Below are 220075 nucleotides of genomic sequence, written 5' to 3' on the forward strand. Positions count from 1 at the left end.
TGCCAATATATCCTCCTAAATCTTACACACTGTGCCTTTAAATCCCATCATAAAAAAAAAATCTGTCAAAACTATTATAAACACTTCAAAATGCAGCAGTGTCAGATGTTTCGCATTAAAACAGGTTAACATGACTCTCTATTTCAATATATTTTCAACATAAATTCCGCATCATGTCACACAAGGCATTTTTATATTTGTCAGTTTATTCCCTTCGCAGCGATTAAACATGATAATAAATATATCTCACAGTGAAAAACACATCTTCCCATTGTTCACTGGTGCAGTAGCTCAAGTGCTGAGCAAACTCAAATGCCTTTTTGTTTCACAGTTTATCTGCATTGGTGCCCTTACATAGGAATGTATTATTTCTGCCCTGCAGGGTATTGCTTAAGAGAGCCAGCAGTACAATTCTTTAGACGGTTATACGATGGTTTATTGTCAGTGCTGAGGTTGCTTTATTACAGTAGATAGGCTGCTACACAAATGTCAGTGTTTTTGTATTGCTACTCTGCAGTTATAAGTAAGTGACACAAGATAACACCCCACAAAGCACAGAAAATGAGGAAAGGAAATAAAAAGAAAATTAAGAAAGAAAAGCTGAGATAACTCTCATCATCATTATTATTGTATTTTTTACACCTTGGTCTTGACAGCAGTTTTGTAGATATTTCAGAGTGTGTGTTCCTGTTTCTATTAAATATTGTCTTGTCACTGTCCTGTGTGGGAGATTCATATATTGGAACTTTGCTGACACCTACAGTTTCAAGTGTGTAAGTGTGTTAAACTGTGTGCCAGCACTGGTACTTCAGCAGTGATTGTAACAGTAGTAGTGACATAGGTTGCTTTGGTAACTGTAGAAGTAGTAAGGAAAAAGGAAGCAGAGAAACCCCCTCTTATGAAACATTACTACAGATAATGTTAAGGTGATATTTTAACCACTAGAGGTTGCACTGTTCTGTGAATCCCCATATAATGTACTTTCATCTGCTGTGTGTAAAATGTAATGTATCCATACATGGATACAGGCCTTGGGCCTCAAAGTGTCAGGGCACCCCTGGCCTTCACCTACAAAATTTCACTTGAAGAGACACGTACCAACCTAGAAGAGACATAAAATAACCACAAAGAGATGCAAAAGAACTGCAAATTCACTCAAAATGACTACAAATAGATTTTTTAAAAATTACTAAGACACATAAAATGACTACAAAGACACTCACAGTGACTACAGAGAAAGACAAAATGACTTAAAGAAATGTAAAGCAACTATGAGACTCAGAATTACCACAAAGAGATACAAAATGAGAAATATACTCAAAATGACTACAACATACTCAAAATGACTACAAAGATACACCGACAAAGAGACACTTAATGACTACAAGGAGACACAAAGCAACCAAAAAGACACACAAAACAACCACAAAGAGACACAAAATGACTACAAAGAGACTCAAAATGACTACGACACTCAAAGTGACCACAAAGAGACTCAAACAACCACAGAGACACTAAACAACTACAAAGAGACTCAAAACAACTAAAAAGAGACTCAAAACAACCACAAAGAGACACAAAACAACCACAAAGAGACACAAAACAACTACAAAGAGGTGCAAAATGATGACAGAGATTCAAAATGACCACAACAATACACAAAACAACTACAAAGAGACACAAAATGACCAAAAAGAGATACAAAATAACCACAAAGAGACATAAAATGACTACAAAGAGACACTAAACAACTACAAAGAGACTCAAAATGACTACAACGACACTCAGTGATCACAAAGAGACTCAAACAACCACAAAGAGACACTGAACAACTACGAAGAGACTCAAAATGACTACAAAGAGACTCAAAACAACCACAAAGAGACACTAAACAGCTACAAAGAGACTCAAATGACCACAAAGAGACACAAAACAACTACAGAGAGGTGTAAAATGATGACAGAGATTCAAAATGACCACAACGATACACAAAACAACTACAAAGAAACTCAAAATTACCACAAAGATACTCAAAACAGAGAGATGCAAAATGACAACAAAGACACAAAAAAACTACAGAGAGGTGCAAAATGACTACAAAGAGACACAAAATACAGTAACTACAAAGACACACAAAACCACAGAGAGATGTGTAACGTCTGTAAAGAGATGCAAAACAACAACAATAACAACAACAACACTTAACAACTATAAGTCTGTGTGTCTTGGTCCTGTGTTGGAGAGGTGATGGGGCCCTCTGCATGTGTTGCCCAGGGGCCCATAATGCACATTGCGAATGTACCATCTTGTACTGTATGTAAACGTTAGAGTTGCATTTGTAATCAAAGTCTCATATTTCTTGTATACTTTTGAATGGTCAGATTTAAGCCCCAAAAAAGTTCTATAATATACATCCCTCACTCTAGCAAACACACACTTAAAAACTGGCATGCTGGGACACATAGCTGATGGTGCCTTTCAGAGAACATAATGGGAAACGTCACATCAGGGTGAAGAGAAAGTCGTGCCCTTTGTTACAGCACTCACGACATCTTTCCTTATTTCAGAGATGGCTGTAGGTTTTAGATTGGACACAGCAGCACTGGCTGAGTCCCAGAATGTTTTTTTTTTAGCTGAGGGAAGTGCAAGTCATCGTCAAGGGCAAAGACCAGGGGATACTGAGTTCGCTTTGGAGTCAGGCCAGATGGCATGTGACACAACTGGAAAGACACTGCAAAATAGTAGGGCATTTCAGGGACATTTAAAGAACATATCCAAAACACGTGAATATTTGTGCAAAAAAATAATAATAATCATAAAGCGCATTCACAAAGAGCAAAATCTACCCATATAACAGATAAGTATAAAAATGTCCAAAAAAAAGATGACTAAGAAAACTAAATTGTAGAGAGAATAAACATGTTGAAATCACCACTCTAGACACATATTTCATATTTTCAATTTAGATACAATCCCACCAAAACCTTTGTTGATGCAAAGAATTTAAGCTTATAGGTATTTATAAACAATTACCATAATAATAATCAAACAAGAGATCTGCCATAAACACTGTTATATATGCATGCACATAGGCCTGATTTTTATCATCACATAGAAATGAAGGTAAATCATTGTATTTGTGACGTCAAAATCTTGTGAAGGGCAAATTACCATGACTCAGTACATGGATGGATTACTGAATGGACCTACCAGGGGCCCAAAGTGTCAGGGCTTCCCCTGGCCTTCATCTGCAAAATGTCACTTGAAGAGACATGTACCAAACTTGAGACATGAAATGACTACAGACAGATGTAAACATCTACAACGAGATGTAAACAACTACAGAGACACAAAATGACTACAAAGACACGTAAACCACTACAAAGAGACTCGAAATGACCACAAAGAGACACAAAATGACTACAAAGACACGTAAACCACTACAACGAGACTCGAAATGACCACAAAGACACACAAAATGACTACAGAGAGACACAAAATGACTACAAAGAGATGCGAAACAGCTGCAAGACGACACAAAATGACCACAAAGAGACACACAATTATTACAAAAATGCTCAAAACAACTACAAAGAGACACAAAATGACTGCAAAGAAACATAAACAAATACAGAGACTCAAAATCACTACAAAGAGACGTAAACAACTACATAGAGACTCAAAACGACTACAAAGAGACATAAACAATTGCACAGAGACTCAAAATCACTACAAAGAGACATAAACAACTACAAAGAGACTCAAAATGACCACAAAGAGACGTAAACAACCACAGAGACTCAAAATGACTACAAAGAGACCCAAAATGACTACAAAGAGACGTAAACAACCAGAGACTCAAAACGACCACAAAGAGACTCAAAATGACTACAAAGAGACGTAAACAACTACAAAGAGACTCAAAATGACTACAAAGAGACTCAAAATGACTACAAAAAGACGTAAACAACCACAGAGACTCAAAATGACTACAGACTCAAAATGACTACAAAGAGACGTAAACAACTACAAAGAGACATAAACAACTACAGAGTCTCAAAATGAAGAGACTCAAAATGACTACAAAGAGACATAAACAACTACAGAGACTCAAAACGACCACAGAGACTCAAAATGACTACAAAGAGACGTTAATACCACAGAGACTCAAAATGACTACAAAGAGACTCAAAATGACTACAAAGAGACGTAAACAACCATAGAGACTCAAAATGACTACAAAGAGACTCAAAATGACTCCAAAGAGATGTAAACAACTACATAGAGACTCAAAACGACTACAAAGAGACATCAACAATTGCACAGAGACTCAAAATCACTACAAAGAGACATAAACAACTACAAAGAGACTCAAAATGACCACAAAGAGACGTAAACAACCACAGAGACTCAAAATGACTACAAAGAGACTCAAACGTCCACAAAGAGACTCAAACGTCCACAGAGACTCAAAACGACCACAAAGAGACTCAAAATGACTACAAAGAGACTTAAAATGACTACAAAGAGACGTAAACAACTACATAGAGACTCAAAACGACTACAAAGAGACATAAACAATTGCGCAGAAACTCAAAATCACTACAAAGAGACATAAACAACGACAAAGAGACTCAAAATGACCACAAAGACACGTAAACAACCAGAGACTCAAAATGACTACAAAGAGACATAAACAACCACAGAGACTCAAAATGACTACAAAGAGACTCAAAATGACTACAAAGAGACGTAAACAACTACAAAGAGACTCAAAATGACCACAAAGAGACTCAAAATGACTACAAAGAGACGTAAACAACCACAGAGACTCAAAACGACCACAAAGAGACTCAAAATGACTACAAAGAGACGTAAACAACCACAGAGACTCAAAATGACCACAAAGAGACTCAAAATGACTACAAAGAGACTTAAAATGACTACAAATAGACGTAAACAACTACATAGAGACTCAAAACGACTACAAAGAGACATAAACAATTGCATAGAAACTCAAAATCACTACAAAGAGACATAAACAACGACAAAGAGACTCAAAATGACCACAAAGAGACGTAAACAACCACAGAGACTCAAAATGACTACAAAGAGACTCAAAATGACGACAAAGAGACGTAAACAACCACAGAGACTCAAAATGACTACAAAGAGACTCAGAATGACTGCAAAGAGACGTAAACAACTACAAAGAGACTCAAAATGACTACAAAGAGACTCAAAATGACTACAAAGAGACTTAAACAACCACAGAGACTCAAACCTCCACAAAGAGACTCAAAATGACTACAAAGAGACGTAAACAACCACAGAGACTCAAAACGACCACAAAGAGACTCAAAATGACTACAAAGAGATGTAAACAACTACAAAGAGACTCAAAACGACCACAAAGAGACTCAAAATGACTACAAAGAGGCATAGACAACTACAGAGACTCAAAATGACCACAAAGAGAGTCAAAATGACTACAAAGAGACATAAACAACTACAGAGTCTCAAAATGACCACAAAGAGACTCAAAATGACTACAAAGAGACATAAACAACTACAGAGACTCAAAACGACCACAGAGACTCAAAATGACTACAAAGAGATGTTAATACCACAGAAACTCAAAATGACTACAAAGAGACTCAAAATGACTCCAAAGAGATGTAAACAACTACATAGAGACTCAAAACGACTACAAAGAGACATAAACAACTACAAAGAGACTCAAAATGACTACAAAGACACATAAACAACCACAGAGACTCAAAACAATCACAAAGAGACTCAAAATGACTACAAAGAGACGTAAACAACCACAGAGACTCAAAATGACTACAAAGACACTCAAAATGACTACAAAGAGACGTAAACAACTACAAAGAGACTCAAAATGACCACAAAGAGACGTAAACAACCACAGAGACTCAAAACGACCACAAAGAAACATAAACAAATACAAAGAGACTCAAAATCACTACGAAGAGACAAACAACTACAAAGAGACTCAAAATCACTACAAAGACACATAAACAATTACACAGAGACTCAAAATCACTACAGACTCAAAATGACCACAAAGAGATGTAAACAACCACAGACTCAAAACGACCACAAAGAAACATAAACAAATACAAAGAGACTCAAAACGACCAGAGACTCAAAATGACTACAAAGAGACATAAACAACTACAAAGAGACTCAAAATGACCACAAAGAGACTCAAAATGTCTACAAAGAGACGTAAACAACTACAGAGACTCAAAATGACCACAGAGACTCAAAATGACTACAAAGAGACATAAACAACTACAAAGAGACTCAAAACGACCACAAAGAGACTCAAAATGACCACAAAGAGACTCAAAATGACTGCAAAGAGACGTAAACAACTACAAAGAGACTCAAAATGACCACAAAGAGACGTAAACAACCACAGAGACTCAAAATGACTACAAAGAGACATAAACAACTACAAAGAGACTCAAAATGGCCACAAAGAGACTCAAAATGACTACAAAGAGACGTAAACAACTACAGAGACTCAAAATGACCACAGAGACTCAAAATTACTACAAAGAGACATAAACAACTACAAAGAGACTCAAAATCACTACAAAGAGACATAAACAATTACACAGAGACTCAAAATCACTACAGACTCAAAATGACCACAAAGAGATGTAAACAACCACAGACTCAAAACGACCACAAAGAAACATAAACAAATACAAAGAGACTCAAAACGACCAGAGACTCAAAATGACTACAAAGAGACATAAACAACTACAAAGAGACTCAAAATGACCACAAAGAGACTCAAAATGTCTACAAAGAGACGTAAACAACTACAGAGACTCAAAATGACCACAGAGACTCAAAATGACTACAAAGAGACATAAACAACTACAAAGAGACTCAAAACGACCACAAAGAGACTCAAAATTACCACAAAGAGACTCAAAATGACTGCAAAGAGACGTAAACAACTACAAAGAGACTCAAAATGACCACAAAGAGACGTAAACAACCACAGAGACTCAAAATGACTACAAAGAGACATAAACAACTACAAAGAGACTCAAAATGGCCACAAAGAGACTCAAAATGACTACAAAGAGACGTAAACAACTACAGAGACTCAAAATGACCACAGAGACTCAAAATTACTACAAAGAGACATAAACAACTACAGAGACTCAAAATGACCACAAAGAGACTCAAAATGACTGCAAAGAGACATAAACAACTACAGAGACTCCGAATGACCACAAAGAGACTCAAAATGACTACAAAGAGACATAAACAACTACAGAGACTCAAAACGACCACAGAGACTCAAAATGACTACAAAGAGACATAAACAACTACAAAGAGACTCAAAATGACTACAAAGAGACATAAACAACTACAGAGACTCAAAATGACCACAGAGACTCAAAATGACTACAAAGAGATGTAAACAACTACAAAGAGACTCAAAATGACTACAGAGGTGTAAACAACTACAAATAGACTCAGAATGACTATAAAGAAATGCAAAACAGCTGCAAGATGCCTCACAATGACTACAAAGAGACACAAAATTATTACAAAGAGACTCAAAACAACTACAAAGAGACACAAAATTATTACAAAGAGACTCAAAACAACTACAAAGAGACTCAAAATGACTACAGGGTCCTACCTGGAAAATGTCACCTCAAATTACCAACCAGGAAGAGGCTTAAAAATGCCACAAAGAGACATAAAGGGCACACATTGTGATGCAAAGGAACTGCTGCAAAGGACACAAAATAACTACAAAGATATGCACAACAACTAAAGAAAGATGCAAAGAATACAACACAAAAAAAAGAGGCAAAATTACCACAAAGTCTGTTTGTCTTGCTCCTGTGTAGGGGAGGGGGGGGGCCTTTTGCATATCTGTGCCCAGGGGCCCATTGTCTCATCATCTGGCCATGACTCAATAGTGGGACTGAAAACCACCGTTAAGAAGCACAAGTGCTGTCACAGTAGTGTCTTTCTCTGACATATTTATACAGGGAGGTGAAACTCTTCTAACAATTCTACAGTTACACTAATGAACACCAGAGTTTTCAAAAAGCAATACTGTATCAAGGGAGATCCAGATATATGTCTGTTATTAGCAATAACAGCTACCTACCACCTGATGGTGCTATAACACAGTCGACATCAGACGGTCAAAGCCATTGCAGTACAGTTTGAGGCGTGAAATAGCAGTGATGTACTTCTACATCTCAGCACTGAAGAACCATGAATCACCATCCGAGAGACACAGTTTAATCTACTCAGGAATGTAGAGCGTGTCACGCTGGCAATAAATATTACACTCTCATGCATTCTATACCATATGTCGATTGATGAACCGTGACTTCAACGTTTCTCCTCAAAATAAAGAGTGAGATTACACATATTTCACTCCCGTAGCCACTGCCGCCTTGTAAATCTGCAGGAGGCTGAATATTCCCAAAAGCACTCAGGAGAAAATTGGAAGTGCCTTTATCTATTTTGCTTATAAAATATGTAACACCCTGTCCAAAGATATTAGAGTGGCTGAGGCAGCAGACGTTTTTGTTTACAAATCTTCCAGTTCCCAGCAGTCTGTTTGTTGCTTTTCATTTAATTATTGTCCAGTGATTGTTATGGAGTGCAGTATTTACTTGGTTATATTGTTAAAATGTCCTAATCACATCTTGGACAATTCCTAAATGAGTCTACTCTTGTTCTATTTAAGACAAAGATGGACACAATAAACCAAGAAGGCCTGCAGATATATCTAAATATAAAATCATGGTGGAGTTTCTGATTTCACTACACAGTTTCCTAAAATTGTTTTGCGCAGACGTCTACTTTAGGTATCAGAATGTGAACATTTTTGCTGCTTCATCATTTTCCACATTTAGCAGGGAACAGTTTGGCTCAGGAGCAGGTGGAATCAGATCTGACCCAGAACCAGTATCATTGTTTTCATCAATGATAGTGCCCGGCACCATCTGCTCCAATTCATCATTTATATTCGATGTGTGACGTCACCACTAAAATGATCTTCCTCACTATTGTCAGCAGAACTATAGTGTCCTGCTGTTAGCTTTTATACAACACAAACACTGCCTGTACATTAAACCCTTGCATACATTTAATTCCATTATTGATTTATTTATTTTAGATGTATGCATTTAAGTTATCCTTTTACTAATAAATTATGTAACGTTACATGTCCACCCATTAATACAGTCTGACTACCACACTGGTCTGTTCTGCATTGCAGCAGCATGACTGAGACCAAACCTTCACAGGTATGGATTTCTGTTGAAGACCATATATTACATAGGCTCAAATAATGAACCTAAAAGTATACATTATATAATAACACGTCAATAAGTGTGCACAGATATTATGATAAGCAAGTTTTAAATTACTTTTTGTGCATTGCCCATCAATTATTTCATAGTAAGGTTAACTTAGCTACTTTAAAACGGTAGCTTAAAAATGCTAGTTTGTGATATCTTTATTTTTAGCTAAAGCTAGCTTCTTAGAAAATAGCACAAATACCACTACCGTTTTTTCCAACTTAGCAAAATATGAAGAACTACTGTCACCCATTCTTAACTATCAAAAAAAACCCTTGGCCTAAATATGTAAGATTCATTTTAGCCAGCGTAAGTTTGTGTTTCCTATGTTAGCTAGAAATGTTAACGCTAGCTAGGTAGCGAGCAGTTAGCTTGCGTTGCTAGCGAGCACCTAGCATCAGGAGCAACGGCTTGTTCAGTTAGCAGTTAGCTAGTTAGCGCCACAAGCTAGCTACTCAGGCGAGCACGCTAACTAGCGTAAATGCTAGCTGGCTACCAAGCGTTTTTTAACTGTATTATTTTATGGTAAATATGTTGCCCCAGTCAAGCCGTATATAATGGTCCTGTCGTGTATGAGGGGACATTATCAGGTTTGTATTAATGATAAAATAGGAGAGTCACAGACGGGCTAAATGTCATCTCTAAAAACTAATTCAGTTGAAGGAGAGTAACCTAGTTATTGGCTAGTTACCAGCTAACCTAAAGATAGCTTGTGGGTCCAAATGCAGACCTCACTCCTGAATACAATAACTTTAGGTTTAAAGTTATTTACTGTCAACAGTTAAAAGAGCAATTGTTGCCATTGAAAAAAATGGGTCACAGACTCCCTCCAGTTATATTTATGAATAACAGAAATGATCATATAAAACACATTATAGACACAAAAAGAGAAACTAAATGTAAGTATATCAAGTGGTGCAAGTTAAAATGATAAAATATAACATGTACAATATGAAGTAAGTGATATAAAGCAGTAGTTGCAAATACACAAATTGTAATAGTCATATGATGTGGTAAAATGTTTGCTCATCAGGACTGTCATAAAAATGTAGGTGCGAGTAGTTTGGTTAAAGAAAGGTAAAGTGACGTAATTACTTTATCATGTTTCAGATGCGTGATTTTCCATGCCAAGAAAACTGTCGTGCAAAATACAGCAACTCAAACAAATATTGAATGCTATTGTTAACAGGATTATTAGAGTGCATCAAGGTGGTCTTAGTACTAATGTGTATGCACCACCTGGATGTAAACTGCAACAGCAGTGCTATGCTAAGTAGGGATGCACAATATTGGATAACTCATTTGACCGATAACTGATACTAATATTGATGTATCTACTTTTCTCTACCTAATTTTAGTGATCATCAAGTCTCTTCTGTAGTGGAATTAACATCATGTTATGCATGTATACTCTCATAATGATGGCCCACCAGCAGATGGAGACATAAAATACAATACTTTTCAATGTGTGTAATTTTAATTTATGCAAAATTTAAGAAAGCAGTAGTTCATTTTAAAGCTGCTGTTGGCTAATACCAGTGACGTACCAATATTATCAGCATGTTGGCCGATTTGGATATTTCATTACTAAGTCTATAACAGCTGATAGCGATGACATGCAGATATTATCGTGCATCTCCCAACATGAGACCTGCATGCAACCTTACGAACAGTGGCCAAAATTGTAGACTATGGACATTATCTCCCTCACAATAATGTGCCTACTAATATTATTTCACCACTGGTTGGCAAGAATAAGCAGCATACACATTTTCCTAAAAATAACACTTTTGGGGAGAGGATTAGGTTGGATAATTGCCATATTTTCATAACAATTAGACTGCATAGCAAACAACTGAGATACATAACCTCTCCTCTGGCTAAAAGTGGGCTAACAACAAGGGCAGCACAAAGACTCACCTACACCAGACTGATCCTTTCATTATGGTTTCCTAATTTAAGTGACTGGTCATTTAAAGAACATGAGCCTGCCAAAGATCATTGGACACATTACTAAATGGACCTAAACCACAATGGGAGCATTAATTCTGCCTATATAGTCTTATGAGGTGCTCATAACCTTGAATGTACACATGCATCTCCTTGTGGGTAATTTCTATGTGGAATCTGGAATAATCAGTCTGATTATTTTGACAGCTGTTCCATAAGACCTTTCAGCTCAGGAAAAAGCGAGAGTGCAGTGAAGGCCATAGCATTATTGTGTTTATTACCTCCATCCTAATAGACCCATTAGCATCAGGCACAAGAAAATACAAAGCTGTCACTCAAATGAATGCGCAGTGAAATGTTTAACCCACACACTAACAGACAATGGTACAGATGCACACAAACACTTAAAGTTAGGCGTTACACTATTTGGCACAAAATGTCCTCAGACATACTGTCACTGTTAAGGAGAATATAACATTTTAATATTCACATTAAGCCACTCATATCATGCCTTTTGGCTTGAAATGATAAGATTTATCTGGTGCTAATCTCTCGGTAAATGTCATCTATGAATATAAAAGGTATGCAGTCTTTGTCTTGTCACATGCTGCATGTTACATTGCAACATTACTCTGCAGAAAGATGATGTTGCAGGGGCGAGAATGGAGAATAAATGAGAGAGGGAGAGTTGCAGTGCATCATCTCTCTGATGTGGAAAATTGGGCTACAGACGGCTAATACATCTTATGACTGGAATAAAAATGTAACTGTTAGGGTGACAACAAAGAGATGAGTCATGCACTATTTTCATACTTATTGCCTGATGGATGCAATTCATTTGTCAGTCACATTTTTGGTCACAATGAAAATTTTGCCATTTTAAGTTTATGCATTGAGACTGAAACTATCAGAACATGTTACAGGACTAAGTAGCATGCAGTGCAAATGATACAGAGCTTCAGATAAATAGCATTTGATGTTGCAATAGAGTATTTTGTGTAAGACAGGAAATCATTTCAGAGATTATTTTGCATTCTCAAGATTTATTTAGGTTTTACAGACATTAGTTTTAAGTGCATCAAAACATACAACAATCACAATATTTCTGCCCGTCATCTTTAAATTGTCTGCTGTTGTTCACTATCTGCTACTGAAACATCAAACAGCCATGCATGACCTCCCAATGTGATGGAAAGAGGGAAAGTGGTAGAATGAAAGGGGAGGGAGAGGACATGCAGTTTTTATGAAGCATTCATGTTGTTGATGTTTTCCCCCCCTGTCTGCTTCTGACACTAAAACATGAGGGAAGTAGGCTAGTGTGGATCTTAACGTATGGGACCATGTTTCCTTGCCACCTTAATGTCAACCTCCTATTGTCAAAAAAGTGACCAAGCTGCGCAAAGAAACATGCCGCAGAAGAAGAAGCACTCAGATATGGTGTGTTAGATAAAAGATTATATCCATTTCTATTTCACAAGCTTCCATCTCTCACTGCTGCTCTTGCTCTCCATCTGTTTCCAGGTGGGAGGTGCCATGGTCAGAGGAAAGATGTGCGAAAAAATAATTTGAAGGCATTCCTCAGCTTCGGCGCCCTCATCTTTTGTACCTGACTTATGCAAGATGCAGCTATTGTGAGAGAAAAAGCGTTTAGCGGAGAAGGACAACTGCAGAACGAGGCAGAGCAGCAGGAAGAGGAGGACATTTGACAGATAAAAAGAGGGAGCTCTGCAGCAGGATCCCCACCGTGCCTGAGCACAGGACTGCGTGACTGGTCTGTGCAAGCAGAGGGAGAGAGGGAGGAGAGAGGAGAGAAGGGAGGAAGGTAGGAGAGAAAGAAGGGGGAGGGGAGGCAATTCAGCGCAGTGCAAGCTGACTGGATGAGTAGCAGCCGCGGCACAGGCAGCAGCATCAGCACCACTAGCCGTAGCATCTTTCTTTGTGGCTGCTGGAGGCTGTCTTGTGGCTGCTGTAGCATCAACATCATCCCCACACACATAAATATCTGGACACAAGCGCTCCAACAGCTTCCTTCATACACACACATGTCGTGGTGGCCACCGAGGAAGAGGTAGTAAGTGACGGGGCTCGGGGGACAGAGGGACACAGGAAGAGGAAACAGGGACGACCGGTGGTAGTGCGAGCCAGAAAAGGGCTGGAGCGACGGCGACTAGAGCAGCAGCAGCAGCAGTAGCAGCGGCACCATGGCACAAGCCGCTAAGCAGCTCCGTAAGACCAAGGACCTCGCAGAGGCCGCCGCCCAGGAGCAGCGGGAGAAGGAGGAGGAAAAGATAAAAAAGAGGAATCGATCCAGGGACCGCAGGCGCAAGGTATGGCTGGCTGTCTCAGGAGACAGGGGAGGTGACGGTGTTTCTTACATCCATCTTTTCCCCCTCTACCTGCCTTTCTCTGTCTCTGTAAGATTCTCTCTGTCACTGCATTTATTGTGCAAGGCTGGTGAGGATGCAATTACACATGTATAATTACACAGTTGGTCTTGTGGCCTCAGCTGGTGTGTGCGTGTGTGCAGGCTAACCAATCAAGCACATATGCTCTGGTGCACGTTGTGTTTGCTCGGGCAGATATTAAGCTGTGGGGGAAGGAAAAGGAGGCTGTAAATGATGATAGTGTGCCGTTAGAGGTGTGACCGGTGTAGGCTGTTGGTTAAATAACAGGTTAAGTCTTTCCTCTCACAAGCATTTGGGGGGATTTCAGCCTTGCATGGGTGCAGCTCATTCATATTAATGCAATGCAAGTTCAGTGTGCTGCACTTACATGTATTTTCTGCACATAATCCTGTCACCATTAAAACGCACTGCATGCTTCACTCTTTCCCACGTAGCTGTGCTGCTCTTAGATTTGGTGTCTTCCCCCATATTACAGGTTTTTTTTTTTCATTGGGGAAGATGTAAAATGGAGGGGGAAGATGGAGGTACACTCTAATAATAGATGCAAATTTAACCCATCTGTATATGTTCTTTTGGGGAGCATGTGTGTGCTACACGTATTGTTCAATCAAGCTAATTATATAATGTTTGCTGCCAGTAATATTTGTTCCATGGAGACTTAATATTTTAATGTGTTGTCAGCAACTAGGCACGCAGAATCTCATCCTGTAGACATGGGATTTCTCATTCACCCCTACGTCTCACTTCTCCCCTGCTCTCTCCCACACCGGCTGTGCCTTTAGGTGTAGATTTTATTGGGGTTGTGCTGCCTTGCACTCATTCTCGGCGGCACTGGAATAATGCATATTCTATTGTAAAAGGTACTTGTTGAATGGATTAAAAAAAACTTGAATGAATTTGATCCCTGAGTGGAATTAGCAACATTATGCCACATACAGAGGTTCAGTGTTCAATGCTTTCTGTTTCTTCTGCAATATATCTGTGTGCACATATTGATGTGGAGTTGGTGGCAAGAGGAAAGACAGGTCTTTGTTATATTCACTCTATGAGATGTGTGTATGAAACATAGAGAATTAGCATTTGACCGAAAGACAGAAACATAGAGAAAAAGAGCTTGTCCAAAAAATGGCTTCTGCAGAGAGAGCTTAGGTGCTCATGAAGTGTAAGCCATTTTATGTATTTAATATTCTACCAACATAAAACACATTGTTTGTCCCGACCGCAGAGCTGTGTGGTTTGCTGATGGTTTCCAAGGCCATACATTAGGCTTTTAGCTGTGTGTTTTACTGGTGTATCTTTCACTGAAGATCCTGGCAACTGTAGTGATGAAAATGTGGTGATGTAGTGAGGTGTTACATTTTCTACAGCAACATGGAATCAGTTGTGTTAGCTGTGTATTGTCAGCAAAATTGGCCCTCTTTAATATCCACTTAGGCACTATCCATAGACAGGCTTGACTGAAAATGTGTTCCTCTAGGTAAAATCATTCAATCTGAATTGATTTTCAATGAAGAACAACATGCAGAATGTGAATTGGATTGCGTTGGACATAGCATGAATTGGTCTCGTCACTTCCTGTTTGTTGTGTAACTAAGAGTTTGGTGTTGGCAACTTATATAAGGATAACTTAATTTTGAGTTGTAAATGTGATTAGGCAGCAAAAACAAGTTTGCTAAGTTATGTAAGCGCTTGGAATTACTACAGGTGTGAACACTGAAGAAACTGAGCTGAGAACTGATGGAGATAAAACAGTAGACATTTATTCTGTCTCAGCCAGACAATGAACTCCAGGATACACGCGACTATGCGAGATTTAAATTTAAGATATATAATACCTAACTTTTCTGCATTACAATAGAAACCACTAGAAAAGTGTTGTATATTTTGTTGAGTTGTGTACTTACATTCTCCCAAATGTTTCCAACAATGTTTAAATCCAGAGAAATTTTGATTTTAACCAGGGACATGGTCCATTTCATTTGATCGCGATAACCTGTCAGTGGTGTCACATCCACTTTGCACATGCCATAGGGTTGTGGTTGTCTACCAGAAGCTACAATACACTGACTTTTATCCAGTTTAAGCCAAATTTTTTACAATACACTCTTTAGATCTTGCACGTTTGTAAGTATATATTTAAAACGTATGAAGGGTTTTAGTCATTGAACGTCTGGATCTTTAGTTATCACAGAAACAAGCTGAGCAAATGTTAGCAGCAGCTTGGCTTCAGCCCATTTCTCCAAACAGTGTCAGAGAAACACTTCTTTTTACCATGAAACTGCTTTATTCAGTGTTTTTACCAATTTAAATGTCAGGTCTGTTTATTTTTGGAGAGGAGGAGACTTCTGCGGATAATTCGGCTCCCTGTAAAAACCTCCTGAACAAATGAACACAGAGGAACTCGTAACAGGAAGAAATTGACTCCAATGATGGCTTTGCTCTGTCTTTTGATTGAGAGGCAGTTACAGCTTGGTAAGACAGTCCTGATGCTGTGAGCTCAACATTCTGTTTTCCTGTATGGATCACTCTGCCCCAGACACTTTGAGCAGGTGGGTACACAGCATAACAAAACACCAGGGAACATCTTCTTCTTCATCAGTCAATTGATAAATCAAGCTTTTACCAAATTCAGTTGGAAGAATCCCTGATTGGCCCCGATTGGATTTTAATGTCTGGAAAGTGTTTGATACAGAGAAAGAAGCAGGATGTTGAGCTCATGTCATCAGGATAGTCTTACCAGGCTAAGGCGGTTAGACAGTAATCATGTGAAAATTGTGAATGTTGACATTACCTCTTAACAAGGCTTGAAAAGATGGCTTGGGTACACTAAATTTACCATCACTTTATTAGATTGGGGCTTCACAAAAGATACCATTTTTTGGTTGTGCAGCAAGAAGATTTTCTGAGTGGATAAGGTGCCAAGTAGTGGATATGTTGCTATACAGTTTCAATTTGTTAATTTCTGGTTGTTTAAGGCCATTGTGGGCAGTGAGCAAGACTGCTTGATGCAGTATTGGATATTTGGATCAGTGTCTGGCAAGTATTTCATTTACCAGAGTAGCCAAAACAGGCATTTTTATTTCTGATTGGTTTTATCAAGGTACTTCCTCTTTAAAACCCTTTAACACTTGCTAATGATAAAATGATTCACAGTATGAATAACTAAACTTAAACTGATGACATGATACAGCTATCTGGACGTTTTGTCATTGTTAGTGATCAAAGTCAAAAATGAAGTCACTGCAAGCCAAATAAAATCAAGAGTATGAATGCTGTTTTAACCTTAAGTAGATATAATTTGATTTGGGAAAGCCAGATTCAGTGCTTGCTTCACATTATTGCACTTAGCTAGCATCTACTTATATTCATGCTGTTAGTGTTTGCTTCTCATGTGTATTTTGCTGTTCAAAAATCAATGTTTAAAAGTTTAGTAATGCTCATTTAATTTATAACAAGTCTTTGTCTCATTTGGCTCAAGAGTTCTTTTGGCTTCACTGTTGCAAAACCCAAGCACAATTACTCAGTACATAAAAACACAGGTTTGTCTTGTGGGCTGTGAGGCCATGTCAGCAACCTAAATGAATTTGCTCCTGCTCCTAAATAAGGGGATGAAAAGTAATGCAGAACATCAGTGTTATAATATTGTTGTCTGCAGGATTTCACAGCTTAAGGCACATTTGATGCAGCAATAAGGAAGAGTTTGCTGCAAAAATAAACCCATCTCTGCTTCACTGCTTCTGTCTGAGTGGCCTTTCTCCCTCACTCTCACCTCAATCATCCACCATGCCACTTTGTGTCTCTGTTCTCTGTGTATCTCTCCCTGAATCTGTCTTTCTTCCTTCACTTGATTGTTGCTATGCACCTAAAAGGAGAGAGGAAGCAAGTCAAAGAGACAGAGAGGGAAAGAGGAGGCACGGGCAGGTCTTAATGTTCTGGGGATGTTAATTAGGTCCATTCGATGTAAATCAAACTCGGCAGCATGGCATCTCTCTTCCCTGCTCCTCCCCTTGCACAAAGGTCATCCACTACAGTGCCAACAGAGATCCTATCGTAACTCTGGATGGACTGGACAGTAATGTAGTTAGAGAATCTGCAAAGAAAGTGCAGAGGCATTCTGCTTGCTCGGCTGGTTAAGGTGCATGCCAACGACCTTTGTCATTTACTTCTGCCTCTCCTATCTTTCCTGTCTTTCTTTACTTATATCTAACAAATGTAAAAAACAAAATCTTTGAGAGAAGAATAAGAGCAGAAATGTCGCAGAGGCAAACTAAATTATATAACTAAATGTTATATCTTTTGCATCGAGGTGAGTGGTGCCATGCTGTGTAAGGGAACCACTGTGATCAGAGCTGATTGGAAATAACAAGATAACAGTAAATATGCTTGTATCTATTTTTTGGTGTATCTACTTATTAGTTTCTTCTCAGTCCAAATGAGAACTTTATTTGTTATCATCAAAGGCATAAAAGCAGCAGACGGTTTGAAATACAGCTAAATATAATGAATTGTGTTATATATGGAATAAACTGGAGTCCAATGCTTGGCTGCATTGACTGTATGTATTCTTGTCTTACTGGCTGTCACAACCACTGTGGATCACTTTCTGATTATACTGCGGCCACTGAGTCATCATTGATTATTGGCATGTTTACTAGTCACTAGTCACAACAGACCAATGACTGTCATTGATTTATGCTTCTACGAATTAGTGATGTCCTGATCATGTTTTATTGGCCCTGAACCCGATCTGAGTCCTTCAACAATGGGTATCTGCTAATATCAAGTCCAGTCTGTTAGTTATATTTACCTAAATGGTGATTAAAATATGTATCTGACACATTGAAATAACAGCTGTCGACTACTAATGCACACCTTATTTTTCACAAGCTTTTTCAGCAAAATACTGGAGGTCCTGGTTCAAAACTTTTAAATCAATCAGTTTAGATTATTGAAGAGATAGGATTTTTTGAAGTGAGGTTGTATAAGGTGCTTATCCATAGTCAGTGTATTACCATCAGAACATGGCAATCGATGCACACCCAGCATAGAGAAGCAGGCAGGAGTACTGACAGAAAAACTAGGCAAGATACTGCTGTGGACAGGGGCAGCAACAAAATGTATTTTAGACACTTAAAAAAAGGCCCACCATAAAAAAATCAATATTACTTTAAGTGTGTGCTACACTGAGAACATTTTCACTATCACATAGCCCCTTTGGCACTACAACTGTAGAACTCCTGTACTCCTACACATGAGCATAACTGTGCCTGTGGTTGAGAAAATGTAAACCCAAAGGAAAAGGCTCTCTGATGGCAAGGTAAAGTGGTAAAAATACTGTCAACATTGTGTCCATTTGAACTGCTACAGATTTTTTTGGGGAGGTCTTGTTTTAATTGGCTTAAATACATTTTGTAGCTAACCTCTGTCCACAGCTTAGCTTTGTGACAGTACTCCTGTCTGCTTCTCCAAACTGGGAGCATACTGACTGACATCTACAGAGAGGTGTAGACTCAAGTCACATGACTTTGACTTGAGTCAGACTCAAGTCACAAATTTGATGACTCGAAATAAAACTTTACAAAATCAAATAGGCTAAGACTTGCAACTCGACTTGGACTTCAGTACCAGTGGCTCGTGACTTAACTTAGATTTGAGCCTTTTGACTTCAAAGTACTTGATATATTTCCCCAACCCCAAAGATTATAAAGTATGTTAAGGGTGGCAATCCTGTATATGACATCAAATTACACTAGTAACTATTTTTCAACATTTACAATATACAACACTGGTTATTAGTACTATATGCTGTAACAGAACAGTGTCAGAAGTAGTTTTTAAGATTAAGTTCACTTGTTTTAAGAAGCTTGTTAAAAAATGGATACAAATTTTTAGAAAGCATTCATGATTTTTGTCAGTGTCATATATTGTTACTGCATTACATTTAGTGAAGAGCGCAAAATTACTTGTTTAGGACTTGAAACTTAAAGTTTAGGACTTTGGTCTTGACTCAGGACTTGTCAGTCTTGACTTGGAGCTTGATTCGAGATTTGAACGCAGAGACTTGAGACTTACTTGTGACTTGCATTACAATGACTTGGGCCCACCTGTGTTAGGTAATACACTGAGATACGTACCTCAAACAGCCCAACTCCAAAAATCCAAACTCTCCAGAGTGAAAAGTGAAACAGAGTGAAGCTCCTTTACTTACAAACGATCTTTGCTGAACACAGACACCAGCTTGCAGAGATCACTTAAACCAGACCATAGACAAATGTATTTTTAGCTTGTAATCAAGTTACTTATGAAATTAACATGAATTAGTTGCAGCTGTAACGACCTGCTCCTGCAACATAAGTCATTTAAACAGTGAAGGTGATGGTCAGGGATGCCTGAAAATGAGAAGGTGCTACATGAATGTTTGCCATTTCTATGAATGCAACCTCCTTTAAAGCATTGAATTCCCAAATGCATTTGAAAATTTGGTGTTATGGATATTCAGTTCTCTGTAACCAATGGGATAGACTAATCTGGGACTTGAAACCTTTTATTGTCGTACTTCAGCATGAGGCTCCTTAGGCTTGTACATTTTCCTATCTTCTCCAGGCCTTCACTTATTACAATGGATCCAAAGATCTGCTAATGGACAGTGTGTGCACTTTGTGTTTATGTGTGTGTGCTCGCTCATGTTTTCAAAGGAGCTGTATGTGAGCATACATGCACACAGAGTTTGTGTGAGTGTGAGTGAAATAGCAAGGCTTCAGGGTATCTCATTCCACTTTTATGTAACCTTATGGATACCCAAGCCTAATTAGCCAAAACCCTCTTCTGTCTCTCTCCTTCTTTCTTTGCCTCTGCCCACTTTTGTCCTTGCACAAAACAATACACGGGACAATGACATCAGAAATACTTTCAGTAATGCCTAACCTTGGTAATTAAAAGTGGTGTCATCTGCATAAATACATAATTCCAAATATGTTTTAGACAAGGGTAAAATAAATCCTCATTTGACTTATTTAGAGCTTTGGATGCAAAGATCATTGCAATCGTATCTAATCATTCAAAAAACAGATGATACGCTGTGTAAAACGCATGACAAGGCCAGACAATTTCAAACTACAAGAGGCCAAGAGGATAGCACATTGAAGCGGAGAATATTATCCTCCTCAGTCAAATCTCTGACAAATCTTAATATATATTCTACTGCTTCTTAGGGTACACAAGGCCGCACTGATTCAAGACTTCTATCACTTTAAACTCAGCTGCTGTCTTTGTCAGTTTCTTTTCCCTTTCTCTTTAAACCAAGTGTCAAACCATTGCAAATGGTTGCAAATCTACTGTGTTGAAGTACAGTATTATATGCTGTCCCAGATTCGACGAAAGAGGAGGTATGAAAAGAATACTTTGATTCACTGTATTGAGTGGGGAGGGGGAGGAAATGGTGTATGTTTATTTGTGCCCATGAGACTGGGGCTCTTAAGGATGTGTCCTAGAATCCAAGGGACTAATGCATCTGATTTGTCCTGTGTGCATTTCTTTCTCTTGGGTTCACCTGTGTATTTGTCTAGATAGATGTGCACGAGCCTGTATGTATGTATAGGTATTCATTCTCTTTTTAATATTGCGGTCATTGCTTGTGACACATTTTTTAAAGGGGAACACCACCTAAGAATTCCAGCATTATTTTCATGGCCTTGGCAAGTTTAATCGCTATCTGTGAACATGAGCTGGTCTCTTTCAAAGCCAGACACCAGATAAATAAGTCTGACACTTGTGATGTCATCAAGTATTAAGAGCTGCTAAATAGACAGCTAATGGGAGACTGATTTTGTGGACCTACAGAAAGATTGTTTCCTTTTTTTTATATCTATGTTAGCTTTATTTTGTTGTAGTATTTTCAGCTCTGAAACAGAAAATGTACCCATATACTCCCCTGGTAGCTCTCAGCGTCGTTTTCCCAATTCATTGTCTATGGAGCAGCTCCAGATTTGAGTTTTTGCACTCTACTTTTTATATTTTGTTCTTTGGACTACCTTAGGCCATAGGAATAAAAATGGGCATGGTTCTGCTTTAAAGCTGAATTTATACATTGTTCGCCACTTAGAGGCAGGAAAACATTAAAACAAGTTGACAGGTACATGCTGGTTTCTTGTTTTGGCTCATGTGTTAGCCTATGTTTACATGCAGCAAACCCTGAGCAACATTAGCATTCATTTAGAGTCGTGTTTATGGCAATATGAGAAAAGTAATTCCAGTTTTTACTGCCCTTTTTGCTATATTTGGGTCACCACCAGCTCCTGAGGAAGGTGTCTCAGTCTTAAGCTTGCTAGATGAGATAGCTGCTGCATTGGTCTGTCTGTCATTTGGTTGCTGGACAGGTAGACAATGAGTTTATTGGAGCTTGTTCTCTAGAAATGACTCCATACAAGACAAGGTTGATGAGAGTGATAAGGCTCAACTGTACAGCTAAACAGAATGATGCTGTCTGTATTGCTGCAATGAAATAGGACATTTAATAACTTAAGGTTTGTACATGTTGAGTCATACTGAGAACTGTTTCAGGTTGGTTGAGGTTATGGTGGAAGCTTTTACATCAGGTCAATTCTTGAAAACATTTTCAGAGGCATGTCATGCATGTGTTTTGGCGGCCAACAGCAATAGGCAGCGTAATAGTGTAGGCTGGTGCCTTTTCATCCCCTCTGAGGAAAAGGGAGGGCAGGATGAGCCAAGGTCGAGCAGAGCAAAGCAGCACTCAGCCCAGCGCGAAGCAGCCACAGGCTATATTTACCTGCCAGCCTAGGATTACACTGCATCTGAGAGCCAGAGCTACCCATCTATCTACACACCACTACTGTGTGCTTGCCGAGCACCTGCTCTGATACTGTATCTGATGTTGCCCCGGATCCGTACCTGCTCAAACAACACAGGAAGATTCCAGAATAGAAGCATGATGGTCGATATTTATCAGACCTCTCCGAGGGCTTATCTAGGACTCGACTCTGTCACATATTTTAATCTGGAGATCAAAATGATTTTAGATAAGCGGGCCTTGTCAGACACCTTTGATAGATAGCAGGAAAGTCATTTGCTCCATTAATGCAAAACTTTGGTACCCAGTCTGGCTATGAACCTGCAATTCTAGTCTTTAGTGAATGGACTAAAAGAAAATAATATGTGGATTAATTAGAAATTTCAGAGATATCTTCATGTGCAGGGTTAACGAAGTAAAGATTTTCAGACTCAAACCTAAAATCCTAATAGAGTGCTGCGGGCATGACTCCTAAAACCCAGAAATTAGTTAGCATTTTTAGCACTCCTGGTTCCCTCGTCTCAAAGACAATAGGTTTTTTGAATGGGTTTTCGGTTATATGCCTGAAATAAGGTCTGTGGTACACACAAGCATAAAAGACCTATGTTGTATGACAAAAAATACCTCAGCTAATCCCCAACTTGGGAATTTTGAAGCTTTTGTGTGTCTTAAAAAAAGGCAGTTGCAAACAAGTGGCTAAATGACACAACAGAACATTATCACGCCCAACACAGCGTTACAGCCTCTAAAATCATAAAAGTGGTGTTCATTTGTGAAGATTATCTTGCTGAACAAAACTTGTAAGTGTCAAAAACTTTTGTTTGAGCTGAGCACAGGGTTTATTTTCTGCAATAATGCAAAATCCAATGGAAAAATCCCATTGGTTTCCTGTCAAGGGAACCAGGGCAATGCTAACTTCAGTGTTGGCCTACAAAAAACATCATTCCTGCAGCAGCCTGTACAGTGTATTAAAAAGTTAAAGACATTATTCTGCCTCAATTTCATGATCTTACTTTTTTTTTTTGCCTGCAGTGTATTCTTGGATAAATAACTAAACAATTTGAACTCATAGTATAGTTCATATATGAGGCTAAAATCATAATCTTCCACTTCCCATGAAATCTGTATACATTTTTCAGTCGTTCCGGCATTGTTTTGCGACACTAGCAACAGTTGACGTGGTCAGAGAGTCATTGCGCCGATGGCCCATTAGATCAATGTGCAGTCGTTGAGTTCCCTGAGTGTCACAGCTCATCTGCCAGCCTGTACCTGCTAGACAGAACATCCATCAGCATTGTTAGCAAGGCCAACCGACGCGGAGCCCTGGCACGCACAGGGAGGGGTAACAGCTGTAAATCTTTTGGCAAAGTTTATTGTGACCCTGGGGTCAGTCAGCAGGCCGTATGAAGTGACTGATGTTACCATGGTGATTACGCTGTGACACTGCACGTGTGAGGATGATGAAGAGATGAGGACGTGGACGAGGGCATGCCTCGGTCGGCGATGAGACATCTAACATGCTGCACAGATCGCAGGCTAGACAGGGAAAATGCTGCAGGGGAAAAAGCTTGTTGCTTCAGCCACACTCTCAAAAGGCTGTGCGTGGCCCCACATTTGTGTGTATGCTGAGTTTAATTTCAACTCACAGTGCCTCTGATGAGAACAAGAAAACATGAGTCAGACAGATTAGTCTTCAAGATTTAAGGATTTATTATTTATTATATAATAGGACTGCACAACAAAATGTAGTTGTATTCTTTCATCTCAAGCAGCTCCATCTCACATCAAAAGGGACATCTTAAATATACAACAGTTACAGAACACTTCTAATTTACATAATTGACCTACATACAGTATACCTAGTACTAATGATGCCATTGACTTACCACAGGTCATTAGCAAAATCACTATCTAAGCGCCGCTAATTCCTAAGAATCATTAGAGGAAGAGTGAAAGTGATACGGACTGGCACAAGGCCACACACACTGATATGCCCACAAAGAGCACACACCCACCCACACGCACACACTCTGAGCAGGAGCTGGGCATTATGTAATGGAATTAGTGCTCCTCAAGGTCTGCATGGATCATGTGGCTTGCAGGAGCCCGCTAATGCACTGAAGCAGCAGCTCTCAGGCACACCCTGACTCCATCACTTTCCTCTGCTGGCCTAAACGCATTTTGCAGTGTGTGCTGTCTGATGGACACAACGCATGATCAAAACTCAAGGATTTCATATAGCAGGAATGTAGTGTGCAACTAGGGCTGGGTGGTTTTTAGAAATTTCAGTGCCATTACCCTTGAAGTGACACTGACACCTTTTTTGCCTACTTCATTCAATATGAATCATGTGAATGGAAGCATTCAGTTGTGTATGATGCCCCCAGACACCACAGGCGTGTAGTATAGCCATACTTCAGAATATTTTGGTAGCATCTTGGCAGGCTGACCTGCCAGCTCTGTCTAATACAGCATGCTAGACTTAACCACACCACCTGCTGTGTGGGTTGTAGCTACTGCAGCATTCGTTCATACCAAAGGATCAAATGCAAGTATTGTCTGACTGGATAAGTTTTGATACTACTTGGTATTGGGTTATTTCAGTAAATACCTTAAAGGCCTGAGTAACAATACCCATCCCTCTGAGCAGCTATATATTTCTCACATGCTCCAAACTGACTTGAGATTGATTTTACGGCATGGACAAATCTGGATTTGATACATTTTTAGTCTAATAGCAGAAATGTGGATAGACTAGCGATAATCAAGTGCACCATTATCAGTATCTGTATCTGTACTTACTGTATTGTCACACAGCGCCAAGTATCGATTTTTTAATAATATAAATTATTAATATCATAAAGAGAAATTAAACTTTAGTTAGCCTATTAGAATAATATAATCAGTTGCCTTTTCATTCCAATAGATACATTTTGCTGCTGGAAAAAAAAAAATGGCTGAAGTTAGATGAAGAGACTGAGAACTCATTAAACAGATGTTTTCCTCTGGGGACATAATTTACAGTTGAAAAAAGGTAATACTTTGCACAATATTTTATCACAATCCTGAGCATATCGAGACATATTTAAAATTGCAATAATAATGTATCTAGACTTTAGTATCATGATAATATTGTATCGTGAATCCTGTGAAAATTCCCACCCCTAGTAATTGGTAGTTTGTATTTCAAGCCTGACATTGATATGGGTTGACCAAAAGTTGCTATATAGACCCGTTCACGGTTTGTACACAATGATGACGTAGTACGTATGCGCGCGCATTTTGGCAACGGAAGTATGGCGGAGATCGACAGTTTGTCAAGCTATGCAAGGGGATTATCAACAAAAGATCGCGAATGTTACCTCAACAAGTTGACTTTGACAAATGGTGTCCGACTTCCAGATCCGTGTGCTATTAATGAGTGGGTTGAAGACGTTAGCAAGTGGCCGAATATACAGTGGCCAGATATATATACGTATTTAATTGAGAAACCGAGTGTGTACACCAGAGAGAAATTACGAGCCTATAAATCGCTGGATGCTTATGAGTATGTTGTCTGTGGTCATGTACAGAACGTCAAATACCATGACATAGACTCAGAGTTTTGTGTGTTGAAATCAGAAATTCTCCCTAGTCAAAGACAAGGACACAAGACAACGATGTATGAGGCTTGGGTTATAATAAACCAACGAGAAAACTACGTCCTCACAGCGAATTGCACCTGTATGGCAGGGTAAGTAACCTATTATTTGGTGTTGTGGGCTTGTAGCTAACATAGTTCAGAGCTCTATGATATAGTGGTTATACAAACATGAATTATGCTTCTGTTTTACTGTCCTTTCAGGTTATCATTATGGATCAGCCAGTATGTTTATTATGTTTTTGTGAAATTTCAGGCTTGGGTCATGCTGCAGCCATGCAGCTGCAATATTATTCAAAGTTGAGCTCTATGTTAGGATGGGAAGGACAGAGAAAGCAGCATTTACTTCTGGAGTGTGCATGTGGAAAGACATCAGCAGGAAAGAAGTCAGACCAGCTCCATTGAGGGAAATCAGCTTCCACAAACCAAAGAGGCTAGGCAGGCAGCTTCCAGCAGCTTCAACATCTGCTAGGAAGAATAGTATCACACCCAGAGGCATGTAATAGTTGACAGAGCCTAAATGGAAACTTATCTAGGCTCTGTCAACTATCACACCCAGAGGCATGTAATAGTTGACAGAGCCTAGATAAGTTTCCATTTGCCATAGTGCATTTAAATAATTCTCAAGATTTCTCCTCATTGTTTTGACACCATAATGTAGCCTGAGAAAGGTGTTACTTGGTGATTCAGAGATGAAAAACCTAAAGGCCTACAGACACAGTTTGAATAATGTCAGTATCATTTGTTATGTTAGTTTGAATATGTCTGTGCATTTGTCTTCAGATTACTGATTCTAGAAATTAGATTGTTTGTTATCTATTATACACCTGCGTGTTTAAAGCTCTGCTTAACTGGTTTAAGAAGAATTCAGTCAGTATTCTTAAAATGTGAATATTATGCAGCACAATAATTGTGTCTTTTTGTTGCTCTTTTATCAGTGTTGACAGATGATGACATCCGGGAACTGCAGGTTGTGGACCCAGGTGCTGCAGTGCTGACAAGCCTGGAGAATAGGGACACTGACACTGCATCATCTGACACTGATTCAGAGGAGCATCCAGACTTACCTGAGCCCTTGACTGCTTTATTTGATGCAACACTCAGGGAACTCACACCACAGGAAATGCAGGTGAAATGTGAGGATACATTTCACAGACTAAAAACTACACTACAACCTCATCAATGTGAGAAACTGGAATTTGTGACACAGCAACAGTCAAGGTCAAAGGAGTGGCACACCTATAGGGCTGGTCGGATCACAAGTACCAAATTTCACCATGCGACCACAACTGACAAGATCAGCAAAACATACCTAAATGATATAATGCAGTACAGCAAAACACAGTTAAATGTCCCATCTGTGCTCTGGGGTGAAAACATGGAGGAAATGGCAAGACAAGCCTACACTGCATTTATGTCCCAAAGCCATCCAGATTTCAGCATCAGCTCATGTGGCTTAGTAGTGCAACCTTCTGAGCCACACCTTGGATCATCGCCAGACGGGATAGCAAGATGTACCTGCTGTGGCAAAGGGGTGGTAGAGATAAAGTGTCCCTACAAATACCGCAATAGCCTTCAAGGATGCACAGAAGACAAGCAGTTTTGTCTGGACAAGTCATTCTCATTGAAACATTCACACCCATACTACTATCAAACTCATCTTCACATGTTTGTGTGTGATGTTAGCTACTGTGACTTTGTGTTGTGGACGAAGGAGGAGTTCATTGTGCAACGTATCCTAAGAAATGAGGAGTTTCTGCAGGAGGCTTTGCCAAAAGCACAAGACTTCTTTATCTCGAGTGTGTTGCCTGAACTACTGACAAGAAGACATGACCCTGTATTGGTGTCACAGAGAGCCTGCAAATACTGTGAAAGGCCAGATTTTGGCAAAATGATAATCTGTGTCAAATGCAACAACCGCTTTCACTACAGCTGTGCACAGATCAAAAGGAAGCCAGCAACATGGTTATGTAGGAAATGTCTGAGAGTTGAGGCCTGAATGCCTTCATTTAGAACTGGGCAATATATTGATATTGTGATATGAGACCAGATATGGTCTTAAATGTTGGCTATGGATTGTCTTTTCCTGGTTGTAAAAGTTGCATTACAGTTAAATGTCATGTTCTGAACCTACCAGACTGTTCTGTTCTATTATTATTATGGTTGCCTTTAATGTCTTAGTCATTATATCGACAGTACTGATTATTATAGATCAAACATCTCATTGTGTAAATATTTTGTGAAAGCACTAATAGTCATCCATATTGAGGTATTTGGTCAAAAATATCAATCTGAATCTGGTCCATATCACCTAGACCTACATTTATTAAAGTTTGAAACAATGAATTCATCAGCAGCCTTTTCCTTACATTTTATGTTGTTGTTATTGACTGCTGTGTGTAGATGCACTTCAGTGCAACAAGACATTTAAAGTTTTATTCTGTAATGCTATGTATGTATGTATCCATAGAGATAATTTGCGACCTAAAATTAAGGAATATTTGACAGATTTGTTTATTTACACTACTGTTTACAACATACAGAACCAGTTTGATTCTAATATATTGTACATACTCCTACTTTCCATGTTGTTAATGTTTAATCGCACTTTAATGGCACCTATGTTGTTTGTATACATTTCTCAAATGGTTATTTTGGAATGAAACTCTGTTAATAACATCATTACAAATAAAAGTGATACTGCACTCTGAATTGTTGTAGTCTGAGATAATCTGGGGGAAAAAGGACCATTAGACACATCAGCGGCAGCCAATGTTGGAAGGTTTATTATAATTCAGTTTTAAGTACAGTTTTAAGTTTTAAGTACAGTAAATACATGTTTTACAGATGTAAATCCCTTTATAACTTATACATGGTTATGGGTAACTCATTTGGGAACAACACTCTTACAGAGGTTTGTGAGGGCACCACATACAGTCACAACATCATCTAGTATGTTAACCTGCGACACTGGAATAACTGTTTGCAAAATCTTAAAGTTCTTCCACCGACCAATAACTCATTCCACATGGATCCTCACACGAGAAAGTTGTCTAGATGTGTCCACTTCCTGTGCAGAAAGCTGCTTTTTTCCTTTGGTGAAATGAGGGATACGAAGGGTTGCACCATAAGCCGCAAGCTCATCTCTGATGAGAAATCCTCTGTCTGCTAAAACCTCATCCTTAGGCTCCAAAAGTTTGAAGAAACCTGACTCTTTAGTGATCTGCTTGTCTGAAACCCGTCCACCCCATCCAGGAGACAGAAATGAAATTGCACCAGTGGGAGTGATGCCGATCAAATATTTAATGGTGTTGTGTTTATAATTTGACCATGTCTGGGCCCTGGCAGTCAGATTACTAGGTCTAGCTATGAAAATTTCAGTGCAATCTATTATGCACCGGCATCTTTTAAAGTTGCGCTTGAATATTTTTGGCATATTTTTAAGTATTGCCCCCTTACTTGGCCGTTTAATGAGTGGCTTGAGGACCACGGCCATAGCAGGGACCCAGCTCCGCAAAATATTTGATACGGTGGTTTTTGATACCTTAAATCTATATGCCAAGTCAGTATTACTTAGGCCCAACCTTAATTTCATCAATATAACCAATAGGTGGTCCTCTACTGTAAGTTTTTGGCTAATTCTTTGTACGCTGCACGTTATTTTTGTAAGCAGCCACTCAAAGATCACGGAGGTCAGTCCTGTGAGAAAAATCAATTGTCCAATGTTGCACTTAACAGTGGTATAGGAAAATGTAGATTTTTGCAGCTCCTCTTTCAGCTTTACATTTTCAGCTCGTAGTGTGTCAAACTCCTGTCGCAGGTTGACATACTCCTCCTGAAGTTGACTGTGTCTCAGGTTCAGATCATCGTACTCTCTCCTTGGAACTGGGATATCCTCCTCAGCTTTAATATAGAAAAGTGAAAAATTAGCATGTGCTGCAACCAATGCAGACAAGTTCACAATCCAGGGTTCTCACACATTTTTACCAATGAATTTTCAAAACTTTTCCATGATGTTTCCATTATACTTTGCCCCATTCCCATAACTTTATTTAAGTACTTTAAAATAGGTAGGCCTATATTGTAGTATGATTACAAGGAGAGTAGGAGAACAGGAAAAGAGGGGAAGAATAAGAGGAGGAGGAGGTGAAGCGAGGGAGAAACAATACCCCAAAACAGTGTGTATTAAAAACTTTTCATAAACATTGTTAATTCCAAAACCACTTCAAGGCCTGGAAAACTATTCTAATTTAATAACTTCTCCTGGAATTTCATGACGGTGGGAACCCTGACAATAGGTCAGTTAACTGTAAGATTAAATATATTCATACCAGGACAATGATCCATACTGCATTCTTGTTCTGGAGTTTCAGAATGAGCAGGTTGATTTACTGCAGTGTTAGGTCTGTCATCTCTCCTCCTTTTCCTATGGTACCTACAGTAAAAACAGCAGAAATTTACAGTTAGACTAATCCATATCACGAAACAGCAGCTGTAGGCACCAAAGCTTATGCAAGAGAGGAAAACAAACTAAAAAAAACGACTGAGAGGGGGGCAACTCTAATTAGTCTTACCTGTCCATCTTTGCCTCGGGGTTCTGGCTTTGTTTTGTGTACACAAACACAGAAGGTACAAAATCAGGACTACTAGAGTCCAATGATGCCTCACCTGCAAATAAAACACACACACACGTTTGTTTACTAGTCAAATCTAACGCCAGCTAGTCATCAAAGTTTAGCTGCATTTGATTATTATTCTACATCGTACAGACAATCACTAATGTAAACCAGGCTTTCCAGTAAAATCAAAGAGTAGATAGATAACCTTACCTGATACAAAGTGGGCGCTGCAGACGCGAGCATTTTTGATTATGTCCTCATTCCAGTCAACACGTTTAATCGCTTGCAGCCACAGACGCCGCCGGTTGCTCTGAAACGGTCGTGATCCTGTCGGAATCCTGTAAAACTTTAGTCCGCCGGTGGAATATCGATTCTGACAACCGTACACGCAACAACCAGACATTTTGATGCTGGAAACAGTTTTTATCCACTTTTAAATGCTTGCTACCTCGTCTGTGTCGGTCAGAACAGCTGGGGAACGCTGGGGAACAACACCACTTCCGTTGCCAAAGTGCGCGCGCAACTATTTGATGACGTTGGCCGTGAAGGGGTCTATTTATTATCCATTAGAAAACTATTTACAGAACATCCTCAGAATTTAGCGTCATATCATTTTAGATCACAAGAATAAGGGATTGAATACAGCTACTGAAATGAGGATTTTCAGTCATCACAATTACAAATATTGACACATTTTACTCAGATAGTGCTCACTCTTATAAAAAGTACAACCTTGGATTGGACACACCCATGCCATCTACGTCTTTGAAGATTTCTAGCCAACAATTTTCAGTGACCTTTTAGAAAATTCCTGTGTTAACATATTACATTTTAATCATGCATATTATTAACACACCAGGCTTTAGCTTCTTAACCCCTGGCTATGGGTTTAAAAGGCCAGCTGTTAAGGACCACCACATTCTTTAGTTGGCGGCGACATATTAGATTACTACCTTTTCGTTAAAGGTAATGAGGGGATGCTCAGAAGTTGATTCATGACGTCACCCATGAAGCAGTTAATACGACATTTGGGGATAAGAAAGCAAGGTGTGATTGAAAAAAATGGTAATTACTTGATGCACTGGAAGTAAGTGTTCTTTGACAAGTAGAGTCACCTTTATTTCACCCATTGAGGCATGCGCGTGTGTAGGTGGTTTAATTGGTTTTGTGTGTGTGTGCATGTGTGTGTGTGTGTGTTTGTGTGTGCATGTGTGTATATCTGCACGATGAGAAGGGTGTCATGTGTCACTGGGATTGCTGCCTGATGGCAGATATAATGGCTCCTCTCTCTTGAGGCTCATCACTCAGTAAGCAATCTATGCTGGTGGATAGGGCACGCACACACACACACATACACACATCCTGATAAAATCATCGTAATTCGGTTAAAGAGGAATACGTACTGTAAACAGTATTGGTTTTCTAGTTGTGAATCTACTGAAACAAAAGCGGTTTCCAAACATCTCTGCCAAAACCAGCTGCCATTCATTCACTGGTATCACTTCACACCCTCTGATCCGAGAGAGCTTGCATCAGCACTCATTGATGGCAGCCGGGCAGGGAACACGACAGCGAGAGGTGACAGCCAGAAGCAAACTCAAACTGAGTGTTTCTCCTCAGTCGACTCTAAATCCTCATCAATCCATATGCTACTTTTTCCTCCTTCACTGTAATTCTATTTTTCTCCTCCCCGAGTGGGTATGATCTGTTGTTGGGTGTTTCTGGTCGTGACTTTGTCATTATGTCACTGACATGAATGTCAAGGACAGAGAAAAGAAACCAATCAACAGTGCTGTATGTCTCCCTGCACTATCCTTGTCTGCTGTCTACTGTACAGAGGCATTGAGTTGGAAAATGCACACTGCACTTGTATAAATACTTCATCGCTAATTCAATTTTAAACTCTAGATGGAAGGAGGGAAAGTGAAGCAACTGTTTGTTCTTTCTCCATGCCCTCAGATGGCACTTTTCTCCGTCAGCTATCTTTCTGTCTCTTTGCTTATCCCTGCTCTTCGCAGTATCTGTCTCTCTGCATCCTGCCATCTTCCTCTCCTGTCTTTTTCTTTCTCTCCCTTCTCACTCCTTGTCTTTCTCCTTTATTCTGTCTCATTAACCATTTCCTTGTTTTCATGTCTTGTTTTTCCCCACATTTAATTTTTCATGGTAGAAGCAGAGAAGGAGCACAGTTAATGAAAATGCTTAGTGTGTCATTTTTGTTGACCTGATTACATGTCTCTGTGTAAATAATGTGTAATAATGTGTTAATATTTACATCTCCAATACAATGTGTGAAAATGTACATGTTAAGTTGCAGTGATTCATGGTCATGTCAACACACTGCTTTGGCCGGTTTGTGGAGTGGCTTAAAAATAAACTACGATTTAAAACAGGCTCTATAGAAGCCTCTATCAGGTCTATAGTGGCTGCCATTGTTTTTTTTACTCATCAGTGTTACCAGTGCACCACTTGACTCCTCTTGACAACAGCTAGAGAAAGGCTTAATTCCCTCCTATGGCGCTGATTGGCTAGTCATTAGTCCCCATGCGGTGCTCATTGAACTGATTGCTTTTTCAACCAAGAAACCACTGTTTCATGTCGTGATGCCATGACATTGAGAAGGCAGATTTAAAGGTCAGGACCAAGCCTGTAGAAGTCATGAGGGAACAATGATCAAAACATTGCTGAACTTGCACCTTTGGTATTTTTGTAAATGATTCAAACTTTGTCTCTTGGAAATTTGCAGCAGCAAAGATATTGTGAATGAAACGTAATGTTGGAGAGATGATGTTTTTTGTTTTGTTTTTTATCAGCATGATGAAGGAACATTGTTGATCAAGATATTTTGGGGGGGGGGGGGGGGGGGGTTGCCCTCATTTAATAGGACAACTATAGCGTGAAAGGAATAGTGAGAGTAAGGGGACGTGCAGCAAAGGGCCATGGGTTGAAATCGAACCTGCAACCACTGCAGCAATGACACAGCCTTTGTACATGGGGCACCTGTTCTACTAGGTGAGCTAGTGGGCGCCACAAAGGTTTTTGGATGCTGGCGGGTCACTGCTCATGCGGTTGACCGGTTGGTGCAGAGAGTAGCTTCTTTGCTTTCTTTTCGTTGTCACGCGAGTTGTAAGTTGTGAGAGTAATGTGCTTCGACTATATTGTATATTGACTGACTGTCTGGAGTACTTTTGTGGCGTGGTTGTGCGGATGTTGTCACTACCTCTCACATACCCACATACTAGCGAGCTAACACTAACTAGCCAGCTAGTATCAGCGAAAACAGCCCCAAAGTATGGACTGCACAAGGACTTTGTGGGTTTTTGTGCTCCTGTTTCTCATCCTGGATCATCTGCCCTCTCTAACAAATGGATATAGCCTTCCGGGCAACCAACGGATCACTTACTCCACTTTCTGCTGCAGCTGCAATACCACTCTCATCAAGCTGCTGTCACAGACAAGCTGCCGGAGGAGCTACAACGTAAACACATACCTGACCGGGCGGACACCACATCTTGATATTGAAGATATCAGTAAAATGTTCACTGACGACATATTTTATTTGTTTTCCTACACAATCTGCTCTGACAAGACACCCACTCGCAGCAACTAAAGCATGATTGAACTATTTTATGGCTATGTTAAGGCAATCATAGTACTTGGTTAAGATGCTGTCTAAACTGGTCCAGCCATGGGGTCCAGATTTCTCCTTAGTCATTAGTTCAAGGTCCACACAGTTTAATATATTCAGAATCATACTTATGTTGGGCCATGTCATCGAGCTATTTTTCTCTCTCTGTAAGTAGCTCTCAAGTAGTTGTCCATTAGTTATTCACTCTACATTAGGAAAAGGCACTTCAAAATAAAAGCTCTGTACTGGAGGTTTACTGTACTTGAAAATAAAGTGTGTTTCTTACAAACTTGACACCTTTGCAAATCACTTGCGGCCCGTTCAGATTGGATCCGCAACTCACTTCTGGATTGTGACCCACCAGTTGGGAACCACTGGTCTAAATGTAACCATATGCAGGACCCAGGATGTAAACCTCTAGCTCTGGTGTCCAGTCATGTGCTTTGTATGCAGCGGCAGATGGCAAGCCACCCTGGCCACCTCTGTGATTAGCATGTGATACACAAATGTGGCACTTCTGCAGAAATTCTGTTTCTCACCACTGAATTATGGTGTGTGGTACTAATGCCTCCACAGTCTGCAGTACCATGAGTGCAAGTTCTCACAATGTAGCCCGCTGAATATGAGCATTGTGTCAAGTGTCCATTGCTAATCCTTGAGTCATCGGAAAGTTTGGATTACATTAAAGGACTGACTCTATCTTGTTAGCTACTAGTTTGTTCTGCAAAGACGAAGCCCAGTTAAGCCAATAAACAGTATACTGTCTATCCAGACAAGTAGTTCAGCACATAAGCAGAGTACTGAAACCAATAACCCTATGTCAAGAGACTCCATACACATTCTGTAGTCCTTCTCCCTAAAAGCCTGTCAAATGTCCGCATATCCAGGATTCGAGAACGATTAAAAGGCTTTCTGTCTGGAATCCCCAACATGCTGCTGTCAGCCAAGCTGACTCACTTTACATGTCAGTGTCACTGCCAACATCTTTCAGGCACTGTAGTCGGCCGCTAACTAATGTGTCCTCCCGGCCACTGTAAAATCAAAAGCCAAGAAAATTAATAAAGATGTATATTTGCCCTTATTCTCATTCTCAATGTCCAGAGTTAATGTCACGCATCATCAAGCAGTTTACTACAATTCAAAAGTCTGAAAATGTGTCTCACCAGTCTAAAATGTCAGAATTTGTTTTCATATAGGGCAGCATTAGAGCATGACCAGCCGGAAAATAATCAGTCTCCTTTTACCAGTGTGTGTGTAGGGATGTGTGCGTGTGCCAGAGCGCTTTACCGCCAGGCTGTTATTGACTGGTCTGGATGTGTTCCTCGTGCAGCACACTATGGCAAACGTTAATTTACTGCTTGGTGTGCAAATTCAGCCTCATTAACTGACATGGAGATTTTTCTCATCGGAAAACTCAGTGCACACTGTTTCTATTCTCTCTCTCCTTTTCTTCCACCCCCTCTGCCCCCATCCACACCACTATCTCCCCCTGAAGCTCTCCCCCTAATGCCATGGTAATATTGACCGCTGTCAGTTCATCCAACATTGATACCCATTTCTTTGACTAACTAAGAATGTGGGATAGTAGGAAGTGGGTGGTTTAGGAGTCACGATTCAGTGTGAGTTTGGTACAGCAGGAAGAAAAAAAAAACGAATGCATACGGATATGTTTGCTTTCATTTATTTTGAACTGACAGTAGTGCAGGTGTCCAAGACAGACAAAATTCTCCTACTGGGGACTGAGGTAACATCTTGCCAGCTGGCACCAACTATTTTCATTCTAAAAATAAGGAACATTTCAATCACTTCTGTATTACACTGTACAAACACTTTCCAAAAAAGCAACAGATCACAACAGGATATAAAACTGGAAAGCATCTCTCTGATATGAAACGGACTATTCAAAATAAGTAGAATAATGAAAAATAAAACTTGTGCATTAGGAGGAGTGTAAAAAATATCTCCAACTTGGCTCTATGCTACTGTAAATGCCAACTGACCCTTCGCTAAGTCCCGCACTGGGATGTAGTCTGGCCAGTCATAACGTAGCATCGGGCCAGATCACAACACAGCTGTGCTCCATTGACTCTAATGCAGTCGTTTGAGATTTCCTTCATTTTCAGGCTGGTTTTGTGGATTTGGAGCTAAATGTTGTGCCTGAGGCACGTCGTGTATTAATGATACTCGTTACCTGGAGAGGTTGGAAAAAGATATATGTTTCTTCCCTGTTCCAAAACCAAAATCAAACCCTGAAAAGTGTAGGGTTAGCTAGCTAGCTACTGAAGATATAGCCTACTGAATGTATACACATGCTGCTTTTGCTTTTTAATAATTATAACAGTGAAAAAAAGACCAACCCTGCTGTACAGGAACCAGTGAAGGGAAGCAGGGAAACTTTGCTGATATTCAACCAGTTGTGTGTCATCACAGTGTGTGCAGATGAATGTTGTTTGACTTCCCCCAGAGATCCCTGCCTGTCTGACGGTGGAGGTCTGGGTGCTGGCAGCGGCACAGGCCCTTTAGCTTCTAACTATCTTTGTCTTTTTAACCTGTTGTTGCTGCTGAGTCAGTTTGACATCCTGGATATATCCTTCAAACACAGACTGTAGACCCCTCTGTCTGCTTCTCTCTGGAATCACTCTTTCATTTTTCCAGAAAATATGATCATATTTCTTCAGGGAGTGCAGTTAGTTACAGTGTGGGCTCCATGCTTACTCCGACAGCTTGTCGGACCATCACAAAGGGGCGGGGCTTAGCGAAATGTCAGTTGCTTCAGAATTGTTTTATCCCATTCTGCTTTTGCTTCTAAAAGCGGCTTGAAAGCAGTGAGGGATAAGGAGCTCGGCCCTGGTTTGTTTTTTCCTCGTCCTGGTGATTGGCACATATGGATGATGCCATTCAGTGTGCATTAGCATGTCGGTTGTGTTTCCATTCATATGCACCCTGCAACGGTGGAGCAACGCCATCACACCATCCCTATCCTGCTGTATACACAACTGTCTTCCTGTTGCTGTTGTAGCTGACCAGGAACCCACAGACAGGTCTTCTAGCTGCAGTGTTGTCTTTGCACTTTCACACACCAATCAGCTTGGTGTGCTAACCTCAGCATGTTGCCAACCCCTTGCAGCTAAATGTTTCAGGGTGGAACTCACGCTTTTGAACTTTGGTTCCACATTACATGCATCAATGTACATGCGGCTGGTTCTTAGTGCGGTTGTGTGTATCGAACTGTGACCCCCATACTGTGACACTGCAGCAGGAATACACACACAGCCGTAGTATGCAAGGAAGGAGTTAAACACATTAAAGCCTTCCACATGACAGGAAACAGAACAAAGTAAATCTCTCTTATGCTCAATTTCCATTTCCCCTGTTTTTAGTGATGTGATCCATCAGCTGTTAGTCATGCACAAGCATTACAATGTGTCTTGTGTATTGTGGCAAATCCAGCACACAGTCAGGTGGCACAAATCATCCATAGGGCAACCATGTTTTAACAGTCAAAACAGAGTCAGAGGCTGAGTATAATAAATAAATGTTAACACTGTGTTTTGCCAGAACAGCCTGTGAGTCATCAAATGTTTTCTTGCATTTAGATGATATCTAGTAGCAGGAGCAGATGGAAATGTGATACTGCTCCAGAGGCACGGAGTGGTGAAGAATAATTTCATCATGATTTCAACCCTTTAGTCACCCTGCGTTTTAAAAGAGTTGCCCGGGTTAGGTCAAAGGACTTAATGACAGAATAGTAACAGGGATAATGCAGACTTTAGTGGCTTCCCTGGAGAGCTGACTTTGCCTTGACGTCCTCTCGTCTGTTTTGTTTATTTCCTGTTGACTTCTGTTACAAAAGTCACAAAGGCAGGGAGCATAGCCACTAAAGACAGTGAGAAAGCCTCTCATCATTCACTGCTGTGACTGTATGATTCATTCACAGCAGCGCCGCTGGTTAGCAAAAGGCCAATCAGCTGTGGAACAGTAGCATGATGATGCAGGGTTAGTGTTAGCTACGAGATCACTGAGTATTGCACATTGTGTTTCTGTGTGCCAGAGGGACAAACATGGATCACTGCAACGCCTGACTTGATTGATTGACTGCACGTGCCTTGAATTCTTACATCCTCTCTCCCTCAAACACTTGAGTTTTTACACCGTTGTTCCCTGTCTCACATCTATGACACACACACAAATACACACACACACAAGCTAAAATATTTGTGGATCGTGGTCTGATTGTAATGACGCGCAGAGTCTGACTCAGCTGTTTTAAGGCTAGATGACCGACTGACAGGGTGACAGGGTTTGTTGCTGGCTCTGCACCAGTGGTCTCGTGGGGAAAGCCAAGGTGAGAGGACAAAACACCCTGAAACACCGCCTCTTAAATATGCACATAGTATACATATTTGAATCACCTCCTTAATCCTGTAGCTTAGCAAGTCGAGGCTTCATCAGAATTCAAGTCACCGAGCTCACTGAACCACGCAAAAAGTCTAAAGTGATTGATTACACTATAATTTGCATCTCTCACAGGAACAGAGAGAAAACAACTCTTGGCATTGTAAAAACAGCATGTAATCGTTGTCTCAGTTTACAAATCTGTCTCTGGTTACTGTGTATTTGAAGCTGGCACAAAGTGGCACAAAGCTGCCATGAAAGTGCTCAGATCTATCCCAGGCCAGTTGAACATTTTAAATAATAAATGAGATTAAGAGCAGGCATTGTATTGACCCAGTAAGAAATGTTAAGAGGACTTTTCTCAAGCATAAACTGCTAAAAATTCTGGAACAAGAGAGACCCTAATACTTCTGTCTGTTGCTGATATTTGTTATGTATTTATGTGAACTGGCCTCCAGAATTTAAAGAAGTATCTGACACAGCTGATTAGAGATTGAAATCATTGGTTGGAAATCGCTCAGACAACTGAGATCCTTCAAGTTGAGCAGTCTTTTTCTGTCGGTCAGTGTGTAGTATACTTCTAGGGACATTTTGGTTCCCATCTTTAGCTGCAGAGTGAGCGCTCCTTGCTTTAGCACTGCACTCCAGTACAGGCAGCTGCAGACCCAGACCCAGGGTGGGTCTCAGTGAGACGGAGGCAGCTGCCTGCAGGAAGAGAGGCTTTGTCCGGTCAGACTCCGAGATGACATAATCCTTTGTCTTCTGCTTACAAGTGGTGAATTTACAGCTCACAGCAACTAACTGCAATAGACCTTTTTACTGTTAGTAAACAGTATGACGTTTTTTGGTGGGTGGGCTTAGCTGGAGGCAAAACAGTTCTCCACAGACATTAGCTAGCGCTACCTAGCAGGAACGGCTTGTTTTAGACAATGGAGGTAGATGATAGGAGTGGTGCATTCAGAAATACTCATTCCAAGTGCTGGAGCGCACTCTGGCACAAACTGGACAGTTTGTAAATTCATACCGCTGTCCAAATGTACCATTTGGTTATCAAGAGCACCTCACTCCCACAGTGGCAGAGCGCACTCTCGGCACTCTGTCTGAGGAGACGGAGCAGCAGAGCACCAAGCCAACTGAATGTGTCATTGACTTAACTGTTTGTTAATTCATATAGAAATATAACACTTTGTTTCTTTGATCAACAGGACTTTTTTTTTTTTTTTTTTTTTTTTTCTTAAATGAAAGTCCTGTTGATCAATATAACACTTTGTTTCTTTGATCAACAGGACTTTCATTTAAGTATAGAGCGTCAGACTGAATTTACAAACACACCATGCCAGGTCACTCACTTTTCGAGACCGGGAAAAAAGTTAGCGTTGCGGAGAAATCCAGTATTCCTCTTAATACCTCCCCAGTATCTGACTAGGTGGACATGATAACCCTTAATATACATAACGTTACTAATGCAAGAGTAAACACTTTTTTCCTAACCTGATATGAAGTGTGCGCTGCACATGTGAGCATTTTTGGTGATCGCCTCCATCCAGTCCTTTAGTCTCATCACATTTAACTGTAGTTGTCTTTGTTTTTGTTGACCAGCAGTGGCAGCCAGTATGTGATCAAATTTAAGTTTTGAGATATTTCTCCTTTTATTCTGGCTCCCAATAACACAACAAGATAATGTTTTAAGACTCTTATGTACCCTACAGTAGGGCTGCAACTGGCAATAATTTTCATTGTTGACTAATCTGTCGATTATTTCTTCGATTAGTCGACTAATCATTTTATCGAAAAATGTGTTAAAATGTTGAAAAATGTCGGCCTTTCTCCCCCAAACCCCAAAATTATGTCATCTAATGTCTTGTTTCATACTCATGCCAAAGGGTTTTAGTTCACCGTCGTGGGAGAGTGTGTAAAGCTGCCAATATCTGAACGTAACAAGCTGCAATAAGAGTATTTTGGGGTACTTTAATAGTACTTTTCTATGGAAAATGACTCAAACTTGGTCAAGATTAATCGACTACTAAAATAGTCACCAATTATTTTAATAGTCGATTAGTCATCGATTAGTCAACGAATCGTTTCAGCCCACAGCCCTGGGGTGGAGAGGCAGGTTTTGCCTCCAGCTAACAAACTGATGTCAGTGTAACGTCGGCTCTAAAAGGGTCTATACAGTCTCTGGCTTTTGTTTGACATCTAGTGACAGCATAAAATGTTGTTGCACATTTTCATTCAGTTGTTGGCAAAGTTAGCATACATTAGCTTGGAGAGCTAACCGGACTCAACTACATTATGTGAATGTCACTGTCACCCTGAACACCCTGTTCAAACTCTCAAACTCTATATGAAAAAAATATAGTTGAGAATTCATGTTACACAGCCATATCTGATTTAACTGATGTATTTCTGGGTCATGCACAGCCCTATAATTGATACATAATGCTGCAGCAGTTTTTTTCCCAAGTGTCTTATATCTCATGGTAATAACATGGCTTTAGGGGCCTTTTCACTCTGCCATGAAATATTAATTAGAAAGAGAAATGCTGAATATATAGGTTGTCCTCAAAGCCAGTTACGTGTGTGATATACATTTGTTCCATCATGAGGTCTGTCTTTTAAATCAGTAATAGCCTTTCAGCTGAGAAACAATGAACACAATGAGTAGAGCTTTAAAATTTAAGAATCTTAACATGCAAGGATTTTAATCCCAAAGTGGAGAAAGCTTTTTTAAATTTGTTCTATTCCCTGTACAAGCCTGACATTTAAAGTTTATGTGTAGCCATTTTTAGCATGCCAGTGTAGAGTTGTGTATGAACGTCACATGTTTGATACACAGCGCAGACAACAAGCATCAGCAACTAGTGAATGATGAGGATGATTGATGGCGCTCTGTACCAAGTGCAGCTTTCTGCAAATGCAGTGTGTCAGCTTGTCTAGCCCATATTTTTAGCTCTCCCTGGTGCACAAGGTTTATTATAGCATGAGCTTCGGAAAGAGCTCAGTGACTTATCTTTGTGACATCATGTGACATGTGTCATAGACATGCTGCTATCCACTTTGCATCCTCGTTCACCAGCCTGTTTTGGACAAAGGAGCAACAAAGTTCTTCTCGACAAACAGCTGCATGGTTAATGTTTGCCGTATCTGTGCTGTTTTACTGTCTTGATGACTTGTTTTGAGAGATGGATTAATGCAGGCATTCTGGTTGACTCGGTAGTCTCACATTTTGTGCGTGTTTGTGTCTCTGCAATCGTCTTACTGTCTGCTTTGGCCCACGGCCCCTTTTTCATTATGTTAATGAGTTTAGATCAGGATTCATTTAGTATTTCAGCTCCCCTCATTTTCTCTCTCTGTATCTCTCGCTGTGACTCACTTCTCTAATCTAGACTATATGGAAAATTATAGTTGGCTTGCCTCTGGGGACACGCCGCTTGCTCGCTTAGATTGACAGGCTATGTGTTAACCCCTGCTGGACCTTCAGGCCTGACCCTGGTACCAGGAGTTTGTTGCATTGATGAATAGCTCTTCGTGGGTTAAAAACAGCCTCTGTGAACCTGCCGAGAATGCTGAATCACAAGGAGTTGGCTGTATCGACCGGCCTCAGGGAGTGGTCACCCTCCCGTGAAATCCATCAGACCAGCAGTGGCAATTTGTGGCTGAGGAAAATACCCTTATTCTCTTAAGGTGCAGGCAGGTTGAGGTGATTTTCCATTTGTGTGGTTGTGGTTTTATAAGTGATGGTAATGTTTCGTAATATCATGTATATTTTAACTTATGTCATCTTCACTACATTTCATTCTGAGTACAGCCTTTAAAGTAGCAGTGTACCACATTTAATAACTAACTAATTTTCCTTCATGAAAAAGAGGCTCATTCTCAGTGCATTTAAATAGCAAGACAGCAGCAATGTTACTGCTGTATTGTTGATATTTTTAGACGCAGTACACATAATGGTTATTGTGAACTCACAATAATAGCTGGAGGTAGCCATGCCCTCATGCGATCTGATCTTCTGCTTCATCTTGTGTTTGTCCTGTATGACTTTTCCTCCTTGCTCCTCCAACAGCACCTCTCTGCCTTTATCCCTCTCTCAGCGTGCGTCTCACTGGTATGACTCGACACCCACTGGGTGATTAGTGATGACCTGCTGTCACTGACACAGACATGCACAGTGGGGCCGGCACGATATGCAGCTGCCACATATATGCACAGACACACGCACAGATATGCAAACATATAGATGTAAATACAGGTCTGACATTCATGTTTCTTGTTATGATCTGAGCTCAAAGGACTTACTCGTGTTATTAAGTAGAGATGAAACGGTATGAAAATATCATATCACGATTATAGTGACTGTAGTTATCATGGTTATCAGTATTATCACAGTGTTGTTAAAATGTGCTGAAAATGAAATTTTGTTTGCATAAACATTGAAATAATATTGGATGAAAACCATAACAAATGTGCATTAAGACTAAAGATGATTGCAGTGCTTGCTCGAGTGTCTGTGTCACTGGAGATGAAGATGAGGACAAGGGTACAGCATCACCAGGTTGACCTGCTGCACGCCCACTCCGTAAACAAAGGAACAGCAAAACAATCCGTGGTGCGTGGTGCGTGCTGCGTGCTGCGCCTGCGTCTGTGAGGCTGTTGCAATCTTAGGTTGATGCTGGACAGTTTCTACTTTGAGTTTTTCAAAACGCAGTAATCAATCACTATTATATTGATAATTAAATTTGAAACTGTAGTACTAACTGTGAGGAATTGTACCCTGGTTTATTGTGAAATTCGTAGCCGTTTCATTTCTGTTTATAAGTGGAGAGCAGAACAAAGAGTACAAATCACACCTCTGTTCTCTCACCTTCTTCTTGCAGTGCTCTCTTTAAGTCTTACATACTGTATAGTATGTACAGTACAGAGCATTTGCATATAATTATAGTGAAAGCTTGTGTTTGTGTTTGGATTTCTGTATGTGTTAAACTACACGTGATGAGATTAAGCAGCAACCTAGGGCTGAAAAAGGAAGCCAACACTGAAGTGCCAAAAACTGCTGCTCCTCACATGGCCATTTTAGGCTGGCTGCAAAAGCAAGTCCCTCCCCGTGGACCCCCATGTTAGAATGCCCAGCTTTACAGCAACAATAACATGTTTACATCCTGGTACAAGAAGCAGTTTTGGTGTTAATAGATTTCCCCGTTAATGACAACTGTAGGGGGTGAATTTGTATGTAACTCACCCGTTCGAATTTAATAAAGGCTTGGAGATATGCACAATTTAAGGCAAATATCAAAGATGGTAACAACAGCCAGAAAGCCAAATTTGAGGCTTCAAAACAGGAATCCTCAAACCAATCGGTGTCGTCACAGTGGCTACGCTCGTTATGATATACAGTCTATGGATACGACATAATGAAAGACACAAATGCAAATAATCAAACAAATGACCTCACCTTCATGTGCTGTTTTGATGGTTTATGTGTGCATGCACCAATATATTCTCACATGCCAAGTATGTGTACACAAACAAGGAATTTGACTTGTTTTTTTGCATTGGTCTCAATCTACTTACACATTCAGAGACCTAACAGCAACAAACAAGGACTACAAAGCTTTATAGAGTATATTTGATACACAATTTCACTGTCACACAGGGAGAGAAAATCCTGTTCTGGTTTGAGGTCCATCAGTCCTCCCTCATCGTGTATCAGCCCCTCAAATTGTTGCTGAGAAAGAGAGAGAACGATATTAAAGGGATTCCCATCCCCAGCGGTGCCGTAAAGGCTGCTAGCTGATAAGCTTTTAGTGCTGGGTGCGGTTTCCGTGTGAGATATGGTCGGTTTGCATTTGTGTTGGAGGGAAAGCATTTATTTACAAGTATGGAACATTTTGAACAAACTGTATGGGTAGGAGGGAGGTCACGGCTCATGAACTGGACACCATTTGACCACGGTTCATGTGGAGGGCCTGCGACTCCATTTGCGTTTGTTGTATGCACTGCGTGCTGCGAGCGGCGAGCTGTCATGTGCATCCTCATGTTTGTTGGAGTCTTTACATCCTGCAGTGAGGAGCATATGTTGGCTTCTGTGACTGCCTGTTGGCACCAGAGCTGAGGATGATGTAGCATGTTGCAGTGTGTGTCCATGCTGACATGTCTGCACTTGAATTGAGTGCACAGGTCTGTGTGTTTGTATTAAAACGTGTAAATCAGATTTTTTTTTTGTGTATGCACGTGCACTCAGGTTAAAACTGTGTGTATTTGTGCATATTTTTCTTGTGCCTGTCAGTGCACTCGTGTGAGTTAGTGTGTGTCAGCTCCAGAGCCCTCTCCAGTCCTGATTCATGACACGGGTGATTTGGTAGTCAGTCAGTCAACGTCACGATAGGGCAGCAGCTCCTGCTCCCCACACCGACCTCCTCCCCTTTGCCTCTCGGCCCATCTATCTCCTCCTCCCAGGCCACGAGCACAGATACTCTGACATCTAACATCCAACTGTGCCTTCAACTACTGAGTCATACTGCAGTGACCTTATAGTGACTTCCCTCTTGAGTTTTGTGGTTAACTTACTTGCTGATATCAAATCTAGATGTGATTGTTTGTCATGCTGAAGCTTTGTTTATTAACATACCTCCTTTTAATTATTATCTTTATTTAACTGCCTCTCACAGAAACAATTTATGAAGTAAAGACAGTGCCCTAAGGATGTGTTTCCTCACACATGCTTTACATATTCATATAGATACACAGATGTATGAATCAGTCAGGCTGAGTGCATATAGTACTCTTTTAGGTCTCCAGAGTTTCACATAGTAACGTTAACAGATGTATGTTTGAACAACACTCCTTTACAAGCATGTTTTTTATTGTATTTAATGCAGTTCATACAGCAGTGTAAGAACATTAATAATGAACACAGTTTAAAAAATTAAACACTTGACTCTTTGTTCACCAAGCTTTATAAATGTGACTGTAGTATGCTTTCTATATATATCTGTTATTTTGCTATTCACATTTTTAGTCTTGAATTGATTTATAGAAACAGTTAAATACTATAAGATGGTCACTGATTTGCTGTGCATGAGCTTTTATATGAATAAAACCATCAAACAGCATAAGTGTGTATGTCAGATTTTGCCAACATACAGTAGAAGATCCTGAGACTGGATGCACCTAAGATAGGGGGTAATGGTAACAACCTCAGTCTTGGCCTGAGATCACCTCAAAATGAACAGATGACAGATGGATGGGGGAGGATGGAGTGATAAACTGACTGCGCTGAAACGAGAAGTGTTACAACAGTGTGTCATCGACTGAGACGGTGGCGCAGAGAGGCTTTTGTTTTTCGTGTTTGTGTGAATTTGTGTGTGTGTGTGTGTATGTGTGTGTGTTTGTGTGTGTGTGCACATATATTGTATGCCTATTTATTCAGGAGTGTTTTTAGAAGACAAGAAAAAGAAAGAATTAGCAGTCCTAGATCCCAGTCCAAACATCTAGTACCTATACACACCAACTAATAGACAGATGAATGGATGGATGGACTATAGACTGTAGATGAAATTCATATATGGCCAAAAGGATGGACATTACAGTTTGTTTATTGCAACGGTTGGCTGACTAACCGTTTAGATAATTGATTAATAGTGAATTGTAATTTTTTACCCAATAATGGCAGAAAATGCTGTTTTCAGCCACTCAAATGTGGAGGTTTCCTGCTTTTCTCTGTTTTCTATCATATTAAACTGAATATCTTTGGGTTGTATAAAGGGCTGGGCAATATGAAGGTAATATATCGTTATCGTTTTGGATATCGTTGTACTGTGATGTGGCATAAATGGTGTTTTTTCCTTTCTTTTAAAGGCTGCACTACAGCAAAATGATTTAAATGTATTAACTTACCAGACTTTTCTATTTGTTTTATTGCTTGCCCTTACCCACTTAGTCGTTATTGCCACATTATTGATCATTATTGATCAAAAAATCTCATTGTTGTAATATTTTCTGGAAAAAAAAAAAAAACCTAAAAAACAATAGTCATCCCTACAACTTTGTCACATTATGTAAGGGATTTGGTCAGAAATATTATGTTTGATTTAGTCTCCCAGTCCTAGCAATGATGACGCACTTTTAAGAAGACATTTTCAGGACATCGCCCAGCCCTAGTTTTGGACAGACAAAACAAGACATTTAGAGACATCACCTTGGACTTTAAGAAACTTGGGTGGACATTCATCACTATTTTTTGACATTTTATAGACCAAACAATTCACAGATTAATCAGAAAAATAATCAACAAAATGAATGATAATGAAAATAATTGTTAGGTCCAGCCCTAGTGGACACAAACATAGTAGGTTTGCCGCATTAGTTGGTGTTTCCAGTGTTACACAGTGTTCAAGCATACACGGATTACACACCGACTGAATTACTTGCACACTGCCCCCACCATTGTTTTTCTTTCATTTTTTTTATAGAAATAAAATCTTTTTAGTTCAGTTGTGCATATCAGCGCCCACATTCATTTAATGAAAAACTTGTAAAATACTAAGCGTGTTATTAACACTTAGTCGGACGACGAACACTACAATTATAACGTGCAAGTGTCTGCTCCGTACAGCCACAGCAGAAGAGTTGGACGTTATGCACAAGCAAACATTAATGGAGGAAGAAGTGGTCTTACTTGAGCGGTAAGGGTACCCTGTACGGGAAATGAAGACAGAGAAACAGAGAATGAAGAGGCTGCCACAGCCCAAGCCTCAGCCCAGCTGGACAAAAGACTTCCTGTTTCATTTGGTCAAAGAATGGCGAGGATATTAGGATCTAGCGTTAAGGATCAAAGTAGGAGTTCTACAGATATTGAGTGTCACTGACAAATATGTTGTCTTGTAAAACATCCTGTGTAATGTGTAACACCGGTGTTGTCATGACTATTAGCCTGTGGGAAAACTTCCCATCCCTAACAGATACCCAGGCTAAATTTAAAGGCTGAATCATTGCATTGACAGATGTTATCAGGTGGGAATGTGTTGACTCATAGTTCAAACTGGGGTAGCAGAGATCTACAGTGACCATGCAAATCCCCCTCCAGCTCCTCTTATCAGGAACTGCTGACCTTGCTTTAGTTTTCTTTGAACAAGACACATCCTCCCCAAAGGCCCCCGAGGTGCTGCTCTGTATCTGACCATGACCTCTGACCTCCTCCTGTGAAAGGAGTCCAGGTAAAAAGAAAATCTCCCAGTGGGGGATCCACTGGTGTAAGACATCAATCTCCCCTATCCAACACAGATAGGTTGCTCCAATACGTGACTCCACTCACAGCTGCCTTGCACACTTCCTCTCTTGTTCTTTCTCACTTACACCTGACCTCTACTTCTCTATATCAGTATAAGTCATGTCCACATGTCTGCGTTAGCTTTTCAGCCACACTAAAGCCAGCTTTTATGACCATTTAACATTTTTGTGCACTTGAAATTGAGAAGCTGGGATTTTCAAATGTATCTGCTCCCAGACATTTTTCTACATACCTTAGTCAGTTTTACCTGACCTTACTCTTTCCTCCCTCTTCTCCTCTTTTCTACTCTCAGTTCCTCCCTCCTATCTTTCTCTATTTTCTCCCCCTCATTCATTCATTCTCTCATTACCCTTTATGTCCTTTACACCTTCCTTTACTCAGTTTTACACTATTGGACCTCCCACCCTCTCTTCTGTATGCCCTTCCTGTCCTCCTCCCATTTCCTATCCATCACTCTGGCTCCTCCCTCCGCTGGCTGCCTCCACCCCTCATAGTGATTGTATATCGGCCTTATGGGAGGTGGTGCAGTCTTGGACGAAGTGCGGCTGAGTGCTTTGCATTAGTTATGCACACATGACTTTCAGACATAGTGGCTCCCCAGCTTCCATGTCTTTTCCCCTTTCTTTATCTTCATCCTTTTTACGTCTTCCCTTATCTGTCTTTGCAGTGTTTGTGTGTTTTTATGCACCATTTATGACTCGCCTGGTTTGCCCCTCTCTTCTCTTTTCATTAAGGACTTTAATCCATTAAGAATACCGCTTTACACATCGTGAACTAAACAATTTAATTATGTTGTTTGAAGTATAAGGTTTATTTTCAAAATCTTTTGGGTTGGTATTGTATGTAAGGGTGAATTTGGGAGAATGTTTAATAGATATCACCATGAAACCTTCCCACTTGATTACTTACATCTAGACAATTATTTTAAGTTTTTTTTTTTGAATTGATACATTTAAATATGCAAATGATGTAGTTGAATAAGTACTAACTAGTCCATACCCATTGGTAGCTTTGGCACCTTCTACCTATGCCAATCCTCAATGCCTATGTGCAGTTTCACATAGATTGACCACGTCAGTGAGTAGAAAAACGTGGGACAGACAGAATGACACACTGACAGAATGACACACTGACAGTTTTCATGATTATGTACAGCATACAACATTGGGCCACAGGGGGAGCCACAGCGATCGGTCGCATTTTAGCCATTTTTAAGCATTTTTCTGTTGTTATAGCGCCACCCAGTTGCCAATTAGAGTTAAATTTCTCCAGTCACCTTGAGGCGTCCTGTTCTACATATCTACCAAGTTTAGTAAAAATCGATATGGCGGTTAGGCCTAGATAAGAAATTAGCTCTCTAGGGCCCCCATTTTGTTTGATGGGGTCAATAATGGAGGAGTCCCCTCAGATTATGTGTGGTCATATGCCTACAAAGCTGCGTGGTGATGGGTGAAACCCTTGAGATGTTATACACCTTTATGTGATGAGCCACACCCTCCACAATATTCATTGCCTTATAGAAGCTCAGTTTGAGTAAGTTTTCCAACTTTTGCCAAGAGGGAACTTTAGATATTGGTCCCTAGATTATGTTCACCGAGTTTCATGCAGATCGGTCAAACTTCCTAGGAAGAGATCAACTTTAAGTGTTTTTCAAAAAATTCAAAATGGAGGAAAATCTGTATAACCAGAAGTTATGGGTTCTTGAGGCAAATTTGTTCCTCATGAGGAGAGGCATCTCTGTGCAAAGTGTCATGTCTGTACGACATACAGGGCATGAGATATGCCCATTCAAAGTTTGCAATTTCAATCGGTTGCTATAGTGCCCCCCTTTGGCCAATTGATGTAATATTGCTTCATTCGCATCCTCCCGTGACCCTCTACCACTGTGCCAAATTTCACATGGATTGACCAAGTCAGTGAGGAGAAAAACGTGGAACAGACACACACACAGACAGAGTTTTCGTCATTATATGGTAAGATATGCATAAATTGACAGAACAGTAATGTGAATATTGGATTAAGCCAGGTTCATATTTCTTGTTTCATTTTGTTGACATTTAAGAGCTAAAACTTTGAACCTAGGGGATTTTGGATATCTCTTTCAATCACTCCATAAATCAGAAAATTCTGTCATAAACCATAAAAAATCAATTTTAACCATGCCTCTACAGGGCTCAACAATGATTGCCTGATTGCCTAGGGCAAATAAATTGCCATATCAGGCTAGTAAATCCAGCAACTCAATTACCTGATCTTTGCTGATATTGGATATAGCTAAAGCATGAGCCATCTGGTGTCCTTCTCATATCTGTTTAGAGTTGCACATGCCCAGTACTGAATGACAATTAACTTTAATATTTTTGTTATTTGATGTCCTCAGATGAATAAAACTATTGTCAAGGGGTAATTTGAAATTAACTTTAGATATATAATATAAATAAAAAAATGTACCCACTTAAGAAAAGCAGTAATGTTGAACCCTAGGTATGTGCTGATCTCGCTACTGGTTGCATAGAAACTTATCAGAGCCAAGAGGTAGTCGCATAACGCCCCCATAAAATGATAAATTGTTCTTTTTACACTATTTAATGTTAATCAGTGAACCTTAGAGGTGCAGGTTGGTGTATTTAGTTTCTATTGAGCAGGACTGTTTCCCATTGTTTCCAGTAGAAGCAGCTAGCCTAGTAGGGTCTTGGCTTTAGCTCAATATTTAACAGACAGATATAAGTTAATAATCTTCTCATCTAACTTCTGTAAGAAGTTAGATGAGAAGAAGTTAGAGAAAATATCACACTTTTGCTTTAAATGAGAGATTTGTGTGTTAAGTAGTACAATATATAACTGTGTACTAGCAAATCTATCTCAACATGAGACCACAGCATTTAAGGATATTTAAAGTTTGAGAGACAGCTCTTTCTTGTGCCTGCACACGTTAGGTTCATCACATCAAGTCCTGGGTGATGGTGCTTGTTTTATAGTGCCTGCCTCTTAACATTGATTGGGCAATCACAGACAGATTTGCTCCAAGCAAAGATAATGTGGCTTTGGGCAAATCAGCCCCAGGCCACTTATTGTTTAAAAAAAAAAAAAAAAAAAAAAAGAGGAGGACTGCAGGAGCACTTGCTAAAAAATAATCCTTGTCTAAAAATGTCCCAGATTACATGCTGTGATTCATGTAAATGTGCTACTTCAACAAAACAGATGCAGCAGTGCTGTTACCCACTGTGATTGGCAGAGTGCAGTGCTTTTTTGTGAAAGAGGTTATGGAGTTTACTGCAGACATAAAGACAATTGTGTAATAGTTTGTTTTTGAGGGTATAATGTTTCTATATTAGAGATACAGACTCTTTTGACAGCAGATATTTTTCAGTGTCATTGCAGAAAAAGCACGGATGTAGATACACTACACATCCGACGGCCAAGTGGCACGTACGTTCTGCGCCTGTGTGAGAGAGAGCGGAGTAAGAGTGGTACATCCTGTCAGCCGAGGGGTTTCCTATCTGTGCAGCCAAGCACCGCAGCACCCCACGGACTATTACATCCACACGGTTCCGGTGTTTCCTCCGCAGACTCCACTTTACTCAGCTGTCCGATAAACCCGCTGCTTCTTCCCACTTTAACCTGAAAAATAAACCGGGGCTCGGTGCTCCGGTTGGATCCAAATGGAGAGCCGGGGCTAGCTCAGAGACTAGCGGAGGCTAACTGGCTGTGCTTCCCTCCAGTAATGCTGCAGCTAACGCTCTGCTAGCCGCTCCCAGCTAGCTCCAGTTTGTTATTCAGGTTAAAGTGGGAAGAGACAGCGGATCTGTGGGGCAGCTGAGTGAAGTGTAGCCCCGGTTTCACTACAGGCAGATTCACTCGCTACAGGGGCGAGGAAAAAAAACCTGAACAGCCAATCAGAGTGATCTCTCTCACCGACAAGCTCTGCCACCGATTCAACATGCTCAATCGGCCGAAAAGCCACCGACGCCACCGCAGAAGTGCTGACGGTGCGGGACACACCACAAAAACTAGGGCCACAGACGCTCACCGACGGCTTGGTGTGTCAGGGCCTTTAATCACATTATGTCTGAATTATGCTAACTAATTATGCTAACACTGCACTTTGACAAACAGTAACTAAAGTGCTTTCTCTAAATGTATTTCCTTCTGCAATGTTGCTGTAATGTCCCTTAGATGATCTGGAGATGTCCCAAGCAGATCCCAAAGACAGATCAGGACTAATCTGATGGGAAATCCATAAACTGGGTATATGCTGTACGATTTAAGCCCATTTCTGAGCCCATTTTTGAGCCATGAGATTTATTTTAGTGTCTGACTGAATTTTAGCTTTGTCAAGCATCATTTGCCATGCAGTGTACTGGTGGGGGCGAGGATCAGTCATTGCCAGATTAGCTACTCCCCATCAGTCGGTGGCTGTTCAGATGTATTTCTGACAAGTCAAAAATTCTGATTGGCTCTCGCATAGTTAAAGCAGAGTCTGCAGTCAGTTCCCCAAGACTAGTGCCTTTTTTTCTCATTGCACCTGCACAAAGTAGCAAACAGGGCATCTGAAAGCCACAAGGTGACACAACACATCATGTGGACAGAAAATATGGAGGCCAGGTTGGTCAAGCTGTGGCAACAGCTGACGTGCCTCTTTGATGTTTCCTCCTCCTCCTATCACAACCGATATGAACAAGGAAAACTTTGGAAAAAATGCATTTTTCTGAATCATATTGTTGAAACGTTACAGAGCTCTGCTAGCAAACAAACTTCTACTTGCCTCCAATTGTACACTATATGCCCAGCGTAAGAAGACTTAGTGTATGGCCTTAAGTTGTGAGTGCTCGGATGAACACAAATATTGAAAACAGTTTTTATCAGTGGATCTTGAGCTACAGTGACCAACACCTGACACTCATCCACCGCAGACTTTAGTTCAGGCACTTTGTGCATTCAGACCCTTTTTTATTACCATAGTTAATGACTGAATTCCAAAATGACACTTCCTTTATGTTATTAAAATGCATCATCAGATATCAGTTGTTCTGGCAGGGAAATTGACTTCTGGAGGGAGCCCAGAATGTCAGCACAGAGTGATGACGTCAGGAGCAGACTCTGAGGGACAACTCTTCCCAGCATGCTTTGCCTCTAGTATTTCTGCAGTGCTCATAAATATTGAAAGGTTATGAAAAGAGCGAGAGGAGGCAGGTTGAGGGGGAGAGGAAACGAGAGAGGTTGCTCAGAGCTGCGAGAGAAGCGAGAGGGTGAAGGAGTAATGACAGGGAAATGAGAGGATTTGATGTGAAGCCGGGCAAATGAAGAAGTGCTTGTGAATCGAGGAGTTCAGGGCTGCCTCACCCTGTGTCATATTTCTTTATTGTCCCTCACTGTCTCTCTCATGTCTCTCTTCTTTTTTTTCTGTGCCGCTGGCAGAAGTGCGCAACAGAAATTGAGTCGTAAAGAAGAAGGGGCCTAGAAATTATAGAGTGGCTGAATGAGGCAGAAGTGGGAGTTGAAGGGGAAAAGTCCATGCCCTTGGCACCTGGTCAAATCACAGGAATGAAAATGTTCGGTAAAAAAGATAGCAAGGTGTATTTGGGTCCCCGCACATGTATGTATGGAACATCTGTGATCCTGGGGATTATTCTCAAGAGATTGTCGATTATGAAGTTAGGGATAAGACCAGAAAGTTAAATGGAGGAATGATAAATTATGTATCTAAGAGGAGAATGTAACCGTGTCTCTTTTTTGCAGCTTGACACTAAAAGAGGGTTGTTCAGAGTTTAAATACCTGCTTAAAATTCCATACTGACGAGTATTTTGAAGCTCTCTAACACATGAAATCAAATTTCTAGTCAAGTGCCTCTGCTTTCACCTCCTTTGTGTGTGTTCTTGTCTGTTACTAGCATTATATTGCGTTATAATCATGTCTCAGACTTAATGGAATTTAAATCGGCATATCATATAATAATCGCACAAATATCTGCGCACAATGTTTGTGTTGGATGTGTCTTGGATGTGTGTGCATTTAGACATCAAGATGCATGTATAAAAATAAGGAAAAGCATGCTTTGATTGTAATGGGTTGCAGAAGCAGTGGCCTGACAGAGGCTATAAATATTTCAGATGCTCTGTTTTAGCTCTGGGATAGAGAAGACAACAGGAAGATCCTCGTTTTGATGTGTGCCTCATCATTGTTTCGCCAGGAAAGAGAGATTTTGGTGCGCTGCAAAAATATATTCATCTCAACAAATCATTTAATCTTTTATACAGTCTTCCACTCTGGTTTTTATTTTTAAGATAAAGAGCAGCTAAGCGTCAGATGAGCAGCGCTTTGTAGACGCGGAGCTGGCTGCACGAAGATATGTTAGGCTGGTCTACTGAGAGAGAGGCCAGTGTTAGTTTTACTCTTAGACTACTCCCAACATTTGTTTGTTCTCATCACAATGATCTTACTTGAACATTGCTATTAGCGTTAGCTTGCATACAGATAGAATACCTACTGTATAACACCACTTGTTTGGAACCAGCAGTTAAAAGTAATTTGGACCGGTGTGCGCTGACTGAAGTCTGCATTATTTATGTGTCGTGATTATGGTTATGGTTTAGTTTTGACATGACTACATGGTTGTGCAGTCGATGCTGCACGTATACCGCTTAGTGGAATTAGTGTTGGGATTTGGAGCAAGCTACACTAGATGACATCAAACATCTTTATGAACCTCTCTCATTAGCAAGCTCTGCAGTTAATTAACTTGGTTGTAAACTCATCTGACGTCTCACTTGTTAGGCGTAAGTCACAGGCAAACAGTCGGTCTTTGTGCAATCTGGAGAGCTTCAAAAAGCTCCACTGCAAAAAGGCTGTCTCTCGACAAGCCATTTGTGGTTTTTTATGAAGTCTTACATTTTGATTTGAATAACACCCACTAAAAAAATGGTCATGGCCGTCAAATGCTCAGTCACATTTCCTGCATGTGCTAGTGTACATGTGTGCTTCTACCTGTATTTAGATACAGCACGATGCAACACTTGAATTTTGTGTATATTAAATAAGTATGTACTAATAATTAAGGCTGGGCAGTATGGACAGAAATTCATTTCTCGGTATTTACATGCTAATCTTGGTATTTTCTACAAAACGAGCAACACTTTTTCAGTTTCAAGTCAAAGCCACATTTGAGATGTCACAAGCAGTTTTATAAAAACAGACTGTGATCAAAATAAAATGCAAAGACGGGAAATTCACTCCCATTTGAAAATATGCAGCTGCAAAACAGTTACACCTCTAAAACACTGGTTAGCAGCAGGGTTTCTGTAATGTGCTGTAAGGTCTAGTTGATTAAAAACACACATTAAACATGGCTTAATTTCAAACACAAGTTCACAAATCGGCTTCACTATAACTCGCAGCATTCACAGACAAAACACTTGTCTCTATTTGGACACATTTTTCCCACAAAAACAACATGCTAATGTTTTAAGCACAAGCCTTTGGCATTTTATGTTGTATAAATTAGCCTAGTGGCTAGCAGACTTTTCCCCTACTCATATGAAGCCAGAGACAACAACAACATTTAACAAAGGTAACGCTGCAAAATTCGTCTCCATTACAACTCACAAGGTTCACCAACAAAACAACTGTCTCATACTAAACACGTTTTCCAAACAAATATAACATGCTAATGTTTTTAGCACAAGCCTATGGCATTTTACATTGTAAAAATTAGCCTAGCAAATAGCGGCGATTTCCTCTGCGCATACGAAGTCAGGATAAATCACACGAGACTTAAAATGCTATATTATGTGGAGACTTCACTGTCTTCACAATTTATTGTTTCTTATCTGTGAAATTAAAGTAAATTAAAGCTGACAAAATAAATTGAATAAAAGCTTACAAAAATAGACAGGAGGTCTGCTTTGCCGCAACGTTTAGTTAGATTTCTGGAGAGGTGCACGTCAGACTACGAACTTGTCAGTGAAGAGAGAGTGAGTGTGAGAGAGGAGAGATGCACACTGGTATGCGTCATGTAACGCAACTCGACCCTATATCGATATAAACAGTGTTGTCTAAATTTATATCTTGCTTGAAAATATATCGAAGTATCGTGCATAGTCTTTATATTGTCCAGACCTACTAATAATGTACTTCATTTGTCTGCTTGGATTTATTCACTTTTGCATTCTGTTGTAATTTATTTTGATTGACACACACATGCTTCAAAAGTGGGTAGGTATCAGAATGATGTGTCGCCGCAGTACAATGCCACGAGAAGAAAGGGATTTGGTGCCTCTCAAGCTGCGTCCACACTCGTATCTGGTCCATTCAGGATTTGAACTGGCTACCCCCAGCCCCAGCCCTGTACCTATGTGTTTGTAAAGCACCATCTCACTCTCATACATTCTTGCCATCCATCCATCAATACTGGATCAACTCCCACTCTGCTGGACTCTATTGATTTTTCATTCTCAGCGCTATGACTTCATCTTACCAGGCATGGACGTGCTCTTGAAATGATCTCCACTTTTCTGAGCGGAAATGTAAAGTCTCAACATCTCATTTATAAATTGAGGCGACTATCATTTATCATGTCACATCTCTTTAACACAATTAAGTAATTTACGCACAAGTGGTTTACATTTTTTCTGAAATCCCTCAGATTGACACATAAAAGAACCCAACAAACATTAATCAATCATTTTATTACAAGACAAAACAATATGCAACAAACAAGATAATTTATGAACTAAATTAATGTGTCAAATACTAATTTGATCTTCCTTCCGTTAATTCATCAGCCTGTTTGTCACATGTATTATCTTAAATACCAACTATCAGATATGAAAACTGTGGGAAATTATATGATTGCGTTTTTTTGTTATGTATCATATATCGTTTCCTAAACACCACTGATCAGTGTCTGATGAAAGTTATAAAGGTCACAGGTCAGAATGAGGTGACTTATTTCTTACTGACTGTAGTGGGATTAAATCGTGGAGGACGATATCCTTCCTGTTTCCTTCCTGAGGCTCTCAGAATAGAAGGTGTAGTGTGTGAAAATAGCTACAGGGAGTGTCACTGATGGTCTAGATTGGATGTTTCATTGGGATCATACTGATGGGTGTTTTTCATTAACTCTGGGCCTTCCTGCCAAGGTAATATTTTACAGTTACTAAGTTGAGGGAATTCACCCTTTGCTAAATCCTACCTCTTGAATGCACACTGGCCAGCTCCAATCAGCGTCTGACAGCTACACAGCTGTGCTCCTTAGACTCCCATGTCATTTTGTTTTGTCATTTTCAGGCTGGTTTTAATGATTTCAAAGGAGTCATGGTTAAACATGCCTGGTGTACCTGTGATAATGATACTCATTACCCAGAGAGGTTTGAAGGAGGCATGAAAAAGGCTCATGAAATGGGCACAAATACCTGTGTAGCTAATGCTAGTAGAGTACAGGACACCAATCACTAACTAGCACTTAATGCTACACATGCAACTGAATGTATACACATGCTGTACACTGTTGCTCCTGAACGTAATTGTCTTCTGTCTCAATCACCCTGTTATATGGTGGTTCACTTTTACACTGTGATCTGTAGGCTTAAGCTTCTTTCTTTATCTTTTTAAGCTGCTGTGGCTGCTGAGTCAGTTTGACATCTTGGATATATCCTTCAAACATCATATTGTAGACCCTTCTGTCTGCCTCTCTCTGAAATAGCTTTTTGGTTTTTCAGAAGGATGATATTTCTTCTGGAAGTGCAGTCAGTGACTCCATGCTAGCCTCGACAGCTTGAAGGAGTAGCAGCAGTTAACAACAACAAACAATGAAGAAGAAATCTTGCCTGTAGTGTTAGAGGCGATGGTGGTTTTATCTTGTGGACATGTTTTAAGTTTATATTTTCCTGGGTGAGACCAAAAAGATTTTTTCTGCCTTTGCAGCACAATATTATTCAGTCTAGTCTTTAGGTTAGATGACTTATTTTAATGTGTCCCTGTGATGCGCAGTGCAGGTTTCAGCAGTGACACTGCCGGGTTTAGAGGCAGTGCAGCTGTCTGCGCATCTGTTGTGGAGGAAGTCATTAATACTTTCAGGGTTTGGGGTTGATGTCTCACTAGAACAACCTATGATAAAAACATGATCACTACAGATACTGAAAAAAATCCAAAATGGCCTCCAAGAAGTTGATTTTTAATGCAGTATTAACATGCTTAAACTTATTGATGCACCTAAATCAAGTCATAGGTGTATGTTAATATACTTACATGAAGGGTGTAACCATTTACAAAATTTACAAAATTTAGTTGGTTTATTATGACACAGTGGTGTCAGGGTTTGGTAGATTTTCGATACAGCAAAAACGTAGAAATTACTTGATTTTTGAAATGTTTAATTTATAAAAAATAACATCATAAAGTAGGATTTTTTTTTTTTTACTTTTAACAATAATGAGGCTACACCTGAGTGAGCCATCTTCTGGGGTGTCTTCTTAGCAGCATATAAAACAAAAACATCTCCTTCGTTCGTTTGCTTTGGTCCGAATCAGAGACTTATTTTGTTACAAAGTTGTATAATTGGGGGCGTCGGTGGATTAGTGGATAGAGCAGGCACCCCATGTGCAAGGCTGTTGCCGCAGCGGCTCAGGTTTGACTCCAGCCTGTGGCCCTTTGCTGCATGTCGCTCCCTCTGTCTCTCCCCCCTTCACACTTGTCTGTCCTATCAATTAAAGGCTAAAATGCCCCCAAAAAAATCTTTAAAAAAAAAATTGCCTAGAGTTGGTTCGTGTTCTCACGGCAGCATTTACAAGCGGACCAGATCAAATGCCTTGTGCGATAAAGCTGCTCTTGATTGGTCAGAATTTCCATGTGGGAAAAATCCAGGAAGTAAACCAAACGTTGAAGAAGAGTACACTTGCAAGATAAACGTGACACTTTCTAATGTCACAATGGAGGGACAACTATGCAGGTTGATTTTAGCGCTGCTCATCGTGGACTATATTGCTGTCATTGTTCATTTTAGTCAAACCATACAGTTTGAAAACGAGGCGCGGCTCCAACTAGAAAACAATGTTTTGATGCATTGGATGTGCTGAATGTGCATATTAAGGCAGTACAGGAGGAGGTGCACATTAATAATCCTCCAGGACTGTAACATGCTCATGTTTAACCCAAACAAGGTTTCATGTGACTGCAGTTGGTTCAGATCGAGGTTGGAACACGTTCTCACCACAAACGAACCGCACCAGAGTTTGTATGTAACCAGACCGAGACCACCTCTTCAAGAAGGTCTCGGTCCGGTTGTTTTGGTGTGCACCTGAGAGCTCATAAAGGAATATTGTGACAGGGCTCAATTTCATTAACCATGTTTGTAAAGCCTGTGTTTTCTACTACAGGGTAGGACCTCATAACTGCAGCAATAGTTACCAGTTGCTGCAGTGACGTCTTGCCTTGTCTGAATCAGTTAGGAATGGCTGCCTTAATGCTGTGGGGATGACGTTAGCATGTAGAGTTTGTGTTGCTTCTTGTTTTCATCTAGTTCCACCCATTGACACACTTGGGGCGATGTCAGTGCAAGTGAGTTGACGTGTTTGAAGTACTCCCACTGATGTAATCTACTGTCATGTAGCAGATGCAACATACCATTGTTCTTCTATACATCACTTTCTCGCTGTCATCCTAATAACTCACAGTAAAATCAAAGTGGGTCCAAACACCATCATATTAATAATTTAACAAATCATTCAGTTTGTAACATGTACCTTGTGCTGAACGTTTTTATACAAATACATGCATTGTTACACTCCGAACATACATCTGTGTTTGCTTTTTTTGTATTCACACTGATGACTGGGAGATAGACCTGACAGCATGGGCCTGTAAGGCTTCTACTACACTTTCAGAGCCTGCAAATCATTGTGTAAGGAAGCTCTGTGTGTAAATCTACCCTCCACTATGGGACTCTGCATTGTTAGATTTTGTGTCTGCTCCTATTTTATGTGTGTGTGAGTTCGCTTGAGAATCTCTTATGGTAGAAGTGGGTCTTTGTTTAAACCCATGAGGGTTCATTACTGTGATCCATCTCCCTCCCTGTTAGCGCCAACACAAACATACTGTGGCGTCTATGCAGCTATTTTTAGCTGCGGTTTGTGTGTGCGTACGCTTGTAGGTAATTTATCTTCATATGCATTTTTTGTAGGATTATGTCAATGAGTTTTGTGTTTATGCTCACAATGGCAAGGAGCTGCCATGTTTTCATTTGCACTAGTAATCTGTGACTGTCCACCAGTATTCATCATAATATATTCTGTCAGTTCGTGCAACATACAGAGTACTACCTACTCTGCTAGCTAGATCTCTGTAGAGAGGGACTGGAAGATGCTTGTCAGGATAATAAAGACATTTCCCCTTTTCTCTCTCCCCTTCTGTCTGTATCTAACTCATCTTTTCTGCCTTCCTCTCTCCAATTAACGATGTTAGACACTGAAAACAACAGTGTTGAACTTCTTACACATACTCAACTTCACAAACAACATGTATTGTTTGCTGCAGTAAAGATGACAGACAAAGAAACAATCAGGAATCTTTTTTTTTTTTCATCTGTAGGTGTTTCATTGCAGTAGTGCTTCTTGTAAGCTACACCACAGTAGTAACTTAGATTTTTTAAATTGAAATAAGATTATAAAGATATGATTATTATTTTCACAGATAGGATTTGTGAAAACGTTCCTACGTCTTATTAAAAACTAACTATAATTATGTTCATATAGACTATTGCAGTAATAAAGAAATAAATGAAAGACGTTCACACACAATATTTACTTAATATGATCAAATGGACCAAACCAATATCAAGTAAGCCAGCAAAAACAAAATAGCATAATGTTTGTCTTTAATTTTTAAGCATATCTTTACAGTGATCCTCCTCTCCTTCTGCCAGTTTTATACTAAATAAAATAAAAATGAAAGGTTTCATGTAGAAAACTTAAATCGTGTTTCCCTTCAAAGCAAATTTTGAGTAAACTTTTGAAATTTTGCTAGAAATATGGTGTGTTTTCATCGCCTGGTTTGGAGCAAATACACTCGGCTCTACAAAAGTCGGTGGTGTAGAATATGCTTTATGCATGGCTGTAATCCGTCAGTAAACAAAGCAGAGGATGTAGGGGTTGCGAACCAGAAACAAAACAAGTCACCTCAGCCATCTAGACCAGTGGTTCCCAAGTGGTCCAACCACGGGGTCCAGATTTCTCCTTCGTCCTTGAGCTAGTTTGCTGTCTTTGTCAAGTAGCTGTCCATTAGTCACTCACTCTACAGCAGGAAACAGCACTTCAAAATAAAAGCTGTGTGCCAGAAATTCACGATACTTCAAAATATAGTGTGTTTTTAACAAACTTGACACATTAGCGAGTCACTTGCGGTCCATTCAGAATGGAAACGTGACCAACGTTTGGACCGCAACTCACCAGATGTGAACCACTGATCTAGACCATCTACAAGAGAAAAATGGACAGAGGTCCTCAGGAAGTTGTTTCAAGTTTCAGTTGTTCTTTCATGTCAGATATATTGGCCATGATAATGCTGTCCGGAGACAAAGACAAATTATGCCATTGTGGGAACATTTGGGAAGAAAGCAAAAGTGGGAACAGCCGATCAGTCATGTGAGTTAAATATTCACAGCGTCAGGACTTATTTGGCAAAGGTGTTTCCATATCTTATTAAGTGCTTTGACCCCTTTCCAAGAAAGGCAAAGACCACCTCAGCCGAACGTAAAAACGTATTTGTGCAATTGAGGAACTTTCATGGAATTTTGCTGTTTCAAAATGTGCATAAAAATATGTTTACAGAAACATGCCCATAGACTTAAACATGTTCTCCATCTGTGCCAACAGTATTAGTACATATAGTGTAGTAATAAGTATTTCTACAAGGACCTACCGAGTCACAGTGTGAGGGAGATGAGATGCATGTTGAACTGAGAGAAGTCATCTCAACTTGAAGTGACACAAGCGCTCACTTCAAAATCAGAAGTGACAGCAGCTGTCACTACAGTAAGGACATGTATCCAATGTTCTGCCAATGACTTCAGTCAGAGCAGACTCACAGAGCAGAAAACCACCAAATACTTCCAAGACAGAGAGTTTATGGTGTTCAGATATTGAATATCTCCCCTCACCCAAAGACCTGACTGCCCATGTATGTGGGCAGAAGCCAAAAGCAAATAGCCTGCAGCGAGGACAATAAAATCAGCCCTGGAATATTCTGATATTATTGCTTAATAACACCACATTCTGAGATCATTAAGTCAGCCATACACATGTAAAATATACACCAACAACAACTTATGTAACAGCTTATATTACAATCTAATCACCCACTTTTGAGTGTGACTCAGTGCCATATGTTTGTATAAATGGCATCAGGTGTGGGGGTTTCAATCAGTATGCGTTTCTGTCACTTGCACTAGACCATTTGTTTGTGTCAGCTGCAGTGTGTATGCACATTTGAGTGTGTTTAATACTGTGTGTGTGAAATGTAGGGCACAGATAAAATGTATTAAATAGCAAACCTGAAATCATTGGCTTTAACATTTTGCTTTTAATTTCCACATGTGTGTGCGGTTATTGCATTTTCTCCTCGGTAGTCTCTGCCTCTGTATTAATATTTGAAGCCTCTACCTCTTCTGGCTTTTGTCATGTCTACATGATTATTTTTGGCTCGGCGTAAAGCTTATGAGTCTGTGCTTCACTGTGAGGATATTCAATCAGATTTGTGTGGGTTAGCCACACTAACACTGAGAAATGAAATGTGCCGTGTTACAGAGCAGCACATTCTGACACTCAAGACACAGAGACAGCAGGATCATCCACACAAAGAAAATAATACACTGTTCACATGTCATTGTGACTGTTTGACATATTGGGGAGTAATAAAGTGTTGTATTTATCTTTATTCCCTTTGTCTGAGCTTATATGTGGATACATGTACTGCACCACATGCAGCTATATTTTTATGATATTTGGAATATATGCTTTTGTTGTATATATGTGCATGTAAAAAAAAAGATGGGTGACTATAAAAATATAACGGTGAAACAGAAAAATACAACTGTACACCAATCCAAGCTTCTCTCTTTTACCAAACTAAGACTAACGTTAGCTTAATTGCCTTGTTAGCTCATTGTAAAACACTTCATTCAAACTCGACAGAAACAAAATAAAACTCACCAAAACCGTCTTTTTAATCATCTTATTTGTTTGTCCATTGTTCCAACAACCACCAGCTTTAGTTTGGTCACAATAAACCCTTAATTTAACAAGTTAGATGTCTCTAGAAACTCTCCATCCTCCTTCAGAGGCAGCTACAGTTTCAGATTACTAGGGATATATGATGACATTGGCACATCATCGGTATCGGCCAATACCAGCTTTAAAACCATCATGCTTTTTCTTATTTTACAGAATAAACAAATATTACATTCATTAAAATGTATTGTATTTCATGTCTCCGTCTGTTGGTGGGCCATCATGATAAGAGTATGCATGCGCAATATGATGTTATACCACTGCAGAAGGTACTTGATGATGACCAAAAATAGGTCTGGAAAAAAGTGAATATATTGATATCAGTATCAGTTATCGGTCAAATGAGTTGCATATCAGATATTTGCCAAAAATTCCAATATTGCGCATCCCTACAGTGTATGATTTTCAACAAACATGGAAGAAATGGCAATAAAAGAAACAGGGAAATAACAGTTGCGGTAATATTTCAAAAGAAAATAATTGCTTATATGGAAACGTACCACTCTACTACTAGTTTAGTTGTTACTGCATAACGTCAGGGCATTTGCAACTTGCTCCAAGTTGGTTTGTTTAAATAGAACTTAGCCCATTATATTGGTTGCAATGGCAATGGTACATATAGAATTGGCCACCGCTCTGACCATCCTGCTATGTTGATTTGAATGGATGTGTCCGCTCTACTGTCATTCTATTTCTATATGGGTGACATTGATTTGCTGACATGCTTGAAGCAATTTTTTGTTCAGCTTAAGTCTGGGCAGCTGACACAAGTGTTTTTATTCTTATAGATAAAAAAAAAATCTTACACCTGGAACACCGATACTGAACAAACATGTTGCTTTTTATGTTTTTATGTCTGCCATTAACTGTCTGGTCTTGGTGTTGTCTTGGCTGATGTGTGAAGTCTTCTATAGGCGACATGGTTCAGCGCTGATTTGTCCCGTCAGGTCAGTATTGTGGGCTCTGAGAAGTTGGCAGAGGCCTGAGGAATATAACAGAGTAAATATGTTTGTTTACATCCTTTTGTTCCACATCAGCTGCAGTAGGGTTTCATGCAAAGAAAATGTCACCTTTCTAAGTCCTGTCGTGACACAATCAATGAATATTCCTACTGATGTTGGAAGATGTGGATATTTGTCTCCAGACAGCATGAGTGAATCAGCTGAAATTTGATCAAATAAAATACCTGACCCTACCAGCAGATTTTGTTTTATGATAAAAGTCTGATTTAGAACTTAGTACACAATTAAATAATCCTTAGATCAGATTCAGGAAAACTGCTGTGCTGTTGTGGCCTTGCTAGCAAGTTTCTAGTCACACTCATTTGGGCTTTTTCCAGTGGTGTTGTGTCTCCTCTCTTCTGTGTATTGTCGTTTGGACTTGTAGAATGTGCTGTGAGCTGATTTACAATTCACAACATTAACATTTAATATTTATGATTGTCTAGATTAGCTATGTGTTCTGTTTTTCACTTGTACCCATGTGAGTTCGTCAATATCTGCAGGATTGTGTCTTACTTTTGGTATGGAGTAGAAATTCTGCTTGACCTTTGTCACAAAGTGTAGAATGACCTTGCATGTTTTTTACTTCATGGCCATTTTATTGCTGTCACACAAGATATATTTCCGGTCACTTTAACATCAGTACAGCTCCTTTTCCTCATCCTCTCTGCCACACATCCCATAGCCTACTCCTACCCTACCAACAAACCCCTTTAGAATCAGTAACGACATACACACACACAGCTGTCTCACACCCAAACATCAAGACATGAACACACACACATTATCAACACAGACCCTACCTGTGACAATCTAATCTCTAGTATCATATCACCACATATATCATCACGCCTCCTTTATGTTGTTGTCTATCGGACTGTCAACTGCGTTTGCCCCATTCCCCTTGTATGTACATGTTCTGTCACAATATTTCACCAATAAAGAAAGAAGAAGAAGAAGGAATCTAGTACTCGCACCACTGAGCTAGCAAACATTACAATTCAGCCAAGGGGGACGCCATTAACGTTTACATCTGCATGCTGTCACAAGCCTTTCATCCATGAGTAGATGCACGCCTCCTCCTGTGCGGTGATACAGTTGATAGGTGTAGTTTGGTAAAAAGAAAATAGTTCCCACATGAAACTGCTCACAACGAGGCCTGTGGATTATCTTGAGTAACCAGGTCATGATTTGTGGAAAGAGACATTGATGTTGAGTTCATCAAATGTATTATTAGGCGGCTTATATCTCTACAGCCAATATGTCCAAAACTCAGCAACTCACACCCAAACAATCAAGACAGGTGAGAGGATGATTTGGGGATGAACTGTCCCTTTAAATGAGCCTTAAGACACTCTCTGTGGTAAACATTGTCCATTAGGAGGGTGTACAGCTGAGAATCCAAAAACCCCTGCACGGCAGCAGATCATAATGGCTCAGTGGCTGTAAAGTGGTTTGATAAAGACTCAGTGTATCTCGCATCTTACACAAATTATGAAATTCTTAATTACAGCAGTCCCCTGAGGCAGTAGACTTTGGGATATAATGTGACATACTCTTCATGTCTACATTTAGGTGCTGTTGGCACTAGCATCACATCATGAATACACCCCAAATACACAGTAAATGCAGTTAGGTTGTGTTTTGTCTAAGGCATCCCCTCTGGAAATATTATGTGTTGTTTGTGTTGTGTTAATTTAGGCATTGTTGGAAAGAATAAATCGAGATTCAGCCCCTGAATTAGAGTGATATGCACTGTAGCAATCATTAATCTTAACACCCCTCTGGCTTAAGTTGTCTACTCAGGGTTATCTGATCCAGTTGGATATGAGGCTTCTATGGAAGCTAGCAAACAAATTAGTAATAGATTACATACAAAAAATGGTGATGGTATTTATAGATATGGGAAAATAATGAGTCAGAGAAAGAAGGGATTGACCAGAATGGGCGAGGCAGCAGGAAAAGGAAAATCAGATTTAGGTACAGGCGAAGTAGAGGCACGGATCATTTATACAGTATTGAGCGATACATAGTGAGGGGTTTCTGTGATCTAATCATTTGGTGTAACTGGCACGATGACTACAAATAAAGTGAACTGCCAGGATTGGATGTACAGCTCTCTGTGACAGAGAAGAATGAAAGGAAAGTGGAGGGAATGGTAAAAAAGGAGGGTGATGGAGCTGCAGAGATGGTGGTGGAGCACGTAGGAAAATGGATTCCAGCCTGACAGCAACATGAACACGAGCTGGTGAGGAATGAGTTTCTGGAAGGTGCGGCGAGATTTTTCATTTTCTGACAAATGTGGTCAGCTTGTGGCTTACGCTGCTGTTGCACACACACACGCACACACACACAATGACCAGCGCTAATTAGCAAACAGATGATAAATGATTGTAGAGAACTGGTTCATGCAGCAGGGGTGGTGGAGTCATGGGGAGGAGGAGGAGGAGGAGGCTTGCAGGTGAAGGCTATGATCAGTGTTACAGTACATACCATGAACACATCATGGCACAGAAGGAGAGAAACATAAATGGAGTTCACTGTGAAATATATGCAGCGGAACACTTGCCATGTAAATGCACACGGTATGGAAACAAATAAGACTTTGTACAGAACAACTTGTCTTTTAACATGCTAGCTTTCTAATTATAGAATATCCATAAGGACCTCTGCATAATGTGACAGACACACAGTATCATCACTTTGGGTTGTTGGGTTGGAGAAGCTCCTGTCACTGGCTGTTTGAAGTCCTGTCTCTCAGTGCTCTCAGGCTGAGTAATGTCTGTAGCTCTCATGTTCAAAGCAAAGAGATGAGATAGTGAATGGATCACGTTGCTTCCCAGACACTTAGTGATGGTCTGCAAGAAGAAAAGAAAATGGAGGCACAGAGAAAAAAAACACATCAAAGGATATTATTGGCTATAAGCCAAATTTGTATAGTATTTAAAATATGTATAAGTATATGTAAGTCAGTTTTTTATAAATATAAGTTAAGCTTTTGATTCATTGCTTTCTATACTTGTAGATAATGTGAAGGGGTTTGGGCGACTTCAAGCTCACCAGGTAGAGTGTGCGCCCCTTGTAGACTGAGTCCTCAGCAGCTGCATGGTATGTCGTCCCCATTCCCTCTCTCACCTTTCCTGACACTCTCCAGCTGTTTTATAATAAAGGCAAAAGCCCAAAAAATTATCTTAGAATTTAAAAAAAAAGAAAATACAAAGCGGTTTAGTGCAGGGTTCCAGCAGATACTTAAATTATTTAAAAGGCTTTTAATTAATTGATCAAAAATAAGGCCCTGATCAGATTAAAATGTCTTAAATCAGTCTTTCAGATGTCTTGTATAGACATGGGAGTAAAATTTTATGAAATTTTTTTCTGACATTGCATTATAAAGTCTCAAAATAATTGGTAAGAAGAATATAATTTACCTAATGTCATTTACTGAATGCCTCTTGCATTAATAGCACCAAAAAGTCATGTTTTGCTTGAACTGTGATCCTTATCCTTAGGTAGTTTGATCAGTTTTGGTAACTGTAAAACTGACCTCAAATTTCAGTCTGAGTGGCATTGAAAAAGTCTTACATTTGACTTACCTTAAGCTATTGGAACCCTTTAGTTAAACGATAGCTATTCCTGAAAAAGCCCATAAACTTGTTTTCTACTAAAGACTATTTAGTTACCATGGGTTGCTTCTATCTTTTATTATAAGTAAGATTATTCACAGTATTCCTTTGGGTTTTGGTTGTGTTTCTTACAAGTGTACTGATTTACAGTATATATAGTGCATTATCCACCATGGTTTACAGAAAAATTATCTGTGAAGTCAAATGAAACGTCAGGAAACTATTTCCTACTACTCCAAATATTGAGGTTTAATTTATCAGAATGTCAAAGGAGCTCGACTGAGGAGAGAATTCTGTTATGTTAGAAGGAGGTGAACTGAAAATAATGGGAATAAATTGCAATGAAAAACAGGGTGCTGATTAATCAAAAACATAAAGGGAAAAAAATGACAGGTTAGTGGATTGTGAGGAGGCTGTCAAAAGACCAGATAATGTTATTTGTTTGTTAGATAAAATCTAATGGAATTCATGGTTCACAGAAACAAAGCACAATGGCTCCTGATGCATCCGCACAGATGAGAGATGTGAGGAGAAATTCAGCAATTCAGCGTAATTAACCGCTTGAGAATAACAGCTCAAACAAATACATAATTTTGCCGGTGACAGGGGTGGAGAGAGGGTCAAGAGAACAGTACATTACGCAGTATTTTCTCTTCAGGGCACTGGAAACATCTCATTGTGCGGGTCAGTCGTATTACACTATTGGCTGATGAATGAATTCAGAGGTGGGCGTACAAACACTGACACACACTGAGACACAAACCACAGGAGCTTTCCTCTGAGATCAGACAGGCAGACAGCGGAGCTCGTGGCGGTGTGTGCTTGGCTATGAAAGCCTGCCAAACTCACAGTGTGGGCGAAGCTCGACTGTAAGGAGTCTGACATTTTTAGCCTCTTACAAGGGGCAGGAGAGCCCCTGGATGTAGTATTGTATTTCCAGCATGTAGCCTTCTGTCTTGCCTTTGACTCATTGTCAGTGTAATGGGTTAAGATATGTAGTCTGACTGTAACTACATCCTGATATCAAGGACTTATGGTTAAAGGAATACTTCACACCACAAATGGCTATTTGTATATCAGTTATTCGCCATGTGTCAAGTTGAAATTTTGAAGTAAACCTTTTTTTATTGCCAGTGTCCAATGAACGAGGAATCCAAAAACTGAGAAAATTCTTGATGAAATGGGTCATGATTAACAACAGCGAAACTAGTGTATGATCAGTGCTTCCAAAACAGACAGTCCTTTCTGACGGGGAACTGAACTGGAGGTGAAATTTTTCCGTGCTCTCTTCAAAGCCAGACTCCATTGACAAAAAATCAGTAATTTTACCTTGTTGAGCACAGGAGCTGCTGGTCTACTAGTCTCGCCACCAGACAATCAGAGATCTCTGCCTTCTGATAGTCTGGGGACACTCCTTTCTAAAGTGTGTTTAACACACCGGCGAAAACGGCTGGCAACAAAGCAATGCCTCTTGCATTTTTGAAAAGGACACGCCTTCTCGGAAATGTGCGCTCCCCCTTTTTTCGTCCGCAAGGAAACAAACACACAGAGAGCTTGAAAATGGATGCCGAGAGATTAAACTCCGTTTTATCAAACGTGTGCTCATCCGTGAAGAAAATATTTTTTCCAGCGGATGTCTTAGTTACAACATGATTGAGCTGACTGGAGTAGTTTCATGTCGTATCCGACAACGGGAGGCTTTTAACAGATGACGTCCTGATGTTAGCTTTGCTGCTGCTGTTAGCTGTCCCTGTCAGCTGACACTTTCTAGACATAAATAATCCTAATTTACCTTTTTTGTTTATGGAGTCTGGCTTTGAAGAGAGCATTGGTATGTTTAAATTTTGGTTCAGTTCACTGACGGAAAGGGCTGTCTGTTTGGGAAGTACTGAGCATACTTTTGGATAAATGAGACTGGGATTGTACTGCACAAGTTGTGTGAGAGTTTGGAAACAGATGTCTTGATGTAGTTTTGCTGTTGTTAAAAGTGGTCTCCTATTACTCAAGTTCATCAAGATTTATTCTTTTTTTTTGGATTCTTCGTTAGCCGGACACATGCGAGAAAACAAATGCATTGCAGTGCACAAATACAGCGTAACACACAGTGAGTAATTGATATACAAATGGTCCATAGGAGGGTAAAATATTCCTTTAATCCTGGAGGAACAGTTGATATTTAGCAAGTTTTTGTTTATATTTCTGACCTGTTGATGTTGGTATAGATGTGCAGTTTGTGTTCTGTTGCCATCACCTTTATTGGTGGGGGAGGAATGGATGTGTTTTTACTCAAACATTCATTCCTTCATTCATTTTCCAAAACCGCTTTTCCTGTCGGGGTCGCAGGAGGGCTGTAGCCTATCACAGCTGACATTGGGCAAGAGGCAGGGTACACCCTGTACAGGCTGCCAGACTATCACAGGGCTGACACATAGAGACAGACAACCATTCACACTCACATTCACACCTACGACCAATTTAGAGTCACCAATTAACCTGCAAGTCTTTGGACTGTGGGAGGAAGCCGGAGTACCCGGAGAAAACCCATGCTGACACAGGGAGAACATGCAAACTCCACACGGAGGGGCTCCCCCACCGTGGGTTTGAACCAGGAACCTTCTTGCTGTGAGGCAACAATGCTAACCACTGCACCAGTGTTCCGCCGCTTACCTCTCAACAGTATCTCTGTATTACAACGTACATCTTGTGGTTTATACCCAGAAAAATAGTTTAGATCTGTATTTACACACATGCTCTCCTCTCCTTTTTAACAGTCCTCTTCCTCTTCATTGCAGGCGGATGCAGCCACCAGCTTCCTGCGTGCAGCTCGTTCAGGGAACCTGGACAAGGCTCTGGATCACTTGAAGAATGGAATCGACATCAACACAGCCAATCAAGTAAGATCATTTAATTTCACTCACGAGCACAGCTATCCAAAAAGCTGTTTATGTGCATGTGTTTGTGTGTCAGTGGGAGTAGAAAAAGCCACCCACAGATTTCAATTAACAAAATGGTAAATTAAATCGTGGCTGGAATCAAAATCAATTACAACATTTATTTAGCACTCACAGTGCTTAACAAACATGGCAGCCTACACAGGAGAGCCTGCTCTAAGAATCACAAAATTACTTTTTCATTTTCTTGAATATAAAACACTTTTAATTAAATTTAAAAGTGCTCAGTGCCAGTCATATCTTGCTTTTGTCATGTGGATCTTTGTGGGTAGCTCGATGCAACAAGTCCATGCATGTTGTCTGTGGGGAATCTTTCTGAAAAAAGTTACATACTGTAGTCATGTAACAACACATTTTGCCAAGTCTAGGATGAAGTAAGCCATTTCGGGAATTAAATTGTCAGTATGGAGTAAAAATGAAAGAGTACTGCTGAACCCATGCACACATTAGCACTAGACCAAGGCAAGAGAACTTTATTGCTTGAGTTGTTAATGTTCCTCTGGAGATATTTCCAATGGTGCAGGTCTAGATGATATTTTTTTCTATACCACAGGAGGTCGGATATTCATTCCACTTCATAAGCTCTTTTCCTTGAAACCACCATTTATTCAATCATGCCCAGGGGTGGCGTACTGGAAAAAGTAAAGAGGTTTTCTGGTTTGCTCAGTGCCTTCTGGCTAACTTGTGTTCTGAGCATAAAATATTGTATCATGAGAGGCACCGCTGGCTTTAGGATAATACATGTGCAGACTACACATTGTTAGAACAGTAGGATACATCTTTTGCTCGGGCAACAATAAGCAGAAAGTCTGATATTCTTGGTGAAGACGCTAGATATAATCCTGATGACACGTCAAAAAAAAACAAAAAAACAACTTTCTTTCAAAACTGGGATGAAAAGTTTAACGCGGAAATAGGGCTGCACGGTATATGCGATAGATGGTAGAAATGATATAAATTTGGCCCACAGTAGAGATTTGCGCTCTACCATCGTATCCTCGATGACGTCATCGCACCTGCCTCAGTGTGAAAATGGCTGCGAGCACAGAGACAGCGGAGCAAGAGGAGCTGGTTCACGTCTGTGATTTAGCGTAGCACGTGCAACATGTGTTGCTGGAGAACTTGTGAGTGAGTGAGTTAATGTTTTATGAACAGCCCCGGACTTCTCAGACTCTTTTAGCGACTTACCGCTCAGAGTGAACTCATTCAGTGTCTCCTCTGGCAGCAGCACAGCGTCTCTCCCTCTCCTCTCTCACCGTGCGCACACGGGAGTTGGTTTTCAGCAAGAGAGTTTGTCATAAACCTTTGGTAATGTAAACCTATGTGGCGCTAGGGGCTCCACAAAAAACTCCATATGTGAATGTGTGATAGTTGTGGTATCATAACAGCCTGTCACAGGTTACAGCAGCAGCTACAACCCTTAGAGTCTGTGGTGAGGTAAAGTCAAGGGCAGTGAATTTGACAGAGTAGTCAGCTCAGTGTGCCGAGATGCCATCAAAACATTCAGAAGTATGGCTATACAACACATCACTCCTCTCACAATATGGGTATCAAATGACATACTCTATTGGTAGTGGTATCACTGTAAGGTTACTGGTATTGGTACTGTTATCGTAATTTTTTTAACAATACACAGCCCTACTAATGTCTAGGAGATTATGGAGCCCATTGTCACCCCACTGTGAGACAGTAAAAGGCTTTCCCTCAGTAAGAAGGTCATGATTATGAAACAGATTTAATGGAGACTGGTACTCAGGAACTTCATTTTACTGTATTCCTCTGAGGAAGAACAAACTGTACAAAATTTAGAGTTTGTAGTCTTTAAAGGAACTTGAAGAGGGATTTGAATGCACCACGTAATATCACTGAAATCTCAATGGACTGCCGTTCTGCCGCATCAGCAAAGGATGTAAAATAAAAGACCCAAAAGAAAATTAAAAATTCACGACTCCTAGACCTCCTGATTCTCTGTCTTTTGTATAAAATGGTGTGCTTAAATAATTGAGTATATTAGATTATAGTCCCCTCAATCTTCAGCCCTACCGTCTGCCCTCTTACACCTTGTTGCATCATGACCAAAACACAACAAATTCAGGCAACTGAATATCCACGAGGCATGGATGTGTGAAAGTGGGTGTGTGCCGTTTGGATACACAGACGAGCTTGCCAGTTAGCTGTGGTGTTAAGGATGCTTGTGGAGTGGGAGTGGTGTCTGGTGAATGAATAGAGGAGTGCTTTTATACACAGACAAAACACTGTCAGTGAGATGGAAGTCTGGGCATTAAGACTGAACGCCCAACGCCCTCAGTCTGTTTGGTAGTATCGATGTATGCAACACACACAGAAGATGAGATACTGAAGATAGATGACTGTTTAAACAAAAGGAAATGTGCATTTTGCACAATTTTCAAGGGTCCTTAATATCTGTGTATTAAGATTGTAATCAACTAGATAATTACTATTGATATTATCTATAAAAATTGAATTTCATACACACAACCATGTGATCAGTTACATTTCTAACGGCCCTAAATTTGTTTAGCTAGTAGCAATTACTTTCCTCCATTTCCTTATGTAGTTCTTTCTGTCTTTTTCTGTCATAGGTTTATTTTCTTTACTGTTATACTGATGGCTTTTTACTGAGGACTGAGGCAAGGACAGAGGTGGTATTTTTGTTTGTGATTTATGTGATTCTGCAGCCTGTCCTTGCTATACCTACAGTCCTCCAGGCTCATGCTGGTGCGCTCTCTCTGTCTCTCTTGTTCTTGTTTTCATTGAGGTATCTAGCTGCCTTCCATTGTTGTGCTATTGTCTGTGTCTATGTATACATATATGTACATATCTAACGTGTAGGTGTTAGTGGAAGGGGTTTTTCTGGGCATTGAAGGTGCCTCTTGTGTGTTGAAAACAGAACTGAATGTCACAGTGTACTTGCTTTAGTCCAATGTGTGCACAGCAGACGTTCACACGCTACATTTAACAGTGCAGTGTAATTGCCACTGATACACGGCGTGTTTCCCATCGCTCTGCGCATGCTCGCAGGGAGACTGTGTTACCCATTTGAATTGAGTGACACCGCAGTATGATGGGAAGCCTGAGAACAGCGTGGATAACTGAGACTCCTGGTGGCTGCATTGGTTACAGCAGGCAGGCTGCAGCTCCTACTTCACTAATGCTTTGTGTAGCCAGCCAGAGAGACAATCAGACAGCCAGACGAACAATGTTGAGATAAAACAGTTGTCTGCCAGCTCTCCTCCCTACTCATCAGCCTCATCAGGCTGTTCATTTTGTCAGAACTGATGCCGTTGTGGGTTTATCAGTTATTTTTAGAGATACAGTAACAAGACGAGTGATGTTCCGCACAGCTGGAGAAAATGGGCATATGTTGCAGTGCTGACAGGGGCATGAGACTGAAGGAATACAGTGTGTTTCTTTTTCTTCTTCCTACACTTCCATCCGCGAAGAAATGTCATTTTAATACAGATCGAAATGAACTTGGGAGTTTTATGATGTCCGTAGCAGAAGTCAAGCACATTACAGTCTGGGTTCTCAGACCACTGCACTAATAGCACATTAGGCAATTCTGAAAGGTCATGAGATGCTTTATGTCAGTGGTTGCGGCCAAGACCACAATGATCAAGGCCACGAAGAGGACAAGGGTGGCCTTGGCATGGATGTATAGAGATGTATTTGCCCTGATCTCTTGCATTAATGTATTGAGGGGAGACACTGCAGGTGACAGGCTTTTCATGCACTGGTCAGTTTTGAGATTTTGGGCTGCTTTTCGTAAATAATGTCCTCTTTCAGACTATTGGAATGAAAACCTCCAAAGTACATATTTAGGTTTCTATTTTAGTTCAGATTTCTGCTCTGGAAATTTAAGTAATTGGGAAGAGTTGTGGTGATAACTATTAGTTAAAATGTTTACCCCATTTACTTGTAGAGTCTTATTTTGGGTCAATAAATGAATGGAATTTTACAATACATATCTTCTAAAAAAATATATATATATTTCTTTTTTTCCATACTCTGAGCCAGAAGTCTCCACTTCATCAGCACTTACATACACCAAACTTTCAAGTAATATTCCTGTCTATATTCTGAAGGTTTTCACCAAGGGGTTTGTTCATACATCATTCATAACCTGATTTATATAACATTGTATTCTTAAAATATGTCAAAATGAATTTTTTTCAATGGCTATTGGCAGTATTTTCTGATTTATGGAGCTCATTGTGTAGTGAGCTAAAATTCCCTTTGTAAAGCTTTGGCTTTAATATTTCAACAAAATGAAACAAGAACTTTGAACATGGCTTTGTCTGATGTTCAGATTCTGTTTTGGTAATATGTGTAAATTATATTTAATTAGATAATGCCTCATTTGCGTGTTTAAATTTATAAAATATTCAGAACGTTTCAAGGAGCAAAAAGTAATAGCCTCAATGTAAGTAATCAAAAGGGGCAGGTTCATGGAGATATTGTTTAGGTCAAATTGTTATCCTACTCACCTGTAGTGTCTCCCCTTAAGGAGGGTAGAAGAATGTGTTTCCTCACACAGTGTGTATGTATTATTACACTTACTCGCAAGACCACAACTTAACTCATTAAATTGCCCTGAGAGATGGGGCATTTAATTTAATTAAATTCAATAATGTGGACTGTTACAGTATAGTAATCCCGATTATTAACAGGATTATCATACTATTACTGAAGCCTCAAGAAACAGATAGTCCTTTGTTTCATCAAAAGTTCAATAGTTTGTGACTAATTTTTAATGGTAGTTGGTGATAACTTTTGAGAGAATGTTGTAACCTATATTTCTAACTCTAATGTGACTGAATCTCTCTGTCTTCTCTCTAAGAATGGTCTCAACGGGTTACACCTGGCCTCAAAAGAAGGTCACGTCAAAATGGTCCTGGAGCTGCTACACGCTGGCATTGAGCTGGAAGCCACCACCAAGGTACTTTGTTCTCTCTGTATGCTTATTGTTGTAAAGTAGCATTTTTACAACTGTCACACCTTCTAGTACCTTTCTGAACTTTAGCTAAGCTCAGAGCTAATTGAGCTCGATTGCATTGATATAAACCACTGCAGCAAGCATCCAGAAGCTGAACCAGCATACCTGTAACCACAAAAACTTAAATAGCTGTATAGGATTAGTGATGAGCCGAACATCAGCAATAAAAGTTTTTGACAACATAATGCCGGGTTCACACTACACGATATCAGCCTGATTATAGCCTGATGCAGAATGGTAAGGTGTTTTGATAGTTCCTTTAGGGACGTTACCACACAGAGTAAAAGAAAAAAAAATGGAAAATCGGCGTGAAACAGCAGAGGCACTTTATCAACCCGGTGAGTACTGCCATTAGCATCAAGCTAGCAAACAATGTTACTTCTTCATATAGGAGAGTGATATAAAGTAATGAAATTAAAAAATAGTGGCGGGGCTTTTACTGACCACAACTGCAGAGGCTACCAGCTTCATTTGAAACAGACTACATTATAAACAGGACGTTATTTCCAGACACAGGTCTTTATTTATCATTCCCTCTGTATGTTTCTATTTTTACTTTTAACCCGCTCCCACTGGCTTCATAAAGTTAATGCATCACGCTGTCATTTCAAACTCAACACTTTCTGTGTCTGTTTAAAATTAAAAGCCCCTTCTAACTTCAGTGGAGAGAATCTCTTCATTTTCTAAAAAGGCTTTTATTGTGAAACACTTGCAGAAACTTGTTGTGGAGGATTCAGTGACTTGTATGTTTGCATGTGGTGCTTCAAATGTAGCTCCTGCCATCTGGTGGGGCTTTTTACTTTACTACAGTAACAGTTCGGCTGGGACATGAACAGCCACAGTGACTGCAGTAATAGCAATAATAATAAAAATAGGACAAGAATAACCTGATGACATCATGCACGTCATGAAAGACAACCAGCGATGATTGGTCGTGGACCAATGTGTAGTCTGTCATGTCTGTCGGCCAAGTCACAACACGATTTTATGACTCCACAATTGTCTAATGTGACAGTGACTGTCGGAATGGACAAAAATGTTGTGTAGTGTGAACCAGGCATAAAGCAATCTTGGAAAAAGACATTTATGCTCCTAGCTTTAGTTCACTGCAGCTTATCTGCATTGACCAAGATTAAAGATCACATTATGTCACTAGAACTGGATGATCTGAATTTTTTAACAAAGCCATTTAAGAACATGTATTATTAAGCAGGGGCTGAGTGGAGGGGGTTCCTTCAGGGGCTCCAGCCCTAATTGTCTCCTCAAAAGCACAGAACCAGTGCATTTCCCTAAATAAATCTAATACGATTAAGTAAATGTTCTTCTGTTGCCTTAACATTCAATTCAGAGTATTATAGACCACATTTACTTGGCATTGTTGGGGATCCTTCATTTGCAGTTAGAGCAGCCCAGAGTATTATGACACTGATTCAAATGTAGCTCATTTGTCACCTTAACATTATTCTGTGGACTCACTCCAGTAGTAAAACAAAAATAGGTTTTAAGGTCAGTAATGCTACGAACACCAAATTCTTACCCAACCTAGGTTATGTAACTTAAAAATAGTCACATCAGACAAGTTTTGTCTTTTTTTAGGTGGCAGGAGTGAAATTAGTCACCCTCAACATTTGTTGTGTTTCATAATGATGAAGACAGTTGGAGAACAAGTAAATACAAATGGAGTGTGGGCTCTACAGGATGATTTTTTTCCTTGGCAACTAGCATGCTCTTACCAAATGGACAGGATTTTATTATCTCACATGGCATGAGAAATAGTGCATATAGCTGCTCTAAATGGGAAACAAATCTCCTCGGGGCCGCTGTTATTGAGTTTGGGTTTTCAGTTAAATAGGGAACTGAAAAGACAGGGGTATATCGAGAGAGTAAACCTTTGATCTCTCACCACAGGGTCTATATGTATCTATATTATTCAGGATACTTATTTCATTGTAACAGTTGGTTTTGTTAAAATATTCACAGCAGGGGTTTTGCTTCTGAATGAACTAAATGGCTGCCTTCATTTTTATCTTATACACTGAATGTATGCATATCTAATACACTAAGTTTAAAGCTCTCCATGTAGAAATCAAGGCCAGTAGGTTCATTTTTTCTCCCATTCACTCTAATTTTCTTTTCTCTCTCCTTTGGTGTGGTTTCGTGTGTGTGTGTGTGTGTGTCTGTGCATATGTGACCTCCAGAAAGGGAACACGGCTCTCCATATCGCAGCGCTGGCAGGCCAGGAGAAAGTGGTGGCGGAGCTTGTCAACTATGGTGCCAATGTTAATGCGCAGTCACATGTGAGTCACTGACTGCTGTGCAAGCAAGTGTGCTAAATCTGTGTGTGTGTGTGTGTGTGTGTGTGTGTGTGTGTGTGTGCGCGCGCATTTGTATATTACTGTGGTTGCATATGTGACACACCTGCTACAGAGTTGTCCATATGTTTACCTCCAGTATCTGTAAGGACGACTGTGTGTACCTGTGTGTGTCCTTGTAAAGATAAACACCTGTGGCCAGTTGCATTAAATGCCTTAAATTTTCTCCTTAAGTATGATACTTAAAGGGAAACTAAAGTATTTTCAACATGGACCCTATTTTTCTATGTTTTTATGTCTCAGTGCCTATTAAGGGCACATTTTTATTGAATTGGTCCAGAATTGAATGAGATTAATGCAGCCACAAAGTCTTACTGTAAGGGTTTCCTAGTGTAAGACCAAAAAGGAGAACATTTCAAAACCTATGTGAGTGTTTAAAGGAAACCTTAAGGAGAAGACTTAAAGGGATAGTGTACCCAGAAATGAAAATTCAGCCATTATCTACTCACCCATATGCCGATGGAGGCTCAGGTGAAGTTTTAGAGTCCTCACAACACTTGCGGAGATCCAAGGGGAGAGGGGGTAGCAACACAACTCCACCTAATGGAGGCTTAAGGCGCCCCAGATTCAAACGTCCAAAAACACATAATTGAAACCACAAAATATGGGTTAGCTCTAACTGTCTCTCTGTACACTGTGCTCATGTGTGCGCGTTTGCGCGCGAGACCAGCGAAAACACATGAACACACATGAAGGCGCAAGTACGCACACATGAGTGTGGTGCACAGAGAGGCAGCTAGAGCTACAGGCTACAATGAGGTTAAAAACAGAGTTCAAATGACATTTTTTCAAACAACTTCTTATGTCGGGGCTTCAGGACACTTGGATCACTACGGATGAGCAGTATGGAGATATTTTGTGGTTTCAATTATGTGTTTTTGGACGTTTGAATCTGGGCTGCTGTAAGTCTCCATTAGTTGGAGTTGTGCTGCTACCCCCTCTCCCCTTGGATCTCCGCAAGTGTTGTGAGGACTCTAAAACTTCACCTTAGTCTCCCTCGGCATATGGGTGAGTAGATAATGGCTGAATTTTCATTTTTGGGTGCACTATCCCGTTAAGAGCGTTCTGTGTAACCAATTTTGTTTTACGGAAACATTAACTTGGACTTAAACGGCAATCTTAACTTAAGGTTCTTTGTGCAACAGGCCACTGTTACTTAATTATTTATTTCTCAGGTCAGTTGAGTCACAAATCCTTGTATGGATCCTTAAAAAGTCTTAAAATAAGGCCTTAATTGGTGTTAAAATGTCTTAAATCAATCTTTTCTAAATTAATTGTTTTAAAACTGCTAAGACATGGAGAGTAGGACTTATTATTTTCTTACTTGATGTTGCATTGTAAAATCTCAGTGTAATTGGTGGCATCTATTTTTCTTTTTTAATAATTTACTTAATGCCTCTCACATGATCACATGATCAGGATAATCAGCTACACTCATATTTTGTTTCTGGCTGCTCAGGGAAGAGGATCCACTGTCTGCTAGCTAGCTGTCACTGTTCCCTGGACGACATGGGGAAGTGCAAATTGAATGAACATTGGCTATTCAAGCAAGGCATAAGAGGCTTTGTGTAGTTTATATATAAAAAGAAAAAGAAATTCAAACTCGGCACGATGTGAATCAAGGCGGTGGATGCCACATGCAGAGTGAGAAACACATAATTTCCAAGAAAACCCATCAAACAAACGGCAGGTATTCCCCAGTTCTGCTCTACCCTCGCCTCCATGACACCTCCGCCCACATCTCTGATAGCTGCACCAGAGTCAGCAGCAACAGATCTCCAAATAACATTCAGGTGTACGCCTACACAGAGAGCAGAGGTATTGTGGTGTCCTGACACAAGACAAAACACCAATCACAGGTGTCACGTGAAGGAGTAGGAAACTCTGTGCAGTGTTCCTGGACCAATTGATGTAAAATACACCAATCACCCAAAACATTAAAACCACTGGTGGATGAAGTGAATAACATTAATAATCTTGTTACAATGCAGTGCTCTGCTGGGAAACCTTTGGTCCTGGTATTCATTTGGATGACACTTGACAGGCACCACCCACCCAAACACCTAATATTGTGTCTTTGTGTATACATAACTACACATACTATAATTGTGCCTCCACAGAAAGGGTTCAGTCCTCTCTACATGGCAGCACAGGAGAATCACTTAGAGGTGGTCAAGTTCCTTCTCGAGAACGGTGCCAATCAGAGTCTCCCAACCGAGGTATGTGTGTCTTTCTGGCTGTTCTGATTATGAGCCTCCACCACATAAATCACATGTAAGTGCACTTTTTCTCGTGCAAAGACAAAAATATCAGGCTACAGGATATTCAATCTTTCACTGTATCTGCTCATGGCATACAATATTACATGGTGTCCAATTCACTGTGTCCCTTTTCCCTCCCTGTTCTTCATTCCTTTCTCATTCTTGCCCCTTCCTGACCTCTTTACTTTTTGTCTTGTCTGCCCTTTTTTCACTCACAGGATGGCTTCACCCCCCTGGCAGTAGCCCTCCAGCAGGGTCACGAAAATGTTGTGGCACTGCTTATCAACTACGGCACGAAGGGTAAAGTCCGACTTCCGGCACTGCACATCGCCGCACGAAACGACGACACACGTACCGCCGCAGTGCTCCTGCAGAACGATCCCAACCCCGATGTTCTCAGCAAGGTATACACTCTGTGAGATTGTGTGTGCTGGTGTAATGGTTTATTTTGCGTACTATGACATTACAGTCAGCCAAAAAGAAAAGAAAAATACATTGTATGAGCAGAAACAACACAATCGCAATATCTTTTGGGCTGTTGTCTGACTGTGCTGTCTAACTTTGTGTCCTGCACGTTGTTGTAACCTTGCTTTTCAATAATAATATGAATAAATTGTAATTACTTTTCCCCTTTTCCATCATGTCTCCCTTTCTGTAGACTGGCTTCACACCTCTCCATATTGCAGCTCACTATGAAAACATGAGCGTAGCCCAGCTGCTGCTGAATAGAGGAGCCAATGTAAACTTCACCCCCAAGGTCAGTGTGTCTCAGCTGTGGGATCAGAAACAACCTCTGAAAGGAATGATGAATGTGGCTAAACATAGAGCACATATTAAAGGATACAGGAATCTTACCAGTACATTTCCAGATACATTTAGTTTTTATAATAGAACAGCTTCCATTATACCTTGGTCTTTTCTTCTCTAGAACGGCATCACACCCCTTCATATAGCCTCCAGGAGGGGCAATGTGATGATGGTCAGACTACTGCTGGACAGAGGAGCACAGATTGATGCCAAAACTAAGGTAGTGTACTGCTCAGGTCCAAGCCGCTGCTCTAGCAGTTTGTCACTTATGCATGTCCAACAGTTCCCGATGGTTCCCAAAACGTATTTCCTCCATCTGTTTTCCTCCCTGCTGATTTGCTCATTCCTGTCTCTCATGTCGTTTAACACCTTTCCAATTACTCTCTCTCTCTCTCTCTCTCTCTCTCTCTCTGTGTGTTTCTCTTTGCAGGATGAGCTGACTCCTCTCCACTGTGCAGCCAGGAATGGCCATGTTCGCATCATTGAGATCCTGCTGGAACACGGTGCTCCCATCCAGGCTAAAACCAAGGTAGATCATTTGAAAGCCACAGGACACCTGCCTTCACATATTAAAAATGTAGATATAATATCAAAGATGAGTGTTTCATTAAGTATCCACAATGTCTGAGTGAAAATAAATGTTCATAACTATTAAAACCTAGTTAAAAATCAGCTCATTAGGCTGCTTCAAACCATGTCTTCGGATTGTGGGGGCGTGATCAGATCACACTCATTTGCTCCCTTTCAGATCTAGTACATTACCATTTTATTTTATTTTCAGTCACTAGCGTTAAAACATTTTAATGCTACGGGAATAAACTAAATCTATTAAATAGACCCTACTTGGTTGGGACGCAAACTAGCAAACTAGGTTAGACTATCCAAATTTGTGTGTTTATTGGGCTATACCTGCCAGACTAAGAGGCTAAGTGTTTTAGCATCTTCCATCCACTTACATGAAATGGTTAGCATTAGCTCTGCTATGCTACACTTTTGAGCCACGCATTAAAGGGATAGTGCACCCAAAAATGAAAATTCAGCCATTATCTACTCACCCTCATGCCGAGGGAGGCTCAGATGAAGTTTTAGAGTCCTCACAACACTTACAGAGATCCGAGAGGGGAGTGGGTAGCAGCACAACTGCAGATTAAAACGTCCAAGAACACAGAATTGAAACCATGAAATATCTCCATACTGCTCGTCTGTAGTGATCCAAGTGTCCTGAAGCCCTGACATAAAAAGTTGTTTGAAAAAACGTCATTTGAACTCTGTTTTGTGTACACTGCGCTGACGTGTGTGCGCTTGCACGCAAGACCAGCGCACACACGTCAGCGCAGTGTACACAGAGGCAGTTAGAGCTACAGGCTTCAATGAGGCTAAAAACAGAGTTTAAATTACGTTTTTCCAAACAACCTCATCCTCGGATCTCTTTAAGTGTTGTGAGGACTCTAAAACTTCACCAGAGCCTCCCTCAGCATATGGGTGAATAGACAATGGCTGAATTTTCATTTTTGGGTGCACTATCCCTTTAACTTCATGATTAATACAGCTTTGGGAGGTGTACCCCTGTCTATTAATTAACTTAAGACAGTGGCTTTCAAACCTTGGCAGGCTACTTTGAATTCTCAATCTGGCTAAAAGGGAGAGTACCTGAAAAGTTCTGACATCAGCTTGGCATTAGCCATATCAAATATCTTTCTCCTAAACATGATTGGGCAGAAATTTATTATGTCATTAATGCCCTTGTTTAGCCAAGCCTAACTGCAACCCAGTAACAGGAAAGGGAGAGAGAGTTATACCAACGGATATTACAGCTATGTCAAAGGCTATGTTCACATACTTTTTAGGTTTTTACCACTACTGTTATTACTGTTAGATCCCAAATAACAAACCTGAGAGCCAATCATGGGTTTGCCTTTTAAGGGGCATTAATGAAGTCTCTGTGGCGGTCTTTTAGCCATTACTACCCCTTTGAGCTTTGTACTCAGCAGTCACTGGGGTTAACTCTTTAATACTGGTTTTGATTTGTGACTTTAAGTCTTCTGAAATAATCTAACTACTGAGTTAGATTCCATGTTTTAATACTAATGATGTTCCCAAGGCCAGCAAAATATCAGCATATAAACCAGCTAGAAACATATACGCTTTCATCCAACTCTGGCTAATTAGCTCAAATCAAGATGTTTGACACATTTGTCTGTGTACTGAGCATCTCAGATCTGGGCCTCATCAGCCATGGGTGTTTATACTTGGATATTCTTGCCACAACATTCCTTGGCAGTTGTATTATCTGCAAGTAATTTTAGCACACTGCGCTGATTATATCCCCTCCAAGGATGCATACTCAGCTTTCCTGAACACAAGAAATTTAATCTTATTGACTGCGTGTGCTACAAGCAGCACCATCCTTTTTTGTTTTCTGCTAACTTTCCCTGCTTCTGTCTGTGTCCCATTCTTTCTCTCTTACAGAACGGTCTGTCCCCCATCCACATGGCAGCTCAGGGGGATCACATGGACTGTGTCAGGCAGCTACTGCAGTACAACGCAGAGATTGATGATATCACGCTGGACCATTTAACCCCTCTTCATGTAGCAGCCCACTGTGGTCACCATCGGATGGCCAAAGTCCTACTGGACAAGGGGGCCAAAGCCAATGCACGAGCTCTGGTGGGTTTTGTGTTTGTGCACGACGGGTATGCAACAGTGACTGTCATATGTAGGAAATAAATTCTTAATTTACTTTTGTAGGTATAATTCACTCATCTATCGTGATATTTTTGTGTCCATGTTGCTCAGAACAAGTTCATACAGGGTGTACAGATTTGTTTTTATATAACTAAAGGCGTGCAAAAGCCTGAAAGGGCAATCTTAATGCCCACTTTAATGTTTCAGTCTATAGTTATTTAGCAAAGCAACACATCAGACAGCATCACTATAGGGAGACATCTGTGAGATTAATGAGGCTGTAAAAAGCAAGGTAATCAGAACAGTCTATGGATTAAAGGACATTCTGGCTTCTTCTGACTTGAACTGTTTTCTCTGTGTTTCCAGAATGGCTTTACACCTCTCCATATTGCTTGCAAGAAGAACCACATGCGGTCCATGGACCTGCTACTTAAGCACTCTGCTTCCCTAGAAGCTGTCACAGAGGTGAGACGATTTGGCCGTTAGGGACAGAGGCTGAAAATGAGCAATTACCCACTCCTCCAGTGTGAAGAAAAGTTTCCACCCAAGTGGCATTCATGATGCATTCCTTGTCATTTGTAACAAGCATATGTGTGCATTTCATGTCTGTATTTACTGCTTCTTATATGCTCATTGAAGGACAGAACAGATGTTGCTTGTATGGCTTTGAAATAACAAGGAATATACTGCATTTCAGCCTGTTCTCATTCCCAGGTGGTCAAATACTGCTGCTTTGTCATGCTACTCAGAGACTTATAGCACAGTGATACACAGCTGAAACACATTGTAACACATGGTTAATGTTGTGAAGCAGTCACAGGTATAGGCACCAAAACTACTTGGTCAGGTTTAGAAAAAAAGATCACGTTTTGGGTTAAAGTAAGTACCTTTGCTGCCTTACAATAACATGAGGCAGTGTGCGACAACCGTATGTAATTACATGACACTAAAACAATGTTGACTTTTGGTTTTAGACGGGACACAAACTGTGGTCTCTTGGGTGAAAGTCTTGTCCTGTTTGACCTATCCTCCCCTCCCTCACACCCCCATGCAGACCTTCTTGCTCTTCATACTCGGTCAGTTTCTCCTAGAGTCAAGTATTTCCGCAGATGGGTTTACAACTCAAATTTTACATTTTAGTTGAAAGCCCTGTGCATCTCATTGTGCCAAAGCGTGCCATTTGCGTTAATGTAACATGTCGATGGGTGTGACAAAGCTTCGGTATTTGAAAACCTGTCTAATGTCAGTGTTGTTTTAATTAAAACATTTAAAACTGGCTACTTTATGATTGGTAATAGGGCATATCAAAAGTGCTGTCCCAACAAATGGAGTCAACATCGACACCAGTCCATTAATGCCAGTCAGTCAGATGTGACTAATGAACTAGAATGCCACTTGCCTTCTCTGTTAAGCTGTGATATTGAGCTTTGGTGACCTTCTCTGTCTGTGTTTCTGTGTGCAGTCTGGTCTCACTCCTCTTCATGTAGCAGCATTCATGGGCCATCTGAATATTGTGAAAAACCTGCTCCAGAGAGGAGCTTCACCTAATGCTTCCAATGTGGTAAGAAACCCTTTTCTACCTCAAAATTTAGCATGTGTTCCTCTTTGTTGTTGTCTTTTAAATCACACTGCCATTTTTAAGTCAGATGTACTACAAAAAGGTTACCTTTCCGTGTGTTTACATTATTAACAGAGAATTAACTTGACGCTAAATTACAGCTTGTTATTAGTGACACCTGTGGACATTAAGTGAAATGCAGTTAGCATCCTGTTGCTCACACTCGCACGCCATATAGTATGTGCAAGCAAGCACCTGGACATCAGCCAAAATAGTAACGAATCACACACGAGACTGAACATGACTGACTGGCATCATATTGATAGAATGCTGGAAAATGCTGGAACATACATTAAAATCATTTTTAGAAAAATGTTACTATATCAGCTGACGTTAAACATGGCCGAAGTGTCACATAACAAGGTAAACATCTGTAAAAGTAATCCTGGGGAGCAAAAGCCTCTTTGCTGAGAGAGACTTACACCAAGAATTGTATGGCCATATCAAGGCTATGCTCTCATGTTGCTGACTCATGTTGCAGAGATGCATAGTTATGGAAGAGAATGGGCTTTTTCAGGCGAGGAACTTCAAGAGACAGGCGCTAAATCAGAGCGTCTCAGACACAGGGTGAATACAGGTGTAGCGCAGACAGTGTGAGGAAAATTTAGAGACGATTAAAGCATGTAAACATGTTGTAGTAGATATCCAAAATACAAGTATGAACCTGAAAATTAACATTAATAAGTCCCCTTTGAAAGGGATATCGCTGACTTGTCATGAAATTGTAAAACTGACAATAGATTGGACATGGAAATAACAAATCATCTTTTTCTGCTTCAGCCAGAATTTTGTCAGATGTACTTGTTTACAAATTGAACCTGCCACTATTCAGCAATATGTAGTATTTGATGAAAGACTTGAAAACCTCAGTTACATACATTTAACTGCCGTACTATTATGAAAGTTAAGTGACGGGATGACCTTTTTTTATCTACACCAGAAAGTGGAGACTCCCCTCCACATGGCGTCCAGAGCAGGACACTGTGAAGTTGCTCAGTTCCTGCTGCAGAACGCAGCACAAGCAGACGCCAAGGCTAAGGTAGGAATACTAGTCATGTTGTAGTCATCACAACCCTAAACAAACTTTGAGTTTGTACTGTACATTGTATTTGTAGCTGTCATTCAGTATTTATTTAGCGTTCATTGGTGGTAAATTGGTTTGGCTGGCTGGCTTTGATTTATCTGTTTCCCTGTTTTAAACATAAATTGACCTCTTTCTCCTTGTGTCCAGGACGACCAGACACCTCTACACTGTGCGGCCCGCATGGGCCACAAGGACCTTGTAAAGATGCTCCTGGAGCACAAGGCCAACCCCGACTCGGCTACAACCGCAGGCCACACGCCCTTACACATTTCTGCACGTGAAGGGCATGTCCACACTATTCGAATCTTGTTGGATGCTGGGGCACAGCAGACCAAGATGACAAAGGTAGGGAAAAAAATGGTCTCATATACATTTAATGTCCAATTACAGCAAGAGGATTTCAGCCTTAACTGAACTGATACATTAGACGCTACACTAGTTAAAGCTGTAGTTGGTGACTTTTATAAAAATGAATTTGTCATGTTCGCTAAAAATGTCACCATATCCAGACAGTTATACATGAGACAGTCTGTGAAAAAAAATCATGGTCCTCCTCCTCGTAGGGCTTCTAATGGCATTTGCAAGAAGCTACTGCACATGCACAAAAACAACCAATCAGAGCTGAGGAGCCTCTAAAGCAGCTGTCAGTAATGTCAATTGCTGTTTGTGAACCGCAGTCTAACTAGGCAGCGATGATCAAGTATGAATCAACATTCTGTTAATGCATTGTGTTTTTCTTGCCTTTTCTTGTTTTCAGAAACATATTTTAGTGTACTGTTTAGCTGTTAACTGAGAACTTTTGTGATCCAACTGCCATATTGGAAAGAGTCAAGCAAAAACCAAGCATTGGTCAAAGGCCAGAGGCAAAGCAGCCAACTGTAGCTTCAAGGCAAACATGTCTTATACTATACAGGGAGATCTTACTCACAGTAGTTTCTTTGATATTTGTATTTGGGAACTTTTCTGTGCAAGGGCATCAGTTGTAATTTCCTACTTCAAGAGCACTTCCTGGTTTATTTTCATGCTTAATTATATCTAATTCTGTGTTCATTCTATCACACGGACTGAGTTGTCATGATGTGAGGTGTAAGTAGAAATACAAATTGTCTAAACAAGATAAGAATTAATGAGAAAACTACTCTGTTTTCTTTCCAACAACTCTGAGTATAATGTACAATAATGATGAGTGTAGATGTGCCATATCATCTTGTTCACGATAATACAAGCATGATTTTTAATATGACATGAAAAATTCATATCCTAATACTTGAGATATTCCAATTTTGCTGACATATTGACATCATACTGTTACCCACGGCAACAACAAGCATGGCTGAAAGCGAAATTATTGCGGACGCCAAGGTGGCTCCAAAAAGAGGAGCAGCTTCAGTAGTGTGAACTAAACTGTGGCATCCTGAATGTTTTATGAATAACCCTGGACTTCTCAGACTCTTGTAGTGAGTTACTGCTCAAAGGGAACTCATTCAGCCGCTAAAAATATCCTGAGATATCGTGATATTATTTTAGGACAATATAACCCACCCCTAATGATAAAAATGTTTTCTTTTGAGCAGAAAGGCTTCACTCCCCTCCATGTGGCCTCTAAATATGGGAAGGTGGACGTGGCTGAGCTCCTACTGGAGAGAGGAGCCAACCCAAATGCAGCTGGGAAGGTGAGACAATCTGTGCTTTGTGTAGTTCAGCTCCCTGAAGTACACAAAAACAATAAAGTACTCTTTACACGCCTGTGAAGAGCAGTTCAGCCGCAAAGTTTGACCTTAAGGAGATTGTGAGATATCATCTGAATTATAGCTTATCATGGTATGTGTTTCATATATACATGTTTTTGTGTTTGTGTATGTCTATGGGTTTATATATGTGTACATGTGTATGCGTGTGTGTTTAACAGAACGGTCTGACACCCCTTCATGTGGCCGTCCATCACAACAACCTGGATGTTGTTAGGCTCCTGGTCAGCAAGGGAGGATCTGCACACAGCACTGCCCGAGTAAGATGCTCACATACGTGTGTGCACGTACTCACACAGGCTGGCCGACACAGCACGCCAACCCATCACTGACACACATACCAAAACAGGTCAAATGAGTGTGTGATAACTAGACGTACAGTAACTTACATGAAAACCACTGAAAGCACTCTCTCATTACAGCATTCAATCTAAAATTAGACACGAACAGTGCTAAGAAAAGAGATGCCCACTCTCATGTGTGTCCGTATGTCCTTGTTTCTCGCTACAGAACGGCTACACTCCTCTGCACATAGCTGCCAAGCAGAACCAGATGGAGGTGGCCAGTTGTCTTCTGCAGAATGGGGCAACACCCAATTCCGAATCTCTCCAAGGCATCACGCCCCTGCACCTGGCCTCACAGGAGGGGCGGCCCGACATGGTGGCCCTGCTCATCTCCAAACAGGCCAACGTAAATCTGGGAAACAAGGTATAATATTAGAATGGGTCAAAACCTGTCACTCCTAGAGAGTAAAAGTACATTTCCGTAGCTTTTCACCATCAGAAATGATCCTTTTTGTGTGTGTGTTCCTTCTCTCTGCCTTTTAGAATGGGTTGACCCCTCTGCATCTTGTGGCTCAGGAAGGTCATGTGGGAATCGCTGACACACTGGTCAAACAAGGAGCTTCCGTTTATGCTGCTTCACGGGTAAGTTACAGTGCCTCCTCAGGTACACAGAATCAATCGGTATAACTGTGTGAAATGGGTTAAAAGATGCCACAGAATCAGCTTACTCCACTGTTCTGATGGAAACAGTGGCCAAAATGTAGTTTTGGACGACAGGCCAGACCTACAGTTTGTTGTGACAGTCATCGGGCTATATGTGTTATTTACAATTGACAATAGCTTGAAAATTCTCTTTCCATCTGGGAAGTGGATAACAATTTGATATAATTTAGTTTATTTATTAAAGTCCCCCTCCATTCAAAAACATGTTTTTCTTGTACTTAAGTCCCTTAAAATGACTGACCTTGATGATACTGACTTATATTTGTACAGTTTGTCACTAGAGAGGTGTTTTAACATTCATCTACTGAAGGGGCCGTTGTTTGTGCGCTTCACTAAGCTAGGCCTTTCCTAGGCCTACGTAGAAAGCCTCTTCCACGGTCCTGCATGGAAAGCCTAAGGCAGAGAGAGCAAACCTCCCTGCCCTTCCATGCGCCTACATGGAAAGGGCAGCAGCAAAGACCCCCCGGGAACAGAACGGACCAGCATCAATGTCAAACAGAAATGACACCGATAAGTCAGACACAGCATGAAAAGGAGGAGCTGGGGTGGAGGCGGAGGCGGGTTGCAAAGCAGCTTGCAGAGGAAGCAGCAACAGTAGGCAGGCCAGAGCAGCTTAAATAGGGCGCTCTGAATGAGATTCACCAATTGGTTGCATAGAAAGGAATCATGTGATGTATCAGCTGACTCCCTTCCATCAATCAGCTGCTCCATCAGCTGATGTAGCTGGGATGTGAGCTAAGCTTGACATGCTGCCATCTTGCCTGAACTAGCACTGTGCTCAAGAAGTAGCAGAAGTATTAAAATATGTCTGGAGGGGAACTTTAGACAAATCAATGATAATCTTTAAATATTTAATTTTGTGGACTTATCACAGAAGCTCATCAGTGTTTAAGATGTTAAAAAAAAGTATATTAAATCTTTCAAATATCTTTCTAATCTAATAGCTTTCTCTCTCTTTTCTCGTGTCTCAGATGGGCTACACACCCCTTCATGTGGCCTGTCACTATGGCAACATCAAGATGGTGAAGTTCCTCCTGCAGCAGCAGGCTCAAGTGAATAGCAAGACAAGGGTAAGTGATATCTGTCTCACCTGTATAACATACAGTATATGACTATATATGGCTTTTGCTGCGCATGTGCTTAATGGTTGGTTGTGGGTTGTTTGTTTACTTTACTTTGATTCCATGTGTTAGTCCTGTGAGGCTTTATTAAAACATTGTTTAACCTGGCTCCAACTCACTGGGGCTACATTTTTTCCCATCGTACTTCTGTACTTGTAATCTGATCCTAAGTCAGCCTAATCGTCACACAAGCGCTGATCATGGGTCTTATTAGATCCACTCTGCCATGACACATAATGATAAACAGACCCGGGATCTGCAGAAATGGAATCATTCCAGACCTGGACATGATTGACCATTACAAAACGTGGCCCACAGCCCGTATCAGTTCCAGATCAGGGCCTAGGGTCTGGGTAGACCCACGAATACTTCTAAAGAGCTTACTGGAGCCCTATTACTTCAACATGAACTTTAACTTGATGCTTAGTGGTTGATGTGGCTGATGATGTTGGCTGATGTGCAAGTGTGTAGTTTTTATGGGGGTTTTTATGGTGTATGCTTCATTTCTTCTGGACTTCAATATCATACTGTATTGTATCGTATTGTATCATATAGCATAGTATCGTATCGCATCGTATCACATCATATCCTATCATTTGGTGCTGAAATCATGACTTGAAATGTTTTTCTGTGTTTCTTTTTTGTGTGACCATCCTCCCCCTTTTCTCCTCCAGATGGGCTACACCCCTCTGCACCAGGCAGCTCAGCAGGGCCATACTGATATTGTCACCCTGTTGCTGAAACACGGAGCCCAGCCCAATGAGATTACTTCAGTGAGTCATTTGTCCAAAATGCCCTTTTGCCTCTGATAGTGTTAACCACATCCTACATATTCTAAAGGCAGATGGTCAGTATACTGTACTGTAATGTCACGTTGCTGTGACACAGCTTTTAAGTGCAACTCCAGCGGTAGGTGCTGTAGGATTTTAACTTGTTCTTCTGTTTAGAGAGTAACATTAAGATTCCTGACCCATCTGTGGTGATTGTAAGCAGTATGAACCACCCAAGGAGAAACTATCATGTGATACTTATGAGTATCCCTTTTCTTCCCGTCAACATTCATCCCTATATGCTGATGATACTGTATTATATTTTTGCAATAAGTATAATTTCTTCTTGTTGATAATAGATACATTAGATACATTTCTGACTTTAGTAACATATTGCTTATTCCACAAAATATCTTTTTTTTTTTTTTTTTGGATTTTTCTTGTGGGCAAATGTCTTTTTGTCATGTCCCACATTCATTGATAAGGTACTAGACATCCTTGGTGTGGAATCTCTGCTCTATAGCAATGTTGCCTCTTAAAAAACTATTGATGTATGCCATATGTACATTTAGTGCATTTAATGTGATGTTAATGAACTAAAAGGTTTGTCACATTATGAGATAATATAAATTATATGAAGCAAAGTTAAAAATCTACTGTATGGAAATAGTTTACATAATTTTTTCTCACCTCTCTCTGCACAGAATGGGACATCTCCCCTGGGCATTGCCAAGCGGCTGGGTTACATCTCTGTCATTGATGTGCTCAAACTGGTTACCGAGGAGTCCGTCTCTGCGGTGAGCAACACATCATGCACGGTTGACATGGTTACACCAGCACGCAAAGACATAGCCTTGACACAACATGACTCAGATGTTCAATCAAACAGTGATCGTGTCTCGATCAGGTTCAGCTCCCTCACCTGCCTGCAAACAATTCAGCATCTTCCATCTATTCTCCTCTCTTTCCTTTTCTCTTCACTCCCTCCTCCATCTCTGCTATATCTCTCTCTCTTGCAACCTCCCTCTGCGCCTCACAGATCACTACAGAGAAGCATCGGATGAGTTTCCCTGAGACCGTTGATGAGATTTTGGATGTTTCGGAGGATGAAGGTAGGCTATCCGCTTTAATTATGCTATCAACTGTACATTTGATAATTAATTTTCAGCTCTGATTCGCTATTTCTGTAGAAGAAGACTGCATGGGAGGTATACTGACACATCAGTACCACCATGAATTTAAATACGTACATGACTGTTTATAACACCCCTTTCCATTTGTTTTGTAGGGGTTGCCCAGCTAACGTTAGGTAGGAGTGTGTCTGTATCTCTGGCTTGTCCGGTCCGATGGCTAGTGAACTTGTGCCTTCATTGCAATTCTCATTTTCTCTGTGTGTCACTAATTGTCTTTTTTAATCAGTTCGTCTGACTCTGCTCTCAACTCCAGTCCTGTTCGCTCCTCTCTGTCCTTATCCTCTCGATCTTTATTCTCTCCTCCTCTCCCTCTTTGCTCAGAGATTTATTTAAAACAGATGTGTCTGTTTTTCATCAGCATGTCGTCACAACATTTTCCTTTTACCAGCGTTCAATGCACATCTGTTCGTGGACTCATTATTGACAGAACTTCAGTGTTTCTGCGTTTAAAAGACAAACAGCCTCCTCCCAGTCGAGCCATTCGGAAAATGAGCGCCACTGCCTTTTACAGCCTAATTGATCAATAAGCTGATTACACACATGCTGCGCTCCAGCTGTGACACTCAACACACACAGTTGCTGCCTATGTAGTTGTCTTTTTGGTTTTAAAGAGACTCAGAATAAATCAAATCTGTAATTTTCACGACAAATTTTTACACGCAAGCTCCATTTTAATCTATTTTGTTCTTTCTGTACTTGTTTAAATGTATTGCTTTTTCTGCTTTAACATTTTTTTGTGTTTACCTGTGCAGCTTGTTCCAATAAATGTTTAAATGTCTCTGTTCGTGAAGTGGCTTCTCGTTTACTGTTACTGTTATGATCATTATTTCAATATCATTCCTCCTTAATAATTGAGATATTTTCTCCTACACAGAAAACAACCATCACCACATGTGATTTCATCTTTAATGGGCATGCTCACTAAAAAAAGCTGTCACCAGGTGCCTTGCAGTTTGCTGTCCATGCAGTGTCCTTAAGCTGTGTTGATATTCACTGTCTTACCAGTCCTTCTTCTTTCACTCCTTTGGTTTCCATCGGCTCTGGTTGTTGTTGGTTTGACTCCATTGCTTAGACTGAGATATCTGAGACTGCTTTGTGGCCATTTTTTTTCTGTGGTTTTCATGAAGGTGAAGGGATGGGAAGGATGGTAGTGTAACTACTGCTACTTTCGTCTGTGGAAAATTGAAGTGACACTATTTTGATTCAAGTGGAGAGGTCAGCCACAGATCAAGATACTGTCAGTCATTTAAAAAGAAAAAAAAATGAATTGGAGAAAACGGTGAATTTTATTAGCAGATATTTTGTACTTGATTTGATAAACTTACACGACACTTACACTTGAGAGTTGAGATCAGCATCATTTTACCCTGTACTCCCCTGGTCTCGTCCTTTTCTCTCTTAATTCTTTATGTGCAACCTGTTCTTTGCCAGTTTTCGTTTTTTCATCTCTGCTCCTTTTCCGTCATTTCTCACCTCTTTACTTTGCCCACAGGAGACGAGTTGCTCGGGATGGATGGAGCACGCTATTTGAAGCTCGATGACTTTAAGGACCAAGACGATGACTTCCTCTCCCCGAAGAAAACCCTTAGAGACTTTGAAGGTGGCATGGGTACCACGTAAGTCATTTTTTACTCATGTTTCTGCATATGTGTTGGTAAATGGGGGGTCTGCAGGTGACAGCTGAAACCGAATTTTGTACTGGTTTTGATTTATTTTCAAGAAATCTAACAACTTAAAGTGCCCCCTTCATTTCTCACAGTGGTCTGTAAAAGGTATCGATGCTTTGCCAGATGCAAAGGATGAAAAAGGAATGAGATCATTTAATGATTTGTGTGTAATGTCCCTAGAAGCTCATCTTTCTTTACCTTCGACTCAATAATGCAAAAGTATAGGGTCCCGTTAGGTGTAGCTTTAACCACTCATTCACACCATTCTTTGCTAGATGTGGCAGGACGAAACTTAGGGTGCTTTCAGAACTAGAGTTGTCTTGCTTTGGTCTGAATCAGGGACTAATGTTTTTGCAAAGTTGCATAGAGTTGGTTCATGTTCTCACGGCAGCATTTACAAGCGGACCAGATCAAATGCCTTGCGTGAGAAAGCTGCTCTTGATTGGTCAGAATTTCCATGTGGGAAAAATCCAGGAAGTAAACATAACGTTGAAGAAGAGTACACTTGCAAGATAAATGTGACACTTTCTAATGTCACAATGAAGGGACAACTATGCAGCTCCAACTAGAAAACAATGTTTTGATGCATTGGATGTGCTGAATGTGCATATTAAGGCAGTACAGGAGGAGGTGCACATTAATAATCCTCCAGGACTGTAACATGCTCATGTTTAACCCGAACAATGTGTCATGTGACTGTAGTTGGTTCAGATCAAGGTCGGAACACGTTCTCACCACAACGAACCGCACCAGAGTTTGTTTGTAACCGGACTGAGACCACCTCTTCAAGAAGGTCTCAAACAAACCATGTCCAAACAAACCACACTGAGGGGGCAAATGAACTTGAGTTCGAATGAACCGAACCAAACAGGACAGGTGTGAAAGCACCCTGAGACTTAGTATTTAAGATATAATTTCTGTCTGCAAACCTCTAGCAATTCATCAAATCTTGAGAAGAGATTTTAGATGCTCTGTGAATGGCTTTTGCTAACAGTCTGGAAGAATTTAAAATGTACTTCTAAAAATCCCAACCACAGATTGATACACTTTAAATTTCTGCATATGTTGTATCTTACTCTTAGAAAGCTCCATCTGATGGATCTTATATCCTCTCCTACCTCAGAGCTTTGTCCTGATGTTGACACAGGTTTTATTGGGTTTTTTGTACATGTGTTGGAATTGCTCAGGGGTTGTACCCTGTAAATCCAGAGTTCTCAGGAGAGCACAATTTGAATTTGCTCAGCGAGTCACTCTGGCAATCAGTAATGATGCTCATTACCTATGCCCATGAAACGGAGCTGCACCACTCACATCGGTGTATCTGATATAGGCGGGCCAGAGGTGAGCTAAACAGATGACAACAGCGCTGTGACAACGAAGTCCGGAATCAGTCAGTAAACATTGCAAGATGGCTACGGATGAACACCAGTTGTTTGAAACGGCCTTGGCCGCTTCAATGAACGAGTTAGACTTGGCTTTTTCTTTAAAAGAGGAACAGAAGACGGCGCTTGAATCTTTCCTTTGCAAGAAGGACGTTTTTGCTGTTTTGCCGACCGGATACGACAAGAGTCTAATCTACCAGTTAGCTCCACTGGTAGCTAAGCGTATACGTCACCCTGTGTAGTGTTCTGATTGGTCGAAGTGTTATCCAATTGCGTGCAGTGATATTTTCAAATGCATGCTTGGTGCCGCCCCTCGAGTTGGGCCATTTTCATTAATCATAGCCAGACCCTAAATCTTTCTAGATTTGGGTCTGGATTTCCAGGCTACAGGGGTTGTATATTTCTGGAAAATTGTACTCACAACCTTATCTGAAACTACTTGATGATGAAGTGCCATATTGTCCAAAGCTGTTACTATTAAATGATGCCACCTCTTTAGGGCTCTCATTTCAACAGATGCATGCACTTTCTGTTGGTCTGACAGCAGCAAAAATATGTTGGTACTTCATTGGCATCCTCTTCATTCTCTCTCCTGGAATCATTGGCTACAATCTGTATTTGATATAGCATATGAGGAAATGTCAGTAACAAGAATGCATAATGCCTAACAATATCAATCATCTGTGCCTGGGTTTCCTTTACTGACATAGAGACTTTTTTTGTGCACACCCAATGGGTTATAGACCCTATATGATCATTGTTTTTTTTTTATATATATATGTATTTTTAATTTTATTTTTATATATAAATCTTTTTATACATTTTGTATTTTATTTTCCTATTTTCTTCTCCACTTTGAGCCACCAGGGTTGGGGGAAAAGCATTGTGTATTTGTATGTGTATGTTGTTTGTTAACTATGTTAAACAATGAAAGGTGAATGGTTGACATGGATCATTTGCAGTGTCTCTGTTTTTTTTTTTTTTTTGGTCTTATATAAGTCTCACTTCGTCCCCTGCAGGCCGTATTCTCCTGCTATTCCCAGGATCCCTTGTGTGTCCCCAGAGACTGTACTGCTGGATCAGGTAGGCTTAGCACATGACATGTAGAGGGAGCATTACATTCTGTTAGCATTTGTTTCTTTATCCAGTTAAAGATTGATATCAATTTGTGCAAAAAAGTGCTCTGATGTTTATTTTTATCTCTTCTTTTGGTGACTTATTTTTTCTGTCTCCTATTAGATTGTCTCGTCTTTTTCTTGTTTCCTCTCTGCCTGTTTCTGTCTATCATTGTGCTGCAGTTTTTATTCCCTTCCCGTCTCTTATCTTTTTCTGTCTTAATCTTTTCAGTCATGGTTATTTAACTGCCTCTCAATTTCTCACTGCCTGTCTTTCTTTCTCCCTCTGTGACCTCAGCACACCCCGGTCCCCCTGCCAAAGGAATATGATGAAGACTCTCTTATCCCGAGCAGTCCGGCTACAGAGACATCAGACAACGTCAGCCCCGTGGCGAGCCCTATCCACACTGGGTCAGCTGATCAAACATTTTGCTTCACGTTAATCCTCATTTCATTTAGGCTAAATGATGTCATTGATTGATGCTGTGAGCCAGGCTCATCGTACTGAAGGGATTTTGGTAGAATCAGTGGGATTACCAGTATTGCAAATGTTTTTTTTTAAAAGCACAGAATGCTTCCTACAATGCTGGCAAATGGCAAAACATAACTATAAATACAGTGTTGTTTCCCATTAAATTAAGTATTTATACTGTAACTAGGATGATACATAATCATCATGTTCGTCACTTGATCATAAACTATTGTAATTATCCCAATGTTTACACTTTGTTTACAATATTTATGTTGTCATTAAAGTGTTTTCTAACACATTCAAAATGTTAATTTAGTATTTCTGCCTAGTCATAATTTATGCACAGTACAATGAGTCAGCACTCAAAATGCAGAATATAAAGTAAGATGTTAGAAAAGATGAACTCATGAGCAGAGAAGTCACCCTGACACACAAACACACTCACACACACACCTGTGTAAAGCAGCCTGTCTAATGCAAGATCAAACGGCATGGGGCTCTTTTTAAAGTCTTTTTATGTCATTCTCGCTGCACATAGTAGCCACTCCAGATGGCCTGTCCTCCCTTGTCATGTCCAGACAATCAAATGAAAAGGGCACCCACACAGTGAACTGGTGTCTCCTTTATGAATCGCTCACGAGACCAGATCTAATCTGTTGAGTGAATAAACCACAAGTGAATCATCTGTTTCTGTCTCATTCAGTTGAAGAGTTTCCCAGAGGACAGCCCAGTATTGATTGTTACATTTTATATTCATACCCTGTTTTATTTAATGCTAAGTGCATCTTTATAACAACAACAACAAAGTTTAAAGATGATTATGTGATCATCCGAACCTTTTAATTTAATTATCGTATGACTGTTTGGCTCTCAGCTTCCTGGTGAGTTTCATGGTGGATGCTCGAGGAGGCTCCATGCGAGGCAGCAGACACCATGGCCTGCGAGTTATCATCCCTCCTCGAACCTGCACTGCGCCAACACGCATTACCTGCCGTCTGGTCAAGCCTCAGAAGCTGACCACACCTCCTCCGCTGGTGGAAGGGGAGGGGCTTGCTAGCCGTATCATCTCCCTAGGGCCATCAAGTATGCAGTTTCTTGGGTGAGTCATCTTTGTGCTGGTTTATTTACTGTATTTGGAGAGCTTTGAAATACAAGCTGTTTATGTTTAAATTACTTGCTTTGTGTGTGTAAGGCCATATGTGCATTTATGTTGGTAGCAGCTGGCACTCCCTGCAAGCAACATTTATTTTTGGTGGGTAATACACAGGGATCGCACAGTCATGGAAAACCTTAAAAGACATGGAATTTCCCAATCACATTTTCCAGGCCCAGGAAAGCAAAAATCATTGAAAGTTTTGGAAAAGTCACGGAATTATGTTGTATGTAATTAATCTGTTGCAGTAATCTTCTGTGATAACCTTTTGCACAGTGTAACATCACAAATTTATTTTCTGTAGCTATAGCACATAACACGGCTCTAATATGTGTCAGTATGTGAAGTTTTGTTTACCATCACTTACATTTCTGCGTCTCCCTTCGTGTTTGACAGCTAGCTGAAATTATGTCTCAATAGAATTTGAATCTGATATGTTCGAAAAATGCCAGGCAAGTGGAGCAAGAAAAAGATGTATTTTATAGGTCCTGAAAAGTCATTTTGCCCATGAAAATGTGCGGGAACCTGAATACAGGAATGAGAATTTTTGTGCTTATATGAAATAAAAAGAATGAAACATTAAGTAAATAAAATGCTTAAACGACAGTTTCTGTTTGACTTCCACTTCCACAATTTCCCAAAATTTTCATTGTCATCAAGCAAGGGAGTTCAAGTATCTCAGGGTCTTGTTCACGAGTGAGGGTAGAATGGAGCGTGAGATAGATCTGCGGTTTGGTGCAGCATCTGTAGTGATGTAGGCGCTGTGCCACACCGAGCCAGAAGGCAAAGCTTTTGATTTACTGGTCCATCTACATCCCAGCATGAGATCACGGATACAAGCAGCCAAAATGAGTTTCCTCCGTGGGGTGGCTGGGCTCAGCCTTAGAGATAGGGTAAGGAGCTCGGACATCCAGGGGGGATGCTCGGAGTAGAGCCGCTGCTCCTTCGCGTCAAAAGGGGTCAGTTGAGGTGGTTTGGGCATCTGATCAGGATGCCTCCTGGGCGCCTTCCATTAGAGGTGTTTGGGGCACGTCTCACCAGTAGGAGGCCCCAGAACAAGCTGGAGGGATTACATATCTCATCTTGCCTGGGAACACCTTGGGGTGCTGCCCCCGTGACCTGCAGATGAAAATGGATGGATGGATTTCATTGTCATTAAATTCTAAAATTTAGAAAACTGTTTAAAGATAATTAACATGGGGCGTCAGTATCTTAGTAGATAGTGCCATGTATAGAGGTGATGCGTGCTGCAGTGGTCGCGAGCTCGACTCCAGCTTGTAACCCTTTGCTGCATGTCGCCCCCCCACTCTCGCTCTCTCTTTCCATTTCACGCTGTCCTGTCCATTAAAAGCAAAAAGCCCAAAAAAGTAATCTTTAAAAAAAAAAGATAATTAACATGCCAGCTGTCAACCCAAACAGAAACTACGAAATCAATAACTTGCAGTGGATTTGTGTGATGTAATGACAATAATGTGCTATGGGTTATGTCATTCCAAAATAATCAACAGGTTGATGATTATAATGCCATCTAGTGGACATCAATAGGTCTGTATATCTCAGGGCAATACTGTAAATTATGATATATTCCAACCAAAAACATTGAAACAGAACAACATTGGATATTTCTTTTTTTTTTTTCTAATAAGGTTACAAAGTCTGTATCTGCCCCTAACGTGATTTTGTTATTCATTTATTTTTGAAACCACTCTATGATGCTTTGTGTCTTGATTATGTTACAACCCGGCTCTTATGCTTCAACACTGACGGGAGACAAGAGTTTAAGAAAGTTAAAAGCTTATTTATTTACAAATTAACGATAAATAACTGAATAAACCTGAATGTCAGTAATCAGTCATGTCTGCGTGTGTGGAAATTTCTGTAGGAAAACCAAAAGACAGAAGAAGGAAGTTTTTGTTGGAGGGTGGTGAGCTTTTATATCATGAAGCACACTGGGCCCAGGTGTGGCTCATGAGGTAACCCTCTGCCTTGTCTCGCGTCCTGTAACACAAAGAACAGCCAGGAAAACAGGCACACCCAGTGGAGCTGGCTCACAAGAGGAGAAGAATAAGCGCAAAACCTGATTCTAAACCAGATTTTTAGACTGATTTTTGTTTGTTTCTTTGTTTCTTTTACAGGCCAGTAATAGTAGAAATCCCCCACTTTGCCTCACTGGGCCGAGGGGACCGAGAGCTTGTGGTCCTCCGCAGCGAAAATGGCTCAATCTGGAAGGAACATCGCAATCGCTATGGTGACGAAGTGCTGGAAACTATTCTGAATGGCATGGATGAAGGTCAGTGTGATGGTAATGAATGGCTGTTTGTGAGACCTTGCACTGCTGCAGATGAGTCAGTCTTAATCTTGATGTATGATCCTGGAGCTGCCGAACAAGGGCACAGAGAGACGAGACTATTAAAGGTTGTCTAAGCAACAATACAGAGGAGCATTTTCTCTCGCACTAACATATGTTATTGTAAGCTGGAGTTTGTATGACTCAGTTTGCCTCTATTAGTGGAAGTCTTTACCAGATTACCCTCCCTCTGTCTTTCCTCTTCACTCCTTCTCGAGTGTAGACCTGGAGAGTCAAGACGAGCTTGAGAAGAAGAGAATCCGTCGGATCATCTCCACTGACTTCCCTCTTTACTTCGCCGTGGTCTCCCGCATTCAGCAGGAGAGCGATCTGATCGGTCCAGAGGGCGGCCGGTTGACCAGTAAGCTGGTTCCCCATGTCGAGGCCATCTTCCCTGAGACGGCCGTCACCAAGAGAGTGAGACTGGGACTGCAGGTAAGCGTGAGCAGGACTGATGAAGAGAAGACGGAATTGCATATTTAAAAACATGACATCTCCTGTACACCTTTCATAATTGCTTGGGTGTTTGTTATTTTGCTTGTACAACAGAGACAATCTGGTGCTTTAGAGAAATTACTGAGGACAGATGTTTGAATTACTAAACAGCTGACTCTCAGGCTGTGACTCAGTGATCTATGCCAACGTGTTTACCTGTGGTATTTCAGTTTGTGCTGCAGTTGGTCTCCTGAAGTTAAGATTTGACGTATTTCATATCCTGAAGTTAATGCTCTGTCTGTTTGACAAACGACACGCTGAATATGTAAGAGCTGTGCCATCAGTCATCGAGAGTGAACGTGTAAGCTGTAACGCTGCCCTGCAGACAGATGCTTTATTCTCTTACTACTGTTAATCTTCATGTTTGAAGGAAGTTCATGAAATGTCGTATGAGTTGTCGCATCTAAAGTCCTGTGATATGCCCTAAAAACTGGTCAGCAGGAATGTAAAGTATGCGTGGTTGTAGCAAATGGATAAAGTATTCAAAAACACTTTACGATGTTAAGGAGAGCGTGTGGCACCACCTTTTTCCAACCAAGCCCCACCAACTGAGAACAGCAAGATCAAAAAACAGAAATCTCTTTTGTATCGAAACTTTTGCGGGCAATGTTGGCCAAAACCTAAGTTTATCTCCTACATATGAAATATTATGCCGTATGCCCGAGATATCTCCTATGTAGGAGAAAAACTTTTAGGCTCCATTAGGCTGTTTTGAGGATTAAAAGTTCCGCCAACTGCAGCATAAACAGAAGGTTTAACCCTCTCAGTTAACCAACTTCCAAAGTCCACTGTAAAAAATACCGATGCTATGCAGTGGCGCTGGCAGGATTTTGTTTAATACGCACAAGAAGCACTGTCCGTAGTTGGTTTATCTCAGGGTGCAGCCATCATGACCTCTGGCATTGGAGAGCCTGCTGCATGTTTACATTGAAAACATGAATTTCAGTCCCTTAATCTATCTGCCTTTCTCTAGCTGACTCACTAGCCAGTAGCTAGCCCAATTAAACCTAAAAATGTATTTCCTATCAGATATATTGAGATCTATTATGTCTTACGTAGGAGATAATACCTCCTACATAGGAGATAACATCCTGAATATAGGAGATAAGATAACTTCCTGCACCTAAGTGATAATATCTCCAATAGGAGGAGATAGAGGAGGAGATACGAGATTGATGGAAAAAATATCTCTATCCTGTACGTAGAAGATAATATCTCCTACATAAGAGATAAACTGAAGTTTTGGCCAACCTTGCCTGCAAACATTTTTTTTACCTTGCCTCTCAACTGGTTTTCAGGGCCTTTAATACTTAATGATGCAAAGTTTTACAATATATTACATCGCCCTTCTTATATTTGCCAAGAATTAGACCTGAGGAGTATCTCAGCCTGTCACACTGCTCCATGTCTGGTGTCTGTCCTGCCGAATGGGAGCTTTTGGCAAACCTGTGGCTGACTGTCACTCATCCAGACCTCCACAGACACACATATGGGAACTTGGCAAACACTCATGCTGACTGTCTCTTTTCACCCAACACCTCCGCTTGGTTTTGTTTTCCATGACAGAGAGATTATGACGGATTATTGGTTCTACATTTCGGTTTCTTTGGTCACTTCAGTTTACATTGTCTGTCACATCACTGATTTGTCACAGCACTGATGTTATTTAAGGAAATTGCATGGGTCTGAGTTTTGCTTTGCCTTATGCTGCTCTGTTTATGTTTTCCTTTTATCCAGCCATTCATCACTCCTCAGTTGCCTGATTTAAGTTGTGAGCCACACTGACCGAGCTGATGCACTGATCTGAGTTGGGTCAGGTGTGAAATATGAATTGGTTGCATGTGTGAGTATGGCTGTGAGTTTGATGTTTCTGTCTATGCTCTGTTTTCTTTTTGTATCCTCCCTTTATTTATATGTCCTGCCTATTTACTATCTTTTTGGATCAGCTATATTTACTGCAGCTTTCATATTGTGTCTGTGCTTAGTTTATGCACCCAGCCTTCCTCAGCTCCATGTCCTTTAAACTGTCTTTTTTGGCACCCTCCTTTTTAATAAGCTTCTGCGTCATCACTTCCTCCTCAGGCGCAGCCAATCCCTGATGAACTGCTGACGCGGCAGCTCGGTAACCAGGCGACCTTCAGCCCAGTGGTTACCATAGAGCCACGCCGACGCAAATTTCACCGTCCAATCGGGTTGCGCATCCCTCTGCCACCATCATGGCGGGAGAGTCCTCGGGATGCTGGGGAGGGTGACACCACCAGCTTGCGCCTCCTCTGCAGTGTCATTGGTAGGATCCACTTTGAAGTTGTTCCAAAAGACGTTTACCAGCTTTCTCTTTAGAGTGATGAGTTTTTCTATTGTTTCGATTTTTTTGGATGTACATAAAATGTGCTGTTAAAGTATGTATGTAGGCATCTGTACCTTGGTTATCTGGGCATGAATGACACAGCGTCGTTGTTGTGTATCAGGTGGCACAGCTCCAGCTCAGTGGGAGGACATCACTGGAACCACCAAGCTGATGTACGCCCACAACTGTGCCAACTTTACCACCAATGTCTCCGCAAGGTGAGCACCTCAGCAGCAATTCATTACCACTCAGCTTTTCTTCCCCGCTGTCTTGCACACTTCTTATTTCTCTTTTCCTGCCTTACCCAGATTCTGGCTGGCAGACTGTCCACGCACAGCAGAGGCAGTGACCTTTGCCAATTTGCTGTACCGGGAGCTGATGGCTGTCCCATACATGGCCAAGTTTGTTATTTTTGCAAAGATGAATGAAGCACGAGAGGGGCGCTTGCGTTGTTACTGCATGACAGACGACAAGATGGACAAAACACTGGAGCTGCATGAAAACTTCACTGAAGTGGCCCGAAGTCGAGACATCGAGGTCAGCACGGGGGCGAAGGAAAATGTTACTAAGGTCACACAAAGGGAAAAGTGTTGAGGAAAGCAGGAGGGTTATGGCGACTTCAAATGTAGTTCCCAGACAGGCTCTTTTACTAAAGAATAATGTATACGATATTAAATTAACTGTGGCTGCTCAAATGTCATACAAAAATATAAATTAGAAAAAAGAAGCATGATGAAAAGAAAGACTGCCCACACCACTGCTGACCTTGCTCTCTAAAGCTCTCCATCTTGAGAGGCATGATCCTTCAAGTAAAGAGCTATTTGCAGCACAGAGTAGGAGTTCGTGTCCTATGACATCGATCCACTTTCTGGCTGTTGTACAAGGGTCAAACCCTTCTCAGACTCTGTTGCTGATACAGTGAAAATGGAGCTTTTAACCTTGTTAACATGTCCATAGTGTTTTCTATATGCTGCAAGACATAAGAAAATAAGCAGTCAATGCCGTGGCTGAGCATTTGCGCGTTGGAACTGCAGTGTACCAATGACAGTCTCAAAAACACAGATTCAGACAGCCAGGGTTTGTTACGTCACAAACGTAAAAATACCAATTACATCAGCTTGTGGTGTTGAGCTTTCCATAACACTGACGAAACGACTTGCATCAGAATAAAAGTTAGGGGAAACTACGTATCGGTACTTTGCAAATTAAGTTTGACTTTGACTTCAACTTTTCAGAGCTAGCATTAGAATTAGCAGCACATTATTAGCTGTTTGATAACATAGTCAAGCCACTGGCTCATAATATTTACTTCTGTTTGTGTGTTTGATGAGCAGAATTGAAGGTGAGCAGGTATGCTCGAGCTGCATATTTATTTGTCCACGCATATTAAATAAGGCAAAGGTGTACAGTTACATCAGAGCCTCAAGGTATGAAGGGATTTTTTTCATGGAAAAACTTCTACATGTGTAATTTTGATGAACAGATGAGTTTCTATGCCTCCATGCCAGTGATAGCCTTGGCCGGAGCCATAATGTTTTTAAGTTGTCCATACCTACTTACATCTATTCGGCCCATTTTGTAAACGTGATACCTCAAAGAAAGGCTTGGGGGAATATCTTCAATTTGGCACAAACATCCACTTTGATGAACTGATTAGATTTTGGTGGTCAAAGGTTGAGGTCAGTGTGATCTTGCATCCATCTCATTTTTGTGAATGTGATATCTCAAGAACACCTTGAGGTAATTCTTTCAAATTTGGCACAAACATTTACTTGGGTTCAGGAATGAACTGATTAGATTTTGGTGGTCAAAGGTCAAGGTCAATGTGATCTTGCATCCGTCTCATTCTCATGTAAGTGATGTCTCAAGAGCACTTGAGGTAATTCTTTCAAATTTGGCACAAACATTTACTTGGACTCAAGAATGAACTGATTAGATTTTGGTTTTCGAAGGTCAAGGTCAATGTGATCTTGCATCCATCTCATTCTCATAAAAGTGATGTCCCAAGAACAGCTGGAGGTAATTTCTCAAATTTGGCATAAACATTTACTCGGACTCAAGAATGAACTGATTAGAATTTGGTAGTCAAAGGTCACTGTTACCTCACAAAACATGTTTTTGGCCATAACTCACGAATTCATGCGCTAATTGTGACAAAATATCACAGAAATGTCCACTAGGATAAAATGATGAAGTGACGACATTTTATATCCCAAAGGTCAACTTCATTGTGACATCATAATGTTCTGCAAAAACAAAACACTTTTCTTACCATTATTCAACGTCATATCTTAGAAACAGAAGGGGACACATGGTCAGATACTGAATTGGTGACACTAATCTTGGGTGCCCATCTTAAAACTGTGCTGATTGTATAGATCATCTGTGCTGCCGGGGGGAAGATGTGTGTGAAGCATCCATGTTTTCGAAGACTTGACTGGTTCACAGAGGCATACAAATGCAAAGGGGTTATTCTGGTCAAGGGTTGAATCAATACCAGGAGAGTAACTTTACCATTTTGTGATACTTCCCACAGCTGATGGAGGGCATGCCGCTGCACCTGGAGTGTTCTGGGAACCTCGTGCCCATCAGGAAGGCCACGCAGCAGCCTCGCAGCTTCAGCTTCCAGGCCTTCAGAGATAACAGGCTGCCCGTCTCTGTCAAGGTCTGTCTTTATCTGACTGTTCATATGCCTGCTCTTCTGTCACTCGCTACGTATTCATACAGTACTGTGGTTTTGTTTGTTCAGTCATTGAATTCAGTGTGTCAAGGAGCCTCTCGCCAGTTAGTCAGTGTCCCTCCTGAGCACCCACCCGCTGTTCACCCAAACAACCCGTTGGTACGGTGGTTTCTGTGTGCTTCTGTGTCATTTCTATCAGGCAGCCTCTCAGTTTGTCTCATCATTAGCATGTTAAGGTTTAGATAGCAGCACAGTGCTGTGTACTCTGCACTCATTCAACACCACAGCAACACCACACTATGACAGTTAAATACACTTGAAAAACAGTGACATTAGTATAGAGACGTAACAACACTAAGAAAAGTTAAGACAGTTAATTAATTGTGGTCAAGGGTCAATGTGTAATAATAAACACCACCATGATATGTAATGGTACACTTTTTTAAGTGTGCCCCTTTGGTTTCAGATGCATCAGTGTAAAATTAGTCCTAAATGTCATTTCTTTGTCTCTTTTTACATTCTGCATTTTATTGATGTTGTTTAAACCCCCTCTGTTGCACAGATAACTTGTTTTCATACTGTGTGTGCTTTTTGGTGTCTGTTGTCTATTATCATATTCATGTAAAGTTTTTATTTGTACGTTTTATTTGATAATCCATCTGTTTGTCCATCAGTGTCTTCTTTCTGTGTCTCTGTCAGTGTGACACACACTACTGTTCAGTATCAGCTAGACCACTTTGATAAATATCTAGTCATTACGGTGTAGCCGAGCAACAAACAACTTACCTATCTACCTGTCGACTCTCGTGGGTAATTGTTTGCATGTCCTGTGACTCCCTCACTTTCTTTGCCTGCCTTCCTATCTTGCGGCCTTGCTTGTCTGTACGTGTCTGTCTCACTGTCTCTCTTTCTCTCTCTCACGGTCACTCTGTAACTGTCTGGTCTGACAGACGTCCAGGTAAAATGTGCAGGTAAATCTCTCTCTCTCGCCTGCCTGTGGACTGCTTCCATCCCTGTTTCCCCCTGCTTCTCGTCCCATGTTACTGCGCCACATGCTCGAGACACTGTGGAGGGCGCTAATACCCATTCTGATCTGTTTTTCTTCCTCCCTCTCCTCTCTCTTGCTCTGTTTCACTCTCTCCTTTTCTCACGCGCTCTGCCTCTTAACCTGTCTCTTACCTTCACTTCCTTCCTTGCTCCATCTCTCTTTGCTCACCCCTTCTCTCTTCCATTCCTACCATCTGGTTTCATCTTTTTCCTCCACGCTCTCCCTCCGTATTCTTCTTCTTCTTCTTCTCTCTTTCTGTCTCTTCTTCTCTCTGTCTGACATTTCTCTACGTTAGGTCAGAGATAGTAACAAGGATGCCACTGGGTTTTTGTCCTTTCTGCGGAAGTGCACCAAGTACGAGGACACACAACACGTACTGTGTAACCTAAACATAACCATGCCACCCTGTGTCAAGGTACGGACTTGCTTGCAAACACCTCCCCACAAGATCACATACACAAACTTTTGTTCTTGAATTTCCCTAGAAATCCATCTGCTTGATGAGACAGAGGTTGCTACGTGACATGCTCCGATTTAAGAAGTCAGTTTTTCTTACATTTCTCTTTAACGTATAACACAACCGCTACATTATGTCTTGCTTACCAAGTGTGATGTCTGAGGTGGGAGTAAAGCCATTACTCACCGTATCTGATTGGCTAGAGGACAGTAAGACTCTACTGTATATTCTACTAATATACAATGGAGAAACTCATCTGATAATGTGGCTTGTTCAATATTTGAAATGCTGAGTAGCTGTAGTAGTTCAAAATGTGCACAATGTCGACCAATCTCTGATTTCATGTAAACTTTTTCATTTCCAGGTCGTCAAATACTAATGCATTGTCATGCCTTGTAGCGTGTGATACAGACGCCAAAGGCCCCCTTTGGAGTCTCTAAGAGACACAAGCTAGGAGTGACTATATTTGGACAAGAGACTGGAGCTGTGGAGAGGATAACATCTGCAGACAGCCTGGCCCTTAATTATGCGTACCTTTAAGCCTTAGTAAAATGTAAATGAGTGAGTTTTTAAAAAATCATCCCTCATACAGTTGTCATGAATGTTGTAATTAGCTTAAGAGACCAAAACAGCTTTTTGTAACAGGTTGTAAACATGTTTATTTATGCTGTAAAGTTGAGCATTTAAAAATGGGGGGTCTATGGGCACTGACTTGCTTCTGGAGCCAGCCTCAAGCAGCCATTCAAAGAACTGCGGTTTTTGGCACGTCTGTGTCAGCTTCAGCAAGTTTAACCCAACAGACAAGTGTGCGTCACATCTATAAGTAAAGGGTCTCTGTCCTAGAGATGCCAAAGGGTGCCTTCAGCGTCAGTATCACATGCCAGTGGCACAAGAGAGCATCAGAATTTGACGACCTAGAATGAGAACTTACCAATACAGTAAAAACATAGGTGATTGTTATTGTGATGTCATTTATCATCTACTGGTATGCACTAAAATTAAATTCTGTTTGGAGAAATGAAAAGTAAAACCATGTGCAGTCATTCTTAGCTCATTTAACATTAACTTTTGTAACCACAGAGCAGTCTTTTTGAAAATGTCCAAAGTGACCAAGAAGATGAAACTTCTATTGATACACATAGTGTGTGCTCATATTTATTGTGCCACCAGTTCGCCAGAGCTTTATAAAGCGCTAATGTCCTGCAGACCAAACAGTGGCCTGCAGGACATTAGCGCTAAAAGGCTCAAAAGTACGACATTAATGACACTTCTAATGTTATTGTGTTGTTTGTATTTATTTTTCAGGTTGTTGGAAGTGAGGAGCGCAGACGAACCTTAACCCCCCTCGCCCTGAGGGAACGCTACAGCGCACTGAACGAGCCTGGTGTGGGTGAGTCCTTCGCTGCCCGACCTTCAGCCCTCTCCTGATTTATTGACAGTGGAGACGGGCACTGAATGTTGCACCGCCCCTTTACCCACAACCCTTTGCTTCCCACTCTGCCCCCTCTATTTTCCCCCTATCTGTCTCGCGTGCACGCATGGCACAAAGACTGAGCCTTGGATGCAATGCACTGCTCTACAGTACGCCCCAGAGTCCTTTGCAGTGCAGTTAGAGGAAATCATATTGAATGTGCGACCAAAAGATGAGCAGCCGTCCCCAGCGTGGCCCAGAATGGCACCATGGCACATGGCAAATCAGCCTTTATGTGTGTCGAGTGTCCTGGTAGCTATGACAACAGATGAATGACCTCTGTGATTGGTTTGCATGGCGCTAGTGTCTCCACTGCGATTTCCAATGGCATGGCAGCAGATACTGTTAGCATTAGCACTGTAGCTTAGCACTGGGAATGGGCAGGACCTCGCAGTGGAGCTAGACAGAGGAGCCCTCACACTGATTGGCCTGTGGTAAACGAACAGAGTCAAGATGGCCGCTCTGGTTGGTCTAAACGTTGCTGATGGCGGGTGGTGGGTTGAAGAGGAAAGGCCTTTTCTGTCTATCACACAGCGCTGCTACACTGCACCTCAGTCCCTCTGTAATGGTTTCTGAATGCTACTTTGATTGGTGGGACTAGCACCTGAATGAACCCCAAATTCTAACCTGCCCTGCCCATATGGTGTGTTAACTCTGAAGGTTATTTGGACAGAAACAGTGTTGTGGGTATTGCTTATTTCCTTCAACAGAGCAATGCATTTGCTGAGGTGAGTATTGCTATTAGCATTAGCAACACTTAAGCAACTCAAGTCAATGACAAGGGCACAGAAGATTTATTAAAATCAAAAAGAAAATAGCAACTGTAGTATTTGAGTATTATGAATAACACACATTTAGATGGGCCAGAGTTGATACGATCTGTCCACTAAATCCCAAACTATTGTTACTTCATCATCAGCTGGACTGTCTAAATAAATCCTGACTCAAACATGCTCTACTTAATTTAATTTAATCACAGTCAGGGGTACAGTCTCCTGAATAAAGTAAATCTACAGATATTTGTGACATGGCAGCGAGCTTCTAATTTGGCTGCTTTTTCTTTTCTCATTTTAGCCACAGTGAATGCCATGGAGAGGACTGAGATCAAGATCAACATCATATCTGAGCAGCTTGGTTTGAGCTGGGCAGGTTAGTCGTTTAAAAGATCAAATGAGCTACGAATCTTCTGTATCTGTCTGTTGTTGTGTGTATCTTTTTATCTACTCTACTGTCCATTTGTCAGAGTTGGCACGTGAGCTACAGTTTGGTGTGGACGACATCAACAGGATTCGTGTGGAGAATCCCAACTCCCTGCTGGACCAAAGCTCCGCCCTGCTCAACCTGTGGGCCAGCAGAGAAGGCAAAAGGGCCAAGAGTAAGTCTGACACTGCTGTACATTGTCAGAAACTAGCTACAAATAGCTAATGTTAGCTACTTCAGTATTGCAGTATTCATTTAGCAGTGCATGTAAACTGCTGTAAGTTACAGACGTTGATTCCTGCAGGATTGTTAAGTATAAATTGCAGCACAAAAATACTCGTGTGTGTTGTAATCAGAGCTCTGTTACTTGTTGTGGTAGACGGTCTGACCATGAATGCATTTTAGTGCATGTGAGTTCCATCTGTGTATCCTACTTGCTAATTTCCACTGCTCTACACTGCACTCATACACCAGTTATAGCTGAGTTTGGGACAGTGTAGTGCCCACTCTCAGGTTTACACTGTTAGCTCTTTCAGCACTGTTGCTGTAGTTAGCACTGTTAGTGACGAGCCACCATCTCAGCCACTTTCATGTTAAGAGCCATGTGCACACAACCTCTGAATCATAGATACACTCTGAATATGGTGTAGAGCTCCTTTTACATTTTTTGGCTCTGGCTGTCTACACGAATAATGCTCTCTGACTCTCTTTGCTATCTGTCTTCGACCCCGCTCCCTGTGTTTCCTTCTCAGTGGAGAGTCTGTACACTGCTCTGAGAAATATAGATCGAGCAGACATTGTCACATCTCTGGAGGGTCAGGCTCCACAGCCAGCGCCCGGTTCATTAGAGGAGGGTGCCTGTCGAATTAGCGACCGCGACTCCACCCTGCTGTCCCCCAGTGTCCTCAATGGTAAGACACACAAACACATCGAACATCACATAAGATGCACTATATCCTTGTGAATGAACAGTGAATTACCCCACTACATTCAGATAGTCTTAAAATTAGCCTAACACTTTGTTTAAAGCCAGTGAAACAATCTGTCACTAAGGTGGTATTTTTCTGTAGCAAGTTATGGATCAGTTTCTGTTAAGAATGAAAGTATTCCCCATTCAAGACATTTTGAGGGTGATTATAAGATGAAATAAATACGGAATGAATCCTCAGTATTTTCATGTTTGCTTGTCCCATTATGATCTGTAACGATCAGAAATGGAAAGTTTAAAGGAAGTTCCTGCTCCAGCAGAATTTGGAAGGAAAGTTAATTAGAGGCTCAGGAAATCCAGTTGCCAAGTACAGTATTTCAGGGTTCCCACAGATGCTTAAAAAGTCTTAAAATGGGGCGGCCACTAGCTCACCCAGTAGAGCAGGCGCCCCACGCACAAAGGCCATGGCCTTGCCGCAAAGGCTGCAGACTCAATTCCTCGAAATCTCAAAATAATTGGTAACATCTATTTTTTAAAATGCACAAATGCCTCTCCTGTGATGTCATCACATCAGGACACACTCGTTTTACTGTCTACTACTGTCTGCTCACTAGCTGTCACTGTGCCCTTCGAGGCTCGGTCTATTTTATGCAAAAGGTTTTTCAAAGTCAGCATGGTGGGGATTGAGGCAGAGTGAGAAACACAAAATTGCCAAGAAAACTCGGCAACATCGGGAGGTATTTCCCAGCTCTGTTCTCCCCCCGTCCCTGTCTTATTTCTTTTTTTTTACTCTTTTTTTTATTTCTTTTGCATTTAAAAAGTGTTAAATCTAAGTTGCCTTAAGCTGTAGGAACCCTGTATTTGGTGTACTTGGTACTATGTGCATATATATGTTTATAGGGAAGTCAATGGTTAAAAAGGACTTTCAAAAAATACTTTTAAAAAACCTTGTTATACTATGGTGATTAAAAATTACAGCGATTCTACCCTTATTTTACAATTATTTGTCAAGGATTTATTTACTCAAACACTTTTACTGTAAACAAATGTAGACTATTGGTCAGCAGGTATAGTCAACACAGCTAAACATCTGAGACAAAATTCTCCAGCTCAATAAGGTGAGCTGTTGTCCTTATTTACTTTCCACCTCTGAAACCCTCCCTGCTTCCCTTGAGTGTGGGTAACAGCCATTTTGCCTTGTTTCTGTTGCTCCACAAGAGGTCACGGACACAAGGCCACCGCGCCTAGTGCACAAGCCACGAGTTATTAGACCCCCGTTTTTCAGAAGGGGTAAGTTGAAGGGAACTCGGGCTGCATGGTGGTTTGCTGCTCATGACGTGTACATGATGATGATGATGATGATGATTATGAATCTCAGATGGTGTTTTTGAGGTCTGAGGAATGGTGTCATTCTCCCACCATGAACCCAGCCTTTTGCAGCATGCACTAACACCGCCTCTGTGCATTCCTCACCGGGGCACAACTCATTTATTTTCAGTTACACTTTTTCCCACACCTCATACTCGAGCCCTGAACATGACGGTTCTTATTCCTCTTACACAATATGAGAAACGAGGGTAACTCCCTTTTCCTACCACTGACGGGATTTTTAAAGTAACGTGGACATTTCAGCGCTGAACACTTTACACATTTCCTATTTTTAATCAAGGCTGTTTGAGATTGTTTCGTTGACATGTGTGTACGTGTGTCTGTGTGAATGTGTGCACACATACATGCATGTGTGTGTGCATACATGTGTGTCTGGGATGGATACACTAGGCAAAAGTGGCGCTAGTACACAGATGATAGTGTGCTCTGGGCCTTCATACCTTGTTTCTATCCCTCCTTCTTTCTTTCCGTCTGTCTTTGTCTTCCTATCCCTGAGAACAAGACAGAATACAAGCTTGACTGACTGCGGACATGTTCCAGCAGTCTTTAAGATTTTGTCTTCTGCTCAGGACAGTCTCTCTCCGTCCTACTTTCAGTCCGTCTCTGAACCTATGACATGTCATATCTGCTGCCCAGCCGCCCTGCTCCTCCTCCTCTCCCCCCCCCCCCTCTCCTGCTCTTCTTCCTCACAGCTCTTCCTGTCCGACCTCTGACCTCATATGACCTCATGTTGACCTCTGGGCCTCCTCCTTCTCTTGTCATCTTATTTTCCCGCGCTCCTCCCTCGTTCAGTCGAGCGGGGAACCTCTCTCAATCCTCCTCTCTCAATCCAGCTCTGTGTGTGTACTACAGTTTGTGCATGTGCATGCTGCATGCTTTGCTGTATTTGTTTGTGTGTGTGTGTGTGTGTGTGTGTGTGTGTGTGTGTAAGTTTGTGTGTGTGTGAGTGTGTTCAGACCTGGGCTTTAGTTAAAAGTAGCAGAATTTGCTATTTATTCAAAAGAAAATCACTTTTAGTTTAATTAAGCTTGCAAGGATTTATTGTGTATGAATATTATATCTTGTTTTCACACACAGTGTTTGTAATGCCTTGCAAGAAAAATAAGGCTCAGTTTAATACTTTAAATATGTAAAAAAAAAAAAAAAAAAAAAAAAAAAAGAATCTTTAAATACATTTTTACCCAGGTCTACTCAGATTTTTGTCCGTACAGTGACTTGGACTTGTGAGTCTGGACTTTCCTGAACAAAATAAAGTTTGCTGTTTTGGATCCTGACATCGTTATGTGCATGGCATGCTTTCAATGTATGAAGTTTTCTTCACACTGTAAAATGTTTTCTCTGTTCAATGGGTGTATTTCGGTCTTGTTTTTAATGCTATATTAACAAACAAATGTTTATTTTTTTTTCTTTACCTGTTAAATAAATGGTGTGTTATTTAATGCTACACTGTAACACATGGTCAGCTGCGTCGCAAATAATGTTCAACGTACAGTGTTGCTGTGACGTGTCTTTCATTCATGGGCAAAACTACTAGCTGTAAATTATTCTCCATAGTTTGTACACATTTTTCTCTTATTTTATTTTTCATTCATTTTTTTAATGAACTACGTTTTGCCCAAGTCTGATGACAGAGTCACTGTTAACATTGTCTGAACGTTATCTGCCAGCAGGGATGATGCTGTGAGGTGTGTTTGTGTATTGGTTTGGGTGTGTGTGACTCTTTCTAAAAGTGTGTGTCCTCATCTGTATGTTAATGTGAGTGCAGTATCGTGTGTATGTGTACGTGTGTGGTGTGTGTACAGTGGTAACATAAGTAGTGTGATGTGCAGTGTGTTGTCTTTGTTTTTTCAGTTGTTGTTTTTTTTATTTATTGTGCCATGACAATCTGTGGACTTTAATTTGTGCTTCACTACATCCTGTGCCTTTGACACCCGTGTGTGTGTGTGCGTGTATGTTTTGTGTTTAAATAGCAGGAGTGAAGGGAAAGGCTAACCCAGATTCATCTAACTCATCCTAACTCTCATTTCTAATTCTGACTCATTCCTCTCTGCTCACCTCATTCTGGCGCTGCATCTCATCACCCTGGCCCTGTACCATCCCAGAAACACACACACATGCTTACTCACATGTTAGTCCATTAGTGCAAAATCTCTGACAGACAATGACTTGCACAGTAAAGCAGTATTTCACCCATTAAAACCCATTTTTGCTGGTCAGAGTTGTTGGATTGCCAGTAGTTTTTAGCTACATGACTCTATTTACAACAGTTTGACTTGCTGTGACATTTTAATTATGGTAGAACAGATGCTGGTAAAATTCACCTAATCTACATTTTGACCTGGAGGCTTTTAAAACCTGAGAATAGAAAAATGCACATATTGGCAGGTCTGGTGAGGTAGGCTTTGCTATATTGTTCTACTCAATAACTTTTTTTACCATAGCTTGCTGTCTTGCCCAGGTCTCCCTTGTAAAAGAGATCATTGATCTCAACTGGACTTACCTGGTTGAATATAGGTTAAATAAAAGAAATAAATCATAGCTTGACTTTAACTACTTAATGAATGCATACATTTTTAGTTCTATCTTCAAAAAACACAAAAGCTATGCTGAAAAATTAAAAGAAATGACAGTGAGTCGAATGTCTCTGAGGGTTTAGTCGTCATGCTTAACTATTAGGTTAATCACGGACAGTGTCCAGGTAGGAAATCCTCTTACTTTCTGTTTACACAGCTGCACATTACAGCAGTTTCCATACTGAAACATTCTGATGGATGTAATTTTATGAAAGTCATAATTTCTTAGAGAGGATTCTTTGTGATTATACTCACAGGCGTAATCCTTATTCCTTCAGAACCATAATCAAAGTACAAAAAAGCTGTTTTTTAAAAGAATGGGACTGAGAAATATAGCTTTAGTCGATGTGCTGTATTTCATTGGACAAATGAGCTGAAATGATTTGATTCCTACAAACAAATCTCCTTTGCTTGTTTTTGAACTTTCTAGTTTAGATAAGGACAAGAAATACCAAGTATGTTAGCTCTGGATTACAAGAAGCAGAACTTGATCAATTTGTCAAAACTGCCCGCAAAGGATAGTCCCAAAACGTAAGGTTGTGCATTATACCTAAGGTGTTCTTTAAGAGCCTCATCTCAGCCGCACTACAATAAAGACTCTACTCAACTTTCAGATGTTTGTGGTTTTACCCTGTCAACCTGACATGCAAGGTGACATCACACCTCGGTGCTTCACTTGCTTAAAAATTTTGCACTCCAAATTGGATCATGGCTCTGAAGCAGAACACATCCTAACTTTGATTTTAGGTGATTTACTGCTTTACTGTTCAATTTCACCTTAATTTCATTCATCTGAACTCATTGATGCAACAGTTTAACTTAGAGTAAAAACGCAATCCCCAATCTAAACTGGTCACGTGTACAAAACTATGAGAGAACTACCATCTTTAAATGTCACTAGAGAACACATGGGTTACAATCTCTATTAACAAAGTATATTTTGATACTAAATATGAGTCAGTATTTATTTTTAAATAGTTAGGCATTTAACCATGTCTTTATGTTGACCTTTGATATTAGATAATGAACAAAAATTCTACTCAATCAAATTATTATAAGGGAACAAAAGAAGAAACACCAGCTATCAAAAAGAAATGCACATCATAAGAATCCAGTAAACATATCAAAAGACTGAACATAATGACATTTAAACTCAGTTAAAGGAGCTCTTAAATGTATAAATACAACTTTTGCAATGAATTTAAATCACATTATCATATTATACTGTAGCATATATTTGTTTTATCCTAAAATTATTAGTGAGTTATCAAAAATGACCATAGAATAATCAAAAATTACAAATGAATGGTCAGAAATTACAGCTGAATTAGTAAAAATTATGTCTGAATTATTAAAACATATTGAAATGGATATAATGAACTGAATATAATGTGTGTCTGTGTAGTTGAAAGTGTGTTTGTGTGTGACCTTGTGTATTTTTCCAGTGTTGTTGCGATGACTTGTCGTGATAATGGACTCAAAGTAAAACAAAAATTGATGGTCAAGCACCCAGCAGTGTGTAAAAAGTATTTTGTTAATACATGAATTTAATGAATAAAACAAAAATGGTGGAATAATGTTTGTTAGCCCAACAATATAATTTATTCATTTACAATTAATTCATTAAAATCTCTTAAATCTTATTGTAAGAAGCTCAGCAGGAAAACATACAAGAATACATGCTGGAAAAAATGACCCCTTCAGCTTAGAATAAAATGGAGACTAAGTTGTAAAAAAAAAAGTCTTAAAACATTGTCTGATGTGTGTGTACATATTTATTACTGTGTGTGTCTGTGTATGAGTGAGTGTGTGTGTGCGCGCGCGTGTGTGTACAATGACCTTTATTTGGATGCTCGGGATGCAGACACACACATGCATGACTCTGACAATGCAAGAGTAACAGTAACTTGCATTTTGCTCTGCAGAATCTGCAAGGTGCTGCTGACTCCCAGTCAGGACGGTGTGACAAGGGTTGGAACGATAATAGCTGCAGATGTTTTATTACAGTTTGTTAACTTCATTTAACAGGCTGTCTAGAATATTTTGTCAGTCCTGGAAAAAGTACAGCACCCAGCCTCTGCCTTGATTGGTCAAAACCAATAGTTACCGAAAGATAAACAAATTTAACATGCTTTTTGAAACTAAACATATCTGTGATGGCCAGATTTCAAATGTACAGTACTTCCTTTATATATTGAAATTTCATTAATAGCTGTATGTGAGTGCAACAGCTGTCATAGACGTCTTTGCTAACGTTGCTGCTTAATGAACTTCAATGAATTACAATCAGGATACTAATATCCAATTGGAGTACTTTCCTCAGACGTTAGTGTGTTACTAATGATAACTTTATATCGTGCCAACCCCACAATCAAAATGCTGTATAACTCTAGACTCACCTTTTTCCGCTTACCAAGGAACACAGTGAATGTTCTGCAGATTCACTTTCCTACACCAGAGTCCTGCACCAGTCACCTCACAGACAGTGGGTGATGCACCAAACCCCCTTGACCCCCACCTCACTCTTACTGCTGTGTCCCAATGACAAAAACCTGAAGTGCCACAAATATCAATTAGACAACATTAGAAAGACAAAGGAAGCTGATTTCAAAGTGAAAGACAAGTATTTGTCTTGTGCTTCACCTAAAACTGAAAGTACAAAACATTCTGGCTGGGACTTATTGGAGTCAGATTACTGGTTCATCATATCTTTTTTCACACCTAAAGAAATACTTCATCCTCCAGATGACCATTTGAATATCAATTACTCACCCTGTGTAACATTTAATTCGTGAAGAAAAACTATTTTTCTCACATGCCCCCGGTGATTCTCGATGAAGTCATCGGCCCAAGTGTTTCACAACAGCAAAACTATTTCAAAAATATCTGTTTGCAAACTCTCACACAACTTGTGCAGTAAAATCCAAGTCTAATTTATCCAGTTGTATGCTCAGTACTTCCCAAATAGAAAGCCCTTACAAATGGGGAGCTGAATAGAAAGTCTATCTTTAATCTGTGCTCTCTTTAAAGCCAGACTCCATTGACAAAAACAGTAATTTTACTTTGCTAAACACAGGAGCTGCTGGTCTACTGCTGCCGCGATTGGTTAGTTAGTTTGTTTTATTGTGTGACTTTGGTGTTTTAAAGGGTTAGGTCAGATTAAGCAAAGTCACACAATAACAAAAATAAAGGAACAATCAAGGCAGCAGTAGTCCAGCAGCTCCTGTGCTGAGCAAGGTAAAATTACTGATTTTGTCAAGGGAGTCTTGCTTTGAAGAAAGCTCCTGTTCAGTTCCCTGAAGTATTGAGCATACGACTGGATAAATGAGACTTGGATTATACTGCACAAGTTTTGTGAAAGTTCGTAATCAGATGTTTACATATAAAGTAAGGTAAGGTAAGGTAAAACTTTAATGTCCCTGTAGGGCAAATGTCCCCGTAGGGCAACAACCCTGTATAGTTTTGCTGTTGTTAAATGTGAATCCCTGTGACCTCAATTTATCAAGAATTTACTTGTTTTTGGACTCTTTGTTCATTGGATGCGAGAAAAACATAACAAAACAAATCTTGTTTTCATGAGTTCAACATAATATGGCGTACAGGAAGTAACTGATATACAAATGGTCATTTGGGGGATGAAGTATTCCTATTATTAAACTGATTGAAGGATATCTCAATCCTAAATTAGCCGCTATATAAAGACTGACTCCGGTCAGTTTCTTGGTGTATTGGGACAGGGCTGAGCCCCACTGTTTCCTCACAGGTTGGAGAAACAGTCGATCCACCACCTCCCCGCCCTCCTCCTGGCTATGCCTGCGTGGTGTTAGTCTTTCTCTTGTCTCGCCCCTGTCTTCCCTCAGGTTATGGGCTGGTGCAGGAGGAGCTGCTGTCCCCGGCCTCCATGCAGTACAGCTTACCCTCCCCGCTGGGCGCAGAGCCCTACTGGCAGGAAGTCTCCAGCCTTGAGTGCGCCCCCATCGCCACCACCGAGGAAGACACATTAATGGAGATGTCGGATGTTCAGGTGTGGCCGGCAGGGGTCAGCCCCTCGTTGGTCACGGTGGAGGACTCGTCACTGGAGGGCAGCAGTCGGGCTGACGACTCAGAGGGCGCCACGCTCTCCCTTCCCTGCAGCTTGGGTCGCCCAAGCAGCGGAGCCAGCGGGGCCAGTGGCTCCATCATGGAGTTGGAAGAGGAGGAGGAGGAGGAGGAGGAAGGGGAGGTTGAGGAGGAGGAGGCGCCACAGGAGCCAGCAACTTTACTGGCAGAACGGGACAGGGTGAGGGCCAGTGGCGCCGTTCCTAAGGTCAACCTAAACGGCCAGCTGGGAGGTCAGAGGTTGGATGGAAGGAGAGGGGAGGTCCTGGCAGCAGGAGGGGCAAAAGGAGGAGGTGGAGGTATAGGGTTGGGTTCAGTGGAAGGGATTTCTGTTGTTACAGGCCAGCAGGTGTACGCCCAGCGGTGCGAGATATCGGGACCGAGTCGGGCTCCAGAGCACAACGGAGATAACCGGTACGTCAGCTGTAACTGTAGTTAAACTGAAAATATTGTGTTTTGTTTTCCACTTCCTGTACTCAAAACGCCAACATATCTGATATATCACTTTGTCTCTCCTTTGCTTTTTCGTATTTCGCTCTCCAGGGTGGTAGGAGGCGGAGCTTTTCAACCCTACTTACCAGATAAGGACTCCCTGCAAGGCTGGGTGGGCTCGGTGTCATCAGGACGCGACGGCAGCGTGCCAGGCTTGCGCGTGGCCCAGGAGGCTCTGCTGACTCCGGTGTGTGACACGGGTTACTCTCATGTGCTGCGTGGGCGCCTCCTGCAGGGCACGCAGCCCTTTGAAAAGGGGCTGGGCTTCTCTCACCAGGAGGCGGGCCAACGTGTGTGGGAGCAGGAGCAGAGGCGGGGCCAGGTCAGGTTGCCGACCACCCGCCGCTTCCTGCGCCTGGAGGGGGAACATCTTTGTCCATCCCTTTATCTTTTTTGAATTCTCCAAGGGGAAGGCAGTCATTCAGTTTGATTTCTTCGCTCACAACCATCAACAATTTTAGTCTCACTTAACAACAATCATCAAAATTGATTATTTTGATGAGGCCGACCAGAGTGATGTGTTGTGTGGTGCAACACATGGGGAATATCTGCCATGTCAAGCACTTTTTTGGTTTTATTTTACATGTAACTGCAAACAGTTTACCGTCAAATATAAGTACTGTAAATTGCTGTTTAAATTTACATGTCTTATTTCTGTACAGAGAGAGGAGAAAGAGGACTATGCTACTGAGGCGCAGTTTGTTGATGAACACGGATGCGTGCTCACCAGGAAGGTGAGTCAGTCGTGTTTTCATCTTTTACACTGAGTCATACACAAACACTGTCAGCCCAAGCAGATTACTGTGAATCAGTCACATAGCCTGGCACAAAGGGTGGCAAATTAACACCAGCCACCAGCCACCAGCCAAATGTTGGTTAAAGCATTTTGTCCCCATCAGCAGATTCGACAACAAACCTACTAAAGGCGTTTTCGGGCCGAACTGTTCTGGACTTCCTGAGAGGAATTGATCACTGGGGAGCTGTTTTCTGTTTGCATTCACATCACTGATAGGAACGCCAAGTGATGTACAATCAGCCAGCCAGTGGTTGGTATTGCAACGTCAATTTCGCTTTCACAAGTTCATATCACATTGTATTTCCACCGTCACATACCGTAAAACTTCAATTAGTAGCCCGGGCTATTATTTGCCTACATCACTGAAATCAACAGGCGTCTATATGGGACATGCCTTTAATTTCTTTCACACAAAACTGTTGCTCAGCAAAGATTGGTAATTACAATCAAATATATCTTAATATTAGTTATTTAAAATTTAGGCTTCAGGTAATGTATTAATCATGAATCAATCATTTTATCCAGCTCCGACAGACAGCGCATCAGAGAGAGAGTTAGCCGGCACCACTTTATCCTGTTAGAACGATCTCAGAACTTGGATTAATTTTTATGAAAAACACTTTTGATTCTTTTGATCTGAGGACCCTTACGGACTAAAGGAATATGAATAACTTACAGGATAATCGAGGAATGGACACATAATATGAGGTAGCCAACAACCCGTTGTTATGCATCTGAAGAACTAACGAATCTAATTGAGACAGGCCTTTATTTGTCAAAATGTATCGCCACACCGGGGTAGTAAAAGGGACTGGGTGTTTAACTGGGACAAGGCTTTTAATTTAAGTTTCATAGTATTTGCTCAGCAAAGCCTGGTATGCACTGTCAGTCCATTTGTCTGTGATCTCTTTTACGTTCCAAGCTGTTTGTATTATTTGTTGTTTACACGGCTCATAGGTTGTTAAAAATGGCAGTTGCTGGTGCTGCATTGGCTCACTTGTTCAAACAATTAAGGTACACTTATGACATCTGGACCAAACACTTACGCCACTCACGGTTCTTCTTGTGCTGGGAGAGTACCTACTCTGAAATAGGAGCTCAAATAAAAACTATGATCACTCCTGGTTCTTGCGCTGCAGACACAACAAAAAGGGGGCTCTTAGAACTATGAATGAACTATAAAAAAGTTCCTCCGGTCCGAAAACGCCTTATGATTCTGAGTTGCTAACTCAGACATTAAACGTATGTATACTAAAAACATCCATACATTTAAAACTGCAAGACATAGTTGCACAAAATGAGTTGAAAAGCGAGGCATCACCATCATCACTGGCAAAATGCTTACACATTTGGTGTTTGTATGTTGAGACTGCAGTGAGCCACAGTGGCTGGCTGATGGACAGACAAGTTACACTATATTTCCACCAGATCTGGCGAGGACGCAAGGGGGACATGCTGCTCCACTCAACTGGCCACTTGATGGGCTCCCTACTGATTCCGTACCCTATTGTGGAGTGCACCTGATTGGATAAACATGCTGTCAGTTGGGGCGGTCCCTAGTTCTGTCTTTAGCAGGAAACAAGATGGCAGCCTGCTCATAAATTTGCTATTATATCATCTAAACAAGACACCAAAATCTTTGTCTGAAAACATTTATGGAGGGAAGAGAGAGACAATGCCACTGCTGAATCTTGTTTCATTTTAAAACTACTTCACCAAATTTGACAGCCTGGTCCAAGTTTTATGAGCCAGCCACATCACGCTAGATGAATTTATTTGCATAAAGTCGAGTCAAGTCTACTTTATGTAAATACAGACTGGGGAACACACCGCAACCCCTTCTCCAAACTCGCTAAAACAATTATTAGAAGGTGTTGAGACGCCCTCCATTGTCGGGTCTGGTGGAAATGCATCATCAGTTTCCTGACCTGGTCACATGTGCAGGCTTCAGCAGCTAACTGGTCCAAGTGTTGTGTCCTTCCCTCCTCCCTCCCTCCTTGCTCCAGGTGGGGGTGGATGTGAGAAAGGGCGCTCAGTCAGCGCAGCGCACCAGTCTGCGGAGAGTTAAACACTGAAATACACATACTGCCCAGTCCTCCAGGTACGGGACAACCAACAAGCACTTGTGCATCCCAGTGCTTGGATAGAAGCCTGAGTGGCAACATACTGGAGTCTCAGTAGTCTCTCACATGCTGTTCTTTTTTCATTAGAACCCAAGATTTGGTGTTCTTTGATTATTTAAAATTTTTTGGAAGGCCAAATTAGTTTTGCCTTTGCTTTGTGTGTAAATGATGTGCGTCTCTGTTTCCTAGGACCGGAAAGCCACTGCCAAATCATCCTCCACAAAAACACAACAAGGCCGGCGAGGAAAATGAGCAAGGACGGAGACAAAGACAAAGACTAAGAAGTGCAAACTACAAAATGACAAACACAAAATCATCCTCTACGTGTGACTATGGAGCACCACATGAGAGAAGAGACAGAGGAAAAGAAAAAACAAAACAAAACAAGAGGAGTTCAACTTGTAGTTTTATAACATTTGTAAAGAAAAATATCAACTAGACTTAAGGCATGATTCTTCTTCTTTTTTTTTTTTACAAAAAAACAACATAAATGTCAGTAAAACAACCAAGAAAAAAAAGCAACAAGAAGTGCTTCCTGTGAACTGTAATCGCATGATGACTGCTGGTGCATGCCCTTTGACCTTTTGAACTGTCATTATCTACAAACTGAAGGGGTACAAGGTACGGGGCTGGCCCACGCTTGGGCCTCAGGCCATTTTAAGGACCTATTCCCCCCGACTGGAGTGGTTTGTGTCAGCGAGTTGAGTCCAATATCACTACAGCCAAAAAAAAAAAAAAAAAAGAGTCCCTCAACGGATGGTTCTGTAAACAGCTAAGCTTCTGCTGAGCCTACCAATGCTTCTTTCACCGAACCCTTTCCCCTACTATTCTCAATGTGATATATGCACTCTATGCTACGTGGACATGTGTCAGTGTGTGTGTGTATGTGTGCGCGTACTCTTCTCTACCGCATGTGTTCCCTGCCTCTGGCTTGGCGCTGAGCCCTGCCTCACGATCGGCTCTTTGGGCCCCTGCGATGTCATGGCGCGCTCAGCGCTGGAATGAGAAAGCCGCTGTGTGCTCCCCTGCTCGTGAGTGTTCCTGTCGGACGTCTCTTTCCTTTGTGGATGAAGCTTGTCTCTTGTTTTTTCCCGTTTCTCCGGAAGCCTGTCCACCTTGGTTTTTAAGCATCGTCTTACAAAATGGTAGGGAACTGAATCGCTTTCACCCTTCGTGTTTTCTTCAGAAAGGCGTCGGTTGCTTGATTGTATCGTACAGCAGCTCTTCAACACAAAGATCGATGTTTTCCTCCCCCGGTGACCTCTACCTTCTTCCATCATTTCTCCCAGTAGCACGCTTCATCTTGACTCACGATCTTTATCAGTAGCCTCAGTTAATATGCAGTAAAATCACAGGCCTCTTTATCTACAGCATCGATAGTTCCTCCATCTGACGCTTCAAACTTTGTGTGTGCTCCCTCTTTATGTGTTTGCAACGGCTGTAGCGCCTCACCGTCGCTCATTCATTTGCAACAAAGTGAATGAAGTGGAAACAACGTGGAGGATACGGTGATTTTGGAGGATTTGTGGTGATGGTGAAATAGCACGATGCTACTACAGTACGACGCGTGATTGTGATGGGAACTGTGCAGCGCGGACAGACAGGTAGCACTGTGATTGTCTTATTAACACTGACCCCAGACTCGTGAACTGTGAAGACACACCAACAAAAGCACACCCACACATGCATACACACAAATAATCAAAAACGCATTACATGATTCAATAGTTATTGCCTGGTCGGAGTGTCAGATTTTGGAGTTTGCCACAGCAATAATACAACAACACAGAAGATGGACGCCAGGATTCTGCATCTCTACACGAAGGATCGGAACGTGACCGGTGTAAACGACTGAGCTGCTCGGTGAAGAAAGAAGCCGCCTGGACGAACTGCAATCGCGTTTGGCATTGGGCAGCCGTGCTGTGTCTGACTGCTTCCGTCGAGCTTGATGTGAACGAGTCGGCGAGGACGCAAGATCAGAAGAGCTGTAGCAGTGCGGGTCTGTGGAGGCCTGAGAGGATCTGTTTGTTTTTCAGCACCTAACGTAGCAAAATATAAACCAGGATATGTTAGTTTAATATCAAGGAGTCTGCTGCTGCCGTGAGGTGGACACCGCCGAGCTCCATTTTCTTTTTGAGTATTTCAAGTACTTTTTAGTGTTTCACTATTTTCATACACACGTCACTCTAAACCACCCATCACTCTCCTCATCTCCAAAACACTTCCTTTATGCAGAAGCCTGCCTGCAGCACTATGGAGGGGTCGTATCGTGGTAGCACACATTTCCTGGAAACACAATATTTAAGTACTGTAAATGCTACTGTAGCCTGAATGAGTGAGACACTGAGTGAATGAATGAGTGGACACATTAGTTGAGACATCACACACATGCACATATTTCCCACGCCCAGTCCGTGCACATGAGAGACTCATCCGATATAGCACATGTTTATTACATATCATGTTTTCCACTGTTACTCCACTCAGGTTTTCAGTTCTGCGCTGTCAGAATCAAAATGTTTTCCTTTTTAAGTTCCGAGTCCTCTCAAGAGACGAGTGCGGGACACAAACCGAGTGCTTCTGAATAAGACTTTGGTGTTGGGGCTGTTTTGGGGTGGGATGCGTAGGGGTTTAGGGGGGGACGTATGGAGCAGGATGGTGTGTGTGTGTGAGTGTGAATGTGTGTGGTGGGATGCTCTTTGATTCAAGTAAGACCAAAGAGGAGACAAAGTATTGAGCATGTCGTCAGTAACCCCTCAGCTCTCTGGCCTGTGCGTGCAAATGGGCATGGAGAGCGTCCTCTCAAAGTGACGATCAACAGAGGTGAACCAAAAAGGTTTTGGTGAAGGATTACCCCCTCTACAAAGGAGTTAAACAAGACAGTGTACTTTGGATGCACAATTTACTCTCCAGTGTTTGCAGCACTTAGTGTTTTATTTGAGTAACCTTTTTCGACCTGCTCTCTAATCAAACCAGATGTTCTTATAAAGTCAAATTTGTAATTCTGAGGCTTGAATCTGCCCACCAGAGGACAAACGAAACACCCTCTCTGTATTTACACTCTGTCCAAACTAGCATGCTCAGTGCAGCTTGCTTTTAGATGATGGAGGCCAGTGACTCCTTCAGTCTCTAAAGCAGCCATTCAGTGTATTGGCATGGAGGAATTACCCCTCTACAGTATATACAGTAGTACACATGGGATTTTAACTGTATACCCATGCACGCAAGAGGGATTTACAGGAAATGATGTGTGTGCGAGAGAGACAAAAACCGCTGCATAGATGTGTCTCCAGTAATGTGAAAGACAACATTCAATCAGTATTACGGAGTCAGATGATACTGTTAACGGCCTTCTTCACAATGAATCGTATCATGCTTTGAATAGACTGCAGCTACCATTTAATTGAAGGGTAACTTTTGTATTTTTCAACCTGGACCCTATTGTTCCATGTTCTTGTGTCTACATGACTAATGGAGACAACAAATTTTGACATTGTTCCAGTATTGAACTACACAGCTGCAGCCAGCATTTGAGAAAACTTCCTGGGGCGTGTTCGCCTGTCAATTTACATCCACTTAAAGTGCTTTTTTTTTTTTTTTTTTTGCCATTGACAGGCTCAGATTATTATTCTAAGTGTCTGACAACTTACGGGAAGGATCCCTACAGAGATAGACCTTTTCGTTAAAGTGTAAGATTCTTTATGTTAGTAATAGTAGGTCCTCCTTTATGTCTACCAGAAACAGCCCCGAAATCACCATCGTTAAACCCACCAGACTCCATTTAAATAAACAGACATTTTAGCGTGTGGTATTTTCACATCTAACTGGGTGAATTAAAGGTTTATTTCAACCAAACCAAATTTGGTTAATGTTGGAGCAGTGGAAAGACGAGCCAAGATGGTTTTTGTGAGTTTCATTTTGTTTCTGTCGACTCTGAATGAAGTGTGTTTTATGATGTTAAAATTACTGTTAATTTAAATAGAGTCTGGTGGGTTTGGCAACAGTGATTATGTGGCTGTTTGTACAAAACAAAAAGGATCTCACTCTTTAACAAAAAGGTCTATCTCTGTTGGGATCCTTTCCATAATGTTGTTAGACTCTTGTAACAACAATTTGAGCCTGTCAGTGGCAAAAACACGGCGATGGTGTGTAATTTCCCATTAATATTAATTAATTGTTTGGAAACATAAACATGGGGAAATGGGGTCCAGGTTGAAAAATACAGAAGTTACCCTTTAAAAATGTGTGTAGAGTAAGCTTTGAAACTTATTTAGACTGTCATGTAGAAGATAGAATTTGCCGACAACAAACATTATGCAGATCATTAAATGTGCGAAAAACTTTATTTAACAGAGGGCAGGATTTGATTAGCAAAGATGGGACTTACTTTAAATCTTGGCTATGGCACTGGCAGCCTCTTGAAGTGTGTTTGCTGCCCCCAGTGTTTGATGTCTTCCCAAATGCAACTCTGGGAGCTGTAATATTATAACAGACTTGATACCACATCTTAAGGATTATAACTTTAACTCAGAGCCATTATCTTTTTGTTCAGCGTACAGTTAAAAGACCAGATACTGATCAATTTTAAATCATGAATAAATGTACACTTGGCCACCATGTGAAATGATTTATGAAGTAGTTTTATTTTAAATTAAATCATCTGTTTACCCTCTAAAGTGGAAAATAATAATTTGGATTATTAATCTGAATTAAACCAGTCAGAGAGCCTGTGCACTATGATCAATTTAACTCCACCATGATTGTGTTGTGTGTACGTGTGAGTGTGAGTGCGTGTGAGAGAGAGATGGTGCTTGGTTCCAAACCTTGTTGGATCAGGGGGAAAAAAAGTGAGAACGCTTTTATCGGGCTTGTGACTCGAGAGGACGTGTAACCTTCGACGATGTATTTTAAAAAAAAAAAAAAACAGTATTGTACAATTGTAATTGTCGCGAAAGAATAGAGATCACCTATACTCCTTTAGAATGGATACATGACAATGTAAACGCAATATCATATTACTCTATCCTAAGGAATGCAACTGCGCACATGCACAAAAAAATATGTTTTTATGAAAATATATGTATAAATATATGACAAAATATATTTAATTAGAATGCTATGCACCCTCATAGAGTTGTTATGGATGTTCTTTAAGCATTATCTAGACTAGGCCAACGCCCATATCATGGGGAATGTAGAGGCTTTGTAGCTATGACCACTTGTTTTCTTTTGTATTGTCCTGGAGAGAGGATAAACAAACGTGAATATGTATACAAGCCTTTCAATCAGAGTCACTCTGACATGAAGATATGTATAGATCATCTTACCCTGTACACCAGCTCAAACCATTTACAAGAATTAATTAAACAAAGATGTGACATAAATGTTGTGTCCTGTTTTTGTGACGAGTTAGTGCAGCCTTTTTGTATACAGGGTGTCTACAGGTCCTCGAAAAGTCTTTAAATGTCTTAAGTTTTTTTAATATAAGGCCTTAAAAAGTCTTGAAGTAAGATTCAATCGAAAGGCGCCTGAAAGCAGCACAAGAGAGGTGACGTCGCTCTAGGTTTTAAAGGGTTAAAAGGTCTTAAAAAGTCTTAAATTTAACATGGTTATATCTGTAGACACCCTGGTATAGCTTTGCTGTAACATTCCTGTATGGACTATTGTGTATTCTTTGTCATTTTAAAGTGGTATGCAACTCATATCTCTTTTCAGTTCTTCTTTATTGTGTGAGTCACAAATACCCTAATATTGTACTGAAATGTGTCCCTGCCAAAAAAAGGAGTTCCCTTTAAAGAAGTGCTCCATTTAATAGAAATTAATTGTGATTTAAGTTTGCCTTCCTGTATAAGGCTGCTCTGTACTGGCTTAAGGAGTCAAGTGCACACGAGCCATTACTTGTAAGTGAGTATTAGAAGTCTAGCACCTGGACACTATTTTCCTTTAAGTTAGTATAAACTTTTCCTTTATTATGTACACTTGTTCAACTGCTTGATAGCGCAAATAGCTAATCAGCCAATCATGTGGCATAACTCAATGCATGTAGGCATGTAGACATGGTCAAGACGACCTGCTGAAGTTCAAACCGAGGAAGAATGAGGAAGAAAGGTTATTTAAGTGACTTTGAACGTGGCATGGTTGTTGGTCTGAGTATTTCAGAAACTGCTGATCTACTGGGATTTTCACACACAACCATCTCAGAGGATGGTCCCAAAAAGAGGAAATATCCAGTGAGCAGCAGTTCTCTGGGTCAAAATGCCTTGTTGATGCAGAGGTCAGAGGAGAATGGCCAGACTGGTTCAAGATGATAGAAAGGCAACAGTAACTCAAATAACCACTGGTTACAACCAAGGTCTGCAGAAGACCATCTCTGAACCAACAACACATCCGACCTTGAAGCAGATGGGCTACAGCAGCAGAAGACCACACCAGGTGCCACTCCTGTCAGCTAACAACAGGAACCTGAGGCTACAGTTCACACAGGCTCACCAAAACTGGACAATAGAAGATTGGAAAAACGTTGCCTGGTCTGATGAGTCTGGATTTCTGCTGCCACATTCAGATGGTAGGGTCAGAATTTGGTGTCAACAACATGAAAGCATGGATCCATCCTGCCTTGTATCAACGGTTCAGGCTGCTGGTGGTGGTGTAATGGTGTGGGGGATATTTTCTTGGCACACTTTGGGCCCCTTAGTACCAACTGAGCATGGTTTAAACACCACAGCCTACCTGAGTATTGTTGCTGACCGTGTCCATCCCTTTATGACCACAGTGTACCCATCTTCTGATGGCTACTTCCAGCAGGATAACGCACCATGTCATAAAGCTCAAATCATCTCAAACTGGTTTCTTGAACATGACAATGAGTTCACTGCAACTGTGTGATGCTATCATGTCAATATGGACCAAAATCTCTGAGGAATGTTTCCAGCACCTTGTTGAATCTATGACACCAAGAATTAAGGCAGTTCTGAAGGCAAAGGGGTCCAACCTGGTACTAACACGGTGTACCTAATAAAGTGGCCAGTGAGTGTGTGGAGAGAGAAAGAGAAGACATATCATTTATTCTTGTCCCTAATATCTCTCTGTTGCTGCTTCAAACTGAACATGCTGGATATCAGTGTGATCTGTGTTCGATAGAGCAGCCTGCACATCAGGAAAAACTACAACCCGCACGTGTTGTGACGCCCCCTGCTTCCAGCCAATCACAGCCCTCCTCTCCACGTGTTGTTTTGAAGGAGGACCCTGGCTTGTTTTGGATGTGTCCACACACCACGTGGAGCCACAAGGTAATTTCTGTGCGGTCTGTCGCTTCGTAACGTCTTTCACACTCACCGCAACTTTCTCCAGTGTGTGTTGTTAAACCGAGCCGGTGTGTGGAGACATGTCAGCGGGAGGTCAGACCACCAGGAGCCGGGAGATCCCGGCCGTCAGACGGGTCGCCATCCACGATGCAGCCCATATGCCCCAGGACTACTCCACCACTCCCGGAGGGACTCTGTTCAGCACCACGCCAGGAGGTGACACGCAAAACATTCAATACAGTTTTATTAGACATTATGAAAACTAAAACGTTAGTAATAAAAGAGAGACACAAAGACTAGATAAGGGCCTGTAAAATATGAGTAAACAGATTTAAAGTGACACTTACACTAAAATTAAAGGATCTATAGGGATTTTTGAAGAACACCAGAGGCGTAGATTCCAGGGGGGACACAGGGGGACACCACCCCATCAATATTTAATATTTATTTATTTGTCTTCCTCAATAAAAACACAAAGCAGACTTTTATTTTTATTTTTTTATTATTTAAATTTTTATTTAGAAAAAAATGGAGCACAGTTCTTTCGTCACATCGAAGTTGCAAAGTGTTCTGTTTTTTTGTTAGATGACTGCACCTTCAAAAACAGCCTGTGGCATGATAAATAAACATATTTCAACCAATGAGAAAACATATTGGTAAAGAATAATCAATAAAAATAATAATAATAATAATAATAAATAATAATATAAGTAAATATGCGTGAGAAGGAAATACACACATCTGAATAGTTGAAATAAATTTAGAAAAATATATTCAGTTTTATAAAAATAAAAGAATAGATAAATAGGTAAGCAGACTTTTATTTTGACAAAACCTAAAGACATTTACACCATAAAATGCTGCAAAAAAAAGGCATAAATTGGTGTATAAAAATTTACCAGAATGCAGGAAAAGTGTTGGATGCACAAAATTTTATGGCCCCGTTTTAGATGTGTGTCCCCCAATGATGAAGTGAAACCTGCGCTCTTGAAGAATACCAAGTTGATGCAGAGACAGGCAGTGGAGTGGAGACAGGTTATGACCCTAAAAGTTGAATTATATTTCACATATATCCCCCCCATCGCACAGCATTAGTTAGCTTTGGTGTCTGTGTTTCCATTAGGCCATAAATTGAATAAAATTTAAATATTACACTTTGGTTTTTAATTTTGTTACACTTTGGAGACAGTTATTTATTTAATTTTTTTTTAATTTGAATTATTATTTTTATTCATTGGTGTGAAAACAGGTAAAGGAAGCTGTTTTGAGAGCCAGACTATGGGTCCTGTCTGCAGTTGTGTTGTGTCCTGTTAATGTTTGACAGTGTGGCTGCATCCTGAAGGCTAAAGACCAGCAGTTAACCAGGTTAAAGGAAACTTATTCGAGCAGTCCTCTGCACTCAAATCATGCAACATGATTATTTTCCTATGTTCCTCTTAGGTTTATATAGAAAGTGAGCATTTTGCCTGCTTGTATTGTTTGCATACTGACAGACAAACTAAAGCTTGCACCAGATTAAGAGTGTCTCGCAGCCTTCTTCCTTCTTTGAGGGCCCCATGGAGATGTCTGTTAGTTAGAGAATAAGAGGCTCTTGTTTCAGGGGCTTTAATGTGAATAAACAATTACAAGTTTTGGCATCAGTCATGTCATCAGTAATGTACACCATATATCTGAATTCAGAGTGAGTAGCCTGTAGCAGCAGATTTCTTACACAATCCACGACTGAATGGTCAAATATAGTGTCCTATTTATAGTCTTGTTATTACAGCAGACTGTTGTTGAGCTGCAGCAACATGTTTACTAGATGCTGACCCCACTAGGACACACTGGTTATATTAAAGAGGGGGAAAAGAGCTAGTAATGACTTCATGTGTTAGAAAAGCAACATAAATTGATATGATTTTTGGCTCGGAGCCCAGGACTCTCACTCTGATCAACACGCTGAGCTGTTTGACCCATTTATTCAGTATTTGACTCAAACATCTTTGAGCCTGAGTCCTTGGGAAGTCTCCAGCGTGGTGATAAAAGTAAAGCAGCGAATGTTTTCCCACAGTGTTTGTGAGAAAGCTGACGCACAGCGCACATGTCCATCAAGACTGATACTGTGTTCTGTAACATCACCAGGTGGGACAGATACTCGCAGATAAAACAGAAGTGGGTCAGTGACGGTGCGTCAGCGGCTCTGATAGGGATGACAGAATATAGGTCATTGGTCACGGACATGTATGGACGTGTATACTGTAAAACACAGTCAGTCTCTGACAGAGAAATAGTAGGTCCTCCTGATATTGTGGAGGTGCTTCATATGTGTTTATTCTATACTTTTAAACTATTTATTTTCATAAATTTATAATTATATTCATTTTGAGTGTTTCATGTTGAGGTTAGCTGTAAGATTTTAGTGAATTTTATTGAATTACGTGAGTCAGATTACATTTTATTTATTTATTTTACCTTTTTTTTACCCTTTTTAATTTGATTTAAGTGTATCCTTTTTATGCTGTGGTCAGCTTTTGAATTTTGTTGAATATAATTAAATTAGATAAAATTGAATTATTATATTATTATTGTTATTATTATTATTATTATTATTATTATTATTATATTTTTTACCTGTTCAAACGAGTTACAATTGTTTGATGGCGATGTTAGCTTCTGAATTTAATTTAATTCAATTTAATTGTGTGCCCTTACCACTAGTTCCAAGTGTTTTATGTTGAGGTTAGCTGTTGAAATTTGTCAATTTTATTGAATTAGATTAATTATATTACATTTGTATTTTATTTCCTGCCTATTTAAACAGGTTACAAGTATTAAATATCAATGTTAGCTGCTGAATTCAGTATTATTTAAGTCTATCCTTTTATTGTTGTGGTCATCTATTGAATTTTGTTGAATATTATTAAATTAGATAAAATTGAATTTAAATTTTTTGTATCTGTTCAAAGTTACAAGTGTTTGATGGCGATGTTAGCTACTAAATTTAATTTAATTTGATTTAATTGTATGCCTTTTCCACTAGTTCCAAGTATTTTATGTGAAATAATGTGAATTGTATTAAATTGGCTCAAATTAAATTACATTTTTCTTACCTGTTTAAATAAGTTACAAGTGTTAAATGGCAATGTTAGCGACTGGATTTAATTTGATTTAATTTAATTGTATCCTTTTTATGTTGTGGTTAGCTGTTGAATTTTGTTGAATTCTATTAAATAAGATAAAAATTGAATTACTTTTTTTTTTTTACTTGTTGAAAGTAGTTTCAAGTGTTTAATGGCAATGTTAGCTACTGGATTTAATTTGATTGTATGCCTTTTCCACTAGTTACAAGTATCTTAAGTTGAGGTTAGCTGTTGAATTTTAGTCAATTTTATTGAATTAGATGAATTAGATTACATTTTTATTTTATTTCCTACCTATTTAAACAAGTATAAGTGTTAAATAGCAATAGTAGAAAAAATGCCCGTGCACAGCATTTTAAATATCAGTGTTAGCTCCTGTATTTGATTTAATTTAAATATATTTGTGCTTTGGTTACCTGTTTAATTTTTTTCAATTTTATTAAATCAGCTAAAATTAAATTTCTTTTTTTATCCTGCTTAAATGAGTGACAAGTGTTTGTCAGTGTTAGCAGCTGAATTTATTTTAATTTAATTGTATCCCTATTTATTTATTTATTTTCTTTTTTAACTAGTTATAATTCTTTGATGTCTATTTTCAAATTTTTATTTGACCATTTATACCAGAAACAAATATTAAATGTGGAGGTTAGCACATGATTTTTTATTTTATTTTTAGGTAAAACTGACACAAGCTTCTATGGTAGAGTAACCAAAAAAAAGTTTGACATTAGTATAAACTTTTCCACAAGATTTAATGTACAGTATGAGCACAGCTGTTGCAAATATTGATCACTTAAAATGTTACCGTGCTTTACTGTCAAAATACTGACATGAACTTTTCCTTTGCTGCTTCCTACAGGTACCAGAATCATCTACGACAGGAAGTTCCTGCTGCAGTGTCGGACGTCTCCTCTGGCCCGTACGCCTCCCAATCTGCCCGACATCCCAGGAGTCACCAGGCCACTCAAACCCAGTGACACACAGCAGCCTGAACAGACACCCAGCAATAACACCAACCACAACCTGCACACAGAGGAGAGCACAGGTAAATGCGTATTTAAAATGTGCACAAGAGATGAGCCGCGATCCTTCTTGTGTTCATGTGTTCTACTCATCTGCACTGTCTTTTCTTTCTCTTGAAGATGCCCAGTTTGAAATGGACATCTGAACAAAGTCAGCTGTGAGGATAAAAGAAATTAACATTTTCTTTGCTTTTTTTTTTTTATCGGAGATAAAAACATTTTCAGCTTTAATGAGAAGTCTTACTGAACTGTGAAACCCAGCTTCAGATTTGTTCTGAATTTGTAGATGGCATTTGTTTTCTAAAGCTTAACATGTGTTAAAGTGATGTACTCTTATCAAACAACACAAAGTGATGCATTAAAATGTTTCTTTACTTTGGATATACTTGACCTTGTATGATCTGTGACATATTTGACAAGTACGTCAAAGTTTTGTTGAAATTAAACATAAATATTTTATGTGATCTGACTCATTTGTTGACTTTAAACATGTCTTTATAACTTTCGTTGTTAAACAAATAAATTACTGAAATTAATGAGCTGTGTTGTGGAAAGTAAAACTATTAAAACTTGGGAATTCTGTTGAGAAATCTGTAATCATCTTTCCTGTGTAACTCACATGGTATCTTTTTTTAGATATGCTTTGTTTTATGGCTCCAAAACACCCTAATATCTTTCCTCTGAAAAGCTTTTTAATTGTTACATGTAAATTTGACCTTTTGGCATGGGACAAATCTCAGATTTTACATGCTTAGCCAACAAGAGAAACAAGCTGTAAACACAACACTGACATGTTAACACCTTTAAAGTTTATATGGCGTGTTTAATAGCAAACAGATCACATCCAGCATGTACAGAGCTACATTAGCATCCATGTTTCTGAGTGCATGTCCAATACTCACTCTCCTTTTAGCTCTTTTTTTGTTGTATTCACAAACTCCTGAGTAAATCATCTGATGCCAACACATTCTCACTCCAACCTCGACACATATTGACGCTTGGTCATGTGCTTTCTACATCCACATACAACATGCAAGGTACCCTGGGTGTGTTGGTTGTTGACGTTCTGGGACACCGTGTCAAGTTCTGCCTGTTACATGCATTGTCTTCTTTCAAGATACACTTCTGTTTTTACAGGAAATTTAGCATTTGCATACAGTCTCTTTCAAAATAAACGCACTACATCGGTAAAACAACGTAAATTGATGTTTTTTTGCCCTCAACAACTAACACACATTGCAGGACACGAACACTGCTCTCCCAGGTGAAAGTCGGTGTATGCTTGACCCACCCTCCCTACTTGGACGTTCATTGCCTTAACTTTCATTTATGTCCTGCCATGTTTCCCTCTGATGCCGCTGAGCACCATTAAACTATAACAGTGACTGGCCATGTACCATGCCAACGTTAAAGGATGGCTTTTTTTGTCAGTTTCTAACACCACAAGTCACTGCCCAAGCGCCGGATTTTGACGACTGCGGAGTGAGCAGGGTGGTCTGTGTTTAACAGCTAGCTGCTTACTTTGTTGGCCTGCTGCTTGGTAGTGGACAGGCAGCATGGGATGTATTTTTAAAGTTTTTTTGTTTTGTTTTTTTGCTGGAAAACAACAGTCAGTCCTCATCCGTGAAGTCTTTTCTCTTGTAAAACCAAAACATATTTAAGGACAAGTCCACAACTGTCTAAAGGAATAGTCAGGTGCAGGATCTGAAGAAAGTTCAGCAGAAGTGCAGGTGTTACTGAGTTACTGATAATATTGATGATGGTTGCATTACATTTAGGTATGTTACAGTAGGTGTTGAAGTTAAGGAGGATGCAGGGGATATGTTTCCTTCTACATTTAAAACCAACCTGGTCTCACTTAAAAGTTGCTGAAATCTGCGCTATGGCAGTGACTTCTGGTGTCAGACACCGACAAAAAATGATGCACAACTGGTCGTTGTTATAGTTAAATGGCACCCAGCAGCGTTGGGGAAATGTGGCAGGACAAGGACGAAAGTTAAGGCGGCAGAAGTCCAAATAGGGCGGGTGGAGGGATGGTGGATGGATCCAACAGCCACAGATGTTCACCTGGGAGTCCAGTGTGGATTGTAAACCCTGTTCTTTTTTCCTTAACCCCACCACGTGTGTATTGGCAGAACATAACAGCATGCTTTGTTATTGAAGGAAAAAAATGTCGATTTGCAGTGTTGTACTGACATAGTACATTTATTTTGAAAGAGACTGTATGCAAGCTGTACATATCCTGTGAAAACTGAAGTGTATTTTGAAAGAAGACAATACATGTAACAGGCTGAAGTTGACACGGCGTCCCAGAACGTCAACAACCAACACACCCAGGGTGCCTCGCACGTCATATCGCGACCTGGAAAGTTCATGACCAAACGTCAATATGTGATGAGGTCGGAGTGAGAATATGTTTTTGAGACCCAACCAATAAAAACATAAAAGTAGCGGAGGAATTTTATTTTGACAATATTAAAGACTTTTACACCCTAAATTGATGCAGAAAGGCGAAAATCAGTTCATAAAATTGACCAGAACGCAGGAAATGAAGTGTTTGATGCTCAAAATATTCTGAGGGAGTATGAAGGATCCTCAAAACCTACGCCTTTGTATCTCTTTTGCAAAGATTCTTTTTGTAAGCCTCATACAGTAAAGGGAAAAGAGCAGCTTGATTTATATTCTTGTTTAAACATTGTAATAAAAACCCATCAAACACTTTGTTCAGATAAGAAATAATTTATTGTATTATTGTACATAGCAAACATACAACCAGGTCAATGTGACCCAAACATCTCAATAAAGTTAAAAGCGCTCACACCATTCTCACATTTGCATTTGTTCTTTCAATGGCATTAAAAAAAATTCAGTCTTCTATCATAAAGATTGTACATAAAACTCTTTCTGTGAATCTTTAGTGCTTCAGTCAGTGACCATATTGTGCTCTTGTCCTCACCTTGTTTCATCTTTATCAGCATTATCAGTCCTTATGAATTATAGCTCATCCAATTGCAAATGAAGACACAATTAAGGTCACATTATCTCCTTCAAAAGGTAGCAATAATTTAAAACTTTTGAGAGCTGTGTCCAGGATATAGAGTAGTTCCCTTCAGTTATGTCCTGCATTGCAGCAGCAGCCTCTGTCACAGTGTCAAACTGGACGTCTCTGCAAAGTGCCTGTGGAAATCCATCCACGTTGTGCCTCTGAGCCGTTCAGTCCTGCAGCTGTAGACTCGTCTGGGCAGACAGCTCAGCAGCAGCATCAGTCTATCTGACCTTTAACCCAAAGGTTTTCAGGTCTCTTGCTCAGTGGCAGCCGCACTCCTCCACCACCATGTCCTCGTGATGCCTCATGACCATCTTCCCGTTCTCGAAGTACAGCATGGAGAGCGGAGCCAGGCGTGTTGGCACACAGGACACACATGGCACCTTGTCTGGGTGGTGAAGTTTCAGAAGGCTCTGGAGAGAGAAGAGAACGAATGATTAGATCACAGTGTTTAAGTAATAGATATGTCCTGTTGCAGCAAATACTGTGCAGTGAAAGTATAGGACATTGTCTTAAATTGAGACTTACCTGCATGTATGCATGGTTGGTTGGAGTGAAGGTCTCATCCACAGGTGTAGGACAGCTCCCCTCACAGCGATAGGCATTGTACTGCTTAGGATAGACAATCCACTCGCTCCAGCCGAGCTTCTTAAACTCCACCATCATGTCCACCTTCCTGCAGAGAGGACCCTTCTTCTCCTCCTCTGTGGGCTTGTTGACAGGAGCAGCTCCAGCCACTCTCTGTCTCTGCTGATGAGCGTGATGGTGCCTCCTGGACCTGCGGCTCCTCGGTCTGGACCCAAGGCTGGCTGCCCCTCGCTCCCGGTCCAGGCTGACGTACTTGGAGTGCTCTGCTGTGCGGATGAGTGTCGGCATTCGCTGGCTGTTTGGGTTCTGCTTTGAGTAGACCACCATCATGACCCGGTCGATTGTAGAGTGTTGGACTCCCTCCTGCTTCTCCTCCACCTCCTCCTCCATCCTCTGTGTGGACTGCTCCTGCTGCAGCCAGCGACTGAGCATCTCCGTCATGTTGAACACCTTCCAGGAAGAAGGGGAGACCATGGAGCTGGGATGAGCTCTCAGGCGGCCCAAGAGAAGCTTGTTCTCCGGGCAGTGCATGCCAGAGCATCCGTCCCTGTGGGAATGGTAGATGTCCACTGAGGCGTGGGAAGACTCTGAGAAGGCAGGGAGGCGGATGCGGAGCTCAGCCAGTTGGATGTTGTCGCTTGCAGACATGGAGGAGAGGTCAAAGGTGATGGACCACTTGTTGCCAACCTGCAGGCAGCCTGAAAGAAAGAAGAGTGAAGGTTAACATTTGACATCATCTGTAAAGGTGATAGAGAGTTGCACAGGCACTCAAATGCAGCATCAGGTTTGATTAGACAAATGAGGACTGAAATAAATCAACAGCATCCACCTTTTGTAGGGAGATGTCAAAGGAAACTATAGACACTATTTATGTTTTGAACTGAATGTGCATTGCATAACTTTATAGGAAAACTGCACAGCCACGTCATAAAAAATGACATGGATACTCACTCTTTGCAACAAGGCTGACGACAGAGTCAGAGGCGTGCAGCCCGGGGTTGTCCTCCTCCCTGATGTGGCTCAGGCTGGCAGCCGGAGTCCTGTCCCGGTCCTCGGTCAGCATGGTCCGGTAGAGCTGCATCATGTAGAGGGGCAGCCTGCTGCCCTGCTGCCTCTGCACGGTGCGTCTGGACCCGGCACTCCCACGGAGCAGTGCGTCAGGATGCATCCCAGGAAAGGTCTGCGCAGCGAGACCCAAAACCAAATCCACCAGCAGAAGAAGAAGCGCAAAAGAGAAATCCACAGCTAGTCCCTTCATAATTCCCAGGTGTGGTGTTGTCTCTTCCACAGGTAGATTCCCAAATGCTCCAGGTGAGATGCTGAGACCTGGATTTATAATCACACCCCTCTCTCCTCGCGTCCTTTGAAGAGATCTGTCAAGGTGCAGATGGGTTGAGGGCGTGTGTGATCCACGGGAGCGCTCAAAGACTTAAACGTGACAAGGTCGTTGTGTATCGAAACCAATTTGTCTTTGTAGTGAACGAAGGGTGAAAAAGTGTAAACGCGCAGCATGCTGATTGTTGTTGTGTGTGTATTAAAGATCCCTTTGATAAGAAGCCAGGACAATATTATTAGTTAAGGAGATTATGAGCTGCGTAACTGCGCTGTGATTAATGGGTAAGTAACGGGAGTTAATCAGAAAACACTTTCTGTAGCGCAGGTCGTGACCTGTAGGAGCCTGTTGGGACAGAGTGAGGAAAATAAAACAAAAGGGGATTGTCAGGGTTAATATTTGGCACAACTCTGATGCATTAAAAAAAATACAAATTAAATTAAATAGATAAATAAAATAAAAATAGAAATATGTTGAAAAATCTCAATATGCTCCATATTTTTCTGTTGGGACAGAGTACAGAAAATAAAATCAAGAGAGGATTTTCAAGGTTAATATTTGGCACAAAAAATGAATAAAATAAAAAATAACATTTAAAACAAAAAATCTTAATATGTTCTGTGTTGCATTTTAATTATTGGTCATTTTTTATTGACTATATATTTTGCACTTTCGTCTTTTTGAAGGGTTACAGGAGCTTACAATAACGTATACTCGCATACTAGGTAAATTTAATATTTACCTATAAACAATTTAATATTTTCACTGCTGCTAATTAGATATTAATAAATACTATAAATATACATATATATAACAAAGAGGCTATTCGGATAATCTATAAACTAACTAAGGTAATAAAGTGTTTCCTAATATAACAAAAATAATAATAATAAAAAAATGGAACTAAGCCGGAGATAATAAATAAATAAATAAATAAATAATAATAATAAAAAATAATGAATAATAAATTATCAAAAATACATAATCATATTATGACACACTAGAAAAATAAGCAAAATGTCAGGATATTTTTTCTAATTTTTTAGATTCATTTTTTTTTATCTATGCAGCTAATGGTAATAATTAAATTCATATACACTGAGGTTAGCAAACTTTTTTTTTTTTTTACAGTAAATCTGTTGTGTGTCTAGTTTCTATCCTTTTATCAGTTTTATTATTTATTTATTTTTATTACACACTCTGATTTATCTGGTCTTAACCTATGTCCAATGTTTTTATTGCTGTTTTAATCTTGATGGTGTATACTATTTTATTTGTCTCTTAAAGCACTGTGTATCTGTGTTTTGGAAAGTGCCAAACAAATAAAGTTTATTTTCAACAGCAGGTGTTTATGCTACATAAAAATGTTTAGGTGAATTATATAAATCAACAATTTAAGACAGCTTCAATGAAAAGGAAAAAAAAATATTTCATATATGCCACGGTAATTGACAGCAGCATTAAAGGGACATTAATGACGTCAGACACGGCAGCTGATCGTCACCCATTCATAAGTCAAACTGGACACTTGACATCTAAAGAGAGAAGAAAGAGCTGATGGCGAACTACAAAGCTTTGGTGCTTTTTGATGAGTATGATGTGTGAACAGAATAAAAAAAAATCCATTAGAGGTAAATTAGTCCTGGTCTTTGAAAGTCCTTTATTGTCACAACATGAAACAAACTTTTGTTTTGAACTGCAGTTTGCTGCACACTCAGGGTTTCGCGTGATAATAGGAGCGAGTTTGAACCGTAATACAAGAGTTAAATTATTTTTTTTATCACTAAATCACTTGGTGGATGAATGAAATAAAGCAGCAGCATCAAAGTGTCACGTCATGGCATCAATATATTTTATATTGAAGTGTAAAGGCTCCACCTTTACCATATGCTGCATTTATGACTAAAATTCACGACATATTTGAATATATTTTGATGCTAATAATCCTGTACTTCTCTATGTAACGCTTTGAATGCATGACTTTTGTAGGAGACTATCTGTAGACTGTAGTAGTATTTTTCTTATTTTTTTATTTAACCTTTATTTAACCAGGAGGTCCACTTGGGTATCCACTCATGTGGGCGGTTGGCATGGGGACAGTATGGGGCCCGGGGACAGTATGGGGCCCGTGGACAGTCCTATATAGGGCTAATTCTTCAGCCCATTTACTACCACATGGCCCCACATACAAATGTTGGCTGGGTACTCTGTCAGTTTTACTCGTGGGCACTGTTTTCAAAGACAAAGCATCGATAAAAGAATAATTACGGTAGTTTGTTCCGTGCGTAAAAGCGCAAAAGCTTTCCAAAATGCGCACCGTCTCATCGCCTCACTGAGAGCAATGAATGCGGATGTATAACATCAGCAGCTATTCACTCATCAAATGCAAATCAGTATTTGGGTGAGCTGTAACATTCAGGAAATTTTGGACAGCTTCAATGAAAAGATTTCATGAACCATTAGCAATCTGCTGTGACTGACAGCAGCATCAAAGGGACAATATGACGTCAGACACGGCAGCTGATGGTCGCTCATTAATAAGTCAAACTGCACGCTTGACATCCAAGGAGAGAAGAAAGAGCTGGTGGCGAACTACAAAGCTTTGATTTCTTTTTGTTACTGTGACTCGTTCCGTGCGTAAAGGAGCCAGATTTATCCAAAAATCACCTCGCTGAGATGCACTGAAGGTGGGTGTAACACCAATACGCAGCAACATTAAGTGTACGCCTTGATCTCTGTCGGAAACACTGTAAATCATCAACTGTCAAAAACATTAATACCTACATCTGAGGTGTGCCGTGAACGTCTCGCAAACCGCAAAATGACGTACATGCGTGGAACATGCATTAATAAATAAATAAATAAATAAAAGTGGCAAAACACAGTAAAACGGGTTAAATAAAGACATAACACATTGAATTTCATTATTAACGTGTTTTAAATAACGGATTTTATTATATTTTTCGTTGACGGAAGCCGAGTGAGGCATGTCTGATGGCACGCGCACGTGCAGCAGTAGAAGCTGATTAAAGCACTTCCTCTCAGGTGACGCAGCGGCTTGTGACGGTGAGCCGCGCGGGCCGATATGGACTTACGCCAGCTCATTTGTTTGGTTTTTCTGGCGAGTCTGAGATATTCCCAAGGTAACATTTGTTTTAGACGTTTTAAATGACTTAATTCAAGCCAGTGTGTTCACTTAATGTCAAACAACATGCAGGGGCGCTTTGACATCTACTTTAGATGTTAGCATAAAGGAGGCAACATGGCGGCCATTCCTGGACCCCTCGGGTTCAGGGTTACAGGCTGTGTAGGAATTTCTGTGAGTGAGTTTGTGAGTTTGAGTAATTTAGCCTTTCCCCTGTTTCTGTGCCTGTTTTGGGAAAACTAATGTGAAATGTAGCCAGGCTATTTTAGCTAACTCTCCTTTGTTATTAATTTTGAAGGCCTAGGGTAACATTTGGTGACGAGTTGTCTGCAGGCACTTAAAGTCTTAAAATGTCTTAGATTCGCAAATATGAGACTTTAATTAGTCTTGAAATAAAATTTGCGAAGTCTTAATTGCTGCAAACATTTTATCTAGTTGACTGTATTCATATTATAATTACTTTAGTCCAAATGAGTCAAGCTCTTCTGCTGATAGTCCACATTTCTGATGCTACAAATACCTATCACTGAACCCAAAACTGTCTTTAAACTTTATATTTGCACTCACCTGTTGGCAAAATGTAATTTTACCTAACTCACCCCTCTAACACCTCTGCACTGGACTACATGTAGCCTATATGCTTTAAATTTACCTGCAATGCTTGAATGAGAAAAATGATTTGTCCAAAACTCTGCCTTTAATTTGGTTAAACACTGTCTTAAAAAGGTTTGAAAAAGCAGTAAATCTAAGTGTCTAATACCTGTAGACACCCTGTTAACAAAAAATGTCCTTGGTCTTTCTTATCCGTGGTTTTTCTTCGGGGGTTTTCACACTTGGTCCTTTTCAGCCCTCTAAACGGACTTAGAGCAGCGACTCAGCATTTTTTGCATATTTGTGAACACTCCAAGAGAACTCAGACCCCTCTGAAGCGAACCGTGGTCTGAGTACGGTTCGCGTCAAATTAGCAGTGCGGTTCAGTTAGCCTGTGCCTTGTGAACACAAAGTGCTCCAGGTTCGTTTTGCTCGCTGTCCTTGTATTTAGCCCTCTAGACCACATGCTGTTGCAATGGGACACTTGAAAAAAACAGACAAATCCACATCAGCCTGTGACACTTGCTAGGATGCAGGACAAAGAGTAGTTTGGTCCATGGAAGATACTGTACGTCTCCAGATTTGGCATGTAGAATTCATCAAACGGCAACAGTCTACAGCACAGAAACTCTAAAGTTTTCCTCCAGTTTTACTTTCATCTGAAAGCGAGGGGCTTCATAATCGCACAGCAGTGCCACATCAAAATAAAAATATAAACTACGTTGATATATATATTACATATAGCCTATAGTGTGACAGAAAGGACTGAGGTGTCATCAGAGCTGAAGTTGACCAGAAAGAGAACTGAGTCTTTTTTCAAATGAACTACGATGTGAACACAAAAAGAACTGAGTCCCTTTTCTGTTGGTCCACTTTTTAGTGCACTTTATGGGGACTGAATTTGGTTTGTTTAAAAAGAAATATAGGCCATGTGAAAATGCCCTTATACGTCAGTAGTAATTCGGTTCGCTACATAAGTTTGTTTGTGTTTTTTCTTGTCTAGAATAAGTCCTGGTGGAATAAATCGACCATTATTTTACAGTTTTGTTTGTATTTAGCTTAATTTGTCTTCCTGATCTATAAAGTGGTGTCTAATTTTAGACAAAGGAGGACTTCTATTTTGATAAAAATAAAGACATTTACACCATAAGTTGATGCAGAAACAGTACAAATTGATGCATCAAATTCACCAGAATGCAGGAAATCAAGCGTTTGATGCTCAAAATGTTCTGCCAGACAACCCTCAAACCCCATGTTTCATATGTGTCCGACCAATGTTGGAACGAAACCTACACCCTCGGACAGGCCGATCATATTCTCTGAGCTAACCGTTGGTCTCTCTCTGTATAGGTCAGACTTTGGGATGCCATCAGGGCCAGTGGCAGTGTGATGATGGAAACTGTATCCCCGATGTCTGGAGATGTGACGGAGGTGGAGACTGCCTGGATGGATCAGATGAAATGGGTTGCACTGGTAGGTGTACTTCCTGTCCCTGTGTTAAACAACTGTTCTTAACCCTTGGCACTCATAAATTGCCCCATTCAGCACTTGAGGGTGTGTAAATAGTTGTTTTGATATAGTTCTACTGTTAGTAAATGTGGTCCCCAATCAATCAATAAATCAATATGCTTGCTGTGTTTTCCGTTGAGGCATGTGAGAAAAACATTTGTCATGGATTCAAGATAACACAGCATGACTAACTGATATACACAAGGTCGATTTATGAGTGACGTATTCCTTTAGGATTGTCATGTTACCAGTGGTGTATTTGGTTGTGTTGATCAAAGGTCAGTCAGACAGCTACTAAGAAATAGAATTTTTGTTGTGCAGAACTTTTGTAGCAGAAGATAAAATGTGTGTAAAATGAAATAAAAAAAAATGTATCTTCCCTTCAGCACTCCCAGGCTCTCCTGAATGTCCGCTGGGACAGTTTCCTTGTGTGGACTCTGTTGGCTGTGTTGATGCATCGGCCCGCTGTGACGGAAAAAGACAGTGTCCCACCGGCTCTGATGAGGAGAACTGTGCAGCAACAGAGGGCTGTTTGGACTCTGACTGGACCTGTCGAAACCACATCTGCATCCCCAAAGAGCTGCACTGCAATGGACTGAATGACTGCATGGACAACTCTGATGAAGAGAACTGTGGTGAGGAAAATGAAGGGTTGAATGCTGGGCTACAGGAAACAGAGTGTCAGTCTGTGAGACTGTAGGGCACCACAGAGTGAAGCATATTTAAAGAGCTAGTGCACCCAAATTTACAAAAACATTTTAAATTTTTATATTCATTTGTTGCGTCTACTGTAGCAATATACATAGGTTTGGTTTTATTTTTCCAGGTGTCCCATCTCTGAAATGTCTTCAGTGCAGCCTCATCTTCAAAAAATGTATTTTATTTAATTTCTTTGCCAAATTCATATTGAAAGAAAACTAATTTAAAAACTGAAACAGTTCACAAAACAAAACAACAGTTCACATAAATAAAAATAGATTTAGTATTTTGGATATTTTTTAAAAAATATTTTATTACATTTTATTTTCAAATTTAAAACGGCAAAGGAAGGAAAACATATCACCAAAAATATTTCTGTCGTGCTGTAACCAGCAAATTTTATGGTTTTACCAAAACAGTCTAACGATGAATCAGTTGTTGTTGTTCCTGTAGTTGGAGTGACTGCGTTACTGTGTTTCAGAATGAAATCTTTCAGAATATAAGATCCTAAGATCCCAAATAGCCAAACACCTGAAGGTGATGTAAAAGGTTTCGAGCTCACATGATCACAACCCCTGCATGATGACAAAAATCCACAATTCAACAAATTACAACAAGATCGAGACGTCTTTACATCCACGTTTCAGAGCGGGAAGTCGTTACTGACAAGTTCAATGTGTAATCTGGGTGAACTAACCCCTTTAATCAGTCACTTGGTGCAGTCATTTTAAATGTGCAGAACAGTTTACATTCATTTTTATGCATTTTTATTTGAATACACTGGATGTTTTGCTGGTTTTTACACCGAAGTTTTTTTATTTACACTTTTAAAGACAAATAATATTGAACTTTATCACTATGATTTGCATCTGCACGCTACCACATAAACAGATATTCACACTGATGTGGACCATAATGTGATATACACTGACAAGCCAGGTGATATTGCTTGGAATCATTCATATTTTGTTTTACCGTTTTGAATTTTATCATATCAGTGTGATAACTCCATTATTATTCGATTAATTAATTAGCCCAACATGATCGTGGAGGCAGAGTGAACACAGAGTCAAGATAGGTGTGTGAGAGGCAACAAACAGATGGCCTCTAACTCAGGGTATGAGTACTTATTGTCTGTTCTCTTCTAGGTCTGTGTGTTGCGGATGGCATCCGGTGTCCTGATGGGACGTGTCTGACTGCTGAACAGAGGTGTGATGGGACGGTTCACTGCTCAGATGGAAGTGATGAGCCACTAACCTGCGGTACGTTTGGGGCAGATTTACCTGAATTACAATGACAGCAACTGTAGCAACAAACTAACGTTTTACCACAACTACTGTTGATGAGTCTCAACCTAATGTTTTTAGTGTGTTGATTTCTGTAATGCTGAGCACCCTCCTGCAGGTCGTATTTGCTCCATGAACAACGGCGGCTGTAGCCACGTGTGTGTTGATGAACCCTGGGGAGCTCTGTGTGCCTGTCCTGTTGGATATAAACTCTCTCCCAATGGAGCCGTCTGCAACGGTGTGTAGGGTAACACACTATTGACTTTCTAATTTTCTCTGCTTTTGAATTCTTCGTTCACTGGAGGCATGTGAACAAAACAATTATCTTCACAAAGTCAGCATGACACAGGGAGAACAACTGATAAACAAGTGGTAATTTTGCAGGTGAAGTTCTCCATTAAAGAGCATGCTGAGTTTAAAGAAGCTTCCTTTTGTATCTGTATATATATCATCTGTTTTGAAATCGGGTGTTGATGCGTATGAGGCTAAAACCCTCTCTCTCTCTCTCTCTCTCTCTCTCTCTCTCTCTCTCTCTCTCTCTCTCTCTCTCTCTCTCTCTCTCTCTCTCTCTGTCTCTGTCTCTCTGTCTCTCTCTCTGTCTCTCTCTCTCTCTCTCTCTCTGTCTCTCTCTCTCTCTCTCTGTCTCTCTCTCTCTTCAGATTTGGATGAATGTGCCCCTCCTTTTGCCCCATGTATGCATCACTGCACTAACACCGTCGGATCCTACTATTGCCACTGCAGAGAAGGCTTCAAACTAAGTGGAGGCTCCACATGTCTAGCTACAGGTAATGAGCAGAGTTTTCAGTGTTTGTCCAGATCTAATGTGATCAACATAAACATGTCATAGCCCTTCCTCCTAGTTCTTTGGTACCAACTTAGCCTCATCTTGAGCCAGGGATAACACTGAGTACAAGGCAGGATACTTCGACACATTGACCAGCAGGCAAGTACAGATCTGATGCTGGTAAGTGTTGGTGAGCTGGTCCTCAGCTTATGATGTTAACCTACTCTGGATTTAGTTTCATCCTCTGAGAAGATCAAACCCAACAACAAACATCACAAAGTGCACTTGGACAAAAGATAATTGACGTGTTAATGGGCCACTTTGATGTGACTGAGCTAATGACAAAACCAAGAAAGAAAAGTTCAAAAAGATCAAAGATGTAACTTCAAATACAAACCGTCAATCCGGTTACATCAAAGTAGAGATTGTGACTTCAGATGTTGGACAAAACTGAACTACTGCATTGTCATTGGGGTTTTTTTTCTGTCCAAATATAGTAAGGGATGGTGAAGTACCAGAAGGTGAAACTTGCTCTAATCTAAATATTCACACTATGTCCTTGTCCAGGTAACACTACCAGACTGCTAACAGTGCAGAGGAGATCTATCGGGCTGCTGAATGTGAAGACTCAACAGTTTGAAGTTATCCACACTCCAGTGCCCGACCCAGTGGCCTTGACTTTTGACGTTGCCCGAGGCTGGTACTACTGGGCTGACAACCATGGCAGCATTATCAAAAGTGATGGACGGAACAGCTGGACAATCTACACTGGTTAGTTGACCCAAAATGTTGGATTTTTTTTTTTCTTTTTGGTTTTATACATACATGAAATAACCAGTTATACTGTCGCCACACTGATTGGCAATGTAAAGATGTCATGGCATCCAGAGTTACCACAGTCATGAAATTCCTGGAAAAGTCATGAAATTAAAGAAATGTTTTCCAGGCCTGGAAATTGCTTGGAATCAACAGAATGATTTGGAAAATTTTCAATTTATTTGCTTAAAATATGTTCTTGAAAATCCCAAAACATGTCTGGCTTAATGTGAAATACTGATTACTGATTTAAAATCTAGTGCTACCCTGTGTGACTATTTAAACATCAGTAGTATCACATGATAGGAAGCACCAGCAGTTTTCCTCTGTGTAAATCACTGTGTTCATTTAATAATGTATGGCTTTTGAACAACAAATAAACTACATGACTCAAGAGAGAGGCTGACCAAAGGCTCTGCACAAAAAAACTTGATTGTAGCAGTATGGTGGAAGCAGCTCTGGTCAGCCATAATAAAAGGAAAAAACATTAAGACAACCAAAACGTCGCTCAACACACTGAGCCTCTGCACATATTTTGCCGTCTGCCATAGCCAGGCCAGAAAACGTTACCGCTTCTACCTGCATGAAAAGCATTGTATAGCTGGAGGACAACTTCAACGAATGCTAAACCAGTCTGTTGCTGCATCCAATGATCTGCTTGCCTATTTAAAACTACTTAAGTAAATTTATTGGGTGAAATAATATAGAAAAGTTATGCAAACATTTTCAAAATTCATTGGAAAAAATGTGTGGAAACCATGGGCATGTTTTTCTTTTTGATAGTCTACTAGAGTGGTTCCCAAGCCCTTTGGCTTGTGTCCCCCTAAATTAAAGCTATGTCTACTTGTGATCATCCGTCACAAGTTTAGCAATCTTCCAAATGACTTTTAATGAGACTTCAAACACCTTCAATTTTCAGTTTATCACAAGAAAACAGCAAATAGCTAGGGCTGTGCCAAATGTCTTTTTTAATATTTGAAGCTTCTATGGGGATTTTTTGAGTGAAGCTTTGAATGTCCATCATCATGTTTTATGACGACTTGACCCTGAAAAGCAAATCCTTGAACAAAATCCTCCGTTTTAATAAACTGATTTGATCTGCCACTGTGCAGAAATACCAAGTTTAAACTGAATGAATTGCCATGAAAAAAATGATTAAAAATAGGCCGCACAGCATTCAAATGTTGATTCAGAATTTGAACGTCAGTGTAATGAATGAAGCTTTGAACCTTCGAACCATTTGGTGCAGTGCTACAAATGGTTTGTGCTTCCCTCACAAATTTGCATCCCATGTCTCATCCTAGACTGAACTGCAAAATTTTGTGGAAGTTTCATGTTGGGATATTCACGTCATGTAAATAAATTGTAATGTGGACCACATCTGTTGAAGAAAAAGCAACATTTATTAACAAAAAATTGATGATTGATTTTTTTTTTCCCCCCCAGGGGAACCTGGAATCAAGGGTCTAGCTTGTGATTGGCTGAATGGCAACCTGTTCTGGACCAATCTGAAGACAGAGTCGATCTACATGCAGGGAGCTGATGGCAAAAGTTACACGACAGTGCTGAGCAAACACATCCGCCCATCAGAGTTGGTGCTTGTGCCTGTGGAGAGGTATGCTGCTTTTAGTCTGTCTGCTACACAGGATTTAAAGTAATCTCATTTGATATGTTACATCCACTTTTATGGGCAGTATGTGGAACCTGGTGAAACTGATTATAATTTAGTATTGAAATGAGCTACTGTGTGTACACAGCACACATGAACATCTAACTGGCATGCATGAACCCAAAGAGATGATGATACACAGGTCATTCTCTGCTCTGTCTCCCAGCTTGATGTTCTGGATCAATGCTGGCCAAGGTGACAGAGTGACGATAGAGAAGTCATGGATGGATGGGTCGGAGAGAAGCCCTCTGATTGTGCTCACTGCTCAGTCGGCCCACAGCCTCACTGCTGATGTGGCTGCCAGGAGGCTTTACTGGATCAGCGACCTCAAGAAAGTGAGTTAAAGAAAGACACATATGCACTGGAGTATATGAGTTGAATTAGTGCCAGCCCATAGCGTAGGCAGTATAGGCGAATGCTAAGGGCGTTGTCATCCATAGGCAGCGTCACAAATCGGGGAGGAAAAAATCAAAATGTTCATCTTTCACTATTTTTTACTATCACTACTATTATTTTGAAATATTACATAAGGCCACAACAACATAAATACAAAGCATTTTATTCAGTCTATAGAGACGGTGAAGATGGACGGGACCGGTCGTTACTCCTTCACAGGACTGTTCAACAGGAGACCGGCTCTCGGCCTGGCTGTGTTTGAAAGTTCGTTCTACTGGGTGGACGACAAAGGACTGTGGCAGGTTCCCCAGAACACACCAAACCAGAAGCAATTTCTCTGGAAAGCCGCACTGCCGATATTGGCTGTTTACCACGAGCTACAGCAGCCTCAAGGTACTTACTGGAACATTTTATTCAATGGTAGTGGTTTTCCTTCTCTGAATTTCCACTGACAATAGATGTCATGATCCTTATTAATTAGCACCCAGTTAAATTCATTTTAATTACAGTACCAATCAGTGTTAATTTTGGTAATGAAACATGACTAAATATGTTGCCAATTACTTTTTTCCATGACTTAGACGAGGCGATGACGAGACGCCAACAAAGTCATTAAACACCAGCACTGATCATATCAGTGTGCAATATGGTCATAACTATGATGACCACTGTAAGTCGTCGTCATAGTTGTTTCTTCTACACCTAAAGAGAGTACTCACATTTCAAAATGCCTTGTTGTCATCAATCAGGTTCTTCTGCATGTACAAAGAGTCTGTGTCACCTCTGCCAGCTAACTAAAGGCAACCCTGTCGGATTCACCTGCTCTTGTCCAAACTCCAAAGTATTGCTGCTTGATGGGACATGTGAATGTAGGTTCACCATAACTTTGTTTTGACTTGCCTGAACTTAAGTAACATAAATTTTACCCAGTCCTGCCAGACTGTTTCATGCCATTATGGGATTAACAGTAATTTTCTGTAGTCCTTTAAGGCATCATTAAAATGTGTTAACTCATTTTTGTCCCATAGATCCGAGGTTTATATACGCTACCATCAGCAACATCAACCTGCTGGAGTTTAAAGGCAGAGAGTCCACAAAAGTCCAGCTGTTTTCCACTGATGACGGCATCCTGTCATTTGATCTGGACTGGTACAGAGACTGGCTGTACTGGGCTAACCAAACTGGGCACATCCAACGCACCAGTCTAACTCAGGTCAAGACTGAGGTGGTCCCTACGCCTTTGCCAGGTTAATGCTTTGGGTTTTCCTTGGCTTGTACAGACAACTAAGAGAGCAATAGTCACTGTATTATCACTCAGTCAACTGACAGAAAATTAAATTATTTAAATAGACTAAAGGTTTATGATGCAGCAAAAGTGGAAGTCAAAGCCAACCCCAGATTCACTCTCGTTTGGCTTTTTGTCTTGCTGTATTTTAGTTTTTGGTGTTGTGCCTCTTGGATAAGCTATAAACCAGCTGGCTACTTGGTCTCATTACAGCTTTCTGCAAACTCACACTCCTCTTTTTGTCTCTTTAGTTTGTCTGATAAAAGTAGACCAGAGGAGAGGGAACATTTATTGGGTGTCATGTGAGCAAAACAGCATTGGCACCACTACAGCCGGCGGCCGATACCCACAGCAGCTGTACCACACAACAAAGGAGATTCGAGACCTGTATCTGGACTGGCTGAGGGGTGGCATCCTCTGGCTGGAGGAAGACCGAGTCCTCAGCATGAGCATGATGGGAGGCAAAGCCAAAGAGCTGCTGCAGTTAGCAGGAGGAGTCACGGGGAACATCGCCTTCGACCTCAGGGCAAATAGTCTGCTCTGGAACTCAAAAGGAGCAGGTCTGTGTGTTACATCTGTAGATAAGATGGAATAAAATGAAATGTTCAGCTCGCCAGCTGTGACTCAGCAGTAAGAGCTTGAAGCAATACAAGTTGAATTGTTTGCAAAGCACTGAAATATAGAAAGTGTTTTAGAAGATGAAGTGTGCATTATGAAACAAGATGTGACTATGTTAACATGCACACAAACATTCCACTATTATTCCAAATATAAGGTTCAAACCCAGGTTGGCGGGGTTTGAACCTCCTTGTGTGCAGAGATTGCAACAATCAAGACCTTTTTAATCTAGTGATGTTGGATGGTTTGTCAGACCTAATTTATCATCTCTGAGAGTGAATGTTTCTCTGGTACAGGCCTGGTAAATGAGTTTGCTCTCACATTTGCAGGTCTGACAACGATGAGTTTGCTGCAGGAAAAGAGCCATCGAGCTGGTAGAAGATGGAACATTTCGGGCTCAGTCGTAGCTGCCTTTGAGCCCTTCCTGTTGACCCTCTCTGATGATGTGATGAGACTGTGGGACCGGCGTGATGGGAGCTTCATACGAGAGATGATTGTGAGAGATCATGTGTTCAGTGTGATCGCTGCAATGATGGACATTCCTATAGGTCAGTCTGAGTCCTGTTAGTTATTTTTCTTGGATTTTCTGTTGAAATTTCTGTTTGAGGTGCCAACTTTTTGTCAATCTCTGGTAACTGTCATGGCTCATTTTAGCTGCACAGTTGCACACAACTAGCCAGTTTACAGCAAGTATTTTCAAGAGCACACAGAAACGCTTCTGATTTGATTAAAGAGGGATCATTATCAGAGGAAATAATATGAAAGCCATAGATTTTTACTCTGAAATACTTAATTTTCTCAGTTCCAATTATTTTAACTTTAACTAGTGCCCGATACTCCAGTCTGCAATGAGCCCTCTATGCTGTGCCGACACACATCAGTCTGCATTTCACAAGCCCAGCTGTGTGACGGTAAAAAGGACTGTCCTGATGGAGATGATGAGGATGCTTGTGTAACGACATGTCCATCTAAAGGTAAAGTATCAACATCACTGTTAGATTTGTTTAACCACTGCGTGCAGTTCTTAAACCATGTGAGTGGTGAACAAATTTACCACAGGCTTGACTGATAACTTTAACTTTACCGTAATCTTCTGTTTTCTTTGTTAATTTCCAATCTTAGATGATTTCAAGTGCAAGGACTCAAGGAGTTGTATCTCAAGGAGTCTGGTATGTGACGGTCGTTCTCATTGTCGCGATGGATCAGATGAGGATGATTGTCCGACCACAGGTTCTCCTACAGCTCGGGCAAACGTCCTGAAGTGTCGCACAGGCTCGAAGCCATGCAAAGACGGCACAGAGTGTGTTCTATACGGCCACGTGTGTGATGGGGAAAGGGACTGTCAGGATGGATCAGATGAGGATGATTGTCCGACCACAGGTTCTCCTACAGCTCAGGCTAACACCCTAGAGTGCCGAACAGGCTCAAAGCCATGTAAAGACGGCACTGAGTGTGTTTTATACAGCCATGTGTGTGACGGGGAAAGGGACTGTCGGGATGGATCAGATGAGGTCGACTGTCGAACTGTAGCTTCTCCTGCAGCTCGGGTGAGCATCCTGAAGTGTCGCACAGGCTCGAAGCTGTGTAAAGACGGTACTGAGTGTGTTTTATACAGCCATGTGTGTGATGGAGAAAAGGACTGTCGTGATGGATCAGATGAAGAAGGATGTGGTGAGTTTCTCCAAATGTAATTTCACTTATTGGAAAAGACTGCAGTTAAGTCTGTGGTAGCGTATGTAACATACTAATTTAAACTTCTTTTTTGGTTTAATTTTACTGTGTGATTACTGCTGTATCTCCCAAGATGCCACAGAAGAGACCATGACTCCAACAAAACCAAACAAAATGCCACCTGCCAACAAACCACCTGCTCCAACTGTGCCGGCCTGCAGCAGCCCGTCTGTGCTCTGCCCCAATTCTGCTGCTCACCTCTGCATTTCTCCAAGCCAGTTTTGCAACGGGCGTAAAGATTGTCCCGATGGCTTTGATGAGCGGAACTGCGTCAAAAGATGCCCCTCTAAAAGTAAGCCTTGAATGTGGAGTAAAAATGGCTTCTTTCAAAGTGTCTTGAAACTTGGTGAGCTTGATTGTTTTACATAACTTTTTTACAGATGACTTCCGCTGCAAAGACCGTAGGAGCTGCATTTCCAAAGATCTGGTTTGTGACGGCCGCTCTCATTGCCACGATGGCTCAGATGAGGTCAACTGTCCAAGTGCAAGTCCTCCTGCAGCTCGAGTTAACGTCATAAAGTGTCGTATGGGCTCCAAAATGTGTCGAGATGGGACAGAATGTGTTCTCTTCAGTCACGTTTGTGACAGAGAGAGAGACTGCCGAGATGGATCAGATGAAGAAGGATGTGGTAAGTATTCATTCAAGGGTTTACAAAGGTAATAAATGTGATAGGGGCTTTTGTGTAATATTTCTACATGCTGCACACACTGACTCTACCATTCTTGCAGAAAATCTCCACTTAAATGAATCTCCTGCACCAGTGGAGCCATCTACTCAGCCTCCCACCAAGCCGTCCTGCACCAGCCCTTCATTTCTGTGCCCAGATTCTTCTTTATGCATCAAGCCAACACAGATATGTGATGGGAAGAGAGACTGCCCTGATGGATCTGATGAGAACTGTGTGAAGAGATGCCCTGACAAGAGTAAGTCATTAAGTTATTGTATTTGGTTCTTTGAAAGTGTCGGAATTCATTATGTAAATGTGAAGTAAATCTGATACAGTTCCAGGCATGTCTTTCACTATTCTTTTACCCTTCATAGCTGACTTCCGCTGCAAAGACCGCAGGAGCTGCATCTCAAAGAGTCTGGTTTGTGACGGTCGCTCTCACTGCCACGATGGCTCAGATGAGGTCAACTGTGCAAGGGTAGCTCCCCCAGCAGCTCAAGCCAACGTCCTGAAGTGTCGTATGGGCTCCAGACTGTGTAAAGATGGGACAGAGTGTGTTCTCTTCAGTCATGTTTGTGACGGAGAGAGAGACTGCCGGGACGGGTCAGATGAAGAAGGATGTGGTGAGTCCTTGTGAGAAGGTGTTTTTTTTTTTTTTTTTTTTTTTAATAAAGATATTTTTTGGGGCATTTTTAGCCTTTATTTGATAGGACAGACAAGCGTGAAAGGGGGAGAGAGAGAGGGACTGACATGCAGCAAAGGGCTGGAGTCGAACCCAGGCTGCTGCGGCAACAGTCTTGTACATGGGGCGCCTGCTCTACCACTAAGCCACCGACGCCCCGAGAAGGTGGTTTTTAGATGAGCATGATCTGTGAATAAGCAGGAGAATTCTCTGTCAGATTTTCTGCAATAATCAAAAACTTGTTGCTTAAAAAGTTGCATCGTTCCATTCTTAAAATTGCCTGGTAACTTTTCATATTTATGTAGCTATTCTTTTGAATTAAATATATATTAACGGTGATACTGGTTTCTTTTTAAAGGTATAATTTTCATAATCATTTTCAGAGATTAGTATAAATGCAAGATTATCGCTAAGAATCAAAATTCATAAATCACTCCCAGGATTTCACAGGCTCTTTTTGATGCATGATTTCACTGCAGCTTTTCTAAAAAATTGTGATGTATGTTTCAATGTTTTTAGGCTTTTTTTGGCAATGAAATGACAGGAGTAAGAGAAAATTGAGGAAATATTTGCATTTTTTTCTATAATTCATTAAAATTGAAAGCAACTAAACAACCAGCGTGAGTAAAAAAATTTACTGTTTGTAGTATGAAGTTTATATCATGCTAACGTTACCATTTACCATGTGTATTTAATATAAGGGATCTTGAGATGTAACAGCCTCTGTCATCGCAGTTTGTCTTCTCCATTGTCCACGCATTTCAGCCATTCTTCAGCTGTGCTTTGGGGTACAAAAGTATTTCTCAATCAAAGACTTTTGCTTGTGTTCCACCACAATGTTGCACACAGTGCAAAACAATGTGCCCCCATTTTCATGCAGCACATCAGGGAAATGTCTTTCATTATCTCTGACAGTAATTTTTGTTGGTAAAGAGTTGTTCGTGTTGCCTGATGTCCACATCTTCACAACCAAAATCAGACAATTGAGTTGGCTGGTTGATTGGTTAAATTTGCATTAAGTTGCGATCTCCACATCCTGGTGGGGTTGAGAAATGACAATGAAACCAGCAGCTTATGATAAAGACCACTAGAAATCTTGAAGTTTAGACTTATATGCATGGTATTTATTACTAGTGTAGTCATATGGTGATGATATTTGGATGTTTTGACATTGAACCTAAAACTTTAATTCACTGTTTGATTTTTAGATGCTGCAGAGGATGCTCCTATCACTGCTACAGAAAATGTCAGCTTAAATAAATCCCCTTCACCTGTCACACCCTTAACTGAGCCTCCCTCCAAGCCGTCCTGCACCAGCCTTTCATTTCAGTGCCCAGGCTCTTCTTTTTGCATTAGACCAACACAGATATGTGATGGAATGAGAGACTGCCCCGATGGCTCTGATGAGAAGTGCGTGAAAAGATGCCCTTACAGAAGTAAGTCGTCAGATTTCGCTCTGATCTTAACCACCAAGGAAAAGTGGATGGTTATGTATTTGTTGTTTTGTTCTTTTGGATATTGTTTGATAAATTAAATGCCTTCCTCTTCAGCTGATTTTCTATGCAAGGACCGCAGGAGCTGCGTCTCAAAGAGCCTGGTTTGTGACGGTCGCTCTCACTGCCACGATGGCTCAGATGAGGTCAACTGTCCGAGCGCAGCTCCCCCAGCAGCTCGAGCAAACGCCCTGAAGTGTCGCATGGGCTCCAGACTGTGTAAAGATGGGACAGAGTGTGTTCTCTTCAGTCATGTTTGTGACGGAGAGAGAGACTGCAGAGATGGATCAGATGAAGAAGGATGTGGTGAGTATTCATTCAAGGGCTTACAAAGATAAAACATTTAAAAGAGGTTTGTAGAGAGGCTTTGCTGTTTATGTACCTAACTGTTGGTGTAATATTTCTAGATGCTGCACACACTGGCTCTACCATTCTTGCAGAAAATCTCCACTCAAATGAATCTCCTGCACCAGTGGAGCCATCTACTCAGCCTCCCACCAAGCCGTCCTGCAGCAGCCTTTCATTTCTGTGTCCTGGTTCTTCTTTATGCATCAAACCAACACAGATATGTGATGGGAAGAGAGACTGCCCTGATGGATCTGATGAGAACTGTGTGAAGAGATGCCCTGACAGAAGTAAGTCATTGAGATATTGTATTTGGTTATTTGAAATTGAATTTACATGACATCTCAGAAAACATTGCAACATTGAAAACTGTTATTTGAATGTCCAATCAAGACATCCAGTTATTGTCTTCCAGAATGAGTGCAGATGTCAAAGCATTGTGTTAACATTAAAAAGGGACATTAACACGACCAAAAATATACCAGTGTTGGACCATATAGGACTCAAACCCCTGTCTCCTGGATGAAAGTCCTGTGCTCTATCCATTCATCCACTGAAACTTACTGTTCTACTGTGACTGGACCAAGTGGACTGAATACAAGGCTCACTGCAGAGACACTACCTAAATCTCTTGATGATCATGGCAAACGTGTTTTAAGTGACGGCTAGGATGAGTACTGTAATGCCCTATGTATTTGTAATTTACCTCAGTGACACTCCAGTTTTGTTTTGTTTTGTTTTTGTATGTTTATTCAATTCAATTTTATTTATAAAGCCCAATATCACAAATCACAATTTGCCTCAGAGGGCTTTACAGCATATGACATCCCTCTGGATATGGACCCTCACAGTGGATAAGGAAAAACTCCCAAAAAAACCTTTGACAGGAGAACAAATGGTAGAAACCTCAAGAAGAGCATCTGAGGAGGGATCCCTCCTCCAGGATGGACGGACGTGTCATACAGAATAGATTTGCAGTTATCCATATGACAAAATGATAGATAAAGAGAGACAGAGAGAGATGCAGGGCAGACAGTAATGACAAGAAATTGTAATAAAGCAATAAAGTTAAAACAACAACAACAACATACCATTTATATGGACTTCATACTTCATACAACATCACCTGACTTTCTGGGACAAAGCGCCAATGGCTGCTGCTTTCATGTGCGATCAAAGGCAGTTTGGATTAAGAGTTTTGGCTCTCACAGACACCTCAGGCTTAAAACGATGGCACAATATCATTTACATGCAGATGTACATAAATAGCATAAACAATATTTAATATTCAGAAAATGGGCATCAAGTAATACCAGTCATTGGATGTGGAGCGGATTTTTGACGTCTTTATCCCACAGAAAAGATACAAAACATGTATATTTGACCTCAATTCAGCCACTCCTCCCCTGATTATAAAGAAATGTTCTTGTTATATGTTGACAAGTTGAAATCCAAGTCCCTGATTCCATCCCCACCACCCTACCCACCCACTCATAGGATTGCAGGTTACAAAATACATTCAGGTGAAGAGGGGAAATGAACATAACTTCAACAAATAATTATATTAATTACTCAAACAAATGTAAAAAGAAGGATGAGAAGGATGCTGAAATGCAACATTTACAGGTACCACCCTATTCTTTATCATGGGGAGTCCCAAAAGAGTCTCCATATCTTAATAAAGGTTTGGGAGGACCTTTTGAGTGTGTATTTGATTTTTTTCTAGCTTTAAGAAATACACAAGATCTCTGATCCAATGAGAAAAGGATGGGGGAGCGCGTTGCTTCCAATTTAGAGGGATCAATCGTCTCTCCAGAAGAGTAGTGAAAGCAGGGACCACGTTAAAGTGTGCCCTTCTGATCACAACCATTGACAACCAAACTAATAAACTGTCATAAGGTTGTAAGAGAAGGTCTGAATGGACTATTATTAGCTGGGGAAACAATGTCACCATCTGGCTGTCTGCCTCATGACCACTGGGACCATTTTTGACCAGAAACACGTCACCATCCAACCAGTGTTTGTTGGGATGTGTCACTGTGGTCAAGCAGTGGTGTGATCCAGCATAACAATCTAAATACTTATTCTACACAATTTGAAGTACCGAGAAAATTTGATTCAATTCCACTCATGTATTTTAACATTCTTTCACCCTCCACAGCTGACTTCCGCTGCAAAGACCGCAGGAGCTGCGTCTCAAAGAGCCTGGTTTGTGACGGCCGCTCTCACTGCCACGATGGCTCAGATGAGGTCAACTGTCCGAGCGTTGCTCCGCCTGCAGCTCCAGCAAATGTCTTGAAGTGCCGTGTGGGCGCAAAGCCGTGTAATGACGGCACAGAGTGTGTTTTATACAGCCACGTATGTGACGGAGAGAGAGACTGCAGAGATGGATCGGATGAACAGGGATGCCCAGACACCTGCAAACAAGGTTGTTTCACTTTAAACATTTGAAGTTTTACTTTACTGTTTTACTGTAACATTAAAGCAACATTATTTTAACCCTTCATGACATTTATCTTTTTGTTTTACTCTCTACAACTCCTAAAACTAATCAATAAAATCATATAAGGACACAAGAGGACAGGACACAAACGTTCTTTAACTGAGCACTTTAGACATTAGCTGTAATGCTGCTTCATTCAAGTCATACCTTTTATTCTCCACTCCAGGTGAGTTTCAGTGCTCCCATGGGAACATGTGCATCTCTGAGGCTGAGGTCTGTGATGGCAAGTCGCAGTGCCGGGACCAGTCTGATGAACTGGACTGCTGGAAACCAACCAAGAGCTGCGAGCATCGATGCGCCGACGGCAAGCGCTGCATCCCAAAGACATTCCTGTGTGACGGAGAGAGAGACTGCCTGGATGGCACGGATGAGGTGGGCTGCGGTAAGTCTTCAGATCCAGTTTTCAAATATTCATCCACTGTTGACGAGGCTAATGTGGCTGCAAAATTCCTAGCTCCAGTAAAAGTTTGAAAGCTGTGATTTATGGTTAGAGGTAAAAATGTAGCAATGGAAAGGAACAGAATAAACTGAGCCACATTTTTTACTTTTATATGCACATTTATTTGTCTAGGCTTACTTTACGTTTAATATGTAGTTTTCTCATTTCCAGACCCGGTTACTGTGGCAACAACAGAGTCTCCTATTCCCCCTCCCGCACCGACTTGCATCACTCCATCAATTCTCTGTCCAGGTTCATCACTGTGTATCTCTCAAAATCAGCTGTGTGATGGACAAAGAGACTGTCCTGATGGATTTGATGAGAATACATGTGTGGTCCAATGCAAAAATCCAGGTAAGTCTTAGTCCTGCCATATTTTGTACTTGCATAATACTTAAAAACTTGTTACCATTAAAATTATTTCCTTATCTCCAAAAAAATTGAGCTCAAATTAAAAATATTTTGAGGTTTCTATTACGGAGTACTTATTCTTTCTCTTTATCATCTAGTTAAATCACATTGAACAAAAGCAGCAAATGATCTCCAAACCTTTTAAAACATACCCCATTTCCTTTTCGTATGTATGTATGTTACTCCCTCTAATGGAAAAGCGATGAGCATTTGTCTAACCCAGTATGTAAAACTTGGTCTTTTAGTCTTTTCCAAGACATTGCGATTGATCTTTTGGTGAGCTAGCTATCATTATTTGTTCACTTTTGTCATATTTATGCTCTTTTTGGGTATGACAGTCAAATCTTATCTATATAATATCGAAAACTCTAGTCTGAGTGGGTGGAAGTTCGCTGCATAGCCTCTCATTGGGTGGAACGAGTCACCCACTGAAGTCCCGCCCTACCACCTCCGGTTGCAGTTTTCAACACATCCTTTACTAACTTTTGCGGTGTTTGATATTGCGGGGATGTAGCCATTTTTCTGCCATGGTTCGTGTCCTGTAGGCGATATTTTTGTGGGCATGTTACACCAAAACCTGTTTCCACCCGGCAATATTTTTGCAAGCGCACCATTGCTGTGGCACCGCCCAGAACAATTGTGATTGGTTGAAAGAAATACAAGCAGCCGGGGCGTTTTTTTCTCCAATCTTAAAGTGAGAGTCGGCCCAGCCAGACCTTTCTTTTCTTGAGAAAGGTCTGGTGAGCGAGACTAGTCTGTGGGTGTGGGTGTGTGTGCGGGCTTGTCTGTTTTCTCCTCACTGACTTGGTCAATCCATGTGAAATTTGGCACAGTGGTAGAGGGTCATGGGAGGATGCGAATGAAGCAATATTACATCAATTGGCCAAAGGGGGGCGCTATAGCAACAAATTGAAATTGCAAACTTTGAATGGGCATATGTCATGTCCCATATGTCGTAGAGACATGAAACTTTGCACAAGAACCCATAACTTATATATAACTTATATAGATTTTCCGCCATTTTGAATTTTTTGAAAAACACTTAAAATTGATCTCTTCCTAGGAAGTTTGACCGATCTGCATGAAACTTGGTGAACATAATCTAGGGACCAATATCTAAAGTTCCCTCTTGGCAAAAGTTGGAAAACTTACTAAAACTGAGCTTCTATGAGGCAATGAATATTGCGGAGGGTGTGGCTCATCACATAAAGGTGTATAACATCTCAAGGGTTTCACCGATCACCACGCAGTTTTGTAGGCATATGACCACACATAATCTGACGGGACTCCTCCATTATTGACCCGATCAAACAAAATGGGGACGCTATAGAGCTAATTTCTTATCTAGGCCTAACCGCCATATTGATTTTTACTAAACTTGGTAGATATGTAGAACAGGATGCCTCAAGGTGACTGGAGAAATTTAACTCTAATTGGCAACTGGGTGGCGCTATAACAACAGAAAAATGCTTCAAAATGGCTAAAATGCGACCGATTGCTGTGGCTCCCCCTGTGGCCGAATGTTTGGGTTTTTTTTCCTAATTTTTGGTATGACTAACTCAAGGTATGGTATACTGTACTCAATGGGTATGGACTAGTTTTAAATCAACTTTCACGTTTGCTGTGCAGCTTATTCATTTTGTTTAAATGAGGTTTTTCTGCACAGATGCAGACACAGATTAGCCTACGCTAATATATGTATTATACCATTTGTAGAATTAGGATCTGCAAATGCTTGGTGGATGTGTGAGATTGTTTCTGGCTTGTGTGATCCAACATTTCTAATTACTCCAGTGCATCATAAAGTCCAAAAGTCAAAACTTGTTAGAAAAGGATGGATGTAATCACGTTTTTATCTGATGAAATATTCTTCTTCAGTCCAGATTTGTAAAACCACATTTGCACTGCAGCCAAAAAACTGTTTGTTCTCCCCACTGGCACACACACATATTAACAGGGCAGTCTACCAATGATAAAACAGCTGAATGATATTTTTTTTTTTTTTTTTTAAGAAAGTTGATATAATTTAAAAAAGACTAATTTAATCTGATGAATCACTTATTCAAATCAAGGATTTTTTTTTTTTTGTAAGGTTGATGACGTCCTAAAATATGACGACAGACATTCAAAGCTTCATTTGACAACCACAATAGAAGCTTTGAATGTTAAAAAAAAAAAAAAAAAAAAAAAGACATTTGGTACAGCCCTAGTATCTGGTATCCTACTGATGGCATTGACTCTCTGTGGGAGAGTTTCAAAGGAAAAAAGTAGGAGTCCTCGAGGTTGAATACTCTTTCTCAACTGAGATTCTTCTCTGTGGGCAGCTTTGAAATCCTATGTAAAGGATTTCAGAGTAGATATCTTTCCCTTTCCCTGTTTTTACCTCTTCCCTCTGCACATCAGGTGACTTCTTATGCAGCGACCGGAGGATGTGCGTCCCCAAGAAGGAAGTATGTGATGGCCGTGCCCACTGTCCCGACGGCTCAGATGAGAAGCAGTGTCAGTCAGCAGATCGAACTGCTCCCAGTAAGCCTACAACAAAAATACAGTATGACAATAACGTGTAAAAGCAGTAGATGCAGTGCGAGAACATTTTATTGATCCTACAGCAGTTGTAAATCTAGCTAGGCAATACACCCTGCTGTTTTGTTTCATGCTTGATGTGCTTGCTGTGTAAAATATAGCAACACACTACCAACTGTTTAGCTTTCATTTCAACCTCATGTAATCATTTGCTTAACAAAGAAATCAATTCCTGACTGTTTACTAGCCCAGCTCTCAGAATCCATGTCTTAATAACCTATTAAATGCATAATTTTCTCTCTGCCAAGCTTCCAACGATGTGCCCAGTGCCAGAGCTGCCCCACTAAGGTGCCGCAAAGGTTTCAAGCCATGTAAAGACGGCCTGGAGTGTGTTATGTACAGCCACGTGTGTGACGGAGAGAGGGACTGCTCAGATGGATCAGACGAAGAGGGATGTGCTGCTAAATGCAAAGCAGGTTTGTTATATGTATTGAGCTGGTGAAAAGCAGCATAGAGTGATGCCTTAAACTGCTCTCTGTCACATGGGAAATGTCTGTTTAGTAAGGTGACCAAGACAGAGTGTGTCCAATGCTGAAAGATACTCTAAGGTTTTGATATAACTTCTATTTAACTTAAGAAATAAACATTTCTCTTCTGCCTCTTGTGCTGCACAGTGTGGTAAACAATAATTATTTTAGATGCACTTTCATGTGTCTGGTAATCATTTCTGGGTTTCAGTGGTAATGCATCCATAGATTATTACATCTCCTTTTAAACCACGCATTTCTTGTGAGATTTACCTTTTCTGTGTCACTTCAAAACCAAGCAGCATCCTCCGGGGTAGACTCACAAGTCAGTCTTTAGACGCTTTGCTTCACTTAAGACTGATGTCTTTCTCCCTGATTTTGTGTTTAGATGGGCGGATACAATTTCAGAGTTTAAAAAAACTCCCTACGTTGCAGAACCAATAGTAAATCCGCAGGGCGGTCCTTTGGTGGCTCACTGAACTCTTGTGCTCGTAAACATAGTCCGACTGCGTTAAAAGTTTTAAACAAAGTTGCTGTAAGTCCTTCATTTCCACAATCTTGTGGACTGAGCACACGTTTGAAAAACGGAGTTAAATCTCTCGGCATCCATTTTCAAGCTCTCTGTGTGTTTGTGTCCTTGCAGACGAGAAAAGGGGGAGCGCACATTTCCGGGAGGGCGTGTCCTTTTCAAAAATGCAAGAGGCGTTGCTTTGTTCCCGGCCGTTTTCTCTGGTGTTAAACACACTTTAGAAAGGAGTGTCCCCAGACTATCAGAAGACAGGGATCTCTGATTGTCTGGTGGCGAGACTACCTCTGGGGCTGAAAAATGAAGCCCACGTGAAAGGGCCAAAACCTGCAGTTCCTTCAATGGCCACTTGAGGCTGGCTCAAGCTAGTCAATCTCCATAGACCCCCATGTTAAAATGCCCAACTTTACAGCAGTCATAAACATGTTTACAGCCTGGCACAAAAAATGGATTTGGTCTCCATAGCTAATATCAGCATTCTTGACAGCTGTATGGAGGGTGACATTTTATTTAACTCATCTGTGTATGTGCTATTAAGGCTTAAAGCTGCGCATATTTAAGGGCGTAGCAGCTTCAAGTGACAGGCTGTTTGTGAGGCGCCACTACAGTCTGTAAGTTGGATCCACCTCTCACTTCTTCTCAAGTCCAGCCTCTTGTGATAAATATGGTCACTTCTGGCTCCAAAAAACTTTAAATAGTGAAAATGCAATACTCAAGGCTTCAAAATGGCTATCCAAAAACCAGTGGTTTACATCATGGTAGCTATGTCCACTTAATTTTATGGTCTGAGTTTATAGTCTAAGTTCAAATCGTATTCCCCTCTCAGGGGATCGCACTTCTGCGGCTTCACCCAGTGGTTAATAGTTTCCCAGTCTTTGCTGTAGCTGCATTTCATTCTGTGTCGTACTTTCCATCAAATTCCACCTGAATCTGCATAGCTTGTGACAGTTAGATTGACACCAAACACAGTATCAGTGTATCAGTGGACACACTAATGACCTTTTCTTTGAGTTTATTGTGGATGAAGCTTTGAGTTTCTCTGGCTTTTCTTGGGAAATTTTGGATGGATTTCTAGATTGAATTTCTTTTTAGTCCAGAGCAGCTAGATTTAACCATGTTCCAGGAAACTACCAAAGTGTGGATTCATGGATGTAGAGCATCCATTTACAAAAACAGATGCTCTACATCCATGGATAATCTTTTGAGGAGTCTCTTTTCTGTCTCCCAGATGAGTTCCAGTGTGCTCACGGGAATAGATGCATCCCACCAGTGAAGGTGTGTGACGGGGAGTACGACTGTCAGGACCGATCCGATGAACAGGACTGTTCGAAACAGATGGAGGGCTGCCATCATCGCTGCGATAACAACACTCGCTGTATACCAGACACCTTCTTGTGTGATGGCGAGAGAGACTGTGCCGATGGGTCAGATGAATCACAGTGTGGTAGGTGAATGTTTGGAAATGAAATGTTTAGAAAATGAAGATGAATATTAAACTTGTCTGCAAACATCAGATGATATCTGTGTTTCTTATGTCCAGGTTTGGTGCCTTGTGCCATTAACCAGTATCGCTGTATGAGCGGTCAGTGTGTGTCTGAGGCTCTGAGATGTGACGGATATGCTGACTGCGGTGACCACTCTGATGAGATGCATTGCACAAGACCCCCGCGCTGCCCGTCACAGCTCCAGTGTCCGCACAGCCATGAATGCCTTCAGAGAGAGTGGCTGTGTGATGGTGAAGAAGACTGCAAAGACGGGTCAGACGAGAAGGTAAGGTGCTACAGCTGGAGTGAGGTGAAGTAAATCTGTATTAATAAGTAGAGGAATAAATTGAGGTTTTACATGCTTCTCAATTAATCTTTTTTTTTTTTTTTGTATAATGCATGTGCTTTTTGGAGTGAGGTCAGAAAGCAGTTGTTGAAACTAGGGATACACCAACACTGCTTGTGGATATTGAGCTGATGTGTGTTGGATATGGTGACATCTGGGACAAACTATTTAATTCAATTCAGTATTTACTTCTGTTTACATGTGTATGGAGCTACATTAGGGTCAAATGTTTTGTACTTGAAAAAATAAAATTTGAAACTGAAAATTCATGTGTTGATCTTGAATTTTGAAAAATACAACAATGTATTCAAAATAAAAATAAGTATATGAAACGTTTTTTCAGGTTAAGTATAATTTTGATTCACTTTGGTAATTCTTTTGAATGAATAATTTATTTTCACTTTTCACTTCCATATATATATTTTAACATTTGAGGTCTTATTTTTTTCAGTTGCATGTTTTATCTTTTCAGATTCAGATCTTATTTTTTACAGTTTCAAATCTCATTTTTTCACTTTCAAATCTTTTTTTCACTTTCAGATCTTTTTTTCCAGTTTCAGACTTTTGACCCTGATGTGGCGTGGGGGGCGTGGCATCAACTGAGAGGTTTGTGGAATCATGAGTGACAGTGCCTTCAGGGAACGTAGGAACTAAAAAAATTCTGACTCAACACTTATATACACCATATTCATGTGACTGGCAGTGTAAAAATTGATGCCAGTGACAAACTTCCATTTAGAAATCTGTTTTAGACAGTACTGAGCACCAATTGTGGTATAAGACCGATAAATTATGCCAGATTTTGCAGTTCAACAGCCACATTTTAAGTGCTGATATGTCCGATTTCCACATAGCACTGTGAACGCAGATTTCGAAATGGAAGTTTGTCACTGGCATCAATTTTTACACTGCCAGTCACATGAATATGGTGTATATGTTGAGTCAGAATTTTTTTAGTTCCTACGTTCCCTGAAGGCACTGTCACTCATGATTCCACACCCCTCTCAGTTGATGCCACGCCCCCCACGCCACATCAGGGTCAAAAGTCTGAAACTGGAAAAAAAAAGGTCTGAAAGTGAAAAAAAGATTTGAAAGTGAAAAAATAAGATTTGAAACTGTAAAAAATAAGATCTGAATCTGAAAAGATAAAACATGCAACTGAAAAAAATAAGACCTCAAATGTTAAAATATATATATGGAAGTGAAAAGTGAAAATAAATTATTCATTCAAAAGAATTACCAAAGTGAATCAAAATTATACTTAACCTGAAAAAACGTTTCATATACTTATTTTTATTTTGAATACATTGTTGTATTTTTCAAAATTCAAGATCAACACATGAATTTTCAGTTTCAAATTTTATTTTTTCAAGTACAAAACATTTGACCCCAATGTAGCTCCATACATGTGCTCCTACTATGTCATGCATCACCAGTGCACCAGTAGACTGCATTTTGTTCACATTTTATGCAGTTGTATTGTTTTATACTGGAATTTTAATTCCTGTTCATGTTTTGACCAATTTGTTTCTGCACTTAAAACGTTAAATTGCAATTCCTGTTAATTCTGAACATTTTTTGCCTAGTTGCTGGTGCACAATTTAATATTTAAATAAAAAACAACTTAGTAAATTTAGATCTATGTACTTATTTGTTACAGTTGGTTTTGTAAAGTTAGGAAAGCAATGCTTAAGTCAAATTTGATGTTATCTTATGCATTAAGGAACGATCCCAGTCACTCTCACTGGTCCTGGATTGGTACTCTCTATCGACTAAAACCCAAGTCCCAGGTGTCTGTATCAGTACGGAGACTAAAAAGTAGAATCTGTGCATCCCTAGTTGACACATGGTCTCTTCATTTGTATCCAGAACTGTGCGTCATCACCGGCAAAGTGCAGGGAATACCAGTGGCAGTGTGGAGACAGCAGTCAGTGCATCCCTCTGTCATGGAGGTGTGACGGGAAGAAGGACTGCCAAAATGGTGTGGACGAGGACAAATGTGAGCATGTTTTATTCTCAATATTTACCACTGCTCAACTTCTGACTCAGTCAGGTTGGTTTTCTGCTTCAGACACTTTTTCATCATACATCATTGGCTGCATTTAGGCTTATTTAGATACAGTTAGTTATACACAGTGGTGGGTAGTAATGTGTTACATGTACCTAAGTATTTTTTTTGCTATCATATATATGTACTCATACTCTTCCATTGTGTTACATACTTCTTGCTAATTTTACTGATACATTTAGTTATAAATAATTTTTATATCCACTTGAACTCACACTCCTAACAGCAATAGTCTGATAGCAAGTGATAAGATAGTCCACTAGCTCATCATAGTACCACAGTTGGAACAGAGTTTATGTTTTGGACACTGATACACATACAATACAGACTGTGTCCAAGCTTCTCCTTTGGATTCCATGGGGCGCAGCTGTGTGTGCTCCGGTTGTGACATGGCTGCTGGAGCTGATCGTGGCCAAACTAGACAACGCTTCTGATTCTACCTGACGTCTTTCAGAAGTGGCTCTCTGCTCTGCTAGTGATACAAAGTTTTTCTTGCTCTGTTTTAGGAGATTAACAGTGCATAACAGCACGTATTTCTGAATGACACTTTCATGACAATCATTGTGCACTTCACATTTGTTATTACCTGTTGAGGATTATGTATGAACGTAATACCTTGATGAAATATATTACTTTCTACTCAAGTAGTTTATTTTCCGAGATACTCATTTTTGCTCTACTCAAGTAGTATTTTTATGAGTACTTTTACTTCTACCTGAGTCACTACAATTACAAAGTAACAATACTTTTATATAGGTACAGTTTTTGTTTACCCACCACTGGTTATACAACGATAGAGAAATCATTTCCAAAGGAATACTTCGCACATCTATTTCCACACAGGTGCAGAGGAGAAGGACGAGCAGAACACAACTTGAAGAAAAACTCCTGCACACTGTCTAAATTGCATTTTGGTGACTAGACCTTTATCAGGTTTGCCTCATGAAGGTCTAGTCAATCATTATGGCCATTATGATCATAATGATCAGAACAAATTTTCAAAATGACTGCAATTTCTGTTAATTCAACATCAGCCATATCATTTTTCATGAGCTGATATGCCCCATTAAAAATGACCCATTTATAACATACATGAATAATTCAAGTGCACCTGCTCAGTCAAATCTGTAATAAGATGAGGGTTTTAGTTCGTTGCAGGTATGGATTTTATCAGTCATGCATCCATACAGTATATTAATGTACTTAAGCTGTACAAGGTGATCATTTTTGGTAATGATGAAGACGGGCTGATGATCTGTTTCATTACCATCTCAACAGGGCCTCACAAAGCATAATGCCCATTCAGTTTTGTTTGTTTTTGTTTGCTTATTTCTGAGTGTTAAAACCTGCATATGTGGTGAAATGCTATCTAGTACAGTGAAATGTATTTTAATCACTGTAGAGAACAAGTCTCAAGAACGACTTGGTGCATTTGATTTGACAGGCGGCCAGAGAAAATGCCCCTCTCACCTTTACCACTGTGGTAGCGGTGAGTGTCTGGACCCCCGCCTGGTGTGCAACAGCTTCACCAACTGTGCCGACAGTTCAGATGAGGGCGCAGGATGCGCTCGACGAAACTGCTCCAGCCCATCAGCTCCCCGGTGTGACCACCACTGTGTCAGCACCCCAAATGGACCGGTCAGTGCAGAATGTGTGTGTGGTTGTTGTTCTGTCCAAGGCTGTTAGCACTGCTTTGTCCTAAATTTGACTAGTATGCTTATATGGAATGGCAAACAAGTCTTTAGATTAGTTTTCACTCTTGTACGTTTATAGATGGGTCATATTTCAGCCCGTCACATTTAAAGAACTGTATTTAGACACATAGCACAACATTTTGGCTGTATTTACAACATAAATGTCACACCAAGCTCATGAAAATACCTTCTCCCTCTCATTTTTGCAGAGGTGTTACTGTGCTGCAGGTTTTAAACTACAGTCCAGTGCTTTGTCCTGTGTGGACATTGACGAGTGCAATGAAGTGCCTCATGCTGTATGCAAACACACCTGCCTGAATACCCGTGGGTCCTACGTCTGTAATTGCCTCCCTGGCTTCTACCTGGAGCCTGACAACAAAAGCTGCAAGACCAAAGGTACCGTAGGTCCAAACACTGTCTGCCTGTTGAAGGAATCATAATGTTCACTATCATGTGCATCCTGTGTCAAGCAAGTTAAAGGAACAGTTCACCCCTAGATCAAAGTGCATATTTTTTCCTCTTACCTGTAGAGCCGTTTATCAGCCTGGATTGTTTTGGTGTGAGTTGCCGAGTGCAGAGACGGCAGACATCTCTACAGTGAATATCTCCAATATAATGGAACTAGATGGCACTCGGCGCCAAAAAAATTAATTTGAAAAACTCTACAGTAACGTCTCTTTCCTGAAATCATGACCTGGTTACTCAAGATAATCCACAGACCTTGTTGTGAGCAGTTTCATGTTGGAACTATTTTCTTTCTCCCAAATGACACCCACCAACTGCATCACCATGCAGACGGAAACATGCATCTACTCATGAACGAGAGGCTTGTTCATAAGTGGTGCTAGGTGAGCTAGATAAAGGGAAACTAGACAACAGTTAAGAAAAATCATGTGCCAAAAAGGGGTATTATCATATTTTTGATTACAAAACAATCTTTGCTCTTCAGTTTTTATACTATTATATTGGCCTATTACTCACTCTGGCCAGAAAACCTCACTGTTCACGTTTCCATCTCTAGACGAGCCTTTGCTTCTGGCATCAGTGCAGTCAGAGCTGTTACTACTGGGAGTCCACAGCAGCACCTTGCGTCTTCTGTCCTCTGCCAATCGGCCAGTCTTTTCACTCGATTATCACTGGGCTCAACAGAGAGTTTACTGGCTGAGCCCTGACTACCAGAGCATCCGCTGGGCTGACATGAAAGACTCAAACAGCAAAGGGACACTCATCAAAGGTACGGCTGTCTCAGGAACTCTACAGTTGTGTAACATGGTGTTGTCTGCAAGGACTAAAAACAATATAAATAAATCTTGTTACAGGAGTGAAATCGGATTTCATTGCAGTGGACTGGGTTGGTAAGAACCTGTACTGGGTGGATGGACTGGTGGGCCAGATTCTGGCTGTGAAGCTCAGCGATTCCGCAGTGAGATCTCAGGACTACACTGTGGTCCTGGGGGAAGATCTGGAGCAGCCAAGCTCATTGGTCCTGCTGCCACACACAGGGTACAGTGCTCAACTTACAAAAAAAACCTAGTAGAAGAAAACACAATGTTTATTTCTGATTTCAGCCCCATATTTTTCATCATTGCACGCATTGCATTGCCAACATTTTCAGGATGATGCTTTGGTCTGAGATCGGCAGCACCCCTCAGATCGAGCGGTCTGGGATGGACGGTTCAAAAAGGAAGGTGGTGGTGAGCCGAGGCTTGAGCTGGCCAGTCAGTCTGGCATATGACCTCCTGGACAACAGGGTGTACTGGGCAGATGAGAAGCTGCGCTGCATCGGTTCGGCCTCTCTGGATGGAGAAAACGTCAAGGTAATTACCGCCAGCTGATGAAAAAATAGTTTTCACGGTTTTAGCAGCTGGTGAATGGTGATGGTGGTACCCTTCTCTCACTAGATCCTCCAGTTGGTCGAAACACCGAGCCCTTTCTCTGTGGCTGTCTTCAGTGACAGAGTCTTCTGGTCTGACACGAAAAGAAGAACCATCCGCTCAGCTGACAAGAACACCGGCAAAGATCAAAAGGTTCTTCTGAAGAGACCAGGGCAGCCATTTGGACTGAAAGTGAGTCTTTAACTTTGAATGCTGTGGTTGTAACTCCTGAAGACCTTAATTATATTACATACTAATATTTTATGAATATATCACAGTTGGCAGTCATAACAACTACAGTATCAAGCCTTAGCTATGAGCCTTGATACATATGTTTACTCTTTCCGCAGCTGATGCACACCCTGTCCCAGCCAGCCATATCCAGCCCCTGTGACCAGCTACACTGCTCCCACCTCTGCCTCCTGGCCCCGACGACGAGAGGCAAGTCTGGAGCACTGGGGACACCAGGAAATCCACCGGAGCCGGGGCCTACGGCAGTGTGTCGATGCCCAAAGGGGCTGCTGCTTTCCAAGGACAAGATTACCTGCTCTCCGCCTGTGGATTCAACGTTCATCCTGCTTTTGTCTCATACCACAGTCTATCAGGTGAATGTGGTGTAAAGACCAGAACCTGCAGGCCTTTACTCCTGCCAGACACTTCTGAGAAACAAATTTAAGAAACTCTTTTCTTGTTAGAGGCCTTTTTAAATTATACACTTTCTTTTCTGTTCACTCTTTCTCACTTCCTCTTTACCTCACCCTCTCACTACTTGTAGATTCACCTACACTCTATGCATCGTGATGGTGTGGCTCTGAAAAGAATGCCAAATGGCAGAGATTTGGCCCTGCCTGGTGTAACTAAGGCCTTGGGACTGGACGTGTCCATCCAGGAGCTTTCTCTGTATGTGGCTGATGCAGGAAAAGGATCTGTTGATGTGCTGACACTGAGCAAGCCTGGGTCGGGACAGGGACTGACGCCCTCTGGACAGATCCTAAAGCTGGGGGTAGGCATAATCAGCTTTTCGAAGGACATGGCAATTTTTTAAAAATCTTGTCTTACATTTGATTTCAGCCAATGAAGAGGGGTGGTATAAACCATGTTGACAGTTATTATCCTGTAGTGACTCTTATTCAGCTTCACTTCCAAGCCAGCATTTCTCCAGTAAAAACTGTCACTCCCTGCTGAAACGAAACTTCTCTGTCCCACAAGGATGATCTAATCACGGCTCTGGCAGTTGACTGGGTGACCTCCAACCTCTACTGGAGCAGCACCGAGAGGCCTGATCTCCACGTGACCTCCCGAAATGATGGCTACACAATCTCACAGCTGCAGGGATCACTGACGGTAAAGTACAGCTCATATTTGTTCTTTTCTGCTCCTCCACCATCTCCTTTACCTCTGACATTTACACGACTCCTTCCTCCCTGCATACATTTCTCTTTAACTCTGCTCTACGACTTATTTGGACTTAGCTTAAGGTTTTACTTCTCTTGTGGACTGTTTGATATTGTTCTGACAAAAGGCGTCAATATTAGGTTGAAAGAGTTAATGCAATTTATGTAAAAGCGTAAATAGGCAAAGACAGTAACTTAACATTGTTGAGCTGTAATTTTCCAATAACCTAGATATAAGATTATTTATCAAAGTCTGTTTGGAAGATGGATTTTCAGGATAATCAACAACTGGGTAAAAATCTAGTCAGCAGATTTTTGCTTATACCCAGCCTCAGTACAAAATATCTTTTGTTAGCCATGCAGTGTCTTTCTCACAGAATTAGTATTTATTTGTGTTGGTAGCTGACGGGGGAATAATTTGTCAAGAAAGCCAGAGCCCTGTCTTGGGGAAGTTGTGTTTATATACACAACTAATTTGACACAGCAAAATATGAAGGGGAATTGTAATGACAAGCAAATTACATTTTCTTTTAAACTAATGAGGACATGTTGATAATTAATGCATCTGGCAAGTTGCAAAAATAATAGGCAACATATTTCATTTGTTTTCAGCCAAAATGGACAAACTTGCAATGCACCATCTACTTGTAGTGACGACAGCATTACTTTTTATAAGCTGTGACCAGCAGCTCTATAGCTGACTCTGTTTCCCCACCCTTTGGCTGCCACAGTTTTTTCCCTAGCAGACTGAAATTTGGCATGGTGGTTGCAGCTATTGTGATTTCAAGCTTGTTTTATTATCATTTTTTTAAATTAACATTTAAGAGAAATCACAATCTTTCCTTAACCTTCACCAAAGTGTTGTTACAGTTGTTGCTGAAACCTAACACAGTCAGGAGTCTGGACACAAACCTGGGATTCTGCTGTCACTAGGTGTTTTTCCATCCACCTCTTTTATGTACATTTTCAATTTGAGCATAAAAAACCTGAGTGGAAACTCCAAAAATTTGAAAAAACAATGTTTTTAAACTTGGGGGCCTAAGTGCAATGCAAACAGATTTAGTAAATGATGGCATAGTCATGATGTATTGCCATTGTGTAGGCCATTGCTAGCTCTCTTCATCGTCCCTGGATGGCTTTTAATGTGCTTATGTACGCACACAAGGCTGTTAACAGAACTCTTCCAAGGGCACACAGTTGTAAAATAGCTGTTTAAAACTCTTGTTTCCATTGTCCAGTGTGCTCTCTATTGTTATACATCCGTTGTTTTCCTTTGTTTGAGGTTTGACTGGCGATCTTCTTCTGTAGAGGTAAAATGGTACCTGGCTAGAAAATTAGTGCCACCTCCTGCCTCTTGATGAACCGACTCCAGATAAATTTGCATTTTTTTCTTTTCCCATTTTTCTGAAAATTTGCTTAAAATTGGCTCTACATTTGGATGGAAACCCAACTACAGTCCTGCACTTTATTATGCGTTATTATGAATGCAATTTAGTAATACACAAACATAATTTACAGGAGACAGGATTGGTAAATCAATATGTGACAGCTACACATAAATGAATGTATAGGAGCCCTGCCATGGTTGGATCTTCTCATGAGCCTTTGTACTGTAACTGGTAAGTAAATTTGGGCTTAATACTAGTTAATAAAACAAACAGATTTACTCTTAGCTGCCTCTTCAGTGTTGAATTTATTGTATAAATGTCTGCAGAAATATCTAGGTCCTCTGAATTACAACAAAGCAGTCCATACATTTACCCCACAGTTTTTACTCTTGACATTTCCTTAAGCTCCTTTCTTTACATGCCCCAATACACCTTTTTCTCTTTTGCAATCATTCGCATTTCCTGGTACTTTGAATTTAGCTCAGGTCTTGTACGTTTGTCCTCTCAGGGCACCACATCCATTGCACTTCATCCCCCCTCGGGACGGCTTTGCTACACAGCAATAGGTGCAGCAGGTGGGAAGAGCCAGACAGAGGTGGACTGCGCCTGGATGGACGGCCGTAACAAAGTAGTGCTGTGGAGGAAGTCGAGCATCCCCAACTCACTGGTCTTTTCCAATCAAGGAACTATGATCTACTGGGCTGATACAGGTAAGGAGTTAAAGAATCTCACATAGTTAATACCTTCATAAGAGCATATTTTTATTGGCGTGTTCCTTCTTGCCTGCGTGTACCTGTCTGCTTACTCTTCTCCTCCAGGTGAAGGTGTAATCAGCTCTATTGGAGTGGATGGAACAGGATACAAACAGTACAAAACAGGGCCAGGCCTGCTCCTCTCCTTCACACATACTGAGAACATCCTCCTCTGGGTCACCCTGGATAAAGGTAAGGATGGAAGCACAGGAAGAGCAAATTTGAACGCCCACAGTGTCTTCGGGGGAAAATATCTAATAATCTGCTCAGTCCTGCTCCTGCAATTTAATTTCTCGTACATCTTGGCTTTCACATTTGTTCCATCTGTCTTCATCCCCATCAGGCAGCAGATGGCATCAAAGACTAATGTAACAATGAATTATTTAGTCCACCTCTTCCCCGCAATACTCTTATACATCTTTAAACATCCACTTGTAATCACCAGCACCTTTTCTCCTCTCCATCAGATCGGTTATTGGTTCTTTGAAATCTTTTTATTCGCTTTGAATAATGAACTCACACATTTCCTCGCCACTCACCCTACTCAGCAGCTTCTGATTTCTGCAGGGTGGAAAGTTGTAGAATGTCTTTTATGCTTCGTAGATTATTTTTTTACTTATGTTTGTGTTTGTTTTCAAACTGTGTAGATGTAACCAAACTGTGGTTCAGTGACGGCCTCCAGCCTAACCAACTGTGGTTCGAGACAAAGATCAGCGTGGTGGAAGTCAAAGCCTACAGCAACGACACTCAGTCTGGTAAGTACCAATTTAGCTTTAACACAGCAGTTTGAATAAAAAGCACCTCACTTAGTAAACAGCTACAATCTGCAACAGGGAGGTAAATGACTATAATGGAACAAATAGTCAGGAAAATAACAGCTCTCAGGCAGGTAAAGAGTAGATTTGCAGACAGGTGATCTCAAAAGAAGTGACACCATTGTGGAGGACTCTCCGACGGCCACTAGATGGCAGGTGAGGCATGACAGGATGTAGAAAACTCCAGACTGGGAATGCAAAGAGTCTGAAGAGGGAGACGGAGCAGGGATCATGATGACACAAATAAAACACCGGAAACATAAACATACAATAGTATGAAATAATTTTAAGCACAAGAAATCAGAAATCACTTCAAATCACAATGAAAGACACAAACATAATGACTGTGTGACACTTCAATTGAAAAAACATGGCTGGCCTCAAAAATCTGTGTCCATCCAGTTTTGTAGGTCATTCCGAGTGCAGTGTCTTACCTGTAACAAATGACTGATACAGCTGTTTCTTATCAGTGTTTAGGTAAAAAGATAAAATACTGTACAAAGTTGATACCAACAATCAAGGGCATCAGTTTCATTTCAACATTGGGGGGTGGACATAAATGAAAGAGGAAGTTTCGGGGTCCTCTGCCAGAACATTTTTAAGGGTTAAACACTTTATTTCCTTCATTCTCGTGAATTTTTATGCACCAATTTGTGCCTCCATCAAGTTATGGTGTAATAGTCTTCTGCTACATGTTCATGTTTTTATTGGGAGGTACAAATCCACATGCTTTAAATACTGAGGGGAACGTCGCCCCTGCGTCCGTCCGTCTGTCCGTGTTTTCAAGACAGCTGGATGTTGTGATTCATGCTGTTCCTTCTCCCCTATGTTGTAATCAATCTATCAACCTTAGTGCTGATTTACCAGGTGATTAGCACCAATGTCACAACCACCTGAAGATTCTGATGGAGTAAAACTATTTGGCTGCTGAAACTGTGAAAGTGGCCGATCAACATTGAAATCCTCTTTACACAATGGATTAAAGGACAACTTCGGTATTTTTCAACCTGGGCTCTATTTCCCCATGTGTATGTGTGCGTATGATTCATGGGTAAAATTGACTTGGTTGGTTCAGTATTGAGCCGCGAAACGAGCTAAAACGGTAATGGGGGCAAATGCGTCCTGTATAAAAGTGCTTTTTTTCGCCACTGACCGGTTCAGATCGCCAGTGTTATCTCTGTAAATAGCATATTGTAGCGGCCCTGGGGCAGTGGTGAGTGTGAATGAGTGGAGTCAGCTGTCAGTCAGTGTTGGAGCAGAAAGGCGGAGGGCGTCCCCGCTTGGTATTGTAAATGAGAATGTGTGTGTGAAGTGTGTGTTTTTTCGCCACTGACCGGTTCAGATCGCCAGTGCTATCTCTGTAAATAGCATGCTAACTTAGCCTTTCCCTTACCTCTGGGCTGTGTGATGTCACAAGCTTTGCTCCACTGTGTCTGTAGCTCTCTCTACTCATGGGACAGCCGTTTTCTTGAGGAAGAGGTGTTTCGGGATTGGATGTCTTCTCTTCTTCGACTGGCAGTAGTCATCTTGGGAGAAGTGAGCACTGCAGACCCGATGGTCTGCAAGGCGCAGTGTCTGGAGAGGAGTGTTAGCATCCATTTGTAGCACAACTAGCCACAACTTCAGCATCTCGCCATCCGACAAAGGCAGCCTGTGAAAGCTGTACAGGGTGTTGCGCAACATCCTGTTCTTGCGTTCGGGAAAAAGGCCCGTTTATTTGAGCGCTCCAAAAACTCCGGTAACACTCCAGGGGGTAGCACGTAAAAGACTCCGTCCCAAACTCTGACTCTTCTAGTGTAACACACACTTCACACACACATACTCATTTACATTACCAAGCGGGGCCGCCCTCCGCCTCTCTGCTCCAACACTGACTGACAGCTGACTCCACTCATTCACACTCACCACTGCCCCAGGGCCGCTACAATATGCTATCTACAGAGATAACACTGGCGATCTGAACCGGTCAGTGGCGAAAAAAGCACTTTTATACAGGACGCATTTGCCCCCATTACCGTTTTAGCTCCTTTTGCGGCTCAATACTGAACCAATTTTAGAACGAGTGGTACCCATGAATCATACGCACACATACACATGGGGAACTAGAGCCCAGGTTGAAAAATACCGAAGTTGTCCTTTAATCACTGCCCAGGTTTGTAATGCCGACCAACAGGCTTGCAGCACACCGTCAGCTTAATCTGAAAAACAGTAGCAGGTCAAACCAGTTTTCAAGTCATAAATCAGGGATTAAATCCATCTGCACCCTAATATTTTCACTGCAACTTTACTCTCTGCTCCAAATGCAGGACGCAGAAGAGGTGTGTTATCAGACACTCGGGGAACACAGAATGAAAAGACTTGCTTAGGCTCAGTTTAGATGAGCCTAAGCAAGTCGATAGATGGCAGAGTGATGTGATACCTGCGGAGAGATGAGGCTTGGTAAGCTGTGGGAGATCCTAGATTGTTACTGTGTGCTGCAGTGGGAACGCACAATGATGAATTGAGCTCAACACACACACACACACACACACACACACACACATACACACACACACACACACACACTAGGACAACACTTCTTGCGTATTCTCTTGAGCTGTTGAGCACCTTGGTTTCACAGGAACATTTCTGTCTTGTTGATAATACACAAACATGAATATACCTCATAACCAGTAAAGCTGCATCTGAATCCAAGATCAACAGCCTACCAAATTACTACAGTTGATACCAGTTGAATTTTAACGTTACAAAATTTTTGCCAGTGCTGGAGTAAAATTAATTATCAGACTCTGCACAACACAGTTTCTGCTAAAACTAGAATTGAAGCAATACTGTAGATATGCACAACCAAGTCTTACCAAAGTATTTCAGAGCAATGCAAGTATCAGTTGGCGCATATCCAGGAGCCCAATGTTGTTACGCAATAATTCATTTACAAATGTCGACACACCTCTTGTTTCCCAGTGCCAAAGCAGATTATATAATTACAGACAGCCAGGAGGCCCTGACTTGTGTCTAAAGCCACAACAGATTATTGTTTGGCATGGGATTAGTTCTAATAAATGATCTGGTTTGTGGCTTATTTATTCCCACGTTACTGCACGTTAAAGCAACTGTATGTAGACACAAGGGAGCCTATTTTCCCACAGTAGGATGTACTTAGCTTTGACCAGCAGCTCTGTAGCGAGGTGAAGTCCATACCTTCCTGTGGACCTCTTTACAGAAGAATTATGTACTGTAGTCACTGGCAAGAGATCAATAAGTTTTTTATCCTGTTTGAATTGTGCCATGAAATACAGATATGGTGCTTGTCAGTTTAATACATAATTTTGCAAGTCAATAAAGTTGCAGTTTGTTGTAAAACTGATGAAGTTTAAGACTTAAAATACATAATTAGACTATAACAATCCTGTAAGTGACGTCCCGAACATACTGAGAAGAGCAACAGTTGCTCGATCTTTTACTTCCTGGCTGATAAAAAGATGAGTCGCTGGAGAAAATACATCAGTTACGATAACGATGCATTTGTGCGTGGATCATAGATATGTTACATATCTAGCCAGCTAGGAGTTAAACTATACAAAATGACAACAATAAATGCTGTTGACACTACGAGACCTGTGAGCTCCTGAAAAGAAGAAAGCTCTAAATAAAATGGAAACCACACTGCTGTTTCAGACTAGAAGAAATTTCTAGATGGTAATAAGTGATTAGTTTATTTAAAATTCAGTGGATTGCTATTAATTGTAAATTAAGATAATTCAAAGTCTCCCCTCATCCACTTAAAATAAAGTATGAGCAAATAAACCTAACATCAGAATTATTTAGGTTATCACTTTAAGTGTGACAAGCTGTCACTTTAATTTTCTCACAGAGGAAGTAAAGGTTTTTTTTGTTACTTAATTTAATAATCCTCTTTAACCCATGTCCTCCAGGAACTAACAGCTGCTCCAACAAAAATGGTGGATGTGGCCAACTGTGCCTGCCCTATCCTGGAGGTCGCACATGTAAATGTGGCCGGGGCTTCTACACTGCCGGCGCCACTTCCTGTTCCCCACTTCCCGACTGCCCCACTGGGGAAGAATCCTGCTTTGATGGTAGCAAGTGTATCAGCAGCAGCAAGTTCTGTGACGGACACGTGGACTGTCCGGACCAGTCAGATGAACAGGACTGTGAGTTTTCATCCAAATCTTTAATTATCCCACTCAGTTAAAGTCACAGCAGCCAGGGTAGATATCATAATAATCATTTGAATCAATCATGATTTTTAGTCGCCTCCCCAACTTTGTTTTGTTTAAGTCATGACTAACTACAAAATCTTTAAATATAAGCCTGCAAAATATCTTTTTTCTATGTTTCTCATCCTAGGACCCATTTTTAATTAATTCTAACTACAATTATTCTAATCCTGCCCAAAACAGTGCATAAATTGAATGTAACTAATGTTAGTAATTGGATCGTGTTAGGCCAAATCATTGTGATGTCACGCTAACACTTATGTTGTGTTCACACCGGCTGCAAATAAAATTATAGCTACTGCGCAGCGATGGGTTGGGTCCGGGCATTTTTTAGGCAATTCTGAGCAATAAGCAGAAGAATTGGAAGACATTTAGGAATTTAGCAACACAATCTGCCTTTTGCATCAGCTGAGGCTTGAACTCACAACCTCTGAGACTAAGAATCAATTTCTATCTCACTGAGCTAATTAGTCAGTGACAATTCATGTCTAGCTTCACAAATTGACTAAGCCAGACGTGCAGGTTTAGCAGCCATCCATGCATGGAAAAGCAGATTTCAAACCACTGTAAAAAATTCAGTTATTAAGACAAAAATCTGAAAATACACATATTGCATCTAGACAGCATGGAGATGTTGGTAATTTGTTTGTAACAATGATTGATTTGCTCCATAAGTGAAAAACTGATGTTTAAAATTGCCATTTTTACATTGACTCTAGAATTTTGTCATTTTTTTTCATGAACATTGAAGATTTATTTAGCAAGAATTTGCATGTATATGTTTATAGTACCGTTTACAGTCAAACATTTTGATGCACTGTAGGCTCAATTTTTGATGAATCAAAAATCTGAGAAACATAGTTTTTGTAGGACAGTCTGAAGATGCTCTGTAGCAAGTTTGGTGTCAATTGAGCAAAAATTGTGGGAGGAGATAGGTTTAAGAAGTTTTACAGTTTTTTAATAAAACAGAGTGAACTTCATAATTTTTAATAGGTTTAGTATAATAGCTTCAGTATTGGGGCTACAGTTTGATGAAAGTTGTGAAGTTGTAGCACATATGGTTGATTTGTTATGAATTTTCAGTTTTGAACTTTAGACGCTTGCTGTAGCGCATCAGGACTAGTGGCTTGAGCTTACAGCTGAGGATATCTGGCATGAGACTGGACCTTTGTGCAAAGTTTGGTGATTTTTCACCCATGGGAAGTAGGAAAGAAGAAGAAGAAGGAGAAGAAGAAGGAGGAGAAGAAGAAGGAGAAGAATTATTCATTATTCATTGATTCAGCAATTTCAGGCTTGTATGATGCAAATTTTCATCATGTGTATAAAGCGAGTCAACACAAAATATTCTAGTGTTCAAGCTTGAGTAACGCAACATGAAAATTTGCATTGCATCTGGTGTGAACACAACATTTAGGTAGACAACTGGCAATTGTTTGAATTGCAGAGATATGCAAAATCGGCAAACTCTGTTATTTCTGTTGTCATTTTTCAACCGAAACTGTTTTGTTTGAAAATATATATTCAAAAATGGTAGTCCGACCTGTATGACATTTCTGCTGTGCTTCTTGTACGTACTGTGTTGCTTTGCCAGTGTCTATTTGTAATATCTTCACGGCTTTACCAGGGGGTCTCGATGTATAGTAACAAATACTAAAATATGTGTAGTGTAGAAACATTTTTATCACAGTCACACACCATGTATCATAATCACTAACACTGATTTCTCTTCAGGTCCAAACACAAACTCTGTGTCTTTCGGGACCAAGTCCAGTGATGGCCGCCCAAACGCCCAGAAGAACTCTGTTCTTTCAGTTAAAAGAGGCTCCTGTGATCTTCAGCACTGCAACAATCATGGCAACTGCATCATAGAAGGCAAAGTGACTCGCTGCCAGTGTATGGCTGGTTACAAGGGAGAGTTCTGTCAAGAGACAGAAACTGGAAAGAGTCATGTGGGTGTGATCCTGGGTGTCCTCTGCCTCCTCGCTGCATTGGTGGCTGCTGGTTTTGTTTTTGTCAGAAGGTACATGAGAGGATGACTGTTTTCTTTTGCACCCTGATCAGAGGGACTCACTTTAAAAATGAGATTGGTGTGTATTTCTGCTGCAGCAGCTCATTTCACTGAGTGACACTTTACGAGCCTGAGAGGACAAACAATTGCAGTGGAGTTTGGTTAAAATTAAATTTTTAAGAGAGTCTTGGACCTGTACACCACTTCAGAACTATTTTGTGCTGTAGTAACATTTGGCTTTTTAAATCTTGTTTCAACAGGCGAGGCTGGGAGTCGCTCAGAAACAGATCCACGGAGAAAGAAATTCTGATGGCCAACATGGGTCTGCCATGTGAACACTACTCAGACTCTGAGGTAAAGGTCAGGCCACTCAGCACATATTCATTTAGATAGATAAGCAGAGATGTTCTGAATTTATTTAAGACTATAGACTATTAATGTGGCGCATTTATTTACTAAACCAGTTCAGGTGATTTGACAATTGCCTTATCAGTTTACTCCTGAAATATCGGTCATACATTTCTTTAGTATGAGATGCCTTCATAAGTTTTACAGTAGGGAGAAAAGTTTCTGATCTTCTCTTCTCCCCAGGAGCTGGATTCCCCGGTAGATGTGAAGAAGCCATCGCTGATGTTTAAGTCACTGCAGCTTCAGGAAAACTCTGAAGGCAGCAGACATGGCGAGTAATGTCTGAGGATACATTTCTGTGGTGCTTAATGTAAATATGCTGATGGACACTGTCTTTTGATGAAATAAAAGTGAGAAGGGATGAACCAAACACTACACTCTTCTTGTCTTGATTTCTCAAACTGAGACAACTTCTGTAGCGTCTTGTTGGCTATGAAAATATGTTATCAGCGCTTGATCTTGCCCAGGTTTTATGACTCAGTTTCAAAAACAGGTAAGATTATTTCAATATATTGGTGATTTGTAAGCAAAGTTTTTGTTCCATTATGCCTCGTAAATTCCAGAGATTTCATAGCCTGACAACCAGCCAAGTCTGAGGTCATGTTTAATTTGCTTTGGCAGATGTATCTCCCTCGTGTTTTGACAGATTTCCAGTTGTCCTGGCCCGAGGCAAGCCAGTCACAACCAGCTATCCAAACTGTGGTGTGTTTGAGACGATGACTGCCAGCTTGCCATCTTGGGCACTTCACGCACATGCTTGCGCAGGGGCACTACGGTGAGCATAAACCTAACTTTGTGAGGAGGAGAGCCGTTGATACATTTTTAAAAACAACCAAGATGGCTGCAGCTGATGTGGAAGTCTCCGTTGAAGTAATATTTTCAAATTCTGATGGCAAAAGTGCCAACACTCCTTTATAGACAAACTGGTGCTACACCATCACAGCTCATCTCTTCACACTGTAGCCTGTTATTACTGCTCAGCTACGTGACATGTTGCTCTGATCAGTTGTACGCGTCAACCAGTGGCATTTTTATCCACAGCCTTTGATAATCCTCCTTTTAAAATCAAAAATGAACAGAGAGGATCTAGACTAATTCACATTTGGGATTTGGTCAGGAGATGTCAGGCTAGCGATTTCATTTTGTCTCAATTTCTTTCCTTTAAAAGCTTATAATTCTGTAGTTTTCTCTTTGGTCACGTAACACATGCACGGTATGGATATCTAATATCTGAATCTGGGCAACAACACTGAGAAAATGAGAAATATAGAGGAAGTGTCACTGCGACGTATTTTTAATACATGACCTCAACAATTTCACTTATGCAGCTTGTACTAACTGCATTTGTATGTACTGGAGACATATTTGTGTCAATCTTGAATCATATTCTTTCCTCACTAAGTACATATGTTTACCAATGGTTAGAATATTCATCTGAAATCTAGGTACATTTAAATGCATCTCTCCACCAGTGAACATTGCAGTTTGAGTAGTTTTCACAACCGAGGATATTTTCCTATCACAACCCTCGAATGAAAGACGGACAGACTTGTCACCATGTTTAATCTCTTCAAGCCTCCTCTGTTTACCTCTCCGTCTTTACCCATCTGTCATTGTTTGGAGCTCATGATGTTACTTAATGTTTCGTCAACCCCCACATTAGTCTTTGCATTGTATATCTTCCTAATCCTACTGTGGTGACGTTGATTGATTGTGACTTAGCAAACAAGCACAGTTTGAAGGCAGACAGACCTGTCAGGCCTGTAACTATTTTTTTGATCCTGTCAGACATATATACTACTGCCACAGTCTACTTATACTATGAGTTTAATGTTAAAAAAAACAACAAAACATTTTTCTGCAGCTGGGAGTTTTACAAGCCATTGGTTTGTGCTGAATATGGACATTTGGATCACATTTTTAATTACTATATTTACTTTATATTTACTGCCAGTCTTTACCAAATTGTATTTGTATATTTATCTATTTATTGTTAATTTAATTTGAAAGTAGCTACCTAATTAGCTTGCTAATTCCAGCATGTCTGTATGCTAACATTACAGTGGTTACAAGAAATTAGCCAAACAAAGTTGTCACTCATCTGATGATAGCAAAACAGTGTGTTGATGAAGTATTTATGCCTCGTTCCTATGGGAATCTCTGTGATATCAGATGTGCCTGCGAAACTCGTCCCCTCCACAATATTTCGGTCCAGAATTTGCTGTGAGTACATAAAAAACCTTTTGCGGTGGATTTTGTAGAGACCGTATGACATTGTGCTAGCTTAGCTAACAGACTGCTAACTGGCTAACAGGCTATTTGCTTTAATTCAGTTGCCTGTGTTGATTGTCAAGTGAGTTTGTATGATTAAAAAGAACTTGTTTATCTACTTTGAACACATTGTGAATCTGAGTAATGTTGTTCTGTTAAAATATGGTTATACATTATATACAGTCAGATTGTCATTATGACTCGTTCAGCCGTTCATACGTCTTTTAAATTAAATATTTCATAAAACATGCCATGTAGCTGGCAGGTCCTGTTTCTGTCCCGGTAATGTTCCAAGTGCAAATTCCAAACTACTGGATTGTAAAATAATTCTGTCTATCCGTAAAGAAATGCACTTCCTTGTGTTGGACACTAGAGGCATCAAACGTGTATTTACGGATCTACAGACACCAGTCACATACGTAAGTAGAAACGAGGCACATGTTCTTGCTAGGGTTGAGCTGAGTGCTCGGATGAAATGAATATCTGGTCCAGATAATGTAGTTATTATGAAGACTAGTATCATACAAGTAAAATGTGTCACTGACTATGCATGATAAAGGAAAATCCTCATTTTGGTAGCTGTTTTTAATGTATTACTCTTGTGATAAAAAACGGTCTGAAGCACAATTCTGAGGCTGTTCTGTAATTTTTTTCCTTATAGGTAATAAATATTGCAACTTCTGATTAATCTTTATAAATTTCAGGCTTGAAATAACTTTTGATTAGGTCCCGGGAGGGACTCGGAGTAGAGCCGCTGCTCCTCCACATCGAGAGGAGCCAGTTGAGGTGGTTCGGGCATCTGGTAAGGATGCCTTCCGGACGCCTCCCTTGGGAGGTGTTTCGACCTCGGGGCCGCCCCAGGACACGCTGGAGGTATTACATCGCCCGGAAGAGCTGACGGAAGTGGCTGGGGAGAGGACTGTCTGGGATTCTTTGCTGAGGCTGCTGCCCCTGTGACCCGGACCCGGATAAGCGGAGGACGACAAGTACGAGTATGAGTACTTTCGATTTAAAACCCGCCCTCTTCTGGCACAAAGCCCGCCCATTCGAAGTACAGAGACAGATAATTTAGTTGGCTGAACAGATACAGATAATGGTGTCCTTACTCATCCCTAGTTGTTATATTTCAATAATGTAGTGGCTAATTAGTTAGCTATCTAGCTTGTTACTTCCACCATGCTATCATGCTACACTGGTAGCACTGGTGGAATACAGTCTTACCACACTGTCAGCATCCACAGCTCTGTCAGTCAATGAACTTCTAATTGTCAGCCGTACTGGAGGACAGTAAGTCTACACGGACCCTGAAGTAAAACGCAGCAGGTTATTATTTGTGATGTAGACTCAGGAACATTGACTGACAGAAATTCATTTTGTACTTATAAAGCAAATATGAGGAATTTTCACGTCCAAGCATATTTCTCTATCACAACCCTCGACTCAAAGGCAGACAGGCCTGTCACCATGTTTAATCTCTTCATGCCTGCTCTGTCTGCTTTTCTGCCCTTACCTGTCTGTCATTGTTTGGAGCCTCTGATGTTTTTTGAGGTTTCTTCAACCCCCTATATTTGTGTGTATTGTATATTTTACTAATGCTGCTATGGTGACACTGCTTCTGTGTTGTCAATGGTGCTCATCTGCTAATGCCTGTGTCTTTATTGTCGTCTTGCTGTCTAGTGTGTGACTGAGTGCCATCACAGATCACCCCGTCATCCTACGCTCCTTTCAGTTTGTGTCCCGCCATCATAATGTCACAGCTTTCCATGTAAGTCTGTAGCCCTTCTGTAATTTGATACCAGTTTCGATCAGATGCTTCCTTGTTCTAGAGAAACATATTTAATGTGAAAGATCACTTTGTTTTTGTACTTCCACCTGCATAGCAGCCAAAGTTGATCCAGAGATAGGACACACATATGCATGTGTTTACTGCTTTTGACATTTAAAAACAAATGCTGAGGTACAACGGACTCAGACTTTGCCTTGGTGATGAATAAATATCTACTTTTCACCTGCACTCTATCTGCATGTGTGTGTGCATAGTTTATCAGATGTCATGCATGGTCCTCTTGACTCCATCTCACACTGGTGCCTGACAAAACAAACATCCACACATCTACAGTATATTGTGTTGTTGGATATGCAGTTCTATTAACAAAGCCATGTGGCAAAATACCTGCAATATTGTGGAATGCAGTGTAAATGGAGGTGCAGTTACTTCTCTCATGCTGAAGCACAGATAGTCTGTCTGTTTTCATGCATTGGTGGACATTTCCCTTCTTCTCTGAGACTCATACAATATCTTATCTTTGTCTTTATCTTATTGGAAAATTAAAAATGCAACTTCCACTGGTTCGTGGGATTCAAAGGAGACCAGATGTGTTTTATTTTTAACACCCAACTTACCTTTCATATATCTACAGGTGAACTTCAGAAACAAAGGCAACAGTCAGTGTGGGTCAAAATGCCATGACAGGCTTTTATTAAATGCAGGGTCCCTAACAGCACTACTATAAAAGCAATTAAAAGTTAGAGCATCCTTCTGCAGTGGAGCACCAATCTATAAACCAGTGCACTGGAAGTATACTACATGTGGATGACCAAAACTACACACAAAATAAACCCATTTCCAACAGAAAAACACCAAACTACAACCAGTGCCACATCAAACCTTAAATTATATCACCACAACTCACCACGTGAACTCCCATAGCACTAGTGCTCCCTTGACCGGAGGCCAACACCAACTGCAGCACTAAAAGATAAAACCCTACGTTAAGTTCAATTTACTAAAATACAAGTAAAATAATTTGCAATAAATAATGGAAAATATATAGAAAATAAACAGCAAGCAGCACTTTGCCTGTGAATTGAACACAACACGTGTTAATCTTCGTCATTCTACGTCATTCTTCAACATTCATACCTTTCCTCTGCTACTACTTCTGGACTGTTAGGGCCCTTTACAAAAAGAAACTAAGTCGTTGACCCATCCATCCATCTATTCTTCCATCCATCCATTCATTTTCATCCACTAATCTGGGGCCAGGTTGTGGCGGCAGCAGGCCAAGCAGAGCACCCTAGATGTCCCTCTCCCCAGCAACACTTTCCAGCTCCTCCTGGGGGATCCCAAGGTGTTCCCAGGCCAGATGAGAGATGTAATCCCTCCAGCGTGTTCTGGGTCTGCCTTGGGCCCTCCTACCAGTGGGACGTGCCCGGGAACACCTCCAGCAGAAGGCGCCCAGGAGGCATCCTGATCAGATGCCGAACCACCTCAACTGACCCCTTTCGACGCGAAGGAGCAGCGGCTCTACTCCGAGCTCCCTCCAGATGTCTGAGCTCCTTACCCTATCTCTAAGACTGAGCCTAGCCAACCCATGGAGGAAACTCATTTAATCGAGCTCATGACCATAGGTGAGGGTTGGGACGTAGATGGACCAGTAAATCGAAAGCTTTGCCTTCTGGCTCAGCTCTCTCTATACCATGACGGCTCGGCACACAACTGCATCCCTGCAGAAGCAGCACCAAACCGCCGATCCGTCTCAGGCTGTATTTAACCCACACTCGTGAACAAGGTCCACAGATACATGAACTCCCTCGCTTGAGGCAGTAACTCTCCCAACCCAGAGGGAGCAATCCACCGGTTTCCGGCAGAGAACCATGGCCTTATATTAACACTCAAAAAAACAATACCTCGGGGTGTGTTTGCACCCCTACACTACCTTAACTACTGTTTAAAACACAAAGTTTCTTCGGCTCACCAGGCAAACATGTTCACCAGAGTGATCCCAGATCAAGGATGAGGCTCACATACCTGTGCTCCATGAGCCTCGTAACAGCTGAGGTGCTCTCACCTTGACTGGCCAACTTTTGCCTGGGTCCTAGTGTCCCCCTGCTACATTTTGATCAAAGAAACAGCAGGACTGTAGATGTTTAACTGTCACATTATGGGTCTATTTTACAGTTATTTATAAGCTGTGTACAAACATTTATGTATTACACACTTCTATAGTTGGATGCAGCTACACGCTTCACCAAAATTGTGATCACCCACTGTCTTCCTGTGAGAACCCAAGGTGTTGTAAGCCGAGTCTGGATATGCAATCCCTCCAGCATATCCTGGTTTGCCCAGTGGTCTCCTCCCAGCTATGCAGGGAGGCATTTCTAGAGGCAAACTCAAACAAAAGCTGTTCTGCTCGGACTTCCTGGATGTCTAAACCCCTCACCCTGCCCAAAAACCCTAAATTACGTTTTTCTCCAAAACATAAGGTTTTGAAAGACCAACCATGCATGAACACACAGACACAAGGAAGAGGTTTCTTAATCAGATAAATCAAAAGAAATGGAGCATGAGTTTGACAGCTGGCTGGGTTGCTGAGTGCGCACACAGCCATGTTGCAATAACCACAAGATAATGACTGTGATTCCCAGGGTGACTAATTTGTGTTTGGTGAGATCCAGCCACTGAGCAGTTGCAGTAACAGTAAAAGTAAAAAGTGTAAACATAAAATTGAATAAACTATGATGAATGATATCTACAAGTTAAGGCTGGTGGCTCCAGGTTACATTAGCCACCGTGATTATTTTTCCCCTCTACTTGCGTAACACATCCAAATCTCCAACAAAACAGTGGTCAGGTTGAATTATGAATAGTGTAGGTACCAGGTCTTGACCGGGCACCCAGGAATGACACCAGACTTTGAAGCTATAGCAGCCAAGCCACGAAACTACAACTTCCAGGTTTCAAAAGACTCAATAGACTTTTTTCCCTTAGACTTACATTGTAAATCAGTGGATACATTTTTTTTTACCATCACTTCCCCTGTAAAATGACCATTGCAGCTTAACACTTAACACTAAACACAAAGTACAGCTGAAGCTGATGGGGATGTCATATGTTTTGCAGGTATTTGGGCATAAGTACAGGACAAACTGAAACTTTGGCTGGATGATGGCAGTCAAGGAGAACTCAGGAGATCACTAAAGTCATTAGGATTCATCTGTCTGTACCAAATTTCATGGTAGTCCGTCCACTAGTTCTCAAGGCTTCACCAAATTTCAAAAATGTCAACCTGATGGTGGTGCTAGAGGAAATGTCAAGGGTGTTACCAATTTGGTAATAGAGGATTTGTTCTCCATAGACCAGGAATAGCTATAGGTGTGACACTCCGTGCAATGGTTAGCACTATTGCCTCACAGCAAGAGGGTATCTGGTTTGAACCGAGGGTGGGGTTTTGAACTCCGAGGTGGGGGAGTCCTTTTGTGCTGAGTTTGCATGTCCTACCGGCATTAGTGTGGGTTTTGTCCGGGTACTCCAGCTTCCTCCCACAGTCCAAAGACATGCAGACTAGATCAACTAGTGACTCTAAATTGACCGTAGGTGTGAATGTGAGTGTGAATGGTTGTCTGTCTCTATGTAGTCTCGCCACCAGACAATCAGAGATCTCCGCCTTCTGATAGTCTGGGGACACTCCTTTCTAAAATGTGTTATCACGCCAGCGAAAACGGCCGGCAACAAAGCAACACCTCTGGCATTTTTGAAAAGGACACACCTTCTCGGAAATGTGCACTCCTCCTTTTCTCGTCCGCAAGGAAACAAACACACAGAGAGCTTGAAAATGGATGCCGTGAGATCTAACTCCGTTTTATCAAACGTGCTCATCCGTAAAGAAAATATTTTTCCAGCGGATGTCTTAGTTACAACATGATTGAGCTAACTGGAGTAGTTTCATGTCGTATCCGACAACGGGAGGCTTTTAACAGATGACGTCCTGATGTTAGCTTTGCTGCTAGTGTTAGCTGTCCCTGTCAGCTGCAGCCACTGATCCTTTCTAGACATCGTGATTTCCCAAAACTGAATAAATACCACACATAGCAACACAAAACTGCTTTGCTAGCTCAATCATGTTGTAACTAAGATATCCGCAGGAAAAGATATTTTTTTCACGGACCGTTTAATGAGTTATTACCTATTACAGACACTGCTAACGGCTAACAGGGCTAACAGCTAACGGTTAGCCCAGCTAAACGTGCACACAGAAATAGTAATGTTTGTTCAATCATTGTGTTTATAGACTTTACAAACATTGGATTAGTCCAAACGGTGATACAGTGATGTGAAAAATGTGATCTATAGGCTATATATATATATAGCTAAAAGCTCTGCTGGTTTTCTACCCGGAAGTATTTGTAAACAACAAGGCGATTGCCTCTATAGTCCGGCCGGACGGATGAGTCATGGCCTTGTAAAAGATTATGTTTGTTTCTTTTAGTTGGCGAGAATGTGTCACCGCAAACGCGACAAACATCCACTGAACTTTGACGGCGCTTTCTGTGAGCACGGCTGAGCCATTTTGTACCGCTACACGTGTTTCTAGTGGGACTATGTTTACAAGCACAAGAGTTCAGCGAGCCACCGAAGGACCGCCCTGCAGATTTACTATTGGTTCTGCAACGTAGGAAGTTTTTTTAAACTCTGAAATTGTATCCACCCATCTAAACACAAAATCAGGGAGAAAGTCTTTAGTTAAGCAAAGCGTCTGACTTGTGAGTCTAGTCTCTATGTGTCAGTCCTATGACAGTCTGGTGACCTGTCTGGGGTGAACCCCGCCTCTCGACCAATGTCAGCTGGGATAGGCTCCAGCACACTTGCGACCCCTAACAGGCTAAGCGGTTACAGAAAATGAATGAAAGAATTAAAAATGAATGAATATGATACTCCAGTTGAAATTCATGTACATTAAAGATCCAGTTATTACTAAAGCATCTGCAAGAGAGAAAATAAAAACAAATGGAATGGTCAGGGTTGTCATATCAACATTTAAGGTGTGATGATTGATTCATAACATCAACTCAACTGAGCAACATGCCACATAACAATTCATCTTAAAAGTTGCCGGTAGCTTCTGGTACCCTTTGAGTAGCACAGTGAATTAAAAGTTTTCTCAGTCTATAGCTAGCTGTCTGTAGACTATATGAAATAGGCATTTGTCCTCTGTTTTTATTTTTATTTGATGCATTTGCATAGAAACACTACAAAGCATACAATGCATAATGTAATCTTGCATTTGTAGGAGTAGTTACATAACCTTCGAAACAAGCCACAACTTAATTGTGCATGCATGCGTTTGTGTCACAGATGCATTCCAGCACTTAAACAAATAGCACTACACCCATGGCAATCCATCCAGTAGTTCATGCATCGGACAACATTGCCATCCCTGGAGCCACACTACAACTAAAACTTTCAAATTAAAAGTTCAAAAGTCAAAGTTATTTCCCTCAGGAGGCTGGAGAAATCCACACTAAAACATTTTCTGATGCACACGGATGTATGGAGTGCTTCAGTGTACACAGACATGTCAGCCTTGTTGGGTCTTGCCAGTGTGTCTTGTTCCAACTTGCCTCTTCCTCCCTCTATCCCCCGCTAGTCTGGCAAACACACCTACTGTAACTCAGTATAATGGTAAGGGTGTGTGTGAACGTGCGTGTGTTGCTTGTCATGTTATTCAGCATCAATTCTCAGGAAAAGTGACATGATTTGGTCACATCAGTTTCATCACTTTTTATTTGTCTTTGTTATGTGGCATCCTAGATGTTTACTTTATGAGAAACTATCTGAAATGTGACGAACAGATGAAGTTTATTTTTCCCAGGGATGCCGGAGTTTGTAAGTCAGCATGAGTGAGCGATCAGCTAAAGCATAAGATTAGTTTAGACTCTTATTTCGAAATGTAAAGTTGCTGCGCAAGTGTTAGGTAAATTTGGTGTGAGCAAGCGTGTGTATGTGACTCAGTCCATTTAAAGATAAGGCAGAGGGAGGAGGTGATTGTGTGTGTGTGTGTGTGTGTGTGTGTGTTTATGGGAAAAAGAGGCAGGTATTCACAGGTCTCGGCTTTCTTCCTCTTCCCTCCTTTCTTTTGTTACAGATTCCCTCACTGAAAGAGGAACTTCAGATTCCTTTTCAAAGACCTGGGACCTTTGGCACACACGCAGACACCTGGACGAACCTGCAACTAACATTTAAACTCCACAACTTTATTTTTAAGACGCCACATCTGCATTCTTTTCTTCTGTGAGTAGATATCTTTCATTTTGTCATCACTTATCATGCCGCTTGCCTATTTCATTATACTGTATACCTGGTGCGGATGCCATTGTTAAATTCAATGTAACAGCGCTGGTGGGAAACCTGAATGACAAGATGCTTTAGAAGTAAAATAACTTCACACCGGCACTTATTATCAGTTAACCTGCCACGCTGTATAGATTTAGATAAGTGGCAGTCTTGTCTCTTAAATCTAAGAAGTGACTTTTCCCACACTGGTGTATTTATTTTATAGGAAACTGTGATGCAACACTGCAGCAGTCAACTTAGGTTATTTACTGAAGCTCTGAGTGGATTTACATTGTGTTCTTGGTTTAATTCACGTGTTGAGAAACTTAAAATACAGCTTTTATGTCTTAGATACTTTAGGTATATTAACATCATTTCATCCTACTAATCCACTATGTTGGTGAATGTATACAGCACTGTTTGATAGATTCAGTTAGCATTATTTAACATGCCTTTATTTTATCATTAGGACGAGGTTGATGTTTCTGTAGGAGTTGATACCAAGCAGCCCTGGCTCAGGCTGACTCAGTCGTTCTTTGGGTTTCTGTCTGTACACCTCATGCTGTTGATGATGAAACAGCTGGAGTTGTTAGGAGGAGTACTCCTCGTGTTTCACATTTGTTATAAGACAAGATGTACAATCCTTCGAATAGTCTCTCACACTACCTGGAGTTAGGCGGCTGGGCTGTCATTTGTATGTGGTGATTTAAAAGTAAAATATGCCTGAGGGCGAGACATCACACAACAAGCAGCTCACTGTTCCACACTACATGTGAGCAGTGGATGTTGTTCAGAAGCTATACTGTTAAAACACAATATATTGCATTTTTTATTGTTTTACACATAGCAAAATAGAAAAGTGAACACACAATTTTGTGGCTTTAAATATGTATGTTTTGGGGGATTATTACAATGAAGTTTGAATTTTATATGATGTGAATGGGGTCCATTAAAACATTAATGCACACTGATGAGAGTATCTGGTCAACTGGAGATTGTAATATGGAGTGTGTTCGTTTTTTATGGTGTACAAGGTGAGCTGTTACAGACAGCACAGTCTTAAAATGTTAGTTCAATCACCACAGCCAACAAACTATATGAAAGCAGCCCACTTGCCAGAAGAAAATATTGGCATGGCACATTTCCGTTTCACATTTCATACGGATCATATTAACATTCTAGAGTGACCTAGTTCTGACTACATGTAAATGAGCTGACTTTGTCATTGGGAAGTGGATGGTGTGACACCTCAGCGAGACAGTTGCCAAGCTGCACGCCATTGTTAGAGACAAACAAGCAACAACACTGGGTGTAATACTGGCTTTAAGTAGGATTTAGCTGTGTTTCCAGTGTTCCAGTGTGATTGTGCCACCAAAATTAGGTAATCTTAGTCAAAACATGATCTTTTCCTAGCTAGCCAGGTGTTTTAGTGCCTGGACATGACGACATGTTTACCTCCGTGTTGTTGAAACATAAAGTTGCAACATATTTTCTACATAATAACATACAAATGTGACTTATCTGTAGTTTGCAGAAACGCAAGTCAGAGCCTGGTCTCACTCCAAATTTGTTGAAATCCAGTGTTTGGGCAGTGACTTGCAGCGTCAGAAACCAATGAAAAAGGCGTCATTTGAAGTCAGCATGATATGCTGCCGGTTGCCATTATAGTTTAACAGCAGCATTAGGGGGAAATGTGGCAGGATAAGGATGAAAGTTGAGGCAGCGAAAGTCTGAGTGTGGTCGGCAGGAGGGGTGGTGGATGGGTCCAACAAACACCAACCTTCACCCGAGTGATCAGTGTTCATGTCCCGTAAGATTCTGAAGCCAAACCCTGTTCTTTTTTCCTGAACCTAACCATGTGTGTTTGTTGTTGAAGGAAAAAAATACGCTAATTCACAGTGTTGTACCAACCGAAATTTCCTGTGACAACGTTAGTGTATCTAGGAAAAGAGTCATACCTGGACGTGGAAAGTCCTTGACCGAATTGTCAATATGTGACACGGTCGAAGTGAGAATGTGTTGCAAGTTACAATGCCAATTCTGACAATGGGGTTGATGAAAGGTGGAATGTACCAAATGAAATTTGCAAAGGGAGAAAAAATGGTCATTAAATGTTATGAATTCCACAAAGGAAGAATCTCTGGTTGATTTATCACCTTTACATGTATCTAATATCGTTCCCCCAGCCAACAAAGGCTCCTTAAAATCAGTTCCCACAAGCTTAGCCCAACCAACTTAGGACAAGACCTCAAAGCAGTTAGGCTTTAGAGTCTTCCCACAGCATGTTTGCAGCGCTGTGAGAAATTAGCTCATGACAGATTCTGTTTTCTGCTATCCCTATAAATCAGATCACTGGTTTGTAACAGAGCTTCAGTCAGTTACCACTTAGAGTTAAACAGAGGACAGCTAAAAACCTGCTTGACTGAGCCTGACCCCAGGACATTCATTTGACCTGTCTTACAGAAAAAGCTCAGTCTTCTCTTTCTTGTGTCTCCTCATTGTGTTTTAGGGTGTGGCTTCCTTCCTTTCATCTCTCTCCTCTCCTATTCTCCTTCCACTTAGCACTCCCTCTCTTTACAGTCCATTTTCTCCCTTCCTACCACTCCCTTCTCTACGATGACAACTTCTATTCCTCCTCCCCAACCGAGAGGCATCGACTTCAGCCTGCCGACCTGCGGAGAAACTCAGTGCAATGACCACGGTACCTGTGTGCCTCCTCTGGGTGGTGGCACTGAGATGGTGTGTGAGTGTATGCTGGGCTACCAGGGAGAATTCTGCGACGAAACAGTCAACGGGGCGCTAAGTATACCGCTGACCCTGACTGTGCTGGCCGTCATCATCGGGATACTGATTGTGGCTTTCATTGTTGCCAAGATGAGGCAAAAGCAAAAGAAAAGACACAGGTACTGAAACATCACAGTTTTTGTTAAAAGCTGCTTCTTCTCTTGAAGGAATAATTTGGAAAAATGCTTATTTGCTTCCTTTTCCAGAGTGAGATAAGAAGAATGATGTCAATTTCATCTGTGTGTCAAAAATGCACCTGGGGGTCAGGCATGGTTAGCCTAGCTTAGCATAAAGAGCGAAAGCAGAGGGAAGCAGATAGCCTGGCTGTGAAGTGGAAAAATATATGACAACCTCGAAATCATTCTAACTATCACTGTTTGTTGTAAGTAAACTGGAACTAAATTCATTTTTGCTATGAAATTGGACAGAGCCAGGCTAGTTGCTAAGCTACTTATGTCCCAACTCTGGCACCATACTTTAGACATGAGATTGACAATGATCCTCTTATCTTGTGCTAAAAAACAAAACAAAAAGGTGCACTGTCCTGAAATGTTGAACTATTAAAAAATATATATTGTTTTGATAAAGAAACAAATGAGAATAGGCTAATAAGCATGAGCAGTGATACTCATATGGGCAGAGGAAATCTCCGCTATTTGCCAAGCTAATTTATACAATGTAAAATGCCATAGACTTGTGCTAATAACATTAGCATGTTATATTTGTTTGGAAAACGGGTTTAGTATAAGACAGTTGTTTTGTCAGTGAACCTTGTGAGCTGTAATGGAGCCGAATTTTGTAACGTTACCTTTGTTAAATGTTGCTGTTGTCCCTGGATTCATATGAGAAGATAAAAAGTCTGCTAGCCGCTAGGCTAATTTATATAATGTAAAATGCCATAGGCTAGTGCTAAAAACATTAGCATGTTGTATTTGTGGGGAAAATGTGTCCAGATAAAGGCAAGTGTTTGTCTGTGAATGCTGCGAGTTATAGTGAGGCAGATTTGTGCGCTTGAGTTCGAAATTGTCTCTATTAAGCCATGTTTAATGTGTGTTTAATGTGTTTAATTTGTGTTCTGAATCAACTAAACTTTACAGCACACAGAAACCTCCGCCACCGACAAGTGTTTTGGAGGTGTAACTGCAGAGTGACACAGTCACACCAACGCACAAGTATAAATGCTCACAATGGTGTAGGCCACGTGTGTAGGCTATGGTGTAGGTTCTGCATAGAGCTGACACACAAGTATAACCCCTGCTTGAGGCACTCCCCTCCACCTGTCTTTTTTTTCTGTTGCAGCTCAGAGTTTAGGGAAAGGAGGGTAAGGAGTCCTCGGACCTCATTGTCTGACACTGATGTCATTTGGCTCTGTCACCACCTCCATTTTTTGCTTAAAGGCGGAACAAAATTCTGTGTTTGTAACCTTTATACAGAACATTGAGTTAGAATGATGGTGCAACATTCTCGTCTTGAAAAAAAAACAGTGTAAAAGGTTCTCAGGAAAAAAGAAACAGAAACTTCATCAACAAAGAATCCAAAGAATCCCAGTCTCACCCAGACTCTGAATGACTGGTTTAATCCCTGCTGTGTGAATACACTGAAAAGCAGGATTCCATTTACATTTGTAAACGTGTCGTCCGTCATGAATGGAGGGTTTCATCATGTCACTGAAAATGATAGACCAGCAACAATGGCAGTTGTTTAAAAGTTGTTACGTGGTCGTTCACCTGGTTAGCACAACACATTTTACATGAACGTAAGATTAGAAAAATGTCCATAAAAATGATTTGTGTGTTTTTGTCTGTTAACAGGAAACTTATGGCACAAAAAGAGGGATACAACATCGCTGTGTAATGTGGATAAATCTCCATTGTACCTGAGGTAAGCATTCAAGCGGAATTTTTCTAAAATGATTTTCATTTTGTCATTTATTTCCTTGGAATCAAAGTCAAGTAAGAATGTAGTGTGTATTTATTTAATTTAAGTTTTGATATTTAATTTATTGAAGGAAAAAATATATAACTATATAAAGGTGTCCTGTGGAGTTGTTTTGTAAACAAACATAAGCTGTGTGTACAAACAGCGTTCCTCACCAAAACGCTTAGCATGTAACCTAAAGGCCCTGACACAGCAAGCCGATGGTCGGCCCTGTCCCAAAGTCGGGCCGTCGGTGAGTGTCTGTTGGCCTATTTTTTGTGGTGTGTCCCGCACCGTCGGCCCTTCGGTGTCGGCGGCTTTTCGGCCAATTGAGCATGTTGAATCGGTGGCGGAGCTTGTCGGTGAAAGAGATCACTCTGATTGGCTGTCTGATCTGCCTGTAGTGAAACCGGGGCTAACCGGTGCTTCCTCCTCAGGCTCCACTCAGCTGCCCCACAGATCCGCTGCCTCTTCCACTTTTACCTGAATAACAAACCGGAGCTAGCTGTGAGGCTAGCGGAACGTTAACCGCAGCATGACCAGAGGGAAGCACTGCCAGTTAGCCTCCGCTAGCTTCCCAGCTAGCCCCGGCTCTCACAGGGCTAGCTGGAAGCCTAGCGGAGCATTAGCCGCAGCATGACAGAGGGACGCACAGCCAGTTAGCCTCCGCTAGTCTCTGAGCTAGCCCCGGCTCTCTGTTTGGATCCAACCGGAGCACCGAGCCCTGGTTTGTTATTCAGAATTAAGTGGGAAGAAGCAGCGGGTTTATCAGACAGCTGAGTAAAGTGGAGCCTGCGGAAGAAACACCGGGACCGTCTGAATGTAATAGTCCGTGAAGGTGTTGCGTATGTACCACTTGGCCGTCGGATGTAGTCCGTGTAGTGTGTTCAAATGCGACTGACACAGGGCGACGTGAGGCGACGTAGACGACGCAACAGTTGGCTTTCGTCACTGCTAGTTCTTTGATGTCGGTTTGGTGTGTCTGCACCTTTTAACGTCTAATGAGCAATGTTGAGTGCATTTCCAGTACTCATTTGCAAAGCAATTTTTAAAAAAAATATCGTAATAACTACATTGGTACATCCATGTTTACTTGCTAATGCTCATCTTCTTCTTTACTGACATTTTGTGCACATTGCTACATTTGTTGGTGTTAGGACCAAAACACACCGGCATGCATCAAAAAATCCGCCACTTTTTTCAGTGTACAACCCCGCACCAGTTGTGGCTAGATGTGCACCTGCGCCACTGTCCTATTTCCAGCTGCTTTGCACTACTAACCCGTTTTCCAGCCTGTCCGTGACATTGAACGTGACAAACCCACACAGCAAGGCATACTCATCTGCAGCAGAGCCGTGTACACAGCGCTGGTCTATTATTTTGGGAAAGGAGTCAATTGACTATTTTTAGCAGGTTTTCCTGTGTTAAAAGAAGCCCACACTACTTTTGGTGAAAAAGGGGCACTGGAAAAAAATGCTCCAAAGTGCTACTAGTGGTCAGAAGCTCCACAGGATACCCTTTCTGATACCCTTTCTTTCTCTGCTGATACCTTAAGTCTTCGTCTAAATGTAGACTTTTTTGATACTTATATTTTATCAAATAAATAAATAAAAGTAATTACCCTCTCCTTCTCGTCCAGGTTAACCATGACATTGTGGCCAGTGACACTCCATCAGCATTCTTCTGCAGCTTCTGCTTATAGCACAGTTTGTTGAATTTTGTAAAAAGGAAATTACATCTACTACTCTTGATGGCTGACTTGTGGATACTCCTCTTTGACTGATGCTGCAGCATCCCAGAAACTCAAACACTGAACTGAATGGAGCTTTAACAGGATTAAGAGTGACACAACTTCACTGCAGTAATTGTGTTTTTCATGTATCAATTCATGATGGAAAAACTGCACAGTATATCCCCAAACACATGATTAATTCAGGACATGTATCACAGAGCTTTCAAGCTGATAATTTAGACAGGAAATAGATGCCTGACTTGCAGTATGTTTACAGGCATGGGTATAACACTGGTATTTTGTTAAGCTGTCTTTACTAGAGTGTTTACCTCACGAACACAGCCGAGGCTTCAAGCTGAAACAAGACATTTGCTGTTTTTCATCTCTACAGCAGCATACATTTAGGGATAACACCTTTGTGTCCATATTTCCGTATAGTATACAGTGTACGCACCAAGTGTTTAACGCAAAGAAATGCATCTCTTTACAGATGGATAAAAACAGGACCACATAAACAGCAGAAAAGTAAATTCTGACTGTTTTTCACCATCCAGTCTTGTGGGGTATGCACATGGAGCAGTACAGAGACAAAACAGGACCATTTATACATGGCGACTAATAAGAGAGGAGGTTGGTCTGTCAGGTGTGTAGCCAGTTTTAGTTTGTGAGAAGATACTGTATGAACCACTATGAATGCACTCTATAAGTGTTACACAGCTTGGATACTACCAATGTTAGCTAGTTTAACATGCTGTCGAACTTTGTACCTGGAAAAAAATGTATTACATTTGTTAATCTGTTAGCTAGTTTGTTTTTCTTTTGGCATAGTGCACACAATTCATCTGAAATCTGCCACAAAATTTCATGCCTCGTTTCCATTTTCGTATGTGACTGGTGTCTATAGATCCGGAAATATAGAGATGATGTTCTAGTGTGCACTGCAAGGAAGTGCATTTCTTTATGGATGGATAGAAACCTGATAGAAACTACTTGTAGCCATAGGGAGAAGTTTTGAATATGCGCTTAAAACATTATCGGGACAAACGAGTCATAAAAACGATCTGACCGTATATAATGTATAACCAACATTTAGGAGAATAACATTACTCAGATTCACAATGTGTTCAAACTAGATAAACAAGTTCTTTGTATCATACAAATTCATTTTACAATCCACAGGCAACTGAACTGAAGAAAATAGCCTGTTAGCTAGTTAGCCTGCTGTACAAGACGTAGATGCAACCATTTTGTTATTGTGGGCATAATCTTTGACTTCTTACGTACTGAATTTGTCACTCTGCAAGAAATGAACAGACTTTAATGGATTAAATGATCACGTTCGCAGTTTGAGTGCCCATTGAGAAATGTCATGATTTGTCTGTACCGCAACGCTACTTCCTTGATCACATTTCCCATATGAAGAAGCTTATTTCCATAGATGAGCTGATTGTGTCCTTTATCACCGGCTACCTTTGCACAATGATGCAAATGTTCACCTATCACTACTCTCTTTGACGAAACAATAGCTTCCTTTTAAATACAGAGAAAGCACTGGTGACTGCGACAGCGATGGTGATTCTTACTGCCGTGTTTTTGTACACAACACCGAAGGAGTGTGTTTATACAGGTGTTGAAAACTGAAAATGGTTTCCATATCACGAGGGGTAAGCCAGGGATTTTAACCAGATTTGATCTGTCATTACCTTTTGATGAAGACTTTAGTCTTTACTCCGTCCTTAGTTATTTTGAAGAGTGTAGCCAGTGTTAAGTGCTTTTATGTGCTGTATTGTCTGTTTCTTTTGTTCACTACTGACTGAATTACTATGCTGTGTATGTCTGTACTCTGTTGATATCAATATATATATATATAGCCTATGAATATATATATGATCTTGTCTTTCTCTCTGTATTTGTGTTGCTGGATTACACAGTAATTCATGTAGCCAGACTGCATATAACCACTGAACATTGATTGTGGAGGAGATTTTGATGACTGTCGTATCATCTGCAAACAGTCTTAATCCTCTGGCATTTATGAGGCTGTAGAATAAAAACTGTGTACCCAGGTGTGTGTGTTAGGCACACTGAGCATGTACATTTTTGTATATAAACTGATTGTAAGTTGCTGAACAGTGTGTTTGTCATTCTTCTGCAGGAAGAGATGGGTCGGGCTGACAAAATCAGACCAGTTGCTTGAGGAAAATGTTGGCATTGTACAGTTGTGCAAACCACAGATACGTTACCTTTGTGCATTTTATACATATATCTATATTTGTAAAGTGATATAGTTCTGATTCAACTTATCATACAATGGTTTATATGAGATGTTACGAAAATGCAAATACAATGGGTTAGCGTCCCACAAATGATACATGATTACATACAGTACAGGCCAAAAGTTTGGACACACCTTTTCATTCAATGCGTTTTCTTCATTTTCATGACTATTTACATTGTAGATTCTCACTGAAGGCATCAAAACTATGAATGAACACATGTGGAGTTATGTGCTTAACAAAAAAAGGTGAAATAACTGAAAACATGTTTTATATTCTAGTTTCTTCAAAATAGCCACCCTTTGCTCTGATTACTGCTTTGCACACTCTTGGCATTCTCTCCATGAGCTTCAAGAGGTAGTCACCTGAAATGGTTTCCACTTCACAGGTGTGCCTTATCAGGGTTAATTAGTGGAATTTCTTGCTTTATCAATGGGGTTGGGACCATCAGTTGTGTTGTGCAGAAGTCAGGTTAATACACAGCCGACAGCCCTATTGGACAACTGTTAAAATTCATATTATGGCAAGAACCAATCAGCTAACTAAAGAAAAACGAGTGGCCATCATTACTTTAAATGTGTCCCCAAGTGGAGTCGCAAAAACCATCAAGCGCTACAACCAAACTGGCACACATGAGGACCGACCCAGGAAAGGAAGACCAAGAGTCACCTCTGCTTCTGAGGATAAGTTCATCCGAGTCACCAGCCTCAGAAATCGCAAATTAACAGCAGCTCAGATCAGAGACCAGATGAATGCCACACAGAGTTCTAGCAGCAGACCCATCTCTAGAACAACTGTTAAGAGGAGACTGCGCCAATCAGGCCTTCATGGTCAAATAGCTGCTAGGAAACCACTGCTAAGGAGAGGCAACAAGCAGAAGAGATTTGTTTGGGCCAAGAAACACAAGGAATGGACATTAGACCAGTGGAAATCTGTGCTTTGGTCTGATGAGTCCAAATTTGAGATCTTTGGTTCCAACCGCCATGTCTTTGTGAGACGCAGAAAAGGTGAACGGATGGATTCCACATGCCTGGTTCCCACTGTGAAGCATGGAGGAGGAGGTGTGATGGTGTGGGGGTGTTTTGCTGGTGACACTGTTGGGGATTTATTCAAAATTGAAGGCACACTGAACCAGCATGGCTACCACAGCATCCTGCAGCGACATGCCATCCCATCCGGTTTGCGTTTAGTTGGACGATCATTTATTTTTCAACAGGACAATGACCCCAAACACACCTCCAGGCTGTGTAAGGGCTATTTGACCAAGAAGGAGAGTGATGGAGTGCTGCGGCAGATGACCTGGCCTCCACAGTCACCGGACCTGAACCCAATCGAGATGGTTTGGGGTGAGCTGGACCGCAGAGTGAAGGCAAAGGGGCCAACAAGTGCTAAACACCTCTGGGAACTCCTTCAAGACTGTTGGAAAACCATTTCAGGTGACTACCTCTTGAAGCTCATGGAGAGAATGCCAAGAGTGTGCAAAGCAGTAATCAGAGCAAAGGGTGGCTATTTTGAAGAAACTAGAATATAAAACATGTTTTCAGTTATTTCACCTTTTTTGTTAAGTACATAACTCCACATGTGTTCATTCATAGTTTTGATGCCTTCAGTGAGAATCTACAATGTAAATAGTCATGAAAATAAAGAAAACGCATTGAATGAGAAGGTGTGTCCAAACTTTTGGCCTGTACTGTACGCCTACTTAACATAAACTTGTGTAGTTAATGTAAAGTTATGTAGGGTAGGTTTAGGCAAGTAAAATTACGTAGATTAGGATTAGGAAAAGAAACATGGTTGGTCATCTTTAGATTTAGACAAGTTATGTAGGTTAGGTTTTGGAAAAGTAACATGGTGAACCTTAAAAAGCCTCATAGTTTACTAACACCTGTCTCCTGGGCGAAAGTCCTGTGTTGTTTGACCCATCTACCACCCGATTGACATGGCCTTTTGGTCTCTATACAACTTCCTTACCTGTCAGCGCATCGTTCACATGATGCAGCCTTTCCCGATAATGTGGATTATACACGAATTCCGGTGCATTACTTTATATAAGAATACGTAGGAACAGTGCATGAGAATAGCCTGTCTGATTACATATTTGAGTTGACTTTGTCATCGGGAGGTGGAGGGACTGGAGGATGGTGTAACACCAAGGCGTAATGACTGCCAAGCTGCAATTCAAAATCCAAAACAACAGTGGGTGTTCAGGAAACAGGTTGCTGGGTTTCAAGCGGGGATTGTGCCACCAGAAGTGGGGATTTGAAGCCAAAACATGATCTATTACTAACTGTAACCAAGTGGTTTTTGGGGCTAAATGAAGAAACGTAAAGTTTCAACATTCCAAAGATAACACATCTATGGTTTGCAGAAATGCCAACATTTATTCTTGCAAATGGGTTGAAAAATTCACCTTTGACAAGTTTTTGGAAATCTACACCTCATTTAATTTGAGAGAATGACAAAACTAACTAACTAAGCCTTCAGTAAACACCCAAAACTATCACTTAACTGTTGATTTACAACTCAGTGACACAACATTCCAGCTTAAGTCCAACCTTTCACCTAAAAGTTACAGGTGGCCATACCTGGTCCTGAGAGAAAAATGTGCCCTTTAAATGTACTGACCCAGACAAAACAAAGTGCCATTTTCCCCAAGGACAAGGAATTATGTCAGTAACCCGAAACCAAAGTGCGTGCGCATGTCATCACAGATCCTGTTCTACTTCATTTTAAAATTCCTTTCCTGTCATAAATGTTTGGCACAGTGCAGCACGGGTTTAACTGATGTCTTTTGGCTTCAGTTTTGTTTTTAGAGTGTTTATTTTTAGTCAGTTTTGATCGTATTGCTGCTTGGTGCTGAATATTTCTGAGCAGCTACTGCTTTTTACTTTAATGTTTTATGTTTAAATGTTGTCACGTTAGCTCTATACAGACATAGCTTACAGACTTTTTGGGGATAAACTGATTTGTGCATCCATGCCTCTTCAATCATCAAGCATGTCTAATCTTATGGACTGTTTTAATGGCATGTACGGTATATTTTTTAGTTAGTGCAAACTATTTAACATGAGCAACTGTAGTTAATAACTATGACCACAATACCTTTTGCTGTACACACTTGGATATATTGTGTTGTATGTTCACCAACTTTCAAATAAATAGTACACAACCCTCAACAAATCATTTTTTGTAATATAACCACTGTATAAATACCACAGATTCATATAAATAAAGATTGTATCCTGGTGGTCGATACAGGTTATTGCAACTTTTCTAATCATTAATTATTTGCAGGATGTGCAGGTATAAGTTTACTATTAGTTGTTTCACAGCCTCATCAGTTAACTTGTCTCATGTTAATCCTCATCAGACTTTCACAAGTAGTACAAGCCCTTGAATTACTGCAGTCTGCCTTCAGTGTTGTTTAGTCCCATTTAACTCAGTTTATGCTGTTTATAAAAGCAGATGCATTTAAACTAATGCTAAGTTCAAATGACATAAAGTTAACATCTGACCATCCGAAGATGTCAGCCACTCAACTGCTTGATTTTAGCAACTTTTTTACCTTTATAGGATTACAGTGACCATGGATGGATAACTGAACGGGCCTACTGGGAGCAGGCCAAGGGGCCCAGAGTGTCAGGGGTCCCCCTTAGACCTTCACCTGTAAAATGTCACTCAAATTGACAACTACAGACCTGGAAGAGTATCAAAATGACCTCAAAGAGACACAAAGAGACTCACAAACACCATGAAAATGGGCGAAGCAACCAAAAAGACCCAGTGATGGCGGTGTCAGCAACTGGAATTGGGCCAGCTGACTCAGCCCGATTCTAGGGCGTCATTCATACTGAGTGTCAGCAGAGTCAAGCAATGGGATGCAGCCCGTCTAATTTCATCCGGCATGCTGAGTTTGGGCTGATTCTGGGCCAGGTCATTTTGGCTACCTGGGGAGACTCAAAATTACTACAAAGAGGCACGAAATCACCACAGATAGACACAAACAGCTACAAAGAGATGAACAACAACAACAAAAAAGAAACTAAACAATTCTAGTCTGTATGTATGTATGCTACTCTTTATTGATGCTACTGTGTGTACCATTATGCTTTACGTTTCATTACTGGCTGTGGAATCTCGTACACCACTGCTGCTGTGAAATGGCTTTTGTTCGTAGACTTTTGCACTGGCTGTTGCTCCTGTAAAAGGTTGTCCCCCTCATTTTGCAAAGTATTGGCCCTCTTTCCTCTGCTGCTCACTCAAACCTGCATAATCTAGGGGTAATATTTGACACCCCCGTGAAGCACCTGACCAAATCTTGTTTTTCCCAGTTGTTTTTTTCAACTGCTGAACTGGAAATGATCATACATTATCTCATCTCACATTAACACACATTAATGCACTTTTCTCCTCACTGAAAATGTCTGCTCTTCCTCTACTGCAAGCAGAATGCTACTGCCAGACTACTAACTAGATCAAATAGATGCTCTCATATCACCCCTTTACCAAAATCCCACCATTGGCTCCCTGTTGAGTTCAGGATCCAGTTCAAAACTCTCATTCTTACAAACAGAGCATTAAACGGTCAGGCTCCCTCATATGTTGCTGAACTACTTTACCTGTATTCTTCAGCTTGCTCTCTTCAATCATATATGGTCAATTTGTGGCTGTAGCACCTACATTTTGGAATGCTCTGCCTGCTCCTTTACGATCTGCTGACTGTGGTTTCTTTTAAAAGCGAGCTAAAGACACTCCTGTGTGAATTCTTCTTTTTTGTTGTGTGTGTGTGCACAAATAGTTTTGCTAGATGTGCACTTTTCACTACATGGCTCACATATTCACTTTGTCTCTATGATTGCTTTTTTGCTGTATAATGCCCTTGTGAAGCACTTTGTGACCTGTGACTGCGGAAAGAGCCATATAAATCCTTTTTAATTACTTACTTGGTTATATATAAATCTCTCCTAAGGTTGGTCCTTCTTATCTGTGTGCATACAGTGCATGTGTAAAAACCAAAACCAATATGGTCTGCACTCTCACAATATTCTGCAGAGGTTTGGTCCCAAAGTTTGTAACAGAACTAGGCAAAAAAAAAAATCAAAAACGCTCCCTCATCTTCCTGGACAATGTGCAGAAGGACCTGAAATTGACTGATTACCACTATGGGGAAATTTAAGTCACCTTTAAAAAATCATTTTAGAAAATTGTACCTGTTTATTGTATGTATTATAAATGTTTTAATTTGTTTGTTTATTTGTTTTAACATGGCATTTAACTGAATGATGTGCTTGCTCATAGGTGGTGTGTGACAGTTGTATTTGCCTCTGTATTGATTTAATGGTGTTTATGCTGCCCTCTTCAGGTCACTCCCGGAAATGATTTCTAATTTCAATGAGACTTTTACCTAGTTAAATAATATTCCATATATTATTAGCTACAGTTTGCAGCTTTGCCATCAGTTAGCCTGTCACCAACACTGTCCTGCAAGTCAAAGCTATTCAATAGTCTCATAATATAAAGTTACATTAACGTCTGACACGTTGATAATAAGTATCTTGCATGTCATCCAATTAAAAGGAACAATACAAAGTAATCATTACTAAGTTGTTCACGTGCTTTGCTGCCAGAAGGTGCCAATGTGTACACACACTGACAACAGACAGTTGTCAGTGTGTGTGTTGTGTACATACCAACACATGCACCGCTGCCTGTGTCGCCTCTTTCTGGGATCCAGTGACACAATAGTATCAGCTTCAGTGTTTACTAAATGCAGCAGGAAGCTACACTGGGATTAACTGATGTGTAATCTTGCAGATTGACCTGCTGAAGGTTTCTGTTATCAGAGAAAATATGTATCTGTTACATCAAGCAGCAGGACGGATCTGCCATGAGGGCGAAACTGTGTCAACACCTGCTTTCATATTAATGAGAAGACTTTGGATGTTTGTTTTACAGACACAAGAGCTAAATAAACTCAAGTACTTTAAAAGTTGGTGGTGTTTTACTTAATTTTTAAGGATTATTAAGGGAAACTTCACAGAGTACATGTATAGTGGCAGGTTTAATAGCCATGGGGAGGGGTACCTGCCTGTTAAAAGGGTTGTATCCTGTTTTCTGTGGCTGTGGAGATGCATTCTGATAAGTCTAATATAATAACCCTAGGGGTATTTTGGTTTGGGCTTAGAGACTGTAACGTTTTAGCAAAAAAAGTGGAGCATGCATGCACTTAAAAAGCAGGGAGTGTGTAAAGAAGGATCCCGAATTTTTGGAGCAATTCTTTAATCCGTCTCTTGTGTGTTTCCCAACTTAATGGGAGTGCAAAAAACTTTTTAATTTAAGTTTTTTATGAGTGGACGGACAGAGGAAAAGGAGACTATAAATAAAAACTGATGAATGTCTCTTGACACACCTTAAACGCACCATCTATCCTCACTCCACCCATCTTAGACGGTCATTTTATGAGTCACTGCATTATGTGTGACAGTTCAATGAATGGTAGTGTGAGCCACAATACATCTTGAGATCTTTTTTTAGAAGCCATCCTGAATGCAGGATACATCTTTTTGGGTGTGTCATTGTTAGAGTGAAGAGTTATTTAAAGGGACAGGTCACATGTTGTCCTCTTGTTGTGCTATTTATTAATCCAAATTATTTTGGTGTTTCTGCCTCACAGCAAGAGTATTCTGGGTTTGAACCCACCGGCCGGAGTTTGCATGTTCTCCCATTGTTTATGTGGAGTTTCTCCAGGTACTCCGGCTTCCTCCCACAGTCCAAAGACATGCAAGTTAGGTTGATTGGGGACTCAAAATTGCACACACAAAATTAGACCATAAATTACCCGTAGGTGTGAATGTGAGTGTGAATGGTTGTCTGTCTCTATGTGTCAGCCCTGCGATAGTCTGGTGACCCGTCCAGGGTCCATCCCGCCTCGTGCCCTATGTCAGCTGGGATAGGCTCAAGTCCCCGTGCAACCCTCAACAGGCTAATAATGACTGAATAATTAGAGGTGTCTGCCTTCTCTTGGATTAATGGAACTAGATGGCACTCAGCTTGTAGTGCTCAAAGTGCCATAAAATTACTTTTGAAAAACTCAACATCAATGTCTCTTTTCAGAAATCATGAACCTGTTACTCAAGATAATCCACAGACCCTGCTGTGAGCAGTTAAATGTTGGAAATATTTCACTTCAACCGAACTTACAGCCACCAACCCTATCATTGAGCAGAAGGAAGTGTGCATCTACTCATGGACGAAAGGCTCGTGCTCCTGACAGCGTGTATATATCATATACATTATGCCAGTGACTCATGGACTTGCATTGTTTCATCTATTCACTACCCATAGCCTCTCAATCAACTATTTTGCACTGTATCACATTGCACTGTACGTATTGGTTTTTCGTTGTGAATTATTGTCTGTTATTTGTTTTACATATTATGACTTATGTGTTCCTGTTTTTGTTTGCTATTTGTTGTTTTATATATTATGACTTATGTGTTCCTGTTTTTGTTTGCTATTTGTTGTTTTATATATTATGACTTTTGTGTCCCTGTTTTTGTGTTTTTTAATGGTCTGAGGTCTTTTTAACACCATGCCGGAGGACTGCAGTTGAAAATTAGCCTTTGGCTAACACCAGCACATTTACAGCAATGTTCATTAATGTGCACTGTCCTCTAAATAAAAAAAAATTAAAAAAAGATATAAACAGTAATGGTGTCCTCCTCGACTGAGCTATAATGTTAGCTAGCTCGGTGCTAAGAAAGCTAGCTGTAGATGCGCACTTCCCTCTGCGTGCTGATGCAGTTGGCAGGTGTAGTTCACCAGCAAGAAAATAGTATCTACCACTAGCTTTCTTAGCACCGAGCTAGCTAACATTATAGCTCAGTCAAGGAGGACACCATTAATGTTTACAACTCATGCTGTCAGGAGCACGAGCCTCTCGTCCATGAGTAGATGCACTCTTCCTCCTGCACAGTGATAGGGTTGGTGGCTGTAGTTCGGTTGAAATAAAATATTTCCTACATTTACCTGCTTACAACAAGGTATGAGGATCGACTTGAGTATCTGGGTCAAAACTTCTAGAAAGATGTATCACTGTTGAGTTTTTCAAATGTATTTTTTGCTGCTTTGAGCACCACAAGCCGAGTGCCATCTAGTTGCATTATATTGGAGCGAAGCCAGACATCTCTACAGCCGATATTTCCAACACTCTGCAACTCACACCAAAACAATGTAGACTGATAACTAGCACTACAGGTAAGAGGAAAAAATAAGTATTTTGATTTAAAGGTGAACTGCCCCTTTAAGGTTCATATCAACAGTACCTGGATTGTTGATATAATTCCCTCCTGCATTTATGGTAAATATGAATAAAAACTGTGGGGGCACATTATTACTCAGAAGCCCACATTTCTCATATTCTGGCCCAATCCGTGGGACGTTCACCTGACTACACCTCCTGCATCATGATTTCTTTGGGGCCAATTTCACAACAAAAGACTCACCAGAGCCACAGAGGCACAAACTGTTCACTACAGTGGCGCCTTGTTTGAGATGTTAAGCCAGTTTAAACAGAAGAGGTAATGTTGCTCGACAAGATGCTGAAAGGAACCAGCCTCCCAGACCGGTCCGGCAACATTTTCTGTGTACGTACGAGGCAAAGACTGAGCAGACAGGGTGGCAAGGATAGAAAAGTATCACTGTAAAATGCAACCTGTCTGTACGTATGTTTGCACAGTGTCTGTAATGACTTCTGGTCGCAGATGATAGACAAAACTTTTAACCTCACTGCATCATAACCACATTTACTTATCAAGTAATGTAGAAACAGCAACTTCTGCAGTAAAATCTGATCATATAAGTCGAGGAAAGGGTCTCAGTCATCTGTTATTAGGAAACAGTGCACATTTATTAAACAGCACTTGTATCACAGAGCAGTTTGAACAATATCGATCTCTTAAGGATGCTTTCTTTCCCAACAGATGCCCTGTTGTCTTACAAGGTTGGTCATACTTGAAAAGTGCATGAGAACACAGTATTTACATTAAAAAAAAGAAAAAGAAAAGCCAATGTACACAGAACAAAATGCAAAAGTTGTTTACAGATGGAGTTCAGCATCAAATGCAGGATGGAAAAGTCAACTTTAACTCAACACCACTTTTTCTTCATCGCTTCAACTATGTCTCGGTTACAATAACACAGTATTCTCCACATTCCTCACACTATAATATTCATCCCGTCTTCACTGCTCGCAGCACCTCTCATGTATCATAATGATGCTAGAATTAATCATAACCCAGCTGAGGCCATAATGAGCCTCATCTGCGGCCACATTAAACTGCAGCCCTGGCTCTGTCACTCACACATCATTAAACACTATTAAAGATGCATGCCTGTAAGTGTTACTGTCCTGATGATGAAACACTGTAGTAGCCTACTCAAAGAGGAACTGCTTCACTTAATAGTGAGATCACAGTGATTTCATAATAGTTAAGGTGTTTGATCTTTTGGTGCCACTGAAATATTCCTACAATATTCCTTAATGGTCTCTAAATAATTATGGTATTAGTGTGTTTGATGTTATTACTGCAACACTCCAGAATATTATGGCACAGTTTTACTATAAAGTCATTAAGTAATCACCATTGCTTCCTCCTACATGATGTCCATCTTAAAGTTCTTCACCCTTGTGATTTTCTGTGCGTCTCCATGGAGACAGATGTGAGCCATGCGCCCCTCATAGGTCAGCATCATAGGGTCTGCCGCTGTAGGAGGTGTTGACTGACCGGGCTGCGGGGGTCTTGGCCCGTGGGAAGGACACATCATCATCCATGGAGTCCTTTGAGTACGGGACGCTGCTGGCGCTGCTCCTGGCCCGGTTCAGGCTGGGTACATCCACGCGTCTCGGAGGCTGCTTCTGGTGGCTGAACCGGGCGCGGTTGACCTCCTCCACCCGCACCTCACCTCTGTTCTTCCCGCCGCAGCAACGGCAGATCCCGATGAACATGACGAAGCCTGCCAGGATTTCCATTATCCCCCCGATGTAGCCCAGGATGATGCAGTAGCCGACGCGCACGCTGATGAGAGGTGACACCGTTGAGACCTCGTCGAGGATGTGCGTGTACCAAGCGATGGGGATGATGGTCATGACGCCCGAGAGGAAGATGAGCAGTCCGCCCAGGCCGGCCACTGTCCAGTTGGGCCTGTCTTTCCAGCAGCGGACCCCCGGGATGGCCACGGCGAGCCCGATTAGAGTCACGATGAGGGAGGCCACCATCAGACCCTGCGCGACCTCGATGATCTGGTTGCCGAAATATGTGGTGTCCTGCAGGTTGCACTCCGCTCTCGTGTTGGTTGAGGTGGCCCTGCAGATGTCCCAGATTCCTTGCTGGATGAATTCATTCTCCGGGGTGTTCGGGATGTCGTGGAGGGTCCTCCAGTTTGGGGCCACGGTGGCGGTCAGATCCAGGATCCATCCGCAGGGAGACAAAACCATCCCGAAGATCAGGATGCCCGGTGTGCGTAAAGACAACCGGATCCACTCCTGCGCTGATCGCCTCGGCATGATTGCTGCTGCTGCTGATGATTTGTGTTTCCAAAACTCAGTGTAGCAATTTAGACAGGAGCAAGTGAGTTTTGACAACCCCAAACAGCTGCTCTTAAAAACAAGTCCGACTGAAACCTGGCAGTGGGCGGGGCTTAGCTTTACCTGTCTGCCTCAGTTCCCAAGTGGGACAGGTGTGGCGCGCCGCGCGCAGCAGGGCAGAGAGCTTTTTCATCTCCACCTGCAGCAGCAAAGACAGGCAGAGGGGAGTTTCGACGACGCTTTTATCATGCAAATGTGTGATAAGTGATAGAGAGCAAGATCTAGATTTTTGTCGCGCCTGGAGCTCAACGCTGAAGTTACAAAATAATAAAAATTGTAGTTTCATGCCTCCTTTTTAACTCACCAAAATGGTTTGCATGCTCCATAAACTTCTGATTTCTGCAATAAAAAATGGTAGTCCTCACATTTTTCAAGGAGGATAGTCATCTAATGTCCCAAATGCATTATTAATATCAGCTTTCCAACATATTTTTATCAATAAATCACAACATATTTGGATTTTTCAGTTTTGTTCACCAGCACCAGGAGTGAGAAATCACAGCATACAGGCCTGTTTAGCAAAGATGAATGGTTGGATGCAATTAATAAAATAAAACAAAGATGAGACATTGCACAAATTTAAGCACAAAAACTTTTTATTAAACCTTTTTTAATCTAAACTATGACTTCATTCGATAATCTCTTACTGGGGCCTCAGCTCAGGAAAACATACAACAGGCCACTGTTTTTGCTAATTGGACCAATTTTATGATTTGGAGGTCTTCATTAAGTTTATCAGCAGGTTATTAGTTTTAATAGAACATGTTAGACTGAGAGATAGGGATTGCTTTGGTTTGAAAATGCCACCGTGGCAGTGTGGGAACCGCTTTTGGTAAGAATGTAGTTCTGCAGGAATCGTCTGACAACTGCTCAAATACGTTCCTTCCTCTTTGTGTTTTTCTCTCCTCTCCTCTCCTCCTCCTACGTATTTCTATCTGCATGTCTGTCTCTGTTTATCTCTTTACTGATCTTGTTTCTCTGAGGTTGAGGTTCCGTCTCAAACCATGAATGTGGAATCAGTCACAAATGCTAATGAAGTCTTTTCAAGGGGTTAAAGTTCATTGGTACATTTTAATGATGCTCAAAACCCAAAACATGAGCGACAACACTGTGCACAGGCGCTGAAAGCAGGGTGAGAGCAGGGTGAGAGTGTGACTCCCACAAAGCCATCAGTTTTATCAGCACCTCATGAAAGTAATCAAGTTTTTAAGAAACTGAACAACCTGAGAACATACGCCCAGAGACTACACTGTTAAAGCTGACCACGAGTTCTGTGATTAGCTGCAGTGCCTGGAGTCATGGGTGTATTATGAGAAAATGGGCCCCCGGGCACAGACATGCAAAAGGTCCCACCACCTCTCCTGCACAGATTTTAGGGTAGTTTTGTCTATTTCTGTTGATTGTGTCTCTTTGCAGTTGCTTTGCATCTCCTTGTGGTCTTTTAGTGTCTCTTTGAGGACAAATTAGAAGCACTTATATCCATCAGTGAATTTAAGGGCATAGAGACATGTGCTTGTTTCTCTTGAGAGGGCGCTATGTTTGAATAGTTGTTGTTTTATTGTGGATTTTTGTGTTATATGTTGCATTTGTTGCATTTTAAATGTGTTTTGATTGGCTGCTATGTCGGCCAGGTCGGTTTTAATCTCAATGGGACTTCCTGATTAAATAAAGGTTAAATAAATATTTTTTTAGCCTCATCCTGGTCAGTACATGTTAATTTGAGTGGTATTTTGCAGGTGAGTGCCAGGGGCCTGACACTTTCACACTTTTCTGTGCTTGGGATGTGCGTGAATAGTTGACTCATCAACTAGTCAATTCAATGTTGCTATTCACCCTAGTCAGCCTAAAAAATAGTAATCTATTTAATTTATTATTAAAATTTTTATCATTTCATGCAATTGTGTTCACCCAAATTTAAATGTTGTTATAATCTGGCATTTTAAAGAATATTCTTTTCAATAACTATTTGGTGAGTTGTTGTCATTTTTTAGGATAATATGCAATGTTCATAAAGGTAAAGTTCCACTGACTGTCACACACCTGAATGTGTGAAATTTGTTTTCCGCATTTGACCCATCCCCTGAGGGAGCGGTGAGCAGCAGCGGTGCCGCGCTCGGGAATCATGTGGTGATCTAACCCCCCAATTCCAACCCCTGATGCTGAGTGCCAAGCAGGGAGGCAATGGGTCCCATTTTTATAGTCTTTGGTATGACCAGGCCGGGGATCGAACCCACGACCTCCCAGTCTCAGGGCGGACACTCTACCACAAGGCCACTGAGCTGGTAATAATAATAATGCATGATGTAAAGTGTCACACATTTCAGTAGCATTTAGAATAGAATTTGATTATTTAAATATAATATATATATATATATAATTATAGAAATAATATAAACAATAATTTAGTTAATAAAAAGAAACTTTATTTATAAAGCACTAAAGTTACAAAGTGCTCTACATGGTTGATCCTGGGTTTAGAACAATGCAGAATTCAAGCAAATAGAATGAGGCAATTTTAAGAAAATATTAAGAAAAAATACAAAATAAAAGAATAAAATAACTAATGACAACACAAGATAAATAATCAAACAAGAAATAAAAGTGTTAAATGAACAGTGTACTGAAATGAATAAAAGGCTTTTTTTGAACAGGTCACTTTCAAGAAGTGATTTAAAAGATGTCACTGATTCAGCGAGCCTCAGATATCCTCAGGCAGGGAGTCCAGAGCTGAGGGGCTGTGACTGAAAAAGCCCGGTCATCTTTAGTTCTGAGTCCCGACTGTGGAACAGCCAGCAGAGCCCTGCCTGAGGATCTGAGGCTGCGATCTGGCTCATAGGGGAGCAGCATCTCCCCAGCTGCTGGGGGCTGAGCCATGAAGTGCTTAACAGGTATCAGTTATTATTATGTACCTTTATTAAGCAGGATAAGCCCCTTGAGATGAACCATCTCGTTTACAAGGGGGTCCTAAACTTACAGGCAATATGCGACATTACAGAAACAAAGCACAAAACAGGACAGCAAACAGAAAACAAAACAGACAAGCAAATACAACACTAACAATGGCTCTCACAGGGTTAATCAATGTTGAGCACCTCTCCTTCAGCAACAGGCAGGATGCTATAAATCAAATCTGAAATTATTTAAGCAAATAGTGCAAGCTAGCACATACAAAGGCTTATGAACGCATACCCAACATATACACAGTTAAAAACAGCAGCAGTATGTCTTCAGAGAATTAAAAAGTGTTCTTTTGAAAATATTGAGTGAATTAGCAGATCTTAAACATCCAGGCAGATTGTTCCAGTTATTTGGGGCTTTGTACTGAAAAGCACATCGACCGATCTCTTTGTAAATTCGAGGGACACTGAAGCAAGGATGTATAGTATGCCTAAGGTTGGGTGTGGGCTCATATGGGATTAAAAATTGTTTAGTTGGGTAGTTGAAGAAAATACGTTTGTAAATAAATTGCAGCCAGTGACACTGTCGTTTGGATTTGAGTGTTAACCAATCTAGTGATTCATACATGGTGCAGTGGTGGGTTCTATAAGGACACTTTGGGATAAATCTACAGCGATTATTGTAAGCTACATTGAGAGGATGAAGATTTGTATCTGAGGTGTTCTGATAAATAATGTCTGCATAATCAAGTATCGGTAATACTAGCTGTGTAATAATTCTTTTTCTGACTGGAAGGGTGAAACAATTGATTGACTAGTACAGAGTACTTATTCAGAACAAGTTCGTTGCATATGAACCATTTTTGGATGAAATCGAAGTCCATCTGTAGTGTGCTCTGAATATGTGAAAGGTCGTGCTTGGATGAGTAAATAACAGTGTCATCAGCATATAACTGGATCTGACAGTGGGAGCATATTGTGGGAAGGTCGTTAATGAAAATGGGGAAGAGTAAAGAACCCAAGGAAGAACCTTGGGGTACGCCCCTCTCCATTGTCATAAAATCAGACTGACTGCCATGATATGAAACACACTGTTGTCTGTAATGGAGATATGAGTTAAACCAGAGTAAAGAGTCTTTACAGAGACCAATGGCATATAATTTATCAAGGAGTAGATAGTGGTCAAATCTGGTTAAATCTTAGAATCAATTCTAAAACTGACTGGTAGCCAGTGAGGAGAGGCCAAAACAAGGCAGATATGGTCATGATTGTATGATTTACATTTTAAATGGCTTTCATAATGCACTGTCTCCTGAGTGTTCTCTTACTTTTAGAGTAGGCAACTAGTTGAATTTTGAACTTCCATTTAGACGTCAGAGAAATTTGTTGTTGGGAACATCCTGGGCCTGTGCCTGTTGGGCCCATTCTGTGTCCCATCCATGCCTGGAGTCACCAAAACAGGCACTCTAATAACTTTTATTTTTGATTCGATGCAATTTGAGTTCACCGGAAGCTGCAGTTACCAATGCCCTCAGCACCAGCGTCTTTGTATGATTTTCCTGTCCATGCATGAAATGTACACAAGCATATCCTCGTTGTCGCTGCAAGTCACATGTTCTTGAGGGCATTGGGGATGTTTTGTTTCTGCTCTCTCGTGCCAGATTTGATCTTTGACACACAAAGAGCCGTTGAAGGCAGCATGAGAGGTATGTCAACCAACTGGCCAGACAGAACTGTGCATACTTATCCTCTGACACCACGGTCCTGTCTTATCACTTTAACGAGCTGAATCACTGTCGTGGCAGTTGTCACATGTGATCAGCTGTCATGTTGTTTTACTTGTAGGAGACCTGAGCATAAAAGCCACAGAGGATCTGTTGTGAAACATAATATATTTGCATAATTGGCCACGAGTAGTAGTAACAGTGACACCATTATGGCTTACATGTAGTTTAAAATGACATGATCTGTGTGCCAAAGCCTCAAGTTGATATAATGTGTCTGTGGTGGCTTATGGACACAAAGATGACTTCCAGTGACTGATCAATCATTTATTTATTTGTCTCATAGAATTGTACAAGGTATAACTCCAGTGACATGTGATACCATCAGCTGTATAACTGTCTATGTTTCCAGATGGGTCTGGTGATATATGGTTGCTGGTTGTGGACTGATTCAACTGTACAAACATGTCGAATGAGTTAGACCTTTGTGGCTTCAAGCAGAGATGTTGGCTTTTTAAACACACCTTCATCCTGCAGTTGAAACCAAACCAAAAAGCTCTTAAAGCTCTCTCATAAATAGTTTTCCAGGTTCTTCTGGCCCAGCCTGTACCAGATGTCAATATGAAGTCAGACAGACTCTTACATTGGACAGACTGGTTGGAATGAAAATCGTGTTGGCAACATTTTAAATGTCCAATGACGTTATAATTCCATGTTGTGTAGACGTTCACATGATGATGTTTTGCTGATGTTGATTTTTCGTCTTCATACCTCACAACTAAATGTTGTTTTTCTATGTCTAGATGATGTTGGCATGAGACGTTCGGAAGACTTACTTAACAACACAACTTAAAACCAACAAAAGATCAACATCATCTGTCCTCAGCGTTCAGCATGACGTTGACGTTGCCATTAGACACTGTCCTAACATTGAATTTTGGTCACCTGATGCCACAACCTAAAGTTAAAGAAATATTTATGTCTGTCATCGCCAGGTGGAAAGAAGCTTAACTTTCTCTTTATCTTCTACCTTTTTTTTATCGAGTATCTGGAAAACAGTTCTCTTGGTCAGTGAGTTTGTTTTTATTTTACTATAGACAGTTTTGGAAAACTAGATATTGCCTGTCTTTGTTGCATCTTTCAGGTATAATCTTTGGTGTTATGTTTAATCTATAAAAGTTAGAACTGATCTTTTAATTAATTACACATCATGGCTAAGTCACAGCTGTCATCGATCCAGATTTTATTTTTGAGTGTCACAATGACAGAGCATGTTTTTTTTAATGCATTCACAAGGTGCTATTATTTCTTTGACATGATTCTTGGATACCAACATGCAGGCTGTCACGTAAATAGCACTGCTGCAGTGTTACAGATTCCTCATAGTTCTCATTCTTTCCTTCCTGGATCCTCATCATGAACAAAGTGTATGAGCAGAACATTGTGCAAACCGTGCATGTGATCAGTATGAAGCAAAGTATGGAATTTACCTGCCTCTAGTGCTTTTAAAAATGCATGTCCTTTTATATTGTATCAATTTTTCCTAAAGTTTTAGCACTGAATCACACATTTGATGGATGCTTAACTTGCCTTTGAGTGAAACAAGATCTTGATTATACACAGGATCCATAGCTGGTGTTCAACTCCAGAGATTAGAGAAAGGCCACAGTCTGTGCTGTAGCCCTAAACCGTACAAGGCTGTACCACTTTCTTGCAGCATGTCTGCTGCTATCTGGTGGCCAATTAATGTAACTACTAGAATATTCTGTTGGTGAGCTGTCTTTCATGAAAGAAAAATTATACAGAATTCTGTCTAAAGTGTATATTTTTGATGTGTGGCTCGGTCGCAGTCATTAGTCACTGGGGCTTTATAGTGAAAATGTCCTTGGCTCATGTCTGGGTCGGTTTTCATCATTTTCTGTCTGCAGTACAGACGATGCAGCTCAGCTCAGGAGAACTACACACTGAATAATATGCCACGACTGACTGTTTGTTGACATGGAGCTGTTGAGTGGAGCTGAGGTGAAACAGTAAAGACAAAACCAGTGTGGCAACTAACATAGCAGAGTGGTAGGCTGAGTCACATGTCAGTCAATCAAACACACATTCCTTTAAGTAATTGAAATACATTTTTTTTTTTGGATACAAAGATAACTTTAGACAGCAAAAAGCAAAATTAGCTGTGGATAACTGTTAAATGTTGGTTCTGTAACTGCACAAATACAATAACAAAGGTCGACTTGCTTAACCTCCTATGACCCTGTGTCCTCATATAAGGACATCACATTTTGGGTTTACTTGACCTTATACCTCATTCTCTTTAACTTAGGCCTGTTGTCCTGTGGATGGAAAATTTGCACAACACACTAATCCATGTAAAAACAAGATGGCAGCCAACTCTGCCAAGTCAGTTTGTAACTGATCCTGACACAAAAGTGGACAAGGTCCAAAACCTGATCACATTTTATGGTTGAAATTTGTTTATTTATGATTAATAATGTTTGTAGTTTAATATGGCAACAAATTTGACCAACAACAGTAACAAGATAAGATGCTGTTAATTACGAAGTACTGGTCTGAGGACATTTTTATACTTATCAGGTCCTACTGATCCCAAATAGCTAGGAGAAATAAAAAAAAATGCATACCTAACAAAAGTGTGGGTCTCAGGTTTTTGCAAATAGGATTACACTGTGAACAAGTTTAGTGCCATATATTGTCTGCACACTATTGTTTTGTAATATATTGTGCAATTTCTGTACTTTTTTAAAAAAAATACATATATACATACATACTGTAATTAAGTATTTATGATAGTATATTCTTATATTCTGTAAAGATGAGTGTCGGTTGTATTAGTAGAGCGACTGGTGCAGCTCCTGTATTACTGAAAGTCTCCACTAGATGACAATGTTGTGATCAGCCAGGCCAGCTGACATCACTCAACTCCATCACTATATCACACTGGGCTGAAATAACACTTCACATATTAAATGATTGATCCTCTGTCTCAGTTCCCCATCCACATTAGACAATTTTAAAATAATAATAATAATAATGATAATAACAATAATTAATAAATAGATACAATTAAATTAAATGAGACAAAATAAAAACAAATATAATAAGATAAAATAAAATGAAATAGAATAAAATAAAATAAAAATCAATAACTAAAATAAGATAAAATAAAAAACAAATAAAAGAAGATAAAATAAAGAAAGAAAAAAATACACTATCATTTATCAAATCAAAATTAAAATAAACTTTCAAAATCTAACGTTTACCTACCTCCCAAATA

At 40.7% G+C, this 220075-nt stretch overlaps 6 protein-coding genes and 1 long non-coding RNA gene across 19 annotated transcripts; 4 read left to right on the forward strand and 3 right to left on the reverse strand.

Moving 5' to 3' along the window:
- Nucleotides 1-13004: 13004 nt before the first annotated feature.
- ank1b (ankyrin 1, erythrocytic b) lies at nt 13005-123269 on the forward strand. 11 transcript variants are annotated; one of them, XM_078162162.1, is made up of 44 exons: nt 13005-13663; nt 70811-70912; nt 75831-75929; nt 78185-78283; nt 80479-80577; nt 80838-81023; nt 81278-81376; nt 81548-81646; nt 81857-81955; nt 83896-84093; nt 84478-84576; nt 85574-85672; nt 86670-86768; nt 86961-87158; nt 88388-88486; nt 88723-88821; nt 89072-89269; nt 89389-89487; nt 90540-90638; nt 91364-91462; nt 92164-92256; nt 92499-92571; nt 92748-92768; nt 94145-94268; nt 96721-96784; nt 97115-97227; nt 98163-98387; nt 100577-100731; nt 101012-101223; nt 103366-103570; nt 103752-103848; nt 103939-104167; nt 106167-106295; nt 107654-107773; nt 109121-109205; nt 110361-110435; nt 110530-110661; nt 111239-111397; nt 112633-112704; nt 119237-119888; nt 120018-120288; nt 120629-120700; nt 122769-122863; nt 123075-123269. In XM_078162162.1, the coding sequence occupies exons 1-43, from the start codon at nt 13538-13540 to the stop codon at nt 122835-122837; spliced, it is 5841 nt and encodes a 1946-aa protein (XP_078018288.1). In that variant the 5' UTR covers nt 13005-13537; the 3' UTR covers nt 122838-122863; nt 123075-123269. The 11 variants fall into 11 exon arrangements, with proteins under 11 accessions (XP_078018288.1, XP_033503258.2, XP_078018289.1 ...); XM_033647367.2 differs by having other exon boundaries at nt 120018-120153; XM_078162163.1 differs by lacking the exon at nt 122769-122863.
- LOC117269984 (uncharacterized) lies at nt 29953-31139 on the reverse strand. Its single transcript, XR_004502761.2, has 3 exons — nt 31017-31139; nt 30519-30622; nt 29953-30090 (listed from the first exon to the last, which is right to left on the reverse strand). It is a non-coding gene; the product is annotated as an uncharacterized LOC117269984 (long non-coding RNA).
- Nucleotides 123270-130123: 6854 nt separating the features above from the next.
- Nucleotides 130124-134792, forward strand: LOC117269441 (eukaryotic translation initiation factor 4E-binding protein 2-like). Its single transcript, XM_033646455.2, has 3 exons — nt 130124-130405; nt 134171-134356; nt 134454-134792. Exons 1-3 carry the CDS (start codon nt 130270-130272, stop codon nt 134477-134479), a joined length of 348 nt encoding a protein of 115 aa, XP_033502346.1. The 5' UTR covers nt 130124-130269; the 3' UTR covers nt 134480-134792.
- A 2847-nt stretch (nt 134793-137639) lies between these two features.
- On the reverse strand, nt 137640-139318 carry ndr1 (nodal-related 1). The gene is made up of 3 exons (XM_033647762.2): nt 138919-139318; nt 137908-138665; nt 137640-137792 (listed from the first exon to the last, which is right to left on the reverse strand). The coding sequence occupies exons 1-3, from the start codon at nt 139223-139225 to the stop codon at nt 137640-137642; spliced, it is 1218 nt and encodes a 405-aa protein (XP_033503653.2). The 5' UTR covers nt 139226-139318.
- A 2993-nt stretch (nt 139319-142311) lies between these two features.
- lrp13b (low-density lipoprotein receptor related-protein 13 b) lies at nt 142312-182780 on the forward strand. 2 transcript variants are annotated; one of them, XM_033646380.2, is made up of 47 exons: nt 142312-142443; nt 144387-144509; nt 144932-145180; nt 146393-146506; nt 146649-146768; nt 147190-147315; nt 147882-148085; nt 149577-149745; nt 149966-150134; nt 150366-150588; nt 150945-151064; nt 151224-151442; nt 151732-152040; nt 152428-152646; nt 152926-153072; nt 153221-153769; nt 153903-154121; nt 154210-154458; nt 154559-154753; nt 154872-155120; nt 156388-156615; nt 156730-156978; nt 157080-157307; nt 159179-159445; nt 159687-159902; nt 160131-160313; nt 162774-162896; nt 163202-163369; nt 165175-165390; nt 165487-165716; nt 167646-167775; nt 169289-169482; nt 169748-169934; nt 170560-170772; nt 170858-171041; nt 171154-171355; nt 171440-171604; nt 171763-172017; nt 172188-172415; nt 172622-172756; nt 174703-174904; nt 175013-175138; nt 175594-175701; nt 179697-179933; nt 181731-182019; nt 182268-182361; nt 182599-182780. In XM_033646380.2, exons 1-47 carry the CDS (start codon nt 142386-142388, stop codon nt 182692-182694), a joined length of 9183 nt encoding a protein of 3060 aa, XP_033502271.2. In that variant the 5' UTR covers nt 142312-142385; the 3' UTR covers nt 182695-182780. The 2 variants fall into 2 exon arrangements, with proteins under 2 accessions (XP_033502271.2, XP_033502272.2); XM_033646381.2 differs by having other exon boundaries at nt 145064-145180.
- A 9749-nt stretch (nt 182781-192529) lies between these two features.
- LOC117269364 (uncharacterized) lies at nt 192530-201359 on the forward strand. Of its 2 annotated transcripts, none has more exons than XM_078162069.1 (4): nt 192530-192757; nt 195362-195702; nt 197395-197464; nt 199140-201359. In XM_078162069.1, the coding sequence occupies exons 2-3, from the start codon at nt 195416-195418 to the stop codon at nt 197435-197437; spliced, it is 330 nt and encodes a 109-aa protein (XP_078018195.1). In that variant the 5' UTR covers nt 192530-192757; nt 195362-195415; the 3' UTR covers nt 197438-197464; nt 199140-201359. The 2 variants fall into 2 exon arrangements, with proteins under 2 accessions (XP_078018195.1, XP_078018194.1); XM_078162068.1 differs by having other exon boundaries at nt 192533-192757; nt 195309-195702.
- A 9035-nt stretch (nt 201360-210394) lies between these two features.
- On the reverse strand, nt 210395-212149 carry LOC117269859 (claudin-23). Its single transcript, XM_033647210.2, has one exon. It carries the CDS (start codon nt 212070-212072, stop codon nt 211245-211247), a length of 828 nt encoding a protein of 275 aa, XP_033503101.1. The 5' UTR covers nt 212073-212149; the 3' UTR covers nt 210395-211244.
- Nucleotides 212150-220075: the final 7926 nt, after the last annotated feature.

This window comes from Epinephelus lanceolatus, chromosome 19 (assembly GCF_041903045.1).
Source record: "Epinephelus lanceolatus isolate andai-2023 chromosome 19, ASM4190304v1, whole genome shotgun sequence".
NCBI classification, from domain to species: domain Eukaryota; kingdom Metazoa; phylum Chordata; class Actinopteri; order Perciformes; family Serranidae; genus Epinephelus; species Epinephelus lanceolatus.

Bases quoted from the DNA above. Each gene is read 5' to 3' on its own strand.
- ank1b (XM_078162162.1), top strand. From the start codon at position 13,538: ATGGCACAAGCCGCTAAGCAGCTCCGTAAGACCAAGGACCTCGCAGAG. The intron at 88,487-88,722 runs GTGAGACAATCT...TGTGTTTAACAG, and splicing joins ACCCAAATGCAGCTGGGAAG to AACGGTCTGACACCCCTTCA. The intron at 94,269-96,720 runs GTAAGTCATTTT...CGTCCCCTGCAG, and splicing joins GAAGGTGGCATGGGTACCAC to GCCGTATTCTCCTGCTATTC.
- LOC117269441 (XM_033646455.2), top strand. From the start codon at position 130,270: ATGTCAGCGGGAGGTCAGACCACCAGGAGCCGGGAGATCCCGGCCGTC. The intron at 130,406-134,170 runs GTGACACGCAAA...TGCTTCCTACAG, and splicing joins GTTCAGCACCACGCCAGGAG to GTACCAGAATCATCTACGAC. The intron at 134,357-134,453 runs GTAAATGCGTAT...TTTCTCTTGAAG, and splicing joins GCACACAGAGGAGAGCACAG to ATGCCCAGTTTGAAATGGAC.
- ndr1 (XM_033647762.2), bottom strand. From the start codon at position 139,225: ATGAAGGGACTAGCTGTGGATTTCTCTTTTGCGCTTCTTCTTCTGCTG. The intron at 138,666-138,918 runs GTGAGTATCCAT...TCTTTCTTTCAG, and splicing joins CGTCAGCCTTGTTGCAAAGA to GCTGCCTGCAGGTTGGCAAC. The intron at 137,793-137,907 runs GTAAGTCTCAAT...TTCTCTCTCCAG, and splicing joins CCAACCATGCATACATGCAG to AGCCTTCTGAAACTTCACCA.
- lrp13b (XM_033646380.2), top strand. From the start codon at position 142,386: ATGGACTTACGCCAGCTCATTTGTTTGGTTTTTCTGGCGAGTCTGAGA. The intron at 151,065-151,223 runs GTAGGTTCACCA...TTTGTCCCATAG, and splicing joins GCTTGATGGGACATGTGAAT to ATCCGAGGTTTATATACGCT. The intron at 160,314-162,773 runs GTAAGTCTTAGT...TCTGCACATCAG, and splicing joins GGTCCAATGCAAAAATCCAG to GTGACTTCTTATGCAGCGAC.
- LOC117269364 (XM_078162069.1), top strand. From the start codon at position 195,416: ATGACAACTTCTATTCCTCCTCCCCAACCGAGAGGCATCGACTTCAGC. The intron at 195,703-197,394 runs GTACTGAAACAT...GTCTGTTAACAG, and splicing joins AAGCAAAAGAAAAGACACAG to GAAACTTATGGCACAAAAAG.
- LOC117269859 (XM_033647210.2), bottom strand. From the start codon at position 212,072: ATGCCGAGGCGATCAGCGCAGGAGTGGATCCGGTTGTCTTTACGCACA.